The sequence below is a fragment of the Symphalangus syndactylus genome, chromosome 9, assembly GCF_028878055.3.
Source record: "Symphalangus syndactylus isolate Jambi chromosome 9, NHGRI_mSymSyn1-v2.1_pri, whole genome shotgun sequence".
Lineage (NCBI taxonomy): Eukaryota > Metazoa > Chordata > Mammalia > Primates > Hylobatidae > Symphalangus > Symphalangus syndactylus.
In genome coordinates, this window is record NC_072431.2 from 9,758,848 (window position 1) to 9,995,511 (window position 236,664).

Below are 236,664 nucleotides of genomic sequence, written 5' to 3' on the forward strand. Positions count from 1 at the left end.
TCCTGTAAGATACTATAGAAGATGACCATCACCAAGGCACACAGTCATCAGACTTTCAAAGCTCAACAAAAAGGAAAACATCTCAAAGGAAGCTAGAGAAAAGAGCCATATTAGCTATAAAGGGAATTCAATCAGACTAACGGTGGGCTTCTCAGCAGAAACCTTACAAGCCAGAAGACATTGAGGGCCTATTTTTAGCATTCTTAAAGAAAAGAAATTCCGACAAAAAATTTCACATCCTTCCAAGCTAAGCTTTATTAACAAAGGAGAAGTAAAGTCTTTCCCAAACAAGTAATCACTAAGGGAATTTGTCACTACCAGAACGGTCTTACAAGAGATGCTTAAGGGAATTCTAAACATGGAAATGAAAGAACAATACTTGCTACCACTAAAGCACATGTAACTACATAGCCTGCAGGGCCTATAAGCAACTACACAGTCAAGAATACAAAACAACTAGCTAGAAACACCATGACAGGAATAAAACCTCACATGTAAATATTAACCTTGAATGTTAATAGCCTAAGTACTCTACTTAAAATACATAGAGTGGCAAATTGGATTAAAAAACAAGGCCCAGCTTTCTGCTGTCCTCGAGACCCATAGCACATGTCATAGATGGCAATTTTTATTTTGAGGTGTATTCCTTCGATGCCTAGATTGTTGATGCCTAGATTTTTTTTTTTTTTTTTATCACTAACGATGTTGGATTTGACACCTATGACACCTATGGGATCAGATAAAGGGATAGAGAAAGATCTGTCATGAAAATGAAAAACAAAAAAGGGCAGAGATTGCTATTATTGTATCAGATAAAACAGACTTTAAACCAACAACAGTAAAAGAGGACAAAGAAGGGCATTATATAATGATAAATGATTCAATTCAACAAGAAGATTTAACTATTTTACATATACGCGCACCCAACAATAGAGCACCCAGATTTATAAAACAATTACTACTAGAGCTACAAAACAGACTTAGACAACTACACAATAATAATGGGGGAACTTCAACACCCCATTGAGAACATTAGACACATCACTGAGGCATAAACTAACAAATTTAATACTTAAATTCAACACTTGACTGATTGGACCTAATAGGTACCTACAGAACTCCACCCAACAACCAGAAATATGCATTCTTCTCATCGGCACACAGAACATACTCTAAGATTGACCACCTACTCAGTCATAAAGCAAGTCTAATAAATTCAAAAATACTAAAAGCATAATAAGCTTTTTCTTAGACCACAGTGGAATACAGATATAAATCAATACCAAGAGGAACTCTCAAAACCACACAAATACATAGAAACTGAACAACTTGCTCCTGAATGACTTTTGGGTAAATAATAAAATTAAGGCAGAAATCAAAAAATTCTTTGAAACAAATGAAAATAGAGACACAATATACCAGAACCTCTGGGATGTGGCAACAGCAACGTTAAGAGGAAAGTTTATAATGCTGAACACCTGCATCAAGAAAATAGAGAGATCTCAAGTTAACGGCCTAACGTCTCACCTAAAGGAACCAGAAAAACAAGAATGCACTAATGAAAAATGAAAACTACAGGCCAGTATCCTTGATACATATAGATGCAAAATCAACAAAACCCTAGCAAACCAAATCCAGCAGCACATCAAAAAGATAATCCACCATGATCAAATGGGCATTATTCCTGAGATGCAAGGATGGTTCAATATATACAAATCAACAAAAGTGTCATCACATAAACAGAATTAAAAACAAAAACCACAAGATTATCTCAATAGATGCAGAAAAAGCACTCAATAAAATCCAACATCGTTAGTAATAAAAAAAAAATCTAGGCATCAACAATTTAGGCATCGAAGGAATACACCTCAAAATAAAAATTGCCATCTATGACAAACTTATAACCAATATTATACTGAATGCTCAAAAGTTGAAAGCATTGGCCAGGCACAGTGGCTCACGCCTGTAATACCAGCACTTTGGGAGGCTGAGGTGGGTGGATCACCCGAGGTCAGGAGTTCAAGACCAGTCTTGCCAACATGGTGAAACCCCATCTCTACTAAAAATACATAAAATTGGCCAGGCATGGTGGTGATGCCTGTAATCCCAGCTACTCAGGAGGCTGAGGCAGGAGAATCACTTGAACCCAGGTGGCGGAGGTTGCAGTGAGCCAAAGTCACATCATTGCCTTCTAGCCTGGGCAACAAGAGCAAAAGTCCAACTCAAAAAAAATAAATAAATAAACACATGGACCAACGGAACAGAATAAAGAACGTAGAAATAAAGCCACATACCTACAACCAATTGTTCTTTGACAAAGCCAACAAAAATAGACAATGGTGAAAAGATCTATTCAATAAATGGTGCTGGGAAAACTGGCTAACCATATGCAGAAGAATGAAACTTGACCCCCACCACTCACCATTTACAAAAACTAACTCAAGATGGATTAAACACTTAAATGTAAAACTTCAAACTACAAAAATAAAGAAAACCTAGGAAATACTCTTCTGGGCATTGGTTTATGGAAATAATTTATGACTAAGTCCTTAAAAGCTAATGCAACAAAACAAAAATTGACAATTAGGACCTAATTAAACTAAAGAACTTCTGCACAGCAAAAGAAACAATCAATAGAGTAAATGGACAACCTACAGAATGGAAGAAAATATGTGCAAACTATGCATCTGACAAAGAACTAATATCCAGAATCTATAAGAAACTTAAATCAACAAGAAAAAAAAAAACCCCATTAAAAAGTGGGTAAAGGACATGAATAGACACTTCTCAAGAGAAAACACACAAGTGGCCAAGAAATATGAAAAAAAAAGCTCAACATCACTAATAATCAGAGAAATGCAAATCAAAACCACAAGGAGATACCATCTTACAGCAGTCAGAATGGCTACTATGAAAAAGTAATAAAAAAAATAGTAGATATTGGTGAGATTGCCGAGTAAGGGAACATGCATACACTGCTGGTGGGATTGTAAATTAGCTCAGCACATGTGGGAAGCAGTTTGGAGAGTTCTCAAGTAACTAAAAACAGAATTGCCATTCGACCCAGCAATCCCATTACTGAGTATATAACCAAAGAAAAATAAATCACTCTAGCAAAACACCACCTGTATTAACATGCTTATCGCAGCACAATTTACAATTGCAAAGACATGGAATCAATACAGGTGCCCATCAATACCAGATTAGATAAAGAAAATGTGGTACATATATACCATGGAATACTACACAGCCATAAAAAAGAACAAAGTTATGTACTTTGCAGAAACATGGAGGCAGCTACAGGCCATTATCTTAAGCGAATTAACACAGAAATAGAAAACCAAATACCACATGTTCTCCCTTATAAGTGAGACCTAAACATTACATAGGCATGGACATAAAAATGAGAACAATAGGCCCTGGGGACTCTAAAAAGGGGGAAAGGGACATGGAGAATGGTTGAAAACTACCTATTGGATACTATGCTCACTATTTGGGTGAGTCAGTTGAAGCTCAAACCTCAGCATCATGCAATATATCCATGTAACAAACCTGCACGTGTACCCACTAAATGTTTAAAAAAAAAAAAAAGTCTGACTTGATATTCTCTCTTTTTAAGATTACTTCTCCTTCTTGTACTATTTCTCCCTAACTCCCAGCACCTAATTTGTATTCCACTATTGACTGCACCTTGATGTCCTTTAAGATGCTCACTAAGAATAGCAGAAAGTATTAAACATAAAATATCTTCCCCAAGATCCCTGACAAATAGTTGACAAGTCTCCGCTCAAATACTTGAACTTCTAGTTATGGCAGAATTCCTTTAAAGAAAAACATCCATTTACAGATAACTTTTTAACCAAAATATACCTTTCTGTCTCTCTAACATGCTCATGCTTCTAAATCGGCCTCTGGGGTGTCCTGGAATAAATATAATTCTTCTACGTGAGAATCTTTTAGCTATTTAAAGATAGAATCAAGTCGATCCAAGTTTCTCTCTTCCATTTTATACATTTTCTATTCTCAACTACAACTCATGTGATACGGCTTCAATTCACTCTTCTCTGAATATACTCCAGTAGATCAGTCATTTTAAAAATGTGACACCCAGAGGCCCGGAGCGGTGGCTCACGCCTGTAATCCCAGCACTTTGGGAGGCCGAGGCGGGCGGATCACGAGGTCAGGAGATCGAGACCATCCTGGCTAACACAGTGAAACCCCGTCTCTACTAAAAATACAAAAAATCAGCCGGGCGTGGTGGCGGGCGCCTGTAGTCCCAGCTACTCCGGAGGCTGAGGCAGGAGAATGGCGTGAACCGAGATTGCGCCACTGCACTCCAGCCTGGGCGACAGCGAGACTGTCTCAAAAAAAAAAAAGTGACACCCAGAATTAAACACAGTCCACCAGATATGTTTTACAGGGAAGACAGGATATCATTTCCTTTGTGATATGATCAGTGTTTGCATTATGAGTTTAAGGGATTTTTGTCAGTGGGTGTTTTGTTTGATTTTGCAACTACATCACACTGTCACCTATTTTAAGTTTACAGTCAACAGTACCCCTAAGATGTTACCACATGTGCTACATTATACATTATGCATGGGTTTGTTGATGGTTGTTGTTTAGTCACCTAAAAAAAAAAGAAAGAAAGAAAAGAAAAAAGCAGCACTTTAGTGTCAAAAAATTTCATTCTCTTAAATTTAGCCTTCTATCTCTGTTCCAGATAATCAGGATCACTTAGATTTTAATGCTATCATCTGACATCTTAGCTATGTCTCCCAGCTTCATTTGCCAATTTAATAAGTGTGTCATTTTAACAAAATAATTTTAAAATGTTGAACCCAACTTTTCAAAGACACATTACTAGAGATATACCTTAGGCACTATTTGAACACTGCCTTCAAACCAGTTACAAATCCAGTTCCTGCATTTTTAATGTACTATGCCTTGAAGGCATGTTTATATTTTAGTGTGAAAGCTTTAAAAGATCAAAAGCCTGCAAGGCCAATAGAAATTAATTTCTAAAGATGAAATTTTTGAGTTGTGAGAGAAAGTTTTCTGCCAGGAGAGTTCTTCTATTGTAGGTGTCTGTCTGTTCATAAGCCTATACTGGCTAATCACATCCTTACCTAGGTTTTTAATTCCTTCTTTCCACAATGGTGATTGAATTGTGCTAAAAATTTATTAAAAGTATTGCCTTGAGTGAAGTTGATTTGGAGAGATATGATCTGCTGATTTCTTTTAAACATAAACTCTAATATATATCATTTCTCATGCAAATATCCGTGGTGAACAGCTCCATGTAGAGTCCCGAAGGGTTCCAGGTAATCATGAGCACTGTAAGAATACAATATTAAAATGATTTCCTCAGGTAAAATCTAGAAGAAGTCAGAGCTTCCAGATATTAGGCTTGATTTTTAGCATGCCAAAGTTACTATGATCATCTTCATTTCAGATTCAGCAATTTTATTTCCATTTTTACAACTCTCCTATGTCATTGAATCTTCCCTGGAATCTACAGCCCTGACTCAGAGAAAACAAAGTGAATCACAAGCTATAGTTGTTTTATTTTTAGTACACAGCACAATCCTGAGAGAGTTGCAGATGTTCAGAGACAAAAACCACCACCACCACCTCATGTAAAGCCAAAATAACATTCCCTTGCACCTTAAAGTGAGGATCTCCTGTTGCCTGAATCTTAATAGATGTCAACAGAGACGGGGCAGCCATAACACTTTCAGGAGAAACCGTGCACTCTCTCCGTACTTTTCTGGTGCCTTTTTCAGTTTCAGAGAAAAAGCACAAATGGCAAAGGAGGAATACAACATTCATGAGGCAGGTTAGGCGTCTACCACACAACTTTATTACCATTACACACACGCTGTGTATGGAATGCATGAGGAAAATGGAAAACAGGGGTGGTGCCTTTCCAGCCAAAAGAAGCCCTTTTTATCAGAGATGAAAAAGTCTGCTAAAGTCAGGCTGAATTACAAGCATGTAAAAAAATGGGTTCCAAACACCACTCTAAAGCTATTTTTAAGCAAAGTGGTAGCTACTCATTTGAATAATAAAATGTTTGCCAATATAATTAATTCTACTTTTCCTGCTTTGTTTTCTTTTAAAAGTTTTATATTTAACCCAGACTGCTGTAAGAATTCAATATAAACTAAATCTGAACTTAGAATATTATACCATTCAAGTGTTTCTTTTCCTCCACGTGAATTTTAATTTAATGAAATCACATAACATCAGGCCTTATTATTTATTTATTTATTTAAGAGACAGGGTCTCACTCTGTCATCCAGGCTGGAGTACGTTGGCATGATCATAGCTCACTGCAACTTTGAACTCCTGGGTTCAAACACTCCTCCCATCTCAGCCTTTAGAGTAGACAGTCCTGTAGCAGAACAACAGGCACATGATATGCCCAACTAATTTTTTTTTTTTTTTTTTTTTTTTGAGACGGAGTCTCGCTCTCTCACCCAGGCTGGAGTGCAGTGGCGCGATCTCGGCTCACTGCAAGCTCCGCCTCCCAGGTTCACGCCATTCTCCTGCCTCAGCCTCTCCGAGTAGCTGGGACTACAGGCGACCGCCACCACGCCCGGCTAATTTTTTTTTTTGTATTTTTAGTAGAGACAGGGTTTCACCGTGGTCTCGATCTCCTGACCTCATGATCCGCCCGCCTCGGCCTCCCAAAGTGCTGGGATTACAAGCGTGAGCCACCGCGCCCGGCCTTTTTTTTTAATTTTTGTAGAGACAGGGTCTCACTCTGTTGCCCAAAGCTGATCTTCCAACTCTTGACCTCAAGTGAGCCTCCTGCCTTAGCCTCCCAAAGTGCTGGGATTACAGGCATGAGCCACTGCACCTGGCCAGGCCTTATTTTTATAATACACTGAGTGTTTTTCTGTAAGTATGCCAAGGTAACTATAGTTCAGTAAAAAATACTGTTTTTTTCTTTACCTTTGGAAAGTAAGTGACTGCATAACCTAATTTGTGATGGGGATTGACCACAGCAAGGGCAACTGCCACCAGAGTGATACCACCTCAGGACATCATGGGATAAAAAACATCACTCTGCAGAAGTAACTTCAGTGTAACTCATATAAAACAAACAGAGACAGAGTTTAGGTGTCACCCAGGCTGGGATGCAGTGGTACAATCATAGCTCACAGCAACCTCAAACTCCTGGGTCAAGGCATCCTCCCGCCTCAGTCTCCCAAGTAGCTAGGACTATAGGTGTGTGCCACCATGTTCAGATAATTTTTTTATTTGTTTGTTTGTTTTTTGTAGAAACAGGGTCTTGTTATTTGGCCCAGGCTGGTTTCAAACTCTTGGCCTCAAGCCGTCCTTCAGTCTCAACCTCCCAAAATGTTGGGATTACAGGCATGAGCCTCCAGGCACAGCCCAGTGAATGATCTATTTTTAATTTAAATGTCACACTATAGCAGTGGCATTTGCTGAGCTTCCTGATGGATTCATGGCCCAAGGGTAAGATACAGTCAAACAGAGAATTTTTAAGTTGTATTTATTACGTAATTGTAGAAATAGGTTATTTGGGGGTATTTTTACTTGTGTCATTGTACCTTGCTATCAAAGTGTGGTTTGTAGATCAGTCCCATTGACCTCACTTAGAAGCTTGTTAAAAATGCAGAACCCAGGCTCCATGCCAACTCTGCATTTTAAACACAACCCTGGTTGATTCATATGCATATTGTTTGAAAAACATTATCATAGTACACTTGTAAAATATCTTCTAGCTCTGATCCTCCACAGCCAGAATCCTGTACTCCCATTTAAATAACTAAAACACATTAATAATAAATGTTTTATTGAATCCTGCATTCCTTTTAAATTAACCGGAATAAAAAATTGTATGAACTTGTCAAATAATGAACAAATAACTGACTATGGTGGCAAGAATGAGGGTTACATAAAAATTGTCTTTGGCCAGAGAAAACAAGTAACATCATTCACTCTTTCAGTATGCTAACTGCTCATAAAATTGCAAATGATGCTACTAAATAAGACAAAATGACACAGCTATACAGAAATCAAAGAAGCACATCTAAGACAAAGGCACGAAGAAAACTGTAATGCCAAATGCAAAATTTCATTTGAAATAGGAAACACAATATAGACTTGTTGTGCAGAAGAGTGTATGGACATGACAGTGTAATAGAGAATCATGAGGCAGGTCCTTGTCTTTTTTCTGTCATCCTTCCTGTATGTTGTGGGGAGAAGCCCTATGTCCTACCCCTGGGCAAAACTGCTCCCAAACAACCTCAAGCAATTAACCACTTCAACATTTCGTTGCTTTTTTTTTTCCTTCTGGCTTTAATTTTTTTTTAACTTTTAAGTTCAGGGGTACATCTGCAGGTTAGTTACACAGGTAAACTTGTGTTATGGGGGTTTGTTGTACAGATTATTTCCTCACCCAGATACTAAGCCTAGTACTCATTAGTTATTTTTCCTGATCCTCTCCCTCCTCCTAACCTCCACCCCACCCGCTGATAGGCCCCAGTGTGTGTTGTTCCCCTCTATGTGTCCATGTGGTCTCATCATTTAGCTCCCACTTATAAGTGAGAACATGAAGTATTTGATTTTTCTGTTCCTACATTAGTTTGCCAAGGATGATGGCCTCCAGCTCCATCCACGTCCCTGCAAAGGACACAATCTTGTTCCTTTTTACAGCTGCATAGTATTCCATCATGTATATGTACCACATTATTTTAATCCAGTCTAACATTGATGGGAATTTAGATTGATTCCATGTCTTTGCTACTGTGAATAGTGCTGCAATGAACATACACGTGCATGTGTCTTTCTAACAAGATGATTTATGTTTTGGGGGGTATATGCCTAGTAATGAGATTGTTGGATCACATAGCATTTCTGTCTTTATGTCTTTCAGGAATTGCCACACTGTCTTCCATAATGGTTGAACTAATTTATACTCACACCAACAGTATACAAGCATTCCTTTTTCTCCACAACCTCACCAGCTGCTGTTATTTTCTGACATTTTTTTAATTATACTTTAAGTTTTAGGGTACATGTGCACAACAGGCAGGTTTGTTACATATGTATACACGTGCCATGTTGGTGTGCTGCACCCATTAACTCGTCATTTAACATTAGATATATCTCCTAATGCTATCCCTCCCCCCTCCCCCTACCCCAGCTCCCCACAACAGCCCTGGTGTGTGATGTTCCCCTTCCTGTGTCCACGTGTTCTCATAGCCATTCTGACTGGTGTGAGATGGTATCCCACTGTGGTTTTGATTTGCATTTCTCCAATGATCAGTGATGTTGAGCTTTTTTTCATGTTTTTTTGGCCACATATATGTCTTCTTTTGAAACATGCCTATTCAAGTTGTTGACAAAAAGTCAAACTCTAAAATATTTGGAGAGATTTATTCTGAGCCAAATATGAGTGACCCTGGCCCATGACACAGCCTTCAGGAGGGCCTGAGAACATGTGCCCAAAGTGGTCAGGGTACAGCTTGGTTTTATACATTTTAGGGAGGCATGAGACATCAGTCAAATACATTTACAACTCAAAGTGGGAAGGGCTTTCAAGCTATAGGTAAATTTAAACATTTTCTGGTTGACAATTGGTTGAGTTTATCTAAAGATCTGGGATCATAGAAATGAAATGTTCAGGTTAAGATAAAAGATTGTGGAGACCAAGGTTCTTTTGAAGTCTTATAGTGGCTGCCTTTAGAGACAATAGATGACAAATATTTCCTGTTCAGATCTTTAAAAGGTGCTAGACTTTTACTTAATCTCTTTAGGATTGGGAGGGCCTGGGAGAAAAAGATCTAGCTATGTTAATAGAGATTTTTTACAGATGCAAATTTCCCGCAACAAATGACAGCTTTGCAGGCCCATTTAAAGATACAGCAAAGAAGCATGTTTTGGGGTAAAATATTTTGATTTTCTTCTTTGTCTCATAAGGTTATGCCAAAGTCAGGTTGGAAAGTAATTCACAATATATGTGGTTAAATAAAACCCATCTGATGAGAATTTATGATTTGTAGGGCATGACTCCCCAGATTCCTTAGATAGGAATTTGGGCAAGATAAAAAAAAATCAGAGTTTAGTGCTCAAAGTCCGTTGCACACTTCTAACAGGGTTTGTATCTTTTCCTGTAAATTTGTTCAAGTTTTTTATGAATGCTGGATATTAGACCTTTGTCGGATGCATAGTTTGCAAACGTTTCCTCCCCTTCCATAGGTTGTTTACACTGTTCATAGTTTCGTTTGCTGTGCAGTTTAATTAGATCTCATTTTTCTTTTTTTTTTTTTTTTTTTTTTGAGACGGAGTCTCGCTCTGTCGCCCAGGCTGGAGTGCAGTGGCGCAATCTGGGCTCACTGCAAGCTCCGCCTCCCGGGTTCACGCCATTCTCCTGCCTCAGCCTCTCCGAGTAGCTGGGACTACAGGCGCCCGCCACCACGCCTGGCTAATTTTTTTGTATTTTTAGTAGAGACGGGGTTTCACCATGGTCTCGATCTCCTGACCTCGTGATCTGCCTGCCTCGGCCTCCCAAAGTGCTGGGATTACAAGCGTGAGCCACCGTGCCCAGCCTAGATCCCATTTTTCAATTTTCACTTCTGTTGCACTCGCTTTTGGAGTCTTCATGAAATCTTTGCCTGTGCCTATGTCCTGAATGGTGTTGCCTAGGTTTTCTTCTAGAGTTTTTGTAGTTTTGGGTTTTATATTTAAGTATTTATTCCATCTTGAGTTAATTTTTGTATATCGTGTAAGGAAGGGGTCCAGTTTCAATCTTCTACATATGGCTAGCCAGTTATCCTAGCACCATTTATTGAATAGGGAATCTTTTCCCCATTGCTTGTTTTTGTCAGGTTTGTCAAAGATCAGATAGTTGTAGGTGTATGGCCTTATTTCTGGGTTCTGTATTCTATTCCGTTGGTCTATGTGTCTATTTTTGTACCAGTGGTGTTTTGGTTACTGTAGCCTTGCAGTATAGTTTGAAGTTGGGTAGTGTGATGCCTCTAGCTTTGTTCTTTTTGCTTAGGATTGCCTTGGCTATTCGAGCTCTTTTTTGTTCCATATGAATTTTAAAATAGTTTTCTCTAGTTCTGTGAAGAATGTCAATGGTAGTTTCACAGGAATAGCATTGAATCTGTAAATTGCTTTGGGCAGTATGGCAATTTTAATGATATTGATTCTTCCTACCCATAAGCATGGAATGTTTTTTCATTTCTTTGTGTCATATCTGATTCCTTTGAGCAGTGCTTTGTAGTTCTCCTTGTGGAGACCTTTTGCCTCCCTAGTTAGCTGTACTCCTAGGTATTTTATTCTTTTTTTGGGAATTGTGAATGGGAGTTCGTTCCTGATTTGGCTCTCAGCTTGACTGTTGTTGGTGTATAGGAATGCTAGTTATTATTGCACGTCGATTTTGTATCCTGAGACTTTACCGAAGTAATTTATGAGCTGAAGGAGCTTTGGGGCTGAGACTATGGGGTTTTCTAGATATAGAATTGTGTCATTTGCAAACGAGGATAGTTTGACTTCCTCTCTTCCTATGTAGATGCCTTTTATTTCTTCCTCTTGCCTGATTGCCCCGGCCATGATTTCTGATACTATATTGAATAGGAGTGGTGAGAGAAGGCATTGTTGTCTTGTGCCAGTTTTCAAGGGTAATGCTTCCAGCTCTTTCCCATTCAGTGTGATGTTGGTTATGGGTTTGTCATAGATGGCTCTTATTATTTTGAAGTATGTTCCTTCAATACCTAGTAACTAGAGTTTTTAATGTGAATGGATGTTGAATTTTATCAAAAGCCTTTTCTGCATCTGTTGAGATAATCTTGTGGTTTTCATCTTTAGTTCTGTTTATGTGATGACACATTTATTGATTTGTGTATATTGAACCAACCTTGCATCCCAGGAATAAAGCCTACTTGATTGTGGTTTATAAGCTTTTTGATGTGCTGCTGGATTCGATTTGCCAGTATTTTGTTTGCATCAATTTTCATCAAGGATATTGGGCCAGGTCCAGTGGCTAATGCCTGTAATCCCAGCACTTTGGGAGGCCGAGGCAGGTGGATCACTTAAGCTCAGGAGTTCAAGACCAGACTGGGCAACATGGCAAGACCTTGTCTCTACCAAAAATATGAAAAACTAGCTGAGTGAGGTGATGCGTGCCTGTGGTCCCGGCTACTTGGGAGGCTGAGGTGGGAGGATCACTTGAGCTCAGGAGTCAGAGGTTGCAGTAAGCCAAGATCACACTCCAGTGTGGGTGACAGAGTGAGACCCCATGTCAAAAAAGAAAAAAAAAGAGAAAAAAGGATATTGGCCTGAGTTCTTTGTTGTTGTTGTTGTTGTTGTATCCTTGCCAGGTTTTGGTATCAGGATGATGCTGGCCTCATATAATGAGTTAGGGAGGAGTCCCTCCTCCTCAATATTTTGGAATAGTTTCAGTAGGAATGGTACCAGCTTTTCTTTGTACATCTGGTAGGATTTAGCTATAAATCTGTCTGGTCCGGGGTTTTTTTCAGTTGGTAGGCTATTGCCAGAGTGATTTTTAACAGCTTTATTGAGGTATCATTGATATAACAAAAAAAAAAAAAGCACATATGTATACAATTTGATGAGTTTAGACATATGCATACACCCATGATACCATCACCATAATCAAGGTAGTAAACATATGCCTCACCTCCTAAAGTTTCCTTGTGTCTCTTTGCATGGTTTATTTTGTTTCATTTTATAATAAGAACACTTGGCAAGAGATCACCCTCTTAACCAATTTTTAAATACACAATACTGCATTCTTAACTAAAGAAACCATGTTGAGCCAACCAAAGTGGCTCACGCCTGTAATCCCAACACTTCGGGAGGCCAAGACGGGAGGATCGCTTGAGCCCGGGAGTTTGAGACTAGTCTAGACAACATATCTAGACCCTGTCTCTACAACAACAACAAAAAATGTTCTTAATTAACTGGGCATGGTGGTGCACACTTTTATTTACAGCTACTTGAGAGGCTGTTGCAAGCAGATCACTCGTGCCCAGGAGTTAGAGACTGCAGTGAGCTATGATCGCTCCACTGTACTACAGCTTGGGAGACAGAGTGAGATCTTGTCTCTAAAAAAGTAAAATAAAATAACAAAATAAAATTAAAATGAAGGAAGAAAAAAAGAAAGCATGCTGTACAGCAGATCTCTAGAATTTATTCATCTAGCATAACTGAAACTTTAAGCCAACGGAGCAACAACTCCCCATTTCCCCTTCACCACCCCAGCCCTTAGCAACCATTTTTTAAATGGAAAAATTAGTCCTTTCCCACATTAAAACCCTTCAGTGTCACAGGATTAAGACCAAACCCTTTAGCAAGTACAGATGCTTTTCAACTTACAATAGAGACAGGTCTCCATAAACCCATGGTAAGCTGAAAATATCATTGTTGAAAATGAAAATGCATTTAATATTCCTAACCTACTGAACATCATAGCTCAGCCTAGCCTGTTGTAAGTATGCTCAGAAAACTTACATTAGTCTACATTTAGGCAAAGTCATCTAACACAATCCCTATTTTAAAATAAAGTGTTGAATATCTCATGTAATGTATTGAATACTGTACCAAAAGTGAAAAACGGAATTGTTGTATGGGTACTTTCAGTCTGGTTTCTACTGAACGCATATTGCTTTTGCATCATCATAAAGCCAAAAATAACTGTTAAGTCAAACTATTGTAAATCGGGAACCATTTGTACACAGATCCCTTCATAAGCTGCATATGACTTTCCAGGCTTATATCTCTCCACTTCCACATGACCTACCATATAGCCTTTCCACACTGCCAACTCATACTGCTAAAGCTTTGGACTTCCTTCCCCCTTCCTAGAATGGTCCGCTCTGTCCCTTTTAGCTTCTGGATGCTCATCCTCCAAGTCTCACGTTTCAGTTACCCTACATAGAGGAGATTGGGCATGTTCAGGCTCGTATGGCTATAGACATCAGTTATTCTATATAGAATTACTCTTTTCTCTCTTCTATCAGTGTAGTAGCGCTTAATACATTGTACTCTAATTGATTAACATCTCTGAATCTTCAGCTCGATTACACCCTTAGTCATCGTTTTAACCCCATTACTTGGTACACTGCTGCCAAGCACTTATCATCACTCTGTTTTTCTCTTGGAGACAGAGTCTTATTCTGTCACCCAGGCTGAAGTGTAGTGTCACGATCATGGCTCACTGCAGCCTCAATCTCCCAAGCCCAAGTGATCCTCCTACTTCAGCCTCCCAAGTAGCTGAGACAACAGGCATGTGCCACCCTGCCCAGCTAGGTTTTCGTTTTGCTTTGCCTTTGCTTTCACTTTTTAGTGACTGAGTCTCTCTATGTTTAGTGTTGGGTCTCTCTAGGCTGGTCTCAAACTCCTGAACTCAAGCAATCCTCCTGCCTCAGCCTCCCAAAGTTCTGGTATTACAGGCATGAGCCACTGTGCCCAGCCAATTTACTGCTACTCTCACTAAATGTGTGTTTCTATTCCTGGGTTCTCTATTTTTGTATTAGTTTCTGGATTAGCTGGACTTCATTTGACTAGAGTTTAAAAAAAATTGTTTTTTTTTTAATTGTAGCTCTGAGGCGTTTTATTATAAAAACTTAGTACTCATATACATAAACTAATATGAACTTAAAATTCATCATACATTTACTTCATTTTTTAGCTTGACCTTCTAGTAAATCTTTAGCTTCATTGATTTTGGCTGCTATATAAGGAGATCCTCCTTTGTCAGGATGATTTAAAAGCATAATTCGTCAATGAGCATCTCTTATTTTCCCTTTATTGGCATTAGGGCTTACACCTAGTATCAATGCTGCTTCCCGTTTTGTCATTTCGGGTTCAAACCCACCTCTATAATAGCCACCACTGAAGGCAGATTTTGGTAGGCTTTGAAAAACTTGTTTTACTTGAGGCTCCATATGCTTCATGGCTTGCAAAACATAACGGCCTGCAAATCCTGCAGCAGCAATGGTCAGTCCAACTGCTACCACTGTAGTGGCCATGGCTCTGGCTGGGCTCCCTTGCTTCCACCGGGAGCATGGCTCATCCCAGCTCAGAGGGCACGGCCAACACCTGCACGCCTTTACCAGAGAACAATGCAACCCCTAAAAAAAAAAAAAATTCTTAAATGTTTATCCCCTGAATACTTTATATTTGAATTATAACACAGATGAATATAATATTTTGTCTAAGAATGTGGTGGGCACCTCTATTTCTTCCAGTGCTAAATGTTTCTGTAAAAAGTCTGACACAAGCTTGAATTTCCCCTTGTTAAGTAACTTGCTTTTTCTACTTGATGTCTGAAGAATTCTTTTTTGTTGTTAAAATCTTGATGCTCGGTAACACACAGGGCACTTCTCAATGTTGGTAATTCAGTACCAATTTTTCCTATTAGATGTGTGTGCTTTATTATGAAAGAGATTTTCCATTATTATATCTCTGAATACTTTTTCTCAGCATCTGTTGTCTACTTCAGAGATGCCTATTGTTTTATCAGTCATCCATGTCTACAGCCTCTTCCTAATTGCCTTCATCTCCATCTTGCTTCTCATTCACTGTAACTTATGCCTTTTTTCCATCACATTAAGTTAAATTTTAACTATGTCTCTTCTGCTTTTTATTCTTTTAATATATTTATTAGATTTAAAATTCTGCTTTACATCTGAGTTTCCTTGACCTTGCACTTCCCTTTTAATTTCATTCTGTTACTTTATATTCTTGTCTTTTAAACTTTCATTTCACTGATTTTCTATTTGTGAAAAATTCTTCTACAGCAAGAGACATTCATAAAGAAACAGTTTCTGTTACAGAAATTATTATTTTTCTTTTTTGTTGTTGTTGTTGTTGTTGTTGCCAAGGCTGGAGTATAGTGGCGCGATCTCAGCTCACTGCAACCTCTGCCTCCTGGGTTCAAGGGATCCTCCTGCCTCAGCCTCCCAAGTAGCTGGGATTACAGGCACCCACCACAATGCCCAGCTAATTTTTTGTACTTTTAGTAGAGACAGGGTTTCATCATGTTGGCCAGACTGGTCTCAAACTCCTGATTTCAGGTGATCCACCGGCCTCAGCCTCCCAAAGTGCTGGGATTCTGGGATTACAGGCATGAGCCACCACACCCAGTGTTTCTTTTTTTCTTTTTTCTTTTTTTTTTTTTATGCATGGTCCCACTATGTCACCCAGGCTGAAGTGTAGTAGCATGATCGCAGCTCACTGTAGCCTCCAACTCCTGGGCTCAAGTGATCCTCCTACCTCAGCCTCCCGAGTAGCTGGAACTACAGGCATGCACCACCACCTCCAGCTAATTTTTGTACTTTTTGGTGCAGATGGGGTTTTGCAGTGTTGTCCAGACTGATCTCAAACCCCTGAGCTCAAGGTATCCTCCCACCTCAACCTCCCAATGTGCTGAGATCACAGGCATAAGCCACTGTGCCCAGCCAGAAATTATGATTTCTTATAGATGGTTTGATCATTTCTCTTTCACATGTATGTTTCTCTCAGCCTCTCTCTGACTCTGTCTCTTTATATTTGTCTTTTTCTGTAGTACTTTCGCAGAGTTTTATGCCATTTCCTTTCATCTTGCATATGCTTACACAGGCAACACTGTACAGACATTATTTGCTCTAATATAATGTGTTTTCAAATCATTTTCACTTGTTTATACACAGTCTTTCATAAAGGTCATGCCAGAAGATTTAACTCTGCTATTGTCTGTAAGAAGAAAATAAAAAATAATCCTTTTAAACATGACACAGTTCTACACATATTACATTGATTTACTGTAATTTATTTATGGTGGGCACTAAGATGTAGTGGTTAGGAGAGCAGGCTCTGGGACAAACTGTGTAGGTTTAAACCTGTATATCTTGGACTATTAAATCATTTAATCTATCTAAGCCTCAGTTTCCCAGTCTCTAAATTGGGACTAATAAGAACACCCAATCTCATTGTTATGAAACAAAGTATGAAAAACACATAGGAGGCACTTCATATTTGTTAAATTAATAAATGAATACATATTCTCCAAATAAAACTTTTAAACATTACAATATATTTTCAGTTTCAGTTTGAATAGCTTGATTCTAAATTTGGCTAAATTTGTGAATCAGTGCCTTTATTAGTTTTTGATACAAGCGCAACTGTCTCATGCAAAGATGTATATTTTAAACAGCAGCAATTTTTTTGCTTGATGCCATTGAGAAATTCAAAGAGGTGGCTTGCCATCTAGTGGAAACCTGTTAAATTCCAATGCTTCTTCTGAGTCTGGCAAATTCACAGATTAAGTTAAATTGTTCATTTTAATATGTTCTAGAGAAACTTCCTTTATATACCTTGTTTGTGCACATTTATAGGAGGGAAATGCCCTGTGGTAGAACACAAAAATAATAATACTAACAGTAATAATAATCAACTTGAACTGTCCTCTGATCAAATGGGATTGGCTTTACAAGATAACATATATTTCATAGCATTCTCAAGTCAGACTTGAAAGAAAATTCCAGAAATTAATTAGCAAGAGAAAAGACATACTTGTTTAAGAGATGTTGGAATTTCTTTCATAATGCTCATGTAGAAAGGCCATGAATGGCCGGGCATGGTGGCTCACGCCTGTAATCCCAGTACTTTCGGAGGCCGAGGCGGGCAGATCACGAGGTCAAGAGATCAGACCATCCTGGCCAATATGGTGAAACCCCGTCTCTACTAAAAATACAAAAATTAGCTGGGCATGGTGGTGCGCACCTGTAGACCAAGCTACTCAGGAGGCTGAGGCAGGAGAATCACTTGAACCCAAGAGGTGGAGGTTGCAGTGAGCCAAGATCACGCCACTGCACTCCAGCCTGGCAACAGAGTGAGACTCCATCTCAAAAAAAAATAAAAGGGCCGGGCGCGGTGGCTCAAGCCTGTAATCCCAGCACTTTGGGAGGCCGAGGTGGGCGGATCACAAGGTCAGGAGATCGAGACCATCCTGGCTAACACGGTGAAACCCCATCTCTACTAAAAAAAAATACAAAAAAAAATTAGCCGGGCGTGTTGGCAGGCGCCTGTAGTCCCAGCTACTTGGGAGGCTGAGGCAGGAGAATGGCGTGAACCCGGGAGGTGGAGCTTGCAGTGAGCCGAGATCGCGCCACTGCACTCCAGCCAGGGGGACAGAGAAAGACTCCGTCTCAAAAAAAAATAAAAATAAAAAATAAAAAAAAAAATAAAATAAAAGAAAGAAAAAAAAAGAAAGGCCACGAATATAAATGGCCTCATGCTCCCAGGTCTCTTTCTGATTTTAAGCCCAATTTCTTTGTTTCCATGAGTAACTTCCTTTTCTTCTCCCTGTATTTATCTTTTTTTTTTTTACATAAAAGCTTGATCAGAAACTTCCAACCTATTTCGTCCTCCTAAACCATTTCCTTTCACTATCAAAAGATATCCTAAACAATGTTCTTTTTTCTTAACAGATTAGCAGGTTTAATAAGTATTTCTGGGTTAAATATTATTCCTTTAATCACCACAGAGATAAAACGCTGCAGTAGCCAAGTCTTATGAAACTACCCCATATCTCAAGAAACAAATTACACCGGCAGGGTGGTGAGCTGTGGCAATGATGTACAATTCTTGGGTCAAAAAGGTAACCAATCTACATGTTGAGTAAGGTCCTCTCTCTAAAAAGGTTCAAACTTGACAAAGTTATGGATGATAATTCTTAAAAGAGGTAAGTAAGTGGATTCCATAAAATTATTTGAAAGGTTAATGGTTTTAAAATATAATGAGGCAAGAGCTATGGTTAGGAGGGAAAAAAAATTGTATCCGTGAGACCAGAGAGAGAAACACATTTGGGCAAAGCATGTAGTAGACAATGGTTCTAAGAACCTTCTGTCTTTTCAAAGCAACCTTTGAGTGGGGCTATTTTTGACTTTTATCTACATACTGAGCTGACCCATCCATTAACCAAGCTTGAGTTTTTTCTTTGTGCTTCGGGTAGAATACTCCATAGAACCATAGGCATGAGATGAAGGAAAGGGCATTGTTAAAACAGTGATAGGTGCCATGGGGGTCTGTAACACCTACTCGTGAAGCTTGTTTGAGACATCTGGTTATGATTATACTTGCTCCTAAATGCACCAACTCCATCTTGCAATGTACTGTTGCTTGGCCTATCTGACCTTTCTATTTGGTAAGTCTGATAGGACACAGCTTATGATGGGAATTTATATAATATACACATGGTTACTTGATACTCCATGGTCAGGCATCCTGTCTCCACCAGGGTTCAGGAGCACATCAAAAGGTATATAATTCTCTACCAAAAATGGCATTGCCTTGCTCCAGAAACCAAGGGACTAACATTATAATTTGCCCGCTGGGACTTGCAACAAACTCCACACAGAATCTTGTCTTAACACTTACACCTTTATAATCATAAATTCTGCTAAATTGTATGACCCAAGTGACAGGGCTGCTTGCACCCCAGCCTGGACCTGTTGCTATTTCCTACTCAGGATCTGATTTAAAGTTGGCAGCATTTTATGTCATCCAGTATACTGGCTGGAGAAGTATCCCTAGGTGTAGAATTGTGCTGCCTCCAGAACTCAGAGGCCCATCAGGTATTGTGCTTCTTTTTTAATGTAGGAAATACAAGATGCAATAATTTGTCTTTATGTTAGAGGATATATACAGGCACAGCCCTGATCGATAAACCCCTAAAATATTTACAGATGTAGCAAGCACTTATGTCTTCATAGGGTTTGTCTCTCACACACTACAGCATATCTTGCCATTGCTTCCACTGTGCTAGCCCTCTCCTGCAAATCCAACTCAATCAAAATAATGTCATCAAAGTAATTGATCAGCGTAATGCCAAATGTCAAGAGGGTCCAGATCTCTTCAAACTGTATTATGACAAAAGACAAGAAGACTAAAAACAGCCCTGCGACAAACCTATAAACAAATATTATTGTCCATTCCATATGAATATAAACTGTTTCTTATTCTCTTATCTAATTGGAAAAGAACACATTTTCTACCTTATCTTTAGCCCAGTGAGACTGATTTTGGATTTCTATCCTCCAGAACTGCAAGAAAACAGATTTGTGTGGTTTTAAACTATGATGCTTGTGGCAATTTGTTACAGGAGCCATAGGAAATTGTTACAGCTAGAAATCTAGTTGATGCATGTCCCTGCCTACCACATGATGTTAAGCCATGAAGTCTCAGTCTGGGGTCTCATAGGAGATATATAAACTCCACTACAACACCTGTATAAAGAAGCCATTTTATTGGAAGAAAGAAAAGGAAGCTGGCAGGAACTAGGATCTCGTGAGATTAAACATTTAATACATTGTGTAAGTCATAAGGGATCAGTTTTTCATTCATCAGTAGGGGGCACTAGTGAACATCTGGAAATAGAGACAATATTGGTCTTGGGCAGTGGTAGCCAGACTTAAATGTAAAGAACTCCAAATGAAACCAGCTTAAACCTTAGATTCTAAGAGACTATTGGTTGACATCCAGAAATATCACCTGCTGATAAGATCATCTAAAGATCTTTTACCTTGTGCTTCATGGAACACTAAATCAGGAAAAACCGCTGTCAAAGACTTCTATAATCATGGGAATTGAGTACTCTACAAAACTACAACAGTACACGTTCATCAATGGAGTTCCTCAAGGTTCATATTCTACTATGCCCTATATATTTAGGGTATGTTGGTCCAAAAGGTAAAACTCAACCAAGAATCACAGATATTGGATGTCAGTAACCAAGTTTAATGAAACCTTGGTTGGTTGAGATGAACTAGCATCATAAAGTTGGCAAATGTAGAATGAGAAGAGAACCCAAAAAATCCTGCTTCCAAGATAACAAAAGCTGATGTTCCTGCTATGTGTTCCTTTTGAATGGATGTGACATATGGAAGACCTTAGCTTATTCCACTGTTTCCCATCTTTCTCATCTTTAAGAGCCTCAGAAAAATAGTTCTGGCTCTGAGGAAGTCATCCTAACAAAAGGGATGTAAGGCTAACTATAGGAACCCCAAACTCCTAGAAGAGTTTTGAGCTTTTTGTTGCTTATCAATAAACTCATTCCTGCAGAAGGAAAAAAAATTCAAAATTGTTTCATCACAGGCAGATTTTCTCTCTCACTGCCTCTCTCCTAAAACAGAGGCAAAAATATGAGAAATTATTATTGGTTCAACTACCAGTTTAAAAAATTACACATTCATCTCTAGATTATGTTGATAAGAATAAAATTAATCTTTATATTTATGCTTTCAACCAAAACATAACCACTATTGAAACTTGGACATTAGTATGGCCTTGGCTTCTATTTTCCAAAGGAAGAAAAACATCTGCAGGAAAAAAAAAATTTCCAAAGTACAGCTGGAATAAATTTTACATTTTTCTAATTCTGTTATCAACTCTCAGGTTTAGATAATCATAAACAAAACCCAAGAAAGTACTTCTATAAAAACTCCTCTTTAAGATGACTCAGGTAAAAAAATAATAATAAATGGGGGAGGCAGAGGAATGTTTTAGTTTTTATTTAAAAAATAAAACACTATATTATGACAGAATATTTTTTATTTTTATTATTATTATTATTATTTTTTGAGACAGAGTCTCGCTCTGTCACCCAGGCTGGAGTACAGTGGCACAATCTCAGCTCACTACAAGCTCCGCCTCCCAGGTTCACGCCATTCTCCTGCCTCAGCCTCCTGAGTAGCTAGGACTACAGGTGCCCACCACCACGCCTGGCTAATTTTTTGTATTTTTAGTAGAGATGGGGTTTCACCATGTTAGCCAGGATGGTCTCGATCTCCTGACTTCGTGATCCACCCTCCTCAGCCTCCCAAAGTGCTGGGATTACAGGCATGAGCCACCGTGCCCGGCCGATTATTTTTTATTTAAAAAAGAGATATTTTTTATTTAAAAAATAAACAGCAAAAGATACATTGTATTTAAATGTTAAAGAAAAACCTGCACAAAAGCACTGAAATGGCTGAGTAGAACTGTGCTCAACAGTTGTTTTGTCACACATAGATACGACTGTCATTAATATTCTAACATGATCTATTAAACAGACAGAAACCATTCCCAAAAAAAAAGACATTTCTCTTATTTTTAAAGACTTCCAAAGGAAAAAAATCTACATTTTTTTCCATCTTTTAAGAGCCCTCTTTTTTAGTAAGAGTATCCGCTTTTTATATCACTAGGAAAAAGTATACTAACCTGCCTTAGTTCATTCCCAGAGTATGGGTCTCAGCAGGAAACAGAAGACTCAGCTGAGGTTTGGAAATAACTTAATAAATAAACTATCTACAGATGTCTGAATAGGGCTAAGAGACGCCACAGGGATGCTGAGCACTTTGGAACTGTTACCACCCCTTGGCCTGAAGCGATAAGCTGGAGCTGGAGTGCATTAGTCCGTTCTCACACTCTACAAAGAAATGCCTGAGACTGGGTAATATATAAAGAAAGGAGGTTTAGGTCACAGCAGCTCACATTTGTAATCCCAGAACTTTGAGAGGCCAAGGCAGGTGGATCACTTGTGGCCAGGAGTTCAAGACCAGCCTAGCCAACATGGTGAAACACCATCTCTACTAAAAATACAAAAAAAAAAAAATTAGTTGGGGCCGGGCGCGGTGGCTCATGCCTGTAATCCCAGCACTTTGGGAGGCCAAGGCGGGCGGATCACGAGGTCAGGAGATCGAGACCATCCTGGCTAACACGGTGAAACCCCGTCTCTACTAAAAATACAAAAAATTAGCCGGGCGAGGTGGCAGGCGCCTGTACTCCCAGCTACAAGGGAGGTTGAGGCAGGAGAATGGCGTGAACCCCGGGGGGCGGAGCCTGCAATGAGCCGAGATCGCGCCACTGCACTCCAGCCTGGGTGAAAGAGCGAGACTCCGTCTCAGAAAAAAAAAAAAAAAAATTAGTTGGGCATGGTGGCACATGCCTGTAATCCAGCTACTTGGGAGGCTGAGGCAGGAGAATTGTTTGAACCCAGGAAGCAGAGGTTTCAGTGAGCCAAGATCCTGCCACTGCACTCCAGCCTGGGTGACAGAGGGAGATTCTGTCTCAAAAAAAAAAAAAAAAAAAGAAGGAAAGAAGGAAGGAAGGAAGAAGGAAGGGAGGGAAGGAGGGAGGGAAAGAGAGAAAGAAAGAGAGAAGAAAAGAAAAAGAAAGAAAGAGAAAGAGAAAGAAAAAGAAGAAAAGAAAGAAAGAGAAAGAAAAAGAAGAAAAAAGAAAGAGAAAGAAAGAAAGAGAGAAAGAAAGAAAAGAGAGAGGAAGGAAGGAAGTATCGGAGGAACCAGCCCCCAACATTTCAACGTAGGTTCTTTTCTATTTTCACAAAGTGTCGGCCAGTCTGAGAAATAAAGAGAAAGAGTACAAGAGAGAAATTTCACATACTGGCAGCTTCCGTGATGCCCACCTGAGCCGCAAAACCAGCATGTTTTTATTAGCGATTTTCAAAGGGGAGGGAGTGTACAAATAGGGTGTGGGTCACAGAGATCAAATGCTTCTAAGGCAATAAAATATCACAAGGGCAGAGAGTCAGAGTGAGATCACAAGGCCAGGGCAAAACTAGAATTACTGATGAAGGTCCATGTCCTGCTGGGCACACATTGTCACTGATAAACATCTTAACAGGAAACAGGGTTCAAGAGCAGACAACCAGTCCGATTAGAACTTCGCCAGGCTGGAATTTCCCAATCCTAGGAAACCTGGGGGCGCTGCAGGAGACCAGGGCGTATTTCATCCCTTATCTACAACTGCATAAGACAGACACTCCCAGAGAGGCCATTTTAGAGACCTCCCCCGGGAATGCATTCTTTCCCCAGGACTGTTCCTTGCTGAGAAAAAGAATTCAGCGATATTTCTCCTGTTCGCTTTTGCAAGAAGAGAAATATGACTCTGTTCTGCCCGGCCCCACAGGCAGTCGGGCCTTATGGTTATCTTGTTCCCTGAAAATCGCTGTTATCCTCTTCTTTTAGGATGCCCAGATTTCATATTGTTCAAACGCACGTTTTACAAACAATTTGTACAGATAACACAATCATCACAGGGTCCTGAGGCGACATACATCCTCATCTTACGAAGATGACAGGATTAAGAGATTAGAGACAGGCATAGGAAATTATAAAAGTATTAATTCGGGGAACTAATAAATGTCCATGAAATCTCCACAATTTATGTTCTTCTGCCATAGCTTCAGCTCGTCCCTCTGTCTGGGAACCCTGACTTCCTACAACAAGGAAGGAAGGAAAGAAGGAAGGAGGGAAGGAAGGAAGGAAGGAAGGAAGGAAGGAAGGAAGGAAGGAAGGAAGGAAGGAAAGAAGGGAGGGAGAGAGGGAGAGAGGGAGGGAGGGAGGGAGGGAGGGAGGGAGGGAGGGGTTTAATTGACTCAAAGTTCTGCACGGCTGAGGAGGCCTCAGGAAACTTATAATCATGGCAGAAGGGGTAGCAGGCACATCTTACAGGGCAGCAGGTGAGAGAGAAGTGAGAGCACAGGAATAAACCACCATTTACAAAACCATCACATCTCGTAAGAATTTACTCACTATCACGAGGACAGCATGGGGGAAACCGCCCCCATAATCCAATCACTTCCCTTCCTCGACATATGGAGATTACAGGTCCCTCCCTCCACACATGGGGATTACAATTGGAGATGAGATTTCAGTGGGGACACAGAGCCAAACCCTATCATGGAGTGATGGAGAAGTTAGGGGAGTGGAAGCCAGTAGCTGTAGAGCTGCAGCCCCAGTTAGAACACAGCTCCAAGGCAGGAATGGAAAAAAGAAAGAAATGCCCCGATCTCTCCTCTCTACCTCCCCACTTCCTCCATCCCCTCGCTGGTATTTCTTACTGCCTGAACCAACAAGAACTCGACTAGAAGAGTAGAAGAAAGTACAATGCAGTACAAGAAAGTCTACATAACACAGTTTATTGGGGTCCATCACCAGGAGAAAAAGGAGAGCAGGGAATGATGGGAAATAAATCTGGAGAAGAGGAGGTGGGGAAGCAGAATTATCAGCCCAGCATTCAAGTACCTTACCCATTAATAACCAGTAAAGCAACCCATGTCCCATTTCTCTAAGAACCTTCTAAGGGATGTCCCTGGGCAGTGTCATTCCCAAGTTCAATGGTGTTGGCCAGACATGATGCACGCGTCTCCACATTGAATTGCTACCTCTCACCAGAGCAGAAACAAGTTAAATTTCTAACAGAGCACTCTGATATCCTTATATTATTTTAGTCAATTATCAGAACTGTCCTACCTACTCTGCTTCATTCAAGCAACAAGTTACAACTTTTCTCTGAATGTCTACATTACTTTGAATATTAAGTTTTGTGGGGTTTTTTTGTTGTTGTTGTTTTCTGTTTTTGTTTTTGTTTTGAGATGGAGTCTCGCTCTGTCGCCCAGGCTGGAATGCAGTGGTGCAATCTCGACTCACTGCAGCCTCTGCCACTCAAGTTCCAGCGATTCTCCTGCCTCAGCCTCCCAAGTAGCTGGGATTACAGGCAGGCACCACCACACCCAGCTAATTTTTGTATTTTTAGTAGAGATGGGTTTTCACCATGTTGGCCAGGCTGATCTCGAACCCCTGACCTCAGGTGATCTGCCCACCTCGGCCTCCCAGAGTGCTGGGATTGCAGGCATGAGCCACCGTGTCCAGCTGAATATTAAGTTTTAACTAGATACTTTGTTGCAAGTCATAGCATTCTATGGCAAAGTAGTTATATCAGTTTTTGGAAAACCACTTAAATATTTTAGGATGATAACTAAATCCAACTCACATATACATCATGTTAACCAGAGATAAATGTATATGGGTGCTACAAAAACTATAGTATAAATTAAAAATATAAACAGTTTTGGCAGGGCGCAGTGGCTCATGCCTGTAATCCCAGCACTTTGGGAAGCCGAGACAGATGTTTCACCTGAAGTAAGGAGTTCGAGACCAGCCTGGCCATCATGGTGAAACTCCATCTCTACTAAAAATACAAAAATTAGCCAGGCATGGTGGCACACACCTGTAATCCCAGCTACTCGGGACTTGAAACCAGGAGCCGGAGGTTGCAGTGAGCCGAGAGGGTGCCCCTGCAATCCAGCCTGGGTGACAGAGCAAGAATCCATCTCAAAAAAATAAAAATAAACAATAAAAAAAAGCAGTTTCTAAAAATCACTTTGACCAAATATAAATATCTCATATCACTTAAAAGAGCAAACAAAGGAGAATGAAAAGAGCTATTTGACAGGAAAATAATCCAAATATACTTTAAGGTATACACATTATGCAAAAATAAGTTTTTCTTTCTATATATAAAAGATGACCAAAAAATTAAAGTCATTGCCATTTAAGCTACATGACACATTTGGATTATTTTACTCTGCATATAACAATCACTGAAATTGTACATTCCTTATCATACTTTTATTGACACATTAACAACTCAAGTTATCTTTAATTTTTCAGGTACAAAGTATCTCATGGACTTAGGGTCCTAGGAAAGGGACATGATGGAATTATTTACTTTTGGAGTGCTCCATATGAGAGCTCTATTGTAGAAAGTGTAGCATAATGGTTAACAGCATGAGCCCCAGAGCTACATGCCCAGTTGTACCGTCTGTGTGATTTTTTTCAAGCATACTTAACTTCCCCATGACTCAGTTTCTTCATCTGTAAAATGGATAAATAGTTGTTTCATAACAAGTTGTCTGGATTAAATAAGTCAATTCAAACAAAATGCTTTCAGCAGCGTCTTGAATAAACACAGAACACATAGTAGCCATTGTTGTAGTTAACCTATCCCTCATGCCTAAGATTACTCCCTGGAAGTAAATTAAGTGATTTTGAGGGGACAGGATCTCTTGTGCCATACTTTCATTCTTTCACCCTATAAATTACCCTTACTCTCAATACAATCAATGATTTCAAAGGAGATCATAAATAACGGCACACAGAAAAACTTATTGTATCGGGAACTGCATAAACAGACATTTTTTAAAGAAAAAAACTTTAAACTCACAAGGCTTTATTCTTTCCTGGAAGGATACAGAGACAGAATGGTGGCTCCACAAAAGCATCAGTGACCCTGGCTCATTCTATCTTCTCCATCATCCACAGTAAGTGGCTTTCATTCTCAAAGCCATCGCATGAACCAGGAAGACTGCTGAGCTCTAGCTATCACATTCCAGATAGCAGAAAAGGCAAATTAGTCCTCTCTTAATCAAACCTGCTCCCATTACAAACCTTCCTAGAAGTCCCACATGATACTTTCATTGAACTTAGTTGGTCACATCTCCCTGCAAATAAAATTGAAAAATGTAATTTTTTTAGCTGGGTGTGTTGCTGCTCTGAAAACTACTGGAGTTCTATTTCCTTGCTGCAATAATTAACAGTGTGAAATCTAGTCTCTATAATCAGAAAGACAAGCGGACAGCAAAAAATAGCTCTCAAAAATATATTAATGGGCCAGGCGTGGTGGCTCAAGCTTGTAATCCCAGCACTTTGGGAGGCTGATGTGGGCAGATCACCTGAGGTCAGGAGTTCAACACCAGCCCGGCCAACATGGCAAACCCCATCTCTACTAAAAATACAAAAATTAGCTGGGTGTGGTAGCGCAAGCCCGTAAGTCTGGCTACTCTGGAGGCTGAGGTAGAAGAATCGCTTGAACCCTGGAGGCAGAGGTTGCGGTGAGCTGAGATCACACCACTGCACTCCTGCCTGAGTGACAAAATGAGACTCTGTCTCAAAAAAAAAAAAAAAAAAGAAAGAAAAGAGAAGAAATATATATATATATGTATATATGATAACTCTATCTAGATAATTAAGAGTTGACTACAGTAATGCTACCTAGCATTCAATTTGCTTATTTGGTGTTTGGATATATAACAAAGGTGAAAAGGTAGAGTAAAATACAGAGTTAAAAACAAGAAAATTTTTATCTTAATTTCATGTACATTTTAGGCAAAGAAGATTTTCTGGCCTGAAAAAGTCAAAACTGTCTAATTGACAGTCCATGAACAAAATGAACCTAAAAAAAACAGATTCACCCTTTAGAAAATCATGGAATTACAGTTGAAAAGGGACTCAAGGTTACTTGATTCACACAACCTTTTTGGTATTTTACACCCATGATACTACTTTCTCTAAGTGATCACCTGGTCTGTATTTAAACCTATGTGAGAACGTAATATTTCTTATGGTAATGTACTCTAACCTTAGAAAATTCTGACCTCCTGGTAACAGTGATTGGTCAAAAGTGTGGGCATATGATACAAGGCTAATCAAAATCCTGCCCTGAGATTTTTCACACTGGGAAACTAAGAGAGAAAAATCTTTTTTTTTCGCTATGGACAGTCATAGAGTGTACGTGTAGAAATGGCTAGCAGCCATGTTCCTCACAATATGGAGAAATCTTGTATATAATAAGGGAGAATGAAACTGAAACAAGATACGGAAAAAGAGAGAAAGACATGGAAGGCAGAGTAAAAGAAGAAAATGACAGTGTTCAGGTCTGATACAATAGTCTCTGAATTCCCTAAAATGTCTCTGGTTCTTTTTTTTTTTTTTGAGACAGTCTCGCTCTGTCGCCCAGGCTGGAGGGCAGTGGCACGACCTCGGCTTACTGCAAGCTCTGCCTCCTGGGATTCACACCATTCTCCTACCTCAGCCTCCAGAGTAGCTGGGCCTACAGGCGCCTGCCACCACGTCCGGCTAATTTTTTTGTATTTTTAGTAGAAACGAGGTTTCACCATGTTAGCCAGGATGGTCTCGATCTCCTGACCTCATGATCCACCCGCCTCGGCCTCCCAAAGTGCTAGGATTACACGTATGAGCCACAATGCCCGGCGTGTCTCTGGTTCTTTAAGCAATTTATTTTATGCTGTGACCTACCTCAGTCCTTTCAACAAATCTCCTTTTCTACATAAACTAATCTGAGTTAGATTCACCACCAAGGGCAGTTCTTGGCTGTAAACTTTCAGAGTTTTAAAATGTATCAGAAATAAATTTGGATAAGTGGAATTACAGTATAACTACTGTTCTTTAATGTATTTTGCTTCTTTAAAATAATCATAGGTCTCTTCCTGTGGCAATGCTTCTGCATCTCTCTGATCAGCTTTAATGCCTACCAAAGCACTCATTTGAATAAGGTACCATTTTTTATTTCACCAATGACTTACTGATAAACACTTAAGGTTTCATTTCATTAGTATAAACAATACCACATTTATACTTGTACATATATTATTGTATATTTGTGCAATTATTTAGAATAAATCTGTACAAGTAGAATTGTTTAATCAAGTAAGATACACGTTTAAATTTTGATAGTTATTATCAAGTTTCCCTCTAGAAAAGTTGCAAACATTTGTATTCATAGAAACTGCATGGAATAGGGTCTGCCACTTTATAACCTCACCAGTACCAGGCATTCTCACAGTTTAATCTTTGCCAATATGGTAGTCAAATATGCCGTCTCACTAGTGTTTTTATTTTCACTTCTTTAATCATTAGAAAGACTGAACATTCTTTTACTTTGATTGACCATTTATATTTATTTCTTTTCTCCTCTTCTTTCTCCTACATTTCTTCCTCCTCCTTTTTAGAGAATGACATCCTACAACAAACATAATGCTTTAGGGTTCGTAGATCAGACCCAGAACAGAGCAGAGATATCAATCACCTCATTTATTCTGAATACTTTTGGTAATGGTGCAAAATATTATATAAGTTTTTTGAATGGCATAAAACTTGAGGCCACATGCAGTGGCTCATGCCTGTAATCCCAGCACTTTGGGAGGCCGAGGTGGGCAGATCACTTGAGGTCAGGAGTTTGAGACCAGCTTGGACAACATGGCAAAACCCCATGTCTACTAAAAGTACAAAAATTAGCCAGGCGTGGTGGTGTGTGCTTGTAGTTCCAGCTACTCCAGAGGCTGAGGCAGGAGAATCACTTGAACTGGGAGGCGAAGATTGCAGTGACCAGAGATAGCATCACTGCACTCCAGCCTGGGCAACACAGCGAGACTCTGTCTCAAAAAAACAAACAAACAACAACAACAAAAAAAAAAACACTTGAGACTTTTTCAATAAGTGACAAAACTCAACCCAAACAGGCTCAAGCATGAAGGGAACATTAATTTACATAACTAAGAAGTCAAGGGCTATTACTAGGTTCAGATGCAGATTGACCCAGGACTTGGTTTTGCTCTCTTCCTATCTTTGGCTCTGCTTATTCTGTGTTGATTGTTTTCTCACTTTTCACATGTGGTGGTAAGATGACTATAGAAACTTCTCGTATTCTCTCTAGTTCAAGTCCATGAGAAAAAAATAATCCTGCTTTTCTGGTAACAAATAATATTCACTGTGAATGGAAAGGCCCAGATTATTTGCCCATCTTTAACCAAACACTGAGACCAGACATTATGAAACAATCATTGATTAAAACCTGGGCACCTATTCCAACCTTAGGGCCAGAGGTGAAGCACCATCTAGAACATTCTAGGACTGAGGGTAGTAAAAGACTGGATTCCAGAAACATAAAATTGAATAGTGTAGCCAAAAAGAGAGTGAAAGAATGCTAGGGGGGCAATCATCAAATTACTATTATATACACACATTTATTATTGACCAAATGAACTACCAGTCAAAACCCTGATGTCTTTTTCACAAAGGAAATAAGGCCATGACCTCCAATTATCTTTATCGAAAGAAGACTAAATTGTCTACCTTGTTTTCAGGTTACCATTAGTGGAGGTGAAGAACACAGATACATTGATCTAGAGCCCTAAATAAGAATTTAAGAGGCTACGTGTGGTGGCTCACACCTGTAATCCGAACACTTTGGGAGAATGAGGCATGCGGATTGCTTAAGACCAGTCTGAATAATATGGAGAAACCCTGTCTCCACAAAAAATACAAAAATTAGAAAAGCATGGTGGCACGCACCTGTAGTCCCAGCTACTTGGGAGGCTGAGATGGGAGGATCACTTGAGCCCAGAAGGTCAAGGCTGTGGTGAGTCATGCTAATGCCACTGCACTCCAGTCACGGTGACAGAGTGGGAACCTGTCTTAAAAAAAAAAAAAGTTAAGAATTGGGCCAGGTGCGGTGGCTCACACCTGTAATCCCAGCACTTTGCGAGGCTAAGCGGGTGGATCATTTGAGGTCAGGAATTTGAGACCAGCCTGACCAACATGGTGAAACCCTGTCTCTACTAAAAACACAAAAAAGTTAGTCAGGCATGCTGGTGCATGCCTGTAGTCCCAGCAATTTAAAAGGCTGAGGCAGGAGAATTGCTTGAACCCGTGGGGCGGAGGTTGCAGTGAGCCAAGATTGTGCCACAGCACTCCAGCCTGGGCAACAGAGCGAGACTCCATCCACCCACCACCCTACCCAAAAAAAAAAGAATTAAAGTGACCTAAATAAATGTGGGCATATATGATGTCTACCGATTACACACAATACTGTTAACATGTCAGTTCTCCTCACATTGGTCTATAGATTGAATGAGATCAAGATAACAAATACATCCATCACCCCCAAAAGTTTTCTCATGCCCATTTTTAATCGTTCTTTTTGTCTTCCTCCTCTTCTCTTTTCTTCTCTCCCCTTCTGTATTAGTCAGCTTGGCTGCCAAAACAAAACACCATAGACTGGGTGGCTTAAACGATAGAAATCTATTTTCTCACAATTCTAGAGGCTAAATGTCCCAGATAGAGGTGCTGGCCAATTCAGTTCCTGGTAAAGGCTCTCTGCCTGGCTTGCTGAGGTCCACATTCTTGCCATATCCCCCGATGGCCTTTTCTCTGTGGTACGCAGACAGAGAGAACAGTCAGTGATAGAGCCTAAGTGTGGCAATTATGATATCTGTGCAAGAAAGGGGGTGGGGGCGGGGGCGGCAATAGCAGGATGGTTAGCCAATAGCAGGGATATGGATCATATAAACAAATATATTAAAGATGATGGAATCCATTTTTGTCACTGATAGGAAGAAGGGTTACAAATATGAAGAGGAAGAAAACTAGAATGAACCCTGTGGTACTAAATAAGAATGAAGGCTTTGAGGTAAACTTACGGATTTCAAGTAGATACAAAAATAAATATAGATATGAATGCATATACATTGTGTATAAGTGTGTGTATGTGCCAGAAAGAGCCTGGGGGCAGTGACCCCACTTTGATGAACAACGGGATATTACACTGTTTCAAACTATCTCCCTGCAAAATACTTATTTATTACAAAGAGGAAAAGAATAACATTACATTGTTGAATTCTAGTGGCTACCACCTTAATCAAGTGACGAAAGTAAGCATCAGTAAGGGAATATAGAAATATCATGTGACAACTGATAGGATACAATGAGAAAACACAGAATTACTTCTGTGATATTCATGCCAAGGTTGCACAGCTTGAATCTAATCATGAGGAAACAAATCCGAACTGAGGGATAAGTACTTAATAACTGGCCTGTAAATCTTCAAGGATGACAAGGGTGCTCACCTTGGCAGCACAAATGGTAGCATATATACTAAAACTGGAAAAATACAGAGAAGATCAGCATGGCCCCTGAACAAGGACGACACACAAATTTGTGAAGTGTTTCATACTTTTTTTAAAAAGTGTCCAGGCCATGAAGTCAAGAAAAATCTAAAAAAGAGATATGACAGCTACATACGCCATATGATTTTGAACCAGATTTTTTGCTATAAATGGCATTATTGAGATAATTGGCAAAATTTGATTCGGATCTGGAGACTGGAGGCAGTTAATGCATCAGTGTAAATTTCCTGATTTTCATGGTTATTTTGCAGTAAAAGGAGAATGTCCTAATTTGTAGGAAATATACAGTAAAATATTTAAGGAATGACCCATTCAAATAAGTTTTTTTTTTTTAAGGGTCTTGTACTGTACTTGCAACTTTTCTATAAGCTTGAAATTATTTTAAAATTTAAAAAGGGGTCTGGCATGGTGGCTCACACCTATAATCCCAGCACTCTGGGAAGCCATGGCAGGTGGATCACCTGAGGTCAGGAGTTTGAGACCAGCCTGGCCAACATGGTGAAACCCTGTCTCTAGTGAAAATACAAAAATTAGCTGGGCGTGGTGGCACGCACCTCTAATCCTAGCTACTTGGGAGGCTGAGGCAGGAGAATCGCTTAAACCCGGGAGGCAGAGGCTGCAGTGAACTGAGATCCTACCACTGCACTCCAGCCTGGGCAACAGAGCAAGACTCCATCTCAAAATAAATAAGTAAATAAATAAATAAATATTAATTAGTAACTTAATTTTAAAAATTAAAAAGGAGTGGGAGGTCCAGGTGAGCCCAGAAGAGCAAATTTGAAACAAAACAAGCAAAACAAGCTAGATTGCTTTACTATAACAAAATAACAGGAACTTTCATTTTTCTACTTTCCACTTTTTGCATTTCTTTGTGATAAATCACTCCATATTCTGCCAGGGATATCCATGTGCCTTGAGAACATTTAAGTGTATTATAGCAGTTATGCAAATGAAAGGAAAAGTTCATATTCACCTTCTGGGAGTCAAAATAGGATCTTTAAGCAAGTCTTGAAAGCTAGGCTTAGTATTTTCTAAATTGATTTACTTGCAAGAACATGTCAGGAAAAACTCTAGAGGACTTAGACCATAGGGCAGAGAGAGCATGCAGGATGCACTCCTTTTGACTAAAATGGCTAGGCCCTGAGGCTTGCTATATAAGGCACAAAATAGCAGTTCTCAAAGTGTGGCCTAGAGACCCCCTGAGGATCCTCAAGACCTTTTCAGGAGATCTGTGAGGTCAAAACTATTTTCATAGTGTACTAAAACATTTTGTGCTTTTTTCATGCTCACGCTGTCATGAGTAGACAGTGGAGTTTTCCAGGGCTACGTTATATATGAAATTCCAACTAACTGAATACAGAAGCAAATATGAGTTACTATTTAAGCTATCTTCTACTTAGCCAGATATTAAAGGGAATTGCAAAAATATAAAATAATGCCACTTTTTTCATCAATGGTGTTATATTTTGAAAAATATAGTTATATTTCATAAAATATGGTATGTATTATAATATTATTAAAATCTCTGCTTTAATTTCTTATGTGGCAAATATTGCTAACAATAACCCAAACAAATCAAATTTATTTAGGGTCCTCGAAAATTTTTACGAGTATAAAGGAGTCATGAAACCAGGTGGGTTGAGAATTGCTAACATAGAAGCAGAAAGTCTATCCCTTCCAGGTTAAAGTGTTATAAAAGAAAAAAAAGAAGAAAAAGCTAGAGCCAAGAAGTCAGTTACTTGGATTCTCATCTCTCTCTCTCCCTATGCCCCTGTACTTCTGTTCAAACCTTGAGTAAGTTTAGAAACATTCAGATAGGTATGGGAAACTAAAGAATATTGAGACTAACATATATTAGAAGAGGCTGAAAACAAGAATTCTCACTTTTTTTTTGTGCCATGGACCACCTTTGGAAGTCTGATAAAAACATATGGATCCATTCTTAGAATGTTTTTATATTCATAAAAGAAAATACACGGAATTCCAAAAAAAAATATGTTGAGATATATTTCTATTCATATGCCCCCAAAAAAGTCCTGCACATGACCACTTCCAAAATGGCACCAAAAAAATGATGCAATAGCAACTGCAGGCGGCTGTGGATAAATAAGCCTGGAACAACACCCCTGGAACACAACTCTTCCCTATGGCCAGTCCCTTTCAAAATGCACAGGATCCACCCATGCCCCATGGAATGGATAGAGAAGTGTACGAGACTTGGGATTTAAAAAAAAAAAAGACGAAGAAGCCATGATGTGGGGATACTTTGACACCTCCAAATAGCTTGGACCATGTACTCTAACAGCCGACTTCAGCATGTCACCACCTGCAGACTTCAGCATATCAGACTTTAGCATATCAGCACCCCCGGTGGGGGATGCTGATAATGGGAGAGACGATGCATGTGTGGGGACAGGGGGCATATGGGTAATCTCTGTACTTTCCTCTCAGTTTTGCTGTGAAACTAAAACTGCTTTTAAAAAAAATTTTTTTTTAATGTTCGGCATTGCTCCTGTTGCTCATCCCTGAGTCTATCTAGACATTTGGAATCACAAGACTAGAATAGGTGAATAGGTCTCACTATATAGGTTCTCAAAGCAATCCACAAGTCCAGAGGCTTGTCTTCATTGACCACTCCCATATAATAGCTCAAGTGGAAGAGAATGAGATCTTTATGGGCATGTGCAATCATCACCTTGGATAAGATGCTCCATATTCCAGATAAGAACCAACATTCATGGGCATAACTTCCTGGTCCCCACAAAAGACATTGAGTTATTTAGGAAAGCCCAAAGTTTTGGCTTCATACCAGGAATTTGTAGTTCTTCACAACTAGTAAAGGTAAATTTATCAATCAGGGTTATTTTTACTATAAACAACATTGCTAGTTACACAGTTGACATTCTGCCATTTACAGGTTTCTAGAGAAATATAATTAGAAAGTTAATCCAAGGTAAATTTTGTCCAAACACAAAGAGAAAGGGTTTTGCTAACCTTTACACATTCTTTCTATGTACCTTTTCCCAACATTGCATTAAACACCCTTGCAGCCACTAAAAAAGGTGGAAACTCACATCAAGACCAAAAACTAAGACTAATAGATATTTCAATGCTGGATCTGGGATAAACAATACTTAGTATAAGACAGATGGAATTTTTCTGTGAAAAGCACTTACACTCTGCTTCATGAAACACAGATTGCCTGACAAGGAGTTAGAAAATAATGCATACTTCACTATCTGTTTCTGAAGTCAGGGATATGGTATCTCTATCAACTAGAAATTTAGAATGCTATTCTTCTTTTTAAAAAGGGCCAGTCCATGAGTTGACTGTGTCTCTCCTCCATAATGTTGGGAAACAATTCTCCAATGGTCTTTTGTGTTTCTGTATGTCTCATGAAGAGGCACTGACAGCTTTTGTTCCAGACTATCTTTTCAAGGATGTTTGTATGGAAAACAATCTTAGAAGATAAAAAGTTGAGTCTCCCTCTAAAGCAGAGCGTATATTTGTTTCCTGACCATGACAGTAAATGTGTCTCTAATGAAATATTTTTGTGAAAACTGACCTAATAGAAAAGAGACATCATAGACCTCACTTTTAGGAGCAAGGAAGCTAATAAATAAGCTGATTTGTTTTGCAAATCCCAGAAGTTTCAAGAATTGGAGGCTCCAGATACATCTGAAGGCAAAGAGTAGAGGTGAGCTTAAAACAGAAGAAATGGTTGAAAGTCTGTATTTAAAAAAAAAAAAAAATCATTTCTCAGTCCTCTTTCCTTAGCCCAAAATTTGGGGACACCTTTTGCAGCTGATTAAATATGAGGTGATTAATTGAAAGTCTTTATACTAAAAGGTGACACCCCTAACCCTCTTCCCCAGTTTGTCTCACAGAATACCAGTTAACAGCTTTATACCCTGTTTGCCTCTCCTGGTCCTTTCTCTGCCATTCTCTCCCTGGCTCTGAGAAACTGACTTCTGTGGACTGTATCAACTAGGCTCCCTTAGCCTCTGGCTTGCATTTGGACTCAGCCAATGAGAGCCACCAGCATAAGACTGCAGGGTAAAAGGAGAGATGGGTTGAGCCTTTATTCTCTTTCTCCCCTTCCCCTGCAATTTTTGGCAGTGACTGCAGTTCTCTACTTTCAGATACAGCAACTGTTGGACGCCCTCTCACACAAAACTACAGATCACTCCAGGTTCCAGGATACTGTTGGGCCTAGGAGAGGTAATGGCTTTCAGCTGTTTTTAGTCCTGGAGTGTTTACCACCTCTCGATTGTTCCTGTTTGTGAAGGTTTAGTAATGTTTCCCTCGTTAAACTCTCTTCAAGGAATCCTTTCATTGCTCTTTGCAATTTCCCCTTTGAGTGATCCATCTGTTTCTTTTTTTCTTTTCTTTTCTTTTTTTTTTTTTTTTTTTGAGATGGAGATTTACTCTTGTTGTCCAGGCTGGAGTGCAATGGCATGATCTCGGCTCACCGCATCCTACGACTCCCAGGTTCAAGCAATTCTCCTGCCTCAGTCTCCCAAGTAGCTGGGATTACAGGTATGTGCTACCACACCCAGCTAATTTTGTATTTTTAGTAGAGACAGAGTTTCACCGTTTTGCCGAGGCTGACCTTGATCTCCTGACCTCAGGTGATCTGCCCGCCTCAGTCTCCCAAAGTGCTGCGATTACAGGCGTGAGCCACTGTGCCCGGCCAGATCCATCTGTTTCTTATAGGCCCACAAAGTCACATACCCTCTGGCAATTTTGCAGGATGCTTCTCCTGGACCACCTGAACAAGCCCAAGAGAAAGGCCTACAGAGGTTTATTTCTAATCAAAAGGGAAAAGTATGAACAAATGCCCATAGGCATGAAGCAGTTAATTGTGTTCCAGGAACTAAGTGCTCCTGGGTGTTACATGTGAGGTGGGGAGTAGGCCCAGAAAGAGACAAATGCCAACTCGAAGAGTGTCTTGTAACTCCTATCACGGATCTTGGAGTTTACATCATAAGCTCTGCAGAGGCACTGAAGAATTTCAAGTTTGAGTTTCAATCAGTGCTGGAATAAAAATGAAGGAAAATGTAGGCAAGGCTAGAAGATGGAAGACATAAAGACATGACAGAGACAAACAACTGCAATGGTTTCAATGAGAAATATTGAAGGCCATGATTCAGACTGTGGTGAAGTAATGGAGGAAATGGACGAAAAATTAGCAGCTATTGGGAGGCAGAATAAGTGAATGAGGGAATGGGGGGAAACAGTCCCAATTGGCTCTTGGGCCTCTTACTTAGCAATGGATAAACAGCCTTTCACTGAGATAAGGTGTAGAAGATGACAGAAATTAAGAATGAGATTCACTGGGGGAAGGAAAGGGGTGAGGCGGGAACAATGATAAAGAGTTCTATTCTGAAAATGTTGAGCTGGAAATAGCTGTGGGAAATGTGGGTGAAACTGTCCCTGAGGTGCAAGGAAAGAGCTTCCCTTCAACCCACTGGTCAGTGTAGAGGGCACTGAACTCTGAGTTTTCCCCTCCCTCAATGAGGGAAACCAAATACAAATCCACAGCAAAAGAAAAACGTAAACAAACAAACAAACAAAAACAGAGCAAATCTGCCTTCAATCTTAGCATGGTAGTAGGCAACAGCCAAAACCGGAACAAAAGGCTCCCTGTGTAGATACCCATTTGACCACAAGATGGCATCAGAGCTAAGCTGCAGGAGAGCCCTAGTCAGAACCTACCTCAGTGCAGCAAAGCCATCGCTTAACTGCTTGTTTTTGTTAGCAAAGGGCTATTCACTGGCAAAAAAAAAAAAAAATGACTGAAAAGAGACATTTAGAATATTCTAAAACAAATTATACAGACTATACAGTATGCTCTAGGAGCTGGGTATATGGCAGGTGATGAGCCGACTAGAGAATCAAGCAGGTGCCTGTTTAAATTGGACATCAAGGGCTGTGGGATAGCAGGTGTCACATAAGCAGACAACTTCAATATAAACCACAAGGTTGGCCGGTGTTGTGGCTCACACCTGTAACCCCAGCACTTTGGGAGGCCGAGGCGGGCGGATCACTTGAGGTGAGGAGTTCAAGACCAGCCTGGCCAACATGATGAAACCCCGTCTCTACTAAAAATACAAAAAAAAAAAAAAATTAGCCAGGTGTGGTGGAGGGCACCTGTAATCCCAGCTACTCAGGAGGCTCAGGCAGGAGAATCACTTGAACCCGGGAGGCAGAGGTTCCAATGAGCCGAGATCATGCCACTGCACTCCAGCCTAGGCAAGAGTGAGACTCTGTCTGAAAAATAAAAAAAATAAAACCACAAAGTATGAAAGGTGATCCAGAAGTTAGGTCAATTGGCATAACAATCAGAAACAAGAACAAAAACACTAGCAGGTTTATGTATCACCAGGCATGACCTCAGGCCTCACCCCAGGTGGTTGTTGAAGAGGCCCAGATATTATCCTCAGGTCAAGTATTAGATTAAACATGGGCATTCTGCCCTCTTGGCCTATAATAAATACTCCCGCAAACACTGCAGTTGAGTCACTCACTGTGAAGCTAGATGAGTGAGCAAGAAAAAAACCATGTCAGTGTTAGCATCTCATTCCTTCTCCCCCAAAATTATATGTCCTAGGAGTCATCTCAGCATGGAGAGGAGATGGAAGCAGCAGGAGCAGAGAGAGACTTATGGCATTTCCCCCAAGATCGGAAAGGGGATATAATATTGAGATTTCTTTGAGAGGCAGGAATCTGCAGGGGCAGAGTAGGCCAATACATTTTCAAAGTAGCCACTACTTAGAGAGAGAGAGAGATATTTGACATACCACACTCAAAAGCAGGAACTGGGAAAATCAAGCCATCTCCTATGTATTTCCTAATAATTTGATACTCTTTAATAAAAGAATTCCATTTCTTTGAATTCAGGCTAGCTTCAGTATGCCTTTTGTACCTATTAGTATAAACTTAAATGGGAAAACACAATGAACTTTATAAAGTCACATGATACAAATCATAGATGCCCCCACCTCCCCAGCCCACTTCACTTTTAGTTGTAACCAAAATACTAGTTATAATAGGCATTACAGACATAGTTACTATTAATACCACCAGGCCTCCCATATCACCCCAACCTCAGCCTACATGCAATTGAACTATCAATAACTATTTCATCAACTTTCAAGCTGTCTAGGAATGGGCCATATCTCTGAATCATTTATACTCTAATACGTCACATGGCTATCTCCAAAGCTTCCAGTTCTATTTGATTAATTATTACTGTCTTCAAGCTCCTCAAGACCTCTTGTGTCTTGATCCTTCTATAATAATATTCCTAATAGCCTTCTCTTGCCTTTATTTTTATTACCATTCATCCAAAAATTTTTTTAAAAGTCTATCATTTGAACCACTCACCTAACTGTATCTTTATAACTCCTCTGTATTCTTTTCATTCTGCTATATCCATTCCAAAATAACTCTAGGCCTGGATTAATATTTTCCCTTACAAAATTTATTAGAAATAAAAATAGTCAATCCTGTAAACTGGTACAACTACAAATCCCAACTCCAACTTTAGCTCGATTCTCAATATACTATAGCAATACTTCTGTTTCTCTGAAGACAGTTCTCTCCCGTTTTCTAATAATAGCTGTTCCAAAATTTAACTACTCTTTTCACCAAGCAATCATTGTGAGGATTAAATACTTCAATATCTGCTAACTTAATTTTAGCCAATGATCTCTCTTCCTTACATCAGTGACAAAAATATAGGCCATGGAGAAGAGTTTAACATGAAGACGATTCCCTACCTAAAAAACTCATGTGTAGGCTGGGCGCAGTGGCTCAAGCCTGTAGTCCCAGCACTTTGGGAGGACGAGGAGGGCAAATCATGAGGTCAGGAGTTTGAGACCAGCCTGGCCAAAATGATGAAACCCTGTTTCTACTAAAAATACAAAAAATTAGCCAGGCACAGTGGCAGGTGCCTGTAATCCCAGCTACTCAGGAGACTGAGGCAGGAGAATCGCTTGAACCTGGGAGGTAGAGGTTGCAGTGAGCCAAGATTGTGCCACTGCACTCCAGCCCTGGTGACAGAGTGAGACTCTATCTCAGGCAAATAAACAAACAAACAAAACTCTTGTGCATCTCTACCAACAGTTCCTTCCAGCTAGTCATTCTAAAAGAAATGTTCCTCCATTTGTAAAGGCTGGCCAGGCGCAGTGACTCATGCCTGTAATCCCAGCACTTTGGAAGGCTGAGGCAGACGGATCACTAGGTCAGACGTTCAAGACCAGCCTGACCAACATGGTGAAACCCCGTCTCTACTAAAAATACGAAAAATTAGCCTAGTGTGATGGCAGGCACCTGTAATCCCAGCTACGCAGGAGGCTAAGGCAGATGAATCACTTAAACCCAGGAGGCGGAAGTTGCAGTGAGCTGAGACCATGCGACTGCACTCCAGCCTGGGCAACAGAGCGAGACTCTGTCTCAAAAAAAAAAAAAAAAGCTAACAATTCATTAATCTTTGCTCAAAGAAAAAAAAATAATCTCAGCTAAGTCAAAGTCAAGTCTTTCCAACTCTGGAGACAAATATTTCCTTAGTCCCAGCTGGTCTAACCTCTTTCTCTCTCCTTCCTTTTACATATTTCTTGGGGAACAAATATCGTTGTGTTTGTCTCTAGGCACTCACCTCTTGATTATACTCTGATACCATAACCAAGCTTCTGCCCTACAAACCTGTTGTCCCCAAGGCCCCATGATTGCTAAATCCAAAGAGTATACTTTAACCTTTATTACATTTGCCTTTTGGGCAGCATTTGACATTAGAGAAAAAATAATGTTTCCAAATTGCAAATCTGTAATAATAATAACAACAACTACCATATACTAAGTACCTGACATGTGCTAAGTGTTTTATACATGTTGCCTTATTTAAGCCTCACAATGATTCCATCTCATTTAATGAGAAAATGGAGGTAAACTAACTTGCCAATAGATACACAGAGAGTAAGAGAAAGAACTCAGATTTGGAATCCCTTAATGACTCCGTCTCAAATGACTCTAAAATCCATTCCCTTAATGACTATGCTATTTTCAGACCTATGTAGCATGCTGCCTACTGGCCAGTCCCTCTTGGATTACAAAGTAAATTCAAAATGACCAAGCCTAAAACTAAACATATCTTCTTAACCCCAGACAAACCCTTCTTCCAGTATTACCTACTTCTCTAAATGGTACCATTATCCACCAAAATGCCCAAATCAGAAACAACAAAGTTTTCTTTAAAAATTTCCCTCTTCCAAGTCCTACATCAAATTGATCATTTAATTCTGTCAACTCATTCCCTTAACTTCTCTCCAATCTGCCCATCCCCACTTTCAGAGTTTGGGTTAGGCCCTCATCATGTCTCACCATGACAACTACAAAAATTTCTGAGACAGAATTCTCATCTAGAATGCCATCCACTTCTAATCAATTCTCCACACACTGTCAAAGTGATCATTCTAAAACTCAAATGTTGGTGAGAATGTGAACAACCTGGATCACTCACATACTGCGGCTGGTGGGAATGCAAAATGGTACAGCCACTCTGGAAGATAATCTAACAATTTTTTTAAAACACTAAATACTTCTCACGTTACCCAGAAATTGCCATCCTGGGCATTTATCCCAGAGAAATGAAACTTAAGTCCACATAAAATCTTACATATGATTTTTCATAACAGTTATATTTGTAATAGCAAAAAAAATAGGAAATAATCAAAATGCCCATCAATAGATGAATGGTTAAACAAATTGTGGGTACATCTGTAAATAAAAGGAAACTATCAAAAGTATTGATACACACAACTTGGATGCAAGGGCATTATACTAAGTGGGGGAAAAAAGCGCCAATCTCAAAAGGTTACAGGTATAATGATTTTGCTTATACAACTTTCTTTGAATGGCAAAATTAGAGATTTAAAAAAAAAAAAACAATTAGGGCTGGGCGCGGTGGTTCATGCCTGCAATTCCAGCACTTTGTAAGGCTAAGGTGGGGGATGACTTGAGGCCAGAAGTCTGAGACCAGCCTGGGCAACATGGCAAAACCCTGTCTCTACTAAAAATACAAAAATTAGCTGGGCATGGTGGTGAACACCTGTAGTACCAGCTACTTGGGTGCCTGAGGCACGAGAATCACTTGAACCCAGGAGGCGGAGGTTGTAGTGAGTCAAGATGGCTCTGGAGAATAGCCAAAGGTCTACAGCAACCAAGAAAATGCTGAACCAAGAAAGTGGGCAGACCACTTGAGGCTGGGAGTTCCAGACCAGCCTGGACAACATGGCAAAACTCTGTCTCTACCAAAATAAAATACAAAAACTAGCCAGGCACTGTGGCATACGTCTATCGTCTCAGCTACTTAGGAAGCTGAGGTGGGGGGCTTAACTTATACTGTGAGGTCAAGGCTGCAGTGATCCATGATTGTGCCAATGCACTCCAGCCTGGGTGACACAGTGAGGCTCCATCTCAAAAAAAAAATAAATAAATAAATAAATAAATAAATAAATAAATAATAAAAATAAAAATAAAAAAGGAGCAACTTACTATCGAAGGCAATCTGCAGATTCCATCAAAATATCAATGACATTCTTCGCAGAAATAGAAAAGAAATCCTAAAATTTGTATAGAACCACAAAAAACAAAGCAATCCTGAGCACAAAGTTGGAGGTTTCACACTACCAGACTGTAAAATATACTACAAAGCTGTAGTAACCAAAACAGCAGGTACTGGCATAAAAATAGACACATAGACCAATGGAACAGAATAGAGAACCCAGAAATTAATTCACATATCTACAATCTACAATCAACTAATCTTTGACACAGATGCCAAGAACACTCATTGGGAGAAAGGACAGTCTCTTCAATAAATGGTCTTGGGAAAGCTGCATCTCCATATGCAGAAGAATAAAACTAGACTTCATCTCTCACCCTATACAAAAATCTACTCAAAATGGATCAATTACATAAATGGAAGACCTGAAAATATAAAACTACTAGAAGAAAACATAGGTGAATGGCTTCAGAACATTGGTCTGGGAAAATATTTTATAAGCCCCCAAAAGTACAGGCAATAAAAGCAAAAATAAATAAATGAGATTATATATAACTAAAAAGCAATCAACAGAATGCAAAGACAAACCATAAAATGAGAGAAAATATTTGCAAATGGCTCATGTGACAAGTGATTAATATCCAGAATATACAAGGAACTCAAACACCTCAATAGCACAAAAATACAATCTGATTTTCAAATGAGTAAATGATCTGAACAGACATTTCTTAAAAGATACATAAAAATGGCAAGCTGGGCATGGTGGCTCACACTTTGTAATCCAGCACTTTGGGAGGCCAAGGCAGGCGGATCACTTGAGGCCAGGAGTTCAAAACCAGCCTGGCCAACATGGTGAAACCCAGTCTCTTCTAGGAAAAAAATACAAAAATTAGCCAAGCATAGTGACACGCACCTGTAGTCCCAGCTACTTGGGAGGCTGAGGCAGGATAATTGTTTGAACCTGGGAGGTGGAGGCTTCAGTGTGCTGAGATTGTGCAACTGCACTCCAGCCTGGGCAACAGAGCAAGAACAAGAGTGAGAGAGAAAGAGAGAGAGAGAGAAAGAGAGAGTCAAGAAACACATGACAAAATGCCTGACATCACTAATCATCAGGGAAATGCAAATAAAAAGCACAATGAGGTTTTATTTCACCCCAGTTAGAATGGCTATCATCAAAAAGACAAAAAATAACAGATTCTGGCACGGATGTGGAGGAAAGGGAACTCTTAAAACACTGTTTGCGGAAATGTAAACTAGTAGAGCCACTATTGAAAATATTATGGAGTTTCCTAAAACAACTACAAACAGAAGTACCATATTATCCAGCAGTCCCACTACTGGGCATTTATCCAAATAAAAGGAAATTAGTATATCTAAGAGACAACTGTACTTGCATGTTTGTTACAGGACTATTCACAATAGCCAAGATTTAGAATCCACCTAGGGGTTCAACAACAAATGAATGGATAAAGAAAATGTGGTATATACAAATGGAACACTATTAAACTATAAAAAAAGAATGAAATCTTGTCATTTGCAACAACATAGATGGAGCTGGAGGACATTATGTTAAGAAAAATAAGCCAGGAACAAACCATTAAACACCACACATTTTCACTTACATGTGGAAGCTAAAAAACTTGATCTCATAGAAGTAAAAAGTAGAATACAGGATACTAGAGGCTGGGAATGATAGGGAGAAGGGAGGGATAAGGAGAGATTTGTTAAAGATTATAAAATTACAACTAGATAAGAATAAGAAGTTCCAGGGCTGGGCGCGGTGGCTCACGCTTGTAATCCCAGCACTTTGGGAGGCCGAGGCGGGCAGATCACGAGGTCAGGTGATCGAGACCACGGTGAAACCCCATCTCTACTAAAAATACAAAAAAATTAGCCGGGCGTGGTGGCGGGTGCCTGTAGTCTCAGCTACTCGGGGAGGCTGAGGCAGGAGAATGGCGTGAACCCGGGAGGTGGAGCTTGCAGTGAGCCGAGATTGCGCCACTGCACTCCAGCCTGGGCGACACAGCGAGACTCCGTCTCAAAAAAAAAAAAAGGAATAAGAAGTTCTAGTGTTCCATATCACTATAGGATGACTATAGTTAATAAGAATATAATTTCAGGCCACACATGGTGGCTCACACTTGTAATCCCAGTACTTTGGGAGGCTGAGGAGGGTGGATTGCTTGAGCCTAGAAATTAGAGACCGGCCTAGGCAACATGATGAAATCCCATCTCTACCAAAAAATACAAAATTTACCTGGGCATGACGGTATGTGCCTGTTGTCCCAGCTAATCCTGAGGCTGAGATGGATGGATCCTTTGAGCCTGGGAGGCAGAGACTGCAGTGAGCCGAGATTGTGCTACCGCACTCTTGCTTGGGCGACAGAGACACTGTATCAAAAAAAAAAGAAAAAAGAAAAAAAAAGAAATGTAATTTCTAACAGCAAAAAAAGACACTGAATGTTTCCAACACTAGAAAAAGATAAATGTTTGAGATCATGGATATGCTAATTAACCAGATCTGATCACTATGCATCATATGTATAAAAACATCACCATGTACCCCATGAACATGTATAATAACTATTTGTCAATTTAAAAATTTAAAAGACGAAATGTTCTTGTACAAAATCTTTGCAGCATTTTTGATTGCCCTTATTGACCCCCCCATAGGAAAACAGCCTGTTGCATGACAAGAGCGATGCCACCTTGAAGTGAAACTGCCAATGACGACCATGATGACTCGTGCAGCAAGGTCTTTAAGAATGCCTGTAACATGGAAAACTTCTCACAAATAAACATCCCTGTAGCATAAATAAAGATGCTTATCTAATCTCCCCAGTGGTCACGTTTCACAAGAAAGTCTGAAGCATGACAAGCTACACAAATCTTTACCCTAAAAGCTTGCTTTACAAAGGATATTTTCTGGAGGGCAGGTAGAGGGATCCACCATCTCATGCCCACCCAAGACATTGCTTCTGTTCATAAGTCCTATTAAATGTTTCTTTCTGAAGAACGGGATTTTTCAGCTTGCTTTCTTCAGCATCTCAGCACCTTTGGCAGCAGTCTTGAAGTCAGCACGCATTTCCAGTGTGGGACCTTGGTCCCTGGTTGTGGAGGGAGCACAGACCTCATGCTTAGAGAATTGTGTTTGTTTTTCTGTTCTAACATATTTGGCAGTGTATTAGTCTGGATTCTCCAGAGAAACACAGCCAACAGGAAAGGGACAGAATGAGAGAGAGAGAGAGAGAGAATAAATAAAAGAGAAAGAGAGAGATTGATTTACCATAAGGAATTGGCTCACTGAAGTATGGAAGGCTGAGAAATCCAAGATCTGCATCAGTAAACTAGTGATCCAGGAGAGTCAATGGTATAGTTCCAGTCCAAGTGTATTAGTCTGTTCTCACAATGCTAATAAAGATATATCCCAAACTGGGTAATTTATAAAGGAAAGGGGTTTAATTGACTCACAGGTCAGCATGGCTGGAGAGGCCTCAGGAAACTTACAATCATGGTGGAATGGGAAGCAAACACATCCTTCTTCACATGGCAGTGGCAAGGAGAAGTGCTGAGCAAAAGTGAGACGAGCCCTTATAAAACCATTGGCTCTCATGAGAACTCACTATCACAAGAACAAGCATGGGGGTAACTGCCCCCATGATTCAATTACCTCCCACCAGGTCCCTCCCATGACATGTGGGGATTCCATACAATTCAAGATGAGATTTTGATGGGGACACAGCCAAACCATATCACCAAGTACGAAGGCCTGAGAAACAGGAGAACTAATACTGTAAGTTCTAGTCCAAGAATGAGTCCAAAGGCAGAAGACTAAAGTCCTAGCTCAAACATATTCTGGCCAAAAGAAAGAATTCTTTCTTACTCAGCCTTTTATTCTATTAAGGCCTTCAACAGATTGGATGAGGCTCATCCATGTTGAGAAGAGCAATCTACTTTACTCAGTCCAATCCAAAAATTAATCTCATCCAGAAACACCCTCACAGGCAAACTAAGAAAAAAATGTTTAACCAAACATCTGGAAATCAGTCAAATTGACACATAAAATTTACCAACAGAGAATACTACTTGAAAGAATGACAGAAGGCACCTGACTTTGTTTTACATAACTTGAAACCTATTCAGCGTGAAAAAAAACCAGCTACACAGAAGACATTCCTCAAAAACATTGTAAGACAAATGGACAACATGCTGCCACCTAGGGCAAAGAATTACAATTGAGGCAAATAATAGATGCAGTGAAAGCCTGCAAGGAAAAGCTGGGTAGAGTTTCTTTGGGAAATTATTCAAAAGTGTCTCCATATACTGAGGAATTTAGAAGCTATGCATATGCCTAGGGCAGGATGCATGTTCAAAAACAATCTAAAAAGACCCTAAGCTTTTACTTCTGGCTTATCTTTGGGCTCAGCACAAGTAGGGAGTAAAGGCTTAGGCAGAGTTATAAATGGCCTCGCTAAGTACTGAAAACATGCTCTAACACACAGCCAATCTTCAAAGGTTGGAAGAGGGTTTTTTGTTGTTGTTATTTCTTTCTTTTCTTTTATTACTTTATTCTATTCTAGTATAGCTCCTGGTGATCAGGAAAATATCTATCAAAGCACCCCTGAACACAAGCTAAAGGAACAGAGACATCAGAGACCACACAGGACAAAGAATACAGACTTTACAAAGATCATATAGAAAAGTCACTAAACAAGCAAACAACTATATTTTACAGGAAGCAACAACAACAACAAATCCTAAGAAGAGAGAAGAATCTGATGTCCAGAGTTAGCATATTTTAATATTCAAATGTCCAGTTTCCAGCAAAAACATTATGAAGCATGCAAAGAAACTAGAAAGTACTAGAAAGTATTTACAGAAGAAATTAATATAAGCTCTCCCTAAGGAAGCACAAACACTGAACATATTAGACAAAAATTTAAAATCAACTATCTTAAATATGTTCAGAGAGGTAAAGGAAACCATAGACAAAGAGTTAAAGGAAACCAGAAGAATGATGTCTTAACAATAGAAAATATCAACAAAGATAGAAATTATGAAAAGAAACCAAGTATAAACTGTGAAGCTGAAAAATACAATAACTGAAATGAAAATTCACTAGAGGGTTGCAATAGCAGATTTGAGCAGGCAGAATAAAGAATGAGTGAACTTACAACTGTTGACCAAAATCAAAATTATCCAGACTGAGGAGTATAAAGAAAAAAGAATGACCAGGCGCGGTGGCTCACATGTGTAATCTCAGCACTGTGGGAGGCTGAGACAGGAGAATCACTTGAGCCCAGGAGTTCAAGACCAGCCGGGGCAACATAGTAAGACTCCGTCTTTACAAAAATTAAAAAAAAAAAAAAATGTTAGCTGGGTATAGTGGTATGTGTCTATAGTTTGAGCTACTCGGGAGGCTGAGGTGGAAAGACCTCTTGAGCCCAGGAGTTCATGAGGCAGTGAGTCATAATTCTGCCTGTCAGCCTGTGTGACAGAACCAGACTCTGTCAAAAAAAAAAAAAAAAGAAAAAAATGAAGAATAATTATTGGAGTCTTTAAAAATCTATGGGAATAATCAAGAGTACCACCATACACATTACAGGAGTCCCAGAGAAGAAAAATAAAACAGTGGAAAAAAATGCTGAAGAAATAACTAAAAGCTGCCCAGATTTGCTAAAAGACAGGAACCTATGCACCCAAGAATCTCAACAAACTCCAAGAAGGATAAATATAAACAGTTCCACACTGAGAAACATTATAATCAAATTGTCAAAAGACAAAGACAAAAAAAAATCTTAAAAGTAGGGATAGGAGAGTTTTGTCAGACACAAGTGATTCTCAATAATAAGAACATCTGATTTCTCATCAGAAACTATGTAGGCAAGAAGGCATTGGGATAACATAGTCAAAGTGCTGAAAGAAAAAGACTATCTACCAAGAATTCTATATTCAGCAAAGTGTCCTTCAAAAACAAGAGAAATTAAGACGTTAGCATGTAAATAAAAGCTTAAGGAGATTGTCACAAGTAGATCTACACTATAAGAAATACTAAAGGGAGTTCTTCAGGCTTAAACGAAGAAAACTAGACAGTAACTAAAAGCTCTAAGAAGAAATCAAGAAGTTAGATAAATATAACTACATCAGTAAATACAAAGGCCAGGATCACTATGTTTTTGGTGTGTAGTTCCCCTTTTTTTGTACAATTTAAAAGACAAGTGCATAAAATAATTACAAATCTATGTTAATGAACACACAATGTATACAGATGCAATCGGTAATAATAGAAACATACACGAGAGGACTCAGCTGTTTAGGGGCAGAGTTTTTGTATGCTATTGAAACTAAGTTGGTATCAATCCAAACTAAAGGTAGTATAGATTTAGGTGGAAACAACCCAAATGTAAATGAACAGATAAATAAAATGTGGTATACACACACACACACACACACACAAAATATGGAATACTGTTTAGCCATAAAAAGGAATATAGTACTGATCTACAATGTACAATGTTTGAGGTATATAAACCTCAGAAAAAAACTGTGAAGGAAGCTATACATAAAAGGTCCATATTGTAATATTGTATGATTCCATTTATATGAAATATCCAAATAGGTAAATTCACAGAAACAGGAAGAAGATTGGTGGTTGCCTAGGACTGTGGGGAGGGGATAAGTGGGAGTGACTGCTTAAGGGGTATGAGATTTCCTTTTAGGATGATAAAAAATGTTTTGTAGGTGGTGGTTGCAGAACATTGTGAATGCATTAAATGTCATTGAATTGTACACTTTCAAATGGTTATTTTAAATGAATTTTACATTTTTTTTAATTAAAAGCCCTGACCATGCTGAAACATGAAAATGTTCATATTGTATTACAATCATACACCACAGGCAGTTTTTTTAAAGAGGAAACAGAAAATAACAGCACGCACTGCAGAGTAATGTTAACTAATGCTTTTAAAGCTTTTTGTTTTATTTAATTGAGTTTTGTGTATTTATTAGGTTACAATGTACAATATTTCTTACTGTGGGTTGCAAAAAATAAAATGGAAAGCCCCTGAAAATAAAATCCTGCTGCTACACTCTTTTAATTATTCTTCTGTGGCAGGCACGGAAACATGCAATTCTGATCTTTTGTAAAAAAAAAAAAAAGTCACGGAGCTGTGAGGAGTGCAGTTAGCTGACAGCCTCTGGCTGCAAAGCCTTTAAGATCTGTTAAAGGCTTTGTGCCAAGGCCATGTTCTTCCCAGGCAGCCTCCAGTCTAGCAGATATCACGGCCTGGCCATGCCTGCCTACTACAGGACTTCTCTGACGGGCAACCCCAAATCTTCCTATTGAATCAGCCAGGACTCTGTCAAATCTCTACTGCATTCTTAGACTGCACCTACCCAATTCCACTTTCATCAATCTTTCCTTTTACAAATGTCAGATCTGTATCAAGATCTGAAGATTTACCAGGTCCAGTTCTTCTTCCTCCCCCTTAGTCTTTCACAGGACCTATTTCCCAATAATCCTAATTCCAATTTGGCATCAGCTTCCTGAGTGATCTGAACTGATATATCCTCATAACACTTATCACAATTTGTAATATGATTATGTGTTTGTATATTGTCTCCATCACATAGCAATTTCCTTGGCAGACTTTTTCACTGAAGGTTCCTCCTCTCACAAAACCTGGATAACTTCCTCATTGACTCCCTCCTGTAGCCTACACAGGGGAGTAGTGCTTTTACTTTGTGCCTTACATAAGGTCACCCAGCTAAGAGACTGAGAGGGGGCTGAAATCCTGTTTCAGGGCTATATCTGCCAAGAGTAGAATTTCTCAACCATGGCACTGCTGACATTTTAAAATAGTTAATCCTCTGTAAACTTGGGGGGACTGACGTCCCCACCATTACACTATGACTTTTAGTAGTATATCTGTCCTCTACCCACAAGATGCCACTGGTACCCTCCCTAATTGTGACATTTATAAATGTCTCCAGACATTGCCAATTGTCCCAAGGGGGGCAAAACTTTTCCTGCTTGAGAACCCTTGGCCTTGATGAAACAGCGTTTTTCTACTTTCTCCAAAAGTGCCATATGGTCAGTTAGTAGTCCTGCTACAACTTTTCACGGTCCTGGGAATATTCCTCCAGGCTAACCATGCCCAGATGCCTTGGTAGCAACTCGCACACAGTGTGAAGCTTTCTGCCTCTTCCGTTCATGTCCGTTTTTTTGGACCCTACATAGGTCCGCATGTGTTCCCATGAGGTATACGCCTAGGATGGGACAGATTATCCCAGGTAGCTGTGAACTGCAAATCCATGTCTAACCATTTTCTCATTATGGTCTCCCCTCCGAGCAGACAAAAACTTAAAGGAGGGCCAACCCTGGGCAGCACTGAAACTGCCTTTGCAAAATTATGACTGAGACAGTGAAAGAAATATAACTTAACTGACTCCATCTTGCTTCTAACCTCCAAGCTGTCCTTGTTCATTCCTGAGTGTGGGTTGAACTAAGCTTGGGAGAAACTTAGTTTGTAGTTTATAGTTTAAACAATGACATTAATAGCCCTTACCCAAAGCAGACCTCCTTCTTGCCTGGAGACTAGATTGCCTTTGTAGAACTAACATTAGCCACAATATTAGAAATTATGGTTTAGGAGTCACACAGCTGGAGGCTACAAGATTCTGCCCCTCCTTAAACTACTCCTAAGATCAGTGCTTGAGATATTTTTCAGACCCAGCACTTAAGGGATCAGCTGGCACCACCCAGATCAATAAACTGGCTCATCTGATTTTGTGACTCCCCAAACCAGAAACTGACTCAGCGCAAGAAGACAGCTTCTACTCCCTATGATTTCATCCCTGACCAATCAGCACTCTAGTTCACTGGGTTCCCCCCACCAAATTATCCTCAAAAACGCTGATCCCCAAAAGCTCAGGGAAGACTGATTTGAGTAATAATAAACACTAGTCTCCCGCACAGCCAGCTCTGCGTCAATTACTCTTTCTCCATTGCAATTCCCTTGTCTTGATGAATCGGCTCTGTCTAGGCAGCACGCAAGGTGAACCCCTTGGGAGGTTACAGCATGTTGCCATTAAGGGACAGATGTACTGTCCCTTGGCCTCTAGGCCTTCTCATCACACTTTCTTATCCACAAACTGTTTAATCCAATTTTGCTTGGAAAATTACTAGTCATCTTATGTAAATTCCTGTGGCCATTCACGTTGGGGTATGCTACATACTACATACTACTTCCTTCTTACATGAGAAGTGCCTAATTAAAAAAAAGTGTGCATTTCTGAGTGCCTGCCGTTAATACTTCAGGGGTCCTATTTTGTCTAAATGTGTGAGCCATGGCCATCTTCATCAGGCACAGTAACCTCCTATATGTCAATTTCAGGTGCTTTAAAATCTGAATGACCATCCCTTCAAACTTCCTCTATCAAAGTATATTTCATACATGCCATTTAACCTGTTTTAAGGCGGGTTTTTCCCACAAAACTAGTGCAAATCCATGTCCAACCATTTTCTCATTACGTTGTACAAGAAAGAAACTTCATTTTATCCAGGTAAGTTTGCTTCCTTCCCCCCTACCTCCAACTGTTTTTCCTTATTTGCATTCATGTGGATGTTTTAAATTTATATTTTGGATTTTGATTATTCAGTTTGTACAAAATTTAGTACATGCAGGATTTAGAAGGGATTGCAAAAGTCACTTTAAAAAAATCAATCCATTACCACCTTTTCAGTAAAGCCTCTTAATGGGGAAATGTGGTATGTGACGAGGAAGTTGACTAATTTTCTTAGATGGAAATATAAAATAAAAAGAAGCTCTCTTGTCACAAATGCGAATGGGGGGAAGAGGACAGACTTCATGCAGGACTGGAGTTAGGCAGGGTTCAGGACTAAGAACACACCTTACTACCCTGGCTTCCCCTTCTCTACTTACAAGACTGAACCAATGTGCCCTACACAAGGTGAAGGATACACCCAGTTACTCCGCGGTGGTTAGAGCGGAGATTCACTGGGTGTAGTCTAAGGCGGGATGCAGTCTGGGGGCCACCGTCACAAGCTGCATACAGCAACCAAGAGTTGTCGAGATTAATGTTTCTAGAATGTGAGGTGATTTAAAAAAAAAAAAAATCAATCACTTCCTGGCCCGGCGCGGTTGCTTGCCTGTAATCCTAGCACTTTGAGAAGCCAAGATGGGAGGATCGCTTGAACCCAGGAGTTCCAGACTAGCCTGGGCAACATGGTGAGACCTCTTCTGTACAAAATAAAACTTAGCCAAGCATGGTCGCGCGCGCCTGTAGTTCCCGCTACTCGGAGGCTGGGGTGGGAAGAGCCCATGGAGTTCCAGACTGCAGTGAGTCGTCATTGCGCCACTGCACTCAGGCCTGGGCGACAGACCGAGACCCTGTCCCCCTGTAGCAAAAAATCATCCTTCCTGCGGGAATAGTTCAGACTAAACATCCCACTTTGTGCGTAATTTTACATTCAATTCATCATCACCTCAAGAACAAAATGTTCTTTCTCCGCCTCAAACATGGAGGGCAGAAAAACACAAGTCCTCTCAAACCCACCGAGCACGCTGTTTTCCTGAGACGGAAAGGAGGGGTAACAGCCGCTACTGCGCACAGCCTGCAGGGGAGGACGGCAGCCAGGAAGGGCCAAACTTAGCCGCAGTGGCGCTGGGGCGCGCTCGCGGCCCACGGCGTCCGACGTCAGCCTTGCCCCGGCAGAGCTTCGCGAGAGGAAAGGCGGGATTCAGGGTGGGCGCGTGCCCTACGAAGACGAAACGAACTTTGAAGACAACTAGAGGAGCTCAACCCCTGCCTGTGAAAGCTTAGGGTCGCCTACTTTTTGTGGACACACCACCGTCCACGGAGTGCGGAGGCAGCCTGCACTTTTCTTGCGTCCCTGTATGACGCACGGTGGCGCAATTCCCGAGCGCGTCAATCCCGGGCTGGCTGGAGGGCGGGCTCTTCAAATTTGAATTGCGGAAGTGTGTGTGTTGGAGAACCTCGCGGAGGAGGTGAGCGTCGCTTGGGGCCCGGCCGCCGCACGCAGGGTCCACAGTGGGCCTGAGGCGCGAGCCCGGCGGCGTCCGGCCCTCCCTCCGCGCGGAGCCGAGCTGGGACTGCGGCAGTGTCTCCCTGCCAGGCTCTTCACCCAAGGTACGTCCTCCCCGCGCCCTCCGTTAACCTCCTGCCGCGGGTCCCCGCCTATGGTGGGCGTCCTGCCCTTTAAGCATCTCGGCTCACGCGGTTTTATTTATTTTTTTTGTAGATTTCTGGCTTTGGTACCGATTTTACAGCTTCGCACTCGATGTTTACTTGTTGCGTGTCTACTGTAGTTAAGAGAGTAGAACACGATTGCTCAAATTTATTTCGATGGTGAGCGTAGGTCTTTGTTCTAAAATATATGTTTTTTTTTTTTTTGAATACCTAGTGAGAAAATTTTATTCCTCAGTACGCAACTCTTCCCCTTGGGACCCCAGGACCCACAGGGCTATAGAAGCAACTGAGCATTCAGCTTATGTTTTCTTCTGGTTAAATTGGATACTTGTTGCAGACATCTTTAGATGTTAATAAAATTATTTAGAAAATGGGCGCGGTGGCTCACGCCTGTGATCCCACACTTTGGGAGGCCGAGGCGGGTGGATCATTTGAGCTCAGGAGTTCAAGAAAATGGTAGGCCACTTCATCCTGCCCTTCAAAGATAAACACTGTTTACAGTTTGGTTCACTGCTTCTAGAGTTTTTGTCTATGCCTATATGTGTTTTATTTATTTAAAAATTTTTTACACAAATGCAATTATATGTTGTTACTTTCTTTTTCAATTTAATATTTCTCGGATATTTTTCCGTGTAAGTACATATATATCTTCTTATTGAATACATAGAGTAAATTGTATGGATGTGGCGGAATTTATTTTGTCCTTTATTGGTAGACATCTGGGTTATTTAATTTCATTTTATGCTTCAGGTACTGCAGCATGAACTTCCCTAATGGGTGTGTAGACTGTTGCCTGTTGGTAAATAACTTAAGCTATGGAGTCGGGTAGAATCGTTCCTCTTTCTCATTTATTGTCACGTGACCTTGGGCAAGTTACTTAACCACCTTATACCTTAATTTCTCTTTTTTCAAATTGGGAGTAATAACAGTACTTAAATCTTTAGAGTTGCTGTTAGATTATATAGTGACTGGCATGTAAATATTCAGTAAATATTGGCAATTATGATACATATATATTTGCATTCTTATGCAGATGTTTCTATAGGAAAAAACAAGTTAGAAGTGGAATTTCCGTGTCAATAGTCTGCAGACTTGCATTTTGAATTAATATTTACCAATGTGATATGAGAAAGAAATCTCACTATTTTAATTTGCATCTCCATTTATTAGTAAAATCAGGTGTCACTTAACTAGTTTATTGGCCTTTTGTGTTCTAGTAATTGCCTTTCCTGTCCCATGACCATTTTCTGTTTTGCACATTTTTTAAAGGTGATTTATTAGGTCTCTTTGAATGTTATTTAAATTAGCCCTTTGTCATATGTGCTGAGTATTCTTTTCAAGTGTATCATTTGCCTGTTAACTTAAAATTCTATTTTCCCCCTAATTCTATGTCCCAGTTTTGGTTAGTGTGCTCTGGGATTTTTGACCCATTCCATGGTAATAGTTATTACTACTGCTACCACTATAGTAAATTCTTACAAAAACTTTCCATGTTTTTTTTGGGAGGGGAAGAGTAGTTACATTCAGGATCATATACATAATTGTTTAGCTTCAGTTCTGTATTTATATGTGTCACGTGTTACTGACTGGGATACGTTCTGAGAAATACATTTTCAGGTAATTTTTGTCATTGTGCCAATATCATAGAGTGTACTTACAAAAACCCAGGCTATATGTTATAACCTATTGCTCCTAGGCTTCAAACCTGTACAGCATGAACTTTACTGAATACTGTTGGCAGTTGTAACACATAAGTATTTGTGTATCTAAACATACCAAAATATAGAAAAGGTACAGTAAAAATAAGTTAAAAAACAAAGGTACACCAAAATAATCTTATGGGACCACTGTATATGTGGTTTGATGTCGTTATGCGTTGCATGACTGTACTATAAATGCTTATGGCCAGCCCTTTTTTTTTTTTATGAGACAGTGTCTTGCTCTCTCGCCCAGGCTGGAGTGCAGTGGCGCGATCTCCGCTCACTGCAAGCTCTGCCTCCCGGGTTCACTCCATTCTCCTGCCTCAGCCTCCCAAGTAGCTGGGAATATAGGCGCGTGTCACCACGCCCGGCTAATTTTTTGTATTTTTAGTAGAGACCAGTTTTCACCGTGTTAGCCAGGATGGTCTCCAACTCCTGACCTCGTGATTCGCCCGCCTTGGCCTCCCAAAGTGCTGAGATTACAGGCGTGAGCCACCGCGTCCGTCCTGGCCAGCCCTTTCATCCAGTGGTTTTCCCATTCCCATGTCTTTATGTTGAAAACAATGTTTTTTCCCTAGTGCATCAACATTTGTCAGTTTTTAGAATAAGTTTTAAGGATTAGATTTTTCCAAACAACTTTAAGCAGTTAATGAAAACGGAAACATACTTTCTCCAGTCTGAGAGGAACTAACAATTTCTTGTTAGTGACCTCCATCTGTTAGGTCAGCAAATGTGCTTGGCTTCAGGACAGGCTGTTCTTTCCTCCACTTGAGGGATGCTAGTTACTAAATCTCCACTAATGTCTATGTTTCATCAGAGGCTGATTTCTTTGTTTTGCTCTTTTGACTAGGAAGGAAATGGAGCTTCAGCTCTGTCCTGGATTATCTAGACCCAGTGGTTTTTCTTCTTTATCTATTCTGCAAAGCCTCTGTGGTCAGAGGAAATTGTAGACGATTTTTTTCTCTGCATTCTATTTTTAACAAACCACTGGCAAATACTGGCTGCTTTTTTTTTTTGGCTTATATTGAGTTGCTGTTTGTCACATGGTGGGAAAAAGGTCTCCTAGAGCAACTTTCTGTGTCTTTGGGGGCGAAGTGGAATTTGACGATTTTTCAGAATATTGGCTACTCACCTTTACCCTACTACTTGCCTGAATTTGGGGCAGGGACATTAGGAAACAGAAAGCTCTGTTTTGGTTTTTGGAGCCTTTCAATGTGACCACAATTATCTGACTTTAAATGAAGACAGTTCTGCATGTCTATTACAGATTGGTTCTGTTTTCAGTGCTGCTGGCTTATTTGCATTTTTTAGTTTCTGTTTAGCATTTCATTAGGCTCTGAGGAATTGAGATTGTGTAAACCTGAATATTCTTTGCCGTTTTGCTTTGCAGTTTCCCAGTTTTTTATTATTATTATTATTTTTTTTTTTTTTTTTTTTTTTTTTTGAGACAGAGTGTCACTCTTGCCTAGGCTGGAGTGCAGTGGTGGTGCAATTTCAGCTCACTGCAACCTCCGCCTCCCAGGTTCAAGTGATTCTCCTGCCTCAGCCTCCTGAGTAGCTGGGACTACAGGCATGTGCCACCACATCCGGCTAATTTTTGCATTTTTAGTAAAGACAGGGTTTCACCTTGTTGGCCAGGCTGGTGTTGAACCCCTGACGTCAAGTGTTCCTCCTGCCTTTGCCTCCCAAAGTGCTGGGATTACAGGCGTGAGCCACTGTGCTCAGCGGAGTTTATTCATTTCTGATTTTGAGAAATTATATAGCTTTATTACCTTTCTTTGAAATGAACAGCTAAGCCAGACATGGTGGCTCACTCCTGTATTCCCAACACTTGTGGGAGGCCAAATCAGAAGGATCACTTGAGCCCAGGAATTTGAGACCAGCCTGGGCAACATAGGGAAACCGTGTCTCTACAAAAAAATGTAAAAAAACATAACTCAGGTGGCTTATGCCTGTAATCCCAGTACTTTGGGAGGCTGAGGCAAGTGGATCACCTGAGGTCAGGAGTTAGAGACCAGCCTAACCAATTTGGTGAAACCCCGTCTCTACTAAAAATACAAAAATTAGCCAGGTGTGGTGGCATGCGCCTGTGATCCCAGCTACTTGGGAAGCTAAGACAGGAGAATTGCGTGAACCCATGAGGTGGAGATTGCAGTGAGTCAAGATTGCATCGCTGCACTCCAGCCTGGGCGACAGAGCGAGACTCTCTCTCAGAAACAAACAAACAAATAAGCAAAAAAAAAAAACAAAAACATAGCTGAGGTGCAGTGGCACACACTTGTGGTCCCAGCTACTCTGGAAGCTGAGGTAGGAGGATTGATTGAGCCCAGGATTTCAAGGTTGCAGGGAGCCCTGATCACACCACTGCACTCCAGCCTGGGTGACAGAGACACTGTCTCAAAAATAAAACAGAAATGAAGTGAACGGCTGGTATTATAACTTCCAGTACAGAACCCCTGGAACTAGCACATCATAAACATATACATGCATGCATTAATATGTATTTGCAGGGTTCATATGCTGTGGAACAATTACAGTGGTTTTTAGGAGCTCCAGACTCCCAAGATACCCTTCTTTGTTGGCTGTTGTAATTTAGGAATATTTTCCTTCTTTTTTTTCTCTATTATCATAAATTATTGGATTAAATAATACTTTGTATATTAATTGCTTATTTCTCACAGAAGTTGCTGTAGATAAAGATACTTGATATTTTTTGGTCTGGCTGTGTTAGAATTTTCTGTGATAGGTTTTTTTTATGTTTATATGATGTTAACTAATTGAAATAGTTATAAATTCAGCTATAAGAGATGCTGTAAATCTAGACTAGTAAGTTCCAGCCTCCTTGGATTGAAATATTTTACTTATTTACCAAATATTAGTTAATGCAACTATATGGTTCCTTACCTAGAACCTTAATTTCTAGGTTTGAATAATAAAATTTATACATAAGAAACAAGTTGCAGCCGGGCGCGGTGGCTCACGCCTGTAATCCCAGCACTTTGGGAGGCCAAGACGGGCGGATCACCTGAGGTCAGGAGTTTGAGACCAGCCTGACCAACATGGAGAAACCCCATCTCTAGTAAAAATACAAAATTAGCCGGGTGTGGTGGTGCATATATAATTCCAGCTACTCGGGAGGCTGAGGCAGGAGAATTGCTTGAACCTGGGAGGCGGAGGTTGTGGTGAGCTGAGATCCCGCCGTTGCACTCCAGCCTGGGCAACAAGAGGGAAACTCTGTCTCAAAAAAAAAAAAAAAAAAGAACGAAAGAAACAAAGCTGAAACTACGTAAACTCAAGTACAGTATTTCTGTTAAAAATTCTAAATAGCACTACATTAAAAAAAAATCAGAATGAAAACAATTTACCATTTATTTGAGGATTTTTCAACTAAGACCTTAAAATGTAAATGCTCTGGAGCATAAAAAATCAGGATTCGGTGTTATTAAATAATTGAATAGGGTTTTTTTAGCTTTTATTAGAATAGATCTTGTAGTTGCTGCCTTAAAATTTAACTGCCTAAAGGGAAAAATTATATTTGTGGAACTTTATCTTTTGTAACTTAATGTAGTGCCATATGCATGTATCTTTTATTTTGTTTTATTTTATTTTATTTTATTTTATTTTGAGATAAGGTCTTGCTCTGTCACCCAGGCTGGAGTGCAGTGGCACAATCATGTCTCACTGCAGCCTTGACCTCCCAGGCTTAAGTGATCCTCCCTGCTCAGCCTCCCAAGTAGCGAGGACTACAGGCATGTGCACCATCACACCCACCACTTCTGTTAAGGAGACTTTAACAAAAATAAACTCTTAGTCTGATTTGTGAGCTATAGATTACCTAGTAGTGTTATGAGCCAGTTAAACATTGTAATTAGTATAATGTTGCGGAAAGCAAATAAACTTTAAACATTTTCCGCACCAAAGCATGATGAAGGCTGGTTTTACATTGAACTACAGGTTTCTGTGGATCCCTTCTGAAGTTCTATCTGAAAATTGTGCTTAAGTGAATTTTCTGTCGGAAGAACTTGGTTGCTATTCTCTTGTCAAGATGATTGCAACACCTTTGAAACATTCAAGAATTTACTTACCTCCAGAGACATCTTCTCAAAGGAGAAATCTACCCATGGATGCAATCTTTTTTGACAGCATTCCTTCAGGCACACTTACTCCTGTAAAAGATTTGGTGAAATATCAGAACTCCTCTGTAAAATTGAATGACCATAAAAAGAATCAGTTCCTAAAAATGACCACTTTTGACAATAAAAATATATTTCAATCAACGATGCTAGCAGAGGCTACTACCTCTAACAGTTCTCTTGATATCAGTGCTATAAAGCCCAACAAGGATGGATTAAAAAATAAAGCAAACTATGAATCACCAGGAAAAATATTTCAAAGAATGAAAGAAAAAGTACTGCGTGACAAGCAAGAACAGCCATCAAGAAACAGTAGTTTGTTGGAACCACAGAAAAGTGGAAATAATGAAACCTTCACTCCTAACAGAGTTGAAAAAAAAATATTTCAGCATACCTACCTATGTGAAGAAAAGGAAAACAACAAATCATTCCAGTCAGATGATAGTTCACTAAGAGGTTAGTTTTATGTGTTAGCTAAAAAGTTGTAATGTCTTAAGTGTTTAATGTTTCAGACGCTGTTTTAGGTGCTCAGAATATAGCAGTGAACAGAGTGGTCAAAAATCCTTGCCTTTGTGTAGCTCACATTCACATGGTGGGAAGACATAATTAACATATTAAATAAGTAATTTTTATGGCATAGTAGAAGAGGAAAAGTGGAAAGAGGAAAAAGAAGAAAAAGCAGAATTAGGATGATGGGAAGAGTTGGAGGAAGATGTAATTTTCAGTGAGGTGGTCAGAGGAATCTTCAGTAATTTGAATTTGGGAATTTGAGCCCACAAAGTTGAATGAGATGATAGATACATGTATCTTGAGGAATGGGGAAGGATGATCTAGGCAGCTGTTACAAACACCTTGAAATAGCATGCCTGACGTGTTGAAGGACTAGCTATGAAGTTAGTGTGTCATGGAGTGAGTAGATAGAGCTCAGGAGGAAGGGATAAATAAGAGTGGGTCAGATAATATAAGGGCCTTGCAAGTAAATGTAAGAGTTTTGGCTTTTACTGTGAGCAGAATAAGCCGCTGGAGGGTTTTGAGCATGTGAATAACAAGATCTGACTTATGAGGGTTTTTTGTTGTTGTTTTTTAATTAACCATTGTGTACAATGACTTATGTTTTTAAAATATCACTCTGGCCGTTCTGAAATACAGTTACTGCAGCAAGCCAGATGACAGCCAGTGTTGGCTTGGTTCAGGTTTTAGTAGTGCCAATAGTAAATGTGCAGATAGTAAATGGCTGGACTCTAGGACAGACTGAAGGAGGAATGGAGTGTGGGCTCATTAACTAAGATTTTGTAATGTTAATTTTGATAACCTCTATTAAAAATCTAAGTTTAGGTATTAGGGTGTTGGAAAAAACCAGCTGGAATTTAGAGAAGTGATCAAGGTGAGAAAAGTACATTGGGGAATCATTAGCACCTAAATGGTATTTTAAAAGCAATGAGATTAGATGAGGTCATCAAGGAGTAAGTGTAGAAAGAGGGAACATTCAAGAGCTGGGTCCTGGGGTACTCCAGCATTTGGAAAGTAGAATAAAGAGTAGAAAGGCCGGCCGGGCACGGTGGCTCATCCCCATAATCCCATCACTTTGAGAGGCCGAGGCAAGTGGATCACCTGAGGTCGGGGGTTCAAGACCAGCCTGACCAATGTGGAGAAAGCCCGTCTCTACTAAAAATACAAAATCAGCCGGGCTTGGTGGCGCATGCCTGTAATCCCAGCTACTCGGGAGGCTGAGGCAGGAGAATCGCTTGAACCTGCGAGGCGGAGGTTGTGGTGAGCTAAGATCATGCCATTGCACTCCAGCCTGGGCAACAAGAGCAAAACGCCATCTCAAAAAAAAAAAAAAAGAAAAAAGAAAAGAGTAGAAAGGCCACTGAGAAGATGGTGAGGAATAAGGAAAACCAGGAGAGTGATACTGGGAAAGCCAAGAGAATGAAGTACTTTTAGGTGGGAGTTGACAGCTGTCTAATGCTCCTAATTGGTCAAGTAGGCTGAGATTCTACTGCTCGATTTAGCAATGTGAAGGTCATTGGTGACTTTGATGGAGGGCAGCTTTGGTGGAATGGTAGCAACGAAAACATTGTGTGAAAGGGTTCAAGAGAGAATGTGACGAGGAATTGGCAATAGTGAACATAGACAGCTCTCTTTGAGGGTGGCAAAGAAATAATGGCAAGTGTAGTTTAAGGTTTTATCATTTTTAATACTTGGTGAAATACAGCATTTTTATATGCTGTTGGGAATAATGGAGTAGGAAGAAAAAAAAAATTGAAATTGCTAGTATGATGCCCTTCAGTAGTTGAGAGGAAATATAATCTAATGCATCATTAGCGGTTTGACCAGAACACAGACAGACCAGTTGTTAACCGAAAAGAAAGCCATTTACACAGATGTTGGTGGATCATTATTTTATGACTTCACAAATAATCTGAAATAAGTAAAGTCATCAGCTGAGCAAGTATGGAAAACAGGTATTGAAGTTTGAGGAGGTAGAGGTTTGAATAGTTTGGGAGAGGCCTAAATTTGATTTCCTGGGTAACACAGAAGAGCTGTTTAAGATTTGTGGACATGAATTTAAAATGGAACCAGTAAATATGGCTGTGAGTTTTCCTTTAGCCCTGTTTAGCTGCTAAGGTGCTGGTGTAGAATAGGGAGGGAGTTGGATTTAACTGGGTTGTAATTTTGCCAAATAGAATGAAGTGACAGAAGGACAAAGGAGGGTGTGTGTGAAGGAGTCATCATGAAATTTAAGCTGATTAATGAGGGCAAAGGATCTGAAGGAGATGAGGGATTGTGAAGTGTATATTTTATTTGGATAGTCACTGGATTTGAGAGAATGATCTGGAAAGATGACACTGCAACAGTTGAAATTGAGATTTTAATGAGTTTCAGTCATTGATAATGAAAGATATTTCACGTATTATCTTTTTTTAATCCTTTCAGCAAACACTATAGGTAGATACCCATTAGTGGTCTATAAATGGGGATTATAAAGAGAGTAAGTCCACTTGCTCTATGTCTCATAGGTAACAAGTGATAAGCTGATAACTGAATATACGTATCTCTTAGAAAGCCCATGCTCTTAACCACTACACAGTAGGTTGTGGGTATATCGTTGCATTTCCAAGACAGTGAGCTATTCTAACACAGAGTTTTATAAGGGAGTTTGGGGGTAGAAGTGGGGAGACTCACAGAGTCATCTATTTCTCGTATAGCCTGGGATAAAAGGAAGAAGCAAATGAAATAATGCATATTAAAGTTTTTAAATATAATAAGGTAGCATTTGAGAGTAAGAAATACCTGACTGTTTTGAGAATCTGGTGACTCTTTCCCCCAGAAAATATAAACACAAATACAAACACAAATTTTGTATATAGTTTTAGAAACCTTTTAGAGTCTACATGAACCTGGGACTCCCACATAAGTGAATAAATATAACTTGTTGCATTTGATTGAATTACTACTGAATTGCCTTGTCATTTCCAGTAGAATGAGTTAAAGATATAGAAACTTATTGTTTCTTTTTGTGACACGTTGTTATAATGAAATCTTTATATTAAGATTTCTGAGACCAAAGTGGCATACTTATTAAAGGATGGTCACTACCAGTTTTTTCAAGTATAAAATTTAAAATTAAACATATAAGATAATTCTTCTCAGGCTCAAATTTTAAGTCTATTATCTCCTTTTTGTGCAAAAGAAACTACATTCTAGAAACATTAAACTTTAAAAATCTAGGAGGTAAAGCAGAATAAAATGTAAGCAGTGCTATCAGTCCTTATTTGTCTAGTTGAGAAACCTACAACTTCTGAGCATTTAAAGGCCTACTAAAAATTGTCTAAAGGATATAAATTATGGCTGAGTCTGCTGTTGCATCTCAACATTTTAATTTTTAAAGAATAAGTTACAACTCTTCGACTATCTTTCATGCTTTAGAAATTCACAGCAACCAGAAACAGAATCGGAATTTTCAAGACTGGGTGAAACTTTATATTATAATCTTAACATATACATATCCAATTTGTGGCAGCACCAGAATTCCAGATGTCTAGGTTTCTAAGTCCAACACTTTTGTCTAGAGCTGGCGGGTTGTGTTTAGAGAAGGTTTTAAAAAATTCTTCCTCACCATAATGTTGGTATAGAGAACGGGGTAAAGATATGAGAAGATAATACAGCCAAAAATATAAAAATATATGTAACTGTCATATATTGCAAAAGTACTATACTGGTCTGATCATTACTAAATCTAAGTGTCTTTATTTCAAGAATTTTAAAAGCTGTTTTTTTTTCTTAGTGACTAATGCAATTCAACTTCTTCTTGCTTTAAAAAATAAAACTTTAGCCTCAGTCCAAGGAGTTCCTCTAGAATCATCAAATAATGATGCTTTCCTCCCGGTCAAACAAAAGATTCAGTGCCAGCAGGAAAAGAAAGCACCACTGCACAATTTAACTTACGGTAAACTATTTTTGGTTTGTTTTCAGTTTGTTACTTAAATATATTGTTAAATGTTCTAGCTAATTATTTTCCTTGTGTGGGCATTAAACTTTGGCTGTGGACAAAAGCTTGAATCGTAAAAGAGACACTCAGAGAAAGACTGGGCAGGAGGGTGGAACATTCCTAACCTGAATTTATCTCTTAATTTCCTGTGATGCTTCTATAATTTTTTTGTTTTGTTTTGTTTTGTATTTTTTGCAGAACTTCCAACTCTGAACCAAGAACAGGAAAATTTTTTGGCTGCAGAAGCCCCAAACAAGACATTAACTAGAGCTCAGTTGGCTAAACAAATTCTTCACTCAAAGGAGAATATAGTTGCAACCACTGAGTCCAAAAAGGACACTTTTGATTTAGAAAGCGTTGATTCTGCTGATGAACAATTTCAAAATAGTAATGCTGAGACTCTCAGTACTAATTGTGTTCCTATTAAAAATGGCAATCTGTTAATGGTTTCTGATAGTGAGAGGACAACAGAAGGGACTTCGCAACAGAAAGTTAAGGACGGAAATGAAAAAACAGTGCCTGGGAAGACAGGTCTTCCAGGTTCCACAAAAGATACATGTAAAATTGTACTTGCAACACCAAGACTTCATATAACAATACCTCGGAGGTCAAAAAGAAATGTTTCAAAGCTTTCTCCTCCAAGAATATTTCAAACTGTTACAAATGGAGTTAAAAAAAATCAGGTGGGAAAACTTTCAAGACAGATATTTATTTCTATTTTTACCCCGTTCTTCAAGAGCTTGAGCTTTTAATGTTCTCTCATTATTTTTTTTTCTAGCTAGGATTTGAACTTGTATGCTTCATTATTAACAGTGTCTTCATTATCATGTTTTATTATTTACTGCAGTGACAGTGTGACATAGTGAAAAGAACAGTGAGTTGAGTATAAGAAGACCCACGTGTTAAGTCTTACCTTGCTCTATTACTAGTTGTGTAGTCTTCAATAATTTACTTTTTCCCTTTGGTGATGAACATTGAGTTCATTTCTACTCTTTTTTTCTGGTACTTACGGTACTATTAAAATATTTAGATCAATTAAGATAGAAAGGAACTGTAGCATCTGAAGATTTGAGAATTTTTCCCAAATTAAATACAGAGTAATCAATAAAAAACTGTAGAGCATCAAACTGTTACACTAGGACAAATTCTCTGAAGGAAGTGGAATGGAAATACAAGCTTAAGGAGGAAGATGCAGTGTAAAATTTCCAATTGTTAAAGGTTTGCCCATTAATTAATTATTTATTTTTGAGCCAGAATCTTCCTCTGTCAGCCAGGCTGGAGTGCAATGGCGCAATCTCAGCTCACTGCAACCTCCACTTCCTGGGTTCAAGCAATTCTCCTACCTCACCCTCCTGAGTAGCTGGGATTACAGGCGCCTGCCACCATGCCCAGCTAATTTTTGTGTTTTTAGTACAGACGGGGTTTCACCATGCTGGCCAAGCTGTTCTCTAACTCCTGACCTCAAGTGATCCTCCCGTCTCAGCCTCCCAAAGTGCCGGGATTAGAGGCTTGAGCCACTGCATCCAGCCATTAATTCTTAAATGTGTGATGGTGGTTATCAAATTGAGATGGTGTACAAATTCCATTTAAATTTTAATTAATAATTAATTTTATAGATGAGGCCTTACTCTGTTGCCCAGGCTGGCCTTTTGGGCTCAAGCAATCCTCCCACTTAAGCCTCCCTTGTAGCCATCTAAATTTTAAAGAGTGACATACCAGTTAGGGTTTTAGATCTCAATATATTCATTAGAAATCCTATTACTTGAAAATATTGAAACTTTATTTATCTATTTATTTATTTATTTATTTTGGAGACGGAGTCTCACTCTGTCGCCCAGGCTGGAGTGCAGTGGCACAATCTCAGCTCACTGCAACCTCTGCCTTCTAGGTTCATGCAAATTTCTTGCCTCAGCCTCCTAAGTGGCTGGGACTACAGGCACATGCTGCCATGCCTGGCTAATTTTTTTTTTTTTTTTTTTTTTTGTATTTTAGTAGAGACGGGATTTCACCGTGTTGCCCAGGCTGGTCTCGAACTCCTCAGCTCAGGCAACCCGCCCACCTCAGCCTCCCAAAGTGCTAGAATTATAGGCATGAGTCACCATGTCTGGTCTGAAAATATTTAAAACTTTTAGTGAGAAGTTTTAGATGTTGACTTAAAAATGTGTGAGATGGGTTAAGCAAAAGTTTGAAGACAAACTGTTCAAGAGGCCCCACAGTACTAATTTCATCATCTCTGTAGTGCTGTTTATCTCAGTTACCACGAGAAGTCCAAGCTTCTCAAGACTCCCTATTTAATTCTGTACATCTACTAATTCTGTCTCAATTTCTTACTCATACCTAACTCTCCATACCTTACATTGTGTCCTTTTAAACTCCAGTTATGTCATCAGCAAAATGTTTTATTCCCAATCTTCTATGAAGATTTCTTAACCTTGCTCTAACTAGAATATGGCTTCTACAAACAACCCACTCAAGTGGTGGCTCCTTTTTCTCCCATATCCCACATTCCGTTGGACCTAGAGATGACATAAGGTGTATCTCTCTTGCTCCTCATCGCTACTTCAGGCAGTTTTTTCTTCCTTCTTTCTAAAGCTTCTTTGAAGCACATGCCATAAGACTTTACCAGTTGTATTCATCTGTAACACAGCCTCCTAGTCATGACCTTGCATTTCTAAGTATTTGACACCTGTTAGTTTTCCCTCTACTACTTCTGTCATAATCTCTGGTTACATCTACACTCGTTTAGATGATCCATCCAACCATCTCTTTTTGATAGTCAGTGACCTTTCTCCTACCTTTACCCTCTACCGTAGACATCCCCATTGCTTCTCATTACCAAAATAAACATGCACTGAGTTTTCTTTCAAACATGCCACTCTTTCACTGCCAACTGCTATAGTGAGATCATACCCCTCACTGTCAGTACTCTGACCCCACTAAGACAGCGTTCATCCATCAACTCTCATGTCCTCATTTCCCTAGTCCATCACTGTAACTATTAAGTCTCAATTCTCTTTTTTCCGGTTTGTCCTGCACTGGCTAAGTGCCAACCCTGGTTAAATTTAACTCTACATTCCTGTACCTGACAGCTGAAAATGGCTGGAGCAAAACACACAACGATGTTGACTTATTTTAAATTTGACATCAAACCTTAAATGGGCTGTCAGTATTGCCCCATTAGTCCTGGTACATTTCACTTGTCAATCTATTCTCTGACTTTCCTGGAAGAGTAACTCACTTTTTCTGTCCTAAAACCTCCAGACCTTCTCATTCCCATTTCATTGAGAACTTCATGATAATCCCATCAGAAAATCTCCCTGCTGCTGTTTTCACATACTCTGCTTTTTTCCTTCTATTAAAATGGATGAACAATTTATGCTCCTTTTCAGGGCCCATTCATTTCTTTTTACCTTAGGTGGTAAGGACATTGCCCTTTCAATTGTCCCTTCAATTTTTTTTTTCTGGATTCTTCTCATTAACATATAAACATGTTGAAACATGGCCTGCATTTTTTAAAAGCATGCAAACAAAGGCCCATGTTTCCTTTATCCCCTGTCCAACTCCAGCTGCTACACCACTTTTTGTTTCCCTTATATAGCAAGACATTTTGAAAGAGGTCTGTGTATTCATGGTTTTAAGTTCTCCATTCCTTCTTGAACATGTTTCACTTTGGACTATACATAAAATATCCACTATTTTAGGAATGTTACCCTTTCCAAGTTCACCAGTCATCTCCATAACACCAAATCCAGTGACAAATTCTAATTTCTTTTTTTTTTTTTTTTTTTTTTTTGAGACAGAGTCTTGCCCTTGTCGCCCAGGCTAGAGTGCAGTGGCACGATCTTGGCTCACTGTAACCTCTGCCTCCCGGGTTCAAGTGATTCTCCTGCTTCAGCCTCCCGAGTAGCTGGGATTACAGGCACACGCCACACCACACCCTGCTAATTTTTGTATTTTTAGTAGAGACGGGTTTTCACCATGTTGGTCATTCTGGTCTCAAACTCCTGACCTCAAGTGATCCGCCCGCCTCAGCTTCCCAAAGTATTAGGATTATAGGCATGAGCCAGCGCGCCAGGCTGACTGATTCTTATTATTTCTGTGTTTTTTTTTTTTTTTGAGATGGAGTCTTGCTCTGTTGCCAGGCTGGAGTGCAGTGGCGTGATCTTGGCTCACTGCAATCTCTCTCTCTGAGGTTCAAGTGATTCTCCTGCCTCAGCCTCCAGAGTAGCTGGGACTACAAGCACACGCCACCACACCCAGCTAATTTTTTTGTATTTTTAGTAGAGATGGAGTTTCATCATGTTGGCCAGGCTGGTCTCGAATTCCTGACTTCAGGTGATCCACCCGCCTCAGCCTCCCAAAGTGCTGTGATTACAGGCATGAGCACCGCGCCCAGCCTCTTATTTCTTATTCTCAGTTTCTCACGAAGGTTTAATGCAGTGAATCAAAATGTCCTTTTTTTTTTTTTTTTTTTTTGAGATATGAAATCTTGCTCTCGTACCCCAGGCTGAAGTGCAATGGCGTGATCTCGGCTCACTGTAACCTCCACCCCCTGGGTTCAAGCGATTCTCTTGCCTCAGCCTCCCGAGTAGCTGGGATTACAGGCGTCTGCCACCACGCCCAGCTAATTTTTGTATTTTTAGTAGAGATGGGGTTTCACCATGTTGGCCAGGCTGGTCTCGAACTCCTGACTTCAGGTGATCCACCCGCCTTGGCCTCCCAAAGTGCTGGGATTACAGGTGTAAGCACCATGTGCGGCCTTTTTTTTTTTTTTTTTTTGAGACGGAGTCTTGCTCTGTCGCCCAGGCTGGAGTGCAATGGTACAATCTTGGCTGACTGCAACCTCCGCCTCCCGATTCAAGTGATTCTCCTGCCTCAGACTCCTGAGTAGCTGGGATTACAGGTGCCCGCCACCAAGCCCAGCTACTTTTTGTATTTTTGATAGAGACGGGGTTTCACCATGTTGGCCAGGCTGGTCTCGAACTCCTGACTGCAGGTAATCCACCCGCCTTGGCCTCCCAAAGTGTTGGGATTACAGGTGTGAGCCACCACGCCTGGCCCCAAAATGTCTTTCTACAGAAGTGTTATGCTTTATATTTTGTATTCCAGGATCTTTCCTGATTTTCTGCTACATTGCTGGCCATCTCAGTCCTCTTTGCTATTTCCTCTTCCTTTCCCCAGAATCAGTCCTAAAAATGTTGGAATTACTGCACATCAGCCCTAGAAATGTTTCTCTACCTGCATGCACTCTCTAGGCTGTATTTCCGGTGTCATAGTTTTAAATTCCATCTCTATGCTGATAGCTCTCCAGTGTGTTTCCAGCACAAATATTCTTCTCAACTCCACATTCACATGCAGTTGTCTATATGACTTTTCTGTTGATATCAGATAGGCATCTCAAATTTAAAATGTGAGAAAACGTGAGATTCTTATTGTTGATTTCTTTACCGTACCTTCTCCATTGTCCTGTATTAGTACATGGTAATACAATTGGCCCCAGTATTTAGGCAAAATTTTAGATTTATCTTGAACTCTTGTTTCTCTCTCATGCTCCACATCCAAACCATGAAGAAATCCCATTGGCTCTGCTCTCCTGAATGTGGCCTTTTCTCACGGTTCAACCACTACCTCCTAGTCCAGGGATGACTGTCATAGCCTAGTGGTCTCCCTGCTTCCAGTATTGCTTTTCCCCTTTTTCAGTCTGTTTTCCAGACAGAAGCTAAAATCTTCATATAGTCTCGTCTCTACCCAACAGTCCCTTAAAATATCAAATTTTGTCATTCTGTTCAGAATCCTCCAGTAACTTGTCATCTCAATAGAAAACACTAAACCTTTACCATGGTTTACGGAGCTGTACTTAGTTAATCCTGGAGATCTCCAGCCTCACCACTTATTCCCTCTCACTTACTCCTTTCAAATTGTGCCTTCCATGCTGCCTACCTGGGTCTTTGCGCTGACTCTGTGCTTAGAAGAATCTTCTTGCTGATATCCACGTGACTCATTCCTCACTTTATTCAGTTCTCTCTTCCATGACGTTCCCTGACTGTTTTGTCTTAAAAAGCACCTCATTTATCTAATGCCTTTTATTCATTTTTCATGATAATTATCACCACCTTACATTTTCATATTTGTTTAGATGCCATCATCCTGCTTGCCTCCACCCCCGACCCCAACACACACACAAGAATGTTGGACCTAAGAGGGGCAGCTGTTTACTTTCTCACTGAATCTCTACTATCTAAAAGTGTGTAGAACTCAACAAATATTTGTTGAATGAATAATGAATGAACATTTTGATATATAAGCAGCATAATAGCATGGTACAGGATTATTATCTCCATCTGACTGGTGCATTGATATGTCTCAGGTAGTTCCAAATGTGGGAGAAGGCAAAAGGTATTATTTACTGCTGCTTCCCCAAGTCCTACCTACAATTTTTTACTTTTTTCAGAAAGAAACATTTAAAAGGGGCTTAAAAACAGAAGCCATGTCTGTGCCTTGGGTGAGGTGAGGGTAAGACAAGATGGTGGATCCCCTCGCCGTTACTACTGAGACCCATGGCTTATAAACAAGCCTGCTTATAATTTTTTATTTTTATGTATTTACTTTTTGAGACAGGGTCTTGTTGCATCACCTGTTGAGGCTCACTGTAGCCTCGACCTCCCAAGCTCAAGTGATCTTCTCACCTCTGCCTCTCCAGTAGCTGGGACTACAGGTGTGTACCACCACACCCAGCTAATTTTTTAACTTTTTTGTGGAATCTTACTATGTTGCCCAGGCTGGTCTTGAACTCCTAGGCTCAAACAGTTCTCCGACTTGGCCTCCCAAAGTTCTGGGATTACAGGTTTAAGCAACTGTCGCCAGCCATCACCTATAATTTTTTAAATCAACATAATCAACATGTGCCATAACAAAGACTGTCCCATTTTAATGTCTTTTCCTGACTCAGTATAAAACTGCAACTGGAGAATTTGTTTTTATTTGTAAATGTGTAACTTTACCTATAAAGTAAATTGCCACTCAAAATGATTATTCCATTAATTTTCACTTTTTTTCTCATCAGAAGTAGTTCAGTCTTAAGTTTTATGAAATTTATATTCAAGAATTTCTTTGCATAGATTGTCATAAAATGTTTTCCATTGGAATGATATTTTACTTGTAGTAAGATAATTAAGAGTTCTCTGAGCTATTCAGATGTTTACTTTGGAATAAAATGCTGTTAAATCTAGATTACCAGCAGTTACCTTTTTAGTTTGTAGAAAATTGGAATACAGGTCTAAACTTTACAAAAAAAAAAAAAAAACAATTTTTTAAGGACAAAACATAGCTGACTCCTTTTCACTCTAAGTTACTGGGCTTTTTGCAGGACTTGGTGTTTTAACCTGTACCTTGGGATTTTACATGCTTTTTTTCCCCACCAGTTGAGATTTGGTGATAGAGTATTTGAGGTATAATTGCTTCTTGATTGTAGGACAGATGCAGTACAACCTGAATTCAGTCTTTTCTGTTTCATTGTATACAAGAATTTTACCTATTGCTATTTCGGATAGAATGTGAATCTTACATCGATGGCACTAAGGAATATTTGGATTACTTATACAAGTTTTTTCTTTTAATGTAAGTTAATTTTGTAATGCTTGTGCTGCAAGTAATAGAGGAAATATGTTCTTTGTTTTATACTTGATTAGGTAGTTCAGCTACAGGAATGGATGATTAAAAGCATCAATAATAATACTGCTATATGTGTAGAAGGAAAATTGATGTAAGTATACTATTTCAGTATTCTTTTAATAAAACTTTAGTTATGTGTAAGCACTTAAGAGGTGATGCATGAGAAATAGCTCCACAAAACAAAGACCTAACAAGGTTATGAACTGAAGGCAAAAAAGTAAAATTACGGTGCAGGTCCTAGCCATGTTGATTGCTACCAGCTTTCTTGTGTTTTCATGTTTACTCAAGTTTTTCTTAAAATAGTGACAGTTCAAATTTGTATAGTTGTTTTTTTTTTCTGAGGTGCTAATAAGTGGACTGGTATTATCTGCTTAATTATATATGATCAGTTAATATTTACTACATGCATTTCAGTCCAGATTCTCACATCTAAATTGGGACAACCAGATATAAATTACTGATCCAGAAAAGGAATCAAAATTACGTAAAACTTTGCCATACAGCTACATATTAAGTAATCATTGGCACTTTCTGGTTCTCCCTAAAGTGAGAGCATCACCAGGTAAGTGGGCTTTACCTAGTTCTGCTACTCTGTTAGCACCGTTTCCTATTCTTCAAGACCAGTTTCTTAGTGCTACAAATACTCGTAATAAAAGGTTATAACTTCTCCAGCCTGGGTGACAGAGCAAGACTGTGTCTCAAAAAAAAAAAAAGTTGTTATTACTGTTTAAGGTACTTATATGTAAGTTTATAAGTGAATATGTAAAATCTGTATTGTCCATTCTTTATCTGTCTGCTTTGTGCCCATTTCCTTACTATTAAAGATGCAGTGTAGATTGCCTTTGTTGGAATTCCATTGCTGCTGCTTACTATCTGTATTACCTGGGCAAGTTATTTATCCCCTGTCAGTCTCAGTTTCTTCATCTGTGCAATATGGATAACTGTGTTACTTACCTAGTTAGTTGTGCTGAGGATTAAATGAAAGGCTAGAGAACAGTGCTTTTAGAGTGTTATTTAAATGTTTCTTAAGTAAATAAAAGAGAATTGAAGAGAAGTAATACTGTATTAAGGTATAATGTGTGAATTTAACCCCAGCTGACCAAAGAAAAGTAACTTGATTTCCTTATTCGTCATGCTTATCATTAGTATGTTTATTATTATTAGTTATCTGATGAATGGGACAGTGTTCATCATTTATCTAATACATCTTCATATTTTTTCTGTTTCATATTTATTCTTTAAAGAAATATGAAGAATAGATTTATGGGTCAATGATTTGATACGGTAATTTCTTTTTTCCCCACTTAAACCTCTTTTGGTACCTTCCAAAATGAAGGGTAAAAACATTTGGCTGTATATCGAGGGTGAAAAAACACCAGATTAGCTGCATCCAATTTACTTTCTGCATAAAAGCTAACACAGTATAGACCCTGAAGGAGAGGAACAGGGAGATCATTCTTTGGAAACTTAGCATCAGTTAAGCTGAAGCTGCAAGTATTTATTGCCAGCATCAGATACTGAGACAAGGCCTCTGCTCCCTTACTAATAATATTTTGTAGGCGGGACATGGTTTGGCTACAGTATAGTTTTTTTGGTACATGATCTGAGGATTACAATAGCCAAGCAGTTGAGTTCTGCTGTAATGTTTGGCCCTCAAATATTTTGTAATTAGACTAATAACATTCTTAGTGTTGCTGTGGCTAAAGTGTAAAATCATTTTCTGTTAGAAATTTCTATATGAATATTTTGACCTTACCGAAACTATTTTTTTTTCCTAGAGACATCACTAACATATATTGGCACAGTAATGTAATTATAGAGCGGATTGAGCACAACAAACTTAGGACTATATCAGGCAACATTTATATATTAAAAGGCATGATAGACCAAATTTCCATGAAAGAAGCAGGTAAATGACTGTCATTATTGATAAGTTATTTTAAGAAGTAAAGCAGTTAACCATGTTTCTCACAGTAATACACATTTTTTCAACTTTTTAATTAATGTTTTTAAGTTATGAATAAATCAAAACAACTGATATTATATAAAACTTGTATAAAATTGGTAATTTTTTTTCTGATTCTTATCACTCTTATTGACAATTTCTAATAAGTTATGTGTTTTTTTTTTTTTTTTTTTGAAGATGGAGTCTTGTTCTGTCACCCAGGCTGGAGTGTAGTGGCACAGTCTTGGCTCACTGCAACCTCCATCTCTGGGATTCAAGTGATTGTCCTGCCTCAGCCTCCTGAGTAGCAGGGAATGCAGGTGCCTGCCACCACGCCCAGCTAATTTTTGTATTTTTAGTAGAGACGCGGTTTCACCAGGCTGGTCCTGTGCATGACCACTTCCAACATGGCACAAAAAAATGATGCAATAGCAACTGCAGGTAGCTGTGGATAAATAAGCCTGGAACAACACCTGTGGTTTCCTGTGTCCAGTCCTTTTCATGCACAGGATCCACATATGCCCCCAGGGAATGGATACAGAAGTGTTAAGAGGCCTGGGGTTGGTTTTTTTTTTTTTTTTTTTTTTGGGAGATGGAGTCTTGCTCTGTCGCCCAGGCTGCAGTGTAGTGGTGTGATCTCAGCTCACTGCAGCCTCCACCTCCTAAGTTCAAGCGATTATTCGTGCCTCAGCCTCCCAAGTAGCTGGGACTACAGGAGGGTGCCACAATGTCCAGCTGATTTTTGAGACAGGGTGTCACCATGTTGGCCAGGCTGGTCTTGAACTTGTGACCTCAGGTGATCCACCCACCTCAGCCTCCCAAAGTGCTGGGATTACTGGCGTGAGCCACTTTGCCCAGCCTAATTTGTGTGAGTTTTAAAATATCAAATGAAATACTCCTTATTTACAAGGAATGATGTTATAAGAATATAATTTAACTCCCTGATTCCTCTCTTTGTTGAACCTACCTGGCACCACCCCAGTCCTGGTGTAACCTGATTTTCCACCTATGCCTTGCACACAGCTGAATATAACTGGAGAAAAACACATCCAAGTAGTCTAAATTTATGTTTACTAGCAACAAGTTACAGTACCTTAGTGGTTTCTTGGTGCTGCTTGGTATCCTACCATGTTTCCCTAATTCATTCACTCTCCCATCCTTCCTGATGACTCCTTCATATTTTGACAAATCTCCAATACCTCCTCCTTTTTACCCTCTCTCAGCTAGACAAAGTAGGGGAGAGGGCAGAGCACCTGAGCGAGAGGAACAATCAGAAGGGTATTTACCGTATCTACTCACCTGCTTGGATTAGCATCTGCTTTTGTTATGGATGAACTAGCATGTTGCTGTCTATATCAGCCTCTCCATTTGTACACTAGCTCTCATTTTCTCTTTTACTCAAGGACGTTATTCCAGTAACACTCCCTTCTCCTGTTTGTTTGTTTTTTTAATTTCTCTTTTAACCACATTTCTCCTTTTAGCCAGTATTGCTCTCATTTATAGCAAAACAACTCACATAGTTTGTTTATATTTACTTCTGTAAATCTAATTTCTCTTGAATTTTCTTTCTTTTTCTTGAATTCTCTTTAACCTCCAGTTCTTCACCAAAACAACCTGTATCAAAGTCACCAGTGGCCTCCACATTGCTACATTCAGTATACACTTTGAACAGAGTTAATCATACTTACCTTTTTGAAATACCTTACTTAGCTTCTCTAATACCATATTCCAATTTTCATGCTGCCTGACTGCCTGTTCCTTCTTAGTTTGTGTATTTCTCCATTTTTTCTAATAATGGGGTACCTTGGGGCTCTTTCTATTAATACACTGCGTGGTGTGCTGATTCCTTTTAGTCATTAAATATAATTTATATGATGATGAATGCCAATTTTATATCTCAAACCAAGACCTCTCCCCTTAGTACCCAATTCATTATCCACCTGCTTATTTGACATCTCCACTAGGATGTCTGTAGGCATTTCAAACTTAATATATCTAAAACCTGATCTTCTCCCTTAAATTTGCTTAACCTATATTCTTCCCCATCTTTCCATGTGTCCAGTAGCCAGAATTCTTGGAGGCATCCTTAAATTCTCAGTTTCTCTCATACCCACATCAGTGTGTGTGTGTCAGTACATCCTATTAATATATCTCCAAAATATATCCCAAACTCAGACCTCTGCAGCATCGCTGTAGTCCAGACTTTCCTCATAATTTGTCTGGATCATTACAGTGGCCTCCTAACTGGTCTCATTCTTTCTCCCCTTGCTCTTCCATAGGCTCTTCTCAAAATAGCAGTTTGCTTTAGCAGTCTCGTCCTGCTTTAGCAGTCTCGTTAAAGTAAATTAGATCCTGTAGCTCCTCTGCTTGGAATCTTTCCATAGCTTCTCATCTTGTCCAAAGTAAATGGCCAGTTCTATAAAATGACTCTAAGGCCTTATATTATAATCTGTCATGCTTCCTACTGCCTCTGTTACCCATCTGAGTGGCCTCCCAAGTTCTAACCCCCCCTTATGCCACTTCAAGTATGCTAGACTCCTAATTGTTTCAAACAGGCCAGGTATACTCTTGCCTTTCCCGTTATGTTTTGTTTCCAGTATTCTAACCCCATATTGCCACATAGCTCAATCACTTTGTTCAAATGATGCTATTTCATTGAAGACTTCCCTGATTATCCTTTTTTAAATTGCTATTCACCCCTCTACTCCCCCATGAACATATCGATACACTTGTCCACCGTCCCTGCATAACCGTCTAACAAACAAGGTGTTGTACTTACTGGTTAGCTTTTTTTTTTCCACATTAGAAGGCAAGTTCCATGAAGATAGGAGTTTTTGTCTGCTTTGTTTACTGCTGAATTCTGAATATCTATAATAGTACCTGGTGCATATTAAGCAATAAGTGCATATTTCTTGAATGATATAATGAATTAATGATATCTCTTTAAAATTCTAGGCTTTTAAATACTTTTTGTTGTTGTTGTTTATCCTTAAATAGGATATCCAAATTATCTCATAAGGAAATTTATGTTTGGATTTCCAGAAAATTGGAAAGAGCACATTGATAATTTTCTGAAACAATTAAGGTAAAATGTTGTTTTATGTTTTTAGAAGTCAACTTTATTGAGATATAATTTACATTTAATTATGTGTGTGCCACCATGTCCAGCTAATTTTTGTATTTTTAATAAGAGATGGGGTTTCGTCATGTTGGCCAGGCTGGTCTCGAACTCCTGGCTGCAAGTGATCCGCCTGTCTCAGCTTCCCAAAGTGTTGGGATTACAGGCGTGAGCCACTGTGCCTGGCCTGAGGTACAATTTACATTTAATTAAATGCACCTATTTTAGGTATTTGTTTGTTTGAAATGCTAGTTTTTTTTTTTTTTGAGATGGAATCTCACTCTGTCGTCCAGGCTGGAGTGTAGTGGCGCAATCTCAGCTCACTGCAAGCTCCGCCTCTCGGGTTCACGCCATTCTCCTGCCTCGGCCTCCCGAGTAGCTGGGACTACAGGCGCCCGCCACCACGCCCAGCTAATTTTTTTGTATTTTTAGTAGAGATGGGGTTTCACCATGTTAGCCAGGATGGTCTCGATCTCCTGACCTTGTGATCCACCCGCCTCGGCCTCCCAAAGTGCTGGGATTACAGGCCTGAGCCACTGCGCCCGTCCGAAATGCCAGTTTTGAAGTTTGCTTTGGTCTGTGAAGTGTTTCAGAAGCAATAACATTTTACTAGAACTTCTATGGTATTTAGTAAATCTCAAAGGAAAATAAAACTTTTGACATATGTCAAAGAGTAATTCTTAGTCATTTACTCTTCAAAAGGCATGCAGTTATTAAATACTAATGTGCAGTTCTTCCTCCTTTTTTTCATTCATTTTCTCAGTAGTTATGGAGTGTCTGCTACTTTACAGACACTATAGTTGATGCTGGTGAAACAAAGAAGAATTTGATTTATTCTTGCCCTTGTGGAGCTCATAGGGGATACAGACTTTAAACTTAATCATAGCACAAATATAATAATTGGTAACGGGGGCTGGCAGTTTTTTTCTGTAAAAGGCATATTCTGTAAAGATAATATTCTTGCAGGTATATTGCCTCTATTGCAGCTATTCAACTCTGCCTTGGTAGCAGAAGAGCAGCCATAGATAGTATACACATGAATTAGCATGGCAGTGTTTTAATAAACTTCATTTATAAAAACAGGCAACTGGCAGTTGTCCTGTAGTTTTCCTATAATATCAGTTTAAGTAGGAATTATAAGAGCATATAGTAGGAAGCAGTTTGGAGATCATATTTGAGTCCTCTGACTTAAGATGTTACACCTCAGTTCTTTGTGAAGGAAGAGAGTGAAAGCCATGAAGGATTAATAATGAAAGATTAAAGATACCCTGCCTGGGTGGAAAGAGCTTTATGTGAGGGGTTTTTATTTATTTATGAAGATTTGTTTCGTTTTGTTTTTTTGAGAATCAGTATTAAGGAAAAATAATATAATTCTTTTTAAAGGGCTGGTGAAAAGAACAGGGAAAAGACCAAACAAAAACAGAAAACTGGAAGATCTGTCCGTGACATAAGGAAATCAATGAAGAATGATGCACGAGAAAACCAAATAGATACCGTTCAAAGAGCCACCACCACTTACGATTTTGATTGTGATAACTTGGGTATGTTTTGTCTTTACTTCTCTGTTTGTACCTACATGGTCTCCATTGTTTATGATTTATAATGTGTATAGTATAGTATTCTTTGACTTATACTGCCCCGACATTCCTGCTTCTTCACTACTAAATGAGAAGTAACTATAATACAGATTAATCATGGTCAGGATTCAGCTTGCTTCATCAAATACCACCTTTGGCTGGGCCCAGTGACTTATGCCTGTAATCCCAGCACTTTGGGAGGCTGAAGCGCAAGGATCGCTTGAGCTCAGGAGTTTGAGACCAGCCTGGATAACATGACAAAACCCGTCTCTACTAAAAGTCAAAAAAATTAGCCACACATGGTAGTGCATGCCTGTGTTCCCATCTTCTTGAGAGGCTAAAGTGGGAGGATCGCTTGAGCTCAGATGGTTGAGGCTGCAATGAACCGTGTTTGTGCTACTAGACTCCAGTTTGGGCATCAGAGTGAGGCACTGTCTCAAAAAATAATAATAATAATTACCTTTTTATTAATCAGAACACCAAAGAACACTGGTAAACATATTAATGAAAGATGATTGTTCTTTTAATTTCCTTGACCGAAAGTATTTAAGCTGCCAACCTACCGCAAACCTCTATTGTAAAGACATATATTATTTTTGTACTAAATTTCATTCCTACAAATAGGCAAAATCTGTTTCCTTTCATGGAAGAAATGGAATTCAAGAAAATGGTTTTCTTGAATGACCATTGCTGTAAGGATAGATTGCAGAAATGTTCTTTTTTTCTCTCTTTTTTAATAAGGAGACCAACTTGCCAGAGTAGAACTGTTTTGTATCAGCTCTTTGCCAACACTATAATCTGCCTCACTTGTATAAAAATGTATGAACATTATATAAAAATGTATGAACATTAACTTACAGCTCTTTCTAAACAATATAGATGAGTAAAAGTTACTAAAATATGTTGTAAACATTTCCGCTGATTTTGCCTTAACCTTGTAACTAAGAGCTTTACAGAACTTCCAAAATTTGAAAGAGTTCAGGAATCCTTCTGCCAAAAACATAGCACCATACTGGATATAAATGTACCTGTATCCTATTCTAACCACTCCCCAACCCCCATTTGAACTTCCACCCTTGAAACTTTGCTTATCCTTTCTAATGCAGAGAAAGGAATACGTTAAATATGTAGATGACTGCTTCCCCAGAGCTAGCAAAAAGTCACTTAACATTGCACTAGTTCCTTCTCAACCCTTCCTCTTTTTATCAAAAGTCATCCTGTTTTCCCTAAATTAGGCATATTGCCTATTGTTATTGCTGGAGCATCTTGAGTATGCCGGAAGCCCAAGCTTGGGGCTCCGGCTCCGGCACCTGCTCTCTATTTTTACTCCTAAAACAAGAAAATCCTTGACAGTATATCTCACTTTTTTAATCATTTGTTAGTCTTTAGTCTTGGTTCTTATCTCTTCCTGTACCCCATTTCACTTAGAGCCAGCACTTATTAGGGATTTGATCTTAATTGCAAATATTATCAGTAAAGTATTTAACAAAGCTAGTGGCAAGAGAAATGAATACAAATTTAAAAGACTAAAGTTGGTAAACTATTTTACATACCAGCTGTCCATAGGAAAATCACTCAGCATTTTTTTTTTTTTTTTTTTTTGAGACGGGGTCTTGCTCTGTCTCCCAGGCTGGAATACAGTGGTGCAATCATTGCTCACTGCAGCCTCAACCTCCTTGGTTCAAGTGATCCTCCCACCTCAGCCTCCAGAGTAGCTGGGACTACAGGCATACAGTACTGCACCTGCCTTGTTTTTTATTTCTTGTAGAGATGGGATCCTACTATGTTGCCCAGGCTGGTCTCCTACTCCTGGCCTCAAGCAGTCCTCCCACCTTGGCCTCCAGAAGTGCTAGGATTATAGACATGAAGCATTGCACCTGGTGTCAACATTTTTAAAGTGCTTTCCATGAACCCTGGTCTATTAAGTTTTAGGAACTTAGAGATGAATAAGGCATGATTCCCCCCACCCCCAGGGATCTTAGTTTAGGGGCAAATATTAATGTATTCTGTTATGATTGCTTCATTTTTCTAGTGCAATTCATTAAATCTTTGTTTAATGAAACTGTTAGACACTATCTTCATATCACATAAGTTATTTTTAGTGGTGGTTGGGGCTGTTATTGATTTTTTTATTATCATTGCACTTTGCATGAAAAAAACAAAACCACATCTAACATTATATAGCTAAGGTTATGTAAAGGTACCAACCTGTGTTAATTTAAGATAATGTAATTTTATGTATGTGTTTTAATGATTTGCCTAAAAAGTACTTGTGTATCATAGTATTATTCTTAAAGCACTTTATCTCTGTTATTACACTTACCAGAGTATATGATAAGTGACCTATCATAATAGAAGCCTCCTTCATTGTATGGTAATATTTTCAAGAGCAAGGACTAGTCAGTACATGTTTAAAGTATAGCTTCTAGAAAAATAACAAAAATGTTTTTATACTTTTTATGAATCTGTTTTAACTTACCTAGAATTCCAGCTTAGTAACTGTTTGTTGAGCATATATTATATACTGTATGATTTAGTTTTGCTCAAAATTTTAATTACAGAAATTTAGTTATACATTGGAGTACGTAAACTAGTTGAAACATAATTGTACATACATGAAGAAATAGAAGAACAGTTACTAGCTTTCTATTTAGTTGATGTGCAGTTAGGATGAACAGGAATTTTTATTTACAGAATGGATTGACCTTACTATTCTGTCTTTAGATGTGACAAAGGAGATCTAAAACAGATGGTCGTGAATGATGTGGCTGTCTAGGCTTTTTAAATTTTTTTTGAAAGAAAAAAGTGATTCAAATAAAATATAGCCCTATACAGAGTGATTCTTTCCAAATAAAATTGCTTTATATCCTAGTGAAATTATAACAAATATTTATGACAGAGGGATTAGACAGATTATCATTATTATTTCTGAGACAGGGTGTTGCTCTGTCACCCAGGCCGGAGTACAGTGGCACAATCATGGCTCACTGCAGCCTCGACCTCCCTGGCTCAAGTGATCCTCCTACCTCAGGCTCCCAAGTATCTGGGACTATAGGCTTGCACCAACCTTTTATTTTTTGTAGAATCAGCGTATCGCTATTTTGCCTAGGCTAGTCTTGAACTCCTGGGCTCAAGCAATCCTCCTTCCTCGGCCTCCCAGAGTGCTGGGATTACAGGCGTGTGCCACCACACCTAGTGTCAAAGTTAATTCTTCACGTAGAAAAGTAGCTTCCTTTTTATATAACCATTTATTGAAATCTCCATCTTTGTATTCATAGAACTGAAGAGTAATAAGCACAGTGAGTCGCCAGGAGCTACAGAATTAAACATGTGCCACAGTAATTGTCAAAATAAACCAACATTAAAGTTCCCAGATGACCAAATAAACAATACTATTCAAAATGGAGGAGGAGATGACTTACCTAATCAGGTAAGGCTTTATTGTACACTGTATAGTTCAAGTTAATATTTAGAGGGGTGATTTACTACTGAAAAGGTTTGGGACCATATCAGGGACATGAGTTCTGTTTTTTTTTTTCTTTTGACATGGAGTCTCCCTCTGTTGCCCAGGCTGGAGTGCAGGGGTATGATCTGGGCTTATTGCACCCTCTGCCTCCTGGGTTCAAGTGATTCTCCTGCCTCAACCTCCACCTCCTGGGTTCGAGTGATTCTCCTGCCTCAGCTTCCTGAGTAGCTGGGACTACAGGCATGCGCCACCACGCCTGGCTAATTTTTGTATTTTTAGTAGAAACGGGGTTTCACCATATTGGCCAGGCTGGTCTCGAACTCCTGACCTTGTGATTCACCCACCTCTGCCTCCCAAAGTGCTGGGATTACAGTCGTGAGCCACCGCGCCCGGCCATGAGTTCTGTTTTTCAAGTATCAGCTTTTCATTAACTTGGGGACTGAATGTCTTGATATTTATTTTCCCTGTCTCTCAATGAAAAAATGCAGGCAACAATAAAAGTTTTAGCTTTTAGAGTAAAGCTTAAATAAAGCATATTTTAAAAAGCACTTGAAAAACCACAAAGTATTAAATTAATATAGAAAATATGTCGGATAATGGATTCCCAGATGTTGGTCGTAGCGCTCAAGGTCTGGCAGGTGAGTTTCTGGATGTGTCCACTAATGAAATCTGTGGAACTGTAAGTACCTAGGAATTTGTATGCTTGATGCATACTACGAAAATGCTTCAGATTATGTTTTGGTAGTAGTTTTAAAATAAAACCTAGGTATCTTTTTGTTTTGAAGGAATTAATTGGAAAACAAGAATATAAAATGTCTTCAAAGAAACTAAAAATTGGTGAAAGAACAAATGAAAGGATAATAAAAAGTCAGAAGCAAGGTAATATATCTTTAATGGTTTTTTAATGATAAGCAGAAAGCTACTATTTGAAATGTTTTTAATATGATGAAACTGATCTTGTAAACTTGCTCATGTAAAATGGCAAATTATTTAATGTTTTTAAATGTTTGGTTTTGTTATTTTTACATAAGATGATTTTCATAATAAAATAGCCCTTTTAAAAACCACCTATACTTACAGGTTTGCCTTCTTTAATCTAGGTACTAAAATATTTGTTTAGATCACAAAATTATATATCATTTAAAATATGCTTACAGGAATGTGTAAAGAGTGAATCCTTTTATGAACTTAGTACAATAATTTAGTTTTAAGTGTGGATTTTCAGAGTGATTTAATTGGAATCCTGCATGCCATAATTTAGAGGCTTTCCTCTAAACGTTAGCAAGTTTACAATTTCATGTTGAGCTAACTCCATTAGCTTTATAGCATTTTTTGTGTTTTATTTCCTCTTATAAGTGAAAAGAAGTGAAAGTGAAGAACATTTATTTGTTTGAAGAAGATAGGAAAGCAGTGCTACTTATACTTCCGAGTTCATACTCGCTTTAAGTATCCAAGATAGCTGGATCTTTATTAAATAATTTATTAAAATTAATAAATACTCTGAATGGAAATATTGTTCAAAATTATAATGTTGAAAATTTTCAAATTCCCAGTTGAACATTGGAATTGGATTTACATGAGTAGTTAGAAGAAAATACTTTTCTCATAATTTGAAGATATATGATGCCAGTGGGAAATCTTGTAGACACTTTCTGAATTATTTTGATTAGTACCTTTTTCCACGGGTTGTAATTTAGAGGCTTCTTTTCTCCCCAGCATTCAATATTATCTATCAGTGTCATTTTGTCAGTCATCTTGTAAACAATGGCACATAATATGTGGAGGTTGTTGTAGTATGTTTCTGTGACAGTGGGATGATTTGCAGTTTGTATGTATTTCTAATTACCGTTGGATAGTTTCAGTTAGTTTGACTTCTCATTACTTAGGTTTTGAATTGGTGAATTTTTCTCATTTTAATTTGCTTTCTTTAGTGAGAAGGTATAATAAGATTCTCAGGTTGTTCTATTTTGCTTGTTTTGTACTTCATAGTGTTTGGGGGGATTCATTTTGAGTGTGTTTCTATGACCACCATTGGCAATGAAAGTGGAACCATGCAGATGGAGTTCCATGTCCTCCTAACTAGCCCAGCTCATATAATACTTAGTAAGGTTTCAGTGACTCTACTGGTTTTCTTATATCTTCTGAATATTTTACTTCCAGGGCTTTGATTTAACAAGTATTTACTTATTGCCTACTGTGTATGTGAAAGGCTCTGTACTAACTCCAGCAAAAAAAAATCAAACCATACAGATAAAGTTCTAACCATTAATTATTTTTTCCAGTCTGATTGAAAGACAAGTGTGCAATTATAATACATGTCTCACTGTCAAACATGGCATTATTTAAAGTATTCTGGAAACTTGAAGGAGAGCTTTCATTCAGTATAGGGAATGTGTACAAGTTTGTACACTAGGTGGGTTAGAGAATAAAATCGAAGCAGGTAGTGATTTTGTTTATAGATGAATGAAGAACATTTTCAAAGCAGAGTGGACAACATTAATAAAAGTGGAGAACCAAGAAAATCTGAGAAATAGCAAGTGGTGTGGTTCTGAACATAGAATATAGTTGAGATTTTGACAACAGTGAGAGATTGGAACTATGTGGAAGGCCAGGCAGAGGAGCTTATTTATATGTCTACTAAAAGACTGAGAAATCACTGTCAGGTTTGTATAAACAATAGTATATGTTTACAGTTGAAGGGGCAATGGTCTGAATAGACCTGGGCTTCAGAAAGATTAATATGACAGGTGAGTGTACAGTGTAGCTCGTGGATAAAAATAGTATCTTTTATTTGTGAAAATATATTTTCTGTGCTTATATTTGTTTATAGCTAATTTGAGATTTTGGCCTTTGGTTTTGTCTTATGAAATTAAAGAGACAACTGAAGAACTGGATGTATCCATTGATATTCTAACCTCAAGGGAACAGTTTTTCTCAGATGAAGAAAGAAAATACGTGGCCATCAATCAGAAGAAAGCTTATATTTTAGTAACACCACTTAAATCTAGAAAAGCGATAGAGCAAAGATGCATGAGGTATAATCTGTCCTCTGGCACCATTAAAGCAGTAACAGATTTTGTAATACCAGAGTGTCAAAAAGAAAGTCCCATCAGCAAGTCCACGGGGACTTTAGAAAATACATTTGAAGGTCATAAAAGTAAAAACAAGGAAGATTGCGATGAACGTGACTTACTTACTGTCAATCAGAAAATGAAAATATCTAACCTTGGAAAGGAACAAATGCTCACCTCTGACTTTAAGAAAAATACCAGACTATTACCAAAGCTGAAGAAAATAGAAAATCAGGTAGCTATGTCATTTTATAAGCATCAGTCCTCACCAGATTTGTCAAGTGAAGAAAGTGAAACAGAAAAGGAAATTAAAAGGAAAGCTGAAGTTAAGAAAACCAAAGCAGGAAACACCAAAGAAGCAGTGGTTCACCTGAGAAAGAGCACAAGAACCACAAGTAATATTCCAGTGATTTTGGAACCTGAAACTGAAGAAAGTGAAAATGAATTTTATATCAAACAAAAGAAAGCTAGACCTTCCGTCAAAGAAACTCTTCAGAAGTCTGGTGTTAGGAAAGAGTTTCCAATTACTGAGGCAGTAGGATCTGATGAGACAAATAGGCATCCCTTAGAATGCTTACCTGGTTTAATTCAGGATAAGGAATGGAATGAGAAGGAGTTACAGAGACTTCATTGGTAAGTAGTTAGATTTCATTCTGAAATATCTACAGAGCAGCCACAAGACAGTTAAAGACATAAGAACAGCAATAAGGGGTTAACATGGAAGATGTCATAAAAAAAAAAAATGGGAAAAATTACAGTTTGTACAGGGAATAGAGATAGAATACAGATAACTTCTAGTGGTATTTTTATGGTCATCTCTAATATGAGGAAAGTATGAGGAAAGCCTAAGATGAGGAAAGTAGAAGTGACCTCCTTTCATTCCCATGTAATATTTCAAGATAGCCAAAGAGTACTCTCTCAACGTAGCTTCATATTTTAAGAAATGTGTTTTTTTTGTTTTTTGTTTTGTTTTGTTTTGTTTGAGACAGAGTCTCGCTCTGTTGCCCAGTCTGGAGTGCACTGTCACAATCCTGGTCACTGCAACCTCTGCCTCCCGGGTTTAAGCGATTCTCCTGCCTCAGCCTCCTGAGTAGCTGGGACTACAGACGCCCACCACCACGCCCGGCTAATTTTTTGTATTTTTAGTAGAGACAGGGTTTCACCATGTTAGCCAGGATGGTCTCGATCTCCTGACCTCGTGATCCGCCCGCCTCGGCCTCCCAAAGTGCAGGGATTACAGGCTTGAGCCACCGCGCCCGGCTTCTTTTATTTTATTTTTATTTTTTTTTCTTTTTGGAGATAGAGTCTCACTCTGTCACCCAGGCTGGAGTGCAGTGGTACGATCTCAGCTCACTGCAACCTCCGCCTCCTGGGTTTAAGCAATTCTCCTGCCTCAGCCTCCCAAGTAGCTGGGATTACAGGTGTGAGCCACCATATCCAGCTAGTTTTTGTATTTTTAGTGGAGTTAAGGTTTCATCATGTTGGCCAGGCTGGTCTGGAACTCCTGACCTCAAGTGATTCAGCCGCCTTGGCCTCCCAAAATGCTAGGATTACAGGTGTGAGCCACCAGCCCAGCCAGATATTCTTAACTGAACAAAAATGAAAATATATCAAAATTTGCAGGATGGGCTTAGGAGTTCATAAACAACTTTAAAGGGTTGCTATGCCAAGCTCCTCCCTCTCCCTGATTTCTGTCATACTTTCTACATAAACAAATGAGGGTGCATTCTTTCAGTGGACTACTAAGCAGTAAAAAGGAAGAACTATTGATACATACAACAACCTGGTTGAATTTCAAAGGCATATTGAGTGAAAAAAGCCAACTCAAAGGGTTATACACTATATGATTCCATTTATATGACATTCTGGAAAAGTGTGCTACACACTTTTAAATGACCAGATTTCACGAGAACTCATTATCAGAAGGATGGTACCAAGAGGGATGGTGCTAAATCATTCATGAGGAATCTACCTCCGTTAACCAATCACCTCCCGCTAGGCCCCACTTCCAATACTGGAGATTACATTTCAATATGAGTCTTGGGTAGGGACACATATTTAAACTATATCAATAAATAAGAATTATTTAAGCCAAGACAAATGGACCTTAGAATAGCATACACAAAAGTATAAAGAAAGAGGGCATATTTGGAAATAAAGAATGGGTGTGGGGTATGTGCCTGTAGTGCCAACCACTAAGGAGGCGGCGTCAGGGGGATCGCCTGAGCCCAGAAGTTGGAGGCCACATTGAGCTATGATAATGCCTGGCACTCCTGCGTGCGCGACAGACTGAGACCCTGTCTCTTTAAAAAAAAAAAAAGAAAGAAAAATAAAGAAGGCTAGAATGAATCAAATACTGAAAGTTGACCAAAGAGCAGTACAAGATGAGACTAGAGAGTCGGGCAAGGAACAATACAGCGTTACACTAAGGATTTGGGGTTTTATGCTAATAATGAAACAAGTTTTAAACATGGTGTGATATGTTTAAGTTTGTCTTTTTAAATTATCTGGAATAACCTAGAGGAGATGTGTTAAGTACTAATTTCTTATTAAATACATTATTATTTGTGTTATGTATTGTAAAATAGTTCTTTTAGACAGTCGTAGATTTAGAAATTAGCCACACACACAAATAGAGAAGCTTGAGTTCCCAAGTCCTTCTAGTTTTTCACTTTAGAACACCTGTGGAATGATTATGTAAAAGAATTCATTAACAAGTATTTAATGCTCCTAAGTATTCTCCTTTTCTGCATGGAATAATATGCTGTGGTCAGCTGGTAACTGTTCACAAGAGCTGACTGTTAAATTTTGGAGAATTTTACAAATTGAGTATTAAAGTCATTAAAAATTAAATTATATAAACTTAAATTATTTAAAACAAAGATAATGCTTAAAACTCATTACTTCCTAATTATTTTACATTTTATTATATATGCTGTTGAGACTCTTCATCTCTATGGTATGGTGGAAATACTATATAATTGTGTGCCATCACACGTGTTTTATCAACTCCACAGTCAGTGACATGTTGGTAGCTTGACATCAACCACAATGGGAGTATTTACCCTATGAAAGTCATCAGACTTTATAAATCAGGACTGTTTAACCCCAAGAGAGCTGATTAAAAATTTTCCCACATACTGATACATGAAACCTGTATCTATTAATTGGAATCCAAGTAGAAATAAAAATATTTTGCCAAAGAAACAGATTAAAAATAAAGACTTGGCCGGGCGTGGTGGCTCACGCTTGTAATCCCAGCACTTTGGGAGGCTGAGGCGGGCGGATCACGAGGTCAGGAGATCGAGACCATGGTGAAACCCCGTCTCTACTAAAAATCCAAAAAAAATTAGCTGGGCGTGGTGGCGGGCGCCTGTAGTCCCAGCTACTCAGAGAGGCTGAGGCAGGAGAATGGCCTGAACCCGGGAGGCAGAGCTTGCAGTGAGCCGAGATCGCGCCACTGCACTCCAGCCTGGGCGACAGAGCGAGACTCCATCTCAAAAAAAAAAATACAAATACAAGTAAAAATAAATAATAAATAAAAATAAAGACTTGGTATAGTTGAAATGACATTGTTAATAATACTTTTAGGCTAATTGATGAGTTACATAGATGTTTTCTCGCTAAATTGCCAGTCTAACCACAATGTGTAAAATCTTTCTGGGGAGAGTGGGGGTGGTAACATGTATACCAGATTCTAAATCATTTACAAAGGAACTTGTAGAATGTAACTCAAATGTTAAATTAGGGACTTCCTTATAGTTTTCTCTATTTCAATTTTCATTTTCCTTAATTAAGAGAGCATGTATCTAAAATACTGAGTTCTACAAAGTATAGTAGAATGAAAGCAAGCATAACACTTTTTAATAGCTTATAACCTAGACTGTATAAGAGAACTAAGAGCTTATTGTCCAATATACTTAGCACCAGTAAGATTTAAGGTAACAGTGTAGAAAATTTGGTCATGCCAAAGTCTCCTAAAAAACCATATGATCAATTAGTTGGACTTAGAAAAAAAATGTTGAAAGGCTGAGGGTCATTTTTCAGGCTTAATAAAACACATCAAAATACTTAGAAGACATCTACTAGATAGGTAAAATTACATCTTCATATTTTAAGCACTAGGGTAAGTTATTGAAGGGAGGGAATAATATCTTTCTTAATTGTTATCCAGAATGATTTTGATAAAACTGATTCCTTCATCTCAGTAAATCTCATCAATTCAGTGGTATGCTTTTAAGAGGTTGTCATTGGTTTGAATTTCTTATTCTTTAATTGGTTTTGATCTTCCATAGTGCTTTTGCATCTCTTCCAAAGCACAAACCTGGTTTCTGGTCAGATGTAGCTGTGGCTGTAGGTTCTCGATCTGCTGAAGAATGCCAGAGGAAATACATGGAAAATCCCAGAGGAAAAGGATCCCAGAAACATGTCACTAAGAAGAAGCCAGCCAATTCCAAAGGCCAAAATGGTAACCTTTGTAGTAAATAGTTTTTTTCCTAGTACTCAGTGTTGATTTCTGATCACTGAAATCAGATATATTTTATATTTATCCATGAATATTAATAGGTATTTTCTTAAAATATTAAAGCTAGAAAGAATTTCAGAAATCATCTGTTTAATTTTTAAGTCTTACCTAGGTCTCTACTTCCATCAGTAGTAGTTTAGTAGCCTTGTGCTTTGAGTTTTAGGAATTCTGCAGTTAGATTCAGAGATTTCAATATCTGAATTATTGTTCTAAGGGTTTAATTAAAGACCACTTGGGTCAGATCCCCAAGTAATTTATGAGAAAGCTCAGAAAATATTCATTTTCATAATCCCATGGTTACATACTCTTGTTCATGAGTACTAGTAAAAGGTTGATTATGCCAGAGAATTTCTATAATAAGCATTAGTGAGAACCCAGTACCCTGTCATAATTCAATAAGGTTTATATATTTTGGCAAAATCAATAAATTAGGCCTTCAGCAAGAGGCAATGTAGAGGCAATCATTCTTGCAGTGTAAAGATCTTTTTGGCCAGGCACGGTAGCTCATGCCTGTAATCCCAGCACTTTGGGGAGGCCGAGGTGGACCGATTACTTGAGCTCACAAGTTCAAGACCAGCCTGGACAACGTGGCGAAACCCCATCTCTACAAAAAAAAAAAAAAAGAGAAGATCTTTTTAACCTCACCCTGCCTAATCTTAGCTTCTTCATGAGTATCATATGGGCTAATCATATTGCACAAATCCCAGATCCCAGTGTAGAAATAATCGTTTGTTCTCTAGGAGACCTGTAAAATAACAGGCTAAGTTTTCTTTCTTTCTTTTTCCTTTATCTACATCTGTATTTTTTTAGAGATGGGGTCTCACTATATTGTCCAGGCAGGTCTTGAACTCCTGGGCTCAAGCATTCCTCCTGCCTTGGCCTCCCAAGGTACTGGGGTTACAGGGATGAGCCACTGAGCCTGGCCAAGGCTGAGTTTTTTTTTTTTAACATTAATGCACAATTTAGACTCTGCAAAGGTTGTTAACTTTATAGAGCAGTTACTATAAATAACCAAATCCCTATCAAAATGGTTTTTTGACTCTTAAGGCAAGAGAGGTGATGCTGATCAGAAACAAACTGTTAAGATAACTGCCAAAGTGGGAACTCTTAAAAGGAAGCAACAGATGAGGGAATTTCTGGAACACTTGCCAAAAGATGACCATGATGATTTTTTCAGTACAACACCTTTACAGCATCAAAGAATACTGGTAAGAGGCATGAAATCATTGTTTTCCTTATCCGTATTGACTTTTGTATCTTTCGCTTTTATGTATGGTAGTGTTCGCCACTAATATTTAGGCCAAGGATCAGTAGCCTCCCTAGACATGATCACAGTCTTAGGCAAACAGTGTGCTGATATATGCCATTCTTACTAGTTTCTAGAGTCTGCACTTCGGTTGGTTCAAAGGTAATGTTTGTAGAACCAAACAGTAAAAGTAAACCTAGAATTAGGCAAAACATATATATTTAAAGTTTAATATACTACCAAGCAAACTTTTTTTAAAGGTGATAAAAGATAGTGTATATAATTGAAAGGAGGGATTAAGTGATAGTAGCACAGTATTAAAAGATTTGAATGTATGAAAGAATTTTTGTCATATGAAGAGTAGAATAACTAAAAATTTCAGGGATTGGAGTAAAATATTCACAGCACATACAACCAAGCTAGTAGTATCTGTAATATGAACAACTCATTCAAATGTTACTGGAATAACAAAAAGTACCAAGATCACAGGAAAAGTGTGAATAAGAAGAAATTCAAAAGGCTGAATAAACACTTGGGGAAGTGGTCATTTTAGTTAGTAATCCAAGAAAGTAAAGTAAATTATATATATGTACTTTCTGAATTATAGAATCTTTTAAAAAAGATAAGTTAAAATATCCACTGCTAACAGAAGCAATGGTGATACTGATACAGTCATACATTAGTGGGCATACAAATTGAATTGTACCTTTTAGTAAGAAAGCATTATGGCAATATATTATAAAAGCCATAAAGATTTATTCTATTCTTGAGAGTTTATCCTAAGAAATCCAAAAGCCCAAAATCTTTGCACAATATTTATTGCAGTTTTATCTTTATAGCAAAAAACTGGAAACAATCTATATATCCAGTAAAGATGTTTTTCATAAACACAGTGAAATACAATACAAATATTAAATGCACATTTAAGACTTTCTAGAATCTAAATATAAATGTTAAGAATATTAAGATTAGCTGGAGGCTGGGCGCGGTGGCTCATGCCTGTAATCTCAGCACTTTGGGAGGCCGAGGCGGGCAGATCACGAGGTCAGGAGATCAAGACCATCCTGGCTAACACGGTGAAACCTTGTCTCTACTAAAAAGACAAAAAATTAGCCGGGCGTGGTGGCGGCCGCCTGTAGTCCCAGCTACTCTGAGGCTGAGGCAGGAGAATGGCATGAACCCAGGAGGCAGAGCTTGCAGTGAGCCGAGATGGTGCCACAGCACTCCAGCCTGGGCCAGAATGTGAGACTCCATCTCAAAAAAAAAGATTAGCCGTGTACAGTGGCTCACGCCTGTTATGCCAGCACTGTGGGAGGCTGAGGAGAGTGGATCATGAGGTCAGGAGATCAAGACCGTTCTGGCCAACATGGTGAAACCCTGTCTCTACTAAAAATACAAAAATTAGATGGGTGTGGTGGTGCGTGCCTATAATCCCAGTTACTTGGGAGGCTGAGGCAGGAGAATCACTTGAACCCCGTAGACAGAGGTTGCAGCCACTGCACTCCAGCCTGGCGACAGAGCAAGACTCCATCTCAAAAAAAGAAAAAAAAAATGATTATTAAGATTAAAGTAATGCAGAAATGTGTGGATAATAGACAACTGGACTATTGAGTATAAAAATTCAAACAGTTGTGTTAGTGAGCTAGACATAAGGGTAATTTTTTCATCTACCAATTTCTTGTCATAAAATTGTCTTCAATTTAAAAAGGCTACACAATGCTTTATAAAGTTCAGTAACATCATTAACTGGGCCCACTTTTTGCTTACACTGGTTATACAGGAAAGTCTTTTAAGACAGCCACCAGAGGCCCTGACAATGTTTTCTTCAAAACACTATGGTCCACTAGGGGTTGTACCCTTCATGTTATCCCACCATCATTTCAGGTTCTATATATGTATATTTTAGCCTAAATGCAATGGTAGCATCATAAAGAACAGAAAACTGCCGGGCATGGTGGCTCACGCCTGTAATCCCAACACTTTGGGAGGCCAAGGTGGGCAGATCACCTGAGATCAGGAGTTCGAGACCAGTTTGGCCAACATGGTGAAACCCCGTCTCTACTAAAAATACAAAAATTAGCTGGCGTGGTGGTGGGCACCTGTAATCCCAGCTACTCAGGATGCTGAGGCGAGATAATCGCTTGAACCCAGGAGTGAGAGGTTGCAGTGAGCCAAGATGGCGCCATTGCACTCCAGCCTGGGCAACAAGAGCGAAACTCCATCTCAAAAAAATAAAAATGTAAAGAACAGAACTAAAGTAGAAATAGACAGCAACAAATTCTATCATTTTCTGTGACATAGTTTGAAGAGGTGGCCTGCCCCTCCACACCTGTGAGCATTTCTCATCAGGTGGGACAAGAGACTGAGAAAAGAAAGAGACACAAAGTACAGAGAGAGAAAAGTGGGCCCAGGGGACCGGCGCTCAACATAGGAGGCCCCCTGCTGAGGCCCCAAGCTGGCCCTGGTCTCTGAGTTCCCTCAGTATTTACTGATCATTATCTCTACCATCTCAGAGAGAGGGATGTGGCAGGACAATAGGGTAATAGTGGGGAGAGGGTCAGCAGGAAAACATGTAAACAAAGGTCTCTGTGTCATAAACAAGGTTAGAAAAGGTGCTGTGCCTTGATGTGCACGTATAGTGCATTAAAGAGCAGTATTACCACTAGCATGTCTCACCTCCAGCCTTAAGGTGGTTTTCTCCTGTCTCAGTAAATAGTACAATCGGGTTTTACACTGAGATATTCTATTGCCCAGGGACGAGGAGACAGATGCCTTCCTCTTATCTCAACTGCAAAGAGGCCTTCCTTTTTTACTAATCCTCCTCAGCACAGACCCTTTATGGGTGTCGGGCTGGGGGGCGGTAAGGTCTTTCCCTTCCCACAAGGCCATATCTCAGGCTACAGCATGGGGAGAAACCTTGGACAATACCTGGTTTTCCTAAGCAGAGGTCCCTGCGGCCTTCTGCAGTGTATTGTGTCCCTGGGTACTTGAGATGAGAGAATGGTGATGACTTTTAACAAGCATACTGCCTTCAAGCACTTTTTTAGCAAAGCACATTCTGCATAGCCCTAAATCCATTAAACCTTGAGTCAACACAGCACATTTCTGTGAGCACAGGATTGGGGCTAAGGTTACAGATTAACAGCATCTCAAGGCGGGAAGAATTTCTTAGTACAGAACAGAACGGAGTCTCTTATGTCTGCTCCTTTCTGCATAGACACAGTAACAGTCTGATCTCTTCCCCACAATGGTTAACACTGCTTGAGTTCCTACTAACGGCTAAGCATCACAGTAAATGAATTCGAGTTTTGTTTTGTTCTGTGATACGAAGGGTCAGATTTGTTTGCATATTGTCTATGGCTACTTTCATGCTACGGTGCAGAGTTGAGTAGTTAGGACAGAGACTGGACCACAAAACCTAAAATATTCCCTATCTGATTCTTTACAGAAAACATTTGCTGACCTCTGGTCTACATAACCTTTAGAAATAGGTGTTATTATCTCTGTTTTACACAAGAGAAATTAAGTCTTTCAAAGGCTAAGGCTCTGTCCTTGTCCTTGTTCCTTGACCTTAAAATTTCTAGCAGACATAGCCTAAACCTGTGCAACCAGCAGACCCTCATCATTCTTGTTTATCTTCCGTCAGGGAGAGCCTCAGCACCTTAGACCTATACAGTGTAGGATGAATCCCTCCTGTTACTGGCAGCGAAACCATACGGGTCTGCAGAAACCACAATTCTTAACCTCCTCAGAAGAAACAGTTCTGGCCAGGTGTGGTGGCTTATGCCTGTAGTCCCAGCACTTTGGGAGGCTGAGGTAGGAGGATCTCTTGAGCCCAGGAGCTTAAGACCAGCCTGGGCAATATAGGGAGACTCCATCTCCATTTTTTTTTTTAATAATACTTATAAAAATTTTTTAAAAAGAGAATTTGACCAAGGAAACATAAGGCAGAAGGAGAAACCGAGGCAAGCTTTAGTGCAGGAATGAAAGTTTTAAAAAAACTTTAAAGCAGGAACCAAAGGAAGGAAAGTACTCTCAGAAGAGGGCCAAGCAGGTGACTTGAAGCATAGTTTCACTTTGTGACTTGGGGTGTTATATGTTGGCATGCTTCTGGGGGTCTTGTGTTCCTTCTCCCCTGATTCTCACCTTGGGGTGGGCTGTCTCATGCCCAGTGGTGTGCTAGCACTTGGGAGGGGAGCAAGTTACAGTGTGTTTACTGGATTTGTACACAGGCTTACTTGAGGCTTTCTTCCCTTACCAGTAGAATGTCCCTAGGAGGTCATATACCAGTTAAACGCCTCCATTTTGCCTCTTAATGCACATGCTTGAGCCCACTTGCCCAGTTTCTGAGATCTTATGAGGAAGCTGCTGATCACCAATTTTAGGTGTTTCTGGTTTCTGTTTATTGACAGATTGCCTTTCCCTGGTGTTGGCTGCGATTAATTATTATTTTAGAGACACAGTTAACAACCACCTGACCATCATAGGATGGTCGCCTGACAACATTCCTGCTGGGGGGTGGGGGGGGTGGGGAGGTCCTCTCATTCCCTGCTTATCCGTGACTAGCTACCTGCTGTAACATTCCCACTTCCGCGAGTCACCAGTCAAGGTTAGCTGTTTCCAGCTGGAAGAAGCTAACGGTGTTTATGGCCCAGGGGAGTTTAGGCTGTAGATGGCTTGTTTCCAATGTAGTCAGTGGGATGGAGCTGGGAGGAATAGAAAAGATGGAGGAAGAGAGAGAGAGATTGGGGCCCATACACACATTAAGGTTACACACCTACATGTGCAAACAAATGGTGCACTGCCTCCAAACAAATCCCCAGTTAAGAGGGCTGGGTAGAGTTCCAAACTCCTTGCCTCAGTTTCACACGGCCCTCCCCAGGGGACTGAGTCCAATGTGAGCAAAGCCCTGAGGGTGTCACAAATACAAATGCATAAAAATGGCCAAATGGTGACACCAACAGCTAAGTCTAAACAGAGCAGAGCCCCAGTAACACCCTAAGAGGCAGAGGGAGGCTGGGTGCACAGCAGCTCACCCGGTTCCAACATTTGTCGACTTCTTCAAAATGTCACACTCCGTTTGTATCATTGAAGCTTTGGAAGCAGCAGATGCTGTGACAGAAAGAGAAAAGGAGGTTCCGCAAGACAAAGGCACCTTGACTGCTGCTGAAAGCTCCCCTTATGTTCTTTCTACAGGGTCAGCTAGCCACGAGCAGCTGGCACTCACAGGTGGCTCCATGGCCCCATCCAACAGAAGATCAGATAGGGATGTCTGGAGCCTCCTGTGTGCCACCAAAAATTGTCACCAGCAATAGGGGTCCAACTACTCGCTGCTTGTGAAAAGAAGCCAATATAACAAGAGCAAGGTGTGATAGTTTTATTTTTTGTGCCAGCAAAGGGAAGTGTGGGTGAAATTCCAAAAATTCCAGTCTGCAATTTGTGGAGTGAACATAGTAAAGAGAGAATGGTTTGGAATGCAGGAGAGGAGGGGATTAGGCGGTGTCAGGTGGCCCAGTCTGCTCCAACAGCTTATCTTGAAATATTATTCCATTTGGTGAAGGGGCCGGCACCATCCAGGGCTCAACCAGGTTACAAATTAATTGTAGTAAATCTTGCAGTAAATTTCTAGATGGGAGTGAGTTTTGGCCTTGACTGGGGAGAGAATTCTGGAGGTATCCGGTTTGTGCCAAGATCCGGCCCCTGAAGCTTCTAAGGAAATACATGACCAGATAAATGAGCATGGTGTGCACTTAAAAAGCGTCTAGGTAAATACATGTGCATAAGGCATGGGAGCATAGAATGGGTAAAGAAAGGGAGTGGAGGTTCACATTTTGAGGCTGTATTTCAAGATGAATGGAAACACATATGCAGTTTATCTCAAAGTTATATCTTAAACTTGGGGAGAAAGGAAGAAAAAAGTTTTAAAGCATGGTTTGAAGCCACGCTGCTCGGTTACAGGCTGAATAAAGAGGGTGACAAATCCAGTTTCTCAGAAACATTTAATAGAGACTTTTGAGCAGACGCCATCTCTTGGGTGGCCTCAAGATGGTGGATTTGTGCACTGTTATCCCCCCAGACCCAGGGTTTATATACCATAGGGAATTTGCCTAAGGGCTGGATTTATGGTAAGTGTGTGTTTACGATAACACCAAGGTTGTTTTGACCTAACGACAAGATTTCCAGTAAGTACATGGAGGTAGAAATCTTAGAGGTATTTCCATATCCGGGTTTAATCAGAAGTCAGCATGGTGAATTAGCATCTAAAATGGAGTTCCTCTAGCCTCTTCTCCTCTACGTACTACTGTTTTTAATTATCTAACTTGGAAAGTTATAAGAAGAACCAACTTATCAGTCCTCCAAAACTGTTTTGTGATCATGAGAAAATAACCTTTTGTGGGATGCCTGCTGATAATAAATGCTTGTTTTCTAGTTGCCAAGTTTCCAGGACAGTGAAGATGATGATGATATTCTGCCACATATGGACAAAAATCCAACAACTCCATCATCAGTTATCTTTCCATTGGTAAAGACTCCTCAATGTCAGCATGTCAGTCCTGGCATGCTAGCTTCTATAAATAGGTAAATATTCATGCATATGATGTGTTAATTCTCTGTATCAGAGTAGTGAGGAACATTTAAACATTTCATGAGGACCACAGATGCCAGTAATGGGAAGAGTCATTATTTAAAAAATCAAGAATGTTTCTAGAAGAATAGACAAGTTCATCAAATCGGGGTGCTATTCAATAAATGGCATTGTGATATAACCCACATTTACTTCTGGATCAATTCAAAATGGATCAAGGTTTTACTTGTAAAAAACTAAAAAAAAAAAAAACCAAACTAAAGAAACCTTGGAGAATTATTTTATAATACCAGATTAGTGATGGTCTAACTATAATATAAAACCTACAAGCCATTAATGAAAAGATGAATAAAGTCAACTGTATAAAAATGTTTAACAAATTTTACCTGGTACCAACCACTACAAACAAAAGACAACGTGAGAAAAGAATATATGCAACTTGTCACAGGCAAAAGGCTAATTTCCATAATATATACAGCATTCCTACAAATTAGCAAGGAATGCATTGTTAATTTTCGTGCATTGCTAGTGAGAAGGTAAATTAGTGCGATCTTTGCAGCAACAATTTGTAAGTATCAAAATTATAAATGCACATGCCCTTTGACTTAGGAATTTTACTTATAGAATTGTGAATGTACAGCTTATTCATTGTAGCATTGTTTAAATGGCGGTACCTCAAAAATCTATCAGTAGGGACTAATTAAATGAACTCCGGTCCATTATATAGTCATAGAAATTAATGAAGAGCCAGGCACAGTGGCTGAAGCCTGTAATCCCAGCACTTTGGGAGGCTGAGGTGGGAGGATCACTTGAGCCCAGGAGTTCAAGACCAGCATGGGCAACGTAGAAAGACCCCATTTCTGCAAAAGAAAAAACCAAAAATGTTAGCAGGATGCAGTGGGGCAAGCCTGTGGCCCTAGCTACTAGGGAGGCTGATGTAGAAGCTATATGTGTGTATGCATATATGTATATACTTGTGTGTGTGTGTGTGTTTGTGTATAATTGCTTTTATTAGATTAAGTCTTTCTAAAAGGATGCATAAGAAACCAAAACATTGGTGATCTTTAGGGAGAACTAAGGTAGCTGGAGGAAGGAGAGGGGGGCTTTTGAATTTTGAACCATGTGAATACAAGAACAATTTGAAACAAATAAATAAAATCAAGAAAAAAGTAGGGGTGACTAACAATAAAATGTCACCAAAAAAAGATGGAAAGTAGTAAGAGTGAGGCCTGAAAATAGGCTATTCCATTTGGCAAGTAAGAGGCCATTGCTGATCTTAAGAGCAATTTCTACAGAGTGAGAGGCAGAAGCAAGATAATAATGACTGGGAAAAAAACTATTCAGTACTCTCAGGAAGCTTGCTAAATTGCTAAAATTTTAATTAGCACTTATTGGATAAAAATATAATTTTCCTAGGCATCTAAAAATTATTTTTAGTATTTATTGCAGGGGAAAGCATACTGAGAATACTATTTTGGACAAATTTTTTGATAAGCACTTTGATCAATTCATCAAAAGCCTTAAAATATTCATCCTTGGCCGGGCGCGGTAGCTCACACCTATATAATCCCAGCACTTTGGGAAGCTGAGGCCGACGGATCACGAGGTCAGAAGTTCAAGACCAGTCTGGCCAACATAGTGAAACCCCATCTCTACTAAAAATACAAAAAATTAGCCGGATGTGGTGGTGTGCGTCTGTAATCCTAGCTACTGAGAAGGCTGAGGCAGGAGAATTGCGTGAACCCGGGAGGCAGAGGTTGCAGTGAGCTGAGATCACGCCATTGCACTCCAGCCCGGGTGACAGTGCGAGACTCCGTATAAAAAAAAAAAAAAAAAAAAAAAAAAAAAAAAAAACACTTCATCCTTTTGGCCGTTGAATTTTATTAGACACTTTAAGGAAATATGAGATTTGGAACAAAGATGTTCATCATAAAACATAATACTGAAAGTTTGAGAATGACCAAAACATCCAAAAATAAGGAAAGTTATAAATTAAGATTTATCCATAAAATGGAATATGAAACAAATCATGTCTTCAAGAATTTAATGACAGAAAAATGTCCAGTGGATAGTAGTTTTTAGAAGCTAGGAAAACTACATTCAACATGATCTCAGTTTTATGTAACAAATTCATAAGGAAGGAAATTTCTTAACTTACACATCACCAGCCATTATTTCTAGGTTGTAGAATGACACCAGTGTGGGTTGTAGGTTTTTGTTTTTTGTTTTGGGGGATATTTTCTGTCCATTTATATCCCTTTTACAATTAAGGAAATCTGACAGATTCATTTATGTTATGCATCTATATCGTCTAATACTTTTTTCTTAAAAAAATGATTTTCTTAGGCTTCTTCACTCTCTTTGACTTTACTAGCTCTAGTAATTGACGTACTTTTCATAACAGTTTTAAGTAATCAAACAGTTATATCACTTCAGAAGTGAAAAACTTTGTCTTCAAAGACATCTGTTTGACAATAGACTTAACCAGTTGCTGATTCTGAACAACTGGCTAGGCCTGTTCATTTGTTTTTTGTTTGTTTTTGAGATGCAGTTGCTCAGGTTGAAGAGCAGTGGCGCAATCTCGGCTCACTACCACCTCCATCTACCGGGTTCAGGCAATTCTCGTGCCTCAGCCTCCCAAGTAGCAGGGATTACAGGCGCATGCCACCATGCCCAGCTAATTTTTGTATTTTTAGTAGAGATGGGGTTTCACCATGTTGCCCAGGCTGGTCTTGAACTCCTGACCTCAGGTAATCCACCAGGCTCAGCCTCCCAAAGTGCTGGGATCGCACCTGTTCATTTGTTAAGCAGTTTGCTAACAACTGACAAGGTTTATTCATTGCTACACAGCAGTGTTTGATTCAGATAAATATCTTAATACAGTCACATGTCTTCATGTCATGCCTTTAAGGTTGTTCCCAAATAGTCATAAAGAACAGAGGATACTCAGGTATGTAAGATCTTAGAGCCAAGAGAGAGTATAGAAATGGGTGTTCAGCTGGTATTTACTGTCATAAGTGGGATTAGGAATGGTGGGTTTAGGGAATTAAAAACAAACCATTCTACTTGGCTTTTAATCTCTTCAGTTATGAGTCAAGCATATTTACTTGTAAGGGAAGAGATAAGGTAAAGGAAATGAAATAAAGAAAAAAAATTTGGTGGTTGGTTTGGGGAATTCAAGAAAGATACAATTTTGTAGAAATAAAAAGTCTTGATGAGCTGGATTGGAAACCTAGCACAGTTGGAAAAATTGAGAGTCGTCAGTCACCAGGCATATCTTTAAAGTGAATAAACTGAGATTCAATTAGGATAGGGAAGGAAGTGAACAGGAGAGATAATGGTATATAGCAAAAGGGAGTCCAAGGACAAGAAGTCTCAGTGGGAGTTTTGGAAAACCAAGAGAGGCAGCAAGATACCGGAAAGGGCATAGACGGTACAATGAACGGTAAGCAAAGCGTAATTTCCCAAAATAGTCTTATTCAGTATTTCCTTTAAAATGTTTGATTTAAGCATTTTGTCCATCTCCATAGGCACATTTTATTGTCCTCTTTAAAATACACAATGTGCTTTTTAAAGATGGAAATACATTTGAGGTCGGGTGTGGTGGCTCATGCCTGTCATCCCAACACTTTGGGAGGCCCAAGAGGGCAGATTGCTTGATGAGCTCAGTAGTTTGAGACCAGCCTGGGCAATGTGGCGAAACCCTGTCTCTTAAGAAAAATACAAAGATTAGCCAGGCGTGATGGTGCATGCCTGTAGTCCAAGCTACTTGGGAGGCTGAGTTGGGAGGATCGCTTGAGCCCAGGAGGTTGAGGCTGCAGTGAGCCATTATGTTACTGCACTCCAACCTGGGCGACAGAGTGAGACCCTGTTTCAAAAAAGAAATACATTTGAAATTAATTTAGGCAATTGTTCAACCTGTGGTTAAAAGTATGACAGTTAACTTAAAATTATTAAGTTGACTTTAAAATATTGTTGACTTAAAATTATTTCGTATTCAAACAGGAATGATTGTGATAAATATGTTTTTCGTATGCAAAAGTATCATAAAAGTAATGGTGGTATTGTCTGGGGCAACATCAAGAAAAAATTAGTAAGTATTGTTCTTTATCCAACACATATCTATGAAACAACTTTAATATGTGATAAACTGTGGTAGTTATAAGTGATGTAACAGTCCCTGTCCCTGAGATGATTATAATGTAACAAGTTATAATAATGAAGCCATGAATGAGGTAAGCACATAAGTACTGTAGGATTACAGATGGCATCGCATTGACTGAAACATTGGAGCAAGGGGAAAATGGGTAAAAACTTTGATTTTTGGGAAATGAAGGGTGGGAAAAATATACACAGGTCTGGGAAGGATATTTCAGGCAAAACACAAAAGCATGTCCGTTCAAAGGATTGAAGAATAATTCAGACTGAGTCACAATTCTCATAAAGTAAGAAATTTCATCAAATTCTATGTAGCTTTAAAATGGTTTCAGGTGTTTTTCAGATTTAGCTACTTAATTTTATTTATTTTTTATTTTTTTACATTCTAACAAACATTTAAAATCCAACTGCAGAAAAATTTTTAACTGAAAGATGCCTTAATAGAATGATCTATATCCCTTAGAGAAAAGATTAGGACAGTCCTTTATCCCCTTGAATTACTTTTTAAATTTTTAATTTTCTGATTTTAATTGCAATAACTGATTATCATATATAAGTACTAGGATTCTGGAAAAAGTATTTCATCTCAAATTTCCTCAAAGTAAGTAGCTAATCTTGGAGAATGGTAACTTATGAGAACCTCCTTGAGTCCCTTGCTTTATGACACTGAGCAAGTTACTTGAGCTTTCTAATACCATTTTATTCATGTGTCGTATGACAATGGGGATCATGATTATATTGATTTATGTTACCAAATGATTTTGAGGTCTAAATGATATAATGCAGTGTTTTACCTCATCTCAGGAAGAAGATACATTTATATCACAGTCTGTGAGCATGAATTTGTATCTCAAAAATTTCTTAAAACAGTACTTACTCTTAGTATAGGGGCTACTATATTTTCTGTTCTGTTACTTTTTATTTTTAAAAGATTTTTAAGGATTGCCAGCCATGGCCAATTGATAAGCATTGTAATGTGTGTGAGCATGTACTTCAAACTTGCCATTTACATTACCATTTTAGCCAAGAATTTCAAGTACAGAGAATTAAGATTCTGCTATTACAAAACATTGTACTGTTATAACAACAGACTGTAGGTAAAAGTAATACAGTAATTAATATTCTGTATAGTAATTACTGTAATAGTATAGTATTGTAATTATAATTACTATACATAATCGTGATAAATTGTGTTTATATTGTAAGTTTACTAAACCAGTATATTCATTACTTAATTACTTAGTACATTTTGGCAACTTTTGGAGGCCCATAGACTATCCTTTAACTGCTATAGCATTAGTTGATAATAATTTCTTAGAGTAGTGTTTGCCAGCACTGGGAAACAACATTGAGTAAGTCATGGTTCTTGCCCTGGATAAACCCAAAAGAGAATTAGGCATTTTACAAATAATTATAATGTGATTAAATGTTGTTATAGGCATATGTTCAAAGTAATCTGGGGATAAGCATGCTTAATTTTGTCTAGATTTGAGGTAGACTTCACCAAGAGGTACCATTTAGCTATTAATAGTAATTCTTTTATAGGTTGAAACTGATTTCTCAACTCCAACACCAAGAAGGAAAACCCCGTTTAACACAGGTAATATACTTACAGCTTTCTTTTGTGGCTCAGTTCTATTATAAGGTAGGTTCTTTATTTAAATGGTATTAAAATTAATTGCTCTCAAGTGGACACACTTAGCATTTTATTCCTTATAGTTTTTTTCAGTTTTATTGAAAGTACTTTTAGAAATTTATTATCTTTTTATTAAACTTCTGTTTACAGATTTAGGAGAAAACTCTGGTATTGGAAAACTTTTCACTAATGCTGTGGAATCTTTAGATGAAGAAGAGAAAGATTATTATTTTTCAAACTCTGATTCTGCATAGTAAAATGAGGAAATATGATTCCTGGGATTTTTACCATAAAGCAGACAGTGTGTTTGTATTTTCAACTGGAGTACATGTATTTTCTTTGTAAAGTAGCTTCCTTTGAAAATGTGGACTTTTTTGAAGGTTTCCTGTGTTTGTGTTCAAAGTAAAATATCCTCATTGCTGCAGCTTACTAAAAATGTAAAGAAAATTGTTTTTGCTCGTGTAGATATCTGTAAATTTGTTTTTCCATATTAAAATATATATAGATAATTTTTTAATAAGCATCCAAGTCTGTTTACTTTAAGAAAATCATTTCCCAAACATTTTTTTTTATTTCAAGAAAATTTTGCTACCATTTAAGTAAGAGAAGGTGAGGATGACAGAGGTTGTATTGGTAGCTATTGAATTCATGAAAACTTTTAAGTTAGCATTTGTTGCCAGTTATTATCCAAGCCAGAGTAGGATTTGTTACCAGTTGTTATCCAAGCCTAATGTTTAAATTACACATTGTTGGAATTAAATTACACATTGTTGACATGCTTCTCTCCTGATTGTTTTTATTTTAAACTTGTGATAGGCATATCTATGAAACCTATGTAAATTTAGTTTATTGCTTTGCCATTATTTTACTAGGTAAAATTAGAGAACAGATTTTGTTCTCTAATTTTTAAGCCTTATTTACATAATGCAGAAACAGCTTAAATATTTTGACTAGATTAGACAAACAGTTAATAGATCCACCATTAGGAATCAATATATTATGTCATAATAAACATCCTTTTTCTTTCACTGAAATTTCTTTTAGAAATAAACTTATTTTCACTTGTTATGTTTTGAAACTTGACATAAGATATTTATTTTCCCTCTGGCTACACATTCACCTACCTTGTTCTCTATTTAGATTATTCAAATAAAGTTAGTTTGCTTTTATAGTGTTTATTTCTTGTTTTTTGTTTGTTACTAATTACTGGATGATTGATAGAAATAAAAACAAATCACGACTGGTCCTGTTTAAGTTTCCTCAAAAAAAAAAAAATGATTAATAACATTTTCTTGTTTCTTAAGTGTTTTAGTCAGAGCAGGCATGGTGTCATATATTTGTAGTCTCACCTACCTGGGAGGCTGAGGAAGGAGGATAGCTTGAGCCCAGGAGCTCAAGGCTGAAGTGTGCTATGATCATGCCTGCAACTAGCCACTGCACCCCAGCCTGGGCAACAGAAAGACTCCTTCTTTTAAAATAAATAAGTAAATAAAATAGTAATAATCAGCAGTTATATAATTATAGGACTCATGGAAACACTGTAAAAAGAACAGTGCAACTGGACTAAGATAATTGTTTGAACTACCATGATTATTTCTGCCATAAAGACCCTTGGTGGATATAGGATGGATCAAAATAAAGGGTTATTTTGGAGTGGCCAAAATAAATGCTGTTGTAGAACTTGAGTTGCCAATATTTGATTTAATGCTATACTGCTTGAAGTTAGTTAATGGATAGTGTTTTAGGAGTTAAGAAGGTGGTTAAATCCCTTAACAAAAAGTAAAAAGGTAATTGAAATGGCATAAACTTGACTCAAACCAAGAGTCTGACCCCTACTGCCCATATATCCCTATCAGAACTTCAGCGCCTTCCCTATTCTAAGGTATCCCACCTGCCAGGTACCTGGTTTGTCCTATTTCTATCAGGTCATAAGATGAACTAATAATAAGGTTTAAGGTAAGTAACCCCCAAAGGAGACTTAAAAGTGGAAAAGAAAAAAGACCTTAAGGACTTAAATAATAAGATGGATAATCAATGGTTAATGGCTGCCAATGAGGGTATAGGAGGAGGCTATTGCAAGCCTAAATATGGATAGAGCTCTCCATACAGCAAGCATAAATAAATGAAATCCCCTAGGTTATGTCTGTTACACCATGTTAATTTACGTAATTTCTTTTTATCTGATGGGTGCACACACAGCTGAGTCTGAGCATGTGGTGGTATCTCTGTGTGAGGTTGTTGAGGGACTGCATGATTCTGGCATGCAGCTGGGGCAAAGCACCACCAGATGTCCCTACCCACAGGCCCTGCTGACAGACAATGTAGCAGGAGCGTGATGCATGAAGATGTAGCACAGTGGAATGAGAAAGAGGCTCCTTTTCTCCTGTCACAGCTTAGCATTGTGCTCACTACTAAAGGAGAAATTAAAAGTCCAGTTATAATAAATTGATAACTGCACACTAGGCAATAACTTACAGTGTTTCCTCTGTGGTTTTGACAGAATTATTGAGCAGCATAGATAAGAAGTCAGCTGCTTTCGTACAAATTGAGAGTTGATACTATCTCAAAGGAGCTAAACAATTAGAGTTAACTTTTTTGTCCCCTTTTATCAACACCATAGAGTGAAAGAGAATGATACCTAGTTTCTGGGTTCTGCTTCTAGATTTGCCAGTCTAAACTTGAATAAGTCACTTGTTTCTGGGCATCACTTTTATCATTTGGTAAGAAAGGAAAGAGAAGTGATTTGAATTACATGAGCTCTGAAGTCCCTGCCAGATTTAAGGTGAGGAGAGCTCTGCGGTGAGGCTGGTTCAACTACCCAACGATGTAATAGGGGTAAAAATGAGGCCGAGAATAAAGGACTCACATAATTAAAGGCTGCTTTAGTATTAGACTGACTAGAAAAAAGATGTCATATATATTGCAGATACAAGCAAAGCCTTCTTTTTTTGTTTGTGTTTTTGTTTTGTTTTTGAGATAGAGTCTGGCTCTATCGCCCAAGCTGGAGTGCAGTGGCGCGATCTCAGCTCACTGGAAGCTCCGCCTCCCGGGTTCACGCCATTCTCCTGCCTCAGCCTCCCGCTGGGACTACAGGTGCCCGCCACCACGCCCGGCTAATGTTTTTATATTTTTAGTAGAGACGGGACGGGGTTTCATCGTGTCAGCCAGGATGCTCTTGATCTCCTGACCTCGTGATCCGCCCGCCTCAGCCTCCCCAAGTGCTGGGATTACAGGCGTGAGCCACGGCACCCGGCCCCAAGCAAAGCCTTCTTAATGCCATCACAGACAACAGAATGGATCAAAACGGTAAATATAATGGGGTCAACATAATGGGCCTGCATTCAGTAATTTATGTTAAAAAGAAACTTCTAAGTCCAAACCAATATACCACTTTGAATATATTTCAGCAACAAAAAAGAGTAATGTAGCTGGGACTTTGTATTAGTCCATTCTCACACTGCTATGAAGAAATAACCCAAGACTGGGTAATTTATAAGGAAAAGATGTTTGACTCACAGTCCTGCATGGCTGAGGAGGCCTCAGGAACTTACAATCATGGTGGAGGGGAGGCAAACGTTTCCTTTTCCACATGGCAGTAGGCGAGAGAACTGCAGAGTGAACAGAGGAAAAGCTTATAAAACCATCAGATCCTCTGAGAACTATCACTAGAACAGCATGGGGGAACTGCCCCCATGATCTAATCACGTTCCAGGAGGTCCCTCCCCACCATATGGGGATTATAATTCAGATTACAAGTCAAGATGAGATTTTGGTTGGGGACACAGCCAAACCATGTCAGAGTTCATATTAATAGATTTGACAGTACATAACTGGGACACACCTTTGGTCAGACAAACATTAAGTTTTCTACTTTCCTAGTTATTGGGTCATTGATCTCACAACCCACCCATCACCCACACCTTACCAAGTACATGTATTTAGAATCAGTACACTTAAAGTATACTATCTACACATAGAAAATCAACAAGTTGGCTGTAGTCATAGACATGTCAACTTTACTATTTATCACAACAGTGCACCTTTAATTTCGGGAAACATTCCAAAGTATACCTCTAGCTTAGCTTTTACTTTCTTAAACTATCCTTAGTAACACTTTTAATAAACCTTGCTTTATTTAATAAAAAAATTAGTTTCATAATCTAGTCAAAATGATCACTGAACATCAGATTTTTCTTTTTAAATAATTTATATAATCTATATCAATAAAAATGTATACAACATAAAATATTTAAATAAAATATTCTCTTATTTACAAATAAACATAATCACAAAACAGCAATGATTATTGAAGTGCATTTAATATCGTGAGAGGTCTTTCAAAACCCCATCTTGTGCAGCTTGATTATGCATCAGATTTCAGTCTATCTTGGTTAAGATCATTTGGTAACATTTGTATGTCAAATACATAGTGAATATATCTATAGATCTCCTCAGCCTTCTCATGAGTTACTTGTGCATACATGGAGATTTCTTGAAGTGAGCTGAAAAATAAATAAGACAAAATCATTACACTAGAACTTTTGGCTTTTATAAAATTTAATATTTAAACCTAAAGAACACCAAACACAGGAGCCTTTAAGGAAATCATCTCAAGCATCCGTCCAGCTGATATGTCTTGAACATTAGTTTGGATAAAACAGCTACTTGTTTCCTTTCCTTAAAATTATCTAGAATAACAATTTCAACATCTTCAATGAACTGAATGTTTTTGTGTTGCCCAAAATTCATATGTTGAAGCCGTAATCCCAATGTGATGGTATTTGGAAGTGGCAACTTTGAGAATTAGTTGATAAAGGTGGATATCCTCGTGCACTTTTAAGAAGAGCTCAAAGAGCTAGCTAGCTCTATCTCTGCCATGTGAGGACACGATGAGACGGCAGTAGTCTGTGACTCAGTAGAAAGCTCTCTCCAGAACCCAGCTATGATCTCAGACTTGCAGTATCCAGAACTGGCAGAAATACATTTCTGTTGTTTATAAATTACCCAGTTTGTGGTATTTTATCATTGCAGCATGAGCTAAGACAGTATCTGATGTAGGCCTTTAATTAAAATGAACTACATTCTAAAATCTCCCTCTTCAAGCAATATAGTGATCACAACTAGTAAAATACTCATTTTTCTTGTTACAGAACTGAACAGCCCAGAAATGTCAGATTGCAAGGTCAAATGTAACTGCTATTTATTGTCTCTCCACAGAGCTCTAAACTTCTCAAAGGAAATCCCTACATCTATTTTTTCTTTTTTATTTTTTCGATTAATGTCCCGTAGCTTCACACAGTAACTAATATATGTTGGCAGGCAAAAAATGTGTACTGAATAAAATAATCTAACAAGCACGATGCTGCTTAAATTTTTTTAACATTAAACTTCTATGGAATGCTTTTAAGAATCTTTTAAAAGTAATCATTTAAAAATATTACAACAGACATACCTGTTAGCCATCCTTTTCACAGATGAAAACTGGTGACACATATTTAATGCAGTTATATAACTTATATTGGGAATACTTAAATAAAACTGGAGTGCCTCACTTTTATTACTATTCACCACTGTTGGAACATGAATACCAACATTCTTTCTTTGTTCCACTAAAGACAGTTCCTTTAGCAAATCTGCAGTTTCTTCTTGGCAGGAACTGAAAAGAATTCGGATTCCAGCGCCAATTAAGGTAGTCAGCAGGCTGTCATAGCTCTTTGTTCTCCTAAACGTCCTTGATGTGTCTCCTAAATATTTATATTTAGGGAAAGGGAAACTTCAGTAACTAATATTAAGTAGAATCATTAATATACTTTATTTTACTAAAATCCCAAGATCTACACCACTGAGCAAACTAGTGCCACATTCTGCTAATGAAAAACCCTACAACTAACGTTTCTCAAATATCTGAGAAAGAAAATAGGGATAACTATGAGCGCCTTGAGCTGGAATCAACATAGAAAGGTGAATAAGGAAGAGCTTATATTCCTAGATAATTCACTCCTGAAGGCCAAGACTGTGTTACTCATCTCTAATTTTTCATTCTAGCTCTGATGAAGGGAGCATTAAGTACTAGTTTAAGTGATATAAAATTATCTTAGTTATTTATTCCAAAGAATAACTCAACAAATACCCTGTACGTCCATTTTAACGTCATCTTGCCAATTACTTCCCTACCCTTTCTTGTTCACTTTCTATTCCATATTCTACTTAAATCCTTTTATTGGTATTCCCTATTATGGCCCCCGATACTTTTCTATAACCTTTGCCATGTTACCTTCCTGTCTATTCCAAATCTATTTCCTTTATCCCTGACTTTTCAAATTAAAAAGAAGGCTGGTGGCTCAAACATGTAATCCCAGCACTTTGGGAGGCTGAGGCAGGCAGATGACGAGGTCAAGAGATCGAGACCAACCTGGCCAACATGGTGAAACCTCGTCTCTACAAAAAATATTTAAAAAAATTAGCTGAGCGTGGTGGCGTGTGCCTGTAGTCCCAGCTACTCAGGAGGCTGAGGCAGGAGAATCACTTGAACCCAGGAGGCAGAGGTTGCAGTGAGCCGAGATTGCACCACTGCACTCCAGCCTGGGCCACAGAGCAAGACTCCATCTCAAAAAAAAAAAAAAAGGCTGGGCATGGTGGTTCATGCCTGTAATTCCAGCACTTTGGAAGGCCGAGGCAGGCAGTTCACCTGAGTTCAGGAGTTCGAGACCAGCCTGACCAACATGGTGAAACACCGTCTCTACTAAAAATACAAAAATTAGCTGGGCATGGTGGCACATGCCTGTAATCCCAGCTACTCAGGAGGCTGAGACAGAAGAATTGCTTGAACCCGGGAGGCGGAGGTTGCAGTGAGCCGAGATCGTGCCACTGCACTCCAGCCTGGGCGACAGAGTGAGATTCTGTCTCAGAAAAAAACAGAAAAAAAAAATTGGGTAACCAAAAGATAAAGGCCAGGCGCGGTGGCTCACGCTTGTAATCCCAGCACTTTGGGAGGCCGAGGCGGGTGGATCACGAGGTCAGGAGATCGAGACCACGGTGAAACCCCGTCTCTACTAAAAATACAAAAAAATTAGCCAGGCATAGTGGCGGGCGCCTGTAGTCCCAGCTACTCGGAGAGGCTGAGGCAGGAGAATGGCGTGAACCCGGGAGGCGGAGCTTGCAGTGAGCCGAGATTGCACCACCGCACTCCGGCCTGGGCGACAGAGCGAGACTCCGTCTCAAAAAAAAAAAAACAAAAAAACAAAAACAAAAACAAAAAAAAACCAAAAGATAAAATGACTTATCTAAGGCCACACGGTTCACCAATGACAAAATGGGGATGAAAAGGCTGCCCAATTCCCACACCAATGTTTTACATAAACTACACTATTACCAAAAGTATAATTCTTCGATTCTTCTGCAGTGGCTTTCACCTACATGATTTTACCTAGCTCTCATAATATCACAAGATGAGTAGAACAAGTGTATTATCAGTTCCTCAGAGGGAGTGATTTGTCAATGCAATGTCACATAGAGAAACCAGTAATCGGTGTGTCTTCTGATTCCACATCTCATGATCTTTTTACTGTTCTTGAGGGCTCGCCATACAATTAAATAATTACTGCAGAAATCTTCTACCTGAAGCTCCAGTCCTGAACTTCCAAATGCATCCTAGGCACCCACTTCAGTGACTCACTGAGAACTCGATCTTAACGTGTTCAAAATTGAACTTCCCTTGTCCCTCGTATCTGTTGCTTCCCTTATATTCATAATCGCAATAAACAGTACCACTACTTAACTGCCCAATAACCAAGAAGTTGGTCAACTCAGTAATTCTCAACTCCTCCCACCAACTCTTGCTAATCCTGACTCCTTAAACATCTCCCGAATACTACTTCTCCTCCCCATTGCTGCCTTAGGTAAGGCCCTCATTCTTTGTGGGTTCCTGAAAAAGTCTTATGTTTGGCAGACTTGCCTTTGATTTCCAACCCTTCAGTTCTCATAAGCTGCATTTAAATACAATGACTAATGAAAGCCATTATGGTTGTATGAAAATATGAAATGACATTCACCAGTCAGGTGTTTATATTTTAAGAGTTTCCCACATCGTAATAATAGAAGAATAAACTAAGTTAACCGTAAAGTTCCTTTACAGTCTTATAAACAAAGATATTTAAAAATACATACCTGTTTTTTCTCTGTCCTTTTCCACAATCACACATATTCTTTCAAACATACTCTGCAGGTGCTGGATCTGCTCAATGAACTTGCTCTTATTGACACTATTTAACATCTCAGATTGAGACCTCCTTTCCACCACCATGCGGTTACTCACGATGTAATCACAGCCATTAAGAGGACAAACTTCTACTTGCAACCCATGAATTGCTCTCAGGGAAGAAATTACTTCTAATCCAGAAGTGATTTCATGACTACCTACAAGAATACACGTTCCTTTTCCTTCCTGTGGAAGTCTAAGAGAAGTATGTGTCCCAGCTAAATGTGGTCTTGAGTTGGAACAGGATGCTCCTGAAGTGCTAGAATCCTCCAAAGCACTACCATCCTGAAAAAGTGGAAAACACTGGTCACATTCAGGTTAAATACATAAAAGTGCCATAAACGTCTCACACCTGAAGTTGATTCTCTTTACGGAGAATGTCCAGTTTTCTTCCTTCAATTTGACCAAAGTGACAATAAATGAAGGAACACATAAGTCACTACAATTACACCTCAAAAAACTGTAAAGCTACAATTAACAACAAAAGCTAAGAACAATAGGATGTAAAGAAATAGCAGAAAGTCTAAAAATGAACAGGAAAGGAAATAAGTGTTAAAAAAGAAAATTATAATTTTTAGCCTAGAGAAAAAAAACAAATGAATGGAAGGTGAAATAACCTTACAGCAGATTAGAGTTCATCGTGAAGAATAAGGAAACTAGACAAGATATTTTTGAAAAATAATAGGAAGATTAGATAACCAGAAAGCATCTCCAGCTGAAAACAACTAAACCCGTTAAGTTTTAAAAAACTAACATGTTTGTAAAAAATATTTAGAAATACATAACTGGTCTGACCAGAAAGTAAGGAATACACCGAGGTCAAAAACAACATGGAAGTGAGAATTGTGGCAGTCACTTAAGCCAGAACATACCCAGCTTTCCTTTCCAAAGTAACCTGCCAAATCCTGTGAACCATGAGCTCCTCTTTTCGCAGAGGCACAGGGCATGGGAAACATCAGTGCTAGATGTCCGAACCTCTGTCCCCAAAAATGGTTAAACGTTTATTATAAGCGCAAATAAAAAATAAATCTACTCCATAAAAGCAGAAAGGAAAAAGTAGTTCTCAATGTTAGTATCTGGTAGAGAGGGAAAATCTCAGAATTGGTATCTACACACTGGCCCTCCAGCCCTCATGTAGGCTTGTAGCCAGAATATATGATACCTGTGTGATCCACAAAAACCTTAAGCAATAAAATGTGCTCTCAAAAAAGAAATGCAAATGGCTCTTACGAGCTATATGAATGTATGAAACTGAAAGAAAAAAGATGCTTTCAACTTTGCTATGGAAAGAAAAACACCAATTTGAAACTATATGACATGCCATCTCTCACTAGGTTGACAATATTCTCTGTTAATGAGGTTCTGGAGAAATCAGAAATTCTTTTACAGTGCTGGTAGTAATAAAAATATGATACAGCAGTGGCTCACACCTGTAATCCCAGCACTTTGGGTGGCTGAGACGAGTGGATCACTTGAGGTCAGGAGTTAGAGACCAGCCTGGCCAACATGGTGAAACTCCGTCTCTACTAAAAATACAAAAATGATCTGGGCGTGGGAGGCGGAGTTTGCAGTGAGCCGAGATCACACCACTGCACTCCAGCCTGGGCGACAGAGCGAGACTCTGCCTCAAAAAAAAAAAAAAAAAAAAAAAAAAGGTACAACCTATAGAGAAGTTAGCAATATCTGGCAACATTACATATGCATTTACTTTTTACAGCAGCTCCAAGAAATTAATCCCAAAGTTACACCAGCAACATTTAAGAGGATACAAACATGGCTATTTATTATAAGAACGAAAGATGAGAAACAACCCACATATGCATCAATATGGAAATGTTGAATAAATTATTACATAATCATACAATGGTGTATGCAGCTGCACAAAGTGAGGAGGAATACATATCTGTATATTACTACTGAGTAAACCTGAGGATACAGTTTTAAGTAAAAAAAAAATCAAGATGGGATAAAGTATGTATTGTATTTTACTACTTATCTAAGGAAGATTAAAAATATAAAAGTATCTAATTATATATTTCAAACAATGTATAAACAAACCGAAGTATATAGATATTTTTAATTATTACCTTTGTACAAGGAAGGAAACAGTGAAGGACACAAAAATAAAACTGGAATTTGTTTTTGTTTTTGTTTTTGTTTTGAGACAGAGTTTTGCTCTTGTCACCCAGGCTGGAGTGCAATGGTGCAGTCTCAGCTCACTGCAACCTCTGCCTACCTGGTTCAAGCCATTCTCCTGCCTCAGCCTCCCGAGTAGCTGGGATTACAGGCACCTGCCACGACACTTGGATAATTTTTATATTTTTAGTAGAGATGGGGTTTCACTGTGTTGGCCAGGCTGGTCTTGAGCTCCTGGCCTCAGGTGATCCACCCACCTCAGCCTCCCAAAGTGCTGGGATTACAGGCGTGAGCAACCATGCCTGGCCTGGAATTTGCTGAATATAAATTCTTTTGTAGATTTTAATTTGGGACCATGAACAAAATAAATAAAAAGACATCCCATTTTCATGCATTGAAAACTTTAACATTATTAAGATGACAATACTACCCAAAATAATCTATGGGTAGTATAATCAACACAATCTCTTTCAAAATTCCAAAAGCATACATTGCAGAAATGGGAAAACTCATACTAAATTTCATATATTTCAAGGGACTCTGAATATCTAAAACAATCTTAAAAAAAAAAAAAAAACAAAGTTAGAAAACTCAGACTTACCAACTTCAAAACTTCTATAAAGCTACAAGAATCAAGACAGTGTGGTACTGGCATAGAAAAAGACATATGCCAAAGAATTGAGAGCCTTGAAATAAACCCTCACATATATAGTCAACTGATTTTAAGCAAGATAGCCATGCACCACCAACAACAAAAGCTGGACTTTTATATTATTAACAAAAGTTAGCTCAAAATGAATCAAAGGTATACCCTGAAGAATTAAAACTATAAAACTCTTACAAGGAAACATAAAGGAAAATCTTCATGACTTTGGATTTGGCAAGATGTTCTCTTCCCACACTTGCGTCAGCAGATTGCTCTAGTTACTTGGTGTTGGCCAGCCTGGTGGGAGGGAGCACCAGGAGTGTGGAATTAGTGTTTTCTGTTGTCCTGGTTCAGCCACAGTCTTGGGCAGGACTTGTGTCCCTAGGTCTCGAAGGTAGGAATTTCTCAGTGATCTTACTCTCCCTCCCAGTTATTAGAGACCTCTAATTGTCTAGGCTTAAGATGTTTTCCTGCCCTTCTCCCAGTTATAGAGGGTATTTTCTTGGTTCCTTCCTGATCTGTGGTTGTCACCTAAGCTCTGAGGGCAATAGAGTTTGCTGCTCTTCCCCCAGTAGCTTAAAGCTTTTTGTTCCATAGGGGAAACAGGGAAGGAACAAGGTGAGGCATGGTTCCTTTTCCACAGTAATTGCTTGTCTCTTCCCCAACGACTGTACTAGGAAAAAGCGTTTTTCTCATTCTCAGTCTTTTTTGTGAATGCCTGATGAGTGTGAGAAGAAAACCCCATGAGTGGCTATAAATTCCCCATTGTGTCTACAACTCCCAGGGGTTCTAAACTTTCATGCTAGTCCATTGCCTTTTGCAATTCACTAACCTTTTAGCTGAAATTTTTTTTTTTAATATTTTTTTTAGACAGAGTCTCATTTTGTTGCCCAGGCTGGAGTGCAGTGGCATGAACACAGCTCACTGCAACCTCAACCTCCCAGGGTCAGGTGATCCTTCCACCTTAGCATGCTGAGTAGCTGGGACTACAGGTATGCACCAGAATGCCAGACTAATTTTTTTGTTGTTTTTGTTTTGTTTTTCTTTTTTTTTGAGGCGGAGTCTCGCTATGATGCACAGGCTGGAGTGCAGTGGCGCAATCTTGGCTCACTGCAACCTCTCCCTCCCAGCTTCAGGCAATTCTCCTGGCGCAGCCTCCTGAATAGCTGGGGCTACAGGCATGTGCCACCACATCTGGCTAATTTTTTGTATTTTTAGTAGTAACGGAGTTTCACCGTGTTGGCCAGGCTGGTATCAAACTCCTCACCTTAAGCGATCCGCCTGCCTCGGCCTCCCAAAGTGCTGGGATTATAGGCGTAAGCCACTGCCCCTGGTCAGCTGAATTATTTTTACCAGATTTTATATTGTCCAGTGATTGCCATGAATGAGCAAGCTTTTCACTGGAGGGGCCTGTTTTTCCTTAAATATCAGCCTAATTGTTTGCCCTACAACCTTAGCTCTGTAATGGTTTCAAGAAAACATGATTTTGCAGATGACTGGCTCTTTGTTACAGTAAGGATGGGAGCAATACTCCCTCCACCTTTCCACATCGTAACTTAAGGTGGACTTTCTATCTTTTAACATCCTAGACTAAGATCAACATCCCAATTATTCAGAAATTATCACTAAAATATATTTAATATTTAATTTTAAAAAATGAATAATAAATATAATGAAGGAGGAAATGGCCACTAAAGAACTAGAAGAAAATAGTGGAAGTACTTAGTTATCTTAGAGTATGGCTTTCTAAACATGACAACAAGGTCAGGAAGTACAAAAAAAAAAGTCTAGGCTGCATAAAGAAGTTATATTTCATATAGCAAGAAACACTAAACACAAAACAAAAAAGCAAATAAAAGACAAGGAATACTGTTTGTAATATACATGACGATGCAAATATTAGTATTTTTAATCTGTGAAGATTTTTGTCAGTGTAGTCTGTTTTATGTCTTTTCAAATTTACCTCAAAAAATTCTTTCCCCTCCTAATTTCAAGTCATAAGAATCATACTATGTGTAATTTTATTCAATAATAGTAGAAAACTTAAAAACTTTTTCCATTAAGACCTACTGATCCCTTTTCATAGTCCTCTTTAAAGTATCAATATCCTATATCTATTTTTTAGTTAGGACATACCAAAGTAGAAATATTGCTTAAAGTGTTAGTGCTTACCAGTGCTTATTTTTCTTTTCAAAGTAAAGAGCACTGGAGTGTGGTGTGGGGGTGAACAGGCATCTGTGGTGATGAGATGCCCAGAAGGGCAGTGTGGAGGCACCCAGCCTCTGTAGCCTCATCTCCACTGCCCAGATACGCTTAGCCCAGGGTCAGGAGGGACTCTGCCTTGTCGAGAAAAGCCTAGGATACTGAGACACTCGCAAATGTCACTAGTGTGAATTACAGCTGAAGAAACCACACAGGAACTACACTACTGTATCCATCTAGAACCAAGGCCAACACACCCCACCAAACTGACACCCTAAGACCCATTGATACAAATAAGTCTTTCCCTGGGAAATTACTCCATAAAACTTGATGAGATGAATGTCCCACTACATGTGTAGAAATCAACATAAGGACATGTCATATATGAAAAAGCAAAGACAAGATACTTCCAAAGGAACACAATAATTCTCAAATAACAGACCCCAATTATAAGGAATTATACAAAAATAATAATCTTGCCAGGCATGGTGTTGCATGTCTATAGTCCCAGCTACTAAGAAGGCTGAGGTAGGAGGATCACATGAGCCCAGGAGTTCAAGTCAGCAGTGAGCTATGATGGCACCTGTGGATAGCCACTGTACTCCAGCCTAGGCAACACAATGGGAACTCATCCTGGGATTTTAATCTCTACACTATAGATGAGGATATTGAAACTCAAAGAAATTAAGTACTGTCTTGTTCTCCAGTCTATTAAAAAGACTTAGTGTAGTCAATCTTTTCCTAACAATGCCTTCAAGAAATAACTATGACAAAGAAAAAAAAAAACTGGGGACAATTTGCAACGAGAAACACAAATATGAGGACCACTGTGTGGACACTGTCAAGCACGTGGCTAAGGCAGAGTATGATGAAACATCTTGGGGATAAAGAGAAGCAGAAGCAGAGAGCAGAATAGTGGTTAGTAAGGGGGTTAAGGTTAGGGCGGAGCGTGTTGGGTCAAATAATACAAAATTTCAGATAAGAAGACTATAGTTAATTACAAGGTATTTTATCTTGAAAATCACTGAAATAGTAAATCTTAAGTGTTCTCAACCAAAAAATGATAAGTATTTGAGGTAATACATATGTTAATTAGCTGGATCTAGCCATTCCACAATGTATACATATTTCAAAACATGTTATACTTGATAAATATATATAATTATTTGTCAATTCTAAAAAGTATTAATTTTTAGTAAGTCTATTTTCAGTCTCACTCCTAGTTAAGCAAATAATGAATCAATATATATAGTTCCTACTATTATTTCTTTAACTCCTATTTAGCAAAATTACTGTAACAATAAACCCTTAAAAACGGGAAACAGTTTTACAGTGATTCTTCTAGAAATAGCACAATAGGGAGAAAGTAAAACTGGACTACTTAGCAGCCATTCTGGAAGGAAATGGAAGAAAACTTTAAGAAGGAAACCAGTTGGTACTCCCAAATTCCTTTACCCAATAAAAAGAGACTTACATACCCGAAGCCTTCTGAGAAGGAGAAAAGTTAACCTGGGAACTAGTTCTAGTTTTTTGGGGTTTTTTTTGAGACGTGGTACTCCCAAATTCCTTTACCAAATAAAAACAAACTTGCATACCCGAAGCCTTCTGAGAAGAAGAGAAGTTAATCTGGGAACTAGTTCTAGTTCTTTTTTTTTTTTTTTTTTTTGAGATGGAGTCTTGCTCTGTCACCCAGGCTAGGGTGCAATGGCACGATCTCGGCTGACTGCAACCTCTGCCTCCCGGGTTTAAGCAATTCTCCTACCTCAACCTCCCAAGTAGATGGGACTACAGGTATACGCAACCACTCCCGGCTGATTTTTGTGTTTTTAGTAGAGACGGGATTTCATCATGTTGGCCAGGCTAGTCTTGAACTCCTGACCTCAAGTGATCCACCTGCCTCGGCCTCCCAGAGTGCTGGGATTACAGGCATGAGCCACCGCACCTGGCCAGGGAACTAACTCTGAACACACAATTTCCGTTAATTTTGCCTTGCAGAAAGCCCTATTTTCCCACATCCTTTTAATAAAATTATCAAGTTTCTTTACATAGTGTTAACAAAACATAAACATATTTAAAAAATTAAAACCTGAGCATCCTGTGAATTGCACATATAATTTTGTGTATTGTCTTCTTGTTTGAAGACATTTTCTGCAAAATTTTTTTGTTAATTTTAATCCTACCTAGTTATTTAATACAAAACACACACACAAGAAAGAAAAAGAAAACCTTCTGGTAACCATCTAAAGACATTTTTCCTTTCTTCGATCCATACCTTCTGTGGAACTGGAAATTTTCTACAGTCTTTCTGTGAATCAACAGTAGTGAAGGGTGGTGTGGTAGACTGGACTTCATTATGATTCTGAGGTTTGAAGTCCGAGACTTCGGAAATTGTATCCTTTAAATTCAGTGATGTCTGTTTGCTCTGCATTGCTAATGGATTAACTCTTGGACTAGAATGCACCTCGGACTGCAGAGAAGATCCAGAAGGCACTGAATTTAAACAATGGTCCTGTTGTTTGTTCTTCTTAACAGTGCTTGGGTTAACCGCAATATTAGATTCTCTTTTATCATTTACATTGTTCTCCTCCTCACTTGAATCATCTGGTAAAATAATTCTGCATAATTTCTTTTTTGAATGGGCACAATTTTGTTCCATCATTTGTTTTAGCATTACTGCACGTCGGGTTTTATACTTTTTACTCCTATTTGCAAAGCAATCATCAGTTATTAAGTTAAAATCAACACAAACTTCTTCTTCACTTGATTGGCCTTTGCAAGACTCCTCTTCATCAACACAAAAACTATCCTCTAAGTACGTTTCATCTTGTTCAGGAATCTACAATAAAAACACAAGACTGTTTTACATTCATTTCAGACAATTAACAGGTATTTAAAATATACTTCTAAGCACATGAAATCTGCATTATGTTTAATTTACTTTATTAATTCAGCCACTTACTCAGAACTAACATATACTAAGTACATTCTTTATGGAGGAAAATGAGTTTGAGGATAAAGGAAAAGAATGATTTACCATCTAGAAATTTAAGGGCTAATAACAGGTAGGTACAAAATAAACAATAATAATAGATGATAAATGCTATATAATAAGCACAATGGAAGTACAGAGAGTACACATTACCAAGCTGAACATGGCAATTTATAAAGAAACACGACTAATATGAAAATGTTATCCGTAAGTGACATAGCCTGTAATTTTCAGAATATAACATTTTTATGAAAATAAAATGAATTTGGATCAACCAAGGACAAAAAAGGGATCTTTTTTATTTTTTGAGATGCAGTTTCGCTCTTGTCGCCCAGGCTGGAGTGCAATGGTGCAATCTTGGCTCATTGCAACCTCTGCCTCCCGGGTTCAAGCAATTCTCCTGCCTCAGCCTCCCAAGTAGCTGGGATTACAGGCATGTGCCACTATGCCTGGCTAATTTTTGTATTATTTGTAGAGATGGGGTTTCACCATGTTGGCCAGGCTGGTCTTGAGCTCCTGGCCTCAGGTGATCTACCAGCATCAGCCTCCCAAAGCGCTGGGATTACAGGCGTGAGCCACTGCACAGGGCCAAAAAGGGATCTTGAGAATCCATTTAGTCAAGCTTCCTGACTTTGGGCAGAAATTATCTCAAATAGCTCTGACAGCCCAGTTTTAGAAACAAAATAGAGGCTTCACTAACAGGAACATATTTCAACATCACCATCCAGAAACTCTCCATTATATTCTATAGTTCATACCTGTGAGAAAATGTTTATGTTTTTAGGTGTCTTATGAATCATTTTGTACTTATTGTTCATCATTGGACTACGCAAAGATTTCATGTAAATAGCTCTCATTTCAGAATCTGTGTAAAGATAAGAATTTAAGATAAAGTAGCAAAATTACTTAAATGAAAACCAGTAAGTATTTAACTTCAATCTATTTCAAATTTGATTCAAACCTTGTACAAATATTTTACACAGACAATAAATATTAAAAGACATCTATAAACAATTATTCAAAAACATAAAGTTAGGAGTTTAGCCTTTGAAATCAGATCTTCTAGTTGAGTGAGCATGGACAACTTAAGTTCCCTGCTTTGGCTATCTCTCTGAAAATGAGGATTAAAACGGCGATTTTTCTTTCAAAACAAAGGTATACAAAGACCTTAAAACTGTACCAGATTTATAGAAGTTTCAAAAAAACATAAGAACTCTAGCCAGAAAAGCAAATATGCACTAAAAACATTAAAACCCACAGCCAATAAAAAGTATGTTTCATAATTTTCAGTTAAGCAAAACCTGGGAAACACATTTTTTTTTTTTTTATGCCTAGCATTTTTAAAAGTTATAATATAACGAAAGGTACCTGAGACATGATACATAAAAACAAAAGATAATGTGAATTTCGAGGTACTTTAAAAAAAAAGCTTTGAAATTGTACATAGTTCAAACATACTGTGTCTAAAATGGAATTTCAAACCTCTATAATCACCATCTAAACTGCTTTATCTGCAGCCTTCCCAATAACATAACAGCAAATATGTCCTTCTTGTTGCTCAAGCCTACTGACTCCTCCTTTTTTTCGAATCCATCAGAAAATCCTGTCAGCTTTATGTATCCAGAATCCAACCTTCCTCACTCTCCTCAGTGCTACTCTCTTGGTAGAAGCCACTAGCATTCCTTGATTGGAGGACCTCAACAGTCTCCTAACTGGTCTCAGTCTACCTCTGTTCCCCTATAGGCCATTCTCAACACAAAAGCTGGAGAGATTTTACTAAGTTATGTCAGATTATGATCTGGCTGCTATTTCTCTGATCTTCCTACTACCTTCCCTTTTCCCTCATTCCAGTCACAACACTACTCCTTCAACAGGCCAGGCACACTACTGACTCGGGGACTTTGCACTGGCTATTGTCTTTGTATCAACATTCTTCCACTGGATTATATTGTAAACCTGCAAAACACTTCTGTTAATGAACATCAAGGACATAAAACCTTATCCTGCAAATTATATCAGCATTAAGGACAGTACTTAGAACATTGTCTTTAAACACTTTTTTCTTAAAAGTCACAAACTTCGGGAAACTTTGTCACTTTAAATAATATCAGAGACTGCCAAAGTGGAATAAATGATGAGATCTGTGAAAGATTAGAATACTGAAGAGATATAATCAGAATATTTCTCACTTCTGTTACAGCCAGTCTGAACCATCTCCTCTAAATGTATTGTATGTTAGATCTTTTCAAGCACTGGACGAGCACACTGTTTTCTGAAAGTAAACTGCCCTTACTTGGCAAATTTAATAAATTTAGCTTTGTATTTCAGTTGGTCTTAACAATCTACACCACTAAATCTCTCTTCTTCTAGTCTCTGATGATGTCACCTTCTCAGTGAGGCCTATTCCTAATTGCCTTATTTAAAATCACAGCTAGGCAGAGTGCAGTGGTTCACAGCTATAGACCCAGTACTTTGGGAGGCCAAGGTGAGAGGATTGCTTGAGGCCTGGAGTTGGAGACCAACCTGGGCAACATAGTGAGATTACATCTCTAAAAAAAGGCCAAAAAAATTAACTGGTCATGGTGGCACACGCCTGTAGTCCTATAGGAGGCTAAAGCAGGAGAATATCCTGAGCCTAGGAGTTCCCGGCTGCAGTGAACTATGACTGCGCCACTGCACCCTACTCTGGGCAACAGAGTAAGACTCTGTCTCTAAAAAAATAAAATTAAAAAATAATACAATAAAATGGCAACTTGTCTGTTATTTATACCCTCAACCCCAGTTACTCCAAATTTTTCTCATCTTATCCAACTTTTTTATTTTTCTGTAACTTTTTATCTTACAATAAACTAAATAATTTAGTTAGTATATATATTGTCTGTCTCTTTCCATTTGAATGTAGGCTTCATAAGAAGAAATTTTTTGTCTATTTTATTCATTCATATATGGTTCTTAAATGCCTTACATAGTACTAGGCATGTAGTGGGCACTAAACACTTGTGAAATGAACATTTCACATTTGAGCAACCCAGGTCAATCTGAAGAGAAATATTCAAATTAGCAGAAGCCTATAAACAACCAGTCTAAAATAAAGCAAGTATTATAGAATTTGAATGAAAATGACCACATTTAATTACTTTTAAGCTCTAGTTTCATTAAAAACTGATTAAAATATTTAAATATAAGCACATAAAAACACTGAAAAAAATTTTAAGAATCATTGTAACATTTACCATTTATAGCCTGTGAAAGTTGAGTTTCATCATTTAAAAAGTCAAGTAATGAGGAATCTTGTTCATTTTCTGACTCATCATTTTCATCTGACGAAACATATTCTGCATCCTCTTCAGAAAGTTCTGCTTCATCATCTAAAAACTTCCTAGCTACATGCTAAGACAAATTAGAAAACATGAAGATATCATTGAGAAAATAATTTTCCTTCATGATTGGAAATAATTCTGGAAAAATGATTTCTTATCAATGCTTTTAAGATTAATAAAATAATAAAAACAAAATTTCTAGGCCCAGTGCGGTGATGCATGCCTGGAATCCCAGCACTATGGGAGGCCGAAGCAGGTGGATCACCTGAGGTCAGGAGTTCAAGGCCAGCCTGACTAACACGGTGAAACCCCATCTTTACAAAATACAAAAAAAAAAATTGGCCGGGCATGGTGGCGCATGACTGTAATCCCAGCTACTCGGGAGGCTGAGGCAGGAGAATCACTTGAACCTGGGAGGTGGAGGTTGCAGTGAACTGAGATGGTGCTGCTGCACTCCAGCCTGTGGCAATAAGAGCGAAACTCCATCTAAAAAAAAAAAGAAAATTCCAAGAAATGATAAAGTTACATATCTATTTAAAAATTCTGATAATTCTGTCATAAAATAAAGTAAAAGTTGGTATATTTGCTTGATCTTTTTTTTTTTTTTTTTTGAGACAGAGTCTCACTTTGTTGCCCAGGCTGGAGTGCAGTGGCGCAATCTCGGCTCACTGAAACCTCCACCTCGTGGTTCAAGAGATGCTCCTGCCTCAGCCTCCCGAGTAGCTGGGATTACAGGCATGTGCCATCACGCCCAGCTAATTTTTGTATTTTTAGTAGAGACAGGGTTTCACCATGTTGGCCAGGCTGGTCTCAAACTCCTGATCTCAGGTGATCCACCTGGCTCAGCCTCCCAAAGTGCTGGGATTACAGGCATGAGCGAACGTGCCCAGCCTGCTTGATGTTTCTTAATAAGCATAAAATTTCCTGAGTCTTCCAGCTCTTTCAAGAAAATTACTGCACCACAAAAGAACTTAATCAGAAAGGAAAGGTACTGAGAACATTTTCCAAGTATTTGAAAATTGGACAGAAATAAGAAAAACAATATAATGATCATAAAAGCAAATATCTTAAAACTCAAATTTCTAATCCTATATTTTCTTCAATTTGAAACATAAATTCTCATTACACTTGAGTTTTTTGGTATTCATTCAAAGTAACACAACACTGAAAGATAAAGCATCAAAACACAAAGAGAAACAAAAAAAAAACTATACTTTGAATTTAATTCCAATAAAAAAAATCTAAATGGGTGTCAAAATACTTAAATTTTTTTCTATAAAGAGAATGTATAGAGAAATCTACATTGATGTAAAACCAATTATCTTTACTGATAAAATGCATACATATTTAAAGAAACTAAAAAAAAAGATTACCTTTAAGTGACTCTGTCTCTTTCGGACTTTGATGCCTCTTCTGGCATTCCTTTTACAAACCTTGAAGTCTTCTAATTGTAAACATGGTTTGGAAAAATTCTCACTCTCATCACTAGATGATAATTCTGACTATAATAATTCAACAAAATTCTTGCATAAGAAAAAAATATTTTCTTCCTAGACGAGTAAAATTGCTCTTACAACTCAGAGCCTTGTTATAAATACATAATATTAATGTTATAAATACTTAAGAATGTAAAAGTAAATAACAGGTAATATTAAATGCTAAAATACTAAATTAGGTTATAAGTAATACTAGCATAGGTATTCATCCAATATATCAAATATGTTTGATGAAAACATACTTTTAGTTTTTATTTTTATTGTTTCTGCAAACACTATGGTGACTTAGAAAACTGATACTTTTAGTTTAACAGTATTTCCTTCAGAAGATCTTCAAGGGCTTCACAAACAACAAGCCTATAAATTTGGCCATCAAAATCAGTCCAAATATAGGAATCATTTGAAACCAAGAAACCAATAAAACAATAACAAGTTTTGACTATGAGGCCTATCACCATATCTCTTACAGGATAACATAAAACAAGTCAAAAGAATCAAAAGTTTATCAAAATCATTTCAATTAACAGGAATAAATTTAGTTTAAAACAAATTGATCATCAGCATTATCAATATTTTAAATTATTTCTGATAAGTCAATCAGATGTTCTAGTTAAGGTAGCAAGTTGTTTTTCTAATGAAGTCTTATATGAGTACACAAGGTTAATACGGACTGGCTGTATTTTTAATTACATATGGTCCCCAACTTACGACGGTTCAACTTAATGATTTTTCGACGTCTCCATAGTGCAAAAGTGATATGCATGCAGTAGAAACCAAATTTCAGGTGCCCATAAAAACATTCTGTTCTTCACTTTCAGTACAGTATTATTAATAAATTACATGAGATATTCAACATTTTATTATAAAATAAGCTTCGTGTTAGATGATTTTGACCGAATATAAGTGTTTTGAACATGTTTAAGGTAGGCTAGGCTAAGCTATGATATTCAGTAGATTAGGTGTATTGAATGCATTTTCAACATACAATGTTTTCAATTTATGATGTGTGTATCAGGATCCAACCTTATAGTAAGTTGAGGAGCACCTGTAATTTTACACAAATTATCCTAGACTATATTTCAGAATTAAAACAGACAAGATTTGCTAGTCTCAAAATTTAGCCATCAGCTATAAACTGGTAAGTATCATTACCCTTAAGACCTGTCCATCTACTCAAACTTCAGATTCAGTCATCAATGCCTGCCAGACACTGTGACTTTACTATCCCACAGGAACTTCAAACTCAAACCTGTTCAACACTTAACTTACCATCTCTTTCTTGTTTAGCCTAAATCTGTGACACTCTTGCCAAACAGCTCAAGCCAAACACCAGAGTCATCCTGGACTCCTTCCTTTCCTTCTTTCAAACTCATTCAGTAATCACATGAAAGAATAAGCACTTCTAACCCTTGACCTTGATTTTTGTCCAATTTTACTTCTTGAAACTCTTTGTCTTTATAATCTAATAAGATAGAGATGCCGTTTCTCACCTTTGGGTCTTCCTTTAAGCTGTTATTCTGTAAACAATGCCTTCTCTTCTCCCTTCTTTGGCCTCACTGCCAACTACAGTTGAAGGTTTAACTAAGGTATGACCTTCAAGAAGCTTGCCAGAACTCCCAAGATCGAGGTTAAGGGCTTAACTTATCATTCAACTTTAAAAATTAAACTGAAATTATCTGTTTACTTCTCTGTCTCTCCTATTGGGTAACTTATGACAGTATTAGGATATATTCTTTAGAGTATCTCCGGCATCTTACACAGTAGACACATAGGAGGTATTTAATGAATGCTTGCCGAATTGCTCAAGTGTACTGACAAAAATAGGATGGTTTTTAAAGAGTCTAAAATTATTTAATATTTTTATTTATTTTGCTTAGGAAAGTTTACAGTGAATACATCTTTGAAAACTAACAGAAGCTAGAAATTCCAATCACATACAATAGAATATCAACTTTTCTACTAAGGATTAAAAATACCTATATTTATCTACACAAATATTTTTCTCAAAATTTTTATTCCAAAGGAATTTGGATTACTATACATTACATGTTATTTACTTACTCTGTTTATAGGAAATCTGCGCTTTTTGACAGCATGAAGTGGAGAATCAACTTCACTATTTTTTTGATCCTAAAGCAAGTAAATAAAGCAAAAGGTAACAAAAGTCTCAGCAGAAGCCCAAAGTATAGAAGGAAAATAGCCTTTGGTATGATTATACGATTGTGATTACTGAATGACTCACCTCAGGAGAATTTAAAACATTTCCTTTTGCTTTTTTAACTTTTCTTCGGAAAATCTCGTCATCTTCACTTTCATTACTTGTTAATAATTGTCCATCTATAATTTGTTTTTTAAAATAATGAATGGTTAATAGATTTAGGTTTACCCAATCATAACAATCTATTTTATTGATGGCTACGTTAAGAATTATTTCAGGCAATCTCAACATTTATTCACTTTCAAAAAAAGATAGTCTTTGAGAACTCTGAACAAAAAATCTAAACGAGACAAAGAAATTAAAATGCCAGTGAAGAAAATAAGACAGCATCTTTTGCTAATAAACACATATTTGAATGAAGTTCAATTTTATAAATTAACTGAAATGAGGCCAGAAAAACACAAAAATGTAAGTTCATTAGTCACTAGTTCTATTAATAGAATGTATCTCTAAAATCTACTGCAGTCTTTCCGCCCCTTGTGTCTTATTCTCTTTCTACTTGAAAGAGTTAAAGCATAAAAATGCAAGCTACAAAACAATATATTAAAAGATTCTTTGTTATATATGTGTTTTCCATATGTATTTGTGTGTATGAAATAAAAATTGGTAAGATACAATTCAGTACAAAATGTTGTAACTAGAACTGTGCGGGCCAGACTTAGTGACTTGCTTCTAAAAAAAAGAATATAATGAAAATGAAGGTGTATGACTTATGAGTCTAGGTCATAAAAGGTATTGTGGCCTCATTTTTGCTTTCTCTCTTGTATCACTTGCACTAGGAGAAGTCAGATGCTATGTTTTATGACCATACCAGGCCAGGAGTGGTGGCTCACGCTTGTAATCCCAGCACTTTGGGAGGCCGAGGAGGCAGATCACTTGAGCCCAGGAGTTTGAGACCAGCCTGGGCAACATGACAGAACACTCTCTACAAAAAATACAGTAAGTAGCTGGGTGTGGTGGCACATGCCTATAGTCCCAGTGGCTGAGGCAGAAGGATTGCTTGAGCCCAAGAGACAGAGGTGGCAGTGAGTCGTGACTGCACCACTACAATCTAGCCTGAGTGACAGAGCGAGACCCTGTCTGGCGGGAAAAAAAAAACAAAACACCACACACTTATCAAACTACCCTACGAAGAGGTCCACATGGCAAGAAACCAAGGTCTCCTACTAACAGCAGTATGACTGAGCCATCTTAAAAGCAGATCCTCCAAAGCTATTCAAGCTTTCAGATAAGTGCAGCCCTGGCCAATGTCTTGACTATTACCTCATGAAATATCCTAAGCCAGAACCACTCAGCTAAGCCACACTTAAACTCTTGTTGTATAGAAACCTTGAGGTAACAAGGGTCTGTTATTTTACATAGTTAAGTTTTGCAGGTAGTTTGCTATGCAGCAACAGATAAATAATACAGATTTTGGTACCCGGAAATAGGGAGTTGCCATAACAAAAACCTAAACTGGGAGAGTCGCTTTGGAACTAGATAGTGGTGGATGCTGAAAGGACTTTTAGGGAACGAAGGCTTGCAGAGCCTCAAAGAAATTGTAGGAAGGTTAGTTGGCCATTGAGGAAATGGTGGGTGAGGGCTTAAAGAAAAGTAGGAAAAATCTTAAATCCTTTAATGTAGTACCAGACATTTTGGCATCATTGCGATTAGCACGAAAAGGAAAAAATGGGCTGGGCGCGGTGGCTCACACCTGTAATCCGAGCACTTTGGGAGGCCGAGGCAGGCGGATCACACGGTCAGTAGTCTGAGACCAGCCTGGCCAATATGGTGAAACCCCATCTCTACTAAAAATACAAAAATTAATCGGGCGTGGTGGCAGGCGCCTGTAGTACCAGCTACTTGAGAGGCTGAGGCAGGAGAACCACTTGAACCTGGGAGGCAGAGGTTGCAGTGAGCCGAGATTGTGCCATTGCACTCTAGCCTGGGCGACAGAGCGAGACTGTCTCAAAAAAAAAAAAAGAAAAAGAAAAAGATGTACCTAATCTGAGAGGTAATCTAGCTAAGACTTGTAGACAAAATGTTGCTTTTTGCTATAAGAGCAAAATGTAAAAAGAAAGACATTAAGGACAAACATAATTAGAATTTGCTGATTGTGAAAACTCTCGGCCTCTCCTGACGGCAAACAATGCTAAAATTAAGAAACTTTCTAGGCAAAGATCAAACCCAGAGGACAGCCAGGAAAATATTATGAAGCTGAGGGTGAGCTGAGGGTGTAGTTTAAATGCTTTGTTAAGACCTTCTTAAAAATCAAAGATTGTGCCTTACGGTACCATTCAGGCAGAGAGTAAGGATTTTATTTTTATTTATTTATTTATTTATAGACAGAGTCTCACTTTGTTGCCCAGACTGGAGTGCAGTGGCGCAATCTCGCCTCACTGGAACCTCTGCCTCCCAGGTTCAAGTGATCCTCCTGCCTCAGCCTCCTGAGTAGCTGGGACTACAGGTAGGCACCACGATGCCTGGCTAATTTTTGTATTTTTAGTAGAGACGGGGTTTCATCATGTTGGCCAGGCTGGTCTCAAACTCCTGACCTCAGGTGATCCACCCGCCTCAGCCTTCCAAAGTGCTGGGATTACAGGCATGAACCACTGCGCCAGGCCCATTAAGGATTTTAAAGAAGCTCCTCACAGATCCTCTCAAACAACAGGCCTTCTAAGAAGAAGCCTATTTTATTTTACCGATTATTTCAGGCCATTGAGCTTTTTGGGGGTACTTTGTTAAACAGCAATAGATAACAAATACAAAACCACTCAGTAAATTTCTCCTCACATTCTGCTACTAAAACATCTACCCAGACAGACAAACTTGAGTGATTTCCTTTTTTGCAGATGAGCAATATATAAATCAACTAGTTTTTCTTCTTTCATTACCTTCTAAGGAAGCCAGAGTTAAATGCAGGACTCGGCTATAGTAACCAACTCATTCTAGGAAGCTTTCTTTTTCAGTGCTTTCATGACGTTTTAATGAACTATGTTTCTGATATATAATACAGAAAATGAGCTTAAATTCTCTTTGAATTAAGTAGAATAAAAGATAACTAAATGTTCTCTAATAAATAATTCCATGATAAGTGTTTGTAATTATTTTGCCCATGATTTGTAGTTAAGTACAATCATAGAAAAAATGTTTGTGTGCAAATCTGACATAAAACCAGAAAAATTATCTCATTCATTAGCGTGGACTTCATATAGAGGTATTAAAGCAAATATTGAAGCCTCACAGGCATCATATACTTTGTAAAAATATATATGTCATGGCATAACCCCAGACTATATAGAATAGTCAGGTTTTGAAAATTAAACGTATTTCCAGTACTTACTTCCAACGTGCTTTCATCTTAAATAGAACATTCATGAACCATGTCCTCCATGCTAACAAGAATAACGTAAGGAAAAGATTTACAGAGGAAACTTTCCTTTTATCCTACAGCTATTTTTTATTCAGCTTTTAACATAAGCAGTAAAATTCATAAATGACTTAATATAATAATCTGTAGAGTTGTATTATACAGCAGGACTTCATATCAAACATCTATCACTACATCTTCTAGTTGCTCTGTAAGTGTAAGGCTTATATTACAGAAACCCAGAGATTTATCTGATTTTTGTGGTCTGGTCTCAATCTTCTGAACACAGTTTTTATTTCTCAAATATTTTGCTACATAAAACTATTACTTCAAACTATCTCCCAAAATCCTACTTTCCTTCTTTCCCTTCGCTTTCATCATTTTATAACACCTAAATTATGTCTTTAGGATCTTCAACATACCAAAAGCATAAATATTCCCAAGGAATCAAAATGAAAATCTACACTTTATAAAATCTTGGCCAGGCACAGTGGCTCACACATGTAATCCCAGCACTTTGGGAGGGTGAGGCGGGTGGATCACCTGAGGTCAGGAATTGAAGACCAGCTTGTCCAACACGGTGAAACCCCGTCTCTATTAAAAATACAAAACTTAGCCGGGCATGATGGTGGGTGCCTATAATCCCAGCTACTTGGGAGGCTGAGGCAGGAAAATCACTTGAACCTGGCAGGCGGAGGTTGCAGTAAGCCGAGACCATGCCATTGCACTCCAGCCTGGGCAACAAGAGCAAAACTTCGTCTCAAAAAAACAAAGAAACAAAAAAAGTCCAATCTAATCAAACTCAAAATTTCATCATCCTCTGAACCTCCTAAACAGCCACTCTCTTATTATTCATTTGGTAGTTATTTCCACATTTTGCTGGCATCTTTTCAAAGACATATGTTACATAATTATGTTTTACAACCAAGACCTAGGGCCAGATCTTACACAACTTTGTGTATTTCATAATGTCTAGCAAGAATAACCTTTTCCATACCATGCGTGCCATAAGTATATGTAAATAAAATAAATCTAATTTAGTAAGATCACCTTAAGAAAAATGTAACACATCAATTATCTAATTCAATATTTATATTGTACCATGTAGTAAAAAAATTACATTTGGAAAAATTACCGAAGTATTTCTAGAGTAATTATTCTAGAAAGACTTACAGACTTTATTATAAAGATGGAATCTTACCTTCGACAGAATGACAGGATTTATGCAGATACATCTGACCACTGCTTTTAGACTTTTCTAGAGAAAATTCTGAATAATCAAAAGTTGAATTCGATGCTTCTTTGAATCTTTGTAGATTTACTTTTTCCTTATTAGAATCTGGTGTCTTAAGTATTTTCTTTCTTATCTTAGAAAATGAGTTCAGTGTGTTTGATTCAGAGAGTGGTGTACTCATAACTTTTTCTTGCACTGGTAAAGAAAACTGAGAATAACCGGGAGATAACAATTCTTTAGTTTTTGCTGCACTCAGTGGCAAACGTACATAATTTGGATTCTGTGTATCTTCATTTGATGGGATAATAACGGTTCCACTAGTAAAATTTTTACTATGATCTCTTGGTATTAGTGCTTGATTCGAAACATAATTTGCATCACTTATCTCCTTAATTTCCAAATACCTTCCATATAGATCATCTAGAGGTCTATTGCTATCTGATGTATGTTCCAATATTTCATCATCAGAATCTGGACTACAGAATCCTAAATCAAAGGTAACAGAAAATAAATCCCTAGAGCAATCAAAAATATCCTCATGATTCTTCACTTTTTCTTCCTGTGCACCTCTCAGATCATCACGAGATTTAAAACTACTAGCATCACAGGTGATTTGATCTTGGGGTTCAGAATTATTGTCCAACAAAAGTTCATCAGAAATTAAGAACTGAGAGACCACAGGCATTTCACTAATAGCAGTTTTGTCTGACATACGTAAAGATTTGCTTTTACTGTTCAAGGGTGAAAGACTCACATCGTCGAACTCTGTATTAACATCTTCAAATAATAGTAAACTTTCATCTTGATCAGTGGACAATACTGGGAGGTCACTGTTACCAACATCATGATTGTTCTCTCCAACTAAATTCTGTGCAGGGCCTCTGTCTATTTGAACACGATTGTTAGGTACTAAATTTTCATTTTGATTATGTTTATGTACATCACAGTCACAGAGACTTGGCTCATCAGAAATATTATCATTAAGTATATCATAAAGGCAACTTTTTTCAGATGGATAATTTATACGTTTAAGTGAACTCAATTCTAAATTCTGTTGAGAATTTACAGCTGAATGTGACATCAAACAGGTGCATTTATCACTTTGTAAATGCTCTGCACAGGGTAAGAAAAGCAAATTCTCAAGTGCAGTACCCTTAGCAATTTCATATTCCAAGTCTGAGAGTCCACTGAGAGGTGGAGGAGAACGAGATAAAAATCTCTCTACATTAGCTAGTACCTCTTTTGTCAATGAGTAACAATTATAAAATTGGTCATCTGTTCTAACAATATAAAGCTCTTCTTCAAATGGAAGAAATAAATTAGATGAAACAGATTTTTCATCACTGAAACTGTTATAACCAGAATCTAAAACATTTCCAGCAAGTGAACTAGTGGATTTATTTGTAAACTGACACTCTGTTAATAATACACATGGCTCTTTAATAACATTTTCATTAATAGTACACATGGCAGCAACTTCATCTGTATCTGATGTTCTTTTATCATTTGGTAGGTCTTCTTGAAAAATATTTTCAACAGTAGAATTTCTGTCAGTATCTAAAGAATCCATAATACCGTGATTATTTTCTGTTTTAAGCTGATCTTTTTTTATTCCTTTAGACACTTTTTTCTCTAAAGAAACAATTTTAGTAGGTTTGCTATGAGTTTGTTTAAAAATTTCAGCACATTCTTCATCAGATTCTATCACTGAGGATGAACTGCCTTGATTTATGTTCTTTATAAATGACGATTTCTTGCGAGTGATAAAGGTGTCATTGGCAAGATTATTAGATTCATTCCTGGGAGCAATAAATGTTGAGGTAACATCTTCCATTTGTAAATAAGATTCAACTTCCAATTCATAGCTGCATTCTCCCTATAAATAAGGAAAATTTAAAAAGCCACAGGAAAACAAAACAGAAAGCCAAATCTAAGAGAGGAGTTTCACTCTATATTAAAATATTTATATTATTACATTGTTCCAATGATATTCTTTTATACCTTAAAAGTTATTCCGATAAATCAAAATTATAAAGTACACTACTGTGTAACTATCAAGTTATCATTAATCAGTTAACTTTTTTGTATCCCCAGTACTTAATACCCAAAAGACCCTTGATAACTATTTGTAGGAAGAACAAATTGAATGAATACGTAAGAATATAGTCAGTTTTGCATTTCTAACATTTAATTGAATTATTCTAATTTCTTAAAAATAGATATTTTAAAATATATATTAATAAAAACCATATACATTTGTTAAATTTACTCTTTCAATGACACTAAACTAAGAATAGCTTTTAGAATGTCCAACATAGTAGTACCTGTATGTCTGCTAGGTTGTATCCTGGAATATACTTCTATTTGTAACAAAGTTCCTAATCAAGAATTCGTATAGTGAATTTCTAAGTCTTACTTATCTCTAAGTTATTAGCTAAAACTTACAATCTCTACCATCCCTCCGTTCCCCCAAGAATGCTACTTTAATTAGGATTCCTCTACTACTTAATAGATTTAAGCAGTTACCTCTCTGTTTTTTTTTTTTTTTTGACAAAGTCTCGCTCTGTCACCCAGGCTGGAGTGCAGTGACTTGATCTCGGCTCACCGCAACCTCCACTTCCCGGGTTCAAGTGACTCTCCTGTCTCGGCCTTCTGAGTAGCTGGGATTACAGGCATGTGCCACCACACCCAGCTAATTTTTGTATTTTTAGTACAGACAGGGTTTCAACATATTGGCCAGGCTGGTCTCGAACTCCTGACCTTAAGTCCGCCCGCTTCGGCCTCCCAAAGTGCTGAGATTACAGGCATGAGACATCGCACCCAGCCCTCTGATTTTTGAATAACAAATATAATAAGCATTAATGTGAGCAAATGTCTGTCTCCCTGCTAGTATATATACTCCACATAAACAGAATATTTTCTCTCGTTTGCTAACGGTTATAGCCATAAAGCCGGGAACAGAGTGTGGCATACAGAAGGCACTCAATAAATATATTAAAAAAATGTTAATTTGATTGCGCACATTTTGCTGGGATCCACCTCTAACTACTTTTTTTACATGGACGCATGACCAAAGGCTAATAATAAAAATAGGAGCTAAAATCTACTTTGTGCTTATTATATGCCAGTTACTACATGCTTTACATATATTAGGTCATTTAATCCTCACAACAACCTTATGAAATAAGTATTATCACTATCACTATTTTAAAGATAAAACTGAAGCACTGAGAGGTTAAATAACTTACAAACACACAATCAGTAGGAGGCAGAGTTAGGATTCTAACCCGGGCACTATGAATTTCACATTCATAATTGGTTCATTATGCTGACTCTAGGAAGAATAATCAAGGAACTGCTCAAGGAATCTATAATTCTCTAAACTAGGACCAGGATATCAAATATCTTGATATCAAATTTTCAATAAATCCGAATCCAAAAGAATCCTAAATTAGCTTTACAAGCAGTTTACATAAATCATTTAAGTATATTAAAATTCCACTCTGGTCTATCAATATTTACAGATGATATTCTTCTTCTAATTAATTAAATCTATTTCTTCTCTTAAGGCAGAAAACTCATTCTTTACTGAGATCACAAGGAGCTACACAGAAAAACAAAATATTTCTTATTACTTCAAATTAAGAAAAATAAAAGCTAAGTACTCTAGTTTTACTATCATACCAGCAAGAGAAAGTTACGATAAAGCCTTACCTCTTCGTGTCTCATTCCCTCTATCATTTGCATAAGGCCTATAAAATGGCGGCATCGATCTGAGTGATCAACTTGATGTGTAGGCAAAGGATGATCTTGCCACAGTCTCCATTCAGAGAGAGAGAGTTGATGAATTCCAGTGGTTGATTCTTGAGTCTTAATTATTTAAAAAGTAATAAAAGTGATAAAAACATTCTGAGATTTCACAAACTAATTTTAAAAAACACTCAATATACATATAATCAGCTTAACATAATTTGGATCCATTTAGATACTCCCAACTAAAATCTCAGAAGAAAAAAAGAAAATAATTTCATAAAGCAGAAAGATGCCCTTTAAAATATATTTGTTAAATAACTGTTATATGACTTACAAGTCGACAATATTCCTGTTTATATAGTTCAATGTTAAGAGCAAACAGTTAAATATTTTAAAAGAAATCTTTTCTGAGGTTGTTTTCCCAGCTCTCCTGGCACATATACAACCTTTGATCAGTTCTCTTGATTTTCACAAAGTTAACAAAGAATTTGTTAATAATAAAATAAACAGTAACATCAAATTTAAAGTTTTAACTATAATTTCAAAACAAAAATTTTATTTTTTGTTTTGGTTTACAAGGATGCTTATGAAAGCATAATTTATGTTTACAGCCAACTGATCTTCAACAAAGCAAACAAAAACATAAAATTGGGAAAGGACTCCATATTCAATAAAATGATACTGGGATAACTGGCAAGCCACATGCAGAAGAATGAAACTGGATCCTCATCCCTCACCTTATACAAAAATCAACTCAGCATGGATCGAAGCCCTACATCTAAGACCTGAAACCACAAAAATTCTGTAACGTTGAATAAACTCTTCTAGACATTGGCTTAGGCAAAGAGTTCATGACCAAGAACCCAAAAGCAAATGCAACAAAAACAAAGACAGATGGGGCTTAATTAAACGCTGTTGCACAGCAGAGTAAACAGACAACCCACAGGGTAGTAGAAAATCTTTGTAAACTATGCATCTGACAAAGGATTAATATCCAGAATCTACAAGGAACTCAAATGGCCAATAAATGTGTAAAAAATGTTCAACATCACTAATTATCAGAGAAATACAAATCAAAACCACAATATAATACCACCTTACTCCTGCAATAATGGCCATAATTAAAAAATTGAAAAACAATAGATGTTGGAGTGGATGTGGTGAAAAGGGAACACTTTTACACTGCTGGTGGGAGTGTAAATTAGTACAGCCACTATGGAATACAATACGGAGATTCCTTAAAGAACTAAAAGCAGAACTACCATTTGATCCAGCAGTCCCACTACTGGGTACCTAATCCAGAGGAAAAGAAGTCATTATATGAAAAGTATACTCGCACACCCATATTTATAGCAGCACAATTCACAACTGCAAAAATATGAAGCCAGCCTAAATTCCCATCAATCAGTGAGTAGATAAAATGTGACACACACACACACACACACACACACACACAGGCAACATGGACTACTACTCAGCCATAAAAAAGGAATGAAATTATTACATTCGCAGCAACCTGGATGGAGTTGGAGACTATTATTCTAAGTGAAGTAACTTACGAATGGAAAACCAAACATCGTATGTTCCCATTTAGAAGTAAGAGCTAAGCTATGAGGACACAAAGCCCTAAGAATAATATAATGGACTCTGTTGTGGACTCGGGGGGAAGAGTGGGGCAAGGGATAAAAGACTATACATTGGGTGCAGGGTACACTGCTCGGATGATGGGTGCACCAAAATCTCAGAAATCACCACTAAGAACTTATCCATGTAACAAAACACCACCTGTTCCCCAAAAACTATTGAAATTTTTTTTAAAAAAAGTGGTTTACAAGGATGCTTATGAAAGCATAATTTATGTTAGTAAAATACTGAAAAAGCCAGATCCAGTGGTGCACACTTATAGTCCCAGCTACTTGGGAGGCTGAGGCAGGAGGATCACTTGAGTCCAGGAGCTGATGGCCAGCCTGGACAACACAGCACGACCTCATCTCTTAAAAAAAAAAAAAAAAAGTTGAAAAGAATCCCAAAACACAATAAGTAAATGGTCAAGCAAACTACGGTATATCACAGAGTAAAGTGACAACCATGTACGATTATGCCTATATAGAAATGTTTAAATGATAGTAATGAAAGAAAGGCATAATTTATGTAAAAACATCACAGTTGCTTAAATACATATATACAATAAATAATATAAGAAAATTAGTAGTTTTGTAAACTTAGACTTTAATGATTTTTTAAACTGATTACATTCTTAATTTCTTAAAGTAAGTTGACATTCCAATCACAATTATCTCATTATTCCCAAAGCTATTGCTTGATCATTATAAAGAACATCTGAGGGGTTTTGGCATTAAAATGAGGGGGGAAAAAAAGAACATCTGAAAATATATTCAACTTACTGGTTTGTTATCCGCATTTTGTAAAGAAGAAAACTGAACTTGAGGCAATGTTACCTCTTTAATTTCATCACTGTCTCTTAATCTATAAAGTCTGTTCCATAATTTAAATTCTTCTTCTGATAAGAACCAATCTTTCTTAAGGCTACTTTGCCTCACTCCTATAAGTTGAAAAAATAATGGAAAAGAGATTTTTTAAGAATCTGCAAAGCAAAAAACCCCACAATATCCATTCGAACTCTGTCACCCAGGTTGGAGTGCAACAGCACATTCATAACTCACTGTAACCTCAAACTCCTGGGTTCAAGCAATCCTCCTGCCTCAGCCTCCACAGGAGCTGGAATACAGGCTCATGCCACCAGGCCCATCTACTTTTCTTATTTTTGTAGAGATGAAGTCTTGATATGTTGCCCAGGTTGGTCTCAAATTCCTGGGCTCAAGTGATCCTACCTCAGCCTTGATTCTATTTCTTAAAACTAGTATTCTTCATATAAAACCACTCAGTTTATCACTTCATGCTTTTAAATGTCTCCTAAACTTCTCTTACCTCTTTGAAAGTACCCATCTGTCTAGGAGCTATCCTTTGGTAATGAATTCATTAACAGAACAGAGCCAGGTAGCTAGGCTGTCAGTCCTGGCTTGTTTTGGACTCTTTTCATTTGATTGCCTAAGACCTGGCATGAAACAGAGTAAGATAACTCACAAATGAAAACTGGTATTATGATTCTATCATAGCAGTATTGGAAAGTTCATCTGAAGCTTGGTGGGGGTTGTTGAGAATGGGCAGGAAAGGCCAAGACTTTTAAAAAGGGTATGTATCTTAAGTCTTAAATGGGGGTTGGGGCAAGAGGAGTTAAGTGTAGGGGGAACAGACTTGTTGCTTTTAAAAAGGGCATAATAGACTTTTAAAAATATGTATACTACATTCATTCCTTTCAGCTTCTATAATCTCTAAGAATCACCAAACTGAAAAGGCTAAACAGTACAATGCAGGAACTCTGGCTAATACAGATGAGAGCAGAAAAATTGAGAAGCTACTGAATTAAAAATCAGGAAACTGGCTGGGTGCAGTGGCTGACACCTCCTCCTTGGGAGGCCAAGGAGGGAGGATCAATTAAGGCCAGGAGTTTGAGTCCAGCCTAGGCAACACAGCTGGACGCCAAGTCTAAAAAAAATAAAATAAAATTAGCTGGGCATGGTGCTGCATCCCCGTAGTCCTAGCCACACAGGAGGCTGACAGGAGGATCTCTTCAGCCCAGGAGTTGAGGCTTCAGTGAGCTGGGATCACGTCTCAGGTATTCCAAACTTGCGTAAGAAGCTTTTTAAAAATGTAAAACAAACAAACAAAAAAGGCTTCTCTGCATCTGTTTCCTTATCTGTAAAATAAGGGGGTTTGAACTAAATGATCGCTCAGGCCCCTTTCAGACTTGACATCAGAGGCTCTAAGATTTTGAAATAGGCAGGTACCCCTAGTCCCTTAAAATAAACTCAGAGTGGCTGGGTGCAGTGGCTCATGCCTGTAATCCCAGCACTTTGTGAGGCCTAGGTGGGTGGATCACCTGAAGTCAGGAGTTCGAGACCAGCCTGGCCAACATGGAGAAACCCCGTCTCTACTGAAAATGTAAAAATGTGCCAGGTGTGGTGGCATGTGCATGTAATCCCAGCTACTTGGGAGGCTGAGGCAGGAGAATTGCTTGAACCTGGGAGGTAGAGGTTACAGTGAGCCGAGATCATGCCACTGCACTCCAGCCTGGGCGAAAGCACAAGACTCTGTCTCAAAAAAATAAAATAAAATAAAAAATAGTCAGTTCAGAGCTCTAAGCTCAGATGAATTATATACTAGTATATATAATACATACTATATATACACTATCTATAATATTATATATACTAGTATATAATTAGGATACATTAGCAAAATATATAGTAAATACACTAGCACATATTTTACATATTAGTATAAATACACTAGTGTATTTATATACTAGTACAGAATTATAGAATAATTCCATACATAAATCACATAATCTAAGATAAATCTTTGACACTTGAAAAATCAGAGAAAAGGGGAGGAAACAAATATAGAAAAATGAACATAAGTTAACATTATCTCAATTTTTTAAAAGGATAGGTTCCAGATATTCACTAAAGAATCTGCCATCAACCCCAGTAACATTTTAGGAATAATTATTAAATATAAGATTAATTAGCAACTATAAAAAATACAATGATCACTAAAAATGATTTACCCAACCTAATCAAATTTTGATGCTTTTATTAATTTATCGAATTCAAGAAAACTCAAAAGACATGCTATGTTTTTATTTTAACAAAATAATTGGCAAAATCTTGAAAAATGACAGGTATGTTCCCATTAAGTGAATCTGTATTAGGTTTAATAGACCCAGCCAAAAAAACACTAATTGACGGCTCTGAGTTAAGGGAAAGAACATTAACAAATTTGAATTGAAAGCAAGTAGTAGGAGGGTAAGAACCTTAAAAATGCATGGTATGACAACAGTGGAACAAACAGTTGAACAAATATAAAAGGTATGGCCTTCAACTATATAGAGAACTGTTATAAAGGTAAACCAGGCCAGGCGCGGTGGCTCACGCTTGTAATCCCAGCACTTTGGGAGGCCGAGGCGGGCGGATCACGAGGTCAGGAGATCGAGACCACGGTGAAACCCCGTCTCTACTAAAAATACAAAAAAAATTAGCCGGGCGTGGTGGCGGGCGCCTGTAGTCCCAGCTACTCGGAGAGGCTGAGGCAGGAGAATGGCGTGAACCCAGGAGGCGGAGCTTGCAGTGAGCCGAGATTGCGCCACTGCACTCCAGCCTGGGTGACAGAGCCAGACTCCGTCTCAAAAAAAAAAAAAAAAAAAAAAAAAGGTAAACCAAAGATGAAAATTGTACTTTTTATCTAAGAAACCAGATCAATGAGAAAAAGGTACAAAGACACAGATTTTTCAACGTAAGAGTCTTCTACTACATAGGGCCATTTAACAATGGAATGAACCCTCTAAAGAAATATAATTTATATTAACAGAGGTATTCAAGTTGAGACTAGCTATGCATTTAAAACAAGAATGATGCAGAAGCATTCCTACCTTGATAACTAATTGGACCACATGACTCCCAAGGTTCCTTCCAAATGTTAGAATATAGTTATATGATTTTTATGATTGTTTAAAACCTACCTTAGAGATTACGTAAAATCCAAAAAATAAACTTTTTTTCTCACTTTCATAGTGCAAATATCTCAAGATATTTGAGAAAGGCAACCAGCTAACACAAATGGCTACCTCAATTACCAGGTAAATATGGGATAAACTATGAAGGAATGTACAGCAAATGGTGCCCTCTTAAAGGAGGACAAGTTACTATTGACAACATGTATGTAAAGGATTCTAAGTGCTTGAGGATACATATAGGGAATTTCTTTCTGTCTTGGTATTATCTTAGTACATTATCTTCAGCGCACATTGTAATCTGGTTTAATGCTTATTCAAAAATAAAACTGCTTTCTTTCTTTTCTAAACTTTATGGAGAACATTCTCTGGGTTGGTAGGGTATTTTTAATTTTCCCCAACACTGAGTTTCTGTCACTCTATATACTACCAGTGTCTCTCCATTTGCCACATGAATAATCTCTTATAGCCTTTCCAAAGAGAATGCCTATATTACTTAGAACATACATTCAGTTTTTCAAACAAGAAATATTACATCAAGATATGACCTGCTAAGTAAGAACAGGGGAAAAATGCATGGGTCAAATGCAAAATTTATTTACCATCCCTATAGGAAAAGATAGAAGACTTTCGCTGCAAGTTCCGAGAAGGCTTCTCTGGTTCATAGACACCATGTGTGATGAACATTTTGTGTAATTTTGGGTTGATTCCATCAGGAACCATTCGTGGACTTCTTTGGTAAAAATGAAGGACCTGCCTGTTACTTGAAATAGCTTTATATATATTTCTTTTGTTGGACTGACTCTGATTATAAATCTGTAAAAACAAATATAAACTGTCAGATTATATTACTTTTATAAATAACAATTTATCCATAACAAGCAATTATTAGTTTGGATTTATTATAAACATAAAATCAAACCCCGATCCACTTAAATACTTAGATAATAGAGCTTCTGTTGTCTTGATTTTTTTTTTTTTTTTGAGATAGGTTCTTCCTCTGTCATCCAGGCTCTGGAGTACAGCGGTGTGATCAGACTCACTGCAGCCTCAACCTCCTGGGCTCAAGCAATCCTCCCACTTTAGCCTCCTGAGTAGCTGGGACTACAGGTGTGAGCTACCACACCCAGCTAATCTTTATTTTGTAGAGATGGGGTCTCCCTGTGTTGCCCAGGCTAGTCTTGAACTCAAAGGCTCAAGTGATCCTCCAGCTTTAGCGTCCCAAAGTGCTGAAATTACAGGCGTGAGTCACTGAGCCCAGCTGTCTTAAATTTTAAAACCTATCAGTAAACTGTTAGATTAACCTTTAACGAAAATCATTTCAGGCTGGGTGCGGTGGCTCACGCCTATAATCCCAGCACTTTGGGAGGCCCAGGTGAGCAGATCACGAGGTCCACAGTTCAAGACCAGCCTGGCCAATACGGTGAAACCCCATCTCTACTGAAAATACAAAAAAAAAAATTAGTCGGGTGTGCTGGCACGCACCTGTAGTCCCAGCTACTCAGGAGGCTGAGACAGGAGAATCGCTTGAACCCTGGAGATGGAGGTTGCAATGAGATCACGCCACTGCCCTCCAGCCTGGGTGACAGAGCAAGACTCCGTTTTTTTTTGTTTTGTTTTTTTTAAAAAAAGAAAATCATTTCAAAGTCCATTATTACAAAAGCCCACCTCAGCAGTTATACTGCGTAAAGTAAATCGATCTTTGTTATCTTGCTGTTCTTAAAAAAGGCTGATATTTACATTGACGTGTAAGGTTGTCTTGTGTTTTTTTAAAACTATTCCCTTATTTCAGTTTGTTCATGTTTCTTTACTTCAGTTTCCTTCTCTGTATACAACAAAAGTGTTACTCCCCTTACAGGGTGCTGACAGGATTAAATACAATAATGAATCTGAAACTTGGAACATTACACAGCACAATGTAAATACTGAGTAAATGGGGCCACTGTTACTATTTTACAGATAAGAAACCTAACAAGTGAATGGAGAGGTTAAGTAACTTGGCTAGGGAATACAATTAGAACCCAGTTCCACTCGCTGATATCACATGGCCTTTTACCAAACATTTCATTAGGATCATTTTATGGATAAACTAGATGTTACATATGAATATGCTATAATCACACGAAAAGTATTAGAGAAATAATTCATATTTCGGGATGATTTTAAAGAGTATATAAAATATTTAAAATCAGTTATTTTTTCTGGAGATGGAGTCTCGCTCTGTTACCCAGGCTGGAGCGCAGTGGTGGGATCTTGGTTCATTGCAACCTCTACCTCCCAGGTTCAAGCAATTCTCCTGCCTCAGACTCCCAAGTAGCTGGGATTACAGACATGTGCCACCACACCTGTCTCATTTTTGTATTCTTTTAGTAGAGATGGGGTTTCACCATGTTGGCCAGGCTGGTCTCGGACTCCTGACCTCAAGTGAGCCTCCTAAGGTACTGGGATTACAGGCGTGAGCCACCACGTCCAGCCTAAAATCAATTTTTAAAAATTATCATGGCTGTTAAGGAGACCTTTAATGTGAATCTCTATATTTGGCCGCTGAACTAGTCTCAATGAGTTACAAAAGTTAGTTAATACTTTAGTGTAACAAACACAAAATAATATTTTATGTAACATCTTACTTAGAAAGGCCTGTCACTCAAGATTGTAGCACAGTATGAATTTAATTCAAGTTCGTTATCACTTAAAATAGGCAACAGCAAACTTCCAAAAAGGGCCAGAAAGTAAATATTTTGGGTTTTTCAGGCTTCATACTGTCTCTGATACATATTCTTTGTTTCTTATTTAGTCAGTTACTTTGACAGACCTTGAAAAGGAAAAAATGATTCTCAGTTTACTACGGTTCAGAAAGAAAAGTAAACTAAAAAAGCATAGGCCTTCTTTAGAAGCACAGGAAAATAGTAAAACAAAGTAATACACATTCGTTTTTGGATCTAGGTATCTCTGAATTACTACCTAAGTATTAAAAATGTGTTTCTTTAGATGGATAAAAATTAGGAAACTGAATCCAGTCAAAAATTCTCCTAGTTACAAGATAGAATCCAATACAAAGTGGGGGAAAATAAACCAAAACTATCTACAGAGTGTTTGGACTTGGAATGCTAACAAGTTGATATTCACCATTGGGCTATATTTCTCAAATTCAAGTGTCAAATTGAGCTTCTGCAGCTCTACTTACACGTTGCTCTCGTCCTTCAGAAAGGATAACAACTATCCTGCCTTGACGTTTACGGCCAGTTCTACCCATTCGTTGTACAAGACGAATTGGGCTCTTCTGGGAATCAAAACATATTATAAGATCAACTTCTCCTATATCCAAACCTTCTTCACCCACACAGGTAGAAACCAACGTGTTGTAACCACCATCACGAAACTGTTTCACTACCTAAAATAAAAACAATTGAAAAATAACTACATGCAAATGTAAGAGAACTGTAGATCAAAGCATATTGTTCCCCACTCACCTGAAAAATAGTAGCATCAGATTAAAAATCACCCTCAAGGCTGGCCACAGCTTATGCCTGTAATCTCAACACTTTGGGAGGACAAGGCAGAAAGATTGCTTGAGTCCAGGAGCTCAAGCTCAGCCTGGGCACATAGAAAAACCCTGTCTCTACGAAAAGTAAAAAAAGTAGCTCAGCATGATGGTGTATACATGTAGTACTAACTACTTGGGAGACTGAGACAGGAGGATCTCTTGAGCCCAGGAGTTCAAGGCTGCAAGTGAGCTATGACTGTGACACTGCACTCTAGCCTAGGCAACAGAGTAAAGCCTTGTTTCAACAAAACAAAACAAAAAAATCAGCAGCAAGGATAGTATAGAATAGGAAAAGAAGCAAACAACTGGCAATATAAGCTAAAAGAGATTATGGCAAAATAAACAGTTCTAATTATTTTGCTTTAGTAATGGTTGTGATGTCAAAAGGATTTGTCAACAATTTAAGTTTGTCACTGAATGAGAAACCCGAGTTTATTTTTAGCACCACAGAAAGAGGAATAGGGCAGGTAAATGGCCTACAGCAATCACTCCTATTTATCATATCTTAGACCTAAATGTATAGTTTTATCAGAAATAGGTTTATAAATATTTCTTATATTTGTAAGAATGTTGTATTACTCTTAGAAGTCATATCTTACCTTTTATACTACTATTCCAGGATTTCTCTGATCAGTTTAATGAAACCACAATAGCGTGAGAAGGAGTTAATGAAAAAGTTAATGAAAGTCCCTTAGGCCTTATAAACTTAGTTCTCAACTGCTCTGAGCCTCAGTTTCTCCACACAGACCAATACCAACATTGCGGGTTTGTGTACAGTGGAGTGGTGGCGGTTGTAATTAAGTGAGACAATGCAACATCAAAAGCTGAATTAGCTGATAAATAATGATAGCTACTATGTGCAAGGGCACACTATGTGCCAGGTACCATACTAAGTACTTTATATATTAGTTTCTACTGCCAACGACCCTATGAGGTAGATATTATCATTGCATTTTATTAAACAATCTGAAAATCTGAAAAGTTAAGCTATTTGCCTGATGTCTCACTAATCATCATCAGCATTTGAATGTTAGTGTCTCTGACTCCAAAAACCTAACTTAACCTGTAAGCTAGTTGTATTGTGAAAAACAACAACCTTAAAAGTAGGACAATAAATATAAAATGTATTATGTTAAGTCTTCTCATAAACATTTCACTTGCACCAGTCCAAAGATTTTCCTTCGATATGGAAATCCTCAGAGCACAGGGAGAAACAATGATCATGATTAAACATTAACAGTAATTCATTTCCTTTGGAATTTGTAATGACATTAAGCCAACCTGCATATAACATAGTAAAGCAGATGTCCTTTTTGCCCAGAAAAAGAAAAAAAAGGCCACAGTGCTAGATACATTTTTTCTTAATGTAACTAACAGATTAATAAAGAATGTCGATTTTCTTCTTAGTTAACATGTATAAACTAAACTGTTTCTTCCATGCTTAAGATTGATATTAATTTGTCATTGAACATACACTTCCATGAACCCTTTCCACAAACTCAAGACATATATTCAATTGTTTATCCAATATCTCTGCTTGATGTTTAAAAGACTGCTACTGAAAGTGTGCTCCATGAACTGTTTATTACTGGTGCCTGTCCAAAAACTGTTTATTACTAGCTGACAACAACATAAGTACAATAACTGAAAGTAAGGGTTTAGACACTTGACAGACTAATTTTGTTGGTTGACTCTAGTAATATTTTCAATATTGGACCAGAACTTTATTTTTCATTCATTTTACTTTCTAGTAATTCATTTTTATTATATTGTTCAAAAGTATCAGTATGTCATGTAGCAGGAGAAATAAAACTGGTCCTCTACCAGTTTCAATAGTTTGAAAAGCATTAATCTGAGAGACATGTCAAAGTTAACTCATCTAAAACCAAGCTCCTGATATTCCCTAATTCTCCTGCCTCAGCCTCCCAAGTAGCTGAGATTATAGGCACCCGCCACCATGCCTGGCTAATTTTTGTATTTTTAGTAGAGACAGGGTTTCACCATGTTGGCCAGGCTGGTCTCAAACTCCTGACCTCATATGATCCACCTGCCTTGGCCTCCCAAATTGTTAGGAATACAGGCGTGAGCCACCACACCTGGCCTTTCCTGCAGTCTTATCCATCTTAGTTAATACCAGCTCCTTTCAGTTGCTCAGGCCAAAAACCTTGGAGTCATCCTACAGTCAGACTTCATATGCCTTTGTCTCATATCCCACTCTAATTTGTCAATATACCCTGTCAGCTTGACCTGCAAAATACATCCAGAACTTAACTTCTCACCACCTTCCTTGTTACCACCCTAGTCCAAGTCACCATCATCTTCAGCCTAAATTGTTACAAGTCTCCCAACCGGTCTCTCCACTTCCACCCTTAGCCCCTACAGTTTATTCTTCAGACAATAACCAGCATGATTCTTTTTTTTCTTCTTTTTTTGAGACAGGGTCTCACTGTGTTCCCCAGGCTGAAGTGCAGTGGTGTGATCTTGGCTCACTGCAGCTTCAACCTCTGGGCTCAAGCATCCTCCCTCCTCAGCCTCCCATGTAGCTGAAGCTACAGGAGCATGCCACCACATCCAGCTAATTTTTGTATTTTGGGTAGAGATAAGGTTTCACCATGTTGCCCTAGTTGATCTCGAACTCCTGGCCTCAAGCAAACTGCCTAACTTAGCCTCCCAAAGTGCTGTGATTACCGGCATGAGCCACAGTGTCTGGCTGATTCTTTTAAAATATAAATCGAGCTAAGACCATCCTCTGCCCCAAACTCTCCAAGAACTTCTCATCTCAGAGTAAAAGAGAAAGTCATTAAAATGGAAATGACATATAGGACCCTAAAGGATCTGGCCCCCCCAATTTCTTCTGACTTAATATCGTGTTTCTAAATAAATGGACAATGTACAATTATTTGCCCGCAAGCTCGTTTCAAAATAAAACAGCTGTTATGAAAGCAATTACATATAGGAGTAATAAAAAAAAGTTTTTACTTTGGCATACATTAAAATATTACTGATATAAATGAGTAAATAATAAAGTCAGTAAAATCAATAAGGTTCTTACGGTGCCTGACTAGCTCAGGAAATAATGACTTTAGGTAACACTGAAATTGATCAGAGATCAGATTGGGTACTACGGGTATTTCAAATAATGAAAATGCTTGACCTCCACAGCAAAAATCCAATTCATTTTTCATTCATACATATATGTTAAGAGTAGTAATCACCCACTAGATGCCTTAAAAACATGGATAATCTGACTTGATGATGGGCAAAGGTATTATTTTCAGATTCAGGAAGGCACTCCCCACCATATCCAGTCAGCTTAAACAGACTTCTCGGCGTAGTGAGAGCAGGTATAAAAGGTATTTAAAGAATATCTGACCATGGCTCACGCCTGTAATCCCAGCACTTTGGGAGGCCAAGGCGGGCAGATCATGAGGTCAGGAAATCGAGACCATCCTGGCTAACACGGTGAAACCCCGTCTCTACTAAAAATACAGAAAATTAGCTGGGCGTGGTGGGCACCGTAGTCCCAGCTACTGGGGAGGCTGAGGCAGAAGAATGGCGTGAACCCGGGAGGCGGAGCTTGCAGTGAGCCAAGATCGTGCCACTGCACTCCAGCCTCAGCAACAGAGCGAGATTCCATCTCAAAAACAAAAAAAAGAATACCTGACCAACATGGTGAAACCCTGTCTCTAGTAAAAATACAAAAAAAATTAGCTGGGGCCAGGCGCGGTGGCTCACGCCTGTAATCCCAGCACTTTGGGAGGCCGAGGCCGGCGGATCACGAGGTCAGGAGATCGAGACCATCCTGGCTAACACGGTGAAACCCCGTCTCTACTAAAAATGTAAAAAATTAGCCGGGCGTGGTGGTGCGCGCCTGTAGTCCCAGCTATTCCGGAGGCTGAGGCAGGAGAATGGCGTGAACCCAGGAGGCAGAGCTTGCAGTGAGCCAAGATCATGCCACTGCACTCCAGCCTGGGCTACAGAGCAAGATTCCGTCTCAGAAAAAAAAAAAAAAAAAATTAGCTGGGCGTGGTGGTGAGTACCTGTAGTCCCAGCTACTCAGGAGGCTGAGGCAGGAGAATCACTTGAACCCAGGAAGCGGAGGTTTCAGTGACCCGAGATCGGGCCACTGCACTCCAGCCTGGGAGACAGAGCAAGACTCCATTTCAAAATTAAAAAAAGAAAAAAAAAAAAAAAGAAGACCACCTCCCGGCTGGGCAAGGCGGCTCATGCCTGTAATATCAGCATTTTGGGAGGCTGAGGCGGGCAGATCACCAGAGGTCAGAAGTTTGAGACCACCCTGGCCAAGATGGTGAAACCCCATCTCTACTAAAAAATACAAAAATTTGCCAGATTTGGGTGCCTGTAATCCCAGCTCTCTGGAGGCTAAGGCAGGAGAATTGCCTGAACCTGGGAGGCGGAGGCTGCAGTGAGCTGAGATCACGCCACTGCACTCCAGCTTGGGCAACAGAGTAAGATTCCATCTAAAACAAAACAAACAAAACAAAACAAAAAAAAACCTCATCTACTAATGTCTGCAGAATCAAAAAAGGATCTGTCAAAATTAACTAGAAATTAAAGAGATATCTAATTGTCAGTCACAACTCAAGTATAGACTTACATAGTTAATTTATAAAAAGCTGCATAGATTTTATAAAAATCAATAACGTAAAATTTCCCTCAAAACATCACAGCACTTAGAAAACTGAATGTCCTCTTACTCAGAGCATGAGGCTGCCTTAAATAGCCCACTTTTAAAATAAGATTTTTAAATAAATAAAAAGAGATAGGCTAATTATTTGTTTAGAATAAATTATTAAAGTGACAACATAAACAATAAACATTTATTGGTGGCTCTACAATAAGATCTCTTTTAATGCTTACAACAACTCTATGATGTATGTTTACAGATAAGGAAAACAGAGGAAGAAGCAGTAAAGAAACTTTTAAGTGGTAGAGTCAGGATTCCAATCCAGGAATTGGAATCCAGGATTCCAATCCAGGAATTGGAATCCAGGATTCCAATTCCAGAGCTTTTCTGCTTAACTTTTACACTTTATATTACTTTAAAAAAAAAAAAGTTCCAAAACCACATAAAACATGTTATCATCTTTCAAAATATGCTTATTTTTACTTACATGTTTACTATAAAATTCCTTTTAAGTAGCTAATTGACCAGTGAGTTAAAACTAACAAAAAAAGAACAAGTGCAAACCTAATCAATCTTATTTTTATTTTCATCAATTCCAAAAATAATTACCTCCAGTTGCTCCTTCTGGGTAAAACCCTTCGTGCTTTTCCCTGAGGCATGGCCGACAAAAGTCATTACTCTAATAATTGGCTGATGCTGTGAAAGCAATTCTGCAATTTCTTGAACACTATCTCGAAATGAAGAGAAGATCATAACTCGGGTCTCATCACGTTTCTTTTCAGAAGTGTTTTCAGCTATATATATATAAAAACTTTAATTACAACTTTTTACAAAGCATTTAGACAAGAACTAGTTCAAAAGACAAACCTGAAAGTGTTATGCTAACAAATGATAATTCTTTCAAAAAAATAATTTAGCTGGATGTGGTGGCACACACCTATATTCCCAGCTACTAGGGAGGCTAAGATGGGGAAATCTCTTGAGCCCAGGAGTTCAAGACCAGCCTGGGCAACATACTATAGCAAGACCCAGTCTATAATAAACAAACATACAAATAAATAAATAATTTCAAACATCTTGAAATTTTACTTTTTTTAAACTATATTCTCTATTAATTTTAATAATCTTAGCTTATTATTTATCATTGGCTGTCATAAAATAAAATCCTAAACAAATCAAATATAAATTACCTGAATCACTTTTGACTAGTCCTTCAATTCAGGCATAATGGCTATCATTTCCCTTTACCTTCTAAGATCGCCAGAAGCACAGAACTATGCAGCTCCTCCTAATTTCATAAGTCTTCCCTTTCCTTTCTGTTCACTAAAGGCAATGTCTTAATCCAAGCCATGCATTCTGTCCTCATATCTACTATACTTTCAAATTCTCCAAAGACAACTACAGAATATACTCTACAGTGAATTCCAAAGCTACTCCCGATATGTCTGTGCTGGGGGAGCGGGTGAGGTAGGGGGGTGGCGAGCAGTAGAATGCACTAATAGGAACATGATCTTTGTGGCTGGGCACTTAATTCTCTGGGTGATTGGTGATCATCGTAGTTATTTAAGCTCTTTAAGCTTTAGTTTCTTCATATCTAATATGGATTGATGTATAAATGAAACAGTAAAGTATATAGCTTTGAACATATAGTAATTGGTTAATTATTGCATACTGTGTGGGGTTTTTGGTTGTTTGTTTTTATTTTGAGACAAGGTCATGTTTGGTCACCTAGGCTGGAATGCAGTGGCACCATCACGGCTCACTACAGCTTCGACCTCTTGGGCTCAGGTGATCCTCCCACCTCATGCTCTGAGTAGTTGGGACTACAGGCTCATGCCACCATGCCCAGCTACATTTTAAAATTTTTCTGTAGAGACAGGGTTTTGCCATGTTGCCCAGGCTGGTCTCAAACTCCTGGGCTGAAGACATCTGCCCACCTCAGCCTCCCAAAGCGCTGCGATTACAGGCATGAGCCACCACATCCAGCCTCTACTGATTTTTATTATCTTCATCATCATATGTGTTCCAAGGACCGCACTAAGCATTTTATGTATGTTAACTCATTTAATCTTCACAACTCCTCTAAGGAATAAATGACTTCTTAAACATAAAGTTAATTTACAATACAAAAACAACACGCAGGACTTGAAGAAGCAGCTGTTCCAAGTAAAATTATTCTAAACAAACCTCTTTTGAATCATCACTGCACCAAGCATCAAGTCTCTGTATGTGACCAGCTCCTGAATGAATTGCTACTTTCATCACTAAACCTACATCTCCTTCGATCTGTCACAGCCTGCCTTTTTACCCTCATTCCACTAAAGCTCCTTCCAGCAAAATCATCAATAACTTCCATACTGCCAAGTTCAATGGACACTTTTTAGTTTAATACACTTTACTCTTTCCTTCTGAAATAGTCTCTTTCTTCAGCTTCTCTGACACCTTAATTGTCCAGTTTCCGCCCCAAGCTCCTTAGTGGCTTTTTTTCCTCCAAACTCTAACTGTTGATATTCTTCAGGACTCCATTCTGGACCCTCCTCTCTATATCTCTAAAGTGTTGTCCTGATAATCACATCTACTCCTGAAACTTTAAATATTACCTTTATGCTAATAACTCCAAAATGTATTCACATATATGTAAATATGTAAAAACAGCACCAACCACTCTTCTGAGATCCAGATTTGCTTATCTAATGCCTACTTGACACTTAGGTGTCTCAAAAACATCTTAACATGTTTGCTCTTTCATTATTCTTTTTAATTGACAAATAAAAGTTGTATATATGTTGTACGATATGTTTTGAGATGTCTATATACATTGTGAAATGGCTAAAGCAAGCTAATTAACACACATATTACCTCACATACTTATCTCTATTCTTCATTTTTCACTTTGCTCATGTAATCATTTGCAAACATGTACACATAAACGTACATACCCAGCCATATGATTCCGTTTTTCCTTTTTTTTTTGAGATGGAGTCTTACTCTTTTGCCAGGCTGCAGTGCAGTGGCGCAATCTTGGCTTACCACAACCTCCGTCTCCCAGGTTCAAGAGATTCTCCTGCTTCAGCCTCCTGAGTAGCTGAGACTACAGGCACACACCACCACACTCAGCTAATTTTTGTATTTTTAGTAACGACAGGGTTTCACCATGTTGGCCAGGATGGTCCTGATCTCTTGACCTCATGATTTGCCCGCCTCGGCCTCTCACAGTGCTAGGATTACAGGTGTGAGCCACTGCACCCGGCCAATTCCTTTTTTTCTTATACCATACGTCTAATCCATCAACAAATAAAATAAATAAGTTGGCTCCAATTAGAACATATATCTAGAATCTATTTCCCAGCACCCTGACCACTTGCCTTGATGCATACCACCATTATGCATCATCATCCAAGACTATCATAATAGTTTTCTCAGTTATCAATGTCTATGCTCCACAAAACTACCAGAGTGATCCTTAAAATGTCATGTCATTCCACTGCTACAAATACCTCTGTTTCGTTTTGCAAAGCACAAATATTCAGAAATTAAAAACTAAAGTCTGATATTATCTGGATACGTCTCATCTATACCACTTGTAGGCTCAGTCATACTTGTAGCCTCAATCTAACCACACTGGTCTGTTTAATCATACCAAGCACCCTACTGCCACCTCAAGGCCTTTGAATCTGCTATTTTTCCTGCTTGGAATTCTCTCCCCAACCTCCAAAACTCACAGGGGTTCCTCCCTTATCTCCATCATCACTTTAAATATCCCTCTACGGAGAAGCCTTCTATAACCATCCTATATAAAACAGCACTCCTCTATAACTCTCTCTCCTAATCTACTTTACTTTACTCTTCTACTGCACTGTATATTGTTTTACTGTCCACTTCCCTTATATTACCCCAAGCTAACTTATATAGTACTTTATTCTTAACATTCCCACCACCACCCTTGCCCTAACCCTTCCAAAATTTCTCATGACTTTTTAGTATTCATTATCCAGAGTAATCAAAAGCCCACCTTCTCCATAAGAAATGTTAGAATAAAGTAATAAGTTGAAGTTTTTTCTTTGTTTTATTTTCGAGATTATTTATTTTGAGTTTTGCTCTTGTAGCCCAGGCTGGAGTGCAATGGCACAATCTCAGCTCACTGCAACCTTCACCTCCCAGGTTCAAGCGATTCTCCTACCTCAGCCTCCCAAGTAGCTGGGATTACAGGCATGTGCCACCATGCCCATCTAATTTTTGCATTTTTAGTAGAGACGGGGCTTCACCATGTTGGTCAGGCTGGTCTTGAACTCCTGACCTCCCGTGATCCTCGGCCTCCCAAAGTGCTGGGATTACAGGCGTGAACCACCGCACCCGGCCATAAGTAAAGTTTTACCTCTTGCAATAACTTTGTCTTGCCTTAAAGCTACTAAATATGACCTACCATTCCATGACTTGAAGTGTTCAATTACAACTTCTTCTAATTTCTTTAACTTTGGATGACTATAAACAAATTTTTTATTTTTATCTCCTGAAACAAAACAAAAATATCAAAAATGTTTTCTATTTTTTTCCATATTGAATTACACTAATGTATATTAAAGTTATCTTTTCCAATGCATATGTTGGATTTTTATTTTTTAAAAATTTAAACCAGAGGTAACATCTAGGTAGCACATAAGTCTTACTGTAAAATGAAATTTGACCTTTCATAAAAATTTCATTCTGAAAAAACCTAAACAGGAATCAGCAGCAAAGAAAGCAAAAATACATATTAAACTATAAATCAGGTTTTGATAGTTCTGAGAATTTTCTTTTTTTTTTTTTTTTTTTTTTTTGAGATGGAGTCTCACTCTGTCGCCCAGGCTGGAGTGCAGTGGCGCAATCTCGGCTCACTGCAAGCTCCGCCTCCCGGGTTCACGCCATTCTCCTGCCTCAGCCTCTCCGAGTAGCTGGGACTACAGGCGCCCGCCACCACGCCCGGCTAATTTTTTGTATTTTTAGTAGAGACGGGGTTTCACCGTGGTCTCGATCTCCTGATCTCGTGATCCACCCGCCTCGGCCTCCCAAAGTGCTGGGATTACAAGCGTGAGCCACCGCGCCCGGCCGAGAATTTTCACTACCACTAACAACTACTAACATCTGTTATATGTTTAAAGTTTGTAAACTTGTTTTAAAGAAGTTTAAACATTGTTTAAAGCATATAAACTTTAAACTTGAATATATATTAATCTTAACTTTAAAAATGAAATATTTACACATTTAACAGATCTGTTGCTACAAAATATAAATAATTGTAGACATTTGCATCAAAGGAGCAAAACTGCAAAATTAACTGTGATTAACAAACACAACACAACACATAATTTTAAAAGAAAAACCAGACCTTGTTGGAAAGCAGAAATACCATTTGCTGAAGTACTACGTGTATGTGCAAACATACACTCTAGATGATTATAGAGTTTCATGAAGTCTTCATTTCGGCCAAGTTCATTTTTTGACCGTGTCATTCCTTCAGAAATTAAGAAAAGGTTTTCAAATAAATAATAATAAAACTGATAAAATGTATTATTTATTAAAAAGAAATTAAACTTTAGCAATGAATGTAAGTTTTTCAAGTGTAAACATGAAAACCAGAAACTTTTTGTAGTTCTACATTCATATATGTATTAATGAATGGTTTCCTTTTCTCCAGGAATTTATTAAAAACAAAGAAACACGGCCATTTGTTAATTATTACAATGCTTTTTAAAGTAAATCATTTTTAAGTAATCCAAACTCTTTAATATGCCTTTTTTTGTTTTTAGACAGTCTCGCTCTGTTGCCCAGGCGGAAGTGCAGCAGCATGATCTTGACTCAAGGCCACCTCCACCTCTCAGGTTCAAGCGATTCTCCCGCCTCAGTCTCCTGAGTAGCTGGGATTACAGGTGTGCACCATCATATCCGGCTAATTTTTGTATTTTTATTAGAGATGGGGTTTCACCATGTTGGCCAGGCTGGTCTTGAACTCCTGACCTCAAGTGATCCAGCCACCTCGGATTCCCAAAGTGCTGGGATTACAGGCATGAGCCACTGTGCCCAGCCCTTCAATATGTCTTTAGCCAAAATAATACATGTCATTATTTCTTTAAATAATTTGATATAATTTACCTTTAGTTCCATCCATAATTCCACAAAGGAAGAAATATAATGATCTCATTCCCATTTGCTGCAATAATTCATAACCATGATATAAACTAATACAAATAGCAAACTCTCCCTCGATTATGCCTTGTTGTATTCCCTAGAAAAACAGCATATGTCAAATTTAACCAGAGAAGTAAATGAACATACATGCTCCATGCCCAAGTTGTCAGGCCATAGTCACTGTAACATTTATAATATAATCCAAATGATCATAATCATCATTCCCTTCTACACTGCTGTAACTGATTGGTTATTAAATGTCATCTTATAGGATGTTGCTATGGAAAGGTACCAATGTATTTTGTATGTAAAATCTGCCCCTGTATTTTTTTTCTTTAATTAAACAGGAAACTTACATTTTAAAAAGAATAAGTAAAGGAGAAAAAAATATATACTGTTTTTCTTTACAGGTAAATTAATTGGCAGTATATAGATATATTTGTTCTTTCAAAACTATATAGTAAGCATCTACTACATGTCAAGCACTGAGATAGATACAATGGACATGAGAAACAAGTTAGATATGGCCTATCCTCATGAATGCTACTGGCAAAAGTACAAATATTTAATCATACTGTTTTAATGCCAACCTTTAATACCAAATATATGTCCTGTGAAAATATCTGACCCTGAGCCCCAGAAACTATTCTAAACACATTACCTGTACAATTCACTTAATCTTAGTATCTAGCAGGTAGCTACTATTGTTATGCTCATTTTATAGATGAGAAAGCTCATACAACTGTTAAGTAGCAGGACCACTATTTAGACCCAGGAATTTTGGCTCAGAGGTCTTGTGCTTTCAACCACTACTCTCATGGAAAAATGAAGGACACATTCCTTTCTGGAAGTACATGGTATGTGTATCTATCTGATAAGATAGTTTTTAAGGAGAGCATGGAGAACATATTCTAATTATTTTCCTTTGAGATGAAGACTACTGTTTTCTAACATTTTTAGTAGCACTTAACATCAATGTTAGTCATTTTAAATATTCCAGGATACTAATAAATGCCCTAAAATGGTACCCTAATTACCTCTCACCAGTTCCAGCTAAGATCTAGTTCAACAGGTTTAGATTTACTATTTCCTAGCAGAAATCAAAACATATTAAAGTTTTAAATAATAATATACTATAATTTTACAGAAAAGACTCCTTTAGTGCTTCCCCAGATACTATATGATAAAGACCATATTTCGTGGTATAACAGTTAGTTACTCTCATGTAGTCACAACCTATATTATCATATCCAGTTTCATGGTATAATACTTAAAGCTACTCTCATGTAGTACAACCTATATTATCATATCCGGTTTCCAAATCCTCAGCCAAATTGGTCTGCTCACTGTCTCCCACATGCTTTAATTCAATTGTCTCTGTTCTTTTGCACAGGCATTCCCTATCAGTTCAAAGAATGACTCGGTGCCCTTTTTTGTGTTTGTGAGTGTCTTCTCTGACTTTGGACCTAGTTTGATAGATATTTTTGTATCCATTTATTTTTTTCCAATGCAGATTAGAAATAAGAAGCTTGCTGTGATGCTTCCTTCAAACTCTGGTATTGAGAGTAAGAATAAATGTTCTGTGTCTAAAATTCAGTTACAATCCACCTTCTCATGGCTTTGAGACTTTACAAAATAAATGGACTAAAAGACAAATTCTTCCTTAAAAGTTAAAAAGAAAGGTCAGGCACTGTGGCTCACATCTGTAATCTTTGGGATTACACTCTGGGAGGCCGAGACAGGCAGATCACCTGAGGTCAGGAGGTCGAGATCAGCCTGGCCAACATGGTGAAACCCTCTCTCTACTAGAAATGCAAAAACTAGCCAGGTGTGGTGATGCGTGCCTGTAGTCATAGCTACTAGGGAGGCTGAGGCACGAGAGTCGCTTAAACTTGAGAGGCAGAGGTTACAGTGCGCCAAGGTCACGCCACTGCACACCGGCTTGGGCAATAGAGCGAGATTCTGTCTCAAAAAAAAAGAAAAGAAAAGAAAAGAAAAAGTTAAAAGGTAAAATTTATCTTAATTCAAATCATTACATTGTATTCTTGCCAGATTTTTTTCATGCTTTTATAAACTATATAAACATTTCTGATTTTTTTTTTTTTGAGACAGGTCTAACTCTGTCACCTAGGCTAGAATGCAATGCTGCAATCACAGCTCACTACATCCTCGACCACCCAGGCTCAAGCAATCCTACGCTGGCTCAGGTTCCTGAGTAGGTACATACCATCACACTTGGCTATTTCTTTTACATTTGTAGAGATAGGGCCTCACTATGTTGCCCAGGCTGGTCCTGAACTCCAGGGCTCAAGTGATCCTCCCACCTTGGCCTCCCAAACTGTTAGGATTACAGGCATCAGCCACTGTGTTCGGCCTCATTTTTCAATTATTGATGAGCTAATTAATAGGTACCCAAAAAAATCATTCGCTACGTTTTATCTTGGCTTTGAGTGAAAATTTAATCTGTCATCAAAATTTATTTAAAAATACCTACCACAATATTTGGAGATGGGTTTTTCCTAAATTGATCTCTTGCCAGAATTATCTGATATTTTGTTAGATTTGGGATATCCCTTCTCATCAAAACATTCCTCTGAATCAAAGAATGAGCAAATGATTCCAAAATCTGCAAATTTAAAAGCAATCTAGTTTAAGCTTGCTCTAAAGTCCTTTTTCAAGTACAATCATTTTCTCACATATTAAAATAGGAATGATATATTTAATAAAGTTTGTCTTACAATGAATGTTTAAGTAAACTCAGCAATGATAACATTTAAAACTACTTGACATCTATCCCCATATAATATCCATATAAAAATCAACATGAGCAATTATTGTATACAACTGTAATTTAACAACACATTTGTTTATCTGTTTATTTCTTAACTCCTCTCTCCCTCAACCTACACGCACTATAATCTAAGTGTAAGTACCATGAAAGAAGACCTTTGATTTCTGCACTGTTACATCCTCAGTATCTAGGCCAGTTTGGCACTTAGGTCCTCAGCAGATATTTGTAGAGTAGTTTGTAAAGTACTGAATAAATTGAAATGTCTTGAGTATATTTAATTTTACTCACTGATTCATTTTTTTCAGCAAATATTTATTAAGCATCTACTATGTAACCAACACTGTTCTAAATGCTGGGGATAGTGTGGCTAAGACAAATAAAGTCACTGCTCTCATATAGTTTACATTCCAATGGAGGGAACCAAAGAATAAAGAAGCGAACAAAGAAAGTAGATCATTTTCATTATAACAAATGCATTTAAGAATCTAAAACACAATCATGCTGGAGAGTCTTTGAGAGGAAAGGGATCAAAGTGAACAAGGACTCTCTTTGAGAAGAGAACATTTGAGTTCACATGTGAATGATGAGGTATGTCTACCATGTGAGGTTCTAAGGACAAAGGATTCTAGAGAGAGGAAACAGCAAACAAAAAGGTCCTTAGGCGGAAAAGAGCTTAATGGCACAAAAGGAGACCTATAGATGAAGACCTACTACAGCAGTATGTAATTGTTTAAATTTTTGCCTAATTTGTATTTTCTAAATTATGGCTAGTTTAATACATTTTTTTCCTCCCTTTCAACTTTGCTGATCATACTGCCTAATAAGGCACTCTAAAAATACCAACAAAATTAAATTACATTTGTATATGATTATAAGAATTATCATATTTACATTATTATAAATGGAATGATTTTCAATTAAAAATGCACTAGTATCAAAGAGACGATTACAAAAAGACTTTGCCATATCTTAACTCAATAATGCTTAGAATTTTGTTACAAATAATTTAAAAATAAAAAAGCTGTATTACTACAAAATGTCTCTTTAAGAAAGGCTTACTATAGATTAAGTGACAGATAACTTTTTGGTTATCTATTCCTGTAACCATCTTTAATCCATGACAATGAAAATGTGAAAACATGTTGTTCAACCTTGACACTAATTATGAACTATAGAAAAACAATGTGTTATCACAAATTTCTCCCAGTGAAAATGACGATTGTCTAAGCAGGTCCTCAACAGCTATAATATTGACATTTGAGCCAGATAATTCTTTGTTGCGGGGTTGCTGTCCTATCCGTTGTAGGATGTTTAGCTGCTTCCCGGCCTCCATATACTAGATGCCAATAATAACTCCACATTCAACCTGTTACCTCCCCCTTCTCTCCTGCCTTTTTGTTGTTATTCTAAGAACCGAAAATGTGTCAAGTCATTGCCAAATGTTGCCAGGTAGGTGATTTCCAGTTGAAAAGCACTGCTGTATAAAGGATCAGGGAGGGCAATAGTGAAAATATATTTCATTACAAAGAAAGTTCTGGGGGCCAGGCGCATGCATGGCGGCTTACACCTGTAATCCCAGCACTTTGGGAGGTCAAGGCAGGAAAATCACTTGAGGGCAGGAGTTCAAGACCAGCTTGGCCAACAAGGCAAAACCTTGTCTCTATTCAAAAATATAAAAATTAGCCAGATGTGGTAGCATGCGCCTGTAATCCCAGCTACTTGGGAGGCTAAGGAGAACTGCTTGAACCAGAGAGGTGGAAGCTGCAGTGAGCTGAACAAAAAACAACAAAAAGAAAACAAAGAAACTTCTGGCTGAATCTCAGTACGTGTTCACGTTACGAGTGTGTGCACTTTGTGAAAATTCACTGAGCGATACACTTATGCTTTGTCTACTTTTGCTGTTTGTGTGTGTGTGTATGTGTGTGCATGTTCTATATTCCTGTTAAAAGGTTTACTTAAAAAAATACAAAACCATGTAAGGCTATTATTTGCTTCACAAATGGCCTATCTTTTGTATTTTCCCTTTCAATAATAGTTTGCTAGTACATACAAAACACAGTGCTCATTCCAAAAATTTTAACTTCAAAGAATTTTTTCAACGTATCAATTATATAAAAATAAGATAACTGTATTATCACATGCAAATCCTGTTAGCTGAAATAATTCAATTACCAGTTTATTTATGAAATCCCTAAATGTCATAAAAATGGTTTACCTGGATATAGGTCTTTTGGATGGCTGCAAGTTCTTCACCAAGCGGAACAATAAGCTTTTCAACCTTTCTTTCATGAGAATATGCCAAAATATCTGGAGAATCTTCAGAACGAAGCTCTATCTGCCCAATTAGCAGGTTAGTAATAACTTGTTGCACAGCCTATGTGAAATCAATTAAGTATGATTATAAATTACTTGTTAAAATTTTTTACTTTAAGTCACTAACAGAAATAAAATAGCAGTAAAATTTTGAAAGAAGCACCAGAAATTTGTATCATTAAATAACAAAAAAGAAAGAAGATACGCCTATAAAAAAAGTTCAGAAGTAGCACAATAGGTGAAAAGTGCTTCCAAAACATCTTTTCCCCACACAGACCTTCAAGCCAAGCATCCGGGAAATAAGAATATTTGTAAATGTCCAAAAAGTTCCTCAAATGTAGTTTGGTACTTTACAAATAGAGTCTTTATAAAGACTCAGACAGAAATTTCAGATTAGCAATACTAAATCAATTATTGATAAATTAGTAGAATATTTTCCATTTAAATCAACATATATGATGTGAATATATTTCCAGGACTAAATTTCAAGTACCCAAAGCTTATAAAGAGACTTCATTGTAAAATTAGGAAACTGGAGAAAAAACATATAATCTGTTGTATTCTGTAGCAGGAGACTATGGTACTGACAGTGCGATTAACAATTAAAAAGAAAAAAAAAAGAAAGAGGATCCCGAGAGTATGTAAAAATTAAAAGTTGTTTTTTGTGGGTTTTTTTTTTTTTTTTTTTTTTTTTGAGACGGAGTCTCGTTCTGTCACCCGGGCTGGAGCACAGTGGCACGATCTCGGCTAACTGCAACCTCCGCCTCCCAGGTTCAAACGATTCTCCTGCCTCAGCCTCCCCAGTAGCTGGGATTACAGGCGCCTGCCACTACACCCAGCTAATTTTTTGTATTTTTAGTAGAGACTAGGTTTCACCATGTTGGCCAGGCTGGTCTCGAACTCCTGACCTCGTGATTCGCCCACCTTGGCCTCCCAAAGTGCTGGGATTACAGGTGTGAGGCATCATGCCTGGTTTTTTTGTTTTATTTTGTTTTGTTTTTTTGGTGGGGAGGGGTATGGAACCTCCCTCTGTCACCCAGGCTGCAGTGCAATGGCGCAGTCTATCTCAGGTTATTGCAACCTCCGACTCCCGGGTTCAAGCAATTCTCCTGCCTCAGCCTCTTGAATAGCTGAGACTACAGGCTTATGTCACCATGCCCAGCTAATTTTCGTATTTTCGGTACAGATGGGGTTTCACCATGTTGGCCTAACTGGTCTCCAACTCCTAACCTCTGTGATCTGCCCACCTTGGCCTCCTAAAGTGCTGGGATTAAAGGTGTAAGCCATGGCACCCAGACAAAAATAGAAAGCCTCGTGGGTTTAGGCCGGGCAGCAGCTCACGCCTAAGGGTGTAATCCCAGGGCTGTGGGAGGCCAAGCTGGGAAGACTACTTGAGGCCAGGAATTCGAAACCAGCCTGAGCAACATAGCAAGACCCCAAAGCTACAAAAAAATGACAATTGCTGGAGAAGTGGCAAGCACCTGCTGGAGTATCACTTGAACTCAGGAGTTCTAGGTGGCAGTGAGTGAGTTACAGTTGCCACTGCATTCCAGCCTGGGTGACAGAGCAAGATCCTGTCTCCAAAAAAAAAAAAAAAAGAAAGAAAGAAAAAAGAAAGCTTTGAGGGCTTAGTTTCGGGGGGGAAAAATAAACCATCCTGGGGCAAGAATCATATCTTAGTATTCCCAAAACCTGGCACAGTGCCCAATACGGCACACCATAATCACTGGGGGCCTATATGTATTCAAAATCTAGAGTACATTTGTGACCATTTTATAAAATGAAGCTTATTGCTTTTAATAGTTCATTCATGAAAGAAATACATGAGTAACTCCCACATGCCAGGCACTAAGTTAATGACAGAGGAATGACCAAAATCGGCATAATCCCTACATTCATGTAGCTGATATTTTAGTGGTGCTGAAAGACCAAAATAATCAATACGCAAAAGAATGACCAATTATCACAAATGTTAAGAAGAAAATAACAAGATAGGGAACACTGACAAGATAGCTTAGTTAGAACGGACCTTTCTGAAGGGATGACTTTTTTTTTTTTTTTTGAGACAGAGTCTTGCTCTTTCGTGCAGGCTGGAGTGCAGTGGCGCGCTCTCGGCTCACTGCAAGCTCCACCTCCCAGGTTCACGCCATTCTCGTGCCTCAGCCTCCCAAGTAGCTGGGACTACAGGCGCCCACCACCATGCCCGGCTAATTTTTTGTATTTTTTTTAGTAGAGATGGGGCTTCACCGTGTTAGCCAAGATGGTCTCAATCTCCTGACCTCGTGATCCGCCCACCTCGGCCTCCCAAAGGGGGATGACATTTTTAAGCTGACTGAAAAACATGAATGTTTAAACAAGGACAGGGAGAAAACCAGAGATAGGATAGAAATTTCTAAGCTCACCAAAAAAAGGATCGAAGAAAAGTCTTGCAGCTTGTGAGAGTTAAAAGCTATCATTGGAAGCACGGAGCAAGATGGAAATACAGACAACCACCCATGCAGAACATCAAATTTGAAAACTATCTACATAAAAAAGCACCTTCATAAGAACCAAAAATCAAGTGAGCAATCACAATACCTGGTATTCACTTCATATTGCTAAAAGAGGCACTGAAAAGGGTAGGAAACACAATGTTTTTTTTTTTTTTGAGATGGAGTCTCACTCTGTCACCCAGGCTGGAGTACCGTGCCACGATCTTGGCTCACTGCAAGCTCCGCCTCCCAGGTTCATGCCATTCTCCTGCCTCGGCCTCCCGAATAGCTGGGACTACAGGAGCCCGCCACCACGCCCGGCTACTTTTTTTGTATTTTTTAGTAGAGACGGGGTTTCACCATGTTAGCTAGGGTGGTCTCGATCTCCTGACCTCGTGATCCGCCTGCCTTGGCCTCCCAAAGTGCTGGGATTACAGGCGTGAGCCACCACGTCCAGCCAGGAAACACAATCTTGAATCATGAACACCACCCCTCCCTCATCCCCCAGAGGCCCTGTGGTGTGGAGAAAGAATCTAAGAACCTGGGGGAGGGAGAGTGCAGTTTCTGTGAGACTGTGCATTGAACTAAGTGTTGCTCTGTCACAGCGAAAAGCAAAACCAAGTGGAACTCAGTCAATGCCACCACAGAAGGAGAATTTAGACCGGCCCTAGCTAGAAGGGAATTCCCCATCCTAGTGGTTGGAACTTAAGTTCCGGCAAATGCTCTGGAGACGATGAACATAGTGGGCACGTGACCTAGTGAGACACCAGCTGGGACAGTTAAAGGAGTGCTTGCACCACCCTTCATTCAACCCCAGGCTGTGCAGCTCACAGAAACGAAAGTGACTCCTTCCTTCTGCTTGAGGAAAAAAGAGGGAAGACTACAGAGGACTTTGTCTTGCATCCTGGATATCAGTTCAGCCACAACAAGACAGGGCAGAGTCGTGAGGTCTCCGTTCCTGACCCCAGCTCCCTGACAACTTTTCTAGACGTACCCTGGGCCAGAAGGAAACCCGCTACCTCGAAGGGAAGAACCCAGTCCTGGCAAGATTCATCACCTGCTGACTAAAGAGCCCTGGGGCCCTAAATAACCATCAGCAATACCCAGGTAATATGTCATGGGCCTTGGGTGAGACTCTTAGACATGCTGGCTTCCAGTGAGACCCAGCACATCTCTAGCAATGATGGCTATGATGAGAGACTACTTCTGCTTGAGAAAAGCAGAAGTAAAGGAGACTCTATCTTACACCTTAGGTACCAGCTCAGCCACAGTGGGGTAGAGCAACAAATGGGCTCTTGGGGACCTGATTCCAGGTCCTAACTCTTGAACAGCGTTTCTGAAACTGTCGCAGGCCAGTGGGGAACCCAATTCTCTGAAGGGTGAGTCCCAGGCCTGGCAGCATTCAACACAAGCAGACTGAAGAGTCCTTGGGCCTTAAGTGAAAATCAGCAGTAGACTGGCAGTACACCCCATAGGCCTATGGTGGTGGTGGCTATGGGGAGAGGCTCCTCTGCCTGTGGAAAGAAAGAGTGAGAAGGACTTCATCTTGTGCTTTGAGTGCAAGCTTAGCTGCAGTAGTATAGAGCACAAGGTAGATTTCTAAGGTTTTTGACTCCAGTTTCTGGCTCCTAGATGGCATCTCTGGACTTGCCCGGGGCCTGGGGGAACTTGCTGCCCTGAAAGAAAGGAGAGAAGCCTGGCTGGCTTCATCACTTGCTGACTGTAGAGCCTTGAGTAAACATAGACAGCAGGCAGGCAGTGGTGACAGCAGGCCGTGAGTGAGACTCAGTGCTGTGGTAGCTTCAAGTCTTACCCAGTGCAGTCCCAGTGGTGGTGGCCATATGGGGGCTTGTGTCACCACACCCCCAGCTCCAGGTAGCTCAGCACAGAGAGAGAAACTCTATTTGTTTCTCTCTGAAACTCACACACTACCTCTGAGTCTGCAAGAACTAAAGTGTTAACTGCACTTGGCGTGCTCCCTAATGGAAATACAGCTTAGATCACAACACACAAGTCCCATTGAATACCTGGAAATCCTTCTCCGCCAAAAAGATGGGTATAAACAACCCCAGCGCGTGAAGACAATAAATATCTAACTCTTTAATATCCAGACACAGGTGAACATCCAAAAGCATCGAGACCATCAGGAAAATATGATCTCTCCAAATGAATTAAAATAAGGTACCAGGAGATATGGGACCTTTCAGACAATGAATTCGAAATAGCTGTTTTGAGAAAACTCAAGGAAATTCAAGATAACACAGAGAAGGAATTAAGAATTCTCTCAGATAAATTTAGCAAAGAGATGGAAATAATTAAAAAGAATAAAGTACAAATTCTGGAGGTGAAAAATGCTATTGACATACTCAAGAATCCAACAGCAACAGAGTCTCTTAATATAAGCAGAATTCATCAAGCAGAAGAAAGAAAATACTGAGCTTGAAGACAGGCTATATGAAAATACACAAAAGATGCAAAAAAAAAAAAAAATAGAAAAGAATAAAGAATGCCTGTAAGATGTAGAAAATAGCCTCAAAAAAGCAAATCTCAGAGTTATTGGCCTGAAAGAGGTGGTAGAGAGACAGACAGGGGTAGAAAGTTTATTCAGTGGGATAAGAAGGGAAAACTTCCCAAACCTAGAGAAAGATATCAATACTTAAGTACGAGAAGGATATAGATCACCAGAAAGATTTAAGCCAAATAAATCTACCTCAAGGCATTTAATAATCAGACTCACAAAGGTCAAGGATAGAGAAGGGATCCTAAAAGCAGCAAGAGAAAAGAAACAACATACAATGGAGCTCCAATATGTCTGGCAGCAGACTTTTCAGCAGAAACCTTCCAGGCCAGGAGAGAGTGGCATGATATATTGAAAATGCTGAAAGAAAAAAAATTTACCCTACAATAGTATATCCAGCAAAAATACCCTTCAAATATGAGGGGAAATAAAGACTTTCCCAGATAAACAAAAGCTGAGGGGTTTCATCAACACTAGACCCTTCTTACAAAAAAGAAAAAAAAAAACCCACTAAAGGGAGTATTTTAAGTTCCGAGAGAAAAGAATGTTAATGAGTAATAAGAAATCATCTGAAGCTACAAAACTCACTGGTAATAGTAAATACATTTAAAAAACACAGAGTATTATAACACCGTATCTGTAGTGTGTAAACTACTCATGTCTTAAGTAGAAGGACAAAAAGATGAACTGATAGAAAATAACTACAACATCTTTTGAAAATATAAACAGTATAGTAAGATAAAAATACTGACAAAAAGGAAAAAAGGGAGACAAAGTTAAGGTGTAGACTTTTTTTTAGTTTTCTTTTTGCTTGCTTGTTTGTTTGTACAAGCAATCAGGGTTGTCATCAGTTTAAAATAATGGGTTACAGATATTATTTGCAAACCTCATGATAACCTAAGATCTAAAAGCATACAACAGATACACAAAAAATAAAAGCAAGACACTAAAAGGTACCACCAGAGAAAATTACCTTCACTAAAAGGGAGACAGGAAGGAAGGAAAGAAGGAAAGAAGAAAGAAAAAACCACAATACAACCAGAAAACAAATAACAAAATGGCAGGAGTAAGAGTTTACTTATCAATAAAAACATTGATTGAGAGGCCAAGGCGGGCAGACCACGAGGTCAGGAGATCAAGACCATCCTGGCTAACACAGTGAAACCCTGTCTCTACTAAAAATACAAAAAATTAGCCAGGCGTGGTGGCAGGCGCCTGTCATCCCAGCTACTCAGGAGGCTGAGGCAGGAGAATGGCATGAACTCGGGAGGCGGAGTTGGCAGCGAGCCGAGATTGTGCCACTGCACTCCAGCCTGGGCCACAAAGCGAGACTCAATCTCAAAAAATAAATAAATAAAAATAAAAACATTGAACGTAAATAAACTAAATTCTCCAATCAAAAGATCTAGAGTGGCTGAGCAGATGAAAAAATAAGACACAATGATCTATTGCCTATAAGAAACACACTTCACCTATAAAGACACCAACAAACTGAAAATAAAGGGATGGAAAAAAATATTCCATGCCAATAGAAACCAAAAAAGAGCAGAAGTAGCAATACTTACATCAGACAAAATAGATTTCAAGACATAAACCATAAGAAAAGAGATAATTATATAATGATAAAGGGGTTACTTTGGCAAGAGGATATAACAGTTTTAAATATATATGCACCCAACTTTGGAGTACCCAGATACATAAAATAAATACTAGAGCTAAAGAGAGACATAGACCACAATACAATAATAGCTGCAGACTTCACTCCCCACTTGCAACACTGGACAGATCTTCCAGACAGAAAATCAATAAAGGAGCATCGGACTTAATCTGCACTGTAGACCAAATGCACCTAATAGATATTTACAGAATATTTCACCAAGAGCTACAGAATATATATTCTTCTCCTCAGCACTTGGATCATTCTCAAGAATAAACCATATATATGTTAGATCACAAAACAAGTCTTAAAACATTTGAAAACAATGAAATAATATCAAGCATCTTTTCTAACCACAATAGAACAAAACTAGAAATCAAACAAAATAACAAGAGGAATTTTGGAAACTATACAAACACATGGAAATCAAACAATACACTTCCAAATGACCAGTGGGTCAATGAAGAAATTAAGAAGGAAATTAAAAAATTTCTTGAAACCAGATGACAATAGAAACACAACATATTAAAACCTATAGGAGACAATGAAACTAGTTCTAAGGGACAAGTTTATAGCTATTAAGTGCCCATATCAAAAAGGAAAACCTTCAAATAAATAACTTAACAGTGTATCTTAAAGAAGTGGAAAAGCAAGAGCAAACCAAACCCAAAATTAGTAGAAGAAAATAAATAATAAAAATCAGGGCAGAAATAAATGAATTTGAAATGAAAACAATAAAAAAAATCAATGAAACAAAATGTCGGTTTTTTGAAAAAATAAAATAAAATAAACAAAATTGACAAAACTTTAGCCAGACTAATGATAAAAAAAAAAAAAAAAGGGGGGAGAGAAGACCCAAATAAAATCAGAGATGAAAAAGGACTGGCCGGGCGCGGTGGCTCATGCCTGTAATCCCAGCACTTTGGAAGGCTGAGGCTGGTGGATCACGAGGTCAGGAGATCGAGACCATCCTGCCTAACATGGTGAAACCCCATCTCTACTAAAAGATAAAAAATGAGTCGGGCGTGGTGGCGGGCGCCTGTAGTCCCAGCTACGTGGGAGGCTGAGGCAAGAGAATGGTGTGAACCCGGGAGGTGGAGCTTGCAGTGAGCCGAGATTACGCCCCCGCACTCCAGCCTGGGCAACAGAGCGAGACTCTGTCTCAAAAAAAAAAGAAAAACACATTATAATCTATACCACAGAAACTCAAAGGATCATTAGTGGCTACTACGAGCAACTATATGCCAAATAATTGGAAAACTTAGAAGAAATGAATAAACTCCTAGAAACATACAACCTACCAAGATTGAACCACGAAGAAATCCAAAATCTGAACAAACCAATAACAAATAACAAGATCAAGGCCATAATAAAAAGTCCCCTAGCAAAGTAAAGCCTGAGACCCTATGGATTCACTGATGAATTCTACCAAACATTTAGAAAAGAACTAATACCTATCTTACTCAAACTATTCTGAAAAATACATGAAGAGGTAATACTTCCAAATTCATTCTACAAGGCTAGAGTATTACCCTGATACCAAAACTAGACAAAGACACATCAAAAAGAGAAAATTACAGGCCAATATCCCAGATGAATATTGATGCAAAAATCGTCAACAAACCATATTCAACAATATGTTTAAAAAAAAAAAATTCATTATGACCAAGTGGGATTTGTCCCAGGGATGCAAGGATAGTTCAACACACAAGAATCAGTCAATGTGATACATCATACCAACAAAATGAAGGACAAAAAGCATATAATCATTTCAACTGATGCTGACAAATATTTGATAAAATTCAACATCCCTTCATGATAAAAACTCTCAAAAAACTGAGGGTAGAAGGAATATATCTCAACATAATAAAAGTAATATACGACAAGCTTATAGCTAGCATTGTACCAAATGGGGAAAAACTGAAAGTCTTTTCTCTACAATCTTCAACAGGACAAAGATGTCCAGTTTCAACACTGTTATTCAATATAGTACTGGAAGTCCTAGCTAGAGCAATCAGGCAAGAGAAAGAAATAAAGGGCAACCAAATTGAAAAGGAAGAAGTCAAATTATCCTTGCATGCAGATGATATGATCTTATATTTGTGAAAACCTAAAGTCTCCATCAAAAAAACTATTAAAACTAATAAGCAAATTCAGTAAAGTTGCAGGATACAAAATCAACAAACAAAAATCAATACTATTTCTATATGCCAACAGTGAACAATCTGAAAAAGAAATCAAGAAAGTGATTCCATTTACAATAGCCACAAATAAAACAAAATGCCTAAGAATAAACTTACCCAAAGAAGTGACAGATTCTCTACAATGAAAACTAAAAAATACTGCTGAAAGAAACTGAAGAGGACACAAGAAAAGGGAAAGATATTCCATGTTCATGGATTGGAAGAATCAATATTGTTAAAATGTCCATACTACCCAAAGCAATCTACAGATTCAATGTAATCCCTCTCTCTCTCTCTCTCTCTCTTTTAATGTTATCTCTATCGAAATCCCAATGACATTGTTCACAGAAATAGGAAAAACAGTCCTAAAATGTATATGGAGGCCAGGTGTAATCCCAGCACTTTGGGAGGCTGAGGCGGGTGGACTGCTTGAGCCCAGGAGTTTGAGAACAGCCTGAGTAACATGGCAAAACCCGATCTTTACAGAAAAAAAAACCAAAAAAATTTAGCCAGGCATGGTGTTGCAGGCCTGTAGTCCCAGCTACATGGGAGGCTGAGGCAGGATGATTGATTGGGCCCAGAGGTGGAGGCTGCAGTGAGCCATGACTGTGCCACTGCACTCCAGCCTGGGCTACAGAATGAGACCCTGTCTCAAAAGCACATAGCCAGAATATATAAGGAGCTCAAGTAATTCTATAGGAAAAAGTTTAATAATCTGATTAAGAAATGGGCAAGGAATCTGAATAGACTTTTCTCCAAAAGAAGACATACAAATGGCAGACAGGTATATGAAAAGGTGCCCAATATCACTGATCATCAGAAAAATGCAAATCAAAACTACAATGAGATATCACCTCACCCCATTTAAAATGGCTTTTATCAAGAAGACATGCAATAACAAATGCTGGTGAGGATGTGGAGAAAAGGGAAGCCTCATACACTGCTGGTGGGAATGTAAATTAGTACTATCACTATGGAGAACAGTTTGGAGGTTCCTCAGAGAACTAAAAATAGAGGTACCATGGGATCCAGCAATCCCACTGCTTGGTATATACCTAAAAGAAAGAAAATCAGTATATCAAAGAGATATTTGCACTCCCATGTTCATTGCAGCATGATTCACAATAGCCAACATTTGGAGGCAACCTAAGGGTCGATCAACATATGAATGTTTGGATAAATAAACTATGGTACATATATACAATGGAGTAATACTCAGCGTTAAGAAAAAAATGAGATATTGTCATTTGCAACAACATAGATGAACTCGAGGTCATTATGTTAAGTAAAATAAGCCAGGCACAGAAAGACAAACTTCACATGTTCTAACTTTTTAGTGGGAGCTAAAAATTAAAGTAATTGAACTCATAGAGATAGAGAGTAGAAGGATGGTTACAGAGGCTAGGAAGGGTAGTGGGGGAGGGGGGTAGGAGGGGGGACACTACGTTAATGGGTACAAAAAAATAGAATAAATAAGATCTAATATTTGATAGCATAACAGGGTGACTATAGTCAGTAATAAGTGTACATTTTAAAATAACTAAAAGAGTGTAACTGGATTGTAACAAAAAGAATAAATGCTTAAGGTGATGGATACCCCATTACCCTGATGTGATTATTATGCATTGCATGCCTGTATCAAAATATCTCATATATACCATAAATATATATACCTACTATGTACCCATAAAAATAAAAAAAATTTTTTAAAAGGCTGTCACAGAATGTATCCAATAAAATCCTTACTCAAGCCGGGCGTGGTGGCTCATGCCTGTAATCTCAGCACTTTGGGAGGCTGAGGCAGGGGATCACGAGGTCAGGGGTTCGAGACCACCCTGACCAACATGGTGAAACCCCGTCTCTACTAAAAATACAAAAATTAACTGAGCATGGTGGCAGGCGCCTGTAATCCCAGCTACTCAGGAGGCTGAGGCAGCAGAATTGCTTGAACCTGGAGGCGGAGGTTGCAGTGAGCCGAGACAGAGCCACTGCACTCCAGCCTGGGTGACAGAGCAAGACTCTGTCTCAAAAAATAAATAAATAAATAAAATAAAATAAAATAAAATAAAAATCCTTACTCAATATGGAAGACCATTCAGAGCTACTAAAATCAGAATATCATAGGACAGGTCTCAAAATCTGCATTTTTACCATTCTTCAATAAAGGAAACCAGAATTTCCCAGACATACTGTTGATTCCATGGCTGGGCTGAAAAAATATTAAAGGAGCATAATGTATCTTATGATGTAAGAAAGTTACAGAAGCATTAAAAAAAAAGGGTGGCAAGGTGTGGTGGCTCACACCTATAATCCCAGCACTTTGAGACACTGAGACAGGTGGTTCACTTGAGCCCAGGAGTTCGAGACCAGCAGTTCTAGACCAGCCTGGGCAACACTGGGAAACCCTGTCTCTACAAAACATACAAAAGTTTGCTGGGTGTCGTGGCATGCACCTGTAGTCCCAGCTCCTCAGGAGGCTGACATGGGAGAACCACCTGAGCCTGGGAAATTCAGCTGCAGTGAGTATTACTGTGCACTGCCCTCCAGCCTGGAGGACTCAGTGAGACCCTATTTAAAAAAAAAAAAAAAAAAAATGCACGTCTAAAGGACACAGGAGCTTGAAGGAGCTCCTAATGGCCAAAGCTGGAACAATCTTAATAAAATTGATAAAACAGTATTGGACTGTGGCCCATAGAAGGAAAAAAGCTCTTTATTGCAGAAGAATTCAAATTAATGAATGTAAAAGAGAGAAAGAATGATTAGGCAAATACCACAACAATAATTGTTGCAGGCCAGGAACCACCATCGCATGCTAAAACAGGATTATTTACATAGTGTCAAAGTATTTCCCCCACAAGACACTTATTAATTACAAAGGGAATAACAGTAATTTTACAATGAAGAAACCAAGAAGACATCATCTTAACTAAGTCAAGATTAACAACACAAGTAAAAAGGCAAGGCATATATTCCCTGATAGGATATGCTGAGAAAGGTACAGCATCACTTCTGGATCATTGTTAGCAAATGCATAACGTCACCACATCATGAGAAAACATCAGACTAACCCAAATTGAGGGATATTCTACAAAATATCTGGCACCTACTCTTCAAAAGCATCAAGGTCATGGAAAACAAGAAAAAAGAGGAAGCAACCAGGCACAGTGGCTCACACCTGTAATACCAGCACTTTGGGAGGCCGGGGCGGGCGGATCACAAGGTCAGGAGTTCGAGACCAGCCTGGCCAACACAGTGAAACCTCGTCTCTACTGAAAATACAAAAAATTAGCCGGGCATGGTGGCAGGTGCCTGTAATCCCAGCTACCCGGGAGGCTGAAGCAGGAGAATCACTTGAACCTGGGAGGTGGACGTTGCAGTGAGCCGAGATCATGCCATTACACTCTAGCCCGGGCAACAGTGTGAGACTTTGTCTCAAAAAAAAAAAAAAAGAAAAAGAAAAAAGAGGAACCATCACAGATTAGAAGGGACTAAGAAGCCATGACAACACAATGTGAGATCACAGACTGAACCCTGGAGCAGAAAAGTACATCAGTAGGAAAACTGTCAAAACTCAGACAAGATCTGCAGATTAGTTACTCGTATACCAATGCTAATTTTCTGGCTTTGATAATTTTATTATGGTTATATGATACGTTAACATTAGGGGAAGATGGGAGAGGACCAAACAAAGACTTCAATTTTTGCAATTTTTCTGGAAATCTAAAGTTATTTCAAAATAAAACTTAAAAAAACTGAAAACGGTAACAACTTTTAAAAATCATTTTACTATTTAAAAATATCCTGCATTTTTAGCAGGTTTTAGGGATTCTTATGCACACTGCAGTCTGAAAACTACTAATTTAAAGAAACTCCTGGGCTGGGCGTAGTGGCTCACGCCTGAAATCCCAGCACTTTGGGAGGCTGAGGCGGGCGGATCACCTGAGGTCAGGAGTTGGAGACGAGCTGGCCAACATGCTGAAACTCCGTGTCTACTAAAAATACAAAAATTAGCCAGGTGTGGTGGTGGACGCCTGTAATCCCAATCCCAGCTACTCGGGAGGGTGAGGCAAGAGAATCCCTTGAATCCAGGAAGCAGAGGTTACAGTGAGCCAAGGGCACATGCCATTCCACTCCAGCCTGGGTAACAAGAGTGAAACTCCATCAAAAAAAAAAAAAAAAAAAAAAAAAAAAAAAGAAAGAAAGAAAAGAAAGGAAAGGAGGGGAAGGGAAGGGAAAGGGGAAAGGGAAGGGGAAGGGGAAGGGGAAGGGAACAGGGAGGGGGGAGGGGAAGGGAGGGGGAGGGGAGGGGGAGGGGGAGGAGAACAGAGGAGAACCAAGGAGAGGGGAGGGGAGGGGAGGAAAGTCCTGAAACCACTGAAAAACAGCTAGGCAGGTTGTAGGAAATGTTGTAGTTCTCATGTCAAACTAGATAAATACTACAGTGGAAAACTGATCTGGCCTCATGTAAAAGTTCTTATTATTTGGATTATTCATTTGTGTTTTTTGGTTTTTGTTTTTTTTTGAGACGGAGCCTTGCTCTGTTGCCCAGGCTGGAGTGCAGTGGCACAATCTCAGCTCACTGCAACATTTGCCCCCCGGGTTCAAGCAATTCTCCTGCCTCAGCCTCCTGAGTAACTGGGACTACAGGTGCCCGCCAACACAACCGGCTAATTTTTTGTATTTTTAGTAGACACAGGGTTTCACCGTGTTAACCAGGATGGTCTAGATCTCCTGACCTTGTGATCCGTCTGCCTTGGCCTCCCAAAGTGCTGGGATTACGGGTCTCGCTCTGTCACCAAGGCTGCAGCACACTGGCAATCATAGCTAACTGCAGCCTCAATCTCCTAAGCTCAAGCAATCTTCCTGACTCAGCCTCTGGAGTAGCTGGGACTACAGATGTGTTCCACCGTGCTCATTATTTTTTTAATTTTTTGTAGAGATAGGTCTCACCATGTTGCCCAGGCTGGTCTGGAATTCCTGGCCTCACGTGATCCTCCCACCTCCACCTCCCAAAGCACTAGGATTACAGGTGTGACCTACTGCACCCGATCAAAAGCTTTATTTTCTTAACTGTAATAAATGGAAAAACATTTTACTTACCTTTATATCACTACCTGGTGTGGCACTTAGAGCCAAGATTCTAAAGTGATTTGTATATTTGACTAGTTCTCTTACAACCTTAAGAAAAAAAAAGTTCTTTAGTTTCATCTGTTCATGCAAAAATAACAGTGGTTCTGTTAAACAACCTATAATACATGGTCCCTTATCATTATTCCTTAATCAGTATATTGATGGTCTAGTGAGTGAACTACCACCAGTTATATTATCTGAAGACAGAATGATTTAGGTTTATACTCTATGCTGATCAAGAACACAGTAGGGCTTCTTCTACAGAAAAAACTGCAACATCAAAGCCAAATACAGAGGCAAATCAAAATACTCAAAGGGGCTGTTAGGTATGTGGCATACATTATGTCATTATTTTACCTAGGCGCCAAGAAAAGACACCGCGTATCCACTACCAATCTTTATTAATTTCAAAACTCCTTTCATACCCTATTTTAGATCACTGTCCCAATCATGACTAGGCTCTCACGATCTACATCTGACACTAATTATCTGGTTGGTCTTAAAAAAGAAAAAAAGAAAAAGAAAACAACAATAACAGCAAAAGGCAGTGGAGACACTGACTTGAATGGATGACAGAAAGTACAGATATTCTTTATCACCATCTGTTCTGAGATAATAGACGTAAAGGCTTTTTATAATAATATTGTCAATAACTTCCATCACTAATAACTATTCGCCAAAATTCTCTTTAACAGTACAGTTACAATACAAAATACCGCTTAACAAAATTATTACCTGGCAATAAGCATAGTTTCCGAGAGCTTTATGAGCTTCATCAATAACTAAACACTTTATTTCAGCAGCGGGACAAGCTCCCCTAGAAAGGTCATTTACCATGACCTGAGGTGTAAGAAAAAGCACTCTCTTACTGCACCATATTTCCTTCCTGGTGAAAGCTTGTGTAGACCCTGAAAATAAAAGTGACATTCTACATTCTAAACTTCAGACTGTTATCTATAAAATATAAATAGTCTGGCTTTTTCAGAATGCAAACATGCTTTGGTAATATTAAGAGAAAAACAATTTGACAATTCATCAGAATGCTACATTTTAAAGTTCTGGTGTGGTCCAAATATCAAAGCTGGCACTTATCTAGGACTACAACCAAATTGCCTTTAGAAAATTCCTACAAAATGGCATATTTGAAGAGAGGCAAATTCTTCAATGAGAAATCTTTTTCAGGAAGAATGCCAGGAAACATCATGTTCAGTTACCCATGGAGTATACACACACAATAGCTTCAAAATACTATGACAACCTGCAGATATACTCTGAAGATTGAATAAAGCAACCCTATCCATCAGTGTTGGGCTTGCTACAAGTAGAGAATATTTTAAGAGGGAGGGCGTAAGATGCACATATTGTAGCTTGGGAACTATTCCCCATGGGTCAGGAATTCCCAGCTCTTACTTCAAAATTAGTCCAGTCTAAGGTACCTGTCATTTCGGCCATGTGGGATTGCGGGATACCCATCACCTGGTAGCAAGCCTCGATCTGCTGTGTCACCAAGGGTTTCGTTGGGGCCATGAAGACCACCTTTCCTGAAGGGAACCAGCGGTAGAAATTGTACATGACCACGGCAGCAATAAAAGTCTTTCCCAGTCCGGTAGGCAGACACACCAGTGTATTGCAAAACAGAGCAGCCCGGGAGATGTGCAGCTGGTAGTCCCGTACTGGGCAATTGGTAGGGTAAATCCACAGGGCGCCCGCGGAGGTGCAGAACCCGCCATTCTCTAGACACAACTGCCGCTCAGCCTCGTACGCCGCGACAAGCAACACATCATCGTCCGACTCCAGCTGAGCCTCCGCTGCTGCTGGCAAAGGCGCCTTGGAGCTGCCAGGGCTCTGAGGTCGCTCACTTCCGGAGCTGCAACCCGGAGTCCCAGATGATAGGGAGATACTTGAGCCCCACGTCTGAAAAAGCGTTCTTTGCCGTCCGCTCATTAGGCCGACAACCACCGAAGGATTCGGTCGGATATCCGTAGCAGCAGCAGCTCAACCACTACGGTTCCGATCCCCATCGGTTTCCTTCGCACAAAACTCTGCAACGAGAAGGCGGGACTAAGGCCAGTTTATCCAGTTGAAAATGGCGCCACTGAGCTTCCGTTGGGAATATGATTGGCTGGCTTCCCGGAAACCTTCACAGCCCTCCCGGAGACTCATGCGCATTATTAAGGCGTTACTCTAAATATGGTCCCTGTGCGGTTCCGGTGTTTTGTTTTGTTTTAACAAACTCTAAATTTAAGTTCCGTTTCCAATGATTAGATGGCTGGGCGTCATTGCTAAAGTGATAAGTCATTTAAAATGTTATGATAGGCCGGGCGCGGTGGCTCAAGCCTGTAATCCCAGCACTTTGGGAGGCCGAGGTGGGCGGATCACAAGGTCAGGAGATCGAGACCATCCTGGCTAACACGGTGAAACCCCATCTCTACTAAAAATACAAAAAAAAAATTAGCCGGGCGTGTTGGCAGGCGCCTGTAGTCCCAGCTACTTGGGAGGCTGAGGCAGGAGAATGGCGTGAACCCGGGAGGTGGAGCTTGCAGTGAGCCGAGATCGCGCCACTGCACTCCAGCCAGGGGGACAGAGAAAGACTCCGTCTCAAAAAAAAAAAAAAAAAAAAATAAAATAAAATAAAATGTTATGATAAGAGATTTGTTGTAAAATATTATATACCCGGGGACAATGGAATACCCATCAATTTGGGAACTTAATGTTATTGGGCGTCTAACGTGCCTCATTCCTTGTACTTTTAAATCAGAACATAAGGTGAAAAGCAAAAATGTGTAGATGGAATAATTTGTCTTATATCTCTATCTGGGCTGAGAAAACAAAATGCCAAGTCTCTTTTTCACCGTGCTAGGAGTGGCAACCCATTATTTTAATATTTTCATTGTTTAAAGGGAAGTGAACGTGGTCTGGTCCAGCTATTCGTCAGATTTTGTTTTTTTTTTAATGCTCCTTGCAGAGCAGAGCTAACTCATAGGCAACATGCCCAGAGTCAGCCTAGATTTTTTTAAGTAAGGAGTCTTGATGTTCAACTATTAAATCTTTATTATAGATAAGAGCATTATAATAATAAACGTCGGTGTGCAATTATTCCACTCTAACGAAGATTTCTATCTCAATTCCTGACTTCTCGCTAAACCTGACTTTGAGTAACCTCTGTAAATTTGCTTCCTCGTGTACTGAGAAAAAAATATACATCACAGAGTTACGAGCATTAATAATGTCATTCTCATCAGCAAGTGGCATCCTGAGTGCGGCTTCTTTATAAATTGTTTTATTTGTTCAAGTTTCTGAACTTCGTTTTGGACAAACTTTCTCGTATTTGTATGGGAGGAAGGGGATGAGCAGTTTGTATTTAAGTTTCGGTTGAGTGATCTTTAAAAGGGAAATGGTGGGATATGGGTTTTCGGATCCACACGGACTGAAGCACTTTAGGTGTGAATTTTTAGGCTAGAACTAGATAAAACGAGATAAGGAGCCTGAATGTTGTTTTCTTTTAACAGGTTATAGACTGGACTTTAAAGGCATAGCTGCCTTAAATGTGGGTAATGGTTGATAAATGTCGCTACCATCAGAGGTCGCTTCACAAGGGGTCTAATTCAGAATCGAAGATCTCTAGGGGTCTTCAACTCAGTAGACTGCAAAGACGACCGCGGTAGGCTTTTTAACCCGGACTCAACAAAGAAGCCCTCATAGCACAGCCTTGTCGTCACTCAAAGACAGGCCCCAATCCCGACTGCTAGAGCAGTGGCCCGCCCCTCGACCTCCGTGAGTGGCCACGCCCCGCCCTAGGGGGCGGGGCGATGCCGAACTGCGGCGGGCTGGCTCAGTAAAGCGGAGGCAGCGGGGGAAGATGGCGGCGGCCGTTCCACAGCGGGCGTGGACCGTGGAGCAGCTGCGCAGTGAACAGCTGCCCAAGAAGGACATTATCAAGTTTCTGCAGGAACACGGTTCAGATTCGGTACCGGAGGCGTAGGGGCGGCCGGGCTGGTGCGCCTGAGGGACGCCTCACCCCCCTGGAGATGCCCATACATTCCGTATTCCTCTGTGCCCCCGCCCTCGTCTTCCCGCGGCCGGTGGCCTGGAAGGCCGGAGCGGCCCAGCGAGTACTTTGGAGCCTCGCTCCCGCCCCTCGGGCGTTCTCTACTGGGGCAGGGGAGCAGCTTTATTTCCTGGGGCACACAGGCTGCGATTGTAGAGTTAGAACCTCATTGGGATCCTTGAGTGGGGGTGGAGGCCAGAAAAATAGGAACCCGAAGATATTGGGGGCTAGGGCGGGGAGGCCGAGGAATAGTGGTGTGGATGAGACTCCTGGGAGCGGGGCGCCGGCTCCTAGGGAAATGGGAAGGGATGTGAAGATTTCTGTGGGAACGGTGTATCCAACTTGCTTTTCTCAACAATTTACTAAATACTGAACATTAATGCGTGTGATTTTTTAAAAATCCGTAGGTTGTGGTTTAAGTTTTGGTTTAACACATCGACCCTTTAAATGACCTTTTCACCTTTATACTTTAAAGGAGCTACATGCACATTTCTCTTGTGCAGTGGTCTGTCATTGTTATAAACAGACTGAGAAATTTATTTGGAATGCTTTATACTGTACGCTCTCCATTTGTCAGCATAGTCTCCATCTTAGCCATCCGTCTATAGTCATTTTTGTGACACTTGTTTTTGCTTTGGAAAATAAGTTGATTCATGCATCTCTTAAATTGCTGAAATAGTTGTGCACGCAGCATTCTCCTACAAGCGGCAGCCTGCTTGTGTTTTCTATACAATTTTAAAAATTCTAAACTTTTCATTTAGAAAAATTGTTTCTAGGTTTTTTTGTTTGTTTGAGACGGAGTCTCTCTCTGTTGCCCAGGCTGGAGTGCAGTGGCGCGATCTCGGCTCACTGCAACCTCTGCCTCCCGGGTTCAAACGATTCTCCTGCCTCTGCCTCCCGAGTAGCTGGGACTACAGGCGCGTGCCACCACGCCAGGTTAATTTTTTGTATTTTTAATAGAGACGGAGTTTCACCGTGTTAGTCAGGATGGTCTCGATCTCCTGACCTCGTGATCCGCCCGCCTCGGCCTCCCAAAGTGCTGGGATTACAGGCGTGAGCCACTGTTTCTGGGTTATTTTGAGAAGCTTATGTTTTATTTTCATTTTCGGCAGGCGTCATGACAGGGAGATACAAGAATTCTCCAACTTTCAATGCCTTCTTCCTTAATTATCCTGGCATCCACATCTTAGATTAATTTAGCAAATATTAATACAACATCTGTAACAAGAACTATTCTCATTGTTTGGAGGTACAAGGGTGAAAAAGAACATGCGTTGGGGATCTTACCCCTTTTTAATGGAACTATTTTCTCTTAAGCCAATTCGTATTTCATCTGAAACAATAGAATAGACATCATTAACATTTAATAATACCTCAGTCATGTACTTCATCCATCATATTCTTATGAAACAAATCATGCCATGTGGAATCGTATGTAAAACTGGGCCACGTGGAACAATTTCAACAGACTTGGATTATCAAAATGTTTTTATAACATATTAATCTTTTAAATGCATAGTCTCGGCCGGGCGTGATGGCTCATTCCTGTAATCCTAGCACTTTCAGAGGCCAAAGCGGGCGAATCACTTGAGGCCAGGCATTCAGGACCAGCCTGGCCAACGTGGCGAAACCTCATTTCTACTAAAAATACAAAAAAAATTAGCTGGGCCTGGTGGCGGGCGCCTCTAAACCCAGCTGTTCGGGAGGCTGAGGCAGGAGAATCGTGTCAACCCAAGAGCGGGAGATTGCAGTGGGCCGAGATTGGGCAACTGCACTCCAGCCTGGGCGACAGAGCTAGACTCTGTCTCAAAAAATAATAATCTCCAGTGATCAGTAACACTTAGACCTATACTTGACAATAATTATTTTATTAATCATAAGATATCACAGAGATGTTTATGCTTTTATGCTTTGGGTATTTTCTGGAGTCTTTAACAAGAAACCACCAGCGTGCTAAAGGTAACTGATTACTTCCGTTTAATCAACTTTGTCTCCTTTCCCCATCAGCTGTTATTTAGAACATATCTTTGAAAGAAAAAGAAAAAGAAAAAAAATACAATAGTGATAGTGTTAGCTGTCAACTGCTAATAATGTTAACCGCTTTATCAAAAGCTTAGAAGATGCCAAAGGACAACTTTGAGAATGTAACAAAATTAGGAATTAAGCAAGGACCACAAGGCAGAAAAAGAAGCAGAATAAAATAAGGAAACAAAGAAGTTATGGAAATCCTCACAATTACGTGATTTTCAGATAAAGATATATTACAACTTGCTATTTCAGCAGTAGTATTTTAGTGTCCATCTGCCATCTTAGCAGTCTTATATTTGAGACAAAAGGAATTCCGCTGTTACGTTGAGTTATTAAATACAGTATTAATCATAATCCCAATATTTATTAAGTTCTTACTCTGTGACAGGCTCTATGCTAAAGGCATTAAATGGGATTTTGCATTTTATCCTTATATCAACTCTTTGGCGTAGACGCTGTTATTAATCTTCCACTACAGATATGGAGGCTGAGTCTTTAGACAAGCTTAGTACTCTGTCTAGTGTCAGACAGCTAGGATTTTTTTTTTTTTTTTTTTTTTTTGAGACAGAGTCTTGCTCTGTCACCTAGGCTGGAGTGCAGTGGTGCGATCTCGGCTTACTGCAACCTCTGCCTCCCAGGTTCAAGCAATTCTCCTGCTTCAGCCTCCCGAGCTGGGACTACAGGCATGCGCCACCATGGCCGGCTAAATTTTGTATTCTTAGTAGAGATGGGGTTTTGTCACGTTGGCCAGGCTGGTCTCAAACTCCTGACCTCAGGTGATCCGTCTGCCTCAGCCTCCCAAAATGCTGAGATTATAGGCATGAGCCACCGCGCCCGGCCCACACAGCTAGGATTTTAACCTAGATAATATGACTCCACAGCCCATATACTTAGCAATTATATATATAATGTTAAGCATAGCAATCTCAACATATGTATGTTACATACTTGTGTAACAGTGACTCTTCCTAGTCTGCTAAGAATGGGTTACAAATGCCTCAGGATAGCTATGCCCAACCTGGCTGGAGGCTCTCAAGGGCTGCACCCAAGTATCCTCCTGCAGTGAGCAGCTGACTCAATTCACCACAGTGTGCTTGCTGTATAAATGTTATTTTTCGTGAGTGTTGACAGGAAAAAAGTTAGGATGAACCACTGTGTTCAGTACATAACACTACAGTTGCAGTCTTGTCGCTAATTCTTGTAAATACCCAATTTTTAAAAAATCTCTTACATTTTTTTGTAACAGTATAAACTATAGGGTTTATTTCTTCTTCAATACTAGTACTATTGAAAACACAACTGCTAACATAAAAGGGTCGTTTTCTAATTTTAAACACTTCTTACTTGGGAGAAGTTATCTTGATTACCCAGCTTTTTTCCTTATAGTTTCTTGCAGAACATAAATTATTAGGAAACATTAAAAATGTGGCCAAGACAGCTAACAAGGACCACTTGGTTACAGCCTATAACCATCTTTTTGAAACTAAGGTGAGTATTGTTAGATTCTGTTAGCAGAACATCACTTTTGAAATTTTATTTCCAAAAAAGATGTTTAAAATGCATTTATTTGCTGAATGTGTTGGAGCTTTTCCACCTGTAATTTTTCTGAACTATTATCATAAGTGAACTAGCTGTCAAATCTAGCAAGGCTAACCTGCAGTATGGCAGAATGTTTCAGTATTTTCAAAGGGTCTGGATTTTGTAGCTTAAATTGAGACAACAAATTCTTAAGTCCACTGAAGTTATAAATTCATTAGGTCAGTGGTTATTACCATATTACTTTAGCATATGGTGTATATTAAATGTATTTTGTTGTTGTTGTTTTATTATATATGTTAAATGTTATATTGAAAATAAGTTTCCATTTCACTAATGAATTTAAAGTCTGGTTTAGATTTAGGCTGAGCTTTACAAAAATAAATTTTAAGACATTCTCCCGTATTTGTTTACTATGAAATGAGTATCTTCCACAGGAAAGAAATCTTTAGTTAGGAGTTACTTGAATAGTGTTTATATCTCTGGGTATGAGTTGGCCTTTCTAAGGTCATGGTTCTCATTTCAGAATTTATATTGTAAGCTGGTTTGAGGGTAATAATTTATTGTTTAAAAATAAATTATGAACAAAATTCTTTCTTTGCTCTTCGTTTCCTTAGACCATTTATTCACAATTGTGTTATACAACCTATATTTATTATGCAGATATTCATTTAATTGAGAGGCTGAAAATCTTGATGTTGCTTCTTGGTTTTAGCCTGTCCTGGGTATGATGTTACAACATTTTCCTTACAGCGTTTTAAGGGTACTGAAAGTATAAGTAAAGTGTCTGAGCAAGTAAAAAATGTGAAGCTTAATGAAGATAAACCCAAAGAAACCAAGTCTGAAGAGACCCTGGATGAGGTCTGTATATAATTATTTTTTTATCATGTGGATTCTAGAAATTGTATTTATTTCTTTATTATTTAGACTAATTTCTCATAGTGAAGGGTGGTTGAATATGACCACTTTCAATGAGCCAAACACTTAACGGAGTGTGCCGTTTCCCTTAGGTGTACTGGGACAGAAATAATCCTAAGAACTAGTGTTTTACAGTTATTAGCCTATTCTATGAAACACTTCTGATATTGTATTTAATATTGCCTCCACATCTGTCCAGACCTTCTGAGCTTTCAAAGCTATTTTAAGGCCTTGATTCTATAGCCAAGTTGGACTGAGTGAAATACATTTTGTTTTGATTATTTTTAGCTTTTTCTAAAGTATGTGGTGTCCCTCGCAATAGAAATAATCCAGGCTTGGCTGCAGGATGTGGGTTCGTCTGTCTCAGTTTTCCCAACTCAGGTTTTATATTTTGGTACAAAGGTTTGAAGAACGAGATTAATTCATTCCTGCAAATTGACAGCCTTAGTAGAGCTAAGATCAGCTACTAAGAACTGACTTAGCAGAGTTGAATTGATTATAATCTTGTAATTTCTGATAATACCTTACTATCTAAGCTCACTCATTGTCTTAGTATCCGTGATAATAATCTATATTTAGTTCTTGTAAAGAGGTGAGGCTACTGATGACAGTGTAGCTTTTGGGTATTTGTGGAAAGTGTAAGTTCAGTTATACAATTATAGATGTTTATTTGATTAAAGTTAGTTAATTTTGCATGATCTTTTCCTATTGGCTAAAAAGCACAAATTAATGTTTATAAGTATATGTGCACACAAAGCAATTTTAAAGTTTATCACAATTAATATTTGATAAATGTTATATCTATTGAGTAGCTACTAAGGTAAATGGAGCAATTATTATTGAAGGGTTTCAGAAGCAACCGGCAACATAGTTTACCCTCCAGGAAATTAGAATGAGGATGGTTTTAGGAGATAGATAATATTTCATTAAGGAGTTAAGAAAAGAAGTTACAAATAAATTAAAAGGTAAGTTCATAAGAGCTAGAGACAATCTAGAGAGAGCTTATGAGGGTCCTAAACTCTATCATTTTATTTAAAACCTCTTCGTTTAACTGGCCAGCTTGGGCCCAATTATGTACTGTGACTGTTTTCCTAGCGTCCTGCATTCAAAAGCCTCTTGTCCATTTCCTTGCTAACCCTCCTTGTCTACTCTCTGTCTTCATGCTTTGGGACTGGAGAGCAGGCATTATAAACACATAATCATAAAACCTTTTATTGAGCCTGGTATAAATTCATGCTTAATATTAGCCAAGCATGTTTTCTAGTTTCATTGCTACTCAGCAACATTTATACTATCCTTTGCCCAATTCTCCATCACATTGCTCATTGCTCACATAAAGTATTTGACATTTTCTCACAGATTTTCAGTCCCTTCTTACTCCTTTCTCTTTTTTTGTTTTTGTCTTTGAGACAAAGTCTCGCTGTCGCCCAGGCTGCAGTGCACTGGTGCCATCTTGGTTCACAGCAACCTCTACCTCCTGGGTTCAAGTGATTCTCCTGCCTCAGCCTCCCCAGTAGCTGGGACTCCAGGCAGGCGCCACCACGCCCAGCTGATTTTTGTATTTTTAATAGAGACGAGGTTTCTCCATGTTGGCTGGGCTGGTCTTGAACTCTTGACCTCAAGTTATCCACCCACCTAGGCCTTCCAGTGTTGGGATTACAGGCATGAGCCACTGACCCTGGCCTCCCTTCTCATTATATGCTCCTATGTTCTGTATTGCCAAAATGTGAATGTCTAGCCATTGCCATTCCCTTCTTCTGAGCTTAAAATTTCTCTGAATCTTTTCGTCCCTTTTTCTTTCTCATGTCTCCTTCAGGACTAATGCTCTCAAACATCTTCCTTTTATTTTAAACGTTCATTCCTTTTCCATTTTCAAGCATTTGAAGCAAGGCCTCATACCCGGAGTGTTAAAAACTTTGTTCATTTCTTGCCTCCCTTCTCTTTCTTTATCCAGTCAGCAACAAAATGGGTATTCTAATAAGATTTCTAAAACAATACTTTGCAAACCACACCCTGCTGAAAAATCTTCAGTAATTGAGTGTTGTCTAGAATTGCCCTGTTCAGTATGGTAGTTACTAACAATATGTGGCTACAGAGTGCTTTAGCTACTTTGAACTGAAATGTGCTTTAAGAGTAAAATACATACTCAGTTTCAAAGGTATAATTTAGATGTTTCTTTTTTTAAAAAGATTGTAAAATATCTCAGTATTTTTTATATTGATTACTTATTGAAATGATGGTATTTGGGATGTTTTAGTTTAAATAAGAAAATTTTTCATTTAAAAAATTTTTATTTTTTTTTTTAAGACAGGGTCGGTTGGGAGGCCGGGCATGGTGGCTCATGCCTGTAATTCCAGCACTTTGGGAGGCCGAGGCAGGCAGATCACCTGAGGTTGGGAGTTCGAGCCCAGCCTGGCCAACATGGTTAAACCCTGTCTCTACTAAAAATACAAAAAATTAGCCAGATATGGTGGTGCACACCTGTAGTCCCAGCTACTTGGGAGGCTGAGGTGGGAGAATCGCCTGAACCCAGGAGGCGGAGGTTGCGGTGAGCTGAGATCGCGCCATTGTACTCCAGCCTGGGCAACAAGAGTGAAACTCTGTCTCAAAAAAAAAAAAAAAAAGACAGGGTCAGTCAGGTACAGTGGCTGGTGCCTGTAATCCCAGCACTTTGGGAGGCCAAGGGGGGCAGATCACTTGAGGTCAGGAGTTTGAGACCAACATGGTGAAACCCCGTCTCTAATAAAAATACAAAAATTAGCTGGGCATGGTGGCGTGCACCTGTAATTCCAGCTACTTGGGAGACTGAGGCAGGAGAATCACTTGAACCCAGGAGGCAGAGGTTGCAGTGAGCCGAGATTGTGCCACTACACTCCAGCCTGGGCAATAGAGGGAGACTCAGTCTCAAAAAAAAAAAAAAAAAAAAAGACAGGGTCATGCTGTGTTGCCCAGGCTGGACTCGAACTCTTGGGCTCCAGTGATCCTCCTGCCTCAGAATACTCAGAATAACTGGGACTACAGGCATACCACTGCCTGGCATAGACACACTTCATCTCTTTCTTTTTACATTTTTAAGTGCAGCTATTAGACAACTTAAAATTATATTTGTGACTCCCATTTTTATTGGTCACCACTGGTCTTCAATATATATCCAAATTTCTTATTCTTGGCATTCAAAACTTTCCAAAATGTGGCCGCTGCTAAGCTCCATATTCCATGTTTCTACAGACGTATTCTTTTTTTTTAGACGGAGTCTCGCTCTGTTGCCTAGGCTGGAATGCAGTGGTGTGATCTCAGCTCACTGCAACCTCCGCCTCCCGGGTTCAACCAATTCTCCTGCCTTAGCCTCCTGAGTAGCTGGGATTACAGGCGCGCGCCACGACGCCTGGTTAATTTTTGTATTTTTAGTAGAGACGGGGTTTTACCATGTTGGTCAGGCTATTCTCGAACTCCTGTCCTCGTGATCTACCCACCTCGGCCTCCCAAAGTGCTGGGATTACAGGCGTGAGCCACTGTGCCCGGCCTGTATAGACATGTTCTTGGCCAGGTGCAGTGGCTCACACCTATTACCCCAGCACTTTGGGAGGCCAAGGAAGGTGGATCACTTGAGCCCAGGAGTTCAAGACCAGCCTGGGCAACATGGCGAAACCTGTGTCTACCAACATAGTAGTCAGGCATGGTGGTGTGTGCCTGTAGTCCCAACTACTCAGGAGGCTGAGCAGGGAGGATCCTTTGAGCCTCGGAGCCAGAGATTGCAGTGAGACAAGATTGTGCCACTGCACTGCCTAGGTGGCAGAGTAAGACCTTGTCTCAAAAAAAAAAAAAAAATTTTTTCTTTGACCACAAATGTCTGCTCATTGTCTACTAAATCATGCCCTTTCCTACCTCCATATTTTATTTCTTCCTTAGAGTGTCCTTTTACTATCCCTATTTGTCACTTCTGTGCTCCCTTTAAGACCCAACTCCTGGGCTCATTGCTTCCTCTGGAATTTTTACCATGTGAGACTTTGCTGTATACATACACAAGTGCATACATTCCTAAGCACATTTGTATTATTTATTTCTACCTTTATTTTAATATAAAGACTTGTCTAATAGCTCTTATGGGACTTTAAATCAGTCATTGTCAATATATTTATTGTCTATTATATATTAAATAGCCGTTGAGGAAAATTTTCATGGTATGAATGAGTATTGTACAGGAAAGAAAATATAAGTTACGACAGAAACTCACACTTAGCAATTAGAAGTCAGTATAAAAGTACTCAAACGAAAAATTTGACAACTTCATCTTTGACAACTGCTTCACATGTAGTCATTACCAACTTCTGGTGATTCTGCCTCCAAAATATATCCCAAAGCCATTCATGTTTTGTCATCCTCACTGTTAGCACCCTGGTCTAAACCTAAACTACTATAATAATTTTTTTCCTAACAAATCTCTCCACTTCTACTTTTGCTTCCGAAGTCATTCTTTATATTTCAGTCACAGTGATCTATTTAAAACACAAATCTGGCTGGGCACTGTGGCTTACACCTGTAATCCCAACACCCTGGGAGGCTGAAGCAGGCAGATCACCTGAGGTCAGGTATTCGAGACCAGCCTGGCCAACATGTGAAACCCCATCTGTACTAAAAATACAAAAATTAGCCAAATATGGTGGCTCATGCCTGTAGTCCCAGCTGCTCGGGAGGCTGGGGCAGGAGAATTGCTTGAACTCAGGAAACAGAGGTTGCGGTGAGCTGAGATCACGCCACTGCACTCCAGCCTGGGCAGAGTGAGACTCAGTCTCAGAAATAAATAAATAAATAAAATAAACACAGATCTGGTTCTGTAACTTCTCTATTTAAAACTCTAAATTGGCTAATGTCCTAAAGATAAAAACCCAAATTCTAACATGTCCTACGTATTTTTCTAGCCTTATTTCATGCCATTTTCCGTTTCATTGCTCCCTTACAGACAGTAATATTTTTATCCTTTTGAAATATTATGAAGCAGGCACAGTGGCTCCCGCCTGTAATCCAGTACTTTGGGAGGCTGAGGCAGGTGGATTGCTTGAGCCTGTAAGTGAGCTGTGATCACACCAATGTAAAATATCTCAGCATTTTACAGTGGTGTGATCGCTCCAGCCTCAGCAGCACTGAAACCCTGTCTCTTAAAAAAGGAAAAATATATATATATTGAAATATTTCTTTTTTTTTTTTTTAAGACACAGTTTTACTCTTGTCGCCCAGGCTGGAATTCAGTGGCACAATTTTGGCTCACTGCAACCTCTGCCTCCTGGATTCAAGTGATTCTCCTGCTTCAGCCCCCTAAATAGCTGGGATTTCAGGCGCCTGCCACCATGCCCAGCGAATTTTTGTATTTTTAGTAGAGACGAGGGTTTCGCCATGTTAGCCAGGTTGGTCTCGAACTGCTGACCTCAGGTGATCAACCCTTTGGGCCTCCCAAAGTGCTGGGTTTACAGGTGTGAGTCACTGTGCCCGGCTGATTGAAAGATTTCTATGCTGTGTGCACCTGTTCTACTGAGAAGGTCATGGAAGAGACAAGAGTTCAAAGGCCGATAGAATTCTGGAACTTCTGGGAGGCATAGATTAAGATCCTGCACGGTGTAGGCCTTTGGACACAAAACTATAAGCAGTAATTGTTAATATCACTCTAGCAGTTGAGTAGAGGACTGACTCAAGGTGTCAGAGATAAACACAATTGGACATTAAAGTGGTGAAAACAGATTTTATTCAGCCTACTGACAGTAGGGGAAAGAGCTAAACTCCAGTCTGATTTGTGGAGAGGTAATGGAGCCTTTTAAAAGAATGAGGGGGCTGGGCCTGGTGGCTTACGCTTGTAATCCCAGCACTTTGGGAGGCCGAGGCCGGCAGATTACGAGGTCAGGAGATGGAGACCATCCTGGCTAACACGGTGAAACCCCATCTCTACTAAAAATACAAACAAAAATTAGCTGGGCTTGGTGGCGGGCGCCTGTACTCCCAGCTACTTTGGGAGGCTGAGGCGGGAGAATGGCGTGAACCCGGGAGGCAGAGCTTGCAATGAGCCGAGATCATGTCACTGCACTCCAGCCTAGGCGACACAGTGAGACTCCGTCTGAAAAAAAAAAAAATGAATGAGGGAGTAGGGAGGGATTTAAGCAGAGTTAAGGAAGTGAAAAATTAAAAAAGTAGGAAGTGAGGGTTGGTCCATATGAAACCCATCTGAGTTTGCCAACTGGCGCTTATCAAAATTAGGCTCCCACAGAGACAGAGATGGGTCCTATCTTCATCTTGAGGCGTTGGCTGGAACAAACAGTAAATTTTTTTTGGCAGCCTTAAGTTTTCTTAGGCGGGCACTTTAAGGAGGGATCAGGTCCTCCTAGGAATAAGGCCTTGAGCTATTTGAAACTTGTGTTTGTTCAAATCTTTATAGTCCAAGGTTGAAGCCTTGTGAAGAAGAGGGCTCAGAGGACCCTAGCTAGGGTTTGGTCAGGGAGAAAATCTTTTGTCCAAGAGGTAGACTATTTGCAAGGATATCAGACTTTTTTTTTTTTTTTTGGAGCCTTGCTCTGTCGCCCAGTGGTGCCATCTTGGCTCACTGCAACCTCCGCCTCCTGGGTTCAAGTGATTCTCTTGACTCCACCTCCCGAGTAGCTGGGATTACAGGCACACACCACCACACCCACCTAATTTTTGTATTTTTAATAGAGATGGGGTTTTACCATGTTGGCCAGGCTGATCTCAAACTCCTGACCTCAAGTGATCTACCCACCTTGGCCTCCCAAAGTGCTGAGATTACAGGTGTGAGCCACCACACCCAGCACAGATATTTTTACTTATCACAAGTTTTGGAAAAGGATAAAACCTTCAGCTAGGGAAATGAAAGTGAATAAAAATTTGCATAACTTGACCAATTAGAAATAGATCAGGAATAGGCCAGGCACGGTGGCTCACGCTTGTAATCCCAACACTTGGGAGGCCGAGGCGGGCGGATCACGAGGTCTGGAGTTCGAGACCATCCTGGCCAACATGGTGAAACCGTGTCTCTACTAAAAATACAAAAAATGAGCCAGGCGTGGTGGCAGGCGCCTGTAGTCCCAGCTACTCGGGAGGCTGAGGCAGGAGAGTCACTTGAACCCAGGAGGCAGAGGTTGTTGCAGTGAGCCAAGATCACGCCATTGCACTCCAGCCTGGCGACAGAGTGAGACTCCATCTCAAAAAAAAAAAAAGAAATAGGTCAGGAATAAAGAAAACCCTTTTCTTGCTTTTCACACTCAGGAACTAATAGATTTGAATTACTGAATATCCAAGCACACCTTTGTTATTTATTTTATGAAATTTAGAAACCAAATACAGATTTGGATAATGCATATCCCTCTGAATTTGGTCTGAATTCAGAAACCAAATAGATTTAGGTAAGGAGGATACTTTTAAATTTGGTACACTTCTTTTTTAGTTAACTCTCTAAGATTCTTGACAGTTCCTCTGTCTGCTTTCCTCTCATATATGAATTGCTATTGATTAGATTAATATGTGACCTTTTTTGTAGAAGACCCTGATAATCCTACTTTGTTCTAGGAAATATGCGTGTTATAGCAATTTCATCCATTGTGTGAATTTATTTTCCAAATCAGGGACAGAGGCAATATCACTGTATTCATTTTAATTGGATATAATAAAAACACCTAGTAGTATCAATTATTGCTGCTAAAACAGTTCAAATCTTTGCGAGGGGAAGTCACCATCCCTTATTTTAATGCCTTATGATTTCATATGAATTAAATACTGATGTTTTTTTTAACTTTAGGAAATAACTGAAATCATGTTATGGTTTGGTGAATAATTAACAGAATCTTATTAGAAGAGTTTAAGCTTCCAAAGAAGCTGGAAGTTATTTGAAATTAAATTATAGATGTGTAAGTTACTAATAGTCACATCACAGCCTTGAAATTAGATACTGAGGGTTTTGCTTATTTATTTATTAACAAATCCATCAAACTCTTTAAACTGACTTTGGTCATTGTTGGCTATTGTTTGTCATTCTTTTAAAGGACACAAATTAATAACTCTGTGGGTGTGTGTGTTGTTTTTTGTTTTTAGGGTCCACCAAAATATACTAAATCTGTTCTGAAAAAGGGAGATAAAACCAACTTTCCCAAAAAGGGAGATGTTGTTCACTGCTGGTATACAGGAACACTACAAGATGGGACTGTTTTTGATACTAATATTCAAACAAGTAAGTCTAAATGGAATCTTATGTTTTTGGCTTAAAGAGATTCGAAATACTTGGGTGGCAGACAGATGAGTAGTTAGCAGTACCTTTTTCCTGACTGTCACCTACTTTTATCCAGACATACTTTCCCCAAGATCTACTTGGAAGAGGTCTTCAGTTCACTGATTATTGGCTGGCTAAAGACCTCTTGTTCTTTGGAAAGCAAACGATAAGGAATCTCAGTCTAAACCTGGTTAATGTCCCAAAGTAAGGCGTTAGTATTTGAATAGAAAAGGCAGGATAGTATGCTGTTTTGTGATAGAAGTATAGGTCCTACCCCTCTACGCTTTGCTAACAATGTAATTATTTTTACAGCCAGAATTTTATTGATGGATGATCTTAGTAAATTTTTCTTTCTTTTAAAATATATAGTATTGTAATTCTGAAATCAAACCACTAAATTTTTCCATTGGAATGTAATAATTTCCAATGTAAATATCTTAATAATAGAGTATATCATTAATTATAAGGAAAATCTGTTTTACAGGTGCAAAGAAGAAGAAAAATGCCAAGCCTTTAAGTTTTAAGGTTGGAGTCGGCAAAGTTATCAGAGGAGTAAGTAAAGAATGCCAATGAATCAGTAGATATTCTGGCATATGTTGCTTCTGGTATGGTGCCATAAAGAATTAGGTTTGGGGATATAAATGAAACAGACTTTGGAGTCTGACAGATTGGGTATAATCATTGCTAGCTGATCTTGCACAAGTTGTCTGGGTCTCCGTTTCGCTATGTATAAAATGAGGACAGTACTGCCTACCTCAATGTTTTTAGAAGATTAAATGAGCATAACTTGAAGTACCTAATACAATAGGGGCTTAAATATTAGTCCCTTCCATGTGTACCCATTTTATTATTTTTCTTCATAAAGTAAGTCTTTGTCAGAATGTTTGGCCCTCTAAATTTGTCTTTTAAGTTTCCTGTAAAACGTCTTATAACTGTTGTACCATTTACATGTAATTTGCAAAAGTAAAATATCTGTTCCCCTGAAGTACTCATAGAAGCAGTTTGTTTCTGCAGCCTTTTCACCTCATACAACATAGGCTGCAATGCCAGAAAATTGTTCAAACATGAGCATGCTTTAACCTACACTTATATGTGAGAGATAACAGAAAGAAACTTTGAGAAAAGAGGACGTTAGGCTTGACCCGTACTGACCATTATACTGTACAAAAGAAGATAAAAGAGCAGGGCAGACTGTCACCTTCTATGAATCAGGTTTTCATGCCAGGGCCTGCCCATTGTGCCCACTGTTTGTTTTAAATTGTTATTCTCAGAACATCAGACATCAATAACTGAAATGCTTATTTAAATGCAGTTATAGGAACCTTCAATATATTACTCTCTGTACTATCAGTAGGTCCTAAGATATGGTTCAGACAATCATATACAGAATATAAAACATCTTGAAACTAAAGGTTTAGTTGAACATAACTTGTAATTGTTACCTGCCCTGGCCGGGCATGGTGGCTCACGCCTGTAATTGCAGCAATTTGGGAGGCCGAGGTGGGTGGATCACAAGGTCAGGAGATCGAGACCATCCTGGCTAACACTGTGAAATCCTGTCTCTACTAAAAATACAAAAAGTTATCTGGGCATGGTAGCACTTGCCTGTAGTCCCAGCTACTTGGGAGGCTGAGGCAGGAGAATTGCTTGAACCCGGGAGGTGGAGGTTGTAGTGAGCCGAGATCACGCCACTGCACTCCAGCCTGGGCAACAGAGCGAGACTCCATCTCAAAAAAAAAAAAAAAATTGTTACCTGCCCGTACCAAGTTGATAGCAAGTATGTATCAAATTGGGCCATTTTTCTATTTCTGTAACTTACTTGCATACTGGTAAATTTCTTCTAGTCTACCGTATTTTTTTTTTTTAAGACGGAGTTTCACTCTTGTCCAGGCTGGAGTACAATGGTGCAATCTCAGCTTACTGCAACCCCTGTCTCCTGAGTTCAAGTGATTCTCCTGCCTCAGCCTCCCGAATAGCTGGGATTACAGGCATGCGACACCACACCTAATTTTGTATTCCTAGTAGAGACGGGGTTTCATCATGTTGGTCAGGCTGGTCTTGAGTGCTGACCTCAAGTGATCGCCCTCTTCAGCCTCCCAAAGTGCTGAGATTACAGGCGCGAGCCACCTTGCCCGGCTAGTCTACCATATTCTTATTTTCCAAATGTGACCACCCTAACTTTGTCCCTTGAGCTTTATATGATTGTTGCATTTCAATACAGCGTATAATATTAGGAATATTATCCCTGTGGTGATGCGGATTTAACTGTTTGTGGCAACTAGCTTTAAGATCCAAATTTGGAAAATATGGAGAGGCCAACCCAGAAGCCTTTTATTCTTTGAAAAGTTAGTTTTACCTTTTGCAAAAGATCTTAGTGCCGTAACATTTTAAAAATTGTATTTCCAAAATTAGCTGGGCATGCCTGTAATCCCAGCTACTAGGGAGGCTGAGGCAGGAGAATCGGTTAAACCCAGGAGGCAGAGGCTGCAGTGAGCCAAGATCACACTATTGCACTCCAGCCTGGGCAACAAGAGCGAAACTCCATCTCAAAAGAAAAAAAAGAAAAAAAGTGTATTTTATGTGCCAGCATGACTCCACTATTACAATTTGGTAATCTTAAAACAATTTTACAGGCCAGGCACGGTGGCTCATGCCTGTAATCCCGGCACTTTGGGAGGCCCAGGTGGGTGGATCACAAGGTCAGGAGATCGAGACCATCCTGGCTAACACGGTGAAACCCCGTCTCTACTAAGAAAATACAAAAAATTAGCCAGGCGTGGTGGCGGGCGCCTGTAGTCCCAGCTACTCGGGAGGCTGAGGCAGGAAAATGGCGTGAACCCGGGAGGCGGAGCTTGCAGTGAGCCAAGATAGCGCCACTGCCACTGCACTCTGGCCTGGGCAAAAGAGCAAGATTCTGTCTCAAAAAAAAAAAAAAAACAATTTTACAGTGAGTACTTGCCCGTATATTCCAATAAAAATAAACTCAAGTTTGTCCTGTGATGTAAAAGTGTTGCAGGTTTTTTTATAATGGTGCTAATAACAAACTGGTTTTCATAAAGTATGGCATGTTACAGTTTACAAAAAGCTTTTGGTTTTTGTTTGTTTGTTTGTTTGAGATGGAGTCTGACTCTGTTGCCCAGACTGGAGTGCAGTCGCTCAATCCTGGCTCACTGCAACCTCTGCCTCCTGGGTTCAAGTGATTCCCCTGCCTCAGCCTCCTGAGCAGCTGGGATTACAGGCACCCAACACCGCACCCAGCTAATTTTTTCATTTTTAGTAGAGATGGGGTTTCACTATGTTAGCTAGGCTGGTCTCAAACTCCTGACCTCAAGTGATCTGCCCACCTCGGCCTCCCAAAGTGCTGGGATTATAGGCATGAGCCCCAAAAGGTTCTTTTCACATTAAAAAAGCCCTGCTTAAAATGCCCTTTTTTTTTCCATCGAAGAAATGGAAGACAAGGATTTAGGGACTCACTGAAGTACATTACCTTAGAATATAGTGAAATCTATAGTAATAGATTCTGTGTTTGTTTTAACATACAATCTTGTCTTGACTGTCCTGGTATTGCATGTGCTTTTTGCAAAATACTGTTAGTTTTTATTTTGTTCTTGCCTTTAGTGGGATGAAGCTCTCTTGACTATGAGTAAAGGAGAAAAGGCTCGACTGGAGATTGAACCAGAATGGGCTTATGGAAAGAAAGGACAGCCTGATGCCAAGTATCCTTTTTTCCCCCCATAATTAAAGTAAAAAAAAAAAAAAAAAAAAAAAAAATACCTCTAGATCACCTGAAGATGTGAAAGATGCTGTCTAGGCCAACTTCTGGATCAAGAATGCTGTCCAGACTAGTCTTCCTGATCTTTAGATGCTTATGTGTCAGCACCTCCAACAGACAATAGGATTTTCTATTGGTATAAAGTTCAAACCTCAGCTAGAATTTTTGTTTCTCTTATTCAAATTCTTAACTTTCAAGACCTTAATTGTGAAGTTTAAGCTTAAACAGCAATTCTTAATGTTTTTAAGAGTTTAAGAAAAGTTACCATGCCCAGTACAAACTGTAGCAAACTACGATGCGAATATGGCTCATCGTAATTTGATGGCACAGTATAATTTCAGGCAATTAAATTCAAAGCTTAGAAATGGAATAGATGTGGGACATTTCCAGTTGTGAACTGAAGGAGACCACAGAATCAACAGTGTTATTGTAAGCATTGTTACTACTAATGACAATACTCACTGATAAGTCCAGTTTGTGAACATTAAAAAAAAAAAAAAGGAATGACTCCAGACCATTAAGAGCAGACCAATCCAATAGGTAAGAGGGAAGGTAAGTTTATGGCTTTTGTTGGTTCCATTCCTCTTGGACCCATCAGATTAAGTTTGAAAAAACAAGTCCTTTGGGAGGCAGCTTTCTGTAGTCTTAGCAGATAAACATATTTGGGAATATAATAGCTTTCTTAGCTTTTCAAAATCAAATGGCCGGGCTGGGCGCCATGCCTAATGCCTGTAATCCCAGCACTTTGGGAGGTCAAGGAGGGCAGATCACTTGAGGTCAGGAGTTCAAGACCAGCCTGGCCAACATGGTGAAACCCCACCTCTACTAAAAATACACAAATAAGCCAGGCGTTGTGGTGCAGGCCTGTAATCCCAGCTACCCTGGAGGCTGAGGCAGGAGAATCACTTGAATCTGCGAAGCGGACGTTGCAGTGAGCTGTGATCGTGCCACTGCACTCCAGCCTGGGCGATAGAGTGAGGCTCTGTCTCGGTGGCGGGGGAAGAAAAAAATCAAATGGTCAGCTGCAGCTCCCTCTCCCATTAGAAGAAGCATCTCAAGACCAATCTGATGCACATATAAATTATATAACTCTTAAGTTAGCATATTTTGGTTTTTTGTTTTTTTTTTTTTTGAGACAGGGTCTCACTCTGTCACCCAGGTTGGAGTGCAGCAGCGTGATCTCAGCTTGCTGCAACCTCTGCCTCCCAGGCTCAAGCAGTTCTCCTGCCTCACCCTCCCTAGTAGCTGGAACTACAGGTGCGCACCACCACACCTGGCTAATTTTTGTATTTTTAGTAGAGACAGGGTTTCACTGTGTTGGCCAAGCTGGTCACAAACTCCTGACCTCAGGTGATCCTGAGCCTGCCTCAGCCTCCTAAAGTGCTGGGATTACAGGTGTGAGCTACCATACCTGGCCTTGAACTTAGCATCTTAAAATGCACAGTAAATATTATGTACTACCTCATAAAAACTTTAATACAGTATATATATATTTTCCCCCCCAGCTAGAATGACATTACTTTTGTTTTGGAGTACTTAATAGTCTTCATTAAGTGGTGGCTAATTTAGGAGTACTTGTAAAGCATCCAGGTAAGGAGGATCCTAGTCCAAGTTCAATTTATCTAGTGAGCTTATCTAGTCAGCCTATCCTACACTAAGGTTATGGGGGTAGAGGCACTTTTTATCAAATGTACCTTGACTTCTTCAACAGAATTCCACCAAATGCAAAACTCATTTTTGAAGTGGAATTAGTGGATATTGATTGAAATAGCAGTGCTTCAGCTCTAAGGATATTAGCAACAATGATAAAACTTGGCCTTGAAGAAACTTACATAACTAGTTAGAACTTGTAACTATTGTAAAGGAAGAGTCAACTGGAAAATTCAAGGAGTTAATAAAATTTGTTTACTTGATCCCAGCTTTTGAGAGATGTAATCCCTTATGAATCCCTGGTCTAAAATACTTTCCTACAGCTGTGTAAAATACTGGTCAAGGAGAACTTTTTCCTTTTAACTCATGTTGTAAACTAAGTGGCTCAATAAAAATTGATCCACTGTCTTGATCTGACTGTGATTTGTTTGGTGTTAATATATTATTGTTCTGATAGGGAATTGGAACTAAGGACCTCATCAAACCAGGGAGTAACTCCTGGTAAAATTATCTGGACAGACTGCCTGTATAATGAGAAGGCCAAAGCATAAGGCTTGAGGGGAAACAAAATGCTAAAAGGGAAAAAATCTTGGCAGGAAGATCAAGACCTGAATTTAGAAAAAGTGTACTTCAAAACCAATGAGCCACTAATAAAGGTGAACATAAGGTTAATATTACTAATTGATCCCCCGAAAATAAATTCGTAAACAATTACTAGATGAGTCTTCCGTTTTATTACAAAAATGAAGATCAGTTTGATCAAAATGAAAGCTTGTTCACAAGTTTTACATGAATATTCTAAATACAAAGTCTCCTGAAACATACTTTTGATATGATTTTCATTTTTAAAGGGATGCAAACATTCCATTTTCTCATTTATAATCTCTATTCCAAGGCATAGTATTTTAATAATGTATCCTTTCTGCAGTTAGATCACAATTCACAAGTATAACTGAAACAGACAAAACCTTGTCAGCAAAGGTTAAAAGTCCTTTTTTCTTTAAAAAAAAAAAAAAAAAAAAAAAAAGGAGGTAAATAACCAGCCCTTATGTATTTTCAGAATTTTGTACTACACTGACATGATTTGCAGTCAGGTTTTTCTTCCTACCCCTTAAGGCTACAAAATTCTGTTGCAAATGCATTGCAAAAGAATTCTAGACCACTTAATGCAAAAATCAAAAAATAGTTTTTCAATAAAAAGTAAATTTTATAAATGGTAGGAAACAGTATCTGTGGTAAGCTACTAATTGACATTTTCCCCCTATTACTAAACAAATCATGTTACACAGAAACAAGGAAGACAGGTTATCAAATACAACAAGCTTATACTGTTTACATCCCTCATTAAAAAAAATAATAATTTCATACTTTTCACACACTCCATTTGAAATTTACATTTTTCCCATCAGGTTGGAGGGGGAGGATAATATTGTCCATAATTCCAAGGATTCTGGTAATTGTACTGAAAGGAAAAAGTAAGTATGTTAGCATATTAGAACTGTGGCAGAGTTCCATATGTAAAAGTATAATTAAAGCAGGTATGTTTAAGAAAGCAAGCAAGTGTTCACTGCTAAAATTCTAGTACTTAACCACCAAAGAATATATTACACAATTGGGACAAAAACTTTTTTTAAAAAAAAGAAACTATCCTAATTTATGCTAATAACATGTATGAACAAAGAATTATTAAAATTATGCAGACTCACCTGATACCATGCACTATAATTATATACAGCCTGGTTTGCCTGTAAATCACCATCAATCATCTGTGTAGATGATGAAGTTGTATCTTCTGTGTGTGCCTTCTTTTCCTCTGGTTCTTCTGATCTATATAAAACATGAAAATGGAAACTTTCAAAACTCCCACAGATAAGAACTTTAACGAATAGATTAATGTTAGCTGTATATTTGTTTTACTGAAGTTCTGAATCACTCAAGACTTTTTCAAATCGTGAAAATAAAGTATGTAAGTTACAACATAAAAGTAACACTTAAAAACATTTGTCTTTGAAGCCATTTCCATAATGAAGCACCCCTTCTTGACTTAGCAAAAAGTGACATACCCATTTTCTGCTTTCCTTTTTAAAGAATCCTGTTCTTTTAGGAGTGTTTGATGTTCATCATAAGCATTCAGAAGCCTGAAAGAAAAAAATGCCCTCTGGAATATACAAAAAAACAAACTTTTTTAAATATTTAAAGTTGTTTTTACTTAGGAAACTGCCTAAGAAAATCTCTAAGCGGCTCCTTTATTTTTAAAATTTCCACTACTAAAATCATAGTCGATACTCAGACACTCCATTCCCTATACTTAGAATGGACTAAATGACACTTGTGTTGAATCTCCGATTTGTCTGCCTATTTTTGCCAAATTAAAATAATGTCATTTAATATCACTGGTCAAAATTCCAATAGCTTACTACTGTCAACTACCTACTGCATGTCCTATCAATTCAGTCTAGCTTTCAATGCACGACACAGTCAAGATCACGCTTCCACTACTTCACAAAAACCTCCAATCAAGCAGATGTTACTTTTAGATGAGCTTCAGCTTGCTTCCGCCACTGTGTCCTCTGCTCAGCTTATCAGAATCCAGTAATAACTAAATAAACCCCAACCTCCTCTATGAAGCATGACAAATCCATTCTGATCCAGAGAGATCACAGCCCTCCTAGCAGTTATTTGCTACCTCATACACTTACTTATTTCCTGTTAATCGTGTCATTCAACTAGACTAGAAGCTAGAATTACATATCTCATCTTTTGTGTACCTTCTTCAGTGTAAACATAAGACACTAAATACACAGCACACAAGCAGTTAAGAGCAGAAACTGAAGTAGGTTCAGTCCTAGCTCCACAATGTGATAATAGCTACATGACCTCAGAAAAAATGCCTAATCTCTGTTTAATCCTCTCCTCATCTATTAAGAAAACAGAACCCTATACCCTCATTCTACTGCTATGAATTTTCTGCAAGATAGCTAATATAAAACATTTGGCATCATGCCAAGCACACAAATATATACATTAATACATTAAAATACACTAATATAAACATTAGCTGTTATATTAGTTGCACTGAAATTTTACACAGCCATCAAAAATACATACACACATATACAAACACCCAGACACAACTAATTCTCAGTTTATCTACAGTGGTTTCAACAGAAATCTAAATAAGAATAATCAGAAAAGGTACATGCCTAACAGGAACTGGTGTATTTCCTTACTAGAATCAGGTAAGACTGGAACTTCAGCAGTGCCCCAGCCAATATTTGTACTCTTAGTAAATTTAATCTTAAACTTGTCCTTTTCCCAAATCCACTGGAGCATTCTCTTCAACCATCCTCAACTTTCAGCCTTTTACAATGAAGGAAGATGAGGCCACTAGGCGTGTTCTGTGGGACCATATCCATCCTCTTCTCCAATCTCAGAAAATAGCACTCCTACTGGAGATTAATCCCATCCATCTTTATTGACCTATATATTAAATATTTGGGTTTCAGGGTTCAATCTTTATCCCATTTCCCTTTTCACAGGATTGCTCCTTCCTGCATTCTCTCATTCAGTCATGGTTTAAACTGTCATTCTAAAATTGGGAAAACAGTTTTGAAGGAGAGACAAACCTTATGCCTTCCTGTTAAGTGCATGTGTATTTACAAAATTGAATTTACCCCCATATATATCTGAGGAAAAAGTAAACTAAGCGAACATTTTAAAATTTAACAATGTATTAGTCTATACTAATCATCAAATCCCCATACAAAAAATCAATGCTCATTTATCATTCAAATAGGTAATATAATTAATATCTTACTTATTAACATCGGAACCAAAATCTTCAAGAAATTCCACTTTTCTCTGAGAAAATGTAATTCTCATTTTAATAGGTAACGAACCATGTACAGCTTTGTCAAAACAATTTAGGATATTTTCTTCATTTTGTTTGAGGTCACCACTATATTCCATCTCAAGTAAATTGAGGTATAACTTTGTGTTCTCCTGTGTAAAAAGCAGCATCAATTAATATTTCTAAAGTATTTTTATTAGAGCACAGATATTTAAAATGCCTTAGTTTTTATGTCTCAATTTGAAAAAAATATTGAAAATTGTATTAAAATACAACTCATGCTAAATGTTTTCAGCATGTATCTAAAGGGGTGAAAAAATTCATTAACACACTTATGAATTTTTCAATCAATTGATCATCCTAGTATCTCCTAAACAATGCAAATTTTTCAATGACAGTAAATTAATACTCTATATCCTATCTTGTATTTAGTATGACATGACCTACCATGACAATTAGAAAATAAAACATAAAAAATATCTCTTTGCTTCAAATAATTTAAATCTTTACTACAACTATAGATAAACATCTTAACCGGGTGTGGTGGCTCATGCCTATAATCCCAGCACTTTGGGAGGCCAAGGCAGGAGGATCACTTGAGGTCTGGAGTTTGAGACCAGCCTGGCCAACATGGTAAAACCCCATCTCTACTAAAAATACAAAAATTAACTGGCGTGGTGGTGCACACCTTTAATCCCAGCTACTCGGGAGCCTGAGGCAGGAGAATGGCTTGAACCCAGGAGGTGGAAGCTGCAGTGTGCCGAGATCACGCTACCACACTCCAGCCTCAGTGACAGTAAGACTCTGTCTCAAAAAAAAAAAAAAAGCCCAGGTGCGGTGGCTCACGCCTGTAATCCCAGCACTTTGGGAGGCCAAGGCAGGCAAATCACTTGAGGTCAGGAGTTCAAGATCAGCCTGACCAACATGGTGAAACCCTGTCTACTAAAAATATGAAAATTAGCCAGACACAGTGATGCATGCCTGTAATCCCAGCTACTCGGGAGGCTGAGGCTGGAGAATCGCTTGAACCCGAGAGGCAGAGGTTGAAGTGAGCCAAGATGGCACTACTGCACTCCAGCTTAGGCGACAGACTCAAAAAAAAAAAGATAAACATCTTAAACTGTAGCTAGAAGCGAACTGCTATAAATCTGTATCTTAAACAGACCTGGCAATAACTAAAATCCTAAAACTTGAGAAATTACCTATTACCTATACACTGCCTTTTTCAATTGATACATAAAACGTACTCTATGGAGAAGCAAAATCATCTCACTTCTAAATGTGCTTACAACATAGGCAACGCCTATGCTTTCGTTTATGAAGTATTCTCCCAAGTCCTCTGTTCTACTTAGTAATCGGTAAATTTGTTGATAATTTCTAAAGGCAAAATACAAAATATCACAATGTCTACAACAATTTTAACCCAATAATCTTAATGTCTCAAACTTTTAATTCAAAACAATTTGAAAAAAATTTTTAAATGGCAACATCAGTTTAGAGGGACTGTTGTCCTCATTTAGTAATAAAATATATTACATACAGACCAAATCTTTCATCACAGTTGCCACAGTGAAAATACACTGACCACTGGTTTTTTTAATAGAAGATACTCTTAAAAATACAAATCCATACTTTGTCTCTTTCGATTGCTTCCAAAAGCACCTTTCTTGATTTTGGAAGGTTTTTCTGTATTTTGAAAAGATGCCGGGCTAGTTTGACAGCATAAAATGAAGATTCATTATTTGATTTGGCATTCTTAATGGCATCCTGAAGCAAATGTTCAGCTTCTTCCAGATTTCCATGCCGTCGTTCTAAACTCACTCTTCGTAAACGAACCATTGCCAATCCTAGCACACATTCTTCAAATGTTCTCAAGATATTCCTGGCTTCATTAATATTACCTAGAAACAGTAATTAAATGTTTATGCTTTGGTTTAAACAACTAAAATAATGTTTATAACCAGATACTGGCAACAATCACCCATGGGCTAAATCCAGCAACTAATGGGAAACCGCCATGCATATTTACATACTGCCTATGGCTGTTTGGGGCTACAATGGCTTACAAAGCCTAAAAGTCAGAACACATGGCTTTTACTATCTGGCCCTTTAGAGAAAGTTTGCCAAACTCTGCTTTACACCGTCTCTTACCACTCAATTTGTCACTGTTTCCTGAAATAACTTAAAATCTCAAAAATATCAACTGAATTTCTCCACTCTTACCCTGCTGTTCCTCAAAAGCTGCCCAAAGCATATGCACCGTGGGTTTCTTTGGGAGATGTATAGTGCAAGCTCTGCTGAAGACATGCCTCACTCCTTCAATGCTATGGTTTTCCATGTACTTGGCATACTACATACAGAAAAGAGGAAATACTGAATAATTTACAGTTGAACAAGCCATTAAATTTGTGACAGAACGATAAAATTCTATTTTTAAACCCATTCAGCACCTTTATTGAACCACTAGACTAGTTTCTGTAAGGAAGGACGAAGAGAGGCAACGAGGTTGGCATATGCAGCAGTCAAATCTGGTTGCAAGCAGACCATCTCCTAATGCAACAGATATAGTTATATGAACAACATTCAACAGAAGTACAAAAAAGGTTAGTCACTAGATCAATGTTTATAATATATTCAAGTTTAAGAGCACGTGATTTTCTTACCTTAATCCAAAACTCCTCATAGAGGGCACATGATATGACACATCTTTCAAAGAGAACCACAACTCGTTCGTGAGTCCCATTTTCAATTTCGAATTCTAAGTATTCTTTCCAGTTTTTTAGTTGTGCCTTTTCCAAAGGTTTCACATGAAAGTAAGGTCTTTTAATCTGTAATGAAATTGTAACATGCCAATGAAAGTAAACCAGTATCACCAAAATATACAGTGTTAATACAAATTATTTTAAATATAAGTATAATTGATGATAATTAAAATTTTTAATCATATTTCATAATTTGAAAAACTTTTAAAGTTAACCCTTAAATTCCTTAAGCTTTACAAATGAAATAATACATTTTCTCTGTATTCTGCCATTTTGCCAATTACATGCTTTTCAATGTACAGAACATTTTATACTTTGTTGAATATTTTAAAATTGAACAACCATAGTGACAGAAAGCAGATCAATGGCTGCCTAGGGCTAGAAGTGGAGAGGGGAACTCTGGCTGGAAAGGGGCCAAGGGGACCTTTGGGGTGCTAAAAGAGTTCTGTATCTTGATTGCTGTGATGACTACAATGTATATACATATATCTGTGAAATGATTCCATATTCTAAGATTCCATTCATACGAAAGGCCATTATAGGGAAATCTACAGAAACAAAAAGCAGATGGTGGTACCTTAGCACTGGGGGTGGAGGGTCGCAGCTGAGGTAGGGGTAGTGACAACTAAAAGTTAAGGTGTTATTTTTTGAGGTGGTGATTATGCTTTAAAATTGACTGTGGTGATCGTTGTACATATCTGTGAATATACTAAGAACTATTGAACTGTATACTTTAAATGGGTGAATTATATGGCATGTGAATTATATCTCAGTAGAGCAGTCAGAAAAAAAACCAAAGAATTAAAACTGTGGGAAATTACCTCATTTTACTATATACCTAAAATGGGTGAATTGTAATGTATGTAAAATATAACCCCATGAAGTTGACTTTTAAAAACTGAACAATTAGAATAAAATTGTTCAGATTAAGCAGAAATCTTGCAATTCAAGTAAATCTGAATTCAAACATTCTAAAACTGATCAGGGAAAATGGAAAAACTGATAATGATTACAATAAATGAGACAAACATCTGAAGTTATGGCTTAAATATGCAAAAATAAAGTTACAACAGAGATAGTACTATCAAAATTGAAAGAAAAATAAATTATTCCTACTTTGTATTTTAAAGACTATTACAAAACAAAAACACTTACACCTTCTTCAAATGTCCACCTTTTACTAACTTCATGCTCATTATAATTAAACATTTCTTGATGAATCTCAATGATTCTATGTCTCATGTTTTCTATTTCTGTAATTAGCTTGGGAAGAAAAAGGGAAAAAAATAAATCTCACAAACCGTATACTGAAAATTTTCAATATCACTGCTTACATTTAAGTATTATTCACAGATATTTTAGTCTTAGAATAGTGGTAGATTTTTAACTGTTGGCAATTATGTGCAAAATCCCATTAACAACACTAAAACTTATCACACAACTTCCTAATTAACCACTTTCATATTTTTTTTTCTTTTTTTCTTAAATTGGGCTAGTAGATACACAACCTAGGCAAAATATTCCTTCTAAGTTTTTTGGGGGGTGTCTCGTAGTAAAATAGATTCTCTACCTTAAATCTACACATACAAGCTACTGAATCCCCACTTGCCTTAATCAGAAATTAACTTCAAACAAGCTACAAGTCACTGGGTAAATGGCCAGCTATGTAAGTGATCACTGTGCCACTCATGGAGTCAACGGATAACAGGTCCAGTTTCTTCTGCACTGAAGACTTTTTTTTTCCCCCGAGATGGAGTCTTGCTCTGTGGCCCAGGCTGGAGTGCAGCGGTGCCATCCTAGCTCACTGCAACCTCCGCCTTCCAGGTTCAAGCAATCTTCCCACCTCAACCTTCAAGTAGATGGGACTACAGTCATGTGCCACCACACCTGGCTAATTTTTGTATGTTTAGTATAGATGGGGTTTCACCATGTTGCCTAGACGGGTCTCAAACTCCGGACCTCAGGTGATCCGCCTACCCTGGCCTCCCAAAGTGCTGGGATTACAGGCATAAGCCACCACACCTGGCCACTGACAAACTTTAGAATAAGACTGGTTACCTTTGCAGGATCAGTTATGTCTTCAATTCCCGATGGTAGATCATCACCAGGAGGACCATCATCACCACTATGACCATTTACAGAAGCTAATTCCCTTCGCAACTGAATAAACTGTTCACCAGTTAAAAGATCTCTAGGCAAGTTATTCTGTACATGTTCTTTAAATCTAAAGGAAGACAATAAAAATATATATATTCGAATCATAATTTTAGATCTCATATTGAGATTCCTACTACATACTACTCTTTCAAAGGATTTGATTTAAAAAAGAAACCAAAATATCATAACTTAGTTCTCTTTCTTTTCTATAGTAAAACCCTACCATATATGATAAAACACTACCATATGATAAAACAGTCTATAGACATCTTCAATTTCTTCCTACCTTTACAGTGGAATAGAGAAGGCATGAACAGGCATAAATTCAAACTTCAGTTCTGTCTGTTACTGGTTATCTGACTTAAGGAAAGTTTTTCTTTTTTCTAAATCTTAGTTTCCTCAATTGTAAAATAAGATGATAATACCTATTCTTTGTGTGTCATAGAATCTATTTTACTACAAAGACACAAAAGTTACAGTAAAATTAAATATTGTAATCCATATTTAAATTCTAAATGATCACTTGTAAATAACCAACAAATACAGCATTTCCTTCCCACCTCCCAAGTACTCCTCATCTACATGTGAGTACGCAAAAATCCAATGAAACTGCCCAATTAAGATTATCAATTACCTCATACACAAAATTAAATGGACACTTGTTTTGTAGTATGTTCCTCCAAGCTTCTGACTGCTGTTCTATGTCTTATTCCCCTTCTTACCTGCCCTAAATGCTACTATTCCCAAGAATTCCACTCTCCATTTGGTTCTCATCTATTTTTATTAATACATACTTATGGCCAATCTCACTGATACAGCTTGAAATAAGTATACCATAATGACGCTCAAAACTGTAACACAAGTCCAAACCTTTCTCCTAATCACATTAGCATATCCAACTGACAATACTCTGCACAAAGAAATATGGATTAGTTTTAAGCTAATCTATAAAAAGATTTTTGAAAAAAAATCACTTCACTATTTTATAAAAACATGCAATAATTTGTATACATATAAATTTTAATCAAAAACACCAGGTTGAGGAGTTAAAATATCTACACCATCACAATTTGAATATACCTTTGGAACCTCAAATATGAAATATTTTAAAATAAGTGTGGCATCTTCATCTGAAAATGAATACCCTCAGTATTTCTTTATTTTTTTTGTGCGAGATGGAGTCCCACTCTGTTGCCCAGGCTAGAGAGCAATGGTGCTATCTTGGCTCACTGCAAGCTCCACCTCCCGGGTTCAAGCAATTCTCCTGCCTCAGCCTCCCAAGTAGCTGGGATTACAGGTGCGCACCACCACGCCCAGCTAATTTTCGTAATTTTAGTAGAGACGGGGTTTCACCTTGTTGGGCAGCCTGGTCTGGAACTCCTGACCTCAGGTGATCCACCCGCCTCAGCCTCCAAAAGTGCTGGGATTGCAGGTGAGCCACCATGCCCAGCCACCCTCAGCATTTCTAATATTGATTAATGGTACTGTCAACCACTACATGTCTCAATCTGTTCCATCTAGCTTTTCATTTACATTAGATACCAGGTCCTATTGACTGTAGCTTTTAAATACATGTTCATCACCTCGGGACTTTTAAGCTGGATAAACATAAAATGACCTTGGAGCCTCTAGTCTCACAACTCCCATTCCCACCTCTGTACTACTACCAGAAATGTTACTAAAAAGTAAGCAAACAGGTCAGGCACCTGCTGATGCCTGTAATCCCAGCACTTTGGGAGGCTGAGGCGGGCAGATCACCTGAGGTCGGGAGTTCGAGACCAGCCTGGCAAACACGCTGAAACCCATCTGTACTAAAAATACAAAAATTAGCTTGGTGTCGGGGCGGGCGCCTGTAATCCCAGCTACTCGGGAGGCTGAGGCAGAAGAATCACTTGAACCTGGGAGGTGGAGGCTGCAGTAAGCCAAGATTGCACCACTGCAATCCAGCTTGGGCAACAGAGAGAGATTTCACCTCAAAAAAAAAAAAAAAAAAAAAAAGTATACAAATAACATTGGAATCTAATTTAAATTTTGCAAAGTCAATGGATACAGAGGCTCACGGCCCATTTCAGCACCAGGAGGAAAAAAATTAACATAGATTACCTTACGTTAAAAAATTAAAAATAAGGAAGTAACTCTCAAATATGTAGTATGAAAAAACAGATTTAATTACAGATGAATATTAAAACTCAAAATTGTCAACAAATGAATTAAAAACTTAAAATAAGGTAAAATTTCAAAATAACTACACACAGTACATAAATCTAAAATGACTTGATTGCTACATCATGTAGCAACTTCTTTAAAATAGTGACAAAATGTGCATAATATTAAGCAGTATTTTTTTAGCAGTTTTTTGTATTATAAAGCTAACATTTATTCAGTAAAGACTGGCTGAGTGCCTAATATATATTGAGCTCTATTCCTAAATATTCGAGATACAAAGAATGAAGCCTCAGAAACTGACAGGCATGTTGAGAATATAAGAGACATAAATTCAAAGCAGTGTTACTGGTGCTGATATAAATGTAAATAAATGTAGGTAAAGTCGTGGCACAAATAACAGACTAGATATCTCAATATAGGTGAACCAGAGAAAATTTCACAGAGAAGACACAAAACTGTGTGGTCTCCGGGAATAGAAGTCCACTAGACAAGTGGAAAGAGGAAAAGGTATTACAGTCATGAAGATATAAAACAACACTGCCCTTTGGGAAGTTATCAGACTTAGGTGTGTCTAGAGCTCAGGAACTACCAGGGATTGGACCTGGATGTTAGACCAGATCACAAAGTCCTCATGCTAAAGAAGGTTTTAAACTAGACATCATCTCAGAGATAATGTGCAGGGTACATCCAATATACAAGCCTAATGCACAAGCACAATAAAAATATTTCCATTATTACTGTATACCACTTAGAATATGTTTTTTAACACACACCTCCTCCTCTATCCTTCTGACCAACTCACAGGCAACGCTATTTACACATAGCTTCTTTGGGCCTTCATTCCTACAACTTAAATAGCCTATTAACAGGTACACAGCAAATGCTAAATAAATGACTTTAAGAAAGAGACGTGTTACGGAAAACAAAACATTCAGTCGCTCTCAAAGCAGTTAGTCATGTGAATTAGTTAACTTATATAAAGTATAAGAATTGCATAAAGACTACTTGTGAGTTCGCTATAACTGATAAGGAAAGTGGTTCTAAATGCATTAAGTGAAAAATATCAGATTATAGATCAGTATGTGTAATATAATCCCACTAAATCTATTATAAGCATATATGCATTTTTAAAAGCTTGGGTAACTGATGACTTAAAGAAAAATAAATAAATAAATGCCTAGTGGGATATTTATTTAGAAATAAAAAAGATTTGTAGGAGAACATATCAAAAACTTTAGAGCCATACTGTCTAGGTTCCAAGTAGCTTCCAATCACTTACAAACTCTGTGGCCTTAGATAAATATGCTAATCTCCCCGTGTCTCCCCTTTCATAAAATGGGAACAATAGTACTTGCCTCGCTGGGTTAATGGGAGGATTAAGTGAGTTACAAAGCACTCAGCACAGTGTCTGTGTGTTTCCTACACATATTCTTTTTCCATCATCAGTAAAGTTCTTGTAGTCATAGATTTTTCCTATACTTTAATTCACAGAAGAACTAGTCGATGAAAAGACACCCTCTTTGGCCCATCAGGTAATTTAAGTACTTTTGTACTTACATGTTTGGCAACTATTTACCAAGCATTTCCATATGCCAATTCTTACTTGTGTTAATGTCTTTCAGCAAGTGTCTTCCTAGGTCATTATACCTTAGAAACCTGCCTGCTTCCTCTGTTTCATCAAGAGCAGAGAGAATATTCCTACCTACATGCTTCCTATTTCTAACTTGAGTCTATATAACTTCTACCTCTAGCACATTGATCCTTAGTACTTTACAAATGCTTCATAAAAGTCTTCTACTTTTGGTAGTAAAAAAAAAATTTAGAAAATCACTCACTTAAAAAGTACCTAAGTTTATACAATATTACTCATAAAAATTATAACAAAAAATAGAAAATACTAAGTTTATACAGTACTATTCATAAAAATTATAACAAAAAATAGAAAACATGCCAATTTAAAAAAAGCAAAGACACAGTCCTCATACTTGTTCAGAAAGACTTTCTGGATCCTTACTGATGGGATACTCTGAATAAAGCAGAAAACAGAACACAAAAATAATGACACACAGAATTAGTTGTTTTAACAGTAATCATTAAAATAAAAGGATACCAATTGTAACAGAAAAACCATGTTAGAAAATTAAAATGGAATGATCCCTGAGTGTTTGAAAATAGATACGACTTACTGTATAAAATGCATCCTTCACTGTTTTGGATATAAGGTGTTATAGCAATCACAAGAATGTATATTTAGCAAATCATTAAGTTTCAAAAAAATAAGCATCTATCATGTGCCAGGCACTGTGTCAATTTAATGCCATAAATAAATAACTCAACTTAGGTACTATTTTCTCATTCCTTCACTACTCTGAACTACCTTAGACAAGACAGAATTCCTGTGTTTCTTTATCTATTAAAATGAATAAGGAGAAACTTCGATCTAAAACAGTAAAATTTCTAAACATTTCATAAGGCATATGAAAAAATGTCAAAAGCAAGCACATAGGTTGTGATTAGCAACAAAATTTATTCCTCTTTCCACATAATAAAAGCTTACATAACATTTCAAGAGAATTATAATACTTAATATTACCAACTATCTGAGTAATCAAAGATGTTTCAATGATCAGAATTTCCCACCTACCTCTGAAAATGATGACTATACAGCTGTGTTGGAATACCAAGAATACGATCATATATAGCTGTAACTTCTCTCAGGTTTCCCTGCTCATTTTCCCAGTTTATATACATTTCCCACAGTCTGTCAGAACGGAAATCTGTTCCTGCAGCTAGAACAGCATGCTCAAAAGTTCTGAAAAATTAAATTACTCTTAAGTTATCTTTCCAAGATAAAATCACTTTTATAATATTATTTCTAAATTTAGAAGATAATGCTAACTTCAAAAATTATATTCAACTGCTTCCTATGCAAGTAGGGATTAAAGGGTGGACAGAATAACAGAAAGCATACAACAGCTGCTTAAAAAGAGTGAGAAAACAAAGGGAATAGATAAATGTACTTTTTATGTAATTTTATCAAATAGAAAATTAAATACAAAATGTACACATTGCAAATAGGTAAGAGTAGACATTTAAGTATTTGTTAAATCTGAAATGTCTGTTGTATCGATTGATTTATGACAGAAGACAAAATTAAAACAAGTAGGAAGTTAAAGAAAGGCAAATTTTATCTCAATTTGAGAATATTTTCACAAGGCATGGTGAAATGATTACAGGCATGATTATGGGCTCATGCCTGTAATCGCAGCACTTTGGGAGGCTGAGGCAGGAGGATCACCTGAGGTCAGGAGTTCAAGACCAACCTGGCCAACATGGTGAAACCCCAGTCTCTACAAAAATACAAAAAATTAGCCAGGCATGGTGGCACATGCCTGTAGTCCCAGCTACTCGGGAGGCTGAGGCAGGAGAACTGCCTGAACCCGGCAGGCGGAGGTTGCAGTGAGCCAAGATTGCACCACTGTACTCCAGACTGGGCGACAGAGCGCGACTCTGTCTCAAAAAAAAAAAAGTATACATATACTTTAAACCTCTCAAAAGCCCCTCTCAATTCTAAAATTCTATCATTAAAGTTTATCACAGGCTAGGCACCATGGCTCATGCCTGTAATTCCAGCACATGAGGCCAGGAGTTTGAGACCAGCCTTGCTAACACAGAGAAACCCCATCTCTACTAAAAATACAAAAATTAGCCAGGCGTTGTGGTGCACATCTCTAATCTGAGCTACTCGGGAGTCTGAGGCATGAGAATCACTTGAACCTCGGAGGTGGAAGTGGCAGTTAGCTGAAATTGCACCACTCAACACTGCACTCTGGCCTGGATGACAAAGCAAGACTCTGTCTCCAAGGGAAAAAAAAAAAGTTTGTTACAAAGTATTTTAAAATACCTGGTCATGTCAAGAGATTTCTGTAAGCAATTTTAATCGCTGGATTTAATTCTCCAATGGGATAAAGCTTTTAGATACATACTTTCAAGATAAGTATCTTAGAATCAAGAGAGATTTTTAAAAAGTATAAAACTACACTCCCCTAAGTTAAACCACAATTTTAACACAATTTCAATAAAGTGCTAAAAAATGTTGAGTGGAACAAGAAAAAATCAAATTCTACTATTCATCTAGAATACAAAAATGCAAAATGACTTTGTAAAAGGATAATGCAATAGGCATTTTCCTGAAAGATAATATAAGAAACTAGGAAGCTATAGTAATTACACGTTTGGCACTGGCCAGGTAACAGAAAAATGGATGAACAGTACAGAGCCAAGAAAACAAAAAGAGATCAATGTGTGAGTATTTGGTGTATGATATAGGAGATATTTTAATTCAAAAGTGGGAATATATAAAAGGCTAATGTCTATCTCACGACAGACAGAAATTAAATTCAGATAAATGAATAAGCAAAAAACTATAGAAAAGTTAGAACAAAATACAGGATTTATACATTTTTGGCAAAATAGGCACAAAACTCAGAAACCAGTAAGAATTAAAATAGAAGCACATTAAGGAAAAATAAAACTCCATATGATAAAAGACACCATAAACAAAGTTAAAAACATACCAACATTGGAGGAAATATGTTTAATATAGAGATAAAAGATTGAAGAGCATGTGTGTCTGTGCATGCATGCATGTGCATATTTGGTGTAAGGTTTTCAAAAGAATAAAATAGATGTTACTGTCCCTACAGAATCCCAAATGATTCAGAAAATTAACCAGACACTGAAAAAAGTATGGAGACAAGGGGAAGAAGACAAGACGGTAATGAAATGAAGACAGAACGTTTAGAAGAAGGTATACTTAATGAATGGTGAGAAATCTTCAACTTTCCCGCCCAGCTATGGGGATTTCAGCAGCTAGGTTTCCATTCCCCAAGTAAATAAAATTATCCTTTTCTAAACAAACTGCTTGGCTCAGGAATAAGATATAAGGTTACTATCACTGGGAATCCACCAGCAAAAAAGAGTGGCCACATGATTACGCTACTGTGAAACACCATAGGCCAACTGACAATGCCCTATGCAAAACACACAGTGCTTCCATATAGCTTGCTTTTGTTTTTTGGTTTGTTTGTTTGTTTCTGAGACAGCGACTCACTCTGTCACCCAGGCTGGAGTGCAATGTCACCATCTCAGCTAACTGCAACTTCTGCCTTCCAGGTTCAAGCAATTCTCCTACCTCACCCTCCTGAGAAGCTGGGATTACAGACTCCTGCCACCATGCCCAGCTAATTTTTTTGTATTTTAAGTAGAGACAGGGTTTCACCATGTTGGCCAGGCTGGTCTTGAACTCCTGACCTCAAGTGATCCACTGTGCCTGGCTCATATAGCTTGTTAATATCTAATCTGTAATAGGAATAAAAATCCAGAGATCACATATCTCAGAGATGAAAATGAGTAAACAGAAAAATTTGAGAGAAAACAGTCCTGGGAACAGAGGAAAACCTCAACTATCCTTAGTATCATCAAAGAAATAATGAAAAGATATGCAGCCATGAAACAAGTATTAGAGAGTATAAAAAAAGGAACACTCAGAGAACAAGAAAGATTCTTGGATACTCAGAATCTGGGCTGGGTGCAGTGGCTCACACCTGTAATCCCAGCACTTTGGGAGGCCGAGACGGGCGGATCACGAGGTCAGGAGATGAAGATCATCCTGGCTAACACAGTGAAACCCTGTCTCTACTAAAAATACAAAAAATTACTCAGGCGTGGTGGCAGGTGCCTGTAGTCCCAGCTACTCGGGAGGCTGGTGCAGAAGAATGGCGTGAACCCAGGAGGCGGAGCTTGCAGTGAGCCGAGATCGAGCCACTGCACTCCAGCCTGGGGGAGAGAGGCAGACTCTGTCTCAAAAAAAAAAAAAAAAAAAAAAAAAAATCTGATGGAAGATGTTAAAAATCCAATACAAGGGTCAAGGAAATACCTCAAAAAGCCAGACAAAGTCTAAGATATGAAAAATAGGAAGAAGAAAAGAAACACTCATCGTGCAGTGGCACAATCGATCTTGGCTCACTGCAACCTCCCCGCCTCCCAGGTTCAAGCAATTCTCTTGCCTCAGCCTCCCGAGTAGCTGGAACTACAGGCATGCGACACCATGCCCAGCTAATGTTTTTTGTTTTTGAGACAAGGTCTCACTCTGTGACTCAGGCTAGAATGCAGTGGTGCAATCACAGCTCACTGCAGCCTCAACCTGCCAGGCTCAAGCACTCCTCCCACCTCAGCCTCCCAAAGTGCTAGGATTACAGGTATAAGCCACTGTGCCCATCCTTATTTATGGATTTACAATGATTTAAAAAAAATACTGAAGCTGATTATTGAAACCTATCCTACAGCTATACTGGAAAGATAAGGAATGGGAAAACAAAGTGTAAGTAGGTTAAAATTCTCATTTACTGTAACAGATACATAATGTCTACAACTAACAGAGAAAGAAAGCAAGCAACATAGATCTACTGTTACACATGGTAGAAAATACCAGAAGAAAGAGCTAAAATATTTGAAGGGAGGTGGAGGAGGTGCTTTTTGTTACAAGCAGTTTAACATTAGCTAACTTCTTAAGCAATATGCACACGCTTTTTTTTGAAAACCAAAAACAAATACATTAGTAAACTACTGTAATCAAGAAAAAGATAATGTAATAGAAAAATGAGCAAATGATATCAACAGGTAATTTAAAAAATGGCTTATATAAGCATATGAGAAGATGGTAAACCAGGATGAACAACCAAGATATAAACAAATTAAAACAGAGATGCCGCTGGAGGTAAAACAAAAAATGTGGCACAGCTGTGGGAAAATGATTATTTTCATACACTGTGGGAGTTTAGAATCGATACCATTTTTGAAGGAACATTTGATAAAACTTAGCTGTGTGTTCCCTTTGACAGAAGTTCCATTTCTAGTGCATTCTACAAAAAATATTGACTTGTACAGAGATGTTCACTGTAGCACTGATTATTTCCTATAAATAAGGATTTGGTGAAATAGAGTACTTTGGCTTATAAGATATTTTTTATAAAGTATTATAAAATACTTTTTGTAATTGTTAAAAAATATGGCAGGAAGAGATACCCGAACATTGTTTAAAAAAAAAAAAAAAGTCAAAGAGCAGTATGAAAACATACGCACAAATAGGTACTTATACATATATCTGAAAGAACACACACCAAGCTATTAACCTTGAGGAGTGGAATTGGGGACATAAGGGGCATGGACTGTAGGAAGGCTTTATTATTATCTGCATTTTCAAATCATAAAGCATAAGTTTATTACATGTATCTTTTTTTAACAATGGAACAGAAGTTAAACTTCCAGCTTAGCTTTCATAAGCTCTATTATCAACATCAGAATAATTATTTATATCATAAAATACATTTCACTATCAATGTTCCACATACCCTCTTATCGTATTGCTTGTCTCAGGATCACCAGGGTCCAGTGTTTCTTTTAAGAAGTTTATATAATGTATCCAAAGGTCAACACTAAGAGGTATTGCCTGAAGCCCCCGCCGATAAACCTAAGAAGAAAACAGCAAACTGTACTTCAAATATTTAATTATTTCTTAACAGAGAGGCAACACTGTGTTATCCGGTGAACCTTAGAAATACTAATTACTGGAATTTTGTTTAAATAATCTACCATTACCATTTGGGTGGAGGTTGGATAGAACATGGCAATGTTCTGATCCCCACGTGCAGAGTCTTGATCTTCAAAGCGCAGCAGTCCCTGCATTCTGACCGGGTTGTGTGGGCAGGCTTTGGGTTACAGACCATAGGGCACAGACCCATTAGAGCATCAATGACAGCGTCTGACCAAAAATGCAATAAGACGTAGCAAATGTGACTACCAAACCAACTATATTGTTTGGAAAATGAGAAATAAATGTAAGTGAGAGAAAAGCCCTGCCCTACTTGTTAAGCTGCAGTGTAATACAGAGGCTTGCACTGCAAAGCTTGACAAACTGTAGAGGTTTAACGCACCTGCCAACAAAGAGAGAAAATATTAGCTACAAATGCCACAAGAGTGACAAATGCAAATAAATACCCTATAAAAATTGTTTGACCATAAATGGTAGGTACTGCCAGCCAAAAAAAAAAAAAAAAAATCTTTGTTTTGTTATTAATTGGCTTACAGTACCTATTGGAGATAAGTTTATTCAGTGATGTACGCACCTCATCTGATGGTTTAATGTTGTCGTGCCGCTTTTCAAGGTCTGCATACTTTTTCCAGTAACCATAGCAATACGGATAGTGTATGAAAAATCTGTCAAATGCCTTCCTGGCAGCCATCAAGTGATTCTGATAAAAATAAAACAGTATTTAAATATTGTGGAAATTTCTGTCAAAACAATATTTATTATTCCTTTCAAATGTTATTATCTAAAAAAATAATAATAAATGGCAGGCTTAAAAACTCCACATGCAGGCTGCTCTGCTGATGGAGCAGCCCTTTTAGTCCTTTACTTTCTTAATAAACTTGCTTTCACTTAAAAAAAAAAAAAAAAAAAAAACCTACACAGGCAGCAGCCCCCTTTTTCTTCTAAATGCAATTGAAACAGAAGGAACTAATTTTGCCAACTTTTTATTTCAGCAATTTTACACACACACACCTCAATTATTACAAAACATTAAGCGTTGACACTACTGACTCTCTACAACACACAAAAGCTGTAAGCTATTTTCAAAGCTAAAAATGTATCTACCTAATGTTATTCAACTTCATTTGAAAATTATGAGTCGATTTTAATCATAAACAATAAGGTCTACTGTTTCATTATAAATTAATGACTTAATTAATTTGTCCCTTCTGATACCATTTTAATAGTTACTAACCTCCTGTTCTACATATTGAAGCAAATATACCCAGCCTGTAAAATCCTGAGGATTATTTTCTACAGTTTTCCAAAATTTTTCATATTCTGGAGGGAAATTTGCTTCTGCTTCTGTCAGCGTCACTGGAAGGTCCAGAGCACTTGCCATTTCACTTTCTTCTGTAGATGCATTCGCATTGGGAGAGTCATCAGGTGACTGTTCCATTTCTGTAACGTTCATAATCTCAGTACTGAAATCAGTAGGATGTTCTGCCACTACCTCTGAACTGTTGCCTGTGCTGCCATTACTAGAATTTCTGTATTCATCCATGTGAGAATTTTGCATATTGTCTTCAGTTAATGATCTGTGGAAACACAAAAAAAAAGAGAAATATCTTCCAAATGCCAATAAAATTATTTGGCCTCAACAACACCTTTTAAAAAGCCCTAATTTAGCCATTAAAGAAATATTAATGTGATTCTTAATCCCCTACAAGTCAGAATCAGAACGTTCATTAGTTTTTATATTATAAATAAAATTATAAATTCTTCACAAAACTGCCATTTTGTTGTTGGTATCTGAATGAAAACCAAACAACTATGGATTTGTTACCTCATTCATAAAACAAGTAAGTACACTGCCTGCTACCCAATGAAGAAATACTATTTAAAATTCAATGTTTCTTATTTAGGTAAGAATCTGATTCGGTGCCTGAATGTGACCTTGCTATCAATCACTGGAAAATGGCATATCTTTAATAACTGTTCTGGAGGCTAAAAGTAAAACTGACAAAAATTCTGGTCATGGGTATAAACATTTCAAAAGGAAGCTCATCGCTTGGCTCAGGATAAAGTTTTAGAAAAGATAAAATCATATTGCTTAAATATATCTATATACTTATGAATTATAAATCCTGACAGCTAGGTTTCAACTTTATTATAGAAGATATAAATTATGGTTGTAAAAAATTAAACAGTAATTTTTAAAGTGAATAAATGTTACTTAAAACACATTTAAGGGGCCAGGCATGGTGGCACACAGCTGTAGTCCCAGCTACTCAGGAGATGCTGGGGCAGGAGGATCACCTGAGCCCAGAAGTTCAAGGCTGCTGTAAGCATTGACCCTGCTACGATACTCCAGCCTGGGCAACAGAGCACGACCCTACCTCTAAAAAACATATTTGAGAAAGGCTTACAGTCTGGATAATAACTGCATAATATATTTAAAATTATGTCATCTAATTTTTAAGGCTATAAGGTAATAAGCAATTACCCCTTTAAGGTAGTACCGCATTATATTTTCATGATTACCTTCATCTCTTCCACTAACAGCTTAAATGGAAACCAAATCATTAAATTATAGGGCATGTCTCATTTTTTTTTTAAATGAGGAATTATTCTCAAAATTAAGCAGACCATAAAACTGATTTACTCTTAAAATATACTTAGAATATACTACTACTTAATATATTAATAGTAGTCAATTACAAAGATGACTAAAACTTTAAAGACAATAACGCAAAGGAAGATATGCAAATGACCAATAAACATAAAAAAGACCTATATCTTTACTAATAAAGACATAAATCAAAATAATGAGTGTACCAAATAGCAACTGTACATATTTTATACTATGGAAATAATCAGAAAAAACATGTATTTGTTTAAGGGCATTCATTACCAGCACTGTTGTACAGCAAAAATGGAGGGTGTATTAAGAAAAAGACTGCTTTGGCCGGGTGTGGTGGCTCACGCCTGTAATCCCAGCACTTTGGGAGGCTGAGGCAGGCGGATCACCTGAGGTCAGGAGTTCGAGACCAGCCTCACCAACGAGGAGAAATCCCATCTCTACTAAAAATACCAAATTAGCTGGGCGTGGTGGCGCATGCCTGTAATCCCAGCTACTCAGGAGGCTGAGGCAGGAGACTCTCTTGAACGTGGGAGGAGGAGGGTACGGTGAGCCGAGAGCACGCCACTGCACTCCAGCCTGGGCAACAAGAGCGAAACTCCGTCTCAAAAAAAAAAAAAGAACGCCAGGCGCGCTGGCTCAAGCCTGTAATCCCAGCACTTTGGGAGGCCGAGGCGGGCGGATCATGAGGTCAGGAGATCCAGACCATCCCGTCTAACACGGTGAAACCCCGTCTCTACTAAAAATACAAAAAAATTAGCCGGGTGTGGTTGCAGGCGCCTGTAGTCCCAGCTGCTCGGGAGGCTGAGACAGGAGAATGGCGTGAACCCGGGCGGCGGAGCTTGCAGTGAGCCGAGATCATGCCACTGCACTCCAGCCTGGGGGACAGAGCAAGACTCCGTCTCAAAAAAAAAAAAGAAAAAAAAAGAAAAAAAGAAAAAGACTGCTTTAATAAATGGTATACTCAGCCAGGCACGGTGGCTCATGCTCGTAATCCCAGCACTTTGGGGGGCCGAGGAGGGCAGACCACCAGAGGTCAGGAGTTCGAGACCAGCCTGTCCCACATGGTGAAACCCCATCTCTACTAAAAATACAAAAAATTAGCAGGGTGTGGTGGCACGCATCCGTAGTTCCAGCCACTCGGGAGGCTGGGGCAGGAGTATCGCTTGAACCCAGGAGGTGGAGGTTGCAGTGAGCCAAGATCGTGCCACTGCACTCCAGCCTGGGCGATACAGTGAGATTCCGTCTCAAAAAAAAAAATAAATCATATACTCATATAAAGGAATAATAAGAATTAAAAAGGAAATATGTATATCTGTATTGATACAGAAAAATATCCATTATAGATTTTTAAAATACATATATATGCATACACACATGCACTCACAGATTTGTAAGGATTTACACCAAATAAAATAAAATACAATAAAACTGACAGCTGGTGTTAACACTTGTTCTCCATACAAAAGAGAGATGTGTGCTTTATTCTTTTTGCTTATCTGCAATTACTTAACTGAATGGGGGGAGAAGTTTTTTTGTTATGTTTTTTAAAAGCCAGCTATAGGTTGACTGGATACATTTTTTTTTTTTTTTACAATTTTATGACTACCATACTTTAAAAATCTGACTTTCACTACCATCTATGCAGAAATTTGCAAATCTGGCTGCAAACAAGTCAACTAGTAAGCTGTTTAAAACTAATATAGATTCCTTACCGACTACAATGATTCTGAGGTCTAGGGAAGGGCCAAGAAAGTTACACTTCTACCAAGTTCTCTAAATAATTCAGAAAAACAGAAACTTGTTTTTGGGTAAACTCTGGAGAGTATAACTTTGGGATTGAAGAATAATATTAAATTTGGAAAGATGCTGATGACTTTTTTTTTTTTTTTTTTTTTGAGACAGAGTCTTGATCTGTCAACCCAGGCTGGAGTGCAATGGCGCGATCTCGGCTCACTGCAGCCCCCCACTCCGGGGTTCAAGAGATTCTCCTGCCTCAGCCTCCTGAGTAGCTGGGACTACAGGCGTGCACCACCATGCCCAGCTAATTTTTGTATTTTTAGGAGAGACGAGGTCTTCACCATGTTGGCCAGAATGGTCTTGATCTCCTGACCTCATGATCCGCCTGCCTTGGCCTCCCAAAGCGCTGGGATTATAGGCGTGAGCCACCGTGCACGGCCGATGCTGACAATTTCTCTCTGGAAAAGTTGCACTACTCATCTGGCAGACACTTTTAGTTGCCTACCCAATATCCCTTCTCACTATTAGTAATTTCCTTATTAATAAAATACTGATTTCATTCAAAGAGGAATATAGTTAATCTCATGTAAGTGACCACAAAACTGAAAAGAACATCAGCTGCAGAGCTCTGAGAAAGCTTCTGCTTTTTTGATAAAAAGGGACAATAACAACTAGTGTGGTTCTTCCTTCTACCAATTTATTCTTACCTTGGATTTGACCATATCTGAAACGATTCATGTCCATGAAGTAGTCTATAAGGGATTGGCCAAGAAAATTAAGAAATACCAACCTTGACATCATCAAGCTCTAACAAAATGCCACCTTCCTATTGTGTGAGGAAATAAATTCCTATTTGTTTAAACTACTAGCAATATACAAGTTTTCTATTACCTTGAGACAAAATGAATTCCTACCCAATTAAGCCATCAACAGTGCATGAGACTCTCCATTGCTTTATATCCCCGTCAACAATAGGTATCATTTGCTCATCTAATTTTTTTTAACAAAGTAGCACCTCATTTTGATTTTCATTTCCTTAACTATGAGTAAGTAAAATTTTTATTTCTTTTTTTCATAAATGCCTTTTCACATCTTTTGCTCATATTTTCTGTTCATTACTGATTTTTTTTTTTTTTTTTTTTTTTTTTTTTTTTTGAGACAGAGTCTCGCTTTTTCCCCGAGGCTGGAGTGCAGTGGCGCGATCTCGGCTCACTGCAAGCTCCGCCTCCCGGGTTCACGCCATTCTCCTGCCTCAGCCTCCCGAGTAGCTGGGACTACAGGCGCCTGCCGCCGCGCCCAGCTGATTTTTTATATTTTTAGTAGAGACGGGGTTTCACCATGTTAGCCAGGATGGTCTCGATCTCCTGACCTCGTGATCCGCCCATCTCGGCCTCCCAAAGTGCTGGGATTACAGGCGTGAGCCACAGCGCCCGGCTTATTACTGATTTTTTTTCTTATTGGTTTGTATATACTCTTCGTAAACTAAGAAAGATCTCTGCAAAACTGTAAAATATTATGATGAGTTTGTCATATTAGTTTTGCATTTGGGGGCGTGGGTCTATGTGTGACCCTTTAAAATTGTCACACAGATATCAAATCCAGATTCTAAAATATTTCCATCATTTCAAAATGTAGCATGGCCAGGCAAGGTGGCTCACACCTATAATCCCAACACTTTGGGAAGCCAAGGTAGGTGGATCGCTTGAAGCCAGATGTTCCAGATCAGCCTGCGGAACAAAGTGAGATTCCATCACTACAAAAAAATTTAAAAATTAGCTGGCCGCAGTGGTGTGTGCCTATAGTCCTAGCTACTGAGGAGGCTGGGGTGGGAGAATCACTTGATCATCCAGTAGTTCAAGGCTGCAGTGAGCTACGATCACACCACTACACTCCAGCCTGGGAGACAGAGCAACATTCTATTAAAAACAAGGAAAAAAGAAAAAGAACAAAATAGTATGAAACTATTATTTTCCTAAGAAAGAATAAATTTTAAATGTTAAAAGACCTTCTGAGTCTGAATGCCATTGAAAGAATTAGCTATAACCAGGTAAATCTAGGGAATATACAAAAATTTGAAAGGAAAAAATGGGACATGTGGGGATGGGGGAAGGGGACAAAAAATTTTCAATGCCTGATGGATGTCCGGCACTATATTACATTCCTCGTAGTGGCATATAAGTGTAAGACAAGGTCCTTACTCACTAACGTCTATTAACCCAGTAGAGAAAGAGCTAACACACCACACACACACACACACACACACATTTGGAGATAAGCTCTCAAATGAAACAAAGTGAAAGATTATTGAAAAAATCATTTGAAAACAATAGCAATCTATAGATGAAAACCTTCATGAAATATAATTAACTTTGAAAAATTATGGAATAATAGAAAACGAATGGTAAACTATTCTAGAATGTGGAACAACCCATTAAACAACCCTCCTTGACAGTAGACAAGAAGGTAGAAATGATGACTGCAAAGAGAGACACAGAATGACCAGAATGAAGAGGCTGGTATTGAGAAGTAGAAGGGTAAAAGCAGAGGAAGTAGCATGGGGCCATTTTATGGATACAAGAATTTGAGAAGAAATTACACAAAAAGCAACTCCAGCCAATGCATAATAAAAGAGAATCCCAAGTAGTAGACTACCAGAAAAAATAAGTTCCCTTCTAGTTCAGTGAATGATTAATGTCATCAACTTTTCCAAGTTTAATCACTTCAGGCCCTAGGAAAAGGCAAAGTAACTTGTAAATTTATTTTGCTCTTTTTCCCCCTTCCTTTAAAGAAAAAGATACGTTTGAAGATTAATTTTCCAAATGCAAATTAGTCACCAGTTTGTGGTTTTGTATTTCAGAGCTCAGTTTAAAAACAAAATACAAAAAAGACTGTAGGCTGATACATTCTGAGTCATTAACTAGCTACCCTATTCTAATTTCATACTTAAGTGAGACATAAGGGTTTCTTCTGGAATCAGCAAATTTACCACACCCTTGCATCTTCAGAGCCTGTCAATTACTCCACACCCTGCAATCACAGTGTTGTAAAAAGATTTAAGAACATCAACTTTATGCTTAAAGAGATCATTTTGATGATTACTTCATAAATCACAGAGCCAAAAGAATAAAGTTATTTTTTAATGAGTTACTCCAACATATTATTTATGTGTCAATTATTACCAGTTTATTCTTAACAACAACCAATAATTTTCAACTAGCAACATAAAACGGGAAAGGGTACAGAATAGCTATCAAAAGAAAGAAATAAAACGGGCCACGCATAGTGGCTCCTGTCTGTAACCTCAGCCTTTGGGAGGCCAAGCAGGCCGATCACCCATGAGTACCAGACCAGCCCAGGCAACATAGCAAAAACCATTCTCTACAAAAAAATACAAAAATTAGCCGGAAGCTGAAGTGGGAGGATTGCTTGAGCCTGGGGAGTCAAGGCTGCAGTGAGTCGTGATCGTGCCACAGCACTCCAGCCTGGGCGACAGAGCCAGACCCTGCCTCAAAAAAAAGGCAGAAAGAAAGAAAGTGTGATACTGACATAAAAACAGCCAAATAGACCAATGAAATAAAGAACCCAGAAATAAACTCCCTTCTCAAATGGCCCTCAACAAAGTGCTAAGACTGCTCATTGAGGAAGGGATCGTTTCTTCAAATGGTGCTTGGAAAACTGGAAATCCACGTGCAAAAGAATGAAGTTGGACCCTGGTCTTATACTACATGTAAAAATTAACTTAAAATGAAGTAAAGACCTAAATGTAAAACCTAAAACTATAAAACTCCTAGAAGAAAACGTAGGGGAAAGCTTAATGATACTGGACTTAGCAGTGAACTCTTAGATAATGCCAAAAGCACAGGCAAACAAAAGCAAAAACAGACAAATAGGACTACATCAAATTTAGAAGCTTTTGTGCACGAAAGGACACAATCAGCGGAGTGAAAAGGCAACCTATAGAATGGGAGAAAATATTTGCATATCATATCTCTAATAAGGGGCTAAGTAATCATCATCCCTTCACTGTATCAGTAATTTTCAAACTGTAGATTGCTTCAGACCAGTTTCTTGAACCTTTCTTCAAATGGAAAAAATAGAAAAAAATTTTAGCACAGTGCTTTGCATAGTAAAAGTATATGGTTTTATGATACTTTAATGTAATAATACACATACATGTGTAATTCAACTATTGTATATCGAGTTGCCTGGCATACAAAGACACTCATTATTTCTGAAGAATGAATGAAAGCATGTCATCTGCACTGCTATAACTTCAATTACTAGCTATTAATGATAATAAGAGATGCTATTTATTGAGCAAAATATTTTGTTAAATGCTACTTTCCCTTTTAAGGATGACAAAACCAAAATTCATTAAGGTTAAATAACTTGTCTAAATGTACATGAATAGTAAGAAACAGAGCCAAGATTCAACCTCATCCTAACACCAACTCTTGCCTCTTCTCTACTAACTTGTACAGTTTGCTTTTTAATATTTTTTCAACAATTGCTCAGAGAGTAGTTGTTTTCATAATTAATCCAAAATTGTCCTAAGAAATGCCATCATCACAGTGGGCAAAGTTTAACATCACTTCCTGAAAACTGTTACCATACCCCCCAAATAAATTAGGTTGCCCTCAATCATGCCCCGACAGCATTCTTTTTCTCCATAGCACATAACAAATTTGTGATACTTGTTCAATGTGTATCTTCTCTACCAGATTACATATTTCTTGAGAGTAAGGACCACATCTACCAATACACAGGGATACAGTACACCTGAAGGCCTAGTATACACTCAATTCATTGAACAATAAACAAGTAACGTTAGTCTTCAGTCACCCATACTAAAACCCAGCATATTGCTTTCATAACCAAATGGGAAGTGATAGGTGCTTGCGCTTTAGAGGCCAGAAGAACAGACTTCTGAGGCCGGGTGCAGGCTTGTAATCCCAGCACTTTGGGAGGCTGAGGTGGGCAGATCACGAGATCAGGAGATTGAGACCATCCTGTCTAACAAGGCAAAACCCCGTCTCTACTAAAAATACAAAAAAAAAAATTAGCTGGGCATGGTGGCGGGCGCCTGTAGTGCCAGCTTCTCGGGAGGCTGAGGTAGGAGAATGGCGTGAACTCACGAGGCGGAGGTTGCAGTGAGCCAAGATAGCGCCACTGCACTCCAGCCTAGGCAACAGAGCGAGGCTCCGTCTCAAAAACAAAAAACCAAAAAAAAAAAACAAAAAAACAGTCTTCTGGCTACTCATTAGGGAACTCTGAGCCAATTAACCTCTCTAAGCCTCATTCACAAAATAATCAAACATACCTTGGTATAAAAATGAATGATCCCCTACCCCACGATGTATACAATTAAGATCTGTCAATCAAAAATAATAATACACTCTGGGCCATCCATGCAGCGGCTCAAACCTGTAATCCCAGCACTTTCGGAAGTCGAGGTGAGAGGACTGCTTGAGTCCAGGAGTTCGAGACCAGCCTGGGTAACATAGGGAAACGCTGTCTCTACAAAAAAATTTAAAAACTAGCTGGGTGTGGTGGCAGGCGCCTGTAGTCCCAGCAAGTTGGGAAGCTGAGGCAGGAGGATCACCTGAGCCCCAGGAGGTGGAGGTTGCAGTGGGCTGACCACGTCAGTGCACTTCAACCTGGGTGACAGAGCGAAATAATACACCTTAAAAAATTAACTATCCCCTTGTTTCCATTCACGCTACTAGTGTTATAATTTAAGTATTTATTTTCTCCCCTCTGGATCAATGTTTTCAAATGCAGATTGCTTCAAACCAGATTCTCATTTTTTAAATGTAGAAAAATAGATACACCAGAGTGCATGCACACATTAAGGGCATATTGTTGAAGCACACACAATTCAACTGTTTATTGAGTTAGTGATATCCATGTACATCTTATTGTGGGCTGCAGTTAAAAAAAAAAACAAAACAAAACTGAGAAACATTGCTGCACTACTGCAAACTAATATTACTCGAATATTAAATTCCCTGATCACAGCTCAACAAGAGTAAAAGGAAAAAAAAATTAAATTCAGTGAGAATGAGGCCTTGTCAGTTTTGTTCACCGCTGTCCCCCTAGAACCTGAAATAATACTTGCTGTGTAACAGCACAACAAATATCTCTGAATGATATATCCAGTCCCAACTTAACTTTCCAAAAGTATTAATCTTACAATACTCCTCCTCATTGCCATTTCCACGGTCCCTTAGATTCTTCCTTTCTGAGCCTTGACAAAAGCTGTTCCCCCAGACTAATAAAAGTCTTCCCTTTTTCAACTCACCAAACCAGTCGATTCCTTTTCACTACATTACACTTTATTATAAAATCATATGACAGGCACAAAGGACACAAGTATAAAACGAAACATAACACAAAGTGAATATGCAATATATAAAAAATACATTTATCATACCTTTCACTTTTAGTATAGTTATGACGTACATTAAATATTTCAGTGACAATTATGCCATCTTAAAATTTAAAAGGTCTTTTGGAGGATGACTTCAATTACTAACACTTAAAAATGGGACATTTGGGTCGGGCACGGTGGCTCACGCCTGTAATCTCAGCACTTTGGGAGGCCGAGGCAGGCGGATCACCTGAAGTCAGGAGTTCTAGACTAGCCTGACTAACATGGTGAAACCCCGTTTCTACTAAAAATACAAAAAATTAGGCGTGGTAGCACGCATCTGTAATCCCAGCTACTCAGGAGGCTGAGGCAGGAGAATGACTTGAACCCGGGAGGCGGAGGGTGCGGTGAGCCGATCGCGCCAGTGCACTCCAGCTTGGGCAACAAGAGTGAAATGCCATCTTTTGACCTAATATCTTTTTTTTTTCCTCTGTATGCCTCTTATTCCTGTAGAGGTACTTAAAAATTATACCATTGACTATTCTTTTAATTAACACAGCAATATATAAAAATCTGAAGTCATCACTAAAGACTGAAAGGAGTTTTGGGTAGAGCAAAACAAGTAGCTTTGCAATACACAAATCTCATCCACAAGACAATCTGGAGATTTGGGATGTAAGAAGAAAAGAGACTATCATAACCGCTGGTTTTGGCAGCTGTTTTTAGGGGCTAAGTAGTCACACGCTGACTTTTCAAGGTCTCTACATATTAAACACTGTGTTCTAGAAATTGGATTTTGTATATGTATTTACATAAACGTCTACATCAATCTTCTGCTTTTTGGAAAACGTACCATTTGGCTGGAACTATACTACTTTCTTCCTCCCTTGGCTATTTTTAATTTTTTTTAAAATCCTATCTTCCATGTAGATTTGTTAAAACATACCACAGAAAACAGCACATACAATTTTTATCATTTGACTTTTAAACATCTTCTTTCTTATTCAATTATAAGATAAGCAAGGAAAAATATTCTGAGACTTTACACAAATAGTGTCTCACACCACCTATGAGCCATCTATGCTCAACCCCTACTTCAAAGTTCACAATCTAAGTACTAGTCCTCTTTAACAGAACTTCTTTCCATCACTTTATCCCTACCAGAGAGTGAACAGTGGAAAGTTCCAACTTTTGCAACTCTAGAATGAGGTTATAAACCTAGAGGGAGGAGGAAAATCTGACAGTAGACGCTTGTTCTTTTCACTCCATTCAAGCTCCCATAGAGCCTAAAACACTTAAGTTCCAACATGAGCTTCATACTTCCCTGTCCGAAACTTGCTTTCTCAAGCCTCACGCTTTCCAGCTGTAGCAAAGTTTACTTCTGAACAGATTAAATCAGTTGCTAAATAATCTGAAGTCCTCAAACAGAAGGCCACATGAATATCAAACGAAAAAAATAACATTTGAATCAGAATAAATTTACATGGTATTATGGCATCATCACTAATACACTGAGCAGTATTATTTATTAACTTCAAGCATTAATTAACTTAAAGATGTGATTTTGGAGAAAAACACCAGTGGTGGTCTCTGATTACGAAAGTTAAACATTCTTAAGCACAATCCCTTAGAAAATCCTACCAGGATCAATGATGTCTGTTTTTTCTGTTTTAAAGTATCCTGCCAAAAGCTGTGGGTGCTGTGACTTAGGGTCGCAAAAGTGTTGCTTATGTAGTCAGAAGGCAGAACGTGCCCTACAAGGCGCTCACATGCCTTAGTAATAGAACGTATATTATCTTCCCAATCCTGTCGCGGCTGCAAATGTGCTCCTTCCACTTCCAGCCATCCCAGCTGTGTTCCAGCTCCGGGAGAAGCAAGGGCTTTAGAATTACCCCCAAATATCTTCCTAAATCCAGGCGAAGGAGGCTCACACTTCTCCACCCTACCTAACGCACCCCTCAAGTGAAACGTTTGGTCTAAGAAAAAAATACCTTGCACCGCTCCACCCAACAGGTGGGAAGGAGAAAGGAATGGACAGCTGGGCGCTGAATCCGAGCCAGGCCTCAAACAGGGCGGGAGAGGGAGGCCGCGGCCACAGCGCGGCCTGAAACCCGGCAGGCCCCTTTCAGTACCAAGTACCACCCTCTGCCCCCAGCTAATTTCAAGGAGCCCGCCCCAGCAGACCTTATGATGGATGCCACTCTTTGCCATGAGCCGAAGCCTGTGACGACCTAGCCGAAGATGGCACTTCACCGCCTCCGTCCCCACAGCCACCACAGCAGCCGCCACCCGCGCCACGGCCGCCTGGTCCAGGCCACGATGCGCATGCGTCAGTGTCCCTGGAGGCGAAAAAGTCACGTGGGTTCGCAGCGCGCAGGCCTGGCCCTCCCAGGGATCCTCGCTGCCCGTGCGGCCCCAGCCCCGCCCCCGCGGCCCCAGCCCCGCCCCCGCATCCCCGCCCCGCCCCGCCTACCTGCTTTTCCCTCCATGGGGACTTCCCAAAGGAAAGGAGGGTGTTGAGGGCCTTTCACACGCCTGATCTTAAACACAGAGCCCTGACACGTCCCCTCCAAAAACGGCAAAATATCATTTCTGGGGGCAAATCTAAGGTTTTCCCAACAATTGCTCAATCTTTCACACTAAAACATTTACCTAAAAACGGGCAGAAATTCAGCCTCAAACCCACAAATCTCACGATGGTATGGACCCTGGGCCCACTCAGGATTCCTGAAAACTAAACAATTGTGGACTTAGGGGTTTGGAGAACGGGCTATTGTTAAAGAAAAAAGTATTTAGTGACACTTGTTAAAGCACAAAAAGGAGGGCTTTACTCAGGACCATCGCAATAGGTATAGGGACCACTGACTGCAACGGAGACTTGCAGTGGGGGAAGAGATCTTGGGCTCAACTCCTCATACAGCATGGGCACGTGGAGATCTACAGCCAAGGAGCAGTGGTAAGAGAATGGATAATTACTAAGAGGAAACATCAGGGTGAGGGGGATTTTGGCTAAACCCACCTAATAGGATTTTTCTGAAGACAGGCCGAGATAATGAGGCATCACCTGGGGGATGGTGGCGACTGAAGAACCTGATCACATATTGAGGATGATCAGCTATTAAGGATAGGGGTTTATTGCTAATCTGACTTAGCAAAGTTCTTTGCCTAAACTGGATTTTACAAAGAAAATGTACAGGAGAGCCTAGCCGAAGATTCAGAAACCTGACTAAAGTTGGCCAAGCAAAAAAAAAAATATTTGTATCTAAAGGGATATGTTATCCTCTGGACACATTGAGGGGGGCTGTGCGTTAACAATCTTAGCCGTCCTCTTCAGTTGTACCGCCATCTCCACTTTAATAAAAAATAATTTATTTCAAATCTGGCCTCTCTCCCTTTAAGATTCTGTTACATTTGTGCCCCCTCATTCACCCATCACTTACCATGTAATCTCTTGTTCCAGGTGCATTAGTATTACTACTGGGCTCCAAGTTCCTCATCTGAAATCTGTCTCCTCTGGAAATAATTATTTACAAGACGATGTTTCTTGTCACAGCGCGGGTTAATCATAAATCCTCTCACCATCACCTTTCCTTCCAAATACCAAATTCAGTCTTTTTTCCTACCTTTTACTTGCATCACACTGCACCTAGCAGTAGCTTTCCCTTTCCATTTGCCTCTTCTACTTTCCAAGCTAACTTTTCTGGATTCTCTGACAGTGTAGCCATGTTTTGTGTTTGTTTGTTTGTTTTACAGGTTTAAACAGCAGCTTTTAAATGTTTACTATGGGAAGAATAGTCAAGGGAGTGGTGCAATGGGAAGACAGAGTTTGCTGCTGGCACTGTTACGCAGTGACTGTTTGGCATGACCTTCACTCCTTTTCTGGTTCTTTGGTCTTTGTAAGGTGGCCTCAGTTTATCAGTAAATAAGATTATCTCTGAGATGTCATTCACTCAAATAGCCATTTTGTAAAAATCTACTTGCATCTTCAACTTTATTCACTGTGGATTCATTGTTTTCCTTTATCTAGTTTTTTACATTTTACCTTTCAAGCCGGTGCTATTGCTCTCACTCCCCTGCTTAAAAACCTCCACTGGTTTCCTCCTCCACTTTTTTTTTTTTTAAGAAATTCTAAACTTTTAGAATGGAAAATAGTGTTTTCATAATCATGCCAGCCTTCTCACTGTTTCTGCCTCCGCGTAGCTCCACAGAACCTACTGTTCCCACAGCCGTTTTATGTGTTGAAACCTTTAAGTGGGCTCTTCTCTTTGCCTGAAATGTGATCCCCGCTGACAGAAACATACATTATCTTAAAAACTGATTTAGCCAGCAGGGCGTGGTAGCTCATGCCTGTAATCCCAGCACTTTGGGAGGCCGAGGCGGGGAGATCTCGAAGTCAGGAGTTCGAGACCAGCATGACCAACATGGTGAAACACCATCTCTACTAAAAATACAAAAATTAGCTGGGTGTGGTGGCGCACGCCTATATTCCCAGCTACTCAGGAGGCTGAGGCAGGAGAATCAATTGAACCCGGGAGGCAGAGGTTGCAGTGAGCCAAGATGGTGCCACTGCACTCCAGCCTGGGAGACAGAGTGAGACTCCATCTCAAAACAAAAACAAAAAACAAACAAAAAACATTGATTTAGCCTTAGTTGACTTTTTAAAAATTGTGTATCACGATTATAAACTTTGGGAAGAAAAAAGATATTATACCAAATACTGTAGTTTAGAGGGTAGTGAGTTCTAAACAACAATATTTAAAGTCATGTGATCTCAGAAACAGAACAAAGAAGTCAGACAAATGGGAAATTATATTATTATTAATGTATTTCTTCCATTTGCCCCTCCAGATCAACTGTCTGTCCTTATCCACCCTGCTCCATTCTTTGGAGATTGACCCTTATAGACCATATCAATAGGTTCTCTTGCTTCCTGGTTTCTGGTTGAGTGTGGCCAAGAGAAAGTCCTGGCAGAATGGAATTGAGGAGTGAGGTCAGGGTATTTATTCCTCCAGCTCCCTCCATGTGGGTGATCTCAGGTCTGATGAAGGTAACCCTCTCAATATAACTTCATTCTAGGTTCCAGGTTTCCTAAGCCATGCCTTTATAAATACTCCCTTATTAACCACTTCCCAAATTATGCTGATTTTTATTTGCTGTCTATTTTCTTCTGGGTCCTGATATAAGAGCAAAATGTATCTTGTGATACCCAGTGTTAATCACAATTTCTGAGCTGTTCAGTATGATTCCTGTTTATTCTCTTCAAAACGTTAACATGCCATGAAAAAGTGTGTAAAATACCTTGTGGACCATTTAATTTACAGAATATATTGCTCTAGGGAATGAACTTTGTTTACATTATAAATAATCCATCACTAAATAAATTGTGGTGACTCTTCTGTTGGAAACATTCAGACTCCTATATTTAGCATTTCTCCTTACTGGTAAAGCAAGTAAACTTAAAACTGTAGCTCCAGGAGATTTAAATCCAAACGCAACATGAAGCTTGTTTCCTCTTTACTACTTGATCTTTCTTTCTTTCTTTTTTTTTTTTTTTGAGACGGAGTCTTGCTCTGTCGCCCAGGCTGGAGTGCAGTAGCGCAATCTCGGCTCACTGCAAGCTCCGCCTCCCGGGTTCATGCCATTCTCCTGCCTCAGCCTCCCGAGTAGCTGGGACTACAGGCGCCCGCCAACACGCCCGGCTGATTTTTTGTATTATTAGTAGAGACGGAGTTTCACCGTGTTAGCCAGGATGGTCTCGATCTCCTGACCTCGTGATCCGCCCGCCTCGGCCTCGCAAAGTGCTGTGATTACAGGCTTGAGCCACCTCGCCCGGCGATCTTTCAAATTTAGTTCAAATGGTATTAATATCTCCTCAATTCAGTCTTCCTGAGAGTTATCAATGTTACTCTTGTTTCTGGGTAACCTTAAAGAAGAGCACCATAGTAATACCATTTTGCACATTCCTCTTATTCCCTCAGAGACTTATGGCTACTAATTAGGGTAACTTCACACCAGGAAACAGAAAACATGCTGGCTTCTTGGAATTTATTAAACATTGGACCTGAATTAATACCAATTCCTGGGGCATAGAATGCCACTGTGGTTCATCAGACAGAGTAGGGCTTATGTAATATGGCAGATATTGTAGGTCAGCTTAGTCATATCCATGCCCACTATCTTCTCTATTATTTTCCTGTACTGTTGAGACTGGGAAACGAAATACTCAAATTCCTAGCCTCCTTTGAACCTAAGGGTGGCCAATGAGATGTAGGTAGAAGTACATAGGAAGGGCCTTCTTTCCTAAATAAAAAAGCAAAGCCTCACTACAGAAACACCTGTGCTTGTTATCCCTTTTACTTTTTTTTTCTGTCTGAAGCACAATTATGATATTTGGAGAGGAAGTTGCCGTCTTATAATCAGCTCTGATATCATCAAGCCGTTGGCATAATGCTTAGCCACTGCTTTTACACTTCTTGTGGTATGAGACAAATAACATACCAATTGATTTAAGCTACTGTTAGTTCGGTTTGCTATTCAGTCAAAAGCATCCCAACTGATACAACAGCATTAGAAGCTATAATAAAACTTAGGAAAACTTTCTTATCAAATATCTCTTATGAAAATATGAAACAAAGGGCAACACAATTCCTTGAGGGAATCATAGAGATGAGTGCCTCAAAGTCTTGATCAAGTGTTCATCAGTGGATGAATGAATAAAGAAAATGCAGTATATAGACACTGGGAAACACTCGTCTTAAAAAAGGAAATCCCGTCATTTGCAACAACATGAATAAACCTGGAGGACATTATGTTCAGTGAAATAAGCCAGGCACAGAAAGACAAATAATACATGATCTCACTTATATGTGGAATCCAAGAAAGTTGAACTCCAAGAAGTAGAAAATAGGATGGTGGTTTGCAGGAGCTGGCAGGCTTGGGGTGGGGAAATGGAAAAGAGGATGGGTAAAGGGTCCAAAGTTTCATTTAGAAAGGAAGAATTATGGCCGGGCAAGGTGGATCATGCCTGTAATCTCATCAGTTTTGGTAGGCTGAGATGGGAGGATCCCTTGAGCCCAAGAGTTCAAGTCCAACCTGAGCAACATAGCAAGATCCCATCTCTAAGACTATTTTTAAAAATAAAAAAAAAAAAGGCCAGGCGTGGTAGCTCACGCCTCTAATCTCAGCAATTTGGGAGGCTGAGTTGGGCAGATCACCTGAGGTCAGGAGTTTGAGACCAGCCTGGCCAACATGGTGAAACCCCATCTCCACTAAAAATACGAAAAATTAGCCAGGTGTGGTGGCACGTGCTTGTAGTCCCAGCTACTCGGGAGGCTGAGGCAAGAGAATCGCTTGAATCCGGAGGCAGAGGTTGCAGTGAGCCAAGATTGCGCCACTGCACTCCAGCCTGGGTGACAGAGTGAGACTCCGTCTGAAAAAATAATTTAAAAATAAAATAAAGGAAAGAGGAATAAGTTCTGAAAACCTACTGTATAACAAGATGACTATAGTTTATAATAATGTATATTTGAAAATTGCTATGAGAGTGGATTTTAATGTGATCACCACAAAAAACAGTTAGGTCTGTAAGGTGATGGATATGTTAATTAACTTAATGATCCACAATGTATAAAAACATTAAATTGTACCTCATAAATATACACAATAGAATAATTCGTTTTTGCTCATGCCAGTTGGGTCTTCCTTCTGTTGGGAATGTTACCTTTATATAGCACTTGAGGTTTACAAATGCTTTTTTTTTTCTTTTTTGAGACAGAGTCTCGCTTGTCACCCAGGCTGCAGTGCAGTGGCGCGGTCTTGGCTCACTGCAACCTCCACCTCCTGGGTTCAAGAGATTCTCCTGCCTCAGTCTCCCAAGTAGCTGGGATTACAGGTTTCCGCCACCATGCCTGGCTAATTTTTGTATTTTTAGTAGAGACGTGGTTTCATCATGTTGTCCAGGCTGGTCTTGAACTCCTGACCTCAGGTGATCCGCCTGCCTTGGCCTCCCAAAGCATTGGGATTACAGGCGTGAGCCACTGTGCCCGGCCCTACAAATGCTTTCTTATACATAATCCCTTTTAAATTTTGGACTTCACAATAATCCCAGGATGTATGTAAGGTTTAGCAGGTAATTATAAAACTGGGTTCCCAAATTCATGCTTTCTGAATCAAAGTCTTATGCTCTTTATCTGAATAATACTTGCCTCCCTCGGTCATCTCCCTTTGAGTCACATCACTGTGTACCTCCCTTAGCACTTTTGCGATGTTCACTGCTCTCTTCTTTGCTATATATTTTTTCCTCTCCAAGTTACTTTTCAGATCCTCTTCAGATTCTCTTCACTTATTGTAATTTAAATTTTACTATAAGCAATATGTCTTGTTCATTTCTGAAAAAATAGAAATTACAGAAGAGTACATTGAAAAAAATTAAAATAACTTCACTGCCCACAGATTACCACCATTAAGATGTTGGTATATATATACTACTACTTCTGTTTTCTATGCGCACATATACTGATGGAGATACTGTACTTATTTTGTAGTCACATTTTTCCTTTAACATGTATTTGGCATCATTTTTAATGACTATATGATATGCATTCCATTGGGTAAATACATCATTTAACATTTTTTGTTGTTGCATTGCTGGGTGATGTTACACTTTTATAATTATCATTGCTAGTAAACGACATTCCTTTATTCCAAGTAAATGTGTTTGTTTATTCGGGACTTCAGCTTTTCTTTAGTTATTTCAATCAGTGATCAGTCTCTGTTTCTTTGTTGACTTCTGGGTTAATAATGGTTCTTGATAAGAGTGCTGGACTTCTGAGTGCTCAGTTATCAAGAAGTTACTAAAATACAGAAACTTTTTAGGCTTGAGACTCTTTTGATACATTAATGGCTATTTTCTTTATAATAAAAGGTAGCTCACATATTATGTAAAATAGAGCTGCCACATTATTGATTATATTTACTGTACATTTTTCTCCCTAGACTGATCAGAATATTGTGCTTTTTTTAATGCAAAATTCAAACCAAGGAATTAGGCTTATACATGAAGTAATGGTCTTTATCCTTTAAAATGTAAAATCTACCTTCAATATATCTAACAATCTATTGATGCAAATTTAGCTAGCACAAGTGCAATGATACAAAGGCAGAAGTCATAATTAATAAAACTTAAAATCTGTAACTTGTATCAATGATGCATATCAAGTAGGGTTGAAACAAAATGTAATAGTGATTTCAGAGTTTACAATTGAGATCAAACGAGTCTAACACAGGCCTGTTTTTCTATGACCTGAGCTAAGAATTTTTTTTACATTTTTTAAGTGTAAAAAATAGGCCAGGCACATTGGCTCACGCCTGTAATCCCAGCACTTTGGGAGGCTGAGGCGGGCAGATCACCTGAGGTCAGGAGTTTGAGACCAGCCTGGACAACAAGGCGAAACCTTGTCTCTACAAAAAGTACAAAAATTAGCTGGGCATGATGACGGGCGCCTGTAATCCCAGCTACTCAGGAGGCTGAGGCAGAATTGCCTGAACCTCGGAGGGGGAGGTTAAAGTGAGCAGAGATCGTGCCATTGCAGTCCAGCCTGGGTGTCAAGAGCAAGACTCCATCTCAAAATAGATAAATAAATAAAATAAGGGCTTACAAATCCGAAAATATTTACTCTATGGCCCTAAAGTACACCAAACTAGAGGACTGTAATAAAATACACTTAGAAGAAAATATAAGGTATTTTAAAAGTATATAATTGTATAAAAGTTTATATAAATAGAAAAAGTAGCCAATTCTTTACTCTTCTTTTAGCTTAGCTTGAAATAGAAGCAACTCTCTCACCTTTTTTTTTTTTTTTTTTTTTTGAGACAGAGTCTCGCTGTCGCCCAGGCTAGAGTGCGGTGGCACAATCTCCGCTCACTGCAAGCTCCGCCTCCCGGGTTCACGCCATTCTCCTGCCTCAGCCTCTCCGAGTAGCTGGGACTACAGGCGCCCGCCACCACGCCCGGCTAATTTTTTGTATTTTTAGTAGAGACGGGGTTTCACCATGTTAGCCAGGATGGTCTCTATCTCCTGACCTCATGATCCGCCCGCCTCGGCCTCCCAAAGTGCTGGGATTACAGGCGTGGGCCACCGTGCCTGGCCCACCCTTTTTTTTTTTTCTCAGAAGCTAAGGATAAATTTTTTTTTTTTTTTTTTTTTTTTAGAGATGGAGTTTTGCTCTTGTCCCCCAGGCTGGAGTGCAATGGTGCAGTCTCAGCTCACCACAACCTCCGCCTCCCGGTTTCAAGCGATTCTCCTGCCTCAGCTTCCGAGTAGCTGGACTACCCGCCTTGGCCTCCCAAAGTGCTGGGATTACAGGCGCGAGCCACCACGCCTGGCTTTTTTTTTTGAGTCGGAGTCTCACTCTGTCGCCCAGGTTGGAGTGCAATGGTGCGATCTCTGGCTCAATGCAACCTCTGCCTCCTGGGTTCAAGCAATTCTCCTGCCTCAGCCTCCCGAGTAGCTGGGATTACAGGCGCCTGCCACCACGCCTGGCTATTTTTGTGTTTTTAGTAGAGCAGGGTTTCACCATATTGGCCAGGCTGGTCTCAAACTCCTGACTTCGTGATCTGCCCACCTCGGCCTCCCAAAGTGCTGGGATTACAGGCTTGAGCCACCGCACCTGGCCAGGATAAATTTTTTAAAATCACAATTTTAAAAACAGCCAAATACATTAGAAAACTGGTCAGTGACTCAGAAGTAAAATAGAATGAACATAGAATCATAGAATTTCAGAACAGGATAGGACCTTTAAAATCATCTAGTGTAGCTCTTACATTTTAGACATGAGGAAACTGAGGT

At 38.8% G+C, this 236,664-nt stretch overlaps 4 protein-coding genes, 1 long non-coding RNA gene, 2 other non-coding genes and 2 pseudogenes across 18 annotated transcripts; 3 read left to right on the forward strand and 6 right to left on the reverse strand.

Annotated features, from left to right (window-relative positions):
- Positions 1–14,651: 14,651 nt before the first annotated feature.
- Positions 14,652–15,135, reverse strand: LOC129489159 (mitochondrial import inner membrane translocase subunit TIM14-like; annotated as a pseudogene).
- An 11,939-nt stretch (positions 15,136–27,074) lies between these two features.
- On the reverse strand, positions 27,075–53,832 carry LOC129489160 (uncharacterized). The gene is made up of 4 exons (XR_008659919.2): positions 53,736–53,832; positions 45,415–45,548; positions 30,978–31,099; positions 27,075–27,328 (listed from the first exon to the last, which is right to left on the reverse strand). It is a non-coding gene; the product is annotated as an uncharacterized lncRNA (long non-coding RNA).
- Positions 32,544–32,641, forward strand: LOC129490977 (uncharacterized; annotated as a pseudogene).
- Positions 53,833–53,836: 4 nt separating the features above from the next.
- Positions 53,837–104,882, forward strand: MIS18BP1 (MIS18 binding protein 1). Of its 6 annotated transcripts, XM_063609265.1 has the most exons (18): positions 53,837–54,329; positions 54,442–54,845; positions 60,044–60,678; positions 64,559–64,672; positions 64,913–65,397; positions 72,403–72,476; positions 74,164–74,294; positions 77,328–77,415; positions 78,832–78,989; positions 82,304–82,455; positions 83,277–83,370; positions 85,367–86,195; positions 89,858–90,030; positions 91,135–91,295; positions 97,764–97,912; positions 101,925–102,012; positions 103,623–103,677; positions 103,864–104,882. In XM_063609265.1, the coding sequence occupies exons 3-18, from the start codon at positions 60,135–60,137 to the stop codon at positions 103,965–103,967; spliced, it is 3,399 nt and encodes a 1,132-aa protein (XP_063465335.1). In that variant the 5' UTR covers positions 53,837–54,329; positions 54,442–54,845; positions 60,044–60,134; the 3' UTR covers positions 103,968–104,882. The 6 variants fall into 6 exon arrangements, with proteins under 6 accessions (XP_063465335.1, XP_055147406.1, XP_055147408.1 ...); XM_055291431.2 differs by lacking the exon at positions 54,442–54,845 and having other exon boundaries at positions 53,970–54,329; XM_055291432.2 differs by lacking the exon at positions 54,442–54,845 and having other exon boundaries at positions 54,055–54,329; positions 77,373–77,415.
- Positions 104,883–107,707: 2,825 nt separating this feature from the next.
- FANCM (FA complementation group M) lies at positions 107,708–177,939 on the reverse strand. 2 transcript variants are annotated; one of them, XM_055291429.2, is made up of 24 exons: positions 177,902–177,939; positions 175,763–176,368; positions 175,062–175,234; positions 174,297–174,374; positions 160,270–160,428; positions 157,758–157,889; positions 155,228–155,360; positions 154,464–154,589; positions 153,522–153,608; positions 149,708–149,892; positions 144,091–144,297; positions 141,509–141,722; positions 137,719–137,876; positions 135,275–135,430; positions 131,528–133,436; positions 127,002–127,096; positions 126,821–126,889; positions 124,637–124,765; positions 123,177–123,333; positions 120,702–120,808; positions 119,227–119,790; positions 111,880–112,255; positions 109,166–109,457; positions 107,708–108,215 (listed from the first exon to the last, which is right to left on the reverse strand). In XM_055291429.2, exons 2-24 carry the CDS (start codon positions 176,268–176,270, stop codon positions 108,077–108,079), a joined length of 6,153 nt encoding a protein of 2,050 aa, XP_055147404.1. In that variant the 5' UTR covers positions 176,271–176,368; positions 177,902–177,939; the 3' UTR covers positions 107,708–108,076. The 2 variants fall into 2 exon arrangements, with proteins under 2 accessions (XP_055147404.1, XP_055147405.1); XM_055291430.2 differs by lacking the exons at positions 174,297–174,374; positions 177,902–177,939 and having other exon boundaries at positions 175,763–176,454.
- A 168-nt stretch (positions 177,940–178,107) lies between these two features.
- On the forward strand, positions 178,108–196,953 carry FKBP3 (FKBP prolyl isomerase 3). Its single transcript, XM_055291440.2, has 7 exons — positions 178,108–178,293; positions 181,789–181,890; positions 182,692–182,799; positions 190,945–191,080; positions 191,604–191,671; positions 194,738–194,835; positions 196,603–196,953. Exons 1-7 carry the CDS (start codon positions 178,186–178,188, stop codon positions 196,655–196,657), a joined length of 675 nt encoding a protein of 224 aa, XP_055147415.1. The 5' UTR covers positions 178,108–178,185; the 3' UTR covers positions 196,658–196,953.
- A 299-nt stretch (positions 196,954–197,252) lies between these two features.
- PRPF39 (pre-mRNA processing factor 39) lies at positions 197,253–228,139 on the reverse strand. 6 transcript variants are annotated; one of them, XM_063609269.1, is made up of 14 exons: positions 228,003–228,139; positions 216,467–216,665; positions 215,663–215,788; positions 214,889–215,007; positions 210,121–210,288; positions 205,212–205,377; positions 204,309–204,416; positions 203,055–203,219; positions 202,615–202,741; positions 202,024–202,292; positions 200,359–200,543; positions 198,605–198,679; positions 198,248–198,368; positions 197,253–198,003 (listed from the first exon to the last, which is right to left on the reverse strand). In XM_063609269.1, the coding sequence occupies exons 2-14, from the start codon at positions 216,644–216,646 to the stop codon at positions 197,947–197,949; spliced, it is 1,866 nt and encodes a 621-aa protein (XP_063465339.1). In that variant the 5' UTR covers positions 216,647–216,665; positions 228,003–228,139; the 3' UTR covers positions 197,253–197,946. The 6 variants fall into 6 exon arrangements, with proteins under 6 accessions (XP_063465339.1, XP_055147409.1, XP_055147412.1 ...); XM_055291434.2 differs by having other exon boundaries at positions 216,323–216,665; XM_055291437.2 differs by lacking the exons at positions 216,467–216,665; positions 228,003–228,139 and adding exons at positions 215,136–215,298; positions 216,323–216,342 and having other exon boundaries at positions 215,402–215,788.
- Positions 201,873–201,958, reverse strand: LOC129490916 (small nucleolar RNA SNORD127). Its single transcript, XR_008660385.1, has one exon. It is a non-coding gene; the product is annotated as a small nucleolar RNA SNORD127 (small nucleolar RNA).
- On the reverse strand, positions 223,955–224,020 carry LOC129490879 (small nucleolar RNA SNORD58). Its single transcript, XR_008660354.1, has one exon. It is a non-coding gene; the product is annotated as a small nucleolar RNA SNORD58 (small nucleolar RNA).
- Positions 228,140–236,664: the final 8,525 nt, after the last annotated feature.

What these genes read in the sequence shown, in the direction of transcription:
- MIS18BP1 (XM_063609265.1), top strand. Translation starts at nt 60,135, where the DNA reads ATGATTGCAACACCTTTGAAACATTCAAGAATTTACTTACCTCCAGAG. An exon ending in AATAAAAAGTCAGAAGCAAG is followed by an intron (nt 83,371 to 85,366) that starts GTAATATATCTT and finishes ATGAAATTAAAG; the next exon opens with AGACAACTGAAGAACTGGAT. An exon ending in CAATTCCAAAGGCCAAAATG is followed by an intron (nt 90,031 to 91,134) that starts GTAACCTTTGTA and finishes TTGACTCTTAAG; the next exon opens with GCAAGAGAGGTGATGCTGAT.
- FANCM (XM_055291429.2), bottom strand. Translation starts at nt 176,270, where the DNA reads ATGAGCGGACGGCAAAGAACGCTTTTTCAGACGTGGGGCTCAAGTATC. An exon ending in GAAACTATGCTTATTGCCAG is followed by an intron (nt 174,375 to 175,061) that starts GTAATAATTTTG and finishes TTTTTTCTTAAG; the next exon opens with GTTGTAAGAGAACTAGTCAA. An exon ending in AGGGAATGAGACACGAAGAG is followed by an intron (nt 133,437 to 135,274) that starts GTAAGGCTTTAT and finishes CCTTATTTATAG; the next exon opens with GGAGAATGCAGCTATGAATT.
- FKBP3 (XM_055291440.2), top strand. Translation starts at nt 178,186, where the DNA reads ATGGCGGCGGCCGTTCCACAGCGGGCGTGGACCGTGGAGCAGCTGCGC. An exon ending in TGATACTAATATTCAAACAA is followed by an intron (nt 191,081 to 191,603) that starts GTAAGTCTAAAT and finishes TCTGTTTTACAG; the next exon opens with GTGCAAAGAAGAAGAAAAAT. An exon ending in AAAGGACAGCCTGATGCCAA is followed by an intron (nt 194,836 to 196,602) that starts GTATCCTTTTTT and finishes CTTCTTCAACAG; the next exon opens with AATTCCACCAAATGCAAAAC.
- PRPF39 (XM_055291434.2), bottom strand. Translation starts at nt 216,646, where the DNA reads ATGCAAAATTCTCACATGGATGAATACAGAAATTCTAGTAATGGCAGC. An exon ending in TTCAATATGTAGAACAGGAG is followed by an intron (nt 215,789 to 216,322) that starts GTTAGTAACTAT and finishes TATTTTTATCAG; the next exon opens with AATCACTTGATGGCTGCCAG. An exon ending in ACATAACTGATCCTGCAAAG is followed by an intron (nt 204,417 to 205,211) that starts GTAACCAGTCTT and finishes TTTCTTCCCAAG; the next exon opens with CTAATTACAGAAATAGAAAA.